The following is a 288,358-nucleotide window of genomic DNA, read 5'->3' as shown; positions in this document are numbered from 1 at the left end:
TGTGGAAAAATAAACTTTAATCGTGTATTTACCCCCGAGTGCTGCTACCTGATTCCCGTGAATTGACGGTGAGGGTTTGTTGGAGCCGATATTGAGGTCGGGCGCACCCCCGACGAGCAGGCACCAGCCAAAGAGTGCGACAGGCAGGTGCAAGAGGAGCGTCTATATATATATATATATATATATATATATATATAAATATAAAAATATTCAATCCTCATTAGTGCCAAAAAGTGCAGGTTTGGTGATGCGTTTTGGCCGGAGCCTTCAACTGACCATAGAGTTAAAAATTTGCTAACATTCGTGCCAAGAATTTTCAATTCTATTAAGGACAGGAGGCGAGGATTATGCTTTCTCTATTTCTTTACTGAGGAAAACAGCAGCCAATCAGTACACAGTAAAGAAGAAAACTACAATACCCATGAGTACTCAGAGTGTATAAATAGGGTCACAGAGGTCATAACTTCCTCTTTCTTTGTCCATAACAGTTAAGTAATGAAAAGTCAAAAACGTAGAAGAAAAAACCAAGGATCCTTGAAGAACATCTGGCCGCAGGACATCCACAAGGCAAGCAAACAGGCAAATCCAAGGACCAGAGGTACAAACCACAGCAGCAGCCGCAGACGCCGGATCCAATGTTGATTTGAGGTCGGAACCTGAAACAGTAAACAAAGTCGTAAAACCTACACCCACAACTCAATGAAGGCAAAAAACATGAGAGGGCGGGATATATTGCATAAACATTGCATAATAAGACATAAATCAGTCATATCAGAACAGTATAGAACAATGCAATATCAAGTAGAATAGCAAGGGTGGGATAATCCTCGCCTCCTGTCCTTAATAGAATTGAAAATTCTTGGCACGAATTTTAGCAAATTTTTAATTCTATGGCAGGACGGAGGCTCCGATTATGCTTGTTCAAAGCTGGTCCACCACAACAGATGCAACATCAACAATAGGTTTAAAATAAAAAGTCTTGAACACAGATTCAGAGGACCAATCCGCAGCCCTCATGATGTCATGAAGGGTAGCACCCATTGAAAAAGCCTTTGAAGTCATAGCTCCCCTAGCGGAGTGAGCACCAAACATGGAAATATCAATGCCCGCCTCCTGCATGAGCCAATGAAGCCAATGTGCCAAAGTAGCAGGAGTAACAGGCCTGAAAGGCTTTTGCAAAGCAATAAGAAGTTGACCTTGTAAGTCATGTCGTAAAGATGCAGTGCTTACCTCGTAATCCTTGAGACACTGAACTACACACAATTGAGGATTGTGAGGAAAAGAGGGATAAGAAACGGAAGAGGTATTACATTTCGTCCGTTTAGAAATAACAAAAGTGACACCCTCTGGGGAAAAAGTGCGACCGGCGAGATCTAAAGCTCGCACATCAGAAACCCGTTTACAGGAGATCAAACACAGAAGCATAGTCAGCTTTGCTGAAAGCTGTTTACGGGTCAAGAACGAATTGGAGGGCCAAGACGAAAGAAAACGCAAAACCACAGACACATCCCATAAAGCAACGTACTTGGGACAAGGAGGTTTTACCATCCTAATGCCCTTCAGCAATTTAGAAATCAAGGGATGTTCTCCCGCAGGTTTGCTATCAATAGGAATGTGACCTGCCGAAATGGCAGACGGAAATTGTTTACAGTCCTATAGGCCAGACCCGAAGAGGCCATAGAAGCCAAAAAATTACTAATCATAGCGAGATCTGCTGAAACGGGATCCACTGACCGTTGTGCACACTAAGCACACCAGCGTTTCCAAGAGGATGCATAACGTTTGCGTGTGTTGGGAGCCCAAGCTTCATTGATAAATTGGGTAGCGTCTCCCGATAATCCCGGGACTTGCCAGCGTCCCCCGAAATCCTCCAAGCCACCAACAGGAGGTGACCCGACAAAACCAGAGGGTGAGGATTGTGAAGAGGATCCAAAAGCAGGTTCCACCGGTGTGGGAGGATGAACGGCGTCGAGCAACTCATCTCCAGAAGAACTGGAAACCACGCTTGGGCCCTCCAAAGAGAGGTGATCAGAATGAGTTCCGACGAGAACTGACGTACCCGGGCAAGAACCCGGGGAATCATCATGAATGGGGGAAACGCATAGCACAGAAGCGGAGGCCAGGGCTGGAGAAAGGCATCCGTAGCCAGGGCCTCCGGATCCGGGCACCAGCTGAAGAATTGGGGAAGCTGGGCGTTCAGACAGGAAGCAAACAGATCCAGATGACAAGACCCCCAGATGAGAGTCAATCTCCGAAAGACCCGAGGATGAAGCCTCCAATCGCTGAAGTCGCGGAGATGTCGGGAGTGCCAGTCTGCAATCTGATTGCAAGAACCCGGCAGGTATTCTGCAATAACAGTGATCCTGCGTTGCAGACACAGGTGCCAAAAGTCTTTCGCAATCTCTGAAAGAAGCTTGGACTTGGTACCCCCCAGTTTGTTCACATAACGAACTGCAGAAATGTTGTCCATCCTGAGAAGAATGCCGCAATTCGTCTGCTGAGGGGATAGGCACCGAATCGCGAAGGAACCCGCTAGAAGTTCCAGGCAATTGATATGTAAAGACAGCTCCTCCTGTGACCAACGACCCCCCATTGTCACTGAACCGCATCGGGCTCCCCAACCCCAAAGGCTGGCATCGGACTCGATCACAACATCGGGAGTCTTCCCAAACAGCACCCAGCCGTTCCAGGACTCCATGTGGTCTAGCCACCACATCATTTCCGTGCGAGCATCCTCCGACAGGGGGACATGATCCGAATACCGCAGACCCTTCTGAAGATGTCGGATCTTGAGACGCTGAAGCGCCCGATAATGCAGAGGACCCGGAAAGATCACCTGGATGGAAGAGGACAGAAGGCCCACAATACGAGATACAGATCTCAAGGACACGGTCTGTTTGGCGAGAAGCAGACGCAAGTCCCTCTTGATGGACCTGATTTTCTGTCCGGGAAGAAGGAGTTGGCAGGAGACAGAGTCTATCTGAAAGCCCGGGAAATCCATCGACTGAGACGGAATAAAGTCGGATTTTTGAGGATTCACCAGGAAACCCAAAGACTGTAACAGATCGATGGACCATTGCAAATGAGAGCGAAGAAGGAGAGGACACTGCGCCAAGAGAAGGACTTCGTCCAGATAAACAATTAGACGGACTCCGCGTGACCTCAGAGATTCCATCACAGGATGAAGAAGCTTCGTGAAACACCACGGAGCTGAAGAAAGGCCGAAAGGAAGTACCTTGTACTCGTACGAATTTCCTAGCCATTGAAATTGTAGATAACGACGATGAGGGGCAAAGATTGGCACTGAGAGATAAGCATCTTTGAGATCTAGACAAACCATCCAGTCGCCCTCTCGAAGCAAGTCTCGTAGAAGATGGATGCCCTCCATCTTGAAATAGTGGTATACCACTCCGCCGTTGAAATCCTTTAAATTGAGGACCAAACGAGACCCGCCCCCTTTTTTCTCTACGAGAAACACATTGCTGACGAAACCTCTGGGATGTGGAGTAGTGGTCACAATGGCTCCTTTGGCCAGAAGGGAGGCGATCTCTGCGGAGATAACCTCTTGATCTTGTTGGGAAAAAACAAGAGGACGTGGCCGAAGATGCTGGCGAGGGCGAGAGTAAAACTCTATCTTGTACCCTTGTACCGTCTCCAGCACCCTGGCATCGTTCGAGAGCAATTGCCAATTGTGGAGAAAAGATTGTACCCTGCCCCCCAAAACCACATTGGAAGCGAGAATCAAGCTCACCTGAGGCGGAATCTTGTCGTCCTCCCTGGTTACCGGTGTAACCACATTTTCCGTAATTTCCTCTACCCTTCTTGGAGGGATAGAAATTAGACTTGTTGCCGGAATATGTCTGATTTCAACGCTGGGACTTTGCCTCGCTGCGAGGCTTGATCCGCTCCATGGCCGGACGAACGTCCCCTTCGTCCGGCCCTGCCAAAAAGTGGACGAAAAGCTCTACGGAGGTTAGCCTGGGCCTTATCCAACCCACTGAAGGTGGAGACAAACTTTGTTAACTCTTTCAGAAATGGAGCTCCGAAAAGCAAGCCCTGAGCCTGGGGTCCTGATTCCGAAGAGGCCAGGTCAGTCAACCTGGTATCCAGCTTCATAAGGATAGAACGGCGACGTTCTGAAGACAGAGCGCAATTCGCATTCCCCAGAATGCAAACTGCGCGTTGGGACCACCCAACCAGTTTGTCGGGGTCAATCATTGCTCCCGATTCTTTGGCTCGGTAGGCCATATCCAAAATTTTAGTGAGAGGTCCCAACATATCCAGAAGTTTATCTTGACATGAACGCCAAGAACGATCTAAACCCTTAGTAGGATCTTTCGCATATATCTTCATGTAGGTGATCATCGTCGGATCCACCTCAGGAGTAAGTGCCAGCTTGTTGGAGAGATCTGGGCGAGGTCACTCAGAGTGCAAACACGCCCGCACCTCCTTCTCAAAAGAGGTGCGAATGTGGTCCTGGACATAGTCCGCCACCTCAGGAGAGGGCAGCCATGAGGAAGAGTTCGGATGTACGATATCTGAGGGATCAAAAGTCAAAACTTGAGGAATCGAAGGGGCATCCACAAAATGTTCATTCCGAAATTTTTTTGGAAGGAGGCGGCTTTGCAGGTTCAGATGAAGAGGATGATGAAGATGAACCGTTGTCCGAATCCGAAGAGGGAGAGTCACGTGGAGGAGTAGAACGCTTTTTAGCCGTTGGAGCAGAAGATAAAGTTTTTGCCAACTTAGCAAAGTCGGAATGATGTGGGTTTTTTGGCGACTTCTTACTGCGCCCAGAGGAAGGAGGCAACCAGCCTTGCTGGACAGCATACTCAGACAAATGTTTTTTCAAAGGCGCAATCGCCTGAAACAATGCCTGACCCATGAAGTCATCCATGGATGCAGACGGCTCCTCCTCTTCATAATACTCATACCCATCATCATAAAAGTCAGCCATAGCGACAAAAATAGACAATAGTGCCCACTGTAAGAAATTCCAAGAAATTTCAAAACTTTTGAAAGGCCAAAGCCGAATTTGGGGGAGTGGAACCCCTAATGCAAGCTAATTGAGAGCAACCTGACAAGCAAGGTATAATATTGTAACAAGTTGAGGGAGGGCTTGCACTAAAAATCAAGTCAAACCACTCTAGGCAGAGCCTATGCAACAATTTTACAACCCCTGTATTTAATATGACAAAGAGGGGCGTAAAGGGGCTCAGGCGGCAGGCAGAAAAACAGGCACGTCGAGGAACAAAGCACCAAATTCCTTGAATTCCTCAGTGAACGACGAGCGCCTCAGCAATGCGCGTCGTCACAAACCAAAACAAACGCTGACGCGCATGCGCGAACAGCAGCCGGCCGATAGGAGGGACGCGCGATACACGCGTGTCTCTCCAGCCCCCAAATATCTCCCGCTCCACTAAAACAAAGACGCGACACAGCGCGTCCAAAAGAGAGAGGTGAACACACGCTCTCAAGGCAACGGCCGAAGCCGAATCAAAAAACAGCCGCGGAAGACAGCAGAAGCGACAAAGCACACGCGCTGCAAAATAAACTTTAGACCAAGCGCGAGATAAGACCAAATAAGCGCACAAAGCGACAGCAACATTCACAACAAAGCAGTTCAACAATTGTAAGTAAAGGTAGTAAATGCACTTAACTGGCTGCAAAGCAGCAAAAAAGAGGAAGTTATGACCTCTGTGACCCTATTTATACTATCTGAGTACTCATGGGTATTGTAGTTTTCTTCTTTACTGTGTACTGATTGGCTGCTGTTTTCCTCAGTAAAGAAATAGAGAAAGCATAATCGGAGCCTCCGTCCTGCCATAGAATTTTTTAATGTGAAGAGTGTTTTAAAGGAGAAAAGCCCCTCCCCTCACCAACAAACAGGAAACAGCCAGACTGCAAAACAACTTTTTGCTGATGCTCACAATTCGGTCACCATTCACAATGCGGTACAATATTCCTGGAGTGCAAACTATTAATGGGTCAATAAATATTACAAGTTCTGTATAAGATATTTCACATCTTAAATACTGAGTTATGTGAAAATTCATTAATAGAAGGTCCAGGAACCCCAAACGCTATTTTTGGATAAATTAAGCGCACTTTCATCACTGAGCTCAGAGAAGTGACACATTGACAATTCCATCACTTCTTTCAATTTCTATTTACAAAACGGCAGAATGTTGATATCACATTGCCTACCGGGATTTCAATGGTGAAGTGCTTGGTTATCTAAACATTCATTGCGTGATATACAAGAACTTCCAAGTCCAAATTGCTCTGATATATTGAATTCTATCACAATCACAGCCAATGCAGGGAAAGGTACATAGTGCAAGGAATGCTATGTGAAGTATTAAAGTGTCCTGTGCAAGCAGCCTGCCCATTTTTACAACATACAAAACCCCCAAAGCCACTTCTGCATAGAATAAGCACACTTTCAGCACTACACTCACTAATGTCACATCAGTTCTTTCAGTTACTATTTACAGTGTGGCTGAATGTTCATATCTCATTTCCTACCAGAATTTCAGTGGTAAATTACCTGATCGTATAAAGATTCATTTTTGCAATGTCCAAGACACCCAAGCACAAAATGCTTAGTGTGCCTAAGTTCTCAGATATATTACATTCTATGAAGCTCACAGCCAATGCAGGACAAGGTGCCAAGGGCAAGGAATGGTATGTGTAGTTTTTAAAGTGTCCTGAGCAAGCAGTCTGTTCAATTACCTGTTTTTTTCCAATGTGTTGGATTCTCGAACAATCTCAACTAATATAGGTTAAACTGCAATGTGCAAAACATGTGATATGTAATATCAAAAGTGTCCTGTGCAAGCAGCCTGTTTCTCTACTCCGATATTATATGCTGACCATTTGTAGGGTACTTATGCAATACTGTGCCTAATCTGCCCAAGTTCCCTTTTATGTTGAAATGTGTCCGCTATTGCAAGCTTAAGATGCTGTATGGAGTTTGAGGAATCTTGGGGGTTAATTACCTTCTTCCCAAATGAATCTTCACAGTATCTAAAGTGTCATATACAAGCAATCTGTCCATTTGCTTTAATGCTCTGTGTTAGCTGTTGATAAAATGCTTAAGCTGTAAAGTGCCTGGTGTATTGAAATTCTCTATTGCACGAGGTAGGATCAAGTCTCTCAGCTGTTACAAGATAAAGTGCCATGTGCAGAAAGTGTAGTGTACATCTATATTATACTCGATTCAATCAAGTCCTCAGCTATTTGCGATGAGATGCCGTATATAAAAAAAATGTTACACATAGTTAAGCCTGTCTAATGGCGGTCTAATCTGCAAGACCTTACCCCAGCCATCTGCTGGTGAATCAGTACAAGGAATCAATGGATCTAAAACATATACTGATTGTAGCAAACTGGTGAAAATTGCAGCCATTGTTCACATAGCTCAATCATAGTAATAGGGCATCTCTTAGATATTCCTATGTTCTCTAAGATTCAAAATAAAAGAATTATCCTAGATGTACATGTAATTCTGCTTCCACATTAAAGCCCCATGGCACCTCCATGCCCACCATGATGATCCATCTAGACTCCGATCTCCTCAGCACCACTTCCTGATTACCACCTCTTGGTGCTTTGGTAATTCTTTAAATGCCATAGTAGCTCATCTCCTGTGTGTTTCCACCATGATTCTCCCAGATGTGTTTAGCTATGGCATATGTATAATCTGTGTTAGTAATTGCATATTCTACATGAGTAGTTTCACAAGGAATGCATTGTCCAATCAATTCAGATCTGCCATTGTGTAATAGGAAGGACATCCAATTTTGGATTTGGCAACAAGCTTTACATTTCAGACAGCTCCAAACACCCTTTTGTTTTGAGGGTAACCAATTCGGCATCTCAACACTATTGCTTCCCATAAAACTCTTGGTTAGATGATTTTAGGGTTAGCTGGTAAAATTTGATTCAAATAATCATCCATTTTAAGCAGTTTCCAGTTTTGGTGCTTTATGGTTGGAGGCGTTGAAATCCATAATGTATCTGATGCTGTTGTGTGACGGCTCAGATTCCCAATGATTTTGTTTTGGAATTAGGACCTCTTCTCTATTTCATTGCCAAGTTGTCCATAGAGTGTCAGCTAGTGCAGATGTTGGATACCCTCTTTGAAAAAAATGCTGGTACATGCCATCTGCTTGTTTGGTGAACTCTTTGTCTTCCAAACAGTTTTGTCTTGCCCTTAGGAATTCACCACAGGGTACACTCCATTTCAGTGCACGTGAATGTCTATTATTTGCGTCTAACAACCTATTGATATTTGTGGGCTTCCTGTGTACCTTGATGCATTTCTGGTTAACTTGAATGTAGATCTTTACATCCAAAAACATCTCAGTGTAACTGATTTCATAGGTTAACTTTATTTTCTGGGGATTGACATTCAGTGATTTGATAAAGTTGGCAAGATGTGTCTCACTCCCTTCCCAGATCAAAAACAGATCATTGATGTACAGCACCCATGAAATCACATGCTCCATAGTTTGTGCATTCTGATCCATTCAGATTGTCTCTGCTTTCCACCACCCCATCATTAAATTGGCAAAGGTGGGGACAAAAGATGTGCCCATGGCAGTTCCTTTCCTTTGTATATAGTAGTTATTTTCAAATATGAACACATTGTGCGTTAGACAAAATTCCAGCATTTGCATGAGCATCTCCGCATGGGCCAGCAGGCTAACAGATCTGGATCTTAAAGTATCTACAAGCCTCCAAGCCGTCAGCCTGTTCAATGGATGTGTACAAAGAAACAAGATCTATTGTGGCATAAGGTAACCATCCTTCCATGTGATATTGTTGCTTCTGTTTAAAAAGTTCCTAGAGTCCCTGAAGTATGAGGGTAGAGGGGGCACATATGGAAAGAAAATGATATTGATGAACCTGGATGTCTGTTGCAGGAGGAAACCAATTGAGCTCAACATAGGCCATTTAGGTAGATTAAGGATATCTTTGTGTACTTCTGGCAAAAAAATAGATAGATTCATCATCTAGTAAACACATCTGATGCCAATCACTCAATTGTGTGTTTGAAAATACTGCTTTTAGAAAGTGGGTATTTTCTTGCTTAGACATTTTGTGTGCTTCTACTGGGTTGTGGATTGACTTTCCGGCTTTGGGGTGACAGGAGATAGAGATGTGCATTCACTGTAGACAGCCACTAAGGGGGGGTGAGGTGTGTCCTGCCTCTCCTGGATCAGTCGAGGCTGGGCTGAATAGACCTCGGCTGCATTTAGAGTTGGGGTATGAGATTTCCTTGCTCCAGAATAGGCCTGGTCTGCCTTACAAAATGTTGTCCCCATCTCCTGTGGGGAAGCTCGACTAAAGAGGACAGAACTGGTTTTGACTGAGCACAGAGCCTATCTGCCACCAGAGAACAAAGAGAAATGGAATATAAGTATTGGAGCCCAGACCCCAGAACTTTGGAATACTTCTGGACTCAAGAGGAACCTCTGCCATGGAGTAGAGCTGGGAAAGCTGTTGGGGAAGTACTTCCCCTTTGCTGTGTGCTGTTTGGGGTTGGCCTGCAGCCGCACAGCAGGGCTGTGTGCTGTGTATCCTGGTTGAAGAAGATTGCCAAGGGTTTGAAGTAGAGCTTACCTCCTGTTCTGAAGTCTCAGGGACACAAAGACTTCACCACCAGCTCACCTGCACTTCCTTGCTGGGAATTCTGATCTGCTAAGAGGTGCCTGTTGCTGAGTTGGGTCTCTGGAGGTTATTTCTGCTGTTGGGAGCTGGAAGAGAGATGCGACTACAAGAAAAGAGACGCATCCGCACCTGTTTCCGCTGCAGCGCCGCTGTGTAGCAGAAAAAAACATTGCAGTGCCTGTCCATGGCTGAAGAAATCGCCACATGCCGAATTCCGTGCACCGATCTCCGAAGTCTGGGATCCCTGCACTGATTCCGATGCAGGTCCTGCTGTGCAGCTGCAAGAACCATCACATCGTGGGACCATGGCCGGAGAGACCAACACAATGACGTTGCCATCTCTGCCACATTGAGAACTGCTGCATCCCTGATTCCCACGCATCGCTCCATGGCGTCAAATCGACAAAGACACTGGGGCCGCAGAAAGAAACGGACGCATCACCTCCCTGCACAGTAAGAAACCGACGCATCACCTCCCCTTCAGCAAGGAACTAATGCATCACCTCCCCTGGAGTAAGGAACTGATGCATCACCTTCCCTGCGGCTGTTTTTGCTTATGATTTTGACACATCCAAGGTACTTTGTGGTGAAAGGGTCGCATTTATAGTTTGCTATGGATAGAATGTTTTTTACCTTCTAAGAAGTACATTTTGAGTGCTCTATTGTGGATTTTTGTTGTTTTGATCTTGTTTGGTTTAGATAAAGATTACCTATTTTTCTAAACTGATGTGGTGTCCATTTGTGGTGTTTTCACTGTATTACTGTATGTGTGCACAAATGCTTTACACAATACCTCTGAAATAAGCCTGTCTGCTCATGGCAAGCTACCAAGTGGGTGAGCATGGGTTATTTTAGAAGTGTATCCCCCTTACCCTGACTAGGGAGAAGGTTCCCTGCTTGGACAGAGGTGCACATCATAGCCAACTAGAGACCCCCATTTCTAACAAGGATGAGGCTGGCTGAGATATTCTGTATAGGGTGAAGTCGCTTGATGAGTTCAGTGGTGGTGCTGTTGTAGAGTGAATTTCCATAGTCTAGTTGACTGGTGAAAAGAGCTTGCATGACTGTTTTTCTGGTGTTGATGGGATCCACCTGAAGATCTTTTAAATCATGCAGAGGGGGTGGAAGCAGAAGGAGGATATTGCATTGACCTGGCACTTCATGGTGAGTTTGCTATCTAGGATGATGCAGAGGTAGTGGGTGGCGTCCATGGGGGTAGGTGTAGGTCCGAGTTCGGTGGGTCACCAGGTGTTGTCCTGCAGTGAGGTGTTCCTCCCGGAGATGAGCACTTCTGTCCTGTCCGTGTTAAGCTTCAGGCAGTTGGACCACATCCAGTCATAGACTCTTGTCATGGTGTTAAGGAAGTTGGTGTGGGGAGGGGCAGGGTCTTCCGTGAGCAAGAGAATGAGTTGTGTGTCGGTTGTGTAGGGGATGATTTTGAATCCATGGGTATGAATGATGTTGACCAGCGATGTCAGGTAGGCTTTGGACAGGGTGAGGCTGAGAGAGGAGACTTAGGGGATACTGCAGATGATGTTCTTGGGCTTAGAGATGAAGGGCAATAGGTGGATTCTTTATGTGCATCCTGTGAGGAAGGAAGCTATCTATTTGAGGGAATCTCCCTGGACACAGATGTGTGGAGTCTTCTGTAGAGGGTGTAGTGGGATACAGTCTTGAATGCCGCTGAGAGGTCGAGGAGGATAAGGGCTGCTGCCTTGCCTTGGTTGATGAGGGTTCTGATGTCGTCAGCTGTGGCAATCAGGGCAGTCTCTGTGCTGTGGTTGGCACAGAATCCAGATTGGGTGGTTGCTTTTTAGGTGTTTGTGAGTTGGTAATTAATCACTTTCTCAAGGACCTTTCACAGGGACCAGGAGGAGCAAGATGGGGTGTTAATTTTTAAGTTTGCTGGGGTTGGCTGTGATTGTCTTCTGGAGGGATTTGACCTCTGCATGTTTCCATGTGTAGGGAAAGGTGGGCGTGGTGATGGATTTATTGAGGATGGGGGCGAGCACACTGCTGATTTCCTTGTGTCCAAGTTTGAATAAGTGGAGGGGGCATGGGTCGGTTGGTGCTCTGGAATGAATGGAGGTCATAATGGATATGATTTCTGGCGTGGTGAGTGGTTTCCATGCGGTGAGCAGGTTGTTGTGGGTGGCATCTATTTGGTGTCAGAAGGTGGCTGATTTCAGTGGATTGTGGATCGAGGTAGTTGTAGGTGTGAGATTTCTTATTGTAAGAGTAGTCAGCCAGGGTGATGCAGAGTTCCTGGGCGAGGCGGGCAGTGTTCTCAGTAGCTGAGGGGCAGGGAATCTCTCTGACGATGATGAAAAGTTCCTTGGCGTGGTTGGGGCTCAATTCAATGCAGTCTATAATGGCGTGCTTCTTAGCTTCTTTGAGGCATTGATAGTACTTGCAGAGAACTGATATGAAACCTGCTTGTAGAAGGAGAAAAGAGAAGGATAAACAGAACCAATCAGAGAGATGGTAAACAGGCTGTGCACCACTGGAGGGACAAAGACTAGATTAACTGGCTGAAACAAGAAAAAACATCATATAGAAAGCACAAAAATAAAATATGCAATATTCAAAGAAATGATCTAAAACAATTAGTGGATGTGCTTTCCAGGTGAGCTATTGACATGTCCCTAATAAGTCTTTTTTAACCAGACAGTTTTGGTGTCTGGCAAGCTTTGACCTAAAAAAAAGTAATGACCAGTCTAATCATTGAGGCTGTTTGGAACTGACAACTATCCACACAGCAAATCAGCTGTTAAATAAATAGGCAGATGAAGGATAGGGGTAATAACTCTCATTGCTTCTAGGAGCTACAAAGCTAGTAAAGCCATATAATCTGGCTGCTTGCTCTGATAAATGAGCATAGGAATTCCTTGGGAGGAAGCTCATTCATGTGTACCGGAAAAAGTGAGGGAAATTGTAAGGAAATGATTATTAAATTTCAATTGGTAATCTTATAAAGCACGACTGTGAAGGTCTCAAGGCGCTTTGTGGGGGAGAAACTGCTGTTCAGTCGAAGAGCCAGGTCTTGAGGTCCTTCCTGAATTGCTGCAGCGTTGGTGATTGTCTGAGGTGCAGAGGCAGGGAGTTCCAGGTCTTCGCAGCAAGGTAGAAATAGGATCTACCTCTAGCTGTGGTCTTGCAGATCCATGGGATGTTTGCCAGGTCCGGTTGGGTGGAGTGGAGTTGTCCGGTGGGAGTGTAGAAGGAGATGCGGTGCTGGAGGCATGCAAGCCCGGCATTGTGGAGGGCTTTGTAGGTGTGTGTGAGAATCTTGAAGGTGATTCTTTTGTTGACAGTTAGCCAGTGAAGGTCTCTCAGGTGTTTGGTGATGTGGTTGCGGCGTGGGATGTGCAGAATGAGTCTGGCAAAGGGGTTCTGGATGGTCTGCAGTTTTATTTTAAGTTTCTGGATGGTGCAGGTGTATAATGTGTTGCCATAGTCGAGTCTGCTGGTGATGAGTGCATGTGTGAATGTTTTTCTGGACTTGGTGGGGATCCACTTGAAGATCTTATGAAGGAGGTGAAGCATGTGGAAGCAGGAGGACAAAACAGCATTGACTGAGGATAGTGCAGATGTAATCTGTAGTGGTGAGGACAGCGGTCTTGGTGCTGTGGTAGCTGCTGAATCCTGATTGAGAGAGGTTCAGGATGTTTTTCTTTTCAATGCACTCAGAGAGTTGGGTGTTGAAGGCTTTCTCAATGACTTTGGTTGGGAAGGGAAGCAGAGAGATGGGTCTGTAGTTCTTAAGGCCCGTCGGTTCGGCAGAGGGCTTCTTCAGCAGGTAGCTGATCTCTGCCTGATTCCAGTCTTCCGGGAAGATTGCAGGCTTGATGGAGCAGTTGATGGTGCAGCAGACTTCGGGTGCGATGGAGGTGCCGGCTCTGTTGAAGATGTTGTGAGGCAGGGATTCGAAGGGACACTGGAGTGTATGCTCTTCATGTTCCTGAGGGTGTTGTCAGACGTGAGAGTAGTGCAGTTGGTCAAGGTCTGCTGGGGGCTGGAGCCATTGGGTGCTGTGGTTGTGGGTGGGGTGGGGTGATTGACTCTTGGGTTGTGAAGCTCTCGTAGATCTCCTTGATCTTATGGAGGAAGAAGGTGGCAAGGTTGTCACAGAGGTATTGAGACGGGGATGTCTTCTGACTCCGTGGAGGGTTTAGCAAATTCTTTGACCACAACAAAGAGTTCTTTGCTGTTGTGTGCGTTGACATTGATGCTTTTCTCGATGACTGCTTTCTTTGTCGTTCTGATGAGGCAGTTGTGTGTGGTGATGGCAGATTTGAAGGATTGTTGGTCTGCTGTGATATTGCTGCTTCACCATCTTTTCTGGAGCCCTCTGCAGGTGTGCCTGGACTCCTGGAGGGCGAGAGAGAACAAGTTGGCTTTCTTTGAAGGGTTCTTTGTCTGAGGGTTTCCTGAGGAGGGCTAGTGTGTTGGCGCAGTCAAAGAACCAGTAGTGGAGGTTGCTTGCTGAAGTGTCGGCGTCCGTGAATGTCTGTGGTGGAGCCTTGCTGAGGGAGGTGATGAGCTGGTGTTCAGTGCTCTTCTTCCAGCTTCTGCAAGGATTTGGGTGGGCGTGGTGGCATACAGTGGGTTTGCTGAAGGAGAAGAAGATTCTGTGGTGATTGGTTCAGTGTGGCTTGGAGGTGTGGCTGACAGAGATGTTGTTGCTTGAGGAGAAGATGGGGTCGAGCGGGTGTCCTGCTATGTGGGTTAGTCATTGTGACCAGTTGTTTGAGTCCGATGGTTGCGAGGTTCTCCAGTAGGTATGAGAGGTTGTGATCTTTGAGGTTGTCCAGGTGGAAATTGAGGTCTGCGAGGAGGATGCAGTCTGTTGAGCCAAGAGCGTGGTGATCGATGAAGTCAGTTAGGGCTTCGCTGAAGGCGAGGCGGGGTCCGGGAGGTCTGTAGACCCGTACATCTGAAGATTACAGATCAAGGTACAAAAGTGTTACCAGGGTTACAAGGCCTAGCCGAGTAGCATATAACTGAAAATAGTTTATGATAAAGGAAAGACATGGTACAAGTCCTGTAACAACCTATTTACCTGCCATCCTCAAAGTTCCCCAGACCCTGCTCTCTCCAATCACTCAGCTCATCTCTCAGTCTTTGAATGTTGCAATGTGAACTGCTCTGACTTTGAAATGATTCTCAAGAGCTCTGTTAAAATAATTTGTAGAAGATGAAAAAATGTTGGATGGTCACAACAGGAAGCCAGATGTTTTTCCATTCAAATCTATTCAGGACCTCCTGCTATGGTTGCAATATATTCACCTATTACTTAGATCATCCTGGCACATATCCTTTACATCCTTCTTTCACCCATCCCTGTCTTCCTAATGTCTCACAGCCTTTTCAACTACCTACCCTCATCGTCAATTCCCTGCCTGCTGCTGAAATTCATGCTGCCCAGGTCAGATCTCACTCCTGTCTCTCCTCTGCTCCTCATTGTTCCTTAACCCCCTCATTTAGGGACCCATGACCCACCAACACTAAAAATGCCTGCTTTTCCCCCAGTCATCCCTGCCTCTTTCTGTGAGCAATGCCCTTGTAGTATCATCAACTGTGGTACACACCCTGTGCCATTCCACACCGCCCCCAACTGTACTCTTCCTGTCAAACACCTGTTATGCATCTCAAGTGCCTTTGTGTCACACCTCCTGTTTTCCGCTCCCTTCTAATTTGCCAGCTGGAGTACTCCTCCCCCCTAGTTCCCTCTGCTCCTGTCACCCATCCTTTACCATGAGTCACCTATAAACTTCCCCCATCTGTCACCCATTTCCTTGCTGCCTCTCATTCTTAGTTCATCAGTGTACAGCTCTCTCCTGTCTCGTCAAATTGCTTCTACTTGTTACTATTATTTTGCAATTTAAAATTTTTAAAACTGTTTGGGCAGGGTAAAACACTAGTACAGTATCAAGCAACAGAAGGGCCTTCCACTGCTCTGCAAAACGTCGCTTCTTTTTTAGCAACTTGGTTCATTTGAGTGAGAATTTATTTTTTGTTTTTTTGTTAAAACCTGTAAAATATGCAGCAGATTACGTGGCACATGCAGAAAATTGGTACATATGTGAATAATGACAAGAGCCAAAAAATTGCATAATTCCTGTGGCCCTCTACATAGAGAACAACACATCACAACAACAGTTAATTCATAGACCTATCAAGCCCCTGTCTTCTCTCCTGTTTTTATGGGGAGAGTTAGTTCCAGAATCTTGAAGCAAAATGCATCCAGGAACTTCACTGAGGTACAAGAACTGGAGTGTGTAGTAGGAATAATCATCAATGACTTCCTATTTCCCCACTTGGAAATTCAATCGCATTATTACTCGATTTTTGAACGGACACTGGAAGTATAGGGTCGGGTCCTGTTTCCCCACTTGGAAATTCAGTCACATTATTGCTCGAATTTGGAACGGACACCGGAAGTATGAGATTGAGTCCTGACAGAAATTAAAAGCACACACTAATAAATTAAACCACTGGAGAGTGGTTACCATGATCTATCGCAAGCATTCTGCTCAGGAACAGAACTATGCTTGTGACCTTAGAACATTGACAGGAAGGGACTGAGTCGCCATACCACCTCAGTATCCATGAGCCCGAGTCCCACTAGCTATAGTGTCTCACTTGCCCTCCTAATCATATCCAGAGTACTGAGTAAATTGGCACCACAGAACACAACACTCTCGACCCTTTCAGGGATCGCGGTAACAGGACACACCCTTTCGCTCTCTCACTTGTACTTGTCCACAATAATTTAAACAAGAGACACAAAGGAAGTTTAGAATATTTATTCAAGCTATAGTGTCCTGAACTGCAGTATTCGTGCCACAATTAGAAAACAAATGCATACTATAAATACTGTTAAGATGGTCAATAAACCATATACCTTAAAAAGTTCAGCCATAATATAACTGCAGTATTCGTGCCACAATTGATGCACACTATCAGTACTGTTAACATGGTCAATAAACTATACATCAAAAAATGTTCAGTCATATTATACCCCCACCCCCCGTCTACTGGAGCTAGATAATTATATAGCAAGGATCTCCGGGATTAGCAGAGGACCCAGTACCTTAGTAAACACAGATGGCAATCTCGTCTCAGCACACTCAGTTTGTGTTTCTCCAAACTCCTGTGCTCAGTTATATGACAAAACGTATGTCTTGACAAACAGCTGCTGCATTCTTGTGTTATGTCTAGGTGCTAGTGTCTGACCAGAGAGAATAACAAGGGGCACTGTTATTTGACCTTGACTAGCATGTTCAGAGTAAATCCCAGGAAAAGAACGGAACAGAAAACATATGTAGGTCTGTGTGAAAGTACAATGTGGCACAAAGCAAATGTGTTTATATAGTAACATGTGCAAACGAAAATGTGGCCTACAATGTGTGCACTTAGGTTAAGATAGGGAAAACTACAACGGCGTGAAGCTGAAAAAACTTAAACTTTGGACATATTTCTTGTTTTTATAAAATATTGTAACAGATGCAAAAGATTATAAGGTTTACAAATGAGTGCTCGATGCTATAAGCCATATGTGAGAAGGCGATGTTAATGTTGCCATAGACATCACAATAAATATGAAACACCATTCATCACACAACAAAATAAAATATAAATAAAAAAACAGTACAGTCATTACATTACAAACAAGACACAATTAACGCCTTAACCACGGCGGTTTTTCCGCCGCGGTGCAGGCGTTCCAAAGGGTGGGCGGGGCCGCGTCGGCCGTTGGACGTGCGCAGCACCAGGAAGGTAGCTCGTTAAAATTCACTCGGGAAAACCCCCACCTGCTCGCTGCACATTGTTTCCTTGTTTTCAGGCCACTTAACCTATTTCCTGTTTGCCATACACTCCATAAAAACTGTACCACGCCACACAGATAAGCATTACTAGCCATATGCCAGAAGGCATCACTGGTGACTTAATACTTTGCATTTGTTAATTGCTTTGGCATCTGTTTTTATTTACGACACAGCGCCATAAAATGGGGGAAGGTTTCACGAGTTACATCATTGCGACAGCCTGACGAGGACTGGCTTGAACCTGCCCAGGAGGAAGTCCTAGCTAAAAATGATGGATACAGAATGCGAGTTGGAGGTAAAGCCTTCTCACCGTATTGGAGGCCAGAAAGAGAGCAAATAAGGCAGGCTGAGCCTGGATGTAACATCTTCCCAACTTCCCCTAACAAGCAGCCAATGACGTTCTTCAACAATAGTTACATCCGGGGTGGCATATTCTGCCTGAAATGCTGCATGTAACCCAGATAAAACAGAGAAAGGATGCTGAGTGCTTCAGAGCACGTGCTTCCTGGTGATGCTGTACACAAATAGTAGCATTAGGCGTTGCCCAGAACACAGTATTCCTCTCAGTAAGCCTCAAATTCAGATACAGCTTTCCTGACAAATTATCTAATCCTATAATTCTGTGTGCTCCAGTGCAGTGATTTAGCATAATATCCCTTCAGGAATGTGAACATTATTAAATAAATTGTCTAGATAATTTTAAATAACTTCTGAGGGGTCGACCTAGGACTTGGCCCGTCTGTTGACTTGCATCCCGCCCCCACCTCCCAAAAAACACTTTCAACAATCCAGGTGGCAGATTTACAAGAAAGTGACGCATCTTTCCCTGCGCCACCATGCAAAACCCTTGCGTCACCATGGATGCGCCGTATTTAGAATACGGTGCACCATGGTGCAAGGATTGACCCAAAAGTGATGCATTGCTGGAGTTGCTCATGAAAGTGACACAACTCCAGGATTGCGTCACAACAGAGAGATGGGTCCCATTTAAAAAGCCCTGTGTCATTCCTTACGCCTGGTCTGAGCAGGCGTGGGGATTTTGATGCAGCGAAGGCGTAGAGTGACGCAGTGAAATGTTGTAAATTTCACTGCGTCAATTCTACATCAATCAATCAGACATTTGTAAAGCGCGCTACTCAGCACGTGCACGTGCGCTTGTAAAGCGCACGATCAGTAGCTGCCCCCCTCCCCTGCAGGGAGGCAGCTACTGATCAAACAGCAAGGTCTTTAGTAGTCTTCTGAAGGTCAGCAGGTACTGTGTCTGTCACAGGTGGATGGGGAGGGTGTTCCATGTCTTAGCGGTGAGGTGGGAGAAGGATCTGCTGCAGGTGGTTGTTCAGTGGATTGTGGAATGGTGACGAGGGTGAGGTCGGCTCAGCGGAGCTGGCGGTTTGGAGTGTAGAAGGTGAGTCGCTTGTTCAGGTATGCTGGTCCAGCGTCATGGAGTGCTTTGTGAGCGTGGGTGAGTAGCTTGAAGGAGATCCTCTTGTTGATGGCAAGCCAGTGCAGGTCCTTCAGGTGGGCGGTGATGTGGCTGTGGTGGGGAATGTCGAGGATGAGGCGTGCGGAAGTGTATGTGTTGGAGTCTCTTTTGAAGTTTGGCCGTGGTTCTTGCATTGAGGGCCTTACCGTAGTCCAGCCTGCTGGTGACGAGGGACTGGGTGACCGTCTTTCTGGTTTCGGTGGGGATCCATCTGTAGATCTTGCGAAGCATGCAGAGGGTGTTGAAGAATGAGGAGGAGACGGTGTTGACTTGTTGGGTCATTGACAGAGAAGAGTCCAGGATGAACCCCAGGTTGCGTGCATGGCTGGTGGGTGTCGGCGCAGTTCCTTGCAAGGCTGGCCACCAGGAGTCGTCCCAGGTGGAAGGGGTGGAGCCAAGGATGAGGACCTTCGTCTTGTCCGAGCTCAGTTTGAGGTGGCTGCTCTTCATCCATTCGGCGACAGCCTACATCCCTGCATGGAAGTTGGTTTTGGCGGTGGTGGGGTCTTTGGTGAGGGAGAGGATCAGCTGGGTGTCATCGGCATATGAGACTATGTTGAGGTTGTGTGATCGGACGGTGTTGGCGAGCGGTGTCATGTAGATGTTGAAGAGGGCCGGGTAAGGCAAGATCCTTGGGGTATGCGGCAGGAGATCTTGGCGGCTTCGGATCGGAATGGAGGGAGGCGGACTCTTTCGGTTCTGTCGCTGAGGAAGGAGGTGATCCAGTCCAGGGCTTTGTCACGGATCCCGCGTTATAGAGGTGTGTGCGCAGGGTGTGGTGGCAGACGGTGTCGAAGGCGGCCGAGAGGTCCAGGATGATGAGGACCTCGCTTTTGCCATTGTCCAGCAGGGCTCTGATGTCATCGGTGGCGGCGATGAGGGCGGTTTCGGTGCTGTGGTTGCTGCGGAATCCGGATTGGGAAGAGTCCAGGGTGTTGTTCTCTTTGAGGAATTGGGTCAGTTGTCTGTTGAAGATCTTCTCAATGACTTTCACCGGGAACGGGGGCAGGGAGATGGGCCGGAAGTTCTTGAGGTCCTTAGGGTCTGCCTTGGGTTTCTTAGCTTTTTGCGTGGGAACCCCCACCCTGCATACATTATACCTGACGCAGGTGTAATGTGACGCAGGGCTTTACAAAGTGACGCATCTCCTTAGATGCATCACGTTGTAAATGGACAGCAACTTTTATGGCGCTGCTGCATCACAAAAGTAATGCAACAGTGGCGCAAAAGTTATGCAAGGGGCTTGTAAATCCAACTGTTTTTATTTTGGTGTCTAAATTAACATAAAAACTGCTTTATTTTTATAAATTGGTGTCAGATTTCTTTCAAATTGTGTCAATTACTTATCGTTCATGTTGGTACTCTGAAATGCTTAACACATGTTCCTCTAGCAAAGACACCCTACCAGGGCTGAGCTAAGGATTTATTATTGTGAATCTAAGGACCATCTTTGTGGTATTGTGAAAGTACTACATAGTGAAGCCTAACCAGTCTTACTACATAATAAGCCTCCTTTACTAATTTTAATAGGGAGAAAGAGGAATCTTTTGATACTAAGATCCCCAAAGGAATTGTCCCAAAGTTTAGCGCTGGTGATTACATTCTTTGAGAGGGCCTGCAAAATATGGAGGATAGCATGTCAGCACTGTGGCTCCCTATTGTGGGAGTTATTCTCAGTGAAGGGCAGAGATAGACTTCTGACCCTTGATGAGGAATGGCCGGAGTCCTAGCAACATATGAAGGACACCTTGATAGCAGGATTTGGACTCACCACAGAAGAGTACCGATTGAAGTTTAGAGACACCCATAAAAGACAAAACCAGACATGGGTAGACTTTGTAGAGTCTTCAGTCAAAGAGTTTGAAGGCTGGATAAAAGTCAATGAGGTGGACACTTATGATTGGCTATATAATTCGATTATGAAAGAGCACATTTTAACCAATTGTACCTCAGGCAAATTACACCAGCATCTGGTAGATGAAGAACTTTCTAGCCCTAGAGAGTTGGGCAAAAAGGATGATGAGTGGGTTAGGACAAGAGTACCCAGGAAAACCCAGGGGGCCACGTAAGAGAAAGGAGGAAGTTGTTAAGCCCACCATAAAAACTCGCTCAAAAGCCCAGAACCCTAAAAAGGAGGTTATCTAGACCCACCCCACCTCAGGCAAGCAGAGTAAGTGGGACAACGGGCTAAAAAAACCTCTTAGATAACAGACTGTGCTTTGACTGCCATCAGGCAGGGCACTACAGAGGGGAAGTAGCTTGGCCCACAAAGATGGTTATCACTGGGCTGGCCAGTGTAGCCTTTGAGGAAGACAACTCAGATGAAGAAGTCCTCATAGCTTTGAACTGGCAAAAGAGTCCAGATGACAGATGGTGATCCCTGAGGGTGGTAGTAAGCACTTCCACTCCATTCAGGTGAATGGGATACCCACTACTGCTCAGAGAGACACAGGTGCAAGGCATGCAATAGAGGTTGACAGGTTAGTTTCTCCAGAAAGTATTTGCCAAGAGAAGTAAGGAGAGTAAGGGTAGTGCCAAGGGAGGTCACAACCAGGCCTGTGGCCTTAGAGTCCCTATAGAGAGATTGGGGTCTCTCATAGTCCTCTACGTTGCAGTAGTCAGAAAGCCAATGCTTTGCTACTGGTTGCTTTGCACCGCCATTGGAGCAAAATCTTTAAGTGGGGGCTGGTAGTCCTTGAGTAGGACAAATCCAGACTTTGACAGCACTCCTGGGTTCTGTAGCCACCGGTGCAACATATGGCTATTTTGGATTTGTCCTTTTGTGCTCCTTGTAGCGGCAAAACATCTGCAATGTTGGTTTGGGCTATTTTAGGTCTTGCGTCCCTGGTGCTGGTTCCAGGGGATCAGCTGACCCATCCTTGGGGTCGCTGCTGTGCGTGAAGGTGAGAAATCACCTTTTTCCCATGTACGGAGCTGCGGGCACAGTCCTAGTCTCACTACCCCAAAAGTGCAACAGGTGCAGTCCTCTTGATGGCTCAGCCTCTCATTGTGCGGGTTAAGGGCAGCAAGAAGTCCTTCTTTGGTCCTCTTGTTGATTAAAGTGTGATATAAGGGGCAGGGTGCCTGGGGTGTCACATTTATCCTAGCAAAGAGCCCCAAGGGGATCACTCTGTCACTAGCCAATGGGCTACTGGGCCCCTCCTACCTAGTGATGTTTTTATTGCAATGTGAGACATCCAGCTATCCCAGAGTGCCCCGTCCTTGCCAAAATGGCACGATACTTCCTTGGTTGTCAGGAGCATGGTTTCCCACCCTATAGATGTGGTTACTGATGGGCTACACGCCCAAGGGAAAACCGGTATGGGTAAAGTTTTCTTTTTCTGGTACCTAATTGTCTGCAGGAACAAAAAGGCATCCTGCTCAGGGGTGTTGTTGCAGTCGGGCCATTATAGACGGCTGCCCCTTTGAAGCTTGCCTTTTGGTCTAACACCATGAGTGGTCTTCCTGGTAAAGGAACGTGCAGGGTGGCACAAACAGAGCTGCAGCCCTGGGTGAATTCTCTGCCTAACGTGCGCTGGGTACCCTGGTTACCATATACAAGGGACTTATAAGGAAGCCAGGTTTTGCCAATTAGGTGTATCCAATTTAACATATCGTTTCGATAGGGTTAGAACACTGGCACTGAGTTCTGGTTAGCAGGCTTCAGTGCACTCTGAGATTTAAAACAAAAGGGCAGCATCAGTCTAAAAATGTAGGAATGAACAGGCAAAAATAGGCATTTCTTTACAAACCCCAATGGTGAAGCAAGCTTGTGTTATGCGCAATATTGACCCCATACAATGCACTTCATGGGTAGCCGAGTTTAGGTTGACTATCAATGACAGATAAACAGGTAACCTGTACAGCACACACTGTTCACACTTCATACAACTGATCAGGAAAAACGGAGTTCCTCTAGATACGTAATCCCTTTTACATAACTAATAGTTTCCTATGGACAGTCTTTACCTGTATCAAACCCCGGAAAGTTTCTAAACTTATAATGAGAACTGTAGTGAATATGAGTAGAAAAGTGAGTAGTGTAAACAGTGTTTACTCAATGGAGAGAGTTTACTCTGCACCACACTGTTTGTATTAAGTGAAACTCCCATGAGAAATATACCATAGAGTATTTAAAAGCATCTACTAAGAACATTGCATACTCTAGGCAAAACGTGTGTCCAAAGAGTGACTAGTCACTTAAAATAGGCAAGGTCTGAGGGTGCTAAGGATAATACTACCTTCAGCCTCCATACTGTGGTGAAAACGTAACAGATAACCCATTTTCTGAAGCAAAACACGCACATGTACATGTTCACACAGTCTTCTATGCTAAATAGAAATTGTCATGCTGAAACGATTTTGTCCAATAACTCAAGGCTGATGATTACACTACTTAGTTGTAGGACGTATACTCTTTTGCCCAATTGGAATTTATTTCTGCAGAGTCAAAAGCTTGTGTGGAACACTCTGAACACAAGTTGTCAGCTTCACACGGAGTTACTCTTCAATATAAAGATTTATAACATCTTCAATACCGCTACATACCTATGATGAATTAGGAGCACATCCATTTTGTAAAAACTTACTCCCTTTATCTGGACACAAACTATACAGAATTAGGTAGAAAAGTAATATGGTAGTTATCATCCACTATGTAAACTATAAAACAAACAAACACACTCATTGGATGATGTCATCAGTGATGTCAACATTGATGCAATTTGAGATGTGATTAGTGATATAATAAATGTTTTCAGTGAATGGCATATTAAACTTTGCACATCTGCTTATATGATGTATTTCAATTTTTCATATGTATTGTTTTTAACAATGATAGTTAAATAAAACAAGGATTCAATGGTTAAGTATGTGCAATGAGATAAAATTACCCTGAAAAGGCCTCCTGGCTCCTACTACAATTGTAAAGTAATTGTTACATGCAATCTGTAAAGCACTAAACAGTGCTTTTCCAATGTTAATCGACATTTGCACTGTTCTGTGCTCATAAGTCATAAATTCAAATTTGAACTTAATAATGTAGCAATAAATGTGTGTTTTTTGCCATAAATAATGTGTTATTGTGCCACATTTCTTTTCACTTTCCAAGTGTGTGTGTGTGTGTGTGTGTCTATATATATATCCAAACCAAGAACAACTTCCCCTACCTGAGCACACGAGGGTTTGTGGAGCTTCCATTTATTTCAGGCAGCATGACACGTTAATGCCTTTCTCAAATGCATATGACATTGGTGTTACTAATAGCACAGTGTTAAACCAGTATTGCTTCTTCGCTATAGGTGGAAAGTTAATATAGCAGGCATGGAAAGACTTCACGACTTCAGCATTCCGAATTCATTAATTAAAGTGTTGTGCAGTAAGTTTCTTTGTGTTTCCAATAGTAGGCAACACATTTTTCTTTCCATCAATCACACTAGTGTCACTGTTGAAAACTATTAAAAGTCTCTGGAGCCCGCCTCATCCTGCCTCTTCAAGCCCCAAGATATCGTGCCAGAAAGCACCAATTCAGTAATTAGTGCCTTACTATGAAGTCATAGTCCAACAAATCTTAGCAGGCTTACATTTCCCGGCTGCGGCGGTTCAGCAACTTCCAAGAATGTTGGAGAACCATGATGTGCCTCTGCTGTTGCCAAACTACTTCAGAGTGGGTGCTCTCCGTGCTTGTGGCCGCACATAAATATCCAAACCAAGATCAACTCTTCAAAGGAAAAGACCATAGAAAATGCAGGTTCGTGGAAACTCAGCCAAGGGAGGGGGCAGCACAGCCCTCCTCCCCCAATATATTGTGGTTGGGTCCCAGGGGATTGGGCCCTGGGGCCAAAACCAGCCCAGGGAGGGGAACAGCGCGGTCCCCACCCCATTCAAATTTGTCTTGGTCACTAACACACCCACTCACATATCCCACTTACCCACTTACAGACACACAATCACTCACACACTGACTCACAGACCCAGTCAGACACTCACACACCAACACCCCCTCAGACAGTCACGCACCCACTCACAGACCCACTCAGACACTCTTGCACCCACCCACAGACCCCTTCAGAGACTCATACTCCTTCTCACAGACCTACTCAGACACTCATGCACCCACACACAAACACACTTAGATACTCATGCATCCACTTAGATACTCAGAGATTCACACATTCACCAACAGGCCCACTCAGACTCATGCACCCAGTCACCGACCAACTCAAAGGTTCATGCACCCACTCACAATCCCACTGCGAAACTCATGAGCTCACTGACTGATCCACTCAGAGACTCATGCACCCACTCACAGATTAAGTCACATACTTATGGAGGCACTCATAAACGTACTCAGACACTCTCACACCTACTCACAGACCCACTCACTCAGACACTCATGCACCCACTCAGACACCCACTCAGACACTTACTTACCCAGTCACAAACCCACTCAGACACTCATGCACTAATTCACAGACTGGCATGGCACACTCAAAAACCCACTCAGATACTGTCACACCCACTCACAGATCCTCTAAGACACTCACTCAGACATTTAGTGTATCCACTCAGACACTTACACACCCACTCATAGTCTCACTCACACACCAAGCAAGACGCTTATGCAGCTACTCCCAGGCCCACTCACTCACACACCCGCTCACACACCCATTGGGACATTCACGCTCTCATTTACACACCCACTGAGATACTCATGCACTCACTCACACACTCACCCTCAAAGGTTACAGGTTACATTTAGGAAAAAGAATTTAAATAACTGTAAAATTCACTGAAAAAAACAAAGGTTACAGGGACGTTATAGTTAGGAAATGCAATTTAAAAAAACTTTTGCAATTCACTCAAAAAACCAAAGGTTACAGGGTCAGTATAGCTAGGCTCCGATTTCACTGATTTTCAAATTGGTCTGTCCTCTAGGCTCCGATTTCACTGATTGTCAAATCGGTCTGTCCTCAGGATCGGTTTATTGCTCGGAATGGTCCACCTCTTGATCTACCCAAGCCTTGATAGCCGTAATGGCACAGGTCAATGGAAGGATCAAGTGAGGGAAGGAAAGGAAGGGAACAGCCGGGAGGGAGATATGAAATGACAACCACAATCATGAATAATTTCTAGCCATGATCACATAGCACATACCATAATAACCATAAATGGGAAGCGCCACCTCTATACCTGTAGCAAAAAAGAATGACACCAGTAGAAGGAGATACTTCAATAAAGAGTGTGCCTTCTGTGTGGTAACACCTCTTGCTGTGTTATAGCTGCATTGAGGGAAACATCGAGGCAAATATATATTGAACTTATATCACTTTCTGCTGATAAATTCAGACGTTAATGAAGATACAACATCAATGATACAGAGGAGTAGTATTACCAGAAAGAGGTGTGAAGAGGTGTGGCGCCGCGGCCAGGGCGACTGACGCTGGACTCTGGGGACCACGGTTCGATCCCCGGCTCCGGCGGCAGGTTAGCCCAGCACCATGTGACTCTGGGCAATAGCTCGCTTAATCTTCCCGACGGCCCCCCAGTGCCTAGAGACCCTTACGGGTGATTGTGCGCTTTACAAATGTGGACTTTACCCTTTCTAAACTCCACATTACATCACAGGGATAGAGCGTAGTCCAATACCACTCCAATTGCCCCTGTTAAAATAGAGCCAGAATAATAAATTAATAGAAACCTTATTCCAGAAAATAAATATCTTAGCAATAAAACATTATTAAAGTGTCTCAATACAAAGATATGGTTAATTCACCAATGATTATGATCCACACGATATAGCATTTAAAAAACAAAGGATGAGGACTCCCTGCGATATGTAGTAGCCTTTGAGTAGCCACTTGATTACAGGAGCTGTCAGTACCAGGCTTCAGTGACATCTGTTAAGACTGCGAGGCCAAATGAGCTACCACTGAGGAACACTGGTAGCTTGCCAACAACCGGCCGACAATGCCGGGCGAAAATCCAAGGGACACAAAACTGTCCTCCTCAAGAGCAGGACACTCACCAACGGAGGACGTTACCAACAACCGGCCGACAATGCCAAGAGAAAACCCAAGGGACACAGATCCTTCCTCCGCACGAGCAGGACGCTCACCAATGGAGGACGGTGATCCCAAAACACAATAAAGAGTGAGAGTTAGTGCAGAGCACCCTTACCAGACCTCTCCTGAAACTTTGGATTACTGCAATCATGGCGGGGATGTAGAATTTCTGACGCTTGGCCGAGTTCCACCTCCTCCTTATGTGCTATCTCTCGCAACGTCGTGCATGACGCGCAATGTCTCATGGGAGTTGTGCGTTAGAGGATTTTCATCATGCCAACATTACCAGTGCGCTCGATGATTGCGCACTTAACACTGATACAAAACCATAGAATTTCAGCAGTATAGTTAGCAGAGCAAACTAAAACTTCTGCCCCCACAATGCACTGCTGATAACCGCACATATTACATCCCTCATTACATCACTGATGACACAGTTAGTGACATCACTGATGACATCGCAAATTACATCACTGATAATGTCATCCAGTGAGCGAAAGTGTTTTATAAGCATTTCTGAAACTGGTCCAACTCACCTCAATACATGTGAATAAATATTGGGGCTGTATAAGCCAGACATCAAATACATAAATGTTCTTCTATTTTTTCTTATTTTTTGCAAAGTAGTTTGATGAAAATCTATGAAAGTTCTGTTGTGGATTACTTAGGGAAGTAGAGTTCGTCCTCAAACTCAGGGGGTTCGCTCAGAAGTTTATCAGCTAGCACACTTGAGTCTGACCAATAGGCCTCATTCTCCTCCTGTGATGTTTCAGGAACAGTGTAATCTTATGGTATGTAGTATTGGTTCAATTTTATCATGGTCAATCACTCTACATTTTGAGCTAAGAAACTGGTCCTTCTGACTGTGACAACTGCACCAGTTGCACCAAACACGTGCTCTGAAGACACGCTGACTACCAGACAAGCCAAATACTTTATTGTCAGCTTGCTGACCTCTCTCCATTGTCACAATGTTGGACCTGGCATCCTTGGCGTGTTTTCCCCTGTCTTTTTGCCTCTGCCTCCTCTATTTTTGATGATGTGCTGGATTTCGTTTTTGCTGGTTTAGATGCTTTGGGCACTTTGCCACTGCTGATCAGTGTCAAAATGCAAGTGCTCCCTGTGTAATTGGTTATTGTAATTGGTTATCCATGATTGGCATATTTGTATCACCAAGAAGTCCCTAGTAAAGTGCACTGAGTGTGTCAGGGCTGGTGATACAAATGCTACTAGTCGGTCTGCAGCACTGATTGTGCCACCCACATGAGTAGCCCTAAAATGGTGTCTCAGGTCTGCCACCGGAGTGCCTGAGTGCAGTCTGTGAACTGCCATGTCAACCTGGTCAGTGTCCCCACTGACCAGGCCTAACCCTCTCCTTTCTGTACACATTGGTCACCCCTATGGAAGGCCCAAGGTACCCCATTGGGCAGGGTGCAGTGTATGTGAAAGGTAGAGCATGTACTAGTGCAGGTGGCATACTCTGGTAGTAAATTAGTGTTTCACTATTGCAAGGCTATCTTGCCCATAGGCTATAATGGGGAATGCTGGCTACAGTGGTTACCTGCATATCTTCCCGTAGTATCAAGATAGGACAGAAAAGTCTGGTATCCCTGAACTCAGAATTTAATAACAAACATTTTAGGAAAGGTGGTTTTTAAAACCTGTGTTTGAGAACAGCACTTTTAGAAAGTTGCTGTTCTCTTGTCTGACCTTTCTGTGTGCCTTGACCTGTTTGAGAATTGACTGTCGGATTTGTGAGTGACAGGGGCTGGGTGGCTCCCAGAGACTGAGTGGGCCATCCCTGGGCTGAATAACTCCATCTGCATCTAGAGTGGTGGGATGGGGTAGCACCTGGGCCTGAATAGGGCTGTGCCTACCTTCCACAATGCTGGGTCAACCTCCTGCTGGGCGACTGACAACCCTGCCCCTCTCTCTGAAAGTAAAGGAGAGGCGAGGAAAACAAAGTGCTCAAGGAACACATCCCTGGGCTGAATAACTCCATCTGCATCTAGAGTGGTGGGATGGGGTAGCTCCTGGGCCTGAATAGGGCTGTGCCTACCTTCCACAATGCTGGGTCAACCTCCTGCTGGGCGACTGACAAACCTGCCCCTCTCTCTGAAAGTAAAGGAGAGGCGAGGAAAACAAAGTGCTCAAGGAACACCCAGAACTGGTTCAGACCGGGCTCAGAGCCCTCCTGCACAAAGGGAACAACGACTTTTAGGGGTATAAGTACAGGACCACAGACTACAGAAAATTAGATCATCCTGGAATCAAGAAGGAACCTCTGCCAAGGAAAATGCTGGAACACTGAAGAAGGAAGACTGTCCTGCTGTTGCTTTGCTGGACTGACCTGGAGTTGCTTTGCTGCCAAGGAGAGGGGAAGGACTTTGCTTTGTGTTGTGTCCCCTTGCTTGAAGGAATCCCCAAGGGCCTAAAGAAGAGCTGGCTCCCTGTTAAGAAGTCACAGGAACAAAAGTACTTTACCCCCAGCTTCCCTGAACTCTGCTGAGAGAGTTCTGTCCTTCCTAGAGTGCTTGGGTCAGTTGTGGTGCCTCTGGAAGTTGTACCTGTGTTGGGAAGCTAGAAACCAAGATTTTAAAGACTTTCTGCAAGTTTTAATGCATCGCTCGCTTGCGGAGCGCATCCCCGTCAGTGCGAGGAAATTCCCGCTGCCGCGAAGGCTGGGATCGTCGCAGCGCCTGTTGCCTCTGCCAGAGTCGTCGCATCCTTCGCTTGCGGGATGCACCAGACCGGTGCGGGAAGATTACCATAGCTGCGAGTATCGTCGCAGAGCCTGTCTTCACTGGGTGAGATCGCTGCACCCCTTGCTTGCGGACCGCATCACGTTGCTGCGAGAGTTGTCGCAGAGCCATCGCATTGAGGAGCCGCGAGAGGAGAAGATCGCCGCTGAGCCCCGCATCGTCACCGCACCGGAGATCATCGCCCCCAGTTCTAACACACATCTTCCCATATCAATAGGCCAATGGCTTTTGATCCAAGTAGACTTCTTTTGGGTCATCTTCTGAATGTCCATTGGTGCTGCCACTTGCTCGACCTCTGCACTTGACTTAAGCACTGCCACTTGAAACCAAACCATTGCAGAGGTTGGTTCTGATTCTTCTGTTTCTGGTGTTACTGGTGAATAATAATACTGCAAACTTCCCAAACAACACACATGAAATTGGAGAACAAGTACTTTAAAAGTTTTAAAACCAGGCCCTCAGCTTTCCCAAACCAGTCTAAACTTTTTTTCTTGGAAAAAACTAAAACTGTATTGCAAAATAGGCCCTCACAGCAACTTTAGGCCACCAACAATCAAATTTTAAAATGAAAACAAAAGCTAAAAGAAATACTGGTGCTTGCCCTCCATCGAACATCTCACCTGATTCCTCAAAAAACCAAAAAACAATGATATATGCAGCAGGGATTGCAGACAAAGAAGAGAGTGATCCTTTCCCCTCAAAATCCAAATGAAAAGTGATACTGGGATGAACAAAGAACTGGGACGAGTCTTCAGGAGAGGTAGAGGAAGTTGAAGTCTCTGTAGCACTTCCTTCGGCTGAAAAGAAAAAGTTTTAAAAAATGTGTTTGCACTAAAATAGTACCTGAACCATCTGTTCAGGTAGAACAGCTACTTGAAAATCTAATTTCAAGTTGATTTTGCGGCTTCTTGAGTGGAAAACCTACTCGAGAAGCAGTTCTCCGAACATGTCTACTCGCAACCACCCACATGTCAGAAAATTGTGCCAGAATACTTCCTAGCAACCGGAAATCAAGCTAGGGGGCACCAAATCTCACTAATACTTGGCAGTTCGCATGCTGGAGCTTGTGTTGTTCCTGCATAATTCTGCTATGTAGCGATTGTCGGAATTTGGTCGTAACTCCGCATTACACGAGTAATGCGGAGTGATCACATTCTGCCACTTCCACCTGTGGAATCAAATTTTCCACTCATCCCCTACCCAAACCAGGTTTGATTACCTGCCAAGGTCCCAGTTTTTTAAGATGGTCACAGGAGTTAGCCTTGGTCCTCCTGTGGTCACTGCTAGGGCTTCCAGGACCTCAGGGTAGAACCTAGAGACCAAAATTCAGCAGAGGCCACCACTCAGGGTCCATTTATAATTGTCAACTGGTCACTTCTAAAAAAGGGCACATACATCCTATTATGTCCCTGTAGCCACACAGCATGTCAACAGCTGAACTTTGAAGTCCACTCCTCGGTCCTGGGTCCCACTAAGAGCATTGTTGAGCCCTTTGAGTATCCTCTATGGTCACAGAGCCTGGGCTTCTTTCGCTCCTGCTCATCCTCGGTTCCAGGGGTGTTCTGTGGAGATGGAAGTGTGGTGCCAATTTTGTGCAGGCCACAAGTCAGTCTCTGGATATAATTCCTTAATCAATGAGTAAAAGGTTTCTAAGGGTAAACCATTCCCTTTGTCACCATAAGATGACAGAACCTTTCTCCTCCCCAGGGGGAGGTTCAAAGCCCACCCAGGGGTGTGCTCATGGTAATGATCAGCCCCCTTCTTCCTATCCACAGCAAACTGGTTTTGGGACCAGTTTCCCTCTCACTGTGAGTGGTACCAGGATAACTGGGATCCAAAGGCACTCTTCCAAAGGTCTCACCCTAAACTAACCTATGAATGGGCAGGCCTTACCCTGGCCCTTTCAAGTTAACAAAGTTGCTGGACCCCCTGGACCTTCCTGAGATAGACTGTGCCACATACCTCATAAATATGACATACGTCCAAAAAACTTAAGCCATTGTTACCGCACTAAGAGCAATTTAACACCTACTCAAGAGGCAAGGACTGGAAGGGAGGTAAGACCAGGCAGGCTAATTTACACCAGCATTTGATTGGAGTAAACATATGACTCTTTCTATGAGTTTGTCAATGCCCGCAAAAGTACTAAGATGTAGATGTTCACAAACTTCCATGGCAAACCACACTTTGGAATGCCATGAAAAGCCCTGAATCCCACACTGAGTAGGATTTATAGGTGCGGAGAATTTGCACTTATGGTGGAGATACTCTGCACTCAAAAAAGGATTTGAGCCTGCCAATGATTTCTTGCAGGTTTAAGTAACTTATGTTTATAACCAAATTTAACTTTGTTTCGTGACCCAATGGTCCTTTTGAATTAATAGGAATGGATATGACTACTATTGCTTTTTAAAATACTTTTTTGCTTCTCAGTTTGTGGTAAAACTAATTTGGGTTCGCAGCATTGTTCTGTGTTTTGTGGCACTGTATCCCCTTCAAACGAGCACATAATTTTTCATGTAAGATGAAGATAAATTAGCAACATTCCATGAGCATACCATGCCAGCACCTTAATTAATACACAGGTGGTATCAAAAATAAAGATTTAGCTTTGTTGTGAAATCAATCAATTGTTATGGAACTTGAACAAGGACAATTATTGTTTTTTTTATTTTTATTTTTTTTATATTTTTATTGAGTTCCCCCCCCCCGCATTTTTCCAATAAATCCAATGCATTTTTACAGTACAGATATTACATATAAAGAAAGATCGACATTGACAAAATTCACAAACAGCCAAGAGGCAGATTTTACCCCTATTTACCCCTGTTCTTCCATTGCTCAATGGGTAACCATATCCTACCCCCCTATGCCCTTGCCCTTCTGCCTTTCCTATCATAGATAGCCTTCTCCAAGTTGTATGTGGAAAGAAGCCTTGCTATCCATGACTGGAATGTAGGTGCCGTCTTATCGAGCCAGGCCCTTGCAATAATAATCCTAAAGACTGCCGTAACCATAAACAAGAATTCTGGATATTCGCTATTATCTCCTATATTCACCCCTAGCATTATCAACTCATCCGACAATTTAATCTTCATCCCCAGAGATCCCTCCAGAAATTCTTCAATTGCCAGTTTTAGTGAATAGAGTTGTGGGCATTGTGCAAACATATGTGTAATATTGGCACTACTTGAGTTACACCGTGGACAAGTTATTCCAGTGCTACCCCCCCACTGGGCAATTCTAGCAGGTGTATGATAAAGAGAATAAACCGTCTTATAGTGCTGAGTTTGTAACGTTGCCGAGCACAAAACAGACCCGCCTAGATCTAGTGAGGCTTGTAATCCATCGGGGTGCACCCCTACTTGTTCCACCCATTTCTTGGCATATTTCTCTCTATCATCTGTTTCTAATGCATAGAGTTCTGCATACAGTTGCCTAATCGTAGCCCGTATGCTACGCTCCAAATAGTCCATTATCCTACAGTGAGACAGCCCTACTGGCCCGCCCTGTTTCTTATAAAAGTAGCTCCTCACTTGTAGGTATTTAAAGAAATTACTTCCTGGTATCTTGAATTTGGTTTGGATATCCTGAAATAATAGAAACACCCCTTTTGCATCCAGCAAGTCCCCTAATTTCTTAATCCCCTTGCCATCCCACTCCTTCATAACTGTGTCCCTGAATATCTCTGCAGGAAAAGCGTTGTTTGTATACAGCCTAAGATATCTATTATACCTCCCAATTCCTAGCTTTTTCCCAACGGCCTTCCAGATTTTATATATAGCACTTAGTGTCTTGAACCTAGTGTGTTTAAAGTAGGCATAATCCACTGTATTTACTAAGGCATTCTCTGTCTCCTTACCCCGAACCGCTTCATAAACATTCACGCATCCCAATCCCTCGCCATTCTGGCTACTACCTCCTAATAACCCTTGAGAGTATTGGAGAGCTACTGCCCAATAGTACAACCTAAAATCAGGTGCCCCCCATACCTCCCTTCTCCCTCGGTAGTGTCAAGAATCGATACGCTCTGCGTGTCTTCCCCTGTGCCCATATTAACCTGTTCAATATTGCTTCTATTCTATTAAACCATGTGCCATCAAAGTATAAGGGAATCGCTCTGAAGATATATAAAAATTTTGGAAACGTAACCATTTTAATCATATTGATGCGCCCCATTAACGTCAAATGTAAATTGTTAATTCTCTCTAAATATCTTTTAACCTTCCCTAGGAGTGGCTCCATATTGATCTCTATTAATCTATCCAGATCCGCTGACACCCTAATCCCCAAATACATTGCTTCTGAAACTGCCCTCGTATCCTGAAATGTTGTGAACCTATTCTGCACTACCTGTGTCTTTCCTCTGTTTATAAGATACCCTGAGATCACCCCGAAATTCCTTGTCTCTTGCTCTATTTCGATCAATGCCCCCCCGGTGCTGGTGTTGTAATTGCTACGTCGTCCGCATAAGCGAATAATTTATATTCCTATTCATGCAGCCTGACTGGGGGGATCCTATGGTTGCACGCAAGCCTTCTTAACAACGGATCCAGATATATGGCAAACAGTAAAGGCGAAGCTGGGCGGCCCTGCCTGGTCCCCCTCCTGATCTGTACTGCCTTCGTATAGGATTTATTAATTCTTATCCTAGCCGACGGGTGGTTATATAATGCCTGAATTGCATTTATGTAGCCGTTGCCTATACCAGCCCATTCCAGGGTTTTCCCACAGATAGTCCCAGGAGACCCTGTCAAAGGCCTTCTCGGCATCCAAGAAAATAGCCGCGACAGGGTCTCCTGCAACCTCGGCTGCATCTAAGATGGTAATCATCTGTCTTGTTTGTTGGGTAGTCCCTTTGCCTGGGATAAAGCCATGCTGTGCCGGGGACACCAACCCCTCGATAACCCTACTCAGCCTTTTTGCCAGTGCTTTAGAAAATATTTTTGCATCTGCATTCAGCAACGTTATTGGCCTATATGAGCCTGGCTCTGTTGGAGGTTTGTCCTTATTTAGTATCACGATTATGTCCGCCCCTACCCAGGACTGTGGGACAACCCTCCCCCCCTGTGCCATGCAGCAGATTGCCCAGATGTCTGTCCCTAACACATCCCAAAAAGTCCTATAGAATTCTACTGGAATTTGATCTTGACCTGTTGCCTTACCGGAGGGGAGACTAAACGTCGCCTCTCTTACCTCCTGGATCGTTAACTGGAGGTCTAGCTTTTCCCTCTCTTCCATACTTAGCCCTACATGCGGTATCTGTGACAAGTATTCTGTAATCCCTATCTCTGCATTATTTGGGTCCTGCTCGTATAGTATTTCGTAAAACCTCCTGAAGACTTCCTGTACCTCCTCCACCTTATTAACTATAGACCCTGTGCTGTCCTTGATTTCTTTTATTTCCCCTGCAGCTAATGTTTGCCTAGTCCTAATTGCCAACAAATGGCCCACCCTCTCATTAAATTCATAGCATTTTTCTTTTTTTGCTAGGAAGTTCCCTGCTGCCTTTTGCGCCAAACTTACTCCTGCCTCTGCCTTCTGTACCTCCAGGTCCAATAAAATCTGTTCGATAGGTTCTTGCCTACTTATTGCTGCCACTAGACCCTCCTCTAAGCACACCAACCTTCTAATCCTCTCTTCCATCCTCTCCTTTTCCTTCTTATTTCTTAGCATAGTGTAGCTTAGTGTCTCTCCCCTCACTCCAGCTTTAAAAGCATCCCACACCATATCCGCTGAAGCCGAGTACCTGTTCATGTCCCAAAATTGTGTTATCCATTCCTGCATCCTTATAACATACTCCTTCTCCTTCAGCAGCCCCCGTTCAAATGTCCATACATTAGTCGTCCTGTCCCTCTTTTTAGCCAGTGTCATACTTAAAACCAACGGGTTGTGATCCGACACTATCCTAGGGAGCCGTTCTATTACGGCCCCACACACCAGTGAGCTAGAGATGAAAAAGTAATCCAATCTAGCGACCGTTTTATGTGGAGCTGAATAGTAAGTGCTGCCTGTGCCTATTGGGTTTTTCTCCGCCCACATATCCACCAAAGCGTTATGTCGGACTAAATTCTGTACTGCTTTGTATGTCTTTCTCTTCCTACCCCGATATCTACCCCCATCCCTATCAATTAGGCCATCCAGACCGTTAATAATAAAATCCCCACAACATACTACGGGCTCTGGCCACAGTGCTAATTCCCCATCCAGAAATTCAAGCAGCTCAGGTTCATCTTCAGTTGACCCATAGAGTGAGGTGAGTGTAAATCTCCCAGCCAAAGTTTCCACATCCAGCAAAACCCATCTCCAATCTTGATCCTCTTTTTTCCTTTTAATTTTTGCAGCACCTTTCCTAGCTAATATCGCCACCCCCTTATTTCTAACTTCCTGTCCTGTATAGGCTAGCACCTCAAACCCCATTTGATCCAACATGAACTTATCTTTGCTAGCCACATGCGTCTCCTGTAGACAGGCTATATCAATTCTCCAGAATCGAAGCGCCGCAGCTAGCTTTTGCCTTTTCTCTCCATTATTTAACCCGCAGATATTGAGCGTAATTATCCTAACTGCCATTTATTCGTGCTTAGTTTTACCAACTTTCCCATTACCACTATGAAATTGTCCGACCGCTGCCTCTCTCCGTTATATGCTTTGCAAATCTGTACTGTATGTCTCACACCCCCTACACCAACACCCTCCCCATCACCACCCTCCCCCTTTACCCCCCCCCACCATCCCCCCCTCCACTGACCCACCCCCCCTGCCACAGGCAAATAGGTCACAGATGACCTATGCGTGACCACTGTGCGTTGTAGTGTCGCCCCCCTCTCCTTCCCTCTCCTTCCCTCAACACTGAAACCCACCATTTTCTTCCCAGACACAGGCTAGAAAGGCCAGCCACATCCCCCCCTATCAACCTCCAGAGTTCAATCCTCAGCCCTACTATTTTTAATGTGTATGTCGCTCCCCTGGCAAAACTTATAAGGACATGTGGTTTTTAAACAATTTCTTATGCAGACGACACACAACTGGTCATCACTATGGATCATAACACTACTCTTAGTAAAATAAATTCAAGGAGTGTGTGCTAAAAATTGCTTCATGGTTGACCGCAAACTTTCTAAAGCCTAATATGAATGAAAAAGTGATCCTCTTATTTGGAAAAAGCCCACTCACTTTGGTCAACAGATTGCCGGCCACCAGAGCTTGGTTTACCACCTACCCCAAAAAAATATGGAAAGAATCTAGGAGTCCTCTTGGATGCTAATATCTCCATCAGTGAGCATATCAAAAGTACATCCGGAGCCTGCTTTGGCCTCATGCTCATGCTTAAGAAAGTTTTTTAGTGGACCCCTCTACTGTCCCAGAAAACTCTTGTCCAAGCTCTAATAATATGGTGGGCTCACTTTGCCGGCCTCCCGCACTCCTTTCCATATATCACATGACCGCTGAAAGTTTATTAGAACACTGCCACCTACCATACAGCCGCGCACAACTGAAGACAGACGCCAAGATCGACTCGGGCTGTTCTCCATTGGGGCTGCAACTGGAAAGCAGACGCCGATATCCCCTTGGTAAGCGCCCCCACGCCACCGCCCTCCCTTATAGAGGTAGCTAACTACTGTTTGTTTAACTGTAACTTATCCAGTCCCCATCTGGTTTCTGACCCCCCAGGGCTGCCCATTACAGAGATTGCGAGTGTGGCTCCTCTCTGTTCCTGCATATTTCACTCTAAATGTAAGCCCACACGCTTACGATACGCTAGAAAGGACGGCATATAGCCTGCCTTCCCACTAACTAGAGTGCCTTGCTTTTTCCCTGAAAGCTTCACCGTATCCACATGCGGTCCCAAAAATCGCTGTGCCACGCTCGGCACCTGAATTTTCATGGTAAGCGCGCAACTTAGTAAAGCGCACCCCCAGGTGCCTATGGCCATTAGCATACGGTTAACTCAGTGACCCTTCCACTGGCAGGCTCACATCAGGCCCTCAAGACGCCAGTAACAACTTAATTGGACAATCCTAAGGGCACTGGACCTCCCGGGTGCTCCGTTTTTTCCGGTAAGCGTCCTCACTTCAGTTACTGACCTCATTCTTCAACACCCAATTGAGTGACTAATCGTGCATTAATATAAATTATATTGCCCTACTTGCAGCTAGCCACCGGCTGTCACAAACAGGTAGGTGCCCTACCAGCCCACTGAGGACTGCGAGCTCGGCCCAATTGGGAAGCTCCTATTATTGTCCAACTTGCACTTGCATCACGACCCCTGCCCTGCCCGCCTACTTCATCCCGTATCACGTGTTGGTTTTTACTTCCTATCTCACGGCCAGCATCCTTACCACGATTCACTCACCTTTCTCTCCTCTCACCAGATCATGACACATGACTTCTGGCTCTACTCTGTCCTTGATCTTTTACCTCTCCTGTGCTTTCGTAGCAAATTTCACAATACAGCCATCTCTTCTTCACCCTGACTTTAAAAAATTGCGCACACCACGACTGATATCTCAACCAAGATAACCTTTGAGCACAACTGTATGGACCATCAGCTGCCCCCTTTTTAATCTCGTGTTTCTCTTATTTCCTCCCTAATTTTTTCCATGGTTTACGCAATTACAGCTGTTTGTGTACAGGCATGTCACTTTAATGTCCTGAAGATGATCCCGCTAGGGATCGAAATGCCGTCGACAAAATATACCCCATATACATCCACTAAACTGTTCTGTTAAAATATGTCATGGTGTCTCCAGGATATTCTGTCTGTTTCATTTGTATCAAACTTATATACAGACACATTTTCTTTGCCTGAACCCTTTACTTAATGTTGTTTGTCAGTTTATGTGAGTAGGACGTTGTGTCCCACTTGGATTTCCCCCCCCACTTTGTGTTATACATTTATCTTATATTAAATACTTGTCTGGCTGGACAGAAAATATAGCACTGATCGAGTCTATATTAATTTGAATTGTACCAGAATACTGTCATGGGACCATTGCCTTTAGAAACAGTTAACGTACCGAAGGTCAGTGACCAATTGCCTCTCGGGTTCCCTTGTGCTATTCAACAGTTCCTTTCAGAAGCAGCCCGTCACTTGTTTACCCTGCGCTTTCAGTTTCATGGCAAGCGTGAAGCGATGTGAGCAGCAGCTCTCCCGTGGCCGTGCAGAAGTTGCTGTGAGAACATGCAACGCTCGCTCCCTGGGCCATATATAGCAGCCTCTTCCTCCTTTCTGCGTATTTCAGTTATGTTCTTAACAGTTTTTTTACGAACCTATGCTTTTAGTTTCATGGTGACCGCACGTCTTTCTTTATATGCGGCTCGCCCTATTTTTTTAAGATGAGATGCGATTAGCAAATTTTATTGGATTAATAACACAAAACGTACATAAGCTATGAAGTGAAAAACGAAATAATTGTATATTCTAATAGCAGACTTACCTTCCACATGTTTTTGCCATCCAAAAAACTCTCAAAGACTTTGAAGAATACATTAACATATATTGCGCCGTGTTCTAGAACGGTGTGTTTTTGGGTGATGTCTAACGCCCATATGCCATTTGTAAAGCTGCTAAGTGCTGTGGCGTGTCTACTCTGTGCCGTATAATACTGATGGGCCTGTACAAGCATGAAAATGTTCTAATTCACCAGATTCGAACTAGCCCCGCCTCTCTTATTTTCTAAGATTTATCGGCCATTGGAAATGATACACGTGGCATGTGACTCGCAACATGTTCCATTTCCAATAAAACAGAAGATTAACAAACCTGCTCCCGTGTTATGGATGTTAGCTTCAAATGCAGCCGTTCAGCTTTCTGAGGTCGATAGTACAACCCTGTGAAGAACCATGAAGCCGGCAGGACAATGACTTCCCCTCCCCTGCGGTGGGCAGGATGGAGCCTGTGGCAGGTGGCCCGGAGGCATGCAACCTTCCCATTAGCCACTGTCTCTGGCATGACATCCCTGCCTTAAAGTCTGCTGTGTAATACTACGACTCCCAGAATGCATTGACGTTGTAAGATTGCTGGCGTTGCTGCTGAAGGAGGGGTTGTGTCTCTACCTCGGGGGGGCCCACAGCAGGTAAGTGGGGGCGCAAGGGAACTCGGGTCAGCGGTGCTGCTGGGTTTCAACTCTCCCACTGCCTTAACAGGGGAAAAGGGGGTCATGCAGGAGAGGGATCTTCAGGTGCTGCGGCCGGAGGTGGGGTGAGCTGAACCTGGGGTCAGTACACCTGGGTGAGGGAGCCTGGGGGCACACATGGATTGCTCGTCCCATTCCACATGACACAAACTTTCTCAGACACCTGCTTAAATGCCGGGTCCCTCACAAACACCTTGGTCTCCGGGCACTCACGGGTCATGTGATCTTCTGTATTTACAAACTCTATCCTGCATGTACGTCTCTTCTCATGATGCACTCTTTCGAACCCACACACTAAAATGGGAAAGAAGGCAGTGTTCTTTTTAGGTCTCGCTGAGTCAGCGGGCACGTGCTGCCTGGAGAGACATTTAGTAGCCGCTTTGGGAAGTGCTCCCAAAGCGGCTAGAACGCGCATAAGCACTGGCTGCTGCGCGCTCATCTCTTGCGTGTTTTAGTGCGTCATCACGATCACTTTCGCTTTCTTAGCAATCGTGATCACGATGATTGTCTCTAAATATGGTTTATACTCCACGGATTTCTTATCACGTGTAGGCCTGCCATTAGATCACGTCTCCACTAAAGCACATGTGCTTTTCATCTCTCATCCTCCTATGCTTACCCCACATGGGCCCCCTCTGCCCCCTGCAGCCCTCTGTGGTTCTCTCTTGTGTCCTTCTCCCTCATGCTTATTGTTCTGTCCAGAGCTTCTCTCCTCTACCCCATGCTGCTATCACTCCTCACACTCTGCCTTCTTCCTTCCATCATGTGCTTCTCTTGTCACCTCAGTATTGCCCCCTCCCCCGTATGTTAGTGTACCTTGTGCACTGATTTTTCTCACCTGCTGCTTCTTCGCCACCATCTTGTAGTTCTTCTTTTTTTTTTTAATTCACCGAATCAAGAGTGGCATTTGCCATTTTGGATTGGCAAATAAAAAACATACCAGATTGTGCCCACGTGATTCCCTGCTCGCACATGTGTTGTGGCACGTGCACACCAGCGGAATGACATGACTCATACTGACCCATTTTGCATTTTCCCTGATGCTGTACTCCATGGCCAGTACACATTACGCAGTACGCATTAGGAAAGTGTGTTGACTTTGTCCCTGCTTGTTAAATTCGTCATGCACTGACTGATACCTGCCAATTTGAGCTGCGAAGTTTGGACACTGAAACTGAGAATACATTGTTGGCAATCGTGATCTCACCATAGTGTTGCACAGGAAGCTTTTTTTGTTGTGCAGTTTCCTTCATGTAGATTTTTTTACGATATTGAACTATGGTTGTAATCTTTACTTCGAGAAATTTTGTTTTTTCAGTTTTTTTTGTTTTTATAAATATTGTACTGTTTATAGGCAACGGCTGTCTGCCCAAAAACTCATACGGGTGTGCTTGTGGGAGCATGAATCAACAATGCGGTAACTTTATGAGAATTGATACATTCTGCATTGCATTTCATAGCCTTCATTGCATTTCCTAATGCACACTAACTGCGACTCGAGGAACTACTTTACTTAGAAACTTTTTTCAAATGAAGGCAAAAGTGGAGTAATGTGCTAATGCAGATTTGTTGTAACTGAACTCTTATCTGGCATATGTAGTTTTTGAGTTGACATGCCTGAGACCTATTTGATCACATATAATGTTGAAATGGTTGCAGATGATATAGAATTAATGAGCAATGGCAAAGCCAAGAGGTCTATCATGTGAAAGGTTTTAGCTTATAAATTGACTAAGCCAGTGTCTGTTGCTGATGCAGAACAGCATCAGAAAAAAAGTTCTTGTCCATGTTGAAAAGCATCAGCAAAAACAAGCAAAGTAAAAACGAAAATGTCAGGCCCCAAGGTGATGTGTCTGCAGATGGACGTGACTAGGCATTGGCACGTATGCCTCATGAAACTTTGACACACATTTATAAAAATGTATTTATTTAATTTTAACCTTCCAAGATAATGGATACCTATCTTGGAGTGGTAAAGTAGAAAAGTATAACAAGCATTGGCATAGCCAATAGGTCTCGCTTTTGGGCACTTCTAAGTATTTAGTTATGCAGCACAATATCCTTGGTGCAACAACATCAACTGTTGCGTGGCTAAACATTTATAAGGTCCCAAAGGTGAGACCTATTGGCTATGCCAATGCTTGTTTCACTCCTGTTGCCTTTATGCGCTGTCACACACAAACACAAAGACACACACACCAGTGGCCTGGCTCACACTCACTTGATCTCCGTCCGCAATATACACTCCCATTGTGAATTCTCACACACACAGAAACCTCTGAAATGCAGTTTGAAGCTTCGGGTTCCATAATTGTGTGCGTGGACGGACCACCGAAAAGAGGATGCGGCAGACTAGGATTTGGGAGTGAGTACCCGAATCCCTCACAGCAGATCCCATAGTTTTTTATTTTTTTATTTTTATTTATTGCGTTTTTGAAAATGCAAAGAAACCAAACATACATACTACAAATGATAAAAATGAAAAAAGAACATAACACCAATATGGATCACTGGCAACAAAAGCAAATATGACCATGGCAATATTGATACAGAGCATGTCGACAATTAATGGGAGGAGAAGTGAGGGACACGAGACACGGTGAACAGAGAAATGAGAAGCCGCCAGTACGATACTCAAGTAGGGTCAATTTGATTACAAAGAATGCCGGTGGATGTAAAAATAGCACAAAATAATACAATAAGTAAGCGTAAACATTCGAAGGCAATGAGTTTGCAGGGAAAAGAAGACAACAGATATATACAATAATACATTAATCATCAGGAGAGTCAGCAGTTGCCTGTTGTGTAGTTTGATATTGAGCAAACATACCCCAGAAACTCTTTGGGCGATTGGCAGGAGGAAGCATTTCATTGTAGGCATCAGACTGGGTGTTACAGTAAACCATGTTGTGTTCCCACTCTACAACCACGGGCACCGGACCTCTCATCCAGGCCCAGCGCAACCAATTTACCTACACTTTTTTAAAGAGGTTTAATATAGCCCAGGAGCGTAAGTAGGGGATCCGGAACCAGAGATAACCCAAGAATATAGTTCATTTTCTGGAATATTGATCCCCAATAGAGTTGTACCTGCGGGCACTGCCATGCCTGATGAAAGAAACCCGCCTGCGGTGCTTGGCACCGCTCACAATAATCCTTGTCCCTTAATCCATATTCATTTAAATGTAGGGGGGGAATAATACACTCTATTTAAAATTTTAAAATGAGCGAGACGATGACGACCATTAATAGAGATCTTGCGAGTATTCTTACAACAATAGAACCTTATGTCATATGTAATGGGGACACCTACATCTAGTTGCCTTCCTTGCCTAGCCTTGTTAAGGGAGGAAGTATTCGCATTCAGAGCTGAAGCGTATAATTTGGAAATTAGCTTACACGGGGATTGTGCACTCAACAGAGCCGTAAATGGAGGGATGACCAAGGGCTCCTGCAATTCTTCCCCCAGCAACACCTGCATAGCGTGTCGAGTTCTTAAAGAAGTGGAATCTGGTCAGGGACGAATGTGTACTATCTACTCCCGCCAACTCCTCCCATGTGCCCAACCGCCCATGTCTGAAGAGGTCACCCATGTTCTGTATGCCAAGTTTTCTGAGGGAGTCCACGGTCCCTTTCTCCGAGCTAAGTACAAACCATTGGCACCATTCGACCTGCATTCGGGGAGGGTATAATTGTGCCCCTTCATACAGTCTAAGGAATGCATTCCACGTGTGGACGATGAAGTTAATAAAATCCAGTATTCCGCCGCGCCGCAAGGGGATCTGGGTAAGGAAACGAGGGAGGGAGTGCGGGGACCGTAGCTACTTTCTCAATGGAAGATGGGGCAAATCATGGGGCCCGTGTACCCAGCTGTGCGCATGCAAGGCCTGTGCAGCCCTATAATAAAGTTCTAAATTCGGGTCATTCAGTCCACCAGCGGTATAGGGGAGCATGAGGGTGTCCAGGGCGAACCTAGGGGACTTACCAGCCTATGCTAATTTAATCATCAGGGAGCGGAGCTCGCGAAATGGGTGTTGGGGAACTACTATGGGAATATTAGTAAAGAGAAAGAGCAGGCGGGGAGGTACTATCATTTTCATTAAATAGACTCTACCATCCAAGGACAGTGGGAGTCGTATCCATCTATGGATGTCATCCCTAAGCTTATCAATCAATTTACCGTAATCGTCTTTAATTACCGTGTCAGAATGCACCTGAAAGCCCAAATAGCGCACCGGTTCAGTGGTGCATTGCAGCGGGGAGTCAAGTGGAAACTGGGTGGTGAGGGGAGTTTGGGGGAACAGAATGGTTTTATCCCAATTTATCCTAAGGCCTGAGAGGCCACCAAAGCGCAGTACCTCTCGTATCACAGGCGACAGATGGCCCTTGGGATCTCTGATATACAAAAGAGCAGAGGTAATGAGATTGTACTGAGGAAAACGAAGTCCTCTATGCCCGTGATACTCTTGCAATGCCAGCAGCAGAGGCTCCGCAGCAATAGCATACAGCAATGGAAAGATTGGGCACCCCTGCCTGGTGCCTCGCATGATTGGAAACGGGGCAGAGACAGCATTACCTATGTGCACTCGAGCCATTGGAGAATTATAGAGTACCGAGATCAGTTGTAGAAATACCTCACTGACATTCATGCGTTGCAACACCACATACATAAACTTCCATTCGATGAAGTCAAAAGACTTCTTGGCATCTAAACAAACCGCGGCGGCCTTTACCTCCGGGTGAACGTGCTGCAGAGCCCCAAAAAATGTGGGGAGAGTGTGCGATAGCGTGCGACCCGGGAAGAACCCAGCTTGTTCAGGACCTATAAGCTGAGGGAGAAGTGCGACAAACAATCGCCAGGACTTTCGCAAACCGCTTCATGTCCACGTTGATCAGGTAGAGCCAACAATCCGAGGGGCACTTATGGGGGTCTTTATTGGGCTTAGGCATTGTAATGATCAACACCTCACGCATAGACGGGGGCATGATACCGTCCGCAGCCATCTCATGAAATGGAGAGATTAGATGAGGAATTAGGAGATCGCTGAAGCCCTTGTAGAATGCAACCATAAGGCCGTTGAGTCCTGGAACGCTGCCCTCCCGCATTGATCCCAACGCGTGGAGTACCTCTTAAGCCTCGATAGGACGCATCAAAATTTCCCGATGCCAATTCTGTAACCAGGGAAGCTGAATATATTCTATATAGGTAGAGATATCCTCATCGCTAGGGGCACGTTTAGAGCTATACAGCTCTTGGTAGTAAGAGCAGAACTGAACATTAATGTCCGTGCGACCGGTCAGAAGCGATCCATCCTCTCCCTCCAATTCAGTGAAATCTCCAGCAGCATGTCGGCACCGGGCCATAGCCTCCAGCAATGAACCTGGCCGATCAAACTCTCCGTAGGCTCAAGCGGAAGCATACTTGCCCATATGTTTGACCTCGCTGTCAGCCTATGCATGGAAGTCAGCCAACGTGGTCTTAAGCTGCTCCCGCAACTCTGGGTCATTAGTGGTTAAGAGGAGGGCTTCCAAAACCAGTAGATGGGACTCCAGGAAAGCAAGACGACCCCGAATAGCCCGAAGAACCCCGTCATGTTTACTAATGGCTACGCCTCTGATGAAGACCTTGAACGCCTTCCAAACTGTGGTAAAGGAGTCGACCGAACCCACAGTGATCTCGAAGTATTCTGCGGCCACCACCAGCACCAGCAGGACGCCGAGACGCGCACGCCAGCCATGTTTCCAGGCTACGCGCCGCTGCAGATCTCGGCAGCTCAGAACCACCGATCCGATGGCACCAGACCAAATCGAAGCCCCTCAGTGGAACCAGCAGGCAGCGGGGGATTCCTCGGTTGTTGTAGCACTGCTCGTTGAAGCAGAAGAAGCAGCTAATTCTGCTGGATAGTTACGGTAGATGGATGGAGCTTGTTTACCGAACGGCCATCTTGAAGCCAGGCAAGCTCCGCCCCCCCAGCAGGTCCCACAGTTGGTGTCATTTAACCAACATCACTCCTATCACAGGTGTTTTAAGGGCCGAACCGGGAAGTCCCATATTTTTAGACATCTCTTTGTAGAAATGACAGCCCTTCACACAGTCCCACCTTTAGTTAGGAGGGTTAGAAGAACTTTAGCTAAACAAATCTAAGCATCAGTAATGAAAGGTCTATGAAGCTCACTTAATCTGTCCTCCAATTAAATGCTTCTAAAATTGCAACCAAATAATCATGTAAATCCCCCAACCATGCAGCCTGTGGTATTTTTAGATTCAAATTGTTTTTTTTGTTTTTGTTTTTAATGTCATAGCACCCTCAACAGAAGGATTCGCAAGGATTCCATTAGTTGTTAGATTTTTTGTCATATTTTTGCACTATGTGTTCACAATTATATTTTGAATGGTTTAGTTATCTGAAATGTTCTAAATCTCTTCAAATCCCCTCTAATGAGACTGTTGTCTCCAAAGGAGAAAGTGTTACTTTCTGAAACCCCCAACCTTGGGAAGAATTGCGTGAGACTGGAGTCCAGGCCACCGCCTGGAAATTACTTGAATCCTTCCTTTCGAATAGAATTCAAACGGTCTCACTTGGCGAAATTTCTGCCAAACCATTCTCACTGCCTTGTGGAGTCCCTCATGGTTCTTCCATGAGCCCAACACTTTTTAATATTTATGTATCATCGCTGGCTCCCCTGATTGAATCTTTTGGCTTTAGTTTGACTTCTTATGCAGATGAGACCCAAATTGTGGTATCGCTGATGCCTGGAATGATGCTGGGTACGGCATCACGGCTCCATGACTGCATGACAGCCGTGGGAATTTGGATGGCTCAAAATTGCCTTAAACTCAATTCCGGAAAAACAACGGTTGTGTTGTTTGGCAATGACCCCAGCTTTTGGACCCCTGCCTGGTGGCCGGACACACTGGGTCCTCTTCCTACTCCCAACAAAAAGGTAAAAAATCTGGGAGTTTGGAAAGACAATAAACTCAGCTTTAAAGATCTTGTGAATGCAGTGGCCTCATCTACATAATTTATCCTAAGATCCTGTATCCTGCCCAAAGACAGCATACAAGATCTACAGAATGCAGCGGCTAGACTGCTTACCAGTATACCAAAACATGCCTCTATCTCAGCTGAGATTAGAAGGCTGGTTGCCTGTAAGGAAACGTGTTGAGCTTAAAGCCTTGTGCGTGGACTATAAAGCCCTTCATGGAGTTGGTCCAGAGTATCTTAAACAACAATTTCATTCGTATGCACCAAAAAGATCACTTCATTCAGCAGAGGTAAAACTGGTATTGGTGCCCTGGGTACGAAAAGCCAGCTGGGGTGGCAGAAGTTTTTGGCTTGCGCTGCTAAGGCCCGGAATGGTCTCCCGCTACATCTTAGATGCATGACAAATTTACTTGCATTTAGGAAGGCCTTAAAAACATGGCTGTTCTCTGTTTAAATTCCTATTATAGTGTCTCTGTCTTTAGGCCTCTATAGGACATCACACAGCGCCAGGACACCTTTGGGTAACAGTTGCGCTCTACAAATTTCATTAACATTAACAATTAGGAATACTTTTTACAGTAAGGTTGGTGTGTACATAACTGGTGATAATCAAATGTAGGGCTAGATGACTGAAAGAGTTGTATCAGCTTAAAAGCAGTGTGATAATGTGCCTATTGGTGGCAGAAATTCCATGTTAAAGAACAGTAGCTGTTGCAGCACCTGAATAATGTATGCATGGCTAAATACTTATAATGTCCCAAAGGCGATAATAATAATAATAATAATAATCCACATTTGTAAAGCGCACAATCACCCGTAAGGGTCTCTAGGCGCTGGGGGCCGTTGGGAAGATTAAGCGAGCTATTGCCCAGAGTCACATGGTGCTGGGCTAACCTGCCGCCGGAGCCGGGGATCGAACCCTGATTTCTGCCCCCACTTGACGGATCACCCTGGAACTTTCCAGGATAGAGCTGAGGTGGATGAATTTTGTTTTTCGGACGTTTTGTGAAGATTCATCAAATGGGGCCAAAGAAATTTGCTATTGAATCTCTGGAATAGCAGAACAAATATAACTACCTACTTGCGGCCACCAGCAGCTAATATATATATATGTATAATTCACTTACCTCATTTATACTTCACTGCATGGTAAGGGTATGCATGCTAAAAACATATGCATGGTAAAGGCATGCATTGTAAAATAAACTGTGATGAAGGCATGCGTGGTGAAAGCATGCGTTTTTAATGTTGTACAATCCACTCTAATGTCCTTGGGTCATGTTTGCACTATAGAAAACTGCATGAATAAATAAATAATGCTGGCTTACTCTACCTTGGTGCGGTCAGCTGATGCAAATCACCCCTTTCCACCCACTGCATATATGTATGTATTACTCTTGGTCTGTGTGAATTGATGCACACAGACCAACCAAGTATGTTTGTTGGTCCATGTTCATGAGTGCAGGAGTTGAGCAGTCAAATTGTCTGCATGACTATTTACATGATCATCTATATAAGCATGTGTCCACATCGTGCATAAATCTGTGCATTATATATAAAAAAAATCAAACAAATTGTTTTTGTCGATTTGTGACTCTCTCCATGTCTGGCTGTCACCTGGAAAATGTACCGATTGCACATTTAAAAGGACGAAACGAGAAGTATGGAGAACTAGAAGCACTATTGTAGAACTATGTTGAACAAGTGCTAACCACATTTAGCTGGTCCCATGGGCTCTTACCCATCTTACATTGATGAGAAAATGACAGACTGTGGGGAATCATGTGGACAGGATGCAGTGAGGCACAGAGATGGTCAGTAGCAGTCTAAAGCATTCAATGACAATAGATAATGACTCTGGTTATACTAACAGATCCAAGACAATACCGGCTCTTGATGAATGAACTGCAGCAAGAAATATTGAGGGGTACTGGGGGGAAACGGCTGCTTTGTGGAGAAGTGTGGCTCACCGATTAGAGCGTCAGACCCTGAGGCAGAGGTCTGGCCCGGGGCCAGGGTTCAATCCCCGTCGCGGCAGGGTCTTGGGCTCAATGTCCTCGGACCTTATAATTCTCGCCTCGGTGCCTACTCTAATCATGGGTTCCACTCTGAAAAAGCTTGCTTAATCTCCATACCGACCCTAACAACGCTAGGATGCCTGGCTTCACCTTGGGGGTGCCCAGGAGTGGACACCTCACAGGAACAGGCCAAGAAGGGTTCCACAGCGGTATTCGTACAGCACTTAGAGACCCCTGGGTGATAGGCGCTATACAATTGCAAATTACATTTACATTTACATATGTTTTAAGCGTCTCTGAGAAACCCTGCTCATGCACAGGACAAGTCTTCTCATCCCTTTATGGCTATTCTATAGTTGCCCTTTATCTTCTCGCTCGGCTTGTTCGTATTGCACAATTCTTATGGTGACATAAATCTAATACAATTGTAGCTGAAGGGTAGTAAGTGTTTCTCCTAAGCTACTTATCCTGATAATGGTCTGCCGCGTTAATTGAATTAAGGATCAAAATCTGAACTTCAGTGGGTTGCTCCATTGTATATAGTTATATACAGACATAATTAACAATATTTAGGTCTGGCTAGAAACAGCTTTGTCTGCAACAGCTCAAGTCAGGACCACATAAAACACATAGAGAGCTTTGGATTAGCCTCCTTCAGCCTTCAGTTGTTTAGGACAACTCTTTTCAGCTATTGCTTAAATAAAGTTTTATTAACAATTTGGTTCATATCTTTGGAGTATATTTTTCTCACCATAATGCCATTAGCTATTAGCTGTATTATTATGGCCATTAAGTGAGGAAATTGGTATAGGCCCGCTCAAAGAACCTAATGACACACACAGATCAGAACTGAGGGCTATACAAGTCATGCTTTACCTTGCTTAATGAGATAGATGAAAATATCACACTTTCCTTAACATTCCGCAAATCTTTATGAGCTTTGTACTAAAATGTAAGACACTCATTTTGTAGCAAAAGCATATAAATTGCCTGAGCACACTAGAAGGCAAACCTTTCAGGGTTAAAGTTCTTTAATTGTGCCAACTTTATCACCGGCTGTTCACGCTTTGGAAGAGATACCGTGTACTCAGCCAGATTTCCTAAAGTTATCAGAGTTGTTTTAGTGTTTTTAAGAAGCATTTATTTCACTTTGAAAATCTTTATTGCATATTTTAAAACAATATTACAATAGGCAATGCATTAAGAATGGTACAAATGGGCATTATTACATAACGTAAACAATAAAATTATAATGGTTAATCATATCTGAACCTGCTATTTATACAAAGTCTTGTTTTATCTTAAACTTGTATGCAATCAAATACTATTTACTTATTTCAATTAAATACAATCAAAAATATTAAAAGACAAATCATAATTCAAATAATTACAAATAGTTTAAAAACAATTGATTGCGAACCATAAGGTTCTAGTGATCTAATTATCTTATGGAGCAATATTTACCTAATTTCTAAAAAGTTTAATCTTAAATGTAAACATTTATGGAAAGGCAAAAATAAGAAAAAAAGTATATTGAATGTTCCTATATGGTTAATATGTAAACTTTTTATTTATTACCAGACAGCGTTTACATTTAAAATAAATGATACTGGAAAATGTATTTGACCTCTTTAGTAAGCTGACTCCATTTCACCGGCTCACCTACCACCGAGAGCCATTATTTATGACATAATTAGCTGCCTCATGATCCATTCTTAACACGTGACAATCAAAAAAGTTCACAGGTACTGCATGAAAATGCAATTAAAATGTGAACTAAATCTCCCTCATGAAACTCAGTAGCGGTTGAAGTCCTTCCTTAACTCAAAAGAAAGTAAGATGGCTTAGAACTTTTTTTTATAGATGTCCTCTACTTTCCAAGTTTCACTAATTTAGCACTACCGACTTTTGAAAAAGTAAAAAGAATGCCTTTTGAGTGGGGGCCACATTTCCCTCATTGCTTCCTGTCCAAAGAAGTACAGTTTTTAACTTAAGACAATCTTCCAGAGGGCAGGTGCTACAGGGCCTTAAGGTCAGCTTTAGTGCTGTTTTACTGAGAGCACCTAAGCCAGAGTTGCAAGATCCAGCAGCAGACTGTTCCCTGTGGACACAACCAAGGTCTATTGTTGTGTTCTGGCTGCTGTACTCCATAGCACCAAAAAGTTCCGACTTATAAGAGTTTTAATAGCAAATAAGAACATATCTATTCTACCAGGTACTAAAGAATTGTGGTACTAAGCCCCATGTGGAAACAAGTTGTATTACACAAGTCTACATGAACTCAGTTTTGACTTGAGAGCTCAACTCCATACGTCAGAACAAAGCCACCTTACCACACACACAATGAAACATTCATTCACATAAGATTACATGCATCCCATATTCCTATATGTATCTTCATTTTTAGGTCTGTATTTACATGTTCATTCTTCACTTTTAAAAGGGAATAAGAACAGATTGTAGGCATGGTGGCTTCAAAACTGGATAAGAACTTTTCATAAATTGTGCCAATTAATCCTGCTGGCAGGTCATAAATACTAATGAAACAGTCAGTGAAATATGAAGCACACACTGCTACTACACGCTTTCACATTCACAGTGTACATAGTAAAGAGTGATACTTAAACATTCATGACAAGAAAGAATAAAAATCTACTTGAGAAACATTTCCTACAATTTCATTGTGATTCCCGCAATGCCTTTCCAGAAAAGCTTTTTGAAGTCATTGTACAACAGTTGAAGAAAGGACAATCGAAGTTGGAAATGACCAATGGCTAAACCCTCATTTTAATGATAGCCTCCTCTCCATGGTGACAGGTTCAGTTGGCTTATTCTGTCACATCTTATGAAGTCTTTGGGGAACTCATTGGCCCTGAAAACATCCTTTGGCACATGCGTGATCCCGGTGTTAGCACAGATAATTTGAGGAAGAGAGACACGCCCCAAAGCAATGCGTTGCCAGTTGTTAAATACACCAGGATTCTGCCACCAAAATCTGGAGGACATGAATAAAAAAATGCAAGCATTAACCCTCTTTCCACACAGGTAAATAATTCACTGCAACGATTGTGTCAAACGGCCTGCAGCATACATTCCAGAATTCTAGCATGAACAATCAATATTGTATTTCACACACATCAACACTCTTTTATTAGGCTTCATTTGGCAATACAGCCTCTAAGGTGTTATTTATTTTAGTTGAATGATGTTTCCACTCTGTGTCTGGTATTAGAACAAAAGAAAAAAAAATTAAATTCGGATTCCCGTTTGTCTATTAGAAGAATAAATCCATGAAAATCCTAAAACCACCGTTTTTAGGGTCGAGACTGCGAGTGCATGCTCTTGAGAATGTGTCCATTTGTGAGGCGCTATTTTATACAAAAAAGGGCTTGAAGCCCGCCCGTGGCTTACCAATTACTGTCTACATGCCACTCTTCTGTACCGGCTCCATAATGGGCCACGACAGCCCAGACGCCATGGAGCATGGACCAAGCACAGATTAATTTAAGTTAAACTATCCTCGTCCGCTGCACTTGAATTCGATTGAGGTACTATTTCTTGTGCCCACTCTCCCACCCTGCTCCTCTGCCCATAACTCTTGCTGTCGTGAATCGCTCTCCCCCAAGCCACATTCTTGCTTGTTCCGCCACTCATTCACCCTCATCCCGCTGTCTCTTCCATATGCAAAAGGCACTGGAGTCCTTTAGGTGAGCAGATTAGCCTGCGATTAGCACAGAAAATGAGTCCTCATACCAACATTCCCCCCCAACTTCCCGCATATTGAGCTCAGCAGTGCCAGCCTTTTCAGCAGATCAATGGAGCATCCCATACAAGTTTCCAGGCTGGCCAGCCCACACATCCGTTGTCCAGTAATATATGGTAGCAGTGCCCTTTTTTCCTCAAAGCACAATTCTTCACACCTGTGGCAGGTTGCACATTTTATTTTCAAACCCCACCAAATTTGTGGTTACGTCATTGATCCTTTTGCTGGAGTTGTGCATTTGTTGTCAGCACCCCTCACCTGGTTCATCAGTTATTTATGGGCATGTTTACTTGGCTTGCTCCCTCCTGTGCTCCTGTGGCTGCTTGCCCCATCCCTCTCACAGCGTCACAGGGTGCTGCTTGTTAATGCGCAGTTACTCAACGGTAATTTTCATTACTCCGAGTCCTGGTCTTCCCGTTCCATTCCTTAAGCATGAGCAGTTTGCATGCTCCACAAAAACGATTACCTAGGTGAGGTCAAAATACTTCCCCCAATTTGGCACTGCCTACCCAGCATGCATAAAGAGGGAAGCATGTTACTAGGACCTCTGGAGAATACCAAAGAAACTCATGAGAAAAACAAAAAAAAACAATCACCATGAACAGAAATCAGGGAGGGAGGGATGGGCTCCGGAATGGACGAGAAGACCAGGGCAGGGAGTAATGAAGATTACCGGTGAGTAACTGGGCATTACCTCCTCGTCCATCTTCCAGTTGCATTCCTTACTCATGAGCCCATACCCAAGCGCATGGTGGTTGATTCACACAGAAAGCAAGGATGATGCAATTTACTTCATAGTGAATGCAAATAAAACGCACAAATCACAGATCATGTACGGGTGACAAAACATGAGCGCCAAACTCTGTAGACGCAGCTATCCCCAACGGAAGGTGGTAGAGGGAAACAAAGGTTTGGAGAGAGGCTCACTTAGCAGCATTACAGATGTCACACAGTGACACACCCTGAAACATTGCCAAGAACAAGGAGACACCCCAAGTCAACCACCCCTGGACTAAAAGAGGGAAGAGGACGGTGAACAACCATATGAAACAAGTCAATAGAGCCCAACACCCATCTAGTCAGAGTGAACAAAGAAGCCTCGAGACCCCTCCCAGAGAGACCATAAGTGACACATAAGGAAGCCACCTGCACAAATGCACTGGAAAGACCTATGGAAATACAAAGGGCCCACAACACATCCAAAGAAAAGAGAACCTCCATTCAAGGAGAAGACATGTCAGGAGAAAACACCAGAAGGAAAAAACCATGAGAACAATGGAAACCAGGGGAGAAAAATCGGACCAGTCAATGTGAGAAGCCCTAATGGAAGACCTCGGGTGGTGACTAGAGTGCAGGAGACAGGACTCTAAAGCAAAAAACTCTGCAAAAGGCTAGTCACCAATGCAGAGAAAGAAGACATATCTGAGCCAGAATGAAGGCCAATTGGGCATGGAGAATGCAGATCGTGAGACCCATCATAAAACCATCCATGAAAAAAAACAATGCCCTGACTAAATCATAGGAGACAGGAGATATACCTGTCCTCCTACACAATGAGTCAGTTCTTTCAATCACAACTGTAAGACGTCAGGAAAATGAACCAACAGGGTAAACCTCACAAATGCCAAACTCATATGCTGGAGTCGCAAGAGAGAGGACGCACTGGAAAGTGGACCTAGCAACAGAGAAGGGTGATGGGAACCCAACACTACAGACAAACTGTCAAACCCTCAAAAAGGTGAAACCACAGCGTCAAGACTAATACGGAACAACCAGAAGAACGTCCATCTGCACCACCCGAATCCCCCTGAGGACCCGGTAAAGCATGGCCCATGGGACGGAGAAAGCATCTATTGCACAGACCAGACCTCTAGGGAATCAGGCCACAATCTGAGTGAGAAGAGCCAACTCCGCCAAGGCAAACAGACCCAGACAGGGAAGGCTGAACCTGGAGGGAAACGTCAGAAAGGAAAGGAGCACACCCCGCTCAAAGAAACTGCAGGCCCCTACACAACCACCAGAGGACAGACTGCAGAGAGGGAGAGGAGGCTCACCAAACCCCACAGGCCAATTCCCGGGGAAAAGAGAAAACAGAGACGGCGCATCCCTCCACTGCTAGTTGACATAGGCACAAACGACCTGGTCAGCTGTCCGAACACAGATAGCAGAGTGCCGAAGGAGAGGAATGAATCAAAGACCATGCCTGCCATACTGCCATCAATTCCCACCAGTACAAAGACAGGAGAGTTCAGAAATGGGATCATCTCATATGCCCAGGATCTAGGAATCCCCCAGCATAACCCTCTCCCTCTGGCGCTTGCATCGGTCCTACAGACCACCAACAGAGAAGGATCGAGACCGAAACCCTTGGAGGTATTGAGAGGCAACAACCACCACTGGAGAGACCCACATCCTCCTGAGGCCCAGGAATGAAGTCCAATGATTCATGAGAAGCTGGATACCAGTGAATAAATGGGGACGGGCCCAGGGGAGCACGGGGAGTGGGGAAACCATCTCCCCCAGACTCCTCAGTCAGAGACAGGCAGATACCTACGGTTGGGAAAAAGAAAACAGGACAGATAGTGGGACAGATGGAAGAGGGTCCTGATGAACATCAGAGACTGTAAGGGGTTCAGGGAGGACTACCTGTGGGTGAAGATAAACCCAACAGTATCCAGATAATGACAGACTCTAAGCACCTCCTCCGTTGCCTCGAGAAAGAAGTTGAGACAATCAGACAATTATCAAGGTAAGGGTGGACTTGAATACCAAGAGGCAGTGCTGTCAAGAGGGTCGGAAAAACCCTTGGCGCCGATGAAAACCAGAAAAGAAGCACCTGGAAATAGTAGTAGTGTGAGCCCACAGTAAAACAAATAAACTGCTGACCAGCCAGATGTATGGTAATATGCAGGAAGGTGTCCATCAGTTCGAGGGATGCGAGGAAGCACTTCTCAGGAGCTGCGAGTTTGGTTCCCTTGGATACTGAGCTGATCAGCAGGCCCATGCTCCATACCCGGAATGGAACACAAAGGAAAGGAACCATCAACACAAAGGAAAGGAACCATCATCCCCCCTTGGTGACACACATAAGACCTCGTCACCTGAGCATCTGTCTGAATACACCCCTTGACCCCTACTGATGGCTGGATATGAAACAGTGCAGCTCGAACTGGGGCCAAGTCCTTCCAGGTGGAAAAATGGAAAGACTATCCACTGTACCACACCCCCTCAGGTAGGGGGGACACCCAACTGAGGACCCTTGGTGAGGGCATCTAGGTACAACCACCACTGCATTTCATGCTAAACTTGGCGAGTGATTGGAACCCATGTCTCAAAACCAGAGCCACTAGACCTCAATGTTGGAGAACTCAACAGATGGAAATGCATCTGCAAATATTTCCAAAAGATAACACCTTAAAAGAAATCAAGGGAAAGAAAATGTGTCCACCAACTTCCATACATGCAACAGCACCTGTATAACATAACGTGCACTTGTAAAGCGCACATTCACTCAGAAGGGTATTTTGGTGCTGAATAACAGATTTTAATCGTTACCCAACTCAATGGTACTCATTTTATGGAGCTCAGAAGGATGAAAGTCTGAGGGGCCCACCAGAATTAGAACCTGTGACCATGAGGACAAACACAGGCGCCTACAGTGGTTGGATTAGTCCACTAAGCCACCATACCCAGCCAGAATAGCATTATGTAAGGTACAGTCTCAGGCTCAATTGGCCAAAACGAGACCAAAAAGTATCAAAATCATCAGCATCAGCCGATGCGCTGGATATGGGGAGACTAGAGTCTACTTAGATGCCTTAGTAGCTCAGCCAGATCAGAACCCTGTACATTTTAACCCCTCGGCTCTCCTCGCCATGACCCCATCAGGCTCAAACACATCCTGCCTGGGGACCTTAAGAGATGGGTGTCCGGGACTTCAAGCTGCCTCCTCTGCAGCCTCATTCATGGCCTGTAAGGAAGGCAATGAAGGTTGCACACCTCGATGGCACCATCATAGCACAAGCCACAACCCAAAAACTCAACCACTAAGATTTCCCTTTATGCAAAAAATATGAGGTAGCAAAGACTGCTTCCTGCGTTATATACCACATGATGACATCAAGAGAGGCAGGACGTGGGGAGGAGCCAACTTAATTTAACACCCATACGACATGCATGGGGAAACAAATCAGGCCACAGCATACCCAGCTCTATCGCCGCAAGGACTGCTTTGTGAGTCCTAGCGAGAGGGAAGCAACCAATAGGCCCACGACAGCAGGGCAAACAGTACGCAGAGTCCCCCAATCCTTGCCTGCTAATGTCGAGTCCAATGTGTGAGGGACTCCAATGCTTTAAACCTGGAATCCCCAGACCATGCTCGCTAGTACATAGCAATATGGTCCAAGGGGACCACAAACAGCCGCAACAACACCTCGCCAGAATGCGTAAGCCACACCAGCCCCACCCACTGAAGCAGGATGCTGCCGGCAGGAGTGTCTGTACTGAAAAAAACACGCAAAAAGTGTGTGAAATCAAAGACTCAAAGCCATAATCCAGAGAATGAGAGCCTGGAACCATAACCACTAGCCTACAGAGGACTCCTCCAAGTAAGCCTAGCCCTCTACAGCAGGGCGAAGGGCATAACATAGAACAGCACAAAAAAAATCCCAAGAGTGGTAAAAACGGTCACCTGACCTGTGACCTAAATTTAGAAGAAAAGGACAATGCACTAGCATTGAGCCAGAAACAAAAAACAGCCACAAGTGTGGTGCTGCTCCTATTGAGCAAAAAAAGGCCCACCTAATCCGGGGCCTTGGCAGTGAAGGAGCCTCAAACTCTCAACGGCAGCGGCACCATCAGGAAAACTGACCTGCCCGACTGTGGGGAACATGAACCGGCCAAAGGACGCTCAACACCACAGCCCAGAAACATGGACCAATGTACGCTATGTAGGGCGGCCATTTCCCCTAAACATAGACTGCAAAAGCAAGTCACACGGTAGACAAAAACATATCAACATTCAAGTAAAACCAGGATCTACTTACCTGACCTCGCTAGGCAACATGTCTGCAGAAAGAAAAGAACAGGATGTCCTAATAACGTGCTTCCCCCTTTATGCATGATAGGTAGGCTGTGCCATTATTGGGGAATTTATTTTGACATCAGCTAGGTACTAGTTTCTGTGTAGCAGGGAAGATGGGCGAGAAGGTACTTATCTGTATAAGTAAGATTGGCGCCCATTTCTCAATATTTCACTGGCGTACAGTTGATTGTGCAGATGGAAGTTTAGGATTTCTCTGTAATGCTGTTTATCTAGGTTTCAAAGCACCATTGTTGGACGTGCACATAGCAGTTAAGGAATTCCGCAAGAGCTATATTTCTTTAACCCTAAAACCTGATATAACTTTCTTTACCTAATTAAGTGTTTTTTGCATCCACATCCTAGCATTTATCTGCCAGCACTACCATATCGTGTTTTTAGACGAAAAGCCTTAATGATTCTCTTCACGACCAGAGGTTGAAATATTATATGTCTGAAGAGGAGTGATCAGAGTATTGACTTCCAATTTGTGACACCTAGCCTCTCACACTGTCTGTGACACTCTCGACTAGGCAGCTGCTATCTTGGAGAGATGTTTGTGACCAAGTAAAACAAAAACATTGAAGATGGCAGCCATGCGTTAACACTCATAGCCAGCTTGCAATGTTTTTTGTCAAAAAGATAAAAAAAAAACATGAATGGATTCTGATATTGCTGTTAGGAATTGTATTTTCGCCAGACCACAGTTTCACAGCTGGAAGAAGGCAGTGAAGCAAAAACCATGTATAAAATAAACACTATATTGTTCAATATGGCTTGAGAGCCTCACCCGCAATGCTGCTCCAGAAGGTTGAGAAGTATGCATGAGGTGAACGTTAAACTAGGCAGTCTTGATATTTAGCTGCCCTGGCTTTTAGCAGCACCAATGGCGAGCCCCTAAGAAATAATGCGGGCACCTGTGCTTGTTTTCCATTCAACCTTTCTTTGTCCAAGCTTATATTTTACTTTTCGTCGCTCCCTCTCCCCCTTTCTCTTTACCCCGCTCATTTTTGTTGGAGGTTCATGTTGAGCAAACTCGACCCTAGGGTATTGGAGCACTTTACTTGAGCACCAGTTACATTATTTAATGTAATATTCATTTTCTTGCAGTTTTTTAGGCATGGAAAGATGAAGTGATTTGCCCAGAATCACAGGATGTTGAGCCGACGCCAAGACTCGGACCACTGTCCGCAGCTCTGCCTGTTACACTACATCCTTTACCCACAGGAGACGGTTACTTTACTTTTCGGCGCGTACCTCTCCCCCTTCTCGTTTTTGCAGGTTTATATTTTACTTATATTTCTGCTGGGGAGAACACGTGTGCGAGTCGGTGTGCAGCGAGACACCTCTGGTGTGCTGGCAGTCTGCAGGAAGGGATGTACTCCATTTCAGTCCACATCACACGTGTACTGCTCTGCACTTAGGTGTTCTTGTACTTAAGTTCATTAATACGGGTTGGTTGAACTCGTAGATGTTACTGGTACCAGATTGATGGTCCTTGAATTACCTACCGCGGAGGGATGTAATGCTGGGTGTGCCTTACCAGTAATAGACCCTAAGAACACCCCCTTGTGTCAGTGGCGATCGATCAAATCGGTGAGCAATCCTCTTTAGCATACTTTTTGTTAATTCACCCATTCTTTTGCTCAATAATGGCACTTCAAATCAAAATCAAACTGTACCATTTGGTCTATCTAACAGGAACCAAATAAAATCCCAAACTATCTCAAACTGTTTCAAATTACTTTAATTTGTTTGTACCTATGTACAGCTCTCTTGAGTGGCAGAATAGGGGCATGTTAACACAAAAAAATGTGCATAGACAAATTAAATAATAACCCCTTTTGTTAACTAGAAGAGGCAAAACATGATATGCTAGTGGCCCTTCTGCCTTGTGTGCTCTTTGACACGTGTCTGCGATAGATATATTGTAATTGTGATAGCATTTAATGCACAATAGATACTTTTGGCTTCTGAGACTAGAAACCTCAGCGAGTGAACACACCGTTCTTCCCTTTTCAGCTAGGAGTCCTAGGGCCTCATTTATGAAAAGTGACGCATCGCTGCGTAAAAACAGTGATGCGTCACTTTTCATTGCACTCTCCTTGCGACACCAATGATGCGTCATATTTACAGTATGACGCATCATTGCGCAAGGAGTTACAGATACGTCAGTATTTCTGACGTATCTGAGGGCTCAAAAGTGACGCATTGCTGGAGTGTGTCACAAAAGTGACGCAACTCCAGCAATGTGTCCTTTCACATGGGGCAAGCCCCATGTGAAAGGGCCTGCGTCAGTCTTACGCCTGCTGTGAGGCAGGCACAAGATTTTGACGCAACAGTGTCCTAGAAGTGTCGCAGTGAAATGTTATAGATTTCACTGCGTCACTTCTATGACCCTTTCATGCGTCAGAACGCCCACCCCTGCATACATTATACCTGGCGCAGGTATAATGTAGCGCAGGGGTTTACAAAGTGACGCATCTACCTAGATGCGTCACTTTGTAAATATGGTGCAACAAGGCACATTTCTTACACTGCTGGTGAGTCACAAAAAGTGTCGCACCGGTGGCGTAAAAGTGACGCCCGGGCTCATAAATGAGGCCCCTATTGTTTGAAAGTGCGCATGCCCGCAGCTGCTGCCCACGCCTTGATTGTGGGGTAGAATCCCTTCGATGGGATGGCTGAATGAAAGCCGCGTAGATTATTTCTTGACACGTGTACTACCACGTATTTTAAGGCGTGCTTATTTACGGAGATTTGTCCTGTGTTTTAAGCACACATGAACCCTGTGCTAGTTTTAAATCTGCCGAACCAAGAGGTCTCCTCTCATCCAATACATGTTTGGCTTTTGGCTCATACAAATAAGGGCCTCATCTACTAGAAAATAATGCAGTGCGATGCTGCAAGCCATTTAGCTGTGCCATACTGTGTCATTTTCAAATCAAAGGGATGCGTTGTATTAACCACCGTATGAAGCATCCCTATGCTTTCCCCTACACTGGCGCACAACTGCCAGCGCAGCCTCCTTGTGTCATTTTGCAAGGGTGTCTGCACTGTGAGGATAATTGTTTTTGGGCCGGAAGGAAGACATTCCGGCCCAAACACAGTAATTAATGGCATTTTCCTCTAGCACTCCATAGAAAGAGGAAAACACTAGGAGAAATAAAGGCATTTCTCCATTGTTGTGTCATTCCTGCGCTTCCCCTCGGGAGGCGTAGGATTCTCACACATTCCCAGTTTTTAAAATGTTGTCAATCTGGGAATGCGTCAAGTTTCATGTATGGTGCGTGGGAACTCCCACAGCAACACCCATGGAGCGCTCCTTTCATGTACAGTAAAGTGTGAAAGGGGCCCATATTTACAAGGCCAGGAAAAGTCATGCAGGGTGACTTCACATAGCCTTGTAAATATGAGCAAGCTGATTGCACTGCCAGTGCATCAGAAAAAGTGACGCACCAGCAGTGCAATGGGCTTGTAAATAAGCCCTAAGGCATTTATTGAATAGAGTGCAATAGATTACCATGGCAATGTATCGTTTTCTGTTGACGATGACACAAACAAAAAGTCATGTCTGTCAGAGTCTTCAGTTAAGCACTCCATCAGAGTGCATGTGTCTCCTTTGTTTACTTCTACCCCCCAGAATCCATATCGCTAAATCGCTCACCCTCGTGTGCTTCTCGAGCCCAATTGCTTTCTGTCATGTGTGCTTTCTCTCCCACCCATAGGCAATTTTTACACTTATTTCCAGTTAATTATATCACTTATCAAACGATGGCAATTGCATATTATTGAAATAACCTTATGGATGTTAATACAATCATTACCTGTCTCCATCACGGATTTTCTTAAACTGTCTTCCTAAAATGCAGGCTAAGAGAGGTCCAACTCTTCCATTCTTGACAAAGGGCTCTGCCACTCCTGCAAGCCAGATGTCAATATTTTCAGGTGTCTTGTACACTTCAAGAAGCTTTCTGGCAAGCTTTGTGTTTTTCAGCACCACAGCCAGATCCCGCAGGTTTCGCGGGGGCGAGAGATTGCAGAACCTTCTCCAAGAGTAATAGCCTGAAACAAACAAGGAGAAGACATGGATATCAAGGCAGAAGCACAAGCATCTTATTGACCAGCTAAATAATTTGGACATGCACATCCTCCTTCTAAACAAGATCATTTCTAAACAGGAAGGTAATGTAATCTCCTTGGTTTTGTACCGCCAAGCGTTGTCTCCATTTTCTCTCATTTTCCTGGGATACTTTTCAAAAGATTATCTCATGTTTTGTAAAGATGTGCAGAACATGCTTCCATGCTAGTGTCAAAGAATCTGATTTATTTTCTTACTGATTGCAGCCTAGATTATGACGTGGCTCACTGGTTAGAGGAGACAGACCTGGAAGCAGAGGTCAGCCCGGGACCAGGGTTCAATTCCCGGCTCGGCGGGGTCTTGAGTCCTAAAATGTCTTTGGACTCGACAATTCTCGCTCCGGTGCCTACTCGATTCACGGGTTCACACTCTGCGACTCTAGGCAATAGCTTGCTTAATCTCCACAACGGCCCCTCGCGGCGGGATGCCTGGCTTTCACCTTGCGGATACCCTGCCAGGGTTATCTCACAGGGGAATACCAGGACGGGTTCCCTAAGCAAGCGCTTAGAAACCGCTCGGTGATTTGCGCTATATAAATTCCTGTACATTTACATTTACATACATTCTGACCACTGTGCAAACAGGAGTCTGCACAGGGATTGGCATTTGAAGTCATGCCATAATTACGGCATGGGGTGTTTCAGGAATGCGATAATTCCTGTGTCTGTTCAGTTTTCCCCTGAAAAAATGTTAGCCGGTTAAACCTGACAAAATGTTTTGTGGAAAATAGCAGAGAAGAGGGTAATCGTGAGGAATTTAATACCACATATGCATTTTATGTCTAGTGCCTAATTTCTAGGGATAAAAATTGGAATTAAGGCATTTAGCGCACTCAGGGAATATGTCAACAAGGGGCTTGGGAATTTGCTGGGTGTAGTAAAAAATGACCCTATTCTACACAACTAGTAATCACAGTGTTAGAAGTAAGAATATCATTTTTTTTCTTTTCGGTTCAATTTTGGATTGTCATACTTTTGGACTTGGGCTCAGACAGAAAATATTGTTTCTCACTTTGCTGGCTTATTTGCGGGCCGCTTATTGGTGCTTTTTTGACTTAGCACAAGATCCTAAAAGGTGAAAACATTGAGGCACAGATTTACTAAGCATTTGCACTAGAGTAAAGTATCTACTGCCCAGTTTAAACAGGGTTTTGTGCTCTAAAGATGCCCTTTTCCCACCATAAAATTAACTTTGCTCTGCTTTGTGCTTTATGTCAATGGTGTGTTACAAGGGTGAGTGAGTACAAGCACCAGTAAGTTTAAAAGCAAAGCCTGGATTACTAAATCAGCCCGACCAGGAGTTGAAGCAGGTGAAAGTAGAACAAATGTGTTTGTTTATCAATAAAACAGTGCATTGCAAAAATGCACTCCATGTGTGCTGCAGAGCAGAACACGAATCCAATGCAAGGGTTCCTTCTGGGATTGTACCTTGTAGATCAGTCAGACCTCACCTGTCAGTTTATAGGTGGAAATGAAGGTCTAATGTGAACTCTCCAAGCAATTATGTTTTTGGGTCAAATCCTGCCAGACGGCGTAGATGTCTGGTTTGCTAGCGATGTCTTGTGGGCACTCTGTAAGCTTCTCTGGGAATGCAACTCACATTTGCGTGTATTCTATTTGCCAGATGGATTTGTTTTAGGCTGTCCAGCTTGAATTAGTCCCTCCTGTGGACCAAACCCTGCTTATTGTATTGTTCCACAAACTTGTTTTCCATGAACAGGTCTTTAAATCCAGTTTTTATCCCGTCACATTTGCTGTGCACTCAAAGACAGACATCAAATGTCAGGCTCTGTATTCAGAGAGAGCTCGTTGTTTACTTTTCTTTCTCTGACTTCAAAGTGAGATTTTTTGTGTGTGACAATTTTGCTCTGAAAGATAAAGCTTTTAGCACACAACAAAATTTAAATGTCTGCAAATGAACAGTGCTGATATTTCAGAATATATATTAAAATGTAGGAGGTACAAATGAAGCCCACCTGTTTGCAATTCTGAAGTGATTTACCCCACTCCTTTCCAATCTACCTCACTCTCCTGAAATCAACCCCAGTCTACCCTACTCCACTCAATCTACCCCACTGCACTCCAAACTACCCCACTCCACTCAATCTACCCAATTCCACTCCAATGTATCACCCTCCAATGTAACCCACTCCAATCTAACCCAATCTATCCCACTCCACTCTAATCTATTCTAATCTTCTCCCACTTCACTTCAATATACCCAAATCCACCACACTCCAATCTACCCCAATCCTTCCCAATGCACTCCAACTACCACACTCCACTCCAATCTAAAAAAGACTCCATCAAAATCCACCCCAAGCTACCCTAGTACAATTTACCTCAGTCCATTCCAATCTACGCCAGCCCACTTCAATCTTTCCAAGTACTCCTCACCCAATCCCACCCCAATCTACTCAAGTCCTCTCCAATCTACCAAACCCCACTCCACTCCACCCCACCCCAATCTACCCCACTCCACTCTACCCACTCCACCCCAATTTACCCCACTTCTCTCCAATCTCCACTCAACTCCAATCTATCTCACTCCACTCCACTCCAATTTACCCCACTCCACCACTCAAATCCACCACTTCAATCCGCCCCAAGCTATCCCACTCCAATCTACCGAATTCTACCCCACAACAATCTGCCCCACTCCACGCCACCCTGATTTATTCCGCTGTACCCTAATCTAACCCACTGTACTCCCATCTGCCCCACTCCAATCTACTCCACTCCAATCTACTTCAATCAATCCCACTCCACTACAATCTACCCAAATCTAGCCCACTCCAATCTAATCCACTCCACTCTAATCTGCCCCACTTCTATCTACCCCAATCTACATGGGTCCACATCAGTCTACCTCAATCTACCCTAATCTACCCCACTATGAAGAAGTTTCCTCCTCTTCCCCCAAAAACCGAATGCTAGAAATACTGATTACAAAAACTCGCACGAAAGTGACATTCATGTTTTCCAATACGTTTACACAGCTCATCTACAAATAACGTTATATAAAACTGCATCGGAGGGATACAATAATTTTTAATTAGACCATTGATCATTTTGATTGATACGGTATGCTATTGACTGTGCTTGACGTTTATTCACATGAGAATTGGGTTTGTGGTTTAATATGTTTTTTAAATTGTTTTCTTATTGGAAAGCTGGATATCTTATTACCTTGAAGCCCGTGATCTCTCCCACGCTGCATGTTGAAAGAAGCCAAGTCAAATCCTGGTTTTGGGGGTCTCTCAAAGAGCCTTTCCCGCACCTCGTCACTGAGGATCTTGTCCTGCATATTCAGCTTTGCCTCGTTTGCCAACAGGCCACGGACCAGAGGGTCAATACCTCCTGTAAAGACAACAGACAATGAGCAGAGGGCTAACACCTGCTGCAAACATAACAGACAGTGAGCAGAGGGCTAACACCTGCTGCAAACATAACAGACAGTGAGCAGATGGTCAATACCACCTGCACAGACAACAGACAATGAGCAGAGGGTAGTACCTCCTGCAAAGACAACAGACATTGAGCAGATGGTCAATACCTCCTGCAAAGCACAACAGACAATGAGCAGATGGTCAATACCTCCTACAAAGACAACCGACAATAAACAAAACATACATCTAAGAATCATTGGATGTCCAATCACAGGTAAGAAGACAATAATTTAACAAATAAGTGGCACAAAAAGAAAGGCCCTAGCTTTCACTTTGCAAGATTGAATTTCTATGGTAAAATTAAAATTCTGTATTTCTTAATGAGTATTTTGGGACATGTGAAAGTGGGCAGCAAAAAGAAATATGGGAACATGGTTGATTGAAACTCCTTTTACTGTGAAAAATGAACGTTAATTCAAGCTCCTTTGGTGGGTCCATGTGTGCATTTTTTTTTTTAATCTTGGGCTATATTATCAAGCAAGGGCGATACATTATCGCCGCTTTTATCGGCAGGAAACTGCCACTAAAAGCGGCGATAATGGGCTTGATAATATGCCCTTGTGAATTCCCGTAGAAGCCCAGGTTAACAGGTTAAGGATTCTGTGGTACTGCTGCACCAGACAGCGTCCTCTAGTGTGTGGAGGACTGTTATATTCAATGGTTTATTTTCTAATATACTGTTTCTTTAATTTATCTAGCTTAAAATTATTTCTATTCAAAGTCTTTTGCCCTGTTGCAATGGTGTAAGAATTCAACATTCCAATGAGATACCGCTGGAGAGTTTGTCTCAAGCGATTGTATGTACTGTGCAGGAATAAAAGAAACACCTTTTTATATATTCTGTGTTTCCTGGAGTAAATACTACAATTTTGGCGACGATTGAAGACTTATTTGCTGCATGTTTCAAGCACAGGGGCGATTTGTCTTCAAGAGTAAAGAACCATTTGGAACCTGTTTAAACTACTTAATCTTCCTGGATTTGTACCTATGGGCTACCACTGTACAGCCTCTGTAAACCATATCGAGAAGTTGGAACTCAGATCTACCATAATTGGTAAATAAACATTTTCTTACTTGTCCTGCACTGTCCTGTTAATGGTGAGCAGTTTGAAATGAGTTTTTTAAATTCTTACCGCATGACGTTTTCACGAGCCTTCCCCACCGTGCGCGCTCTTCCTTTGTTGAGACGTCCTAATGTTCTTTGCAGCAACCAAATGACGGATGGAATGCTGACAATGCAAACATTCTCCCCCAGTCAAAAGATCTGGGTTAAATCCATCATTTGTTTGCTGTAACACTTTTCACCCTTTGTGGGATGGGTATGCCAAGACGTAGGTCCCTTCTCCACTTTGCCACTGGATTCAAGCTAGCCTGGCTGAAAAAGGGTGACATACCCTGAAACCGGTCCCAGGATGCTTGTTTCCGGTCCAGGGAGGACCTGGCCTGGCAGTTCCATGGGACACAGGGTCAAGACTGATTTGCATATGGCTGGGTCCAAACTGGGGTGGCGTAGTGGGCAAATGAACGATGGATTTAACCCAGGTCTTTTGACTGGGGGAGAAGGTTTGCATTGTAAGCATTCCGTCCATCATTTGTTTGCTGTAACACTAATGTTCTTTGCATGTACACCACACGCTGAGCCTCACATGGAAAGAACTTGCTCTATGCATGCGCATTTCTTTTTCTTTCGGTTGTTGCGCACCACACGCTGAGTGTCACACAGGAAGTACTTGCTCTACGCATGCACATTTCCTTCTCTTCCTGCTGTTGTGCATCTCCCGGAAGAGCACCTGAAAGTGATTCAAGGCAGTATTTTTTGCTTCACGTGAAACCGAAAAAACCTTTACGAAACATGAAGAGCTTTACTGGAAACAGTGCCAAGTAAGAGCTATTATTTTGTGGGAAGTGCACAATATTTTGGGCAGTAGAAAATTTATATATTTGTATGCAAAGGCTTGGATTACTTCACTGTGGCAGAGATTTGTCTTGGCACCATTTTCTGGCACCATTTCTTCAAGTGTGGAGAACACAGTTGAATACTATATTGTGACACCGATTTGTTTTGGCACTACATTTTCACAGATTTCTTCATAAGCAATAACACTGCAACTGTGAGGTTTGCTTTTAAAAATATAAAGGACAACATTTTGTTTCTCTCTTCAGCAGTGTGATATGTATTGTTTGTCACCATGCAATTTGACTCTCCCTCTCAATTCTTTCAAATGAAAGGGGAACCTTCCATACCATGGACTAGGTGAAAAGAAGAATTTTTGACTTACCTCAAAGCCATTGCTGGTGAAAGACTGTCTGCTGAGAGGAAAATAATATTTTCTTACATTGCTTAGGTTCGGAAGGTCAGGTTGTTTTTAGAACCCTTTCGCAAACTGATGGTAGTGGAGACAGGAATGTATTTGAGGATGCTATGGCTCGCAAATAAATCAGATTCAAAACTTCTTCTAGTGTTGCTTTGAACAGATTAAAAATTTACACAAGAGCTCAAGAGGATGGTGAGACATTTGACGACTTTCTTACAGCATTAGGCGCCTTATTGGTAAATTGCAGTTTTGGTCCTATCACTGATGAGATGATCAGAAATCAGATTATTGTCCATATCAAAAGTAACAAAATTCAAGAACGTCTATGGATTATGGGTGATCCTAACTTGGGAGATCTCATCAGTACTGCCACGGCTATGGAACAATCTGAGAAGTGTATGAAATCCTTACATAAGGACAACAAAGGAGTATAAGAGGATGTTTGTGCTGCAAAATCTGAAGCTGCACGTAGTGGACAAAGGGTGTTCACAATATTTGACAAGGAATTTCATTGTTTTAGGTGCGGCAGTGTTAGTCAGGGGGGCCTCTTTTCCTAAGTGTCCCGCATTGGGTAAAGGATTTAAAAAATGTGGTCTTTGTGGGCATTTTGATGTTGTATGCAGGGATCTAAAAAAATCTGGTTTTGGGACTTTTGGTAGAGATAAAGTTTCCTATATCAATCAGGATGTTGTAGATGACAGTATGCATGGATCTAATGGCGGGATGTTGTTGTCTATTACAGATGTTGGAGATGATGGGGACAGCCCCATTTGTCTCAAAACACCAAAGTGCTGGGTTCATATTTTAGGTCTGGAGATAGAACATATGGCTGATTCTGGTTCTCCCTGGACTATAATTACCAAAGAATTTCTCCTTGATTGCTTTAAAGACATTCTGGGTCTCAAGGATCTGAAGGAATCAGACATTATTGCTAAAGGCTTTCGATGGTTCTCGGATTGACATTGAGGGGAATGAGGAAGTTGATATAGAATTCAAGGGACGCATTGCTCAAGTAAAGTTATATTTTGCACTCAACGGTGTAAATGTGCTGGGTTGGAGAAACCAAAGGAGTGTGGGAATTGTTCTCAACCCTAGGAGTTGTGATCCTGTGTTACTGCTGTCAGAAGGCAAAGATAAAGATGGTGCTATTAATAAGGACAAAAGAGTGTCATTGTAAATTATTTTCCCATAGTGTTTTCTGGAAAACTAGGGAGACTCAATAATTTCAGCCACATGATAAAAGTGAATAGGGGAGCTGTACCAGTCAAACAGAAGCTTAGAGGTGTGCCTGTGTGTGTCAGGGAAGATCTTAAAACATTATTACAAATTCTTATTGATGATGACATAATAGAAGAAGTGGAGTTATCCGAATGGGTTTGTCCCATCCTTTTGGCGAGAAAGGCTGATAAAAGTGTGAGGCTCTGTGTGAACTAGAGGGCATTGAATGCCAATTTGGTCGTGAACTGTCACCCATTACCAAACATAAATGAAGTGGTTTGCAAGCTGGAAGGTGCCAACGTGTTTTCCACATTTGATTAGCAATCTGCTTACCACCAAATTGCCTTGACTGATGACTCTAAACATTTCACTGCTTTTCTTACACCACAGGGGTTGTTTCACTATAAGAGAATGCATTTTGGATTAGCATCGGTGGCATCCATTTTTCAGAAGGCAATGTATCATATGTTTAAAGATTTAGATTGTTGTGTTAAATGCTTCCAGGATGATATACTTGTGCTTTCTCCAAACCATGAAAACATATGGGACAATGGAAGTGTGCAAACACTTAGAGTTAAATGGCCTAACTCTGAAAGAGAACAAGTGCAAGATGTTTTGAAAATCTGTTGAATATCTGGGTCATACCCTCTATGGAGATGGTGTAGTTCCTAAAAAACCCTTAGTAGAAGCCATTTTGAAAGACCCAGCTCCATAGAACAAGGAAAAACGTTTATCAATCAATCAATCAATCAATCAATCAAAGTACTTGTAGAGCGTGCTACTTACCCGCGAGGGTCCCAAGGCGCTGATGGGAGGGGGGGAGTGCTGCTACAGACCGAAAAGCCAGGTCTTGAGAAGCCTTCTGAAGGTGAGTAGGTCTTGGGTCTGCCGTATGTGGGTAGGGAAGGTGTTCCAGGTCTTGGCTGCGAGGTAGGAGAAGGATCTGCCGGCAGAGGTCGTTCTTTGGATGCGGGGACAGCGGCGAGGGTGAGGCTGGCGGAGCGGAGCTGGACGGTGGGGGTGTGGAAGCTGAGTCTGCTGTTCAGGTAGGCTGGTCCAGTGTTGTGGAGTGGTTTGTGTGCGTCGTGAGGAGTTTGAAGGTGATCCTCTTGTCGACGGGGAGCCAGTTTAGGTTTCTCAGGTGGGGGGTGATGTGGCTGCGGCGGGGGATGTTGACGATCAGTCGGGCGGAGGCGTTTTGGATGCGTTGTAGTCGTCGTAGGTGTTTGTCTGGGATTCCTGCGTAGAGTGCGTTGCCGTAGTCCAGTCTGCTGCTGACGAGGGCCTGTGTCACCGTTCTTCTTGTTTCAGTCGGGATCCACTTGTAATTCCTGCGGAGCATGTGGCGGGTGTTGTAGCAGGAGGAGGAGATGGCGTTGACCTGCTTAGACATGGAGAGGGAGGAGTCGAGGATGAATCCTAGATTGCGTGCGTGGTCGGTGGGTGTTGGTGCTGTTCCCATAGTGGTCGGACACCAGGAGTCGTCCCAGGCTGAAGGGGTGGATCCGAGGATGAGGACCTCTGTCTTGTCCGTGTTCAGCTTCAGACGGCCGCTCCTCTTCCAGTCGGCGATGGCCTTCATTCCTTCATGGAGGTTGGTTTTGGCAGTGTGTGGGTCCTTCGTGAGGGAGAGGATGAGCTGGGTGTCGTCGGCGTAGGAGATGATGTTGAGGTCGTGATGGCGGGCCACTAGTGCGAGGGGGGCCATGTAGACGTTGAACAGCGTCGGGCTGAGGGATGAGCCCTGGGGGATGCAGCAGATGATGTCGGTGGCTTCGGCTAGGAAGGGTGGGAGGCAGACGCTCTGGGTTCTGCCGGTGAGGAAGGATGTGGTCCAGTCAAGGACCATCTCTTGGATTCCGGCTTCTAGGAGGCGTGTCTTTAGAGTGCGATGGCAGACCGTGTCGAAGGCGGCTGACAGGTCCAGGAGGATGAGGGATGATGTTTCGCCGTTGGTGCTGTTTCGCCGTTCGTCTAGTTGGCGCCTGATGTCGCCTGTGGCGGCGATGAGGGCTGTCTCGGTGCTGTGGTTACGTCTGAATTTGGACTGGGACGGGTCCAAGATGTTATTGTCTTCCAGGTGGCGGGTCAGTTGCATGTTGACGATTTTCTCGATGACTTTAGCCGGGAATGGGCTGGGCTTTATGAATATTATAGCAAGTTCATCAAAAATGTTGCCACAAAACCGGAACCACTCAGAGAACTTACCAGACAGAAAGCGGAGTTTCATTGGACGCAGAGACTAAAAGATGCATTCAAACAAATCAAAGATGAGATTGTAAAAGCTCCCGCATTGAAACTGTTTTTATGAGCAAGTTATGCTTCGTAAAGGTTGATGCTACTCTATGTGGGCTGGATGGTGCATTATCTCAGAAGTGTGGTAAAGAAGAGTGGTGTGTTGCTTTTGCCTCCCGCACTCTCAGTGATACGGAAAGAAGATACTCTGTCATTGAGAGAGAACATTTGGGATGCGTGTGGGGTATTGCTTATTTCCCAAATTTCCTGTGGTTAACAGGTTTGTTCTTAGGACAGATCACAAACCTCTTGTGTCAATTCTGTCACCTGGTGGTGGATGGAACGCTACAGCCAGAATAAGAAGGCTCATGTCTAGATTACAAGAATATAATTTCAGTGTGGAGTACATTCCAGGAAAGTACAATGTTACAGGTGACTGTCTCTCTGGCCTACCGTGTCCACATGAAGAGAAGATAGAAATGCATGAGGATGTTGAAATAGTCATGTCTGTTAGTGATTATGTGTTGAAAGAATTTGCTGCCATTTCTGAAGAAGAATGGAGAAAGAGTGTGGCTTCAAATAGCAAATGGAATTTACTTAAAGATTTTATCCTTAAAAGATGGCCAAAAAGTAAAGAGGTTCCCACTGAAGTGAAGTCTTTTCTGCAGGTTTCCAGTTAGTTGGAAGTGGAGGGTGAATTAATTTTCAAAGATGGGAAATGTGTACCTCCTGAGTCCATGCAAGATGACATTTTCAATCTTGCACATGAGGGCCATCTAGGTATGTCGTCTATGAAAAGATTAGTAAGATCTAGTTTCCGGGGGCCCAGTATGGACAAGCAGGTTAACAGGACTGTGAGAGAATGTACTGAGTGCATTAACAGTAATAAGATGTTGAAGCCTTTTCCTGCTCCATTGAAACCTGTGCCTTGGCCGAGATGTCCATGGCAGAAAATAGCATTTGATATCTCTGGCCTTTTCATTGCTCACCACAGGAAGCTCATTTTACTTTGGTGATTATTGATTAACACACTAATTGGCCGGAGGTTAAGTGTGTTGCTCATGCCACTTCACAAACTATCCTAGAGTTTTTCAGAGAGATCTTTGCTCGTTAAGGGAGTCCTGAAGTCTTAATGACAGATAATGGTGTGCAATTAAAGTCATGTGAAATGGAAGAAGTTTTGAAGATGTGTGGTATTAAACATTGCACCACTGCTGTTTATGAACTGCAAGGCAATCGCAAGGTTCAAAGGTTCAACCAAGTCCTTAAGGATGGTGTAGAATTGGCCAGAAAATCAGGTAAAGAATGGGAAGTTGTGCTGAGGGAGAGTCTCTGGCTGTATCCCATTACCTCTCTTTCTGTTACTGGACTCAGCCCTTTCCGGCTGTAGAGAGGGAGAGAACTTGATCCAAACTCTGTCCGTGGTGGATAAAGAAGAAAATGTTTGATGTTATGAGTGATGATTTACAAAATATTTCTCTTAAAGTCCAACAGAAACAGAAGAAAATTCAAGATATTTATGATGCCAAATGGAAAGTGAGAGTACCCACCTTTGTGGTAGGAGACTGGGTGAGAATACGCAAACTTGGTCTCAGCACAAAAGGAATGTTTAAGTATGTCCTGCCATTAGAGTGGTGAAAGTTAATATAAATAGTGTTGTGACCCAGGTTGGTAGGGTGTGGAATATAAGACGGGCTGTTAAGTGTCGCATTGCACTCAATGAAGTGAACCGTGAAGACTTTGTTGAAGGAAAAGATTGGTGCGGTATTCAAAAAAAAATTCAAAATGAAACTGATGGAAATGAGTCTCATGGAAATATTTTGAATTCGGCTGACAGACCTGTTGGTTTGGAGTCCGTCGCTTCCATGGTTAAAGCAAGAGGGAGAAGTGCAAAAACCCCAGCAAGAATGAAAGACTATATTTAATGCATTTTTGTGTTAAGGGGAGGGATTTGTTATATTCTATGATTTATTTTCTAGATATATTGTTTCTATAATTTATCTATCTTAGAATTATTTCTATTCAAAGTGTTTTTTACCCTTGTTGCTATGGTGTAAGAATTCTACATTCCAATGACATACCTCTGGAGAGTTGGTCCAGAGCATTGCATGTACTGTGCCGGAATACAATAAACACCTTTTTATATATTCTGCATTTCCTGGAGTGAATTTTGGAGTGAAAACTACAAGGACCTTCTCACACACCGATATACCCGCAATTAAAATGTAAAATTGGCACAGCGCGAGGAACGCTGCACTGCGATCCCGCAGCGCCCTCTACCATTTTCAAAAGGGTAGAAAAAGGGTAAGAATATAATAATGCCCCCAATAAAATACAATATCAAGAAAACATGAGAAAGCTAAGGAGGCACTCAACAGCAGCGAAGAAAGAGTGGGCGTGAACACAGTGGAAAGGACTTTCTTGGTATTCATTTGTTCATTGGAAAATGTTCTCTTATTTCTCTTTCCCAAAGGTTCAGAGGAAAGATGGTTTTTGTGATGGCATTGTGAAAAGGAAAATGATGCGCATGGCCAAACGTGAGATTCTCACTAGATTCCAGTAAACTTTGCAAGCTCCATGTTACTATGATTGGTGCTGCATCACCCCTGTGTGAGCACCTGAAATGCTCATTGGATCACCAGGCATCCAGTCCCCATCCATGGATCTGTGATGGTGAGTACTCAAATCTGAGGCTCAGACCCCTGTGCCTGGTGCTGTGGAGTGTACTTGGATACCCTAGTGATTGGCCCTTAATATTGAGAGACAAAGACATGCTGTGAGTACTGATAGGTGACCTGATTTGTGCTTCATTGGCAGGTCAGTCAACAAGGAGCATGTACCTGCAAGACTTGAAGCTGGTCAGGGGACCTGAGGCGTGCTGTGCACCTCAAATTGCTGCTAGAGGATATTTGATCGCCACTTTCAAAGCCAGAGCTGCAGACCTGTGTTGTGTTTTCAAAAGGAATTAATTTAATTATGGAGCCAATTTCAAACAACACAGAGTTGAGAAAGTGTCCTTGGCTCTGTCTGTTAGTAGAATATAGTGGAACACTTGCCCTTCTCTGGGTCTTCCTGTGGTTTTCATGCAGAGAGAGAAGGCACAGGAACTTCTAATTTTTAACCTTGTCAGTCGTGAACTTAGCCACTGGTTGTCTGGATCCCAGTGTTTGGACAAGGATTCATTGTGTCAGGTGAGGCCCAAAAGTTGGAGGTGAGAATGCCAAGAAAAGACCGGGGATTCACGATAAGCTATGGGCAACCATGTCCAATATGGGCGTGGACTGCAGTATTGTGAACTTCCTTAGAGATTTGTACACCCAAGGCAGAGGTAGAGTACATTATGGCCATACCGGCATCTATACGGAGCCATTTAAAATAGGAAGAGGGGTACGCCAGGGATGTGTAATGGCTCCCTTCCTGTTCAATCTCTATATTGGGCAACATACTTGCAAGCAAATGTGCGGACCTACCCCAGGTGGGAAATCGGCCCATACCAGCACTTGTTTATGCCTATGATGCGGTGTTAATGGCCTGCACTCCCATTGCCCTGCAGCGTTTAGTGGATGAGTTTGCTCAGTTCATGGGAAACATTGGGCTAAAAATTAATATAAGCAAAACCTTTGCCATGAAGATCAGGAAGGAGGCCACTCGCTGCCGTGACATCCTTATTGATGGTTCCATAATTCAGTTCACAGAGTCATTCTCATATCTGGGCATTGTCTTCAATCAATCGGGGTATTGGCAAGGGGCGATTAAATCAAGGCGACTCCACTTTATGAAAACAACAATGGCTCTATTAAGTTTTGTTAGACAGCTTGGCTTTAACCATCTGAAGGAAATGATGACAATTTATAAGGCCAAATGTAGATCCACTGCTATGTACGGGGCTTAGCTCTCAGGGCATGGATAGACTGATATACTACAGCTTGAAGAAAATACTTTTTTTCGGTCTCTCCTTGCTCTCCCGAAAAGTAGCCCAACCTATGTGTGTCACTCCGAACTAGGTGCCCCTTACATAGCAGATCTGATCAGGATCCAGCCAGTGCTATTATGGCACAAAATATGGTCATCTGAACATACAATTCTAAATTGAGCCATAATTGCTGATTGCTAAAAATCCTCACATGCCCATAACATCCCGTGGCTCAAATATGTGTACAACTTTCTGACAGACCTCGGGCATCCCTAATATTTCAATCTCCCCGAGAGCTTGATCAATGTTCAAAGGAAAGCCCTGAAACTGAAATGCATCTCATTATTGAAGGAAATCAGATTAGCGTCTGAAATCTGTAAACCCACTGTGTTGAGGAATCAAATGATCTTGACTAGTTCGTATAAGCAACCATATCTAGCCAATGTGTATAATCCGTGCCACAGGTTTGTGTTAACCCGTTTTCGGTTGGATATTTTCCACTGTTTAATTCGTTTTCCTACTACTAATAACTGGAAACCTGACCCGGTGAATTGTACCTGTGATAATACCTCACCACAGAACACCATGCAGACCGTGCTTTTCCGTAAACACGTTTCAGGGTTGAGACAGAAACTCATTAAACCCTTGTTATTACAGCTGGGTTTTACACAAGACTGCCTGGCTTTTATTTATCTGGAAATGCTACAGAATATTTCTATTTGTGCAATAATGTCACAATTTTTGCTGGCCGGTATTAACTACAGGAAGCAGTTGTAAATCATAAGAAAGTGGGCAGACCCTAGGCCCCATGGTTCAGTGAACAACTAAAAACTGTGAAACTGGTATGCAAGCAGGCAAAAAGGAAATGGAGAAGGGCCTACAAAGATGAGGACAAATTTGCCTGGAAGGCAGTAATTATCAGCTACAAAAAAGAAAGAAATATGGCGAAGGCTGAATACTTCTCCAATACTATTTTGAAAGAACCAAATAGTACTAGAAGCATTTTAAAAATAATGAATGATATGATTAGCCCAGACTGTGTTAGGAACAAGATTCATCCTACCCAAGACCTCTGTGACAGCCTTGCGATGTTCTTCAATGATAAAATTAGAACTATCATTGATGGCCTCAAAAGGGATTATCATCCAGGGGGGTAGAAGACCCCAGTGGCAACAATTATTGAGATCCACTAGGCATAAAGAAGACAAGAGAGATATAGATGGAGATCATAAATGTTAACCAACTTCGAGATACCATCGGTGGAGGAATTTAATAGAAAGGCCCTAGGTGTTTCCTCTGGTTCACCTATGGATCCTTTACCTCATAAAATATGGAAGGAATTGGGAACAGAATTATTCCCAGTACTCCACCAGATCTGCAACCAATCCCTATCTAGTGGATCAGTACCAGCTTGCTGGAACAGGCACTGGTGACACCCCTCTTTGAAAAAGGCAACGCTTGATCCAGCTAGCCCTAAAAACTATAGGCCGATTTCCTTGCTGCCTTACCCAGTAAAGATTGTAGTACGACTGGTTAGCAGCCTGCTTTCAAAACACCTTGAAACTAACAATATCCTAGAGTATGTGCAATTTGGCTTCCGTCCTGGACACGGAACGGAGACCGCACTGGTGACTGTGATGGACGATCTTCAAATGCATGCAGACAGAGGTCAATTAGTGGTACTTATCCTGCTTGACCAGTCTACTGCATTTGACACAGTCAACCATGAGATTCTCCTAAACAGACTTGAAGAGGTGGGGATAGCAGGTACAGCCCTGTAATGGTTTTAGTCCTACCTATCAGATAGGAGGCAGGCAGTGGCCCTTCCCCCCCATCAGTTTGAATTTACAAACATCATGCACGGTGTTCCCCAGGGCTCCGCGATCAGCCTGATATTGTTTAACATCTACATGAGACCTCTGATTGCTGTCATCAGGGTGCCTAATGTTACTATCATAAATTATGCGGATGACACTCAACTTATTTTATCCCTAGGGGGACAACAATCTACACCCCTGGAAGTGTTTCATTCTTGCCTGCGAGATACGGCACAGTGGCTGAGAGAGAACTCGCTACAATTCAATGCTGATACAACCGAGATTCTTTACTGAGCGGCAGGGAAGTCTCCCCTCTTACTTCCCACTAATTTCTGGCCTCTTGCCACAGCCCATCCACTGACCCCCGCGGAGAAGGCTCGGAATCTGGGAATTATATTTAATACCAAACTGACCCTTGAATCACAGGTTAATAAAACCGTGGGGAGTCGCTTTGCTATTATCAGAGCCCTTCGGAAGATCCTTCCGATCCTGCCAGTTCAAGCTCGAGCATTGATAGTACGAAGTACCATCCTAAGCAGACTGGACTACTGCAATGCCTTGCTGCTGGAGTTCCTGAGATATTCCAGAGGATTCAAACGATAGCAGCTAAGCTAGCCTTGAGAAGGCCAAGACGTTCCTCTTCCTCTATGGCCTTGTCGGAACCACACTGGCTCCATATAGTGCAAAGAGTCCAATTCTAGTCTCTCTGCATAGTTTTTAAGGGTCCGGACCTAAACTAATGCAGAAGAAATTTGGGTGGTATGTCCCTGGTAGGAGCCTTCGCTCCTCCTCAGCTAGAATGCTGAAGGTGCCAAGATTTAAGAAAACAAAGTGAGGAGGTAGAGCCTTTAGTACCTCTGCTGCCCGACTATGGAATATTCTTCCATATGAGTTGAGACAGCTAGAGGATCTTCTTCCATTCAGGAAGAAATTAAAGAAATGGCTCTTCCCCAGTGCATAACTCTACTATTCTGATGAGACCCCCCTTAGCATGAGCCCAGCTGGGCACACATGTGTTAGCGCCAGGATGCCTGCTAGGTGACAGTGCGCTTTACAAGTGTTGAAATAAATAAAAGAAATAAAAGAAATAAATAAAATAACTAGTAATCATGTGATTGTGCAGTGATGACAGTTTCTTTCAATATTCTTTTTAATATTCTTGTTTTTATATAGAATAACTTTTGTACCTTGTTTTAAACTCGTATTGTGGCTATTTTAAACTATTGTCATGGATGTATTTTTATAGATTTTATGATTCACTTCGTGATTTCGAATAAAGCTTATTTTGATTGATTGATTGAGTGATTGATTGATTGATTGATTGATTGATTGATTGACCGGAGATTCAGTGAGATGACAGCCAATGATCCGCTGCAACCGATCGTATAAGTAATATCAGATCTCCTTTCAAACTGGAAACTTGGCCCCCCCTGGACTTTACTTCCTTCAATCATCTCCTTCTCAATATCAAATCTAGTTCCCCCCTCAACCCTCTACCCCTATATGTGTTGACGTAGCTCGACATCTCCATACTATCGATGATAATAGAACTTTTAAATGCCTCATTACAGTGGGCCTAGTCCCTCACAGATGGAAACATGCCATGGTTCTCCCTCCCCCAAAGTAAGCCAATTCTGACTCTGCCATTCCGGCAAACTTCTACCCTATCTTGTTCCTCCCCACTATCTCCAAAATCCTGGAGAAACACATCAATGGGCAGTTGACCTCCTTTGTTGAATTCCAGAAACTTCTTCACACCTCTCAATTGGGTTTCAGAGCTTGTTTCTCTACTGAATAAACTCTCTTAGGGATGACAGAAATGCTAAGGCAGCGTTTAGATGAAGGTGAAACTACTGCACTCATCCTATTAGACCTCAGTGCCGCTTTCGACACAGTGTCCCATAATATCCTTGTGAGAGCCCTAAAGTCACCGGCCTTGAAATGGTTTTGTTTCTTTCTTAAAGACTGGTTCTTCCAGGTTTCCTCAGCGAGGCCCTGTTCCAACTCTCATGCGTCCCCATATGGAGTCCCACAGGGCTCGGTGCTGAGTCCACTGTTATTTAATATATATGTCCGCCCCTTAGCGGAGGTTCTCGAAAATTCAGGACTGTCCCTTTTTTCCTACGCTGACGACGCCCAGAATTCTTTTTCCCTCTCCTCGTCTCTTAGGACAAGAGCCCACAGACATTAAGTTAGGGTTGAGTAAAGTTGCATCCTGGATGCAAGGCAATCTGCTCAAATTAAATGGTGACAAGACCGAAGTTATGATCCTCGGCAAAAGAAATTTTCTTTGAGGACCGAAACACTGGCCCCCCTGAATTGAGAACTCTGCCCACACCGGTAAACAAGGTTCAGAACCTGGGTTTCATAGTAGATGAACATCTGTCGATGAAACAACAAGTAGCCAAGGTATAATCCACTTGTTTTGCTCTCCTGAAATGGTTAAGGAAGATTTTATGGTTGATTCCTCTCCTCTGCCAGCACAGAGAACTGTGATCCATGCCCTGGTTACTTTAAGACAGGATTACGAAAATGTCCTAAATATGGGAGCCAATACATTTACCATCCAGAGGCTACAGCTGGTGCAAAACACAGCAGCAAGACTTCTTTTTCAACTGCCAAAGTCCTTCTCTGTCTTGGGGATTTTACAAGACTTACACTGGCTGACGGTGTCAAATTGGGTGAAATTTAAGGCAGTGTGCTATATGTCTGGAATCAAAACAGGCTAGCCCCCTAAATACCTTCAGGATTAGTTCAGCGTTACCATCGCTCTTGCCCCCTGTGCTCCGCTCAACATATCCGGTTTGTTGTTTCAAAAATCAGACTTGCCCGTATGAGAGGCCGGCCTTTCTTATACCTGGGACTGAATTTATGGAACGCTTTACCCACCTCCTTGCGAGATGGGACCTCTCTTTGCTCCTTTCGCAAGGGTTTGAAAACCTGGCTGTTTTAACTTTAGCCTCCCCACGTACTTCCTTTCTTTCTTTTCTGTCCTACCTTGCTCAGTGTAGGGAAACCCTTTGGGGTGGCTGCGCACCCTCCAAATTTTTAATAATATTAAAAATAATGGCCCGAAAGGCCTGTTGAGCTGTAGGTCCACATGCTAACCCATGTAGGGGTCACTTAAGGATGATGTAGAGGCCTAATATAACTGTGTATTAGTAATGATTGCTATTTGTTGCCTCCTCTGTGTGGTTGTAAAATCCTAAAATAAAGTTAAAAAAAATATGAAAATGTCATAGACACGCAATCTGAAAATTTGGAAGCAATGCTGCACGTGCTGACCAATGTAGCCAGAAATTCCTGTATCTTGTTTTTGAGCTTTGAAGAGCTAATGAGCTGGCTCATTCACTATTAGTGATGTTAACTACTCAATCGGAATGACCACTAGATGGTAACCACAAAGAATGTTTCTTGCAAGCAGGCAAAAGCCTTACCCTCAGCAGGTGGAGATGGCTGCTATATTTGGGTGCTGTAGAAAATGATAAACCCCTGCAAACCTAACAGCTCTTGCCTATAACACTATTTTGCTTTGCTAATGCTTATTTTCTTCTGAGGTGACCACTGCGCTTGTGCAAGCAGGCAGAGTGGCCATCTGTGATGGATTTTCTTTTGTCTGAACAAAACTATTCATAATGGTTGCCTCATATTCTCACACTTGTGTGCTGGCCATCTTTGAATGGTTAATTCATTGAAAAAATAAACTACCCTCTGGTGGCCATCCTAAACAGTTAAACAAATAATTTTAGATGTCTGCTCACATATACAGTGGTGGGAAGTGAGCAAGGAGCCTGGGGAGGCAAGGGAGCATTAGAAGAATAGTTTTTAATCGTAAAGAGAGCAGGACGGAAAGGTGGGAGATGGAGAACGCAGCCAGGGAGAAGGAAAGAAAATAGATCTTTATATGGACTGTAATGCAAGGTCTGATGGCAGCTGTGGAAGGAATCATGCCATCCAATCAAAACATAGTGAAAGCAAAATGATATTTGAGTGCGACTAACAGAGGTATAAGAAGGAGGAAAGCCATTGACTCAGGAACTGGGAGGTGAGATGGACAAAAAAGCAATCCATTCATGAGATAAGGGCTAGTCCAAAGCCCTCTCTAAGTAGTGTCCTGTTCACGATAGGTCTTTGACAACGCAATCCCCTTATCTGCTAGATGAGAAACATGGCTCAGTGAAGGGAGTGCAGCTAACGAAGTCTGACACCTAACTAGAAGGAAATGTACAGGCAGTGCTGAGGCAATTCCCAGGGTTGGTCTTTCTGATCTTAGAATGGAAAAATGTGTGTGCACAAAATATTGCAAGAGATTTCCTGTGAATAACATAATTTGAAACTTGTGGCACAAAATGGACACAGTGCAGAAATGCATCTCTAAAGAGATGCCCAGAGATGCCAGATAAGACCATAAATAAACACCCACAACATCCAGCTGTGTATGTTTCTAAGCTATGGCCACCAGATCAGAAACTGCCGGGATCACTATAGTCTTGATGACTTCACGAACATCAATGCCTAACTTATCCACAGGGCAGACAGAATGGTGAGTTGGTTAGTATCCTCAAAGTTCCTCGGTACATTCTGTTTAACCAGTGGATAGTAGCAGATTTCTATTAGCCTTTCTTCAAGTATTCCCTTTACTTTTGAGTAATGTAATAGTACAATACTATATAAACTGAATTAAATTAGTATTGTTTACTACCTACTGAGGTGCCACTGAAAGGAAAATTTACTACGTCATTGATTCTGGTCTAAGGACACCTCTGAACTTTCATCTTTTCTGTATAGTGCACACTATTCAATTCGACCTCAATTGTGACAGAGGGACTTCAAAAGGTATGTTATCTGCTACAGCAGGGGTGTATTATAAACTCGCGTGCCTATTAACTACACCAATGTTTCTAAGATAAAAATACATTATAATTTTCCACTGGGCATCACCAAAGCAAACAATAACAATGCCATTTGAGTGAGAAAATAGTTTGAGAGCTATACATTGTGTTTTGCCTACCTTCCTTTATGACTCTCCATGTAGCAAAGAAGATTTTGTGAAGAGGAACTTTATAATTGTCACCGAGGGGTTTATAATCTTTGTCCAAGCGGTAGACAGATGGTGGTATTGAAGTATGACCAAAACGAAAGGCAATGGAGAAAATGTTTGCCACTCGCGGGTCCTCATACTCTTTATATCCAGAATACTCAGGAATTTCTCTTTGATACCTATCACCAAGCACATGGGGAAGGTAGTCTCGGAATGTGATTATCTGGAATAAAGAAGCAGAATTGTTAACATGCACATTTTCCTCATCTTCAAATATAATTCCTACCTTCATCCAGAATGTGAGCATCTGGTGGCTATTACAAATACTCACCTTCTGCTACTGGCCAGCGGGCACAGATCAATTTCATCATGTCTGCATTACATTTGAAAAAATGCGATGTGTCCATATTGTATTTTGGGCCCTTTCCTGTCGCAGGTACTAGCCCTAGCCACACAAATGAGGTACCATTTTTTCGAGAGACTTGGGGGGATGATAGGTGGCAGGAAATTAGTTGCTCCCTGCAGGTTCCTCAACTTTTCATCACATAAATATGAGGAAAGTGTGTTTTTTAATCAAAGTTTGAGGTTTGCAAGGGGTTCCGGGTAGGAAGACCTGGTGGTAGCCACACATGTCACCCCACTTTTGATTCCCCTAGATATCTAATATTCACAAATGTGCAACTTTGTGAGGTTCCCATGGATGCTGGCTAAGCTAGGGTCCAAAATGTACAGCTAGGCACCTTGCAGAAAAGGGTAATTTTTCAGTGATAAAATATGATGTGTCCATGTTGCATTTTGAGACCTTTCTTGTCACGGGCACTACCCCTACACACAAGTGTGGTACTATTTCATCAGGAGACTTGGGGCAGGAAATTAGTTGCTCCCTGCAGATACCAGAACTTTCCATCACAGAAATGTGAGGAAAATGTAACTTTTTAGACAAAGTTTGAGGTTTGCACGGGCTTCTGGGTATGAAAACCTGGTGGGAGCCATACAAGTCACCTTACTCTGAATTTCCCAAGGTATTTAGTTTTCAAAAATATGCAGGTTTGCTAGGACCCAAAATCCACAGTTAGGCACATTGGTGTTATCTTTCAAGATAGCCCCCCCTAGGCTTTTGCTCAAGAGCAATATAACTTAGTGGGCACTTGCATGGTGCTCGGACAAAATATCGATGAATAAATATCGATTGGACAAAATAGTGTGTCAAGAATATCTAGGGCAAAAATATTGTGAATGTAAGTTACTATGGGAAAGCAAAGTTTTACTATACTTAACTCCCCGTCTACATTCCTTGATACTATATAAATATATTGTCAGGGTATGCAGATACGGAGGTAAGAATAGTAAGTCTATACCTTCCTATTTGCACTTACCTTATCAATATTTTGGTCCTGAATATTCTTGACACAATATTTTTGCAATAAATATTGTAACAGACATTCCACATGCACTGCAAATTGCTGCACACCAGTCACAGAGCTACAGACTTACCTAATACTCTGTGAAGGGGTGTCTGAGCCCCAAATTCTATAGCTACAGTCCTCCATAGGATTGAGCAGTCTCTGACAACTGTGATCCTTTCACCTAAATGAATTGCAGCAGAATCCCTCTTCAGACATTCTTGACCACACTGTGGGTTATGTGGCAGGGAAAACCCTACCTTGCTTGGGGAGGATACCAATGTCGCCACCAGGGGAAGCTTACAGAGCAATGTGATTGATGGTTACTGCTTGCAATACATGTGGCAAGTGTATGGGAACATTTTAAAATTGGAAACTTTACCGTTTTCTTCTACCATTTATTATGTGCATGTATGATTTATAAATGTGCCAATCCTTTGGTCTAGCAAATACATTGGAAATTAAACATGGAGAGAGTCTTGGGGGCAGATTTACAAGGAACTGCTGCATCTTCATCGATGTGTCAGTTTCCTTGCGCCAGTGCCAAATGTCCTTGTGCCACCATGGAGGCACTGTATTTACATTGACGCATCTGTTGTCACAAAAATGATGCATCGCTGGAGTTGCTCATGAAAGTTACGCAACTCCAGCAATGTGCCACAACAGAGAGGTGAGTCCCATACAAAAAGCCCTGCATCATTCCTTCCGCCAGGTCTAAGCAGGCATAGGGATTTTGACCCAGGGAAGGCGTAGAGTGACGCAGTGAAATATTGTAAATTTCACTGTGTAGGACTTTTCCTTTTTGGCTAAAGTTCTCTAAACTTTTTGCTTTCCCTCTAGACCTTTTTCCTGACATAGAGTTGCCAATTTAGATGCTTTGGGTACTTTGTCTCTGCTGATCAGTGTCAAAGTACAAGTAATCCCTATGTAAAGTGTAATGGTAATTTGTTAACCATGATTGGTATGTTTGCCTTACTAGTAAAGTCCTTCGTGATGTGCACTGTGTGTGGCAGGGCTAGTAACGCAAAGGCACGCGGAGAAGGAAACTCAGGGGATGTATGACGTTATAACGCATACTTTTACTCCGCAGACCATTACAACGCGACTTTTACTCCGCATACCGTTACAACGCATAGCGCCTTGGGGCGCTGGATAGTGGTAAGTATAATTTACTATTCTAACTCCAGTCCCCGTGGACCCTAGGGAAGGTGTTGGATAGTAAATTATACTTATTCCCTATCCTAGAGCGCCCCCCAGCGCAATGCGTTGTAATGGTATGCGGAGTAATGGTCGCGTTGTAATGGTAGTGCGGAGTAAAAGATCCGTTGTAACGGGTGTATACCAACTCAGGCCTGCAGTGTATGGCCTGCGTGCAGTTTGCTAAGTTAGCATGTTGTCCTGACAAGTGCAACCACTTGTCAGGCCTAATTTTCCCTTTTGCATACACATTGGGCATCTCTGTGGTAGGTCCAGGGTAATCGCTGGGCAGGGTGCAGTGTACGTAAATGGAAGGACATATATTAAGGTGTGACAATGAAAAACCCTCCATTTTGTTTTGTACATCTGAAAGGCCATCCTGCGCATAGGACAGAATGGGGGAGGCTGGGTGTTGTGTTTGTTAACCTAGTTTCCTGTAGGTTTATAATGGAGAGGTGAAGTTTAGTATGTATGAACTCACTGTGACATAATGCATCCTTCTGTGAAGGTGGTTTTGTCACTGTGTGTTCAGAAACCACTTTTTTAGAAATTGGCTGAGTTTTGTGCTTATAGCATTTCTGTGTGTCTCTGCTGAAATGTGGATTGACTGTCTGGATCTGAACGGTGAGAGGAGCTGGGAGAGGTCTTGACTCAGGGAGGGGTTGAGATGGCACCAGGCTGCCCTGCATCTTGAGAGTATGGGGAGGAGAAGCCTGGGAGGTGAAATGGCCTGGGCTGGTGCTATAAACCAATTGACCCATCTCCTGCTGACTGATTAAGGAACCAGACCCAGAACTGATTTAGGGAGGGGTTAAGGACCCCTGACCACAAATGAACTTCAAAGACATTGAGGGGTATAATTATGAGAGCTGAAACCCCTGAACATTGGCATGAAACAGAAATGGGTTGAGACTGAAAAGGCTTGGACCCATTCTGTGGTCAAGAGGAACCTCTGCTAAAGAAGGAGCAACTGAAGAGACTGCTGTGGAAAGACCAATCCTTGCTTTGTGATCTGGGGCTGGTCTGCAGTTTGCTGTTCTAACTAAGGGAGAGGCTGTTGGAACTGTGCTTAGAAACGCTGGGTCCCCCTGCTTGAAGAAGACTATGCTTTGTGCTGTGTCTTGTTACCCCAAGAGCCCGAGGTGAGCTGGCTCCCTGTTTGGAAACACAGAAACATAAAAGTTTCCGGAGAAGGCCCAAGCAACGCAGTGTGTGAGTGCTTTTGCAGCTTGAGACCCTCAGAAGTTGTGCCTTGTGATCATGGGCATGCAGGAGTAAGCTGAGTCTCGGACGCGCAGGGTACGAGTCGTGGTGCAGGCCAAGGCATTCGTGAAGAGCGCTTGGTTGTTGTGTGCACGGGGAGATGAGATGAGACTTGGATGTGCAGAGTGGGTGTCATGGTGCAGCTAAGGTGTTGACGAAGATCGCCTGGTCATGATGTGCACCGATTAAAGATGTGTGTCTCGTACGCACAGAGTGTGAGTCGTGGTGCAGCCAGGGCGTTGGTGAAGAGCGCCTGGTCATCGTGTGCACCGGGAGAATAGGTGACACTCAGACGCGCAGGGTGTGCGTCGTGGTGCAGCCAGGACGTTGGTGAGAAGCACCTGGTCATCATGAGCACCGGGAGAAGGGGTGAGACGAAGACACGCAGGGTGCCTGTCGAGGTGAAAGCCGTGGTATTATTGAAGAGTGCTGGATCATCGTGAGCACCAGAGAAGAGACGAGTTTGGGACGCGCATAGTGCATGTCGAGGTGCACCCGAAGGCGCTGTTGAGGAGTGCATGGGTAGTGTGTGCACCAAATTGAAAGTAAGTCTCCACAGTGCTGAGGGCGAGTCTCGGTGTTCACTGAGTCTGCCAGAAGGAGGGCCAGATTATTGGGCCCTCTGAGTGAAACGGCAGCAGCACCGGACCGGCACCCCAGAGGAGCTGAGCTGCCGGCCTGAGTTCCCCGTACCCATAGACGGAGTTCTGGATCAAGGCCCAAGTCGCTGAAGGAGGAGAGGAGAGTTGGGTCGTGCTCCCCCAGGTAACGTGGATCACCACCTCGGATGGGGTGCGGACCCGGAGGGACATTCTCTCGGCCTCTCTCTTCTGTCAGCTGCGTGCGCCTGCTGCTTCGGCTCGGATCTAGGCCTGTGCTGGCCCAAGGAGGGGCAGTACTGGGCCCGGAGTGAGAAGTGGTACTTTTGTGTCATCATTGATCCATATTAGGGGCATTGTTAACGGAGCACCTCAACTGTCATATTACACTTTGCATTATTGCTGCTAACGAACTATCGAACGCCTGACCTCATTTGTGCCTGTCGAACTACATGCTTTGTGTGCTATGAACTGTGTTATTTTTCACTTGCAGAATACATGATTGTAACGTGGTGCATTGCATAATTTCTTCATCGCACAGTACCTGATTATAACGTGGCGCGGTGCATTATTTCTTCATTGCACAGTACATTATTGTAGCGTGACGCATTGCTTTGTTTCTTCCTGGAACAGGCCATGCTGGTAGTGATACGCGTAGCAATATTCCTTCTATTGCAAAGTACGTGACTGTGGCGCTATGTGTGGCATCGTTTCTGTATTGCACAGCTGAAGAGAATATCGTTACGCATTGCAGTATTTCTTTTCTTTTGCAAAATGTGTGATTCTAGCAATACGACTTGCCTAACCTTTTGGAAATGGTTAGAAGTGAGCTTAACTGTTGGTTAGAAGAAGTGGTTGGGATTAGAACCTACCAACCCACCGGAAGGAATACTACCCATTCTCATATGTTGGTTTTGTATTGTGTGTTCATATCGTAAAACTTCTTATATAAAGATTATACTTATTTTATAAAAACTTGTGTGGAGTCTATTTCTGGTGAGATCATTGGGTTGCTGTGAGTGTGGTTGCACAAATTGTACACTTGTGCCTTGGAGATAAGGCTTTCTGCTCCTGCCAAGAAACTAAGGGGGTGAGCAGGGCTATCTCAGATGGTGTCCTTACTTAGTCTAACGTTGAAACGAGGGGTTAGGGACTCCTGCCTCCAGCATTTGGTGGCGGCGGTGAGGGATAAGGACCCCCACATCCAACACTGAGTCAGTTCTACATTGCTTTTTGAGTGGGAACGCCTAGCCTGCCTACATTATACTTGACGCAGGTATAATGTGACGCAGGGCTTTCAATGTGACACATCTCCCTAGATGCATCATGCTGTAAATTAGCAGCATTGTTTCAGCTGCCATTGCTTTAAAAAAAAGTGGCACAATGACGGTGCAAGGAGGCGCAAGGGGCTTGTAAATCTGCCCCTATATATTTTGGCAGACCCATACAGAGTTCTTCTAATTACTAAACACCAGGGTTTATCCCAGTTCTTACTGCTTCAAGCATATGGAAATAGTGGTTAATATTGTAGGGAAATACCATAGAGGGGCTGATGGCAGGTGCACTTCTGGTTCTGAGTGGCATCCAGCAGGTGAGGAAAGACTAACAACTAGGATTTTGACTGTGGAGCTACAAATTATGCTTTTATATAGGGTGGGAATGCAAGTGAGATTGTTAAGTGGTTGATGTTGTTTTAAAAAACAAGAAAAAACCTAGGATGTCAGGAAATTCCTTCCTGCAGTAGAGACACAAAATGTCATGGTGGTGATTGTGACTGATACACAGACAGCAGCAGCCCGTGCAGGTAAGAGTGGTTAGGCGGTGGGGCCAGGTGGGGTGGGATTTCGACAGGCAACAAGGGAAAACTAATTATTTGTTAAATTTCACCTTACGGTCGTCTTTCGAATCCCCCCCAACCCGGCCTCACTGCTCTTACCTGGGTCGCAGTGAGGCCGGGTTGGGGGGGATTCGAAAGACGACCGCAAGGCGATATTTAACAAATAATTAATTTTCCCTTGTTGCCTATCCCTCCAATTAGAAAGGCAGCAAATGAAGATCTTTTCATATACAGTGTAGAACGCTATGTTCATATTAACTGGCACCATAAGTCAAGTACCCAATTCTTCTATTACCATGTGGGTGTTGTCTGAGACCTTGAGCAGTGTGATTTATCTTACATTTCTTGAGAACAAGCTGGAGTGATTGATTAACACGGTGATAAGAATGAGTGAGAATGTCAGTGTTATTTATTCTCCCAGACCTTATCTTGAAATATATGTTAAATGACCCGACGTTTTTTTTTCATCAGAAACCATGGTTTGCGCTGCTGAATATCAAGCTTGTGAATACCAAGGCTGTCTTATAGTGTTTCCAATATGTCCCTTTAAAAAAAATGTTTTTACACAGTTTTCATGTTACAGCAAATGCCTATGAAGCTTCCACCGTATGATGCATGAATACATTATAACAACAAGGTTAGTGTATTGCATTAGGTTTGTATGCATCATTGTGCAGTTTCTGATATTAGTTACAAGATTTACAAAGCGGCCCTCAACTATGTAAAGAAATAAGGAAGGGCAAAAGAAAAGAAAAAAAAGAAAAGAAATGAACAATCAATTGAGGAAAATTAAATGAGTCAACAATTTGAGAGCTCTGAGGTCCATAATAGACAGATAGTAGGATATGGAGACATTGCGTGTTCTCCTAACAGTCATAGTAGGGACCATTACAGCATTCTAGTATATGTGTGTACAACTAGATAGGGGTGTCAAGTTTGTGTGACTAATGTTCACCTTGCTTGCCACAGAAGGAAAGGGTGACAGGTTCGCTGGAGAGTAGCCATATGACGACTGCACACGGGTGTGTGGAAATGCTGCAAGAATGGGGAACGTTGTGTAGTGAGGGGTAATGATGGGGCAGCCACAGTACCATCCATTGATCTGCCACGCGTGGGTGTGAGGTATATGTTGTGCTCATGATGGTCGTTTGTTCGTTTAGCTTCCACTTTAAGTAGAACAGTCTCCCAGCATTCACTCCCCTTACAGAAATCGCCCTTCAAGCGGAGTAGTTTGAGGGTGTGCACCTAGGCCATGGTCCATGTCAGTAAAACACAAAGCCAACCTTGGTTATCTGGAGGAGCGGAGGACTTGCAAGCCATGGCTATGTAGCGTTTGAACAGGACAAAGGCCAGGTCTATGAAATGGTGTAAGTGTTTATCTCCCTTTGACCGGGGATGTGCTGTTAATTCAGTCACTATTGTGGTGATCCTTGTCCATGTTAGTTGCATTGGTGTGCATGCCCACACCATGTGAATAAAATCTGCATTCTGTAGTTTGCATCAGGAGTATTCCGGGAAAAGCATTGGGAACATACGCTGGGTGCATCTTGGGGAGAAGAGATTATGGTGAATGCAGTTAAACTGTGTGAAAAGTACACCTTCGTTGCATGGTCAGGTGGAGGGATATTAAGGGCCCTATATAAGGATGTGATGGCATGTTGCGTACTAGTGGCGAACAGCAATGTGTTCAATGTCTGTGATATAGGTGGTTTGATCTCCTCATTACCCCATGTCTCATGAATCACACGTTGAACAGAAATATATGTTAGGAACTGACCAGCACTCAATCCATAAGTCTCCACTCTTTCCTGGAATTACATAAACATGCCCTCATTGTAGAGATCACCCATTTGTGTGACTGCCATGTCACTCCACGGGGTCAGGTTGATGTGCTGCGGTGCCCGAAGTAGCAGCGGTAAATCCCATATAGAACTTGAAGGAGAATATGTGAGTGTTGGGCCCTTGGGCTGTACATATCAGTACCAAAAGGAACGGGCTACCACCATCTGCCTGGATTCTTGTGTTGAGCAGATGGTAGGTTCAGAAAGCCAGGTGTAAGTGCTTGTTCCCTGTAGTGCGTGCACACAAGCAAGGTTCTGGGGTGTTGTGGTGTACTCAGCCAGGCCATTGGCCACTGTAATTGTCCCACAGTGTTGTAGAGCTCGAAATTGGGTGCCCCAATTCGCCCCTCAGTGAGTGGGCTTTGCAAGACGGGTAGGGTGACTCGGCCGCGACCTAAGCTCCAGATCAATTCCAGTAGAAAGCCATGAAGTTCACAAAAAAGCTCTTAGTGAGTACAATGGGTAGGGCAACAAAAACATATAACAGACGGGGAGAACTAGCATTTTGAAGATTGCTACATGACCCAATGGAGATATAGGAAGGGAGCGCGAGAAGGAGCGTGAACGACGTGTAGATCCAATGGCTTTGTCGAAATGTCTCTCTTTAAGATCTCACTCGGTATGATATATCTGCAAGATATGCTGCCAGACGAAGCGTTGCATACAAGCTCCGGGTACTGGAGTCACAATTGGGTGAATATCCCGGTGATACCCAGCCATCTCCTGCTACATTGTGGGGCACTAAAATAAACTCACCGTTCCTGTGCTCTGCATGTAGCTGGAATTCTAGGCAGAGCTTCTTGTGGACCCTATTGCGCTGCCGCTGCCCAACCAAGATAGTTGGGATCCTTTGGTCGTTCCTGTGGCTGCAGTGGTTCACATGGGGCGCCCCATCAGCTGCATCCTTCCCAGCCTGCCAGGCGTCGACTGAGGAATCAAGCTCCTGTGGAACAGATTGGCAGTGTCTCGGGTGTCCTGCCCATCCACCACTGCAGTCCATCTCTACCTCACCTACTTTGTCTCAATCGGACCAGTCCCCTAGCACTAAGGATGAAACCAGTGTAGAGGGACCTAGACCTTGGACCACAATGAAAGTCTGCCCTAATTCCCACGTAAAGGACCTGCCCAAACCTGATACCCAACTGTCACTAGTTCCTAATCCTCACCCAGGTAAAATGTCCAGCATTAACAATTTAGGGATCCTGAGTTCTAATCGATACCTTTTTACCTCCCCACTAAAGCCCAGTGTAGCAGCCAACCCATCCCCAATGCCCCCTAACCATTGGGTCCCTACTGCTCCTCAACACAAGAATCCCATAGAGAACCACCTGTTCCTCTACGGAGGAACTTGCCTTCTCCTGCTACTCACATATCATCATCACACTATGCTCACCCCCCTATAACAATAGATAACCCCACTCTAGATAGTTTTAAACCTACTAAGCTCCTCTTTTCTACATTACCCTTACCTAAAAGAGTCCCCCACTCATCTACTTTGCTGGCCAACACCTGGCACTCAACTGCCAAGCAGCACAAAAGACCCGCTGATGAAAACTGTGGAATACCACTTCACTCTCTTCTTCATGCCACGTCCATGACACCAACCACTAACCCCCAACCTCCCAAAACCTCCACATCTTCTTTAATCCCAAACTATGTAGGACCTACATTGCCTACTACTGGTCCCTTTGCGATGAGGCATCACTCTCTTCCTATTCCCAGACCAACTAATCACCCCTTATACCCCCCCCCCCTCATTGAGGGTGAACTGAAATACATCAAGCATGACCTCCAACTAGTTAAAGAGAGCCTTCTGAACCTACTACACTTCTCTACAATGATGGAGGAATGCGGGAATCTCTAAATGTCCTCCAAGACTAATCGTGCCTCCCCACTATGGCTAAAAACTGCCAAAGTAAAGGCTCATCCTTGGAAAAAATGCAAATTTTACCTGGAAATAAAGGCCTCTTGTTAACCATCACGCCAGGCCACATAGGATCACTGTTGGATGATGACATTCACTCCCTTCTACTTCATTACAACAACGACCGTAATAAATCTTCTCTCACACCATCTAAAATCCAGACTATTCCCTCCAAACCGTTTAGAGAATCCAGTGTCAATCTCAGAACTTTGAACATTGATGATTTACTACTAGTCACCACATCTCTCCAGGTACCTGTAGTTACCAAATCTCACATCAAATTGATGCTTTTGAATTGCAGGTCAGCATTAAGGCATGCTGCAGAGATAGCCGACCTCATACTCTCATAAGATCTGGACCCCCTGATCCATAAAGAAACTTGGCTTAGTGGCTCCTCCTTGCCAATTTTGGACATTCTAGTTCCCCCTGAATATGACATAATCAGATTGGACAGACCTCATAAAGTCGGGGGAGGCATAGCTTGCATCTCTTGCTCAACTCTCACCCTGGGACAGATTCAAACTGCTCTGATTCCATCTGTGAGCACTTGGGCATTGAAATCTGGAACAATGACAAGTTAGTGTGTACTCTTCACACGATTTATCACCCCCCAGGAGGTAATCTTCTCTTCATATAACAATTAATGGAGACCATAGCCTCCTACCCTGGCCTACAACAGAATCATATCTTCCTTGGGAACTTCAACCTACACTGGAACAACGCAAGTGATCCCTTACTTGGCACCTTTAAAGCTTTCCTCTCTGAACTAAACCACACACAGTCCTGCAATGAACCTACCTACATCAAGGGATCCACCCTCGACTTAATTATTGCCAAAGACATAGTTATTCAAATGAATGCCATAACTCCCTGTGACTAGTCGGATCATTACTTAATCGTATTTCTTATCTTAGAAAGGGTGCTGACCAGACAGGGTCAACCTGGTAAGGCTAAACAATGGTCACTTGACTTAAGAAACATAAATATAAATGAGCTAACCAACATTAGTAATAGCCTACTTCGCCCATCCTCTAACGTGACAAATCTAGATGACATTACCGAACATTACATTCACTCCATTAATGATATACTTGACACAGTTGCTCTGAAGCAACTCAAAAGGATACCCAGAAAACCCTCCAAACTTTAGTTCAGCTGTTCCCTTAATGAGAAAAGACGCAAACTGAGGTTGTCGGAGAGGACATGGAGAATCTCTCCCTTCATAACAAAACTCAAACAACTGAGGACGATAAGAAGCACCTATAACAAACATATCTGTAGTGCCAAAACTGCTCTCTTCAGGTCTCAGCTTGACCATGCCAAAAACAGGCCAAAAAAACTGTTCGAAATTATCAAACAACAAGCTAATCACTCAACTAATCAACACTGTACACTCAATAACGTAACCCTTAGCAGTGAAGATTTCTCCGCACACTTATTCAAAAACATAAGAAAGATCCAACAAGAATTACAGCACTACTCACTAAATACACTGGGCCTGACCCAGTTTATTGCCCCACCGTTCCTCTTGTTGAGTTCTCCTCTTTCTGGCTCCATGGTTCACTCACCAACATATCAGGTATTATGGAATTCCTTTATTGTACCAGATGATATTGAGTTACTCGTTTTTTTAAACTCATTAAAACATTCAAATAATTTCAAGGGCCCTCTGCCTGCCAAGCTTTTCAAGGAACGTACACTCTCCATACTGCCACTCTGGTCCAAGATTGTCCATGAATCCCTCCTTCAAGGCATGTTTCCTGATTCCCCAAGACTGTCCAAGTCACCCCCATACCTAAAAAGCCAAATGCAGACTTAAATGATCCTAACAACTTCCAATACCCTGACTCTAGCCAAACTGCTTGAGAAATGCGTTCACATGCAACTGTGTAATCACATCAACCAAATTCCAATCAGTTTTCCGATTGGGTCATCTTACCAAATCTACCCTGACACACATTGTTGACATATGCTGGCAGCCATTTTCATGAAAGTTGGAGGTGCGTGATCACACCATGGGAAATTCGAATGAAGTGAAATAATGCTGCTGATGATGGGTTCATCCTGAAATGCATTAGGTGATTTCAAATAAAATGGTGACACGAGGAAACACCTACGCTCCTGTGTTTTTGATGAACTACTATGAATGATTACAAGAATGAGTAAAATGAATTGATAGATGAAAGTCAAAAGAGAAAAAGTAAGGAAAAAAGTGGGATAAGTGAAGAATTACTATAGATAATTGACTTATTGGATTCATTTGCGACAGATATGGCTGTGCAGCTTTAGGGGGCCAGATGCGGTCCCCATTTGTTTATTATTTACTGCAGTGCAATTGGATGGAACGCAGAACAAGTGTGCACGCTGACAGAGGTTTGGAACATTGAATTAAATAAATTGAACTCAGCAAACATGGAATACAAAGGTGTGCATCTTACCAACACTGTTGTACCTCTCAAGAATGCCCCAGTCTGCTGCCCGCTGGCGAAGTTGACAAGCCAGGGGCTTTTGGCCAATGCAAAAAGGAGAGAGGATAAGGGACAGCCCTGTCATGTTCCTCTGCAGATATTAAAGTTATCTAATATTGCCTGTCTGGTTTTTAGTAGCTCCAGAGGGTCGGCGGAGAGGTTACGTACCCAGCTCAGGAATCCCAGTTCAAACCTTATATTGGTGAGGGCTGGGAAAAGAAAATCCCGGTGCAGGGTGTGGAATGCTTTTTCTATGTCTACCAACACCATGACCCTGGCAAGAGCATCCATCAGTGTGTTATGTAGGAGGCACAGAAGGCGGAGTACATTCGGAAATGTGCCGCATCCCGGGATGATCCCGGATTGATCAGTGTGAACCAGTAGCTGTATGATGGGGAGGAGACAGTTCACCAGGATCCTGCCCAGAATTTTACAATCCAGGTTAAGCATGGAGATGGGCCAATATGAGTGTACGTCCAATTGGTCCCTACTGGGTTTGAGTAGAACTACAATTTGGGCCTCATGGAGCAAGTCTGGCATGTGACCCTGCTCCTTGGCTTCATTAACAACATCAAGGAGGAATTGGGTGGTCTGGGTAGTACTCAATTGGCAAGCCATCAGTGCCCGGGGTCTTGATACGAGCAATCTGGGATATGGCTGTATGCACCTCCTTGAGTTGCAATGGTTCATCCAGCTCCGGCCTTTGCAATGTGATCACTCACATCAACTGAAGGGTGCGATGGTGGAGTAGACAAGGCAGCATAAACTCTCGATTATAGTCTCGGAAGGCCCCATTGATGTCCAACTGCATAGTAAGCATCACAACACTGGCCAAGTGGATCGCACCATGGGACTGCGCAGCTGGTCCTCACGCACAAGCCATGCTAGCAGTCTCCCTGAGCGGTCCTCTGCGGCATGCTGCAAGGACGTGTGCCATCTGTGATTATGTTTGCTTAAGGTCTCCTCTGCCACACTGCACCACCTGTTCGATTGAGGCTGCCTGTTTGTCCGCCCGAATTTCCAGGGAGCGAAGCTTGCTCTAGATTGTCAAGCGTTCTGCTAATATCCCCCTACTTATCCCTCAGGAGATCCATAGGCAGTGGCCATGTACCACCACCTTGTGGGCGTCCTATTCAACAGCCTACAAGGCCGCAGCACCGGTATTGGGTGAAAAGTATTGATCTATGCATTGGGTTAGTTCTCTGCAAAAAAGGTGGTTATAAGGGAATGTGAACGTCCCTATCATAGGGTAAGCAGCAATGGGCAATGATCTGACAGGGTGCATGCCAGAAACTCCACCCCATTCAACTGGCCACCAACTCCCCAAGGCTAAGGGCCCTTAACCTGGTCTACATATAAGGCCACAGAATTATAGCTCATTGTAGGTCGCTCGGATGTTGCTTTACCAGGGACCTAGACGATCAACCCTCATGTCCACCCTACTATTCTTTGCACCATGACATCAAAGTTTTGTTGAATTTTTTATATTAGATATTGTAAGTTTCCTTTTTAAGATCCTCGCCGTGGAGGGTGAAATAGTAGCAACATGTACAGTGCTAGCTGCAACAAACCGTAAATGCCATTATCAAAATGTTTCCTTGCCACACAACTCGTGACCAAGCTGTAACTCACATGTGATATCAGTAACATTTGGCCCCCTTTTTATGACATTTCTTGCTTTTGTGATGTATTTCTGTTAAATCATAAAAAATTAATAAACATAATTTGAAACAATTGGACACCAAGTGGGGCCATGATTAGCAGGAGATCAATTCTGATGTGTACGTTGTGTACTTGTGAGTAGGAGTACTCACGGTCCAACAGGTGCAGAAGTCGCTCTGTGTCCTGAAGTCTCATTTGCATCAACTACTGACAATGTCTTGATCGGCACGTCTAGTAGCAGCTGTCTGGAGGGGGGGGGGCATAGATTAGTTGAGTTACACATCTGGAACGCAGTTTAAGCCTCTGCCCCAGAGAGTGAGGAAGGACTAATCACCAAGGAGAGCTGGTGTTGGAGTGTCCAAAAACTCTCTCTGGTGGGATGGGAGCATATATTGCGGCCAGTGCCAGGGCTGCACCTTCCAGTTGCTAAAATTAGTAGGTTTGTGATTTAAAAAAAACACATCATGAAATGCAGGAGGCCTTACAGTCTGATTGCCAATATCTGTGTTAAAGCCAATAAGTCTACGTTGAAATACAGATTAACTTCTTAAGATTTGGTTTACACATATATTGGAGTTTTGCTGTTTTGAGGCATAGGATCTGCTTAAACCTCAGATGATTTAAGATATTTACAACTAATGGGCTTAGTCGGGATTTAAGAGAGTCGCTGCCCACTGTGTCCCTTTTGTTTATGGTATGTAATGTGTAACCTAGTTATGTTACTAGGCCCATTAGGAAGGTGGTACACTTGGTATTTCCACCTGCCATCTTGTATATATTCGTAAATTTGTGTAAGGTGTTTGTATTAAGGTTATTTTGCTTTCCAGAATCCTGCGTTTCTAGCCCACATCACGTTCCTCAAATTTGGCCATTCTTCATCCTTTCACTTTCAGCACTCTCACTGTTCACTTTATGACAGTCCTACCTGAAGTAATCATGAAAACAGTGGAAATGCTGTCTGAATGCTGTTAATCTATGCAAGCCTGGCAGAATCAATTTTTTATCCAGCAGTTTGTTGACTAAGATAGGGAGATTGATTTACTGAAACACAATGTGTGGTCTCAGGTCCCTGGAAGCATTATCAAGATAAGCCTGAGAGAGGCTTTAATATATGTTTCAATTTAAAATATGACCAGGGGCTCACTGTGTGAAAGGGCTGGAAGGTTACCTGCATCAAAACTTCAGGTCCTGGCCTCTACTCTTTCCCTAATGCAGCTCCTACTCTCTCCACCTACAACATTCAATTGCCAAGAATTCGCTTCAGCTTAGTACCAGCTACAACATTCCAGTGATGGCGTAACATCTTCAAGTCTTCAGCTGTGGCTGGCACTGAGACATTCTGCACAACAGCACACACACCTTTTTCACAGAGGGGTCATACACGGTGAAAAACACCTTGGTACACAAGAAAAAGAGTTTCTGTGAACTATGTTTGGACTATTTAGAACTGAGTCACTGAATAGAGTATCAACATTAATCCTGCTGAAACAGTCCCTCCTATGCAAAAACTTTAATTATCATCTTCATTGTCATACGTATTGACTAGCGAATTAGGGTTTCTGGCCCTCTCTGGCATAGAGCTCTGAGGTGGAGATAATCCACAGTCTAAATTAGATTATAGTGACAACTATGGTTAGCAAGCGCTATCCCTATGTTGCTGAGGAAGAGGTGTGGCGCCGCGTCCAGGGTGACTGACTCCGGAATCTGGGGATCATGGTTTGATCCCCGGCGCCGGCAGCAGATTAGCCCAGCACCATGTGACTCTGGGCAATAGCTTGCTTAATCTTCCTGACAGCCCCCAGCGCCTAGAGACCCTTACGGGTGATTGTGCGCTTTACAAATGTGGATTACTATTACTTACTATTATTATCACAATCAATGTCTGGATACCCTCACAGGTGACAAGCAGCACTCTACAAATTCACCTTACATTCCATTACATTTCATACTCACGTGGAGTACCTTGCAACTATTTGATTTACCCAATCAGTTTAAAATAAGCACTGTTTTAACTTTTGTGCCTGGGGCTGCTAGCAAGCTATAGCTATTAACATCCTGACCTCAGAAACCAAAAATAGGATTTCTTGAAAAACTAAATGTACAGTGGCCCATCCGTGAAGCCAAAGTTTGGGTGTGTGGCTACAAAACAATGTGAAGTTATTTCAACTGTCACTACGAATTCAATGAATGCATGTCATCCCATGTCTCAGACTCCATATTATGAAGACCCCCTATTCAGAAATTTCCAAAATGTTTGCCTGTATAAATGCAGAATGCTTGCCTCATAGCACATAACACATAATACCTGAATCATGGCTCCAACTATCTTCCTAGTCTCCTGATAGATTTTCTCCCCATCCCATCTTGGATTTAAGGTCTTCAGGATTCCAGCCAGGCGATTGTGTTCTCGCAGAAATATGGTATGCATAGATATAAGACCTGTGTGTTCGCTGGCACGACGATCACCTTGGAAAACATAAATAACGTTTGAGTTTCATGTATAAATATTTATGTGTGTATATAAAGTAAGTATTTATTTAGCTATCATTTCAAACAGAAATTTTGCAAACATGTAATACCCATGATTTGTTGAGAAACAATGTGTTGGAAATAAGGATAGATACGAGGCAGTAGAGAACAACATTATTCTTCTGCGTAATCATGAACCTCTGTGTCAAGCAGACATAATGGTAGCGGTGGCGTAGCTTGGGGGGCAGCCTGCCCTGGGCGGCTCTTTTTTGGGGCAGCAGGAGTCGTGGTCTGTTTACTACCACCATTCCCTCTGGCCCAGAGAAAAAGTCATCTGTCAGCCACCACTCTCCCCACCCCACACCCTCTGCTCCTACCTGCACCCGGGCTGTTAACTTAGGGGCTTCCCAGGGTAGGTCTAGCTTTGCTTCTGAATGGTAGAAGTTACAATAAAAACCCTCAAGTGTGAAAAGGTAGTTTTCAGTTGCATTTTCCCAATGGAGGAGACCGATCTTCCAGCAATGTTGAGTGGTTGTGTGTGGGGAGTCAGAAAGGAGATCATCTAATGGCACAGAAAAATGTGAGAGATTGGATGATAACTTGAAGGCAGTATGCAGGAATTCTTTTTTCAGAAGTTGGTTTGTGTCTGTGTCAAAAGCTGATAATCTTCATCCTGCACCATTTATGTTTACTGCGTGGCAAGGATCGAAGTCCTCCGAAGGTGCAGGATCTACCGTGCCTGTATGCGGGACGAGTGGCTTTGGATTTTGAGAGTGCTGCTGAGACGGGGGTCCATCGGAGGACTTTGATCCTTGCCACGCAGTAAACATAAATGGTGCACCCATCCAGGGTTCTATGAGCAACACAAACTGCAAGGACCATACTCCTTAGCTCATCAGAAGGCGTGGTATCAAGGGAAGTAATTAAAGGGAGTGTCAAACACGACAGTCCAGCCTTTGAAGACGAAGCAATGAGGCTTCGAAACGCGTCGGCTATTCGACTGGCACTACAAAAATGAACTGCTGGGGTAACCTGTCTGGGGGCACATTCTTGCCAATAAATTTGTTAGCCATTCGTCTGAGTGCTGTCCTGACTTAGGGGATTCTGGAGCTTTTGATACAAACGCGGCCGCCCTTGCCGCGAGGACGCGCACCAACCCGTAATCATTGGGTGCTGCAAGGTGCAGGATGTACCGTGCCTGTATGCGGGACGAGTGGATTTGGATTTTGAGTGTGCTGCTGAGACGGGGGTCCATATGAGGACATCGATCCTTGCCATGCAGTAAACATAAATGGTGCACCCATCCAGGTTCTATGAGCAACGCAAACTGCAAGGACCATAATCCTTAGCTCATCAGAGGGCGTGGTATCAAGTGGAGTAATTAAAGGGAGTGTCAAGCACAACAGTCCAGCCTTTGAAGAAGAAGCAATGAGGCTTTGAAATGCGTCAGCTATTCGACTGGCACTACAAAAAGGAACTGCTGTGGTAACCTGTCTGGGGGCACATTCTTGCAGATAAATTTGTTAGCCATTCGTCAGAGTGCTGTCCTGACTTAGGGGGAGTCTGGAGCTTTTAATACAAACGCGGCCATCCTTGCCGCGAGGACGCGTACCAGCCCGTAATCATTGGGTGCCGAAAGGTGCAGGATCTACCGTGCCTGTATGCGGGACGAGTGGATTTGGATTTTGAGTGTGCTGCATAGACGGGGGTCCCTCGGAGGACTTCGCTCCTTGCCATGCAGTAAACATAAATGGTGCACCCATCCAGGATTCTATGACCAAGGCAAACTGCAAGGACCATAATCCTTAGCCCATCAGAGTTTGTGGTATGAAGTGGAGTAATTAAAGGGAGTGTCAAGCACAACAGTCCAGCCTTTGAAGAAGAAGCAATGAGGCTTCGAAACCTGTCAGCTATTCGACTGGCACTACAAAAAGGAACTGCTGTGGTAACCTGTCTGGGGGCACATTCTTGCCAATAAATGTGTTAGCCATTCGTCTGAGTGCTGTCCTGACTTAGGGGAGTCTGGAGCTTTTGATATATATATATATAAAACAAACAGGCATCTGAGGAAGGCACACTCGCCGAAATGCATAATGCCTTGCACATCGTGAATAAATGATCACCTAGATGCCCCCTGCCGTGTCCTCTGATCTTTCCTGCCTGAAGTGATCGTCTCTGCATATATATAAATATATATATATATTCACTGAAAAAAACATTGGTTTAAGGGAAGTTATGCTAGTTGGACATTTCACTCGTACAAAACCATAGAAATTCCCCCCTTATAGTCAGTTCAGCTAACTAGAACTCACACGCCCGCAATGCACTGCTGATGACGTCACATATTATATCACTCATGACATGGTCAGTAGCATCACTCATGACATCACTGATGACATCTCAAATGGAATCACTGATGACATCATCCTTGTGATAGAGTGGCAGACCTCCTCTCACCCTAATATAACCTTTGATACACACACTCAAAAATACAAACTAACATTTTCAAAACAATAGACATACCAATACCAGTTACAACACACCTATTCAGTAATTCCAAGATCTACACACACATCCACTCATTCACCAACAGTACCTTTACCATCACTCATACATGTACTCACTCATCATATGTACTCATACACCTATTCATCCTGTTACACACCGCCACTCATCCATAGAGTTACTCACACACATGGTCACACATGCAAACAAAGTATCAAACATCCATTTACTTGATATATACACACACTACCACACTTAGTTCTACAGAAACTTACATGTACTTACTCTCTTAAACAATCACTTATAGAAAACCTACTTATTTGTACAGCAACTCTTTCAATCTCTCACTCTCACATATACTCACTTATATACACCAATACTCAAATATACTAGTTTAAAACATATGTAGTTACTCATAAAGACACTATTGAGACAGTCATTCACTCACTAACACACCCATACACACACTCATCCACCTATACAGTCCTGCACACATGCTGTCTTCAACACATACAATGAGTAACTCATTCATGCATCTAGACACAAAGTAATACCCCCACCGAACCATACAGACACTCAAATACTCATACTAATACTAAAAAAAACTAATAACCCCTTTAGACACTCATGTAGCTACTCACCAACCCATGCAGCCACTGATACACAAAGTGAGAGACTGATACAGATATTTACATATTTAAACATTACTCACTAACCCATGTATTCATTAAGATACACTTAATCAGTCAGTTATACAATCAATTTTACAAAAAAATCATCCATTTAGACACTTATATACCCATTTATTCTTCCATCGACCTTGAGATATACATATATAAAACATTTAACTTTCAGAAAAACACACATTCACTGGATGTTGTCATCAGTGATGTCATCAGTGATGTCATTTGAGATGTCATCAGTGATGTCATGAGTGATGTCACTGACCATGTCATGAGTGATGTAATATGTGACATCAACAGCAGTGCATTGCAGGTGCGCGAGTTATAGTTTGCTGAACTAACTATAACGGGGGAATTTCTATGGTTTTGTATAGGGTGAAATGTCCAACTAACTATAACGCCCCTGAAACCTATGGTTTTTTCAGTGAATTTCCAAGGTCTTGTAAATGCTAATTTCTAACTATAACATGCCTGAAACCTATGGTTTTTTCAGTGAATTTCTAAAGTTTTTTAAATGCTAATTTCTAACTATAACATGCCTGAAACCTATGTTTTTTTCAGTGAAGATATATATATATATATTTATTATACTATGTATACATGTAAAAATGTAAAAATGTCTCGGTCCGCCTGTTAGCCTCGGTGGCACGGAATAAATTGGGTGGAACTGAAGTCAGCACGCCTACGAGGTCCTCTTATGGCTCCGATGACGTCATATGGTGTCACGAGCTGAGCCGTCCTATTATGACGTCCTCGTCGATATGGGAGAGCTAGGAAAGCATTTCCGTGGAATGCTATGATGGGGATATTCACCTAAGTGTTCAGGCTAGTCCTTTGGGAGAAACTGTTTATTTTGCCACTCCAGAAACCGAAACCAGTGATACGAGGGCAGAGGCCCTGCAGATGGCACACGAGGTGGGGTGCCCAGTTGTGTGCACCGGTGGGGCAGCGAAGTGACGAGTACCACAACCCACAAAAAAGGTAACGAGGGCACTGAATAACACAGGATCTTCTCTTTGTATCTGTCAGGAACAACAAAGTTAAAATGCCCTAGTACCAAAATGTAGAATTAGTGCTACAATGGTCTTCAAGAGGACCTGCGATGCCGCTTCTGCCTCCCGTACCCTGGAGGCGGCACATGGATCACACGGTATGGTCATACTGTGGTGGGACCCACTGTTGTATGGCATTTTAGGTTCAGATTGAATTTTCCTGATTCATGCCCTTATATAGGTACAATTTGCGTTGCCCTTACATAGGCATAGAAATCAAGCCCATGCTACCCAAATACAGGCATGGCTACTTCCATTCATTCATTCATCAAACTTTATTGTGGCTGTTTCAGCCATAAAAGCACATGTAAATTTGCACAGTACAATAAAATATAGTCGATGGCAACATTCGGCATTACAGTTTCATTATATTATTGGACCAAACAATTTACACAGGGATCAGGGGAGAATAACACGGAGGTCAGTTATACTAGTTAAAACCTGGTATTAAAAACATAATTTAAGGTTAAGACCAGATAAAAACGTTCTTAAAAAAAACCTTAAAAATTAGCATAGCATCCTATTTTAATGGGCTATAGGTTGTATCTAAAAACAGCCACCAGTAGCTAAATAGCATTCTTTAACAGAAACATACGTTTAAGCCACATGGCGAAAATACATTTTGAACATGCCACAACATGTACTAGTGCAGTATCAGATTTTAGGATCCCTAAAATGTCTTGATAATTTCTAATGCCCATATTTCTGCACAGTTGAAGGATCCATTTTGCCCTAGGCAACTTATATGCTGGACAGAATAGCATTACATGGATCACTGTTTCCTCCTCCACAATGCATCCTGGGCAAAAAGACTTTGTACCCCCCCGCCCACTTGTTAGTTACTGCATGGAGCGGGAGTGTCCCATATCTGAATTGCAGATACAACTTCCTAGCTAGAGGCGGCTGAATCTGATCTAAAACCTGTTCATATTGATACAGTGACTTAAAATCAAGGAACCTGTATGTTAGGCTAGTCGTTGCTACTCCCTGAATTAGGCTACTTCCATTCGTTCACCAAACATCACAACTATTTCTTGGAAAACCAGACTCTTAAGCAGAAGGGACTTCCCCATGCCTGGATATTGATTTCTCCAAGAACTCATTTATTATGCATGAACATCTATTCCTTAGGGGTTCATCCATTACGTTCATATGCCCGACTTTATGTCAAAGCTGGCGTTCCTTAACACCTTCAAGGTTTAAGTATACCTTCACTTGCTATGGCAAAGCACGGTGTGGTTCAGTGCAGTTCGACTACGTACTTATCTGATACAGCTCGCTACAGCAAGTGCCAAAGGAAGCCAACTCTCCAGCTGACGCACTGACGAGAAGCTGTCCTCCTCTGCCGAGAATTCAGCTCCAGGGTTTCTGAATCCCCTTGCGGTGTGTTGGGAAATCGAGTCCCAAGACAGAGATACAAAACTTCCTTCATTCTAAGGTATGGAGCTGATTAGAACCTAGAGAAACTTTTGGCAATTTTTGGCAAAACTAAACTTATGCTAAAGACCATACATACTACTTCCCTCGTACTAGACCTAGGTTAGGTACATTGGGGTAAGTGTATTTTAGAAGCACCAGTTGAGTATTTTAGCCTATGTTATTTATGTATGTATTTTTATATGGCTTAGAAACCATACAATGCTATTACAGTATTATTTTATGATACTATTCTCGCTGTACGCGTTTTACTTCGCATTCTGTCTAACGATTGTAACAGTTCATATCTCTTTTATGAGAAATAAGACTGTTCAATAAACCCTTTTATTGAAACGCCCATCTCTCTATTTTCTCTGCAACTCTGTAGAAACGAAGCATGCACGATTGACTGAGTAAAATAGTTATCTATTGTTTCCACGACTCTGAAGATATTCGTTCCAGTCCTAGGGAAACAAAGTTGTCATGTTTATGCGGTTGTCAGAAACTAATCCCTTCTTGTGTATTCGAGAAAGTTTCTAGTGACCTCTGAGCTAGATGGCACTCTCTATTAAGTGTAGTATATTCGATAGAGACCTACTGACCTAAGTCCTACGTCATATCTATAGGATATATTATTCCAATGCGCAGAGCCTATTGGGAATATAGGAACTACACTACGGCAAACTCGTTGACCTCTCATGGCACTGCTCCACACTTCAGGGAGAACGTTTTCCATTAGCTATGTTTTCTGATGACGTATTGCACGGGCCCCTCCAACAACAGAACTTCTTTAGATCCAAACAAACATGTGACATGTGTGCAAACACGCCCTGTGGCGTATTTTAAGTTGGGGAATTAATTCCTCTTCAATCCTGAGGTCCCCTGGGGGCCAACTAGCCCACCAGGTACCTCCAATAAGCGCTACAGAGCTGCTTGCAGAGAGGTGTTCACAGACCACGCCCCTTTTTACACCTCTCTGCAATGCAGCTCTGTGGCGCTTACTGGAGCAAAAGAATGGTGAGCTTTAACCCAGATCTCTTTACTGGGGGTGAATGTTTTGATTTGTTCTGTATTCCTTCGATTAATTGTGTGTCATTTGTTAGTGAGACTGCAGCACTGATTGTGCCACCCACACAAGCAGCCTTGCAAAATATTTTTTCTCAGTTTAGCAGTAGTGAAGTTTGGATTCCTAACTTTACTACTCCGAAACTGAGAAAATCCTAACTTTAAGACTTTCGGTATTCACAGAAGGCATTTAGAGTCCTAAAGTTAGGACTCCTAACTTCTGTGAATACCGAAATGAGTAAGTGCCTTCTGTGAATACCAAAATGAGTAAGTGCCTTCTGTGAATACCAAAATGGTAGTAAATTTAGGATTTTGTCTTAAGTTAGTTCTGTGAATCGGGCCCAGATACTCTCTCACACCAGAAAACAAAGAGAAATGGACTATAAATGTTGGGGTACAGACCACATACTTTTACAATAATTCAGGAATTCAAGAAGGACCTCAGCCAAGTAGAAGAGCTGGGAAAACAGATGGAGAAGTACTGCCCTTTTTCCGTTTGTTGTGTGGGGTTGGCCTGCAGTGGCTGGTTCTGCCAAGGAGAGGATAAAGACTTTGCTGTGGGCTGTGTCTCCTGCTTAAAGAAGATCTCCCAGAGCTTGAATGAGAGCCTGCCTCCAGTCAGTGGCGTCACTAGGGGGTGCGGGGGGTGCGGACCGCACCGGGTGACACCCTCACATGGGGGTGACACCATCTGGTTGCCCCCCCCCCCCAGCAGGCCTCTGTACATGGCACCCCCTGCACCGCACCCAAAGGCCTCGGAGAGACTCGATCCGCTTTAAAAACAAAAGCGAACAGAGATATTTTCTCACCTATTCGAATTAAAATGTTCTCATTAGTTAAAGTTTGAAAAGTGTAGTAATGAGGGGCCCCCGCCATTTATATGGAAAAAGACACGGTGCTAAAGAGGGGGGCCGGGGAGGGGGGGTATTAACCGCTTGGAAATTAGCTTTTACTTTAGCTGTTTCATATCGTAAAATTCTCACGTCTACAAACTCGCCTTGTACACAGATTTCTTTTTGCATTTTGAAAAGCTTTAAAAGAGAAACCACATGAAAGCGGCAGAGAGTGTAAAAGGGGGGGGGTCCTGCCCCCTGCCCCCCCCCCGGGGTTTAATGTGCAAGAGAGAGGGAGCTAGAGGAAGTAAGAAGACAGAGAGAGACAGAGTTAGAGTGGGAAAGACAGAGAGAGAGGGAGCTAGAGTGAGAAAGACAGAGAGAGAGGGAACTAGAGGGAGTAAGACAGAGAGAGGGAGACAGAGGTAGCTAGAGGAAGTAAGACAGAGAGAGAGAGAGAGCTAGACAGAGAGAGAGGGAGCTAGAGGGAGTAAGACAGAGAGGGAGGGAGCTAGAGAGAGTAAGACCGAGAGAGAGGGAGACAGAGGGAGCAAGACAGCGAGAGAGGGGGCTAGACAGAGAGAGGGAGCTAGAGGGAGTAAGATAGAGAGAGAGGGAGCTACAGGGAGCTAGAGCGAGCAAGACAGAGAGAGAGGGAGTAAGAGAGAGAGAGGGAGCTAGAGGGAGCAAGACAGAGAGAGGGAGCTAGAGGGACCAAGCTGGAGAGAGAGGAAGCTAGAGGGAGCTAGAGGGAGTAAAACAGAGAGAGAGGGAGCTAGGCGGAGCAAGCCAGATAGAGAGGGAGCTAGAGGGAGCAAGACAGAGAGGGAGCTAGAGGGAGTAAGAGAGAGGGAGCTAGAGGGAGTAAGACAGAGAGAGAGGGAGCTATAGGGAGTAAGACAGAGAGAGAGGGAGCTAGAGGGAGTAAGACAGAGAGGGAGACAGAGGGAGTAAGACAGGGGGAGAGGGAGCTAGACAGAGAGAGGGAGCTAGAGGGATTAAGATAGAGAGAGAGGGAGCAAGACAGAGGGAGAGGGAGCTAGAGGGAGTAAGAGAGAGAGAGGGAGCTAGACGGAGAGATGGAGCTAGAGGGAGTAAGACCGAGGGAGCTAGAGGGAGTAAGACAGAGAGAGGGAGACAGAGGGAGCAAGACAGAGAGAGAGTGAGCTAGACAGAGAGAGGGAGTAAGCCAGAGAGAGAGTGAGCTAGAGGGCTCTTGACAGAGAGAGGGAGCTAGAGGGAGTAAGAGAGAGAGAGGGAGCTAGAGGGAGTAAGAGAGAGAGCGGGAGCTAGAGGGAGTAAGAGAGAGAGTGGGAGCTAGAGAGAGTAAGACAGAGAGAGGGAGCTAGAGGGAGTAAGACAGTGAGAGAGGGAGCAAGAGGGAGTAAGACAGAGAGAGAGGGAGCTAGAAGGAGGAAGAGAGGGAGAGAGGGAGCTAGAGGGAGCAAGACAGAGAGAGGGAGCTAGAGGGAGTAAGGCAGAGAGAGAGGGAGCTAGAGGGAGTAAGACAGAGAGAGAGGGAGACAGAGGGAGCTTGAGGGAGTATGACAGAGAGAGGGAGCTAGACAGAGAGAGGGAGTAAGACAGAGAGAGAGGGAGCTAGAGGGAGTAAGACAGAGAGGGAGACAGAGGGAGTAAGACAGGGAGAGAGGGAGCTAGACAGAGAGATGGAGCTAGAGGGATTAAGATAGAGAGAGAGGGAGCAACACAGAGGGAGAGGGAGCTAGAGGGAGTAAGAGAGAGAGAGGGAGCTAGACAGAGAGATGGAGCTATAGGAAGTAAGACAGAGAGAGAGGGAGCTAGAGGGAGTAAGACAGAGAGAGGGAGACAGAGGGAGCTAGAGGGAGCAAGACAGAGAGAGAGGGAGCTAGACAGAGAGAGGGAGTAAGACAGAGAGAGAGTGAGCTAGAGGGCTCTTGACAGAGAGAGGGAGCTAGAGGGAGTAAGAGAGAGAGGGAGCTAGAGGGAGCAAGACAGAGTGAGAGGGAGCTAGAGGGAGTAAGACAGAGAGAGAGCTAGAGGGAGCAAGACAGAGAGAGAGGGGGCTAGAGGGAGTAAGAGAGAGAGAGGGAGCTAGAGGGAGTAAGAGAGAGAGTGGGAGCTAGAGAGAGTAAGACAGAGAGAGGGAGCTAGAGGGAGTAAGACAGAGATAGAGGGAGCAAGAGGGAGTAAGACAGAGAGAGAGGGAGCTAGAAGGAGTAAGAGAGGGAGAGAGGGAGCTAGAGGGAGCAAGACAGAGAGAGAGGGAGCTAGAGGGAGTAAGGCAGAGAGAGAGGGAGCTAGAGGGAGTAAGACAGAGAGAGAGGGAGACAGAGGGAGCTTGAGGGAGTAAGACAGAGAGAGGGAGCTAGACAGAGAGAGGGAGCTAGAGGGAGTAAGACAGAGAGAGAGGGAGCTAGAGGGAGTAAGACAGAGAGGGAGACAGAGGGAGTAAGACAGGGAGAGAGGGAGCTAGACAGAGAGAGGGAGCTAGAGGGATTAAGATAGAGAGAGAGGGAGCAAGACAGAGGGAGAGGGAGCTAGAGGGAGTAAGAGAGAGAGAGGGAGCTAGACAGAGAGATGGAGCTATAGGAAGTAAGACAGAGAGAGAGGGAGCTAGAGGGAGTAAGACAGAGAGAGGGAGACAGAGGGAGCTAGAGGGAGCAAGACAGAGAGAGAGGGAGCTAGACAGAGAGAGGGAGTAAGACAGAGAGAGAGTGAGCTAGAGGGCTCTTGACAGAGAGAGGGAGCTAGAGGGAGTAAGAGATAGAGGGAGCTAGAGGGAGCAAGACAGAGTGAGAGGGAGCTAGAGGGAGTAAGACAGAGAGAGAGAGAGATAGAGGGAGCAAGACAGAGAGAGAGGGGGCTAGAGAGAGTAAGAGAGAGAGAGGGAGCTAGAGGGAGTAAGCGAGAGTGGGCTAGAGGGAGTAAGACAGAGAGAGAGGAAGCTAGAGGGAGTAAGACAGAGAGAGGGAGCTAGAGGGAGCAAGACAGAGAGAGAGAGAGCTAGAGGGAGTAAGAGAGAGAGAGGGAGCTAGAGGGAGTAAGAGAGAGAGCGGGAGCTAGAGGGAGTAAGAGAGAGAGTGGGAGCTAGAGAGAGTAAGACAGAGAGAGGGAGCTAGAGGGAGTAAGACAGAGAGAGAGGGAGCAAAAGGGAGTAAGACAGAGAGAGAGGGAGCTAGAAGGAGTAAGAGAGGGAGAGAGGGAGCAAGACAGAGAGAGGGAGCTAGAGGGAGTAAGACAGAGAGAGAGGGAGCTAGAGGGAGCCTGACAGAGAGAGAGGGGGCTAGAGGGAGTAAGAGAGAGAGAGGGAGCTAGAGTGAGTAAGAGAGAGTGGGCTAGAGGGAGTAAGACAGAGAGAGAGGAAGCTAGAGGGAGTAAGACAGAGAGAGGGAGCTAGAGGGAGCAAGACAGAGAGAGAGGGAGCTAGAGGGAATAAGAGAGAGAGAGGGAGCTCGAGGGAGTAAGAGAGTGAGCGGGAGCTAGAGGGAGTAAGAGAGAGAGTGGGAGCTAGAGAGAGTAAGACAGAGAGAGGGAGCTAGAGGGAGTAAGACAGAGAGAGAGGGAGCAAGAGGGAGTAAGACAGAGAGAGAGGGAGCAAGAAGGAGTAAGAGAGGGAGAGAGGGAGCAAGACAGAGAGAGGGAGCTAGAGGGAGTAAGACAGAGAGAGAGGGAGCTAGAGGGAGTAAGGCAGAGAGAGAGGGAGCTAAAGGGAGTAAGACAGAGAGAGAGGGAGACAGAGGGAGCTAGAGGGAGTGAGACAGAGAGAGGGAGCTAGACAGAGAGAGGGAGCTAGAGGGAGTAAGACAGTACCTAGCACCGTACATTTCCGACAGAGGTGGTCCATGCGGTAAGTCGTGAGGGGGTGACACCATGAGTTACCTGCACCGGGTGACACCAACCCCAGTGACGCCACTGCCTCCAGTTCTGAATACTTCCCCCCGAAACCCCTGTAAACTCTTTTGCTGGGAGTTCTGACCTGCCAAGAGGTGCCTGGAAGTGTTCTGTAGCCTCTGGAGGTTGTTTCGGGAGCTGGGAACTGCAAAAGACTCAAGACTGTGAAAATGTACACATCGCCTGGTTCCGACGCATCGCAGGGTGCAAGAATAATTTCTGTAGCACTGCCGCAGACAAAGAACCGACACAGTGCCTGCATGTGGCTGTATTGTCTGCCGTGTGATGAATCCTGTGCACCGATCTCCGACGTCTAAGGTCACCGCACTGACTCTGACGCAGGCCCTGCTGTGTAAGAACCAACACATCAAGGGGTTGCGGCTGGAATTGTCGCAGTACATCCCGGAGATTCATGCATCGCATCGTCCCAGGGCGTCACGCATCATATTGAGGTGCCAGGTCTGTCGCATCAGTGGGGGACTCAGTAAGAAACTAATGTATCCCCTCACCACTGTAGAAAAGTACCTGTTTTTGCATGGTTGCCCCCACTGTTTGCCTGATGTTGATGTGCTTCGACTAAGTGTGCCCTGGGTTCCTGTCAATCAGGCACCTAGGGCCTATGTTCTTTCCCTAAAACTGTACTGTTGCAAAACCCAATTGGCAACTCTCTGTCCACATGTGAGTCCTTTTTAATAGGTACCATAGGTACCAGGGACTCTGTGACCAGGGAATGCCTCTAAGGGCTGCAGCACTTATTGTACCATCCTTAGATACCCTGTACCTTTACATACACAGACTTACATTACAGGCTGCGTGTTTTGGTGCAGAACAAAAGTGAGGAGTCGACATGGCCCACATCGCTGTGTGCCATGCCTACAATCCACTGCCCTGGCATAGGTAAGCCACCCCTCCAGTTGGGTGCACTATACCAGTGGTGAGGGTACAGGTGCATGAGCCCTGCACCCCTACAGTGTCTAAGTCTATTCATAGACATTTTAAGTGCAGTAATGCCATAACAAGGATATGGTAAGGGAGTCTGTCATTACACACTCCTAAGCACCATAATGGCCTTACTGAAAACTGGGAAGTTTGGTATCGAATTTCTCAGCACATTAAACCTACACTGATGCCAGTGTGGAATTGAATGAAAAACTGCACTCAGAGGGGATCTTAGAGATGCCCCCTGAAAAACGATTTAAATCTAGTGTCATGGCTGAGTGGCTGCTCGTTGGCTGCCACCACCAGACATGTTTTAGGATCCATGGGTTGAGAGCCTGTCCCTCTTGGAGTCCTGAAACAAAGCACATCCTAGGACGAGGGGCCAAGCCTCCTATACCAGGGTGGGCAGGGTCCATGAATTGGAAGCTTCAAAGGCCTGCTGCCTTTGTGAGCTACCCCAGTCATTTCCACGCCCAGTAACTGGCCCTCACTGGTTCTGACCCCCACTTTGGGTGGGAGAATCAGCGACAAAACAAAGTTAGGAAGAGAGGTGGGGGATGTAATGTGAAGCACAACTCTCAGTCCCTGCCATCTTGCAGATAAGCAGATCTAGCCAACTTGAGTGAGCCCTATGCCCCCTTCCATTGGAGGGTGGCATAATAGGGGGTATACCCACCGCAAGGAATGGACTTATTGGTCCAACCTGTACCTACCTGAAACACCACTAAATGTAGTATTTAGGGGCAACCCTGAATCTTCTCTCCGCAGAACAGAGCCAAAAAGAAGAAGCAAGAAGAAGGACCCAACAGCTGTGCAGAGAGAAGAAGAGGAAGACACCAACTGACTTGGTCCCAGCTCTACTGGTCTGTCCTGACCTCAGACTCCTCCAACAGAACCTCGATGTGTCCTGCAGCTGACAGTCCTCAAAAATCCAGAGAAACTGCCCTGCTTTTCCACTTCATGAGTCTCCATCACTCTGCTGCCGGTGCCCGAGCCCAAGTGAACCAACAACTTAAGGACGTCCTGCCAGCAATCCTTGCCTGGATTCCAGTGGTTTCTGAACCTCAGCAAGCTACTTATACTAAACCCAACCTGCAGCCAACAACTGGAGGTCCCCCCTCAACCACAATTGAAGGTGATCTTCTTACTGACTCCGTAACCGAAGAGGAAAGACCAACAGTGACCGTCCGACCAACTCCATCTCCGAACACTTGTGGTCACAAGAACACGACTCCCATAGACCCCATTCACCTCATCAGTGGCTGACCGACTCCGAGGGACCCTCGAACGACTGTGCAACTTCAGCTAAGACTGCATCCTACAACTGGCCGCCCACGTGCCAGTAGTTGTGTAGTTCTTGTGTTGGCCATTTGGCCTCAGTGCTGATCCTGACCCCAGGAGTTTTGTTTGCACAACCTGGGGGCTGCTTGCCACAGTCCCCTGCAGCCTCGACTGTGCTTAGCTCATTGGCTAATGTGTGGTCCCTGCACTCTGCACTCAGCCACCTCTGTGCCACTGGCGGTGCGACTCGAGTGCTCCTTTGACCGAATCTCACCCACAAACCTGTAAACCCGGTTCTGCTTGTGAGTAAACTGTAAACCTGTGTTGAGTTTGCCAAACGCATTGACTCCTTTTTCCTACTCTCAGGAAATGCACCAGCCTGGCATCTAGAGATACATGGCTGCGTAAGAAAAGTAAATTGTAATTCTGATTATCTCAACTACCAAGTAATTCTACTGTGAACTAAATTATTGCATCCATACTGTATTTAAATTGCATATGCTTGCAAAGTATTTTTATTATCGCCTGTAACAGGCCTGGCTTGGTTCTAGACAATAAATATAACAAACTAATATTTTAATACAAAAGATTTTGGGCAGAGTTCCGTCCTTGAGTGTGTGAAAGCTTTTCTTGCCTGAGTGTGTAAAATAAATGCTTAGCACCACCCTCTGATAAGGCCTACCTGCTAGCCCACACTACCACGAATAGAGAGTAAGGTACTATCAACTTTAACCTCTGCCTACCTTTGGGGATCCACTGGACTCTGTGCACACAATACCTTACTTTGGTATAGTATATACAGAGTCAGCTTCCTACATCCATGCATTAAGTAACCAACGCATCACCTCCTCTCCGGTAAGAAACCAATGCAGTACCTCCCCTGCACAGCAGTAGGGAACCGACGCATATCCTCCCCCGGAGCAAGGAACTAATACATCACCTTTCCTGTGTGTAAGAAAGTGACGCATCACCTTCCCTGAGACCGTTTTTTCCTTTCACTTTTTGATGCATCCAACATTTCCTATGGACATAAGAACTGTCCCTTTTAAAAATCATATTTTTATTATTGTATTGTGGATTTTTGTTGTTTTGGTTTTGTTTGGTTTAGATAAATATTACTTATTTGTCTAAAATGGTGTGGTGTCCATTTGTGCTGTTTTCATTGTATTATTGTATGTGTGCACACATGCTTTACACACTGCCTCTGAGATAAGCCTGTCTTCTTGTGCTGAGCTACCAAGGGGATGAGCAGGGGTAATTTTCTAAGTGTATCCCCCTTACTCTGACTAGGAAGAAGGGTCCCTATTTGGACAAAGTAGCAAACCATTGCCAACTAGAGACTCCCATTTCTAACAAAGTGGGGCTGAGTAAATCTGTAAGTCAGAGGGAGTAAGATGGAAACCTAGTGAGAATGAATGAAACTGATTAAGAAAGAGTGAGAATGAGTGAGTCACAGTGTAAATGGGTGAGTCCGAATGAGAGGGATTGAATAAGAAGGAGTAGTCTGGGTGACTCAGAGGGAGAAGGCGCAAATTAGAAAGAGTGGAAATGAGTGAAATTAAGTGAGAACCAGTGAGACTGAGTGAGGCAGTGATACTAAGATTGAGTAAATCAGAGTAAGTAAAAGTGAATGCAAGTAAGTTAATGGGAATGAGTGAAAGAGTTAAGTGTGGGCCAAAAATTTAACCTCAACAGGAAGCACTTACAGATATACATAAAGCAGGTGCCCGAGTTGAAGCTCAAATTCCTCAACTGCTGCCCTGCTCGGTCTCTGACCTTATACACAAGAGGCATGTGAACACGCATAGAAGCCCCGCACCACACACTAGCGGTATCAAACGTCTTCCCGCCCTTTCCCAATCCCACCTATGATGGACAGCTCACTCAAGGGACCTCGGCGCATTTTGGTGCGGTGGCAAAGTTACAGGCACACATGGTCAGTGGAGACAAATCTTCTGGCCCTTTACGCAGCTGCAGTGTAGGAAAAGCACTGTACATTTATCCAACGAGGTAGCACTTACTGATTAGCCAGTAGAAAGTACTCCAGTGAGTAGATGGAAATCGCAAAAAAATCTGCAAGTTCGTGGGAAAATCCACGAATTCGCAGACTTTTTTGCGATTTAGCGCGAATTCGTGGATTGCAGATCCTCAAAATTCGCCCATACTTATAAAGAGTAAGACACAGGGCATGCAATTGAGAGATCAGGCTCACTCACTGGAATTTAAGCCTAGGATTATGCCCCCCAGGGGCATAGGAAGGGGGTTTAGTGGGTGCAGGCCACCCCGGCTGTCATCACTGAGGGGGGTGACAAAATAGCAAAAATATGTGTTTTAAACAAATATTTTTGACATTTTGTCAAGCCGGGGGTTGACAAGAAATTTGCCGGGGGTTGACAAGAAATGTGGTAAATAAATAATTAATTACCGGTACTATTTTTCTATGCATTCAATAAACAGATAGCTCAATAAATAAGAGGCAGGATCCGGGATATCTGAGTTTAACAGGCTTTAATCAGGCATAAGGGAAGGGACAGGATCGGGACAGCCTGAAATAGAATGACACGAGTGGCAGCTGCAACGTCTCATTACCAGTACATAGTATATATAGGAAAACATTATAATTGCATTGAATACAGTAGGCGTAACAAGTGACAAACGTAAGATAAGAATACATGGGCGTAAAAAGAAGGCGTGTACAGGGCAAATCGCAGGGCCACATTGTAAACATAGGCAACAACTGAATATGATCATTACTACTATACCCAGGAATGACAATACTTTCCATCCCCAGGCAGATATTATACTCCAGAGCCAACCAGACCATGTCCAGGTGCCTGGAGTCTGGTTATAGCTGAATAAACAGACGGTGCGTTATTAGGAATGAAAATGCAGCAACTAGATCCGATGACTCTACAAGCTCCTCCCCTATCGGCCAGTATGACGTCAAGGACGAGACGATTTTGGAGCACGACAAATCTCATAGCAGATTGTTCTTCAGTTAAGTTACCTAGAGCGGAAGTAGTCTCATTCACTACTGCTTCAAGAGTTCTGGTTAGCCTACGTATTAACTTACTATTCTGGACAGGACCTATGAAGAAAAAGAAACCTTTATTGCAGTCTTGATATTGTTCTAATGCAGTTTCAGTTTGATCGACAATTGGGGACTCAGTCTCCCTTCTATGTCTAACGTGTACTAGATGTGTGTTTCTGTGATAATCGGATGGGGCTAGGAAAACTGGTGGCAGTAGGAAGGCAATGTAACATGTTCCATCCCAATCTAGGGGCAGACGAACATATGCGGTCTGACCACATACAAAATAAGAATGACGTGAGGCTTTGAAAGTAGATTTCCCACTGTCACTATACTCGACCATAGTAGTACAATCACTATGTCCTACATGTACTGAACCATTCTTTCGGACACATAATTCGCCTTTCACTGGTAGGACTGTAATAGCAGGCAAATCTGGAGTAGTCTCGGACTGAACATTCAAAACCATGAAATTCGAGGAATAATTACCTAGATCATATACTTCATTTTCTAGATCTAACCCTGTTCTATGGGAAAGACCTTCCTTGTCTGGAAAACATGTTCTATTCAGAAGGGACATATCGTTTGAGGATGACATTAACGTGGACCATGCTCCACACGAACCATTGTGTGAAAACGGATAAGGAAAAAGTGGCAGAACTCCCTTCGGTGTCTGGAAAGGGGGGAGTCGACCACACACCCAACAATTAGTGGCATTGCTGGTCTGGTGTGAATAGTGTAACATACGGATAAAAGTATTGTTGCGCATGGCAAGACGATAGGATAACTCGTGAGGAGGCAGTTCACTAAAAGTGTGCTCTACTGTAACATTAGAAAACATATGTACATGTGAATCAATAGGAGGAAAATATATATATAAAACATAACTTATGCCTGTAATCGTAAGACTCAGAAATAACAAAAGTAATAGAGTAACAATGCATCGACTTCGAAGATTCTTTCGATAACGTATTCTCTTAGAGTTTCGACTAACTCTCTCACTATGTGGGTCTATCTCATACATGTCAGGAACCTGTCTAACCGTTTCACCCGAGAGGGACTTAGACAATTAAACTGGCTGACTTACTAGACCGTAATTTTTCTTTATACTCCTGCTGCAGAGTTTTCTCTAACAGGGGAAGTTTAGAGTCAGTATCTGGGCAGTCCTTGAGAACAGGGCAGTCCTTGAAAAAAGTCTTTGGACGGAGTCCATGAAATCGCTTCACATGACTGGAGTGCAACCACCCCTTACGACCCTCGACCTTGATTGCAGTCCTTGTTGTCATCAGAACGAGTTTTGGTTCTTTCCATCGGGGCTCCAGCGGACTTGAACGATCAAAATTTCTAACAAGAACGAGGTCGCCTGGTATGACCTCGTGCGGTTTCACTTGAGTGTTGTCTGGAAAAGCAGCGGCGACCTGTGAACGACAAGAGAGTAGTGCAGACATCAAGGAAGCCAGGTAATCTGTCAGCATATTACTGTCAACATCTGTAATTGTACGGGGCCTAGGTGTACCCCACATGTTTGGGGGACGACCAAAAACTACCTCATAAGGAGACAGACCTGAACGGGAGTGAGCGACCATTCTCATGTAAAAAAGGGCGACTGGCAGTGCTACCATCCAATCTACGCCTTTCTCTGCGCATACCTTGGCAATGCGGATTTTCAGGGTCTGATTATGTCTCTCGACGAGGCCAGCTGCCTCGGGATGTCGTACACAGTGGAACTTCCACTGGTACCCTAACAGAAGAGATACTTGCTTCATGAGTTCAGATGAGAATGGCTGGCCGTTATCTGAATACACGACCCTAGGTAAACCATAGCGGGGGAAAAACTCACGAACCAACTGCCTGGCAGTGGTCGCGGCAGTGTAATCTGGGACTGGATATGCTTCTGTCCACCTGGACAAAGCGCATACAACTACGAGGACATACTTGAAACCTCGACATCGATCCATCTGAATATAATCCATCTGGAGGACTTCAAAAGGGTGGTCAGGAGGATGGAATCCACCTTGTTCCACCGGGACACCTTTACCTGGATTGAACTGACAACAGATCATGCAGGTACGCACTTTCTGCTTGGCTGCTGCTCGTAAATGCTTGTTAAACCAAAGGTTCTGAATACTGTCTAACATGGCCTTTTCTCCTAAGTGTGCTGGACTATGTGCGGTGTTAATAATGACTTGAACCATAGAGTCGGGGAGAAACCATGTGGCTTTTCCCTTCGTCAACCATCCCTGATCTGTCTGGACCCCTCCTTGTTCAGACCATTTCTTGATTTCGTCTGGGGTAGCATGTGACTGTATATCTAGTACGTCTTGTGTAGGGTCCTTAACTGTCATACAAGTCGTCTGAACTGGAACGTCTGTCTGTGTCGTGTTAACTGGAATGTCTGGAGTCTGAGCTGTAAGCTTGGCTGTTCGATCTGCTAGGTCGTTACCCTGGGAAATGATGTCAGTGACTTTCGTATGTGCCTTGCACTTCATGATAGCAATAGCTGTCGGTAAATGTATTGCATCTAACAGAGCTTGAATGAGGGGGCCATGCTGAATCTTGGTTCCATAAGAAGTCATGAAACCTCTTTCTTGCCAGAGTACTCCAAAGTTGTGTACGACTCCGAATGCATAACGTGAATCTGTGTATATATTTACTTTCAGGTTCTTAGCTCGTATGCAGGCTTGAGTCAGAGCGACGAGCTCTGCTGCTTGAGCAGACAGGGTGTCAATACGATGTGTTTCTATAACTTCAGTGTCAGTAGTCACTGCATACGCGGCTACTAGTTCTCCTGTACTTGTCCTCATACATGAACCATCCACATAAAGTGTCAGGTCGGGATCAGGTAATGCAATGTCTGTCAAGTCTTGTCTTGGCTTTGTCATGGTGTTAACAACTTCCACACAGTCATGTGTGGCAGGATTCGAAGTAACTGAGGGTAACAGTGTAGCGGGATTTAAAATGTTGCAGCGTCTGATTTCTATGTGTATCTGAAACAATGTCAGTTCATAACCTGTTAAACGTGCAATTGTCAAGTGCTGTGTCTGTGTTCGGTTTAAAAGAACTTCCACGGAGTGTGGAACTTGTACTGTCAGGGAGTGTCCTAACACTATGGAATCACTTTGTCTGATAGCTAGAGCTGTGGCTGCAACGGACTTGAGGCACGCAGGCAGAGCCTGGGCCACTGGATCTAATGTGCTAGAAAAATAAGCACAGGGCTTGTATTGTCCTGCTTGATCTTGTGTGAGAACAGATAATGCAGTACCATCACGTTCAGTGACAAAAAGTGTAAAAGGCTTGCTGTAGTTTGGTGTTGCTAGTACAGGTGCTTGGCATAAAGCTTTCTTTAACTCGTTGAAAACAAGTGTATGTTCCTGGGTCCAAGGGAGGACAGTCGATGTGGCTGCCTCCTGTGTCGTTAACTGTGTCAGTGGCTTGGCTAGATATGCATACTGAGGAATCCATTGTCTGCAGTAAGAAGTGAGGCCGATAAAAGCTCGTACCTCCTTCTGTGTCTTGGGCTGTGGAAGATGTGCTATTAACTGGATACGGTCTGGTGTCAACTGCCTACCCCACTTGGACAGTAAGTGTCCAAGGTAGACCACTTGCTGGACACAGAATTGCAGTTTCGAAGGGGACACCTTGTGCCCCATCTCGGCTAGAAAATACAAGACTGTAAGTGACGCTCGTTCGCAGTCACGTTCAGAACGGGCTGTGATCAATAGATCATCGACATACTGGAGCAGGGCAGTGTCAGTTGGCATGTGAATATTGTCTAGTTGTCTTTTAAGTGCTTGACTGTAAATACTAGGACTTTCTGTGAAACCTTGAGGAGCTCGTGTGAATTTATAGCTTCTTCCATTTAAACAGTATCCGAGAAGGAATTGGCTGTCTGGATGAATGGGGACACTAAAGAATGCGTTCTTGAGATCTATAACAGTAAAGAACGTAGCTTCGGAATCAATGGTAGTCAATAGGGAAGAAATATCTGGAACTACTGGGTACTGGGGTATGATACATTTATTAAGTTCTCGAAGGTCAATCACTAATCGATAAACTGGAGGTGCATTGGGATCAGTACGTTTTAGAATTGGAATGATAGGAGAATTACATACATTGGAGTCAGTTTCTACAACCACTCCTTGAGCAATGAGCTCGTCAATAATTTTCGATAAGGCTGCTACAGCCTCAGGTGGCAATTTGTACTGTCGGATTCGTGGTAATACAACACCTTGCTTCAGAGTGACACGATAGGGTGTAATGTGCATACAACCTACATCAGTTGGACCTTGCGCCCATAAATGCTGTGGTACATTCAATAATCTTGGATCAAAATCACGTAACACATAATGACCTTTAAAATCTCGTAAGAACAGTCTCACTCCTTCTGGGGAGCAGCATATGACTGCTCCTAATTCTTTCAGTGTCTTTATACCAAGTAAATTTTCTGGACATGTTTTCGTAAGTAACAAGTCTGTAGTTCGGGACAATGGACCAACTTCTAGGGTAACTGGTTTCGATATTTCATTAACAATAGGCTTTCCTGAAAAACCAAGGGAAACATTTCTCTAGCCTGAGAGTGGAGCCCCTGGAACCTCGTCATGACTGATGGTAGTCCTACTTTCCCCTGTATCAATCAGAAACTTTCTGTCTTTCCCTAATACTTGACTGTGTACATAGGGACCCTCTTGATCTACAGGAATCTCGATGAGAGGCAAGCCAACCTCCCTCTCTAGGCTGTTTCATGAATACGGCTGATAATCTGGATACTCTGACTGGGCATACTGGTACATCTGCTGTGTAACGTGTTGTGTGGCAGCTATGGGCTGCGGTACTGTAACTATCTGTTGTGCGTTCTGCGGTGGCTGGGAAGTCTGTGAAACTTGTTCTTGTCTAGGCGGACGTGGTCTCTCTTTTGTCTTACCAGTAGCTATGTTGTGTTTCAGAACTGTACATTCATTTATATAATGACCTGGCTGTTTACAGTAATTGCAGGTCCCTTTAACGGGAGCTGTAGAATGACTAGTCTGATTCGGACCCCTCTTCTGACTGTCTTGTGGAACAGACTGTGCAACTAGTACTTTCATTTTCGTGTCTTTCATACGTCTCCTTTCATGTTCCTGCTCCTCCCTGATTCTGTTCTGGTGATATTGTAGCATCTGGAGCATTTGCGACGGAGTATTAGCTTGCCAGGTACTTTCGACTTTCAGTACTCGATTTTTAACTTGTGGTAAAGAATTCTCAACTAGTTTGGTAACAAAAAGATGTGGATACGATTCACTACTTGTTTTCAAACCACTATTAATAATGAAACATTTCTCAAATCTAGAATAAAAATCACTAGTGTCTTCATCTTGTTTCTGTTTACAGGCTGAGATAGCATCCCAGTCTTCCTTTTTCGTGGCTAGTAATCTTGGCAAGACTTGTATTAACAATTCGGGCAATGCTTTAGCTTTATCCCCAAGACCGGTACCTGGAACTCGTGTGTTATCTTCAGTCTCTAATGCGGTCCAATCTATCTTTTTCTCTCCCACCTCCCATTCTTTTTCTTTGAGTTTTTCATATATGCCCGCAGGTAACAGGACCTTTAACATTTTAATGATATCAGGATACGTGTATTCTCCCATACGGAGCATGTCTTTTAATTCACGATGGAACCCTGCTGGATCCTTATCGTGACAGGGTATTAAATTTTTCATTTCTAGAAGTTCTATTTTCGTGATAGGGGTGTAAACAAATACTCGTTCTAGATCACCCCCCTCTCCCTTAACTGGATGCACTTCTCGCAACGGATTCTGTCTGTCTATGTAGAATGATTTTCTTTCTGGGGGTGGAACAGGAACAAAATGTGGATTCAGGAACGTTTTGTATTTGTGGCGCTGTTCTAAAATGACACTAATTAAATCGGTACCTAGACCTTTCCATCTGTTTAGGAGTAACTCGTTCAGTACATCATACAAAGGACCTGGATCAGAATGCTGATCCTCATACAGTGTAATGAGGTGCTGGATCATATACATACCCACCAGACGCTGCTCGGCTGGGGGCAGCTTCAGAAACGTTTGGGCCACTATTTCATCTGGAAACGTGGCAGAATCACTAGTCCATCGAACGGCTGATCGGGCTAGTTCTTGGTCATGCATGGTACTAAGTTCACTATAACCTATTCGTAGTTTCAGAATTTTATCAGTAACCTGGAATACTTGTTCAAGAGAACACTGTTCTGGTACTGGAGGAGGAAAAACTTTCTTGTAATCTAGGCGTGAATGTCGGTCGGAAAATCGAGTTCTACCTACATACGCTATTCTGGCGGGATTCTCGCTGTCTATGTCTTCACTTGAAGAGTCATTCTCTTTCTCGGTAGCTCTTTTTGCTTCCTCCTTCTGGTGTATACTTATAATTTCTTTACGGATTTTCCTGTACATACTCTCTATACAACCTTGTGTCTTGTGTTTTCCCTCGGCTATATTGTCACTCCACCTAGTCAGGGCTTTCATCTCGTCTTTGTCTTTATCAGGATAGTCTTGTTCTCTAATTAAACAGTTAACCAAGAACTGTAAAATCATATTTTGAATCTCGACTTTTCTGTGTGCCATAGCTTCGTGAATACTTTCTGAATGTTCCCCTGTACGGATAAAATGATATATTCTGTCTAGATGTTCTTTCATGTCAGGCAGGGTGGCCAAAAAGTTGGCAACCCGTCTTAAACGTACTGAATATAATATCATGTGACCTTCGCCGGGTACTGAATCATATATGCAATCAGTAAGGTGTCGCTTGAGTTCCGCGTATGTAGTTACTTTTGGCGTGTGCTGTAACGCTGCGTCTCTCAGCGTCGTTCGTTTTACTTGAGGCGGGGTGGTAGGAGCACCTCCCCCCGCTGCTCCTGAACTGGAATCGTCAGTTAATACTGAACGTACTGGTAAAGTGACTGGCAAAACTGGCACACTTAATGTGGGCTGGTCCGGGGGTACTGGCACATTAACGGAGTCCCCGGGACCAGTGACTGGAGGAACAGGAATTACATTATTAACAGGGTGCTGAGGGTGAGCAGGCGGAATAGGATTTGCATATTCCGGAACTGTATCGTCCAAATAGGACGAAAGGAAAATTTCAGCTGCAGTCGGTTTATGACGTAGCTTAATTGGGACCAATGGTGGCGGTAAATTACAGGGTACTTCCGGGGTTGCCTTCGGCAAGCCCTCGGCAAGAAGAGGATACATACCTTTAATAAGGGCATTTCTCTGTCTGTCTGACTGTTCTGCTCTAACTCGTTCACCTTCTTCTAGAAGTTCCCTTTCTTGGGCTTTTTCTGAGGATTCCCTACTTAATTCTGCTTTTCTGAATTCTTTTTCGGTTCTTCTATGAGATTCTTTGCGCCATAACTCGATGGCATCTTTCTGGGACTGTCTGGCTTTCTTTTTCCATAATGCTTCTTCTACTCGCATGATGCATTCGGCATCCCATGTACCTGATACAGGCCATCGATATTTCTCTTCAAGATTCTTTGTATAATCCACCCATAAGTCTAGATATAATATGGCATCTAAGCCATGCTTGTGATACATAAAATGTCCAGGACTGTCCCTGGGAGGGACAGGAACTGCTTCTTCGAGTAACCCTTTTCTGGTTTTTATCTGACGTAATTTCGAAAACAGAGGCATTTTGGAATTGTACTTGAACTAAACACAATACACGATAATCACAGTAATGAAATGGCAAACAAATCACTCATACCACGACATAGAAAATACATTAATAACAGTTCGAACAGAATACTACCTGATACACTGAAAACATGACTCTTGAATTTCTCGAGAACGGACTTACTAGAATTACTGGATGCACTGCTAAAACAGTACAGAACATACCGGTCTCATAAAAAGACACGTCATACCGTATCCACCTAGATGAATACTTCGGACTGGATCTGCGTACCCAAACCCATCGGACCAGGGACAAACTAATGAACCTGTCTAGATACTTCCCCCGCAACGGTACTCACCGCGAAGCAGAAACTGAAGGCCTCGGACTGGACTGGACTGCTACGACGTCTGGTTACTACGCATGCGCTTCGAACTTCGGACTTCAGAAACAGGTGGGCCTCCGGATACCTCGGACCTTGCTCTCTCGGCTTGGGCTCTGGTCGGGACGAACCACATTCCTCACCGCCTCGTCTGGATGCCGGACCGCAGTCTCCGTCTCCTCCTTGGGCCTGAGGGAGACTTGATGAAGCAGAAATATCTGCACGTGCACGGTAGAGTTCCGTCACGGCTGTAGAAGGGTCAGGGGGCCTGCGTTACATCGCCGGCGCGTGGGGAAGGGGCTCGTCCCTGTTCGGGCGCCATTATGTGGTAAATAAATAATTAATTACCGGTACTATTTTTCTATCCATTCAATAAAACAGATAGCTCAATAAATAAGAGGCAGGATCCGGGATATCTGAGTTTAACAGGCTTTAATCAGGCATAAGGGAAGGGACAGGATCGGGACAGCCTGAAATAGAATGACACGAGTGGCAGCTGCAACGTCTCATTAACAGTACTTAGTATATATAGGAAAACATTATAATTGCATTGAATACAGTAGGCGTAACAAGTGACAAACGTAAGATAAGAATACATGGGCGTAAAAAGAAGGCGTGTACAGGGCGTGCACGAAGACATGTGATGAGAACGTCACAGAAGTGTCATAAATGGGTGGATACATGGAGGGGGCTACCTGGGCAGCTGGAACCTTTAACCTAGTGGTACGCGCAAACGGACCATGACGTGTAACTGGGAGAGCTGGGGGCTCTGACTTCTGCACTAGAAGAGGAGACTAAAGTCTGAGATGTCAGGACGACATGTACCTATAGCATATCTGGTATCTTGTGTTTGGAGTACATGTTGATAGAATCTAAAAGTTATCAGGGCAAAGGCTACTTGACACTAAGGCTGGTGCATGCATATATTCTACATGTATTGCGTGTGCTATGAATCTTCTATGGATATTAATTCAGTAATTCTCTTGCATGGAGACAGGAAGACTAGACTATAGCTGAAGCTGTTTATGCGGTTCGTTAGCTTAGGAATGTGAAGACGGATAGCTGAACTGATAACTAGAGGCATAACATATTCTTGGCAGACAGGCAGGCAGAGCCAGGCCGGGCACCGCGCTGCGCGGCAGGAAGTAAGTGAAGGGTCAGGGATGCAGGTGGGGGCTGCATCGCTCCTCGGAGTGAATTCAGGAGACTGGAGCTTGAATCTGGTGCTCAGGCCCTTTTGAGGCCTAGAAACGGGGACAATGCGATGAATTAACGTGCACAATGTAAAACATTGTCAACATAGGCCTAATACTCGTTGCTTTCACGAGAACTGGAAACTGGCATACTAACGTTGGACACAACTATAATTGCGTCTTTAATCGGTCATAGGGGGATATATGCATATCGATCATGCACATATAACATAGGATGGGGAACACGTAGGCACACATGACAAGGCAAAATTCAATTTTCCTCACACAGGGCATGCAATTGAGAGATCAGGCTCACTCACTGGAATTTAAGCCTAGGATTATGCCCCCCAGGGGCATAGGAAGGGGGTTTAGTGGGTGCAGGCCACCCCGGGTGTCATCACTGAGGGGGGTGACAAAATAGCAAAAATATGTGTTTTAAACAAATATTTTTGACATTTTGTCAAGCCGGGGGTTGACAAGAACTTTTCTGCACCGGGTACCACCTGACCTTGCAACGCCACTGTCCCCTCCACACACTTTTAAAGATCACCGGCTGCTACTGGGTTGGCATATTTCCAGAGATTGCCTTTCCACATGCTTGTAGATGAGACCCAAGTCAACATCTTTCTTGGGAGTGAAATACGGAGCCAGGTGAGAATCATGAAGGGCCTAAATCAAATTAGCTTTTGAATGTATGACATCTACCTAAACCCTAAAGGGTCTAAAGACATTTTTCAATAAAGGATAGGTCATGCTCTCTAGGCCAAAAGGTTTGAAGCAGCCCCCCCCAATGCAAAAAATAGGCCTAAGGGCATGATATGTGACTATGGCCCCCATTACCAGGGGCAGATGTTAAAAATCCCCATTATTTCCCTTCAATTAGTCTGTTTCACAGGGGGAGAAATAACAGGGACTCTGGGTAATGGAGAATAACATGCAGAAATTGGTCTTTCTGAATATGAAACGCATGTTTTTTTCCTGGTTGTCCAACCAGTCTTTGTCTTCTTGAAGCAGGTGAAATCACTTGGAGGATTGCCACTGAGTACTTATGTTTCCACTGAACTCATAATTTCTGTGTACCAAGTGACTATTGAGTTGGTTTATTGGAAATAACAGCCCACTCTTAATTAGGGTGTACGTGACTGAAAGCTTGAGTTAAGTCAATCCAGGTTTGTTGCAACATTATCTGCATAGGCCTATCCATCAAATGAAGAGTACATGCAAGCAAGTTTAAAATTATGCAGTCAAAATAAGCTAATTGTGAATTAAAGAGGGTATTAAACCTGTATGAGCACTTCTGATATTCTGCAATTGTCGCAGTTTCTCAGAGGTACTCACATGAGTAATAATTTTGAAGATTAAAAAAAAATAAGTGCACCTTTCGCAGAGAAATTTTGTTGTATGTGAAATGTGCTAAATGTTTGACACTTCGCATAACACAAAATATATGTGTGATTTTGCCCACAGGAGATTGGTTCAAGTAGAAAGTGCCTTCCTGAGCAAACTTTACTCCTCAAATCAGTATTCTGCTGATATCTGCTGGTATCTTTTATGTGTGGGCAAAATGTATTCCAGTCAAGTCAGTAGTCTTTATTCAGTTTCTTGCACAAAAACCATAAAAGCACACACAGTGAGAACAAATAAGAATTTCCTCAGATAATAAAACGTGCCAATTAAAATGGTAATCGAGACTATGCATAGAAAACAAGATACAAGGAGCATCAGAATCACACAAAGGCAAAACCGGATAAGAAAAAAATATTTAAAAAACTAATCTCATCCGGTATAAACAATTAATGAATCGGTAAAATGTGCAAAATATTTTAAAGTGCATCGTGCCAAGGATAGTGTGTTAAAAATGCGCTAATTAATCACAACTAGATTTAAGCCTGACTGCAGATTTTAAAAAGCTAAGCACTTAAAAAACTGTACTGCCGCAAGCATTCATAAAAAACCACAACTTGGGCATACTCGCCTACAATTTGCCTTTTTCAAAATTGTAATGATAAAGGACTTCCTCGGTAGGTTATAAAAGCTGCAGAACATCAAAAAATGAAGCTTGTCCTGTGCAACCCTTACTGTCGCAGCCACAGGGCATCAGCCTCTGTCCCTTGCCCTGCCCCCTTGGGTGGGTGAGAAGGAGATGGAAAAGGTCAAACTAGAGCCTGGTCAATGAAAAGCGATCATAAGAATTCACAAAGCCTAATAGTTAAGGTCTGATCATCTGCGTAGTTCATAGCATGATAAAATGAAGTACACTAGGCTTCAATAGCTCCTTATCATCTCTGGTAGCTAAGCAGAAAGAAATGCCCCCTTGATACCAACCAGGTCCTTCTTGTTGCGTTATACCGGGTTAAAACAAAAGATCTGCTCTCCCCAGTTTCACAAAGCACTCCCTGATTGATTTGAGCCACGGAATATGGGAGGCATTATCAAGGGCCTTATAGTCCTTTAAGATAGATTTATTTAATGACGTACCTTTTGCTTGTGCAGATTTTTAACAATAATGAAAGGGTACGGAAAGTCAACATATCAGTGAGATGTACTCAAGATATAGACGAAATGCATTTCAAGATATATATCAACTTTTGCAAAAATGACATTCATTTTGGGAAACAATATTTACACCCTCTAATCGTAAATGTGTTCACTTGAAAAATGCACCATATAGGTGGAATCACTGTGTAAGCAAAATTCCACTATTCTAGATTCTGTAAATTATTTTGATATTTTTTAACCATTGAACGGGAAAGTCTTTCTTTAAAACATTCTAAAGATGGGGAATAGAAAAAGAAAAAAGAGAGAGCAAGGAAAACAAGCACATCAATAAACATGACTGATTTTTCAAAAAAAAGCACACAAGAGAGTGCATAAACCAACATGCACAGTCTCATGGACGAGGTGTGCCCCTTGCACACTGCTATTGTTTTTGACTTTTAGTTACTGTATCCTCAAAATTATGTCTCTTCCATAATCTCCTCTGTATTGGAAATATTAGTACCCAGTGGTAGTCCTCAAGTGATTTCCACACGATTTCACCTTCTTCAAGCAGAGAAAGACTACCGGGAAAAAATATATGCCAATCTTTGCCACTCTCCTTCACTATACACCACTGCACACTACTCGATTCTATGCCACTTCATGTTACTCCACTCCGCACAATGCCTCTATACATCATTCTATTCCATTCCAATCTAGGCCACTCCACTCTATGCCACTCTATACTACACCTATCTACTGTATGCCACACCACTCCATTTTGCACCACACCACTCTACGCCATTCCACCCCAATCCTGCCATTACCACTCTACTTCACTCTCTGCCATTCCCCTCTACACCACTCCACTCAGTGCCACTCTACTCCAAGTCACTCTGTGTCACTCCACTCTACTCCGCTCCACACAATGCCCCTCTATGGCACTCTGTGCCACTCCACTATATGCCACTCCACTCCATGAATTCTACGCCACTCTACTCTAGGCAACTGTGCTACTCTATGTCCCGCTACTCTGCGCCTCCATGCCACTCTACACACTCCGCACCACTCAATGTCACTCTACGCCACTCAACTCTACTTTGTGCCCGTCTACACCCCTCCACTCTATGCCAGTCTACTCTACGTCACTCCATTCCACTCCATGCCATTATACATCCCTCTACTCTATGCTTTATCTCACAAAAGCTTTCTACACCAACAAATATTGGGATGTACTTACCACCCTCACTGCATAAAGGACTTTCAACAACAAAGTCCTGCAAAACGTCATGTCATATCAGGAGAACAGGGCATAGGTATTCATGAGGGTTTCCAACCGATCTGAACACACGCCTGTCTCTAGACTACAGTCTGTGACCAAGGATTCTAAACATGTATATGAAGACCGTGGGAAGTCTACTTAAGAACAACCACACTAGATACACATGTATATGGCACTGACACACAATTTTGGGTAAGTTTCAAGAGGTTATGACTTCAAACACCTGATTTATTATCTTGCATGATCCAGGCTGAGTTTCCAAAACCTGCTATCTCAATGGAATAAACAATCCGCTGGCTATCAACAGTGGGAGCCACTGAATGCCAAAGACAAGATGCCATATGCTGTTCTGCTATGTTTCTAGGTTGTGGAATGGAGTCTCAGTGAAGATTCCATCTCTTTTCCACTTACATAAGCAACACTTTAACTCCTCGCCACTAGGCAACCAAGGATCCCCTGAAGAGTGTGCACCTCTACTCCTTTTTCCTACCTGCACTGTAAAATCATTAAAGTGTGCAGTGCTTTCTTTCTTTTTCTTTCTTTTTTTGGATTTGTATAGCGCGCGGCTGCCCCAGCCAAGGGGCGTCCCGGCGCTGCGAACTGAACAGAGTGCGAAATGAGGGTGCACAAAAGAACGGATTATTGGAAAAGATGAGTTTTAATGGCTTTCCTAAAGGCTAAAAGATCATGCATCCCCCGTATGGTAACAGGCAGGCTGTTCCATAGTTTGGCAACAAGGAGGCTGAAAGAACGTCCCCCAACTCTAGCAAGTCTGGTGCGTGGGATGGTCACTAGATGTTGTCCCTCTGAGCGGAGAGATCTGCTGGGTGTATACTCAGACAGGAGGGGGCTCAGCAGTGGGGGGGAGGCGGTTTTAAGGATCTTGAAGGCCAAACACAGAGCCTTAAACTGGATCCTTCTTCCCACCGGGAGCCAATGTAGTTTCCTTAAAGTTCCAGAAACAGAAGAGTGGCGAGGTAGGCCGACCAGAGCTCTGGCAGCCGCATTCTGGACTCTCTGCAGTCTAGTGATTTCGGCCAGGTTTGCTCCCAAAAGGAGAGAGCTGGCATAGTCCAGTCTTGAAAGGATCGTCGCCTGGACGATGAGCTGGCGGGTGCTGCAGTCAAAAAACTTCAGGATAGGCCTGATGTTGCGTAAAATGCCGAAGCACGTGGCGGCCACTTTCTTGGTGTGGATGGTGTATTTTAGAGCCGAGTCGATCCAGACGCCTAGATTTTTAACACAGTCTTTTGGCTTAGGGGGAGAGCCCAAAATATCAGGCCACCAGTTATCTCCCCAGGAAGCGGTGTTTTTTCCCAGGAGGAGAATCTCGGTTTTACCGGCATTTAGTTGGAGAAAGTTCGCCGTCATCCAGTTGGTGATGTCGATGAGTGTCTGTTTGAAATGACGGGCTTCCAGACCACTGTTGTTATTCAAAGCCACCACCAACTGGGTATCATCTGCATATGATACTAAAGCCATTCCATTCCTTCTGGCCACCTCCGCTAACGGGCGGACATAGACATTGAACAGGGTAGGGCTAAGGGACGAGCCCTGCGGCACTCCCTGTCCAATGCTATGCTCCTTCGAGATGTAAGGGGGGGTGGAGACTCTAAAAGACCTGTTAGCCAGGAAGTCTCTAAACCACCCCAGGGCTGCCCCTGTGACTCCGATTTCCTCCAGTCTCATCAAGAGGACCTCATGTGACACCGTATCAAAGGCAGCACTGAGGTCCAATAGGACCAGTGCTGCAGTGCCGCCGGCGTCAAGGATGGAACGGAGGTCCTCAGAAACACTGAGCAAGGCTGTCTCGGTGCTATGACCAGCTCTAAACCCGTGTTGGGAGTCGTCCAGGATGTTATTGGTCCGGAGGAAGTTGGACAAGATGTTATTAACGTGTGCCTCGGCCACTTTAGCGGGCCAAGGGAGCAGGGAGATCGGCCTAAAGTTTTCCGGGAGTGAGGGGTCCAAGGTGGGTTTCTTCAAAATGGGGGATACCCATGCCTGCTTCCATTTAATAGGGACCCTGGCAGTGGAGAGTGACCGATTGATAAAATCACGAACGTGGTCTGTGATGAGTGCATGAGCGTCACAGAAGAGGTCAGGCTTTAAGGGATCTGCCGGAGACCCGGATTTAATCTTTCTACAGATTTTAGAGAAAGTATCACGGTCAAGTGTGTGCTGAGTTGCCTTGTAGCTTTATTCATACTATATAAGTCGCATGCATAAATCACAATATCTTTATTTTGGAATATCTAAAACAGCAACACTTTCAATGTAGCAGAAGATATATAGACAAAACACTGAGAATATTTGTACAATTCACAATTGCAATGATTGATCTTACCAGCAATGAAACATGGAATTCCAAAAGTTGCATTGATGGATGCACACGGACTATTTGGGTTAGCATCAAAGGGCAGAAATGGTCTATTTCCATCCTGAAACCTATTGTTGACAGCTAACAACCCCAGATCATTGGTATTATTCCTTAGACTGGCAGCTGTAGAGGCTGTGCTCCCATACACCATCCCTGCATCAATGAAGGAGGTCAAGCTATTCAGCTGCTCTCTGACCATTGTCTCAGTGGGACACGCTGGACCAGTGCGAAACAGGGGAATGCACTTGCCCCTTCTGTTACCCATTGGATCGTTCCGTGGTATCTGAAAAAAACATAATGTCGATTATTTGAGCAGGTATTGTTTCAAGAGAAAATGTTATATCAGTTAACTATATTCAATTTATCATGACACCTAGGGCCATATGTATCAACATTCCCTTTTGCGATTTCTAAATAGCGATTTTTAAGGAATCGCTATTTAGAAATCGCAAAATGGTATGTATGTAGAAAATCGCTTTTTTTAGTGATTTCTTAAAATTCCTTAATTGCGATTAGCAAATTGCTAATCGCAATTAAGGAATAATTTCCCATTCATTTCTATGGGCCAGGAGGCCCATAGGAATGAAGGGGAAATTTGCGATTCGCAATTTGCTAATCGCAAATTGAGAATATTTTCAAGGGTGCAGGGGTGTCCAAAGGACACCCTGTTGCACCCTTGAAATCTGCATGGGTGCACATGTGGTGCACATACATGCCCTAAGGCACATGGCACTTTGAAAAATGAAAAAATATGCATTTTGAAGGGAAATCGCAACTTACCACCAACTAGAAGTTGGTGGTAATTTGCGATTCCTTAAGGCCAATTTGCGATTTTTTTTGGCTTCTTACATTGCATGTAAGGAATCGCAAAATTTGCGATACCTTAAATGCAATCGCAAGAGAAGGAATCGCAAATTTTGCGATTCCTTATTTTTCAAGCAGATTTCCTTGATACATACCATTAGTCCAAATTGCATTCAAACAAACGCCGAAATTCTGCGTTTGCGAAGTCAATTTGGCTTGATACATATGGCCCCTATTCAAGAATATTAATGGTAATCACATCCCGAGAGCTCACAGAGTGACCAAAAAAAGGCTAAGCATATACTACAAATGTGACTTAATGCAAAACGGCATTTAAACTGAAGTAACATGGGGTTCCTCTGTTTGAGGGAAGTCATACTGAAAGGAGGATAATATAACAAAACTAACCACCATTGACTGAGGAAAGGCCCACTGAAACACATTGTGACGTATTTGATCAACACTGATACATAAATATTATTTTTTCTACAGTGCAGTGAAATGCAAAAGATTAAATTGTACACATTGGATTTCTAAATCATTTAATTCAGTTGGAGTAGCATCAGAATGCTACCTTGAGAGCTGGGCGTGTTCACTGTGATATGCTGTCAACAAAGAGTACTCATTGTGAAACTGTTCAAACCATCATCTTTAGATGCATGCGGCAAGAAATATTGACATTTGAAATATTGGTTGGAATCTCTTATAATAATGTTGGGTACTTCCCCTCACTCAGAAACGCCACTGGACATTGGAAATCTTCACAATCTACTCATTCAAACCTCCTAACAAATATGTGCCTCTTGGCACCAACTCACCATGATGGGAAAGCAGTTTGCTTCTTTAGCACAGGTTGCCTCACACTCATCTCTAGTTTTGTGGGGGCTTGCCACTGGGCTCTCAGGAGAAAAATCGAGATCATGGTCAATCCACTGGCCCCATACCATGAACATTTGAGATCTTTCCTGGTCCAATACCCCTCTGTCATCCAGATATCGAGCAACATGGTTTGATACATCCCGGACCTACAGAAATAAAAAGTGGTGAGATGATTAGGCTGAATAAGGCCCAAGACATTTGTAGCTGATATACAATAAAATCATATATGACAGAATTTCACAATTCAGTATCAACTCCTCCTTCCTGTCAAATGATTCCAAACTCTATAGTGCTTAACACGGACATGTGTTTATGATATCAAATTTCTCTGCAACTATAAGATCTGGGACTGGCAAATATTGTTCTGGAGGAATCTTTAGGTTTAAACACACACCAAGAGTGCAACAGCCTATGGTTTCCGATATATACCTGAATGCTACATCTCTCAGGAATATGTGTAACTGCACTAACTTTAATAAATAGAGTAACATTTTATACATTGTTTGAGATTAAAATGATAAAAATCCAATCTGTAGAACTGAAGATATGCAATTTCAAACTAAAAACAGAGCTTAAATGCTCAAAGCACCAACTGTGGGTGTCTGGTTGCACCGACGGGCAAAAAATCACAAGTTAAATCCTGGTTTGCGGAGTGCTATGAGATCCTGCATTAAGGATAAGCTGTGCAGCAGCTGCTCTGAGGTGCTGCGGGGCTGCAGCTTATGATATGAAGTCCTGTATCATCATTGGGAATGCTTTCGACAAGTGGACGTGGTGGAAAGTCCTGCAGCGAACATGCATCATGCACCAGCGATTTTGAAGAGCTGCGTGGTTGTGATGCAGAGTCCAGTGTAGTCGTCAAGGATGCCGTCAACAAGGGACTTTCTATGTGAAAGCCTGACACATGGACGCATTTCTCAGCAGCGGCTCTGAGAAGAGTGCGAGCTGCGATGTGAGGTCTGGGTTCTGGCATACATGGTAACTTCTGCGGTTCTGCTGCAAGATGCATCACGCTACATCGGTTCTGCTTCACAGGTCCACAGTTGGGTTTGCAGGGTACCTTCAACTCCACTTCCAAGGATCCAGGATTGGGTAGGCCCCACAGGTACCCAATGGGGGAAATTTGCTACACTCAGCAGGGGATTCATTAACAATTTCCCGCTTATTATTCGGATCTCTATCGAAGTAAAGTGATGCCAAATGCTGATGCTCTGGGGGAGTTTTTAGATACGACTGAGCTTCAAACACTAGACAGGATGTAAGTAGAGCTGCTAGGCCAAGATATCACAATTGGGGAAAATAGAGGAGCAATCAAGCATATGGTGCGGAAGAAGACCCGTGGGGTAGACGGCTAGCCGATTGAGTTTTATTTGACTTACGTAGATCTTCTGTCTCCTAAGTTGGTAATACTCTATAATGAAGCGAAGCGTGCGGGACAGCTGCCTGCCACCACTCACAAAGCCATTATTATACCCCTCCTGAAGCGGGGAAAACCGCCCTCTGATAAGACCGCTCATTGGCCACTGTCCATGCTAACTACTTTTTAAGCTGGATCTTAGCAACACGGCTGCTCCCACACTTGACCCATTTAGTACACAGTAATCAGGCGGGTTTCATCCCGACAAGAAACACAGCCATAAATGTGAGACGCCTGCTTCACATATTGGAGGCTGACACCTACCCGTAAGGAGCCGCTGCCATTTTGTTGGTTGATATTGAGAAAGCACCCGATAGCTTGGAATGGCCTTACTTATTTCAAGTGATGCGCAGGTTTGGCTTGGGGGATGATGTTTTTTGATTGGACAGCACTGTTGTACAAGCGTTCCACTGCTCGGGTGAAGTCGGGGGGCATTTTGGAGGTCTGTGCTGTGAGTCGTGGGATGAGGCAGGGATGTCCGCTCTCCCCTCTGTTATTTGCCCTGGCTATGGAGCCTGGCTATTGTCTCTGTGTACATGGACAAATCCATCACATTGCTCTTCACGCTGATGACCTACTCATGTTTTTAGCCAATACAGCTGATGCCCTTGTTGGAGCAAAGCGATTGCTCCATGATCTTGGGACTGTTGCTGGACTTAAGGTTAATTGGGCGAAGTCTTGCCTGTTCCCAGCTGCCCCATTGGCTTGTGGCCTTCCGATTACAGATGGAGTACAGTTGGAGTATCATTGCCTGCCCACTTTTGGGACCCGAATCTACCATAAGCAATCAGATTTATCGGAGGGTAATGTAGGTTGAGTCATTCTAGATTTTAAGAGTAACATTGGCTTTTGGGGGACCCTGCCTCTCTCGGTGGCTGGTCAAGTGGCTCTCCTCAAGATGGTGACTCTCCTCAGACTGCTGTACTATTTCCGTACCCTCCCGGTCTGGATACTACCAGTGTTGGTTTTTAAACTGCTCCAATCAATGATTAAGGGGTTTCTCTGGTCTGCTGGCAGGCAAAGGGTAGTGCTGCAAACAATAATGAGGGGAAAATCTGAAGGCGGCCTCAATTGCAGTGGCTCGCCCAGGCAGTAGCACTGGAGTTTAGACGGTCGGATGATCGGAGGGGAGCGGTACTCTGGGCAGTTGCTCTCTCAAATCATTTTACAACTGCTGCTGAGGCTTAAGGTGCTCACTAATGAGTTCCATACATTTCGGCTTGTTGGAACAGGAGCCAGAGGAGAGCGTGAATCGCATGTCCGTATGCCCCTGAGACCCCTTTGGCCATGTGTACTGCTATGCCGCATGAGGGCAGCTGGGCTGCGTTGATTGACTGGCGAGAGAAGGGACTGTGTATGATGGGGGACCTTTGCGAGGACAGCACATTGCTTCCCTTTGGTATAGTCAGAGACAGGTACGACCTGCTTCGAGGGGATTTTCTGATCCATTCAGCCCTCGTTCCTGCTATTCAAAAGCATTGGAAGGAATAGTTATCTGAACCACAAACCTCAATGGTCTGCCAGTGTGTAATATTAGAGGCGGGCACTTTTAAGGCTGTTACAAGCCTAACAAAAGCTCTAACGCTAGGATCTAGGTGAAGAGATTCCAGAGAAGGCATGGGCTGAGCTAGTTGAACAGGCGTGGATAAGCACTAGAAATGCTTGATTTCAACTGGTGGGCTTTTTTATTCTTCACAGGGCATATCTCACCCTGGCGAAAATTAACACTTACTTCAGCACGGATACGGCATTGTGCCGGCGCTGTAATGGGGAGGGTGTGGATTTCCGCCCACATGATGTGGGCCTGCCCACGGCTTGGGTCATATTGGGAGGAGGTGGTTTCTCTGCTGTGAGACATCACTGAGAGGGACGCGGAGCCCATGATAGGTCCTTGTTTGCTACACTGGTTTCCCCACACCTTTAAAACCAAGATCACTAGTAAGTTCTTAGATTTGGGTCTTCTCTTGGCTAAAAGAGATATTACTGCGCATTGGAAATCCAAGAAGGGTCCAAGTTTCCAGAGATGGAAGGCTGAATTCCTTAAATGGGCAGAAAGTGAAGACACTGTTAGGGTGCAATTGGCTCGCCGAGTGAATAGCGAAAAAACTTTGGAGGCAGCAAGGGCTTGGGATGCATTAGTGATACTGATGAAGGTCCCGATGGCTGATCAGGAGTTGGCCCCCACGGCTGGGGATCAGATTGGTTTGCTCTGACTTAGGAGTAATCCTTAATTGGTTGCCTCTACCAGGGGGTTTCCTGATTTTCTTATCCTCTGACATTGCAGAATTCCCTGATACTGACTAGAGCATATCTGTGATGCGCCCTCTTAGGACTACACCTAGCTTTTACCATACAACTTACTATGTACAATACACTGGGGAGGGGAACGGATAAGGGGGGGGAGTTATTTAGTTTTGTATTTTTAAGTGTGCGGCACAGGTATCTCCTGCATGTTTTCATAGATAATTGACCAATTTTGCTATGTCGGCTTTCAGTAATCTTGCTGACAATTCTAGCCAAATTGGTAGGGGTCCCTGGGGCAATGAACGGCTCAGGGCGGAGGCTGCATGGACCCCTCCCCTTTAATTATAGAAAGTGGCCTCAGGGAATGGAGTACCTGGGGGCTTGGAAGGCTCAGGGTGGGTGGGCCCTATGGCTCCACTCCCCTTCTATAAATATTTCAGCCCCAGGGGTGGGCCCCTCTGGGCCTATGGTGGCTCGGGAGGGGGGAGATCACCCACTTTGCTTATGGAATACTGCCCCAGGGATGGGCACTTTGGGGAAGCATTCGGCTCTGGATGTATTTTTTATTGATCCTCCAGCAAACATTGCTGATTTGTTTTGTATTTTGGCACGGGAGGCTCCTCTGGGTCTCCCCTATTTGGCCTAGGGAGTAGGGTATCTCTACTCCACCCCCTTATATTACTTTTATTTAGCTTCAGGACAGGGAACTAACTAAGTCATCAAGTAGTGTAATGGCTGCCAGCAATTATTTGCTCATGTTTCTGTCAGCCAATAAGAGCTCTCACTCTCAAGCTGGCTTGCTACAGGAGGGTGTTTAACCATTGATGTTCTCATTACCATGGCCATATAATCTGATGCTGATGTCCTCTGAATATCCTGTTATGTGTCAGATTTGCAAGTTGAATGAAATTAGCCCTTTACAGAGATTATATTAATGGCCCTTAATATAGGTAGGGCCACACTTAGAAAGAGTAAACAACAAGGAGAAATAAAGATGGTTTTCCTCATTGTGTCTCTGGTGGGGAGGTGTACAGTTCTGACGCATTCCCAGGTCTACCAGTGTTGGTAATTCTGGAAATCTGTCAGAATCCATGGATGGTGGACGAGGGGGAACACCCACGCTCCACCCATGGCATGGAATCCTGCCGCAGCTTTTACATAAGGCAGCGATTTGCACTGCTATGCGTTACTCTAGATTCATCAAGCCACTCAGAGCCATGCAAGATGGCTTTGCGTGGTGTGATAAATCTCATTTAGGGTTTGCCTCCCCCTAGAGTCCCTTGTACGGTGCTTGGGCGAAGCAAAATGATCTTACATATGCCCGATTGTCTTTTATTGCTCAGCAATAAAAAGTTGGCACATTCATTATGTGAGCTTAAAGCTCATCTGCTGCCCCATTGCTTAACAATTGAATTTTTACAATCAAGATTTCTTATGCCTATGATAACAGCAGGTTACATAAAAGTTACAAATAGACAATTCTTCGGGAGCTCTTACCAGTGGTAGGGCATGTCCAAAATATCTCCTTCCCTCAATCCATCCTCGAGGAAGAGAAATCCCATCTTCGTAATGTGCTGGGAGCCAGCGAGCAAATGCTCTATCTGCAGCTCCTAGCCAAGGTCTCCTCCTGCGGGAGAAAAGCAGATAGCCTAGTTGGGTCTGAGTTCATCTGTTTAGCAAGTCAAAAAAGTATAGTCAATTTAAGGGCACATGTAACAAGCCATTTCAAGCAAGAACTCCAGTTGGTCTCGGTGAGGCAGTAGCAGCAAGAAACCAGACACTCTTGTCATTAGAGAAGACAGGCAATTTCATTTATGTTGACGGAAATTATTTTTATTTTTAATGTTAATTTGTTTTTTACAGATTGGTTTAATCTTTTATTGGTGTAACAGAGTGTTTAAAAGATAGGCAGTCTTGTTCACATTGTCAAGAGGAAACCAGAATAGAATTGGGGTAATCGCTCTGAATAGGGAGTGCAAAAAGTGTGGAAAACGTGGGCATTTTGCTTTTGTCTGTAGAGATCCTAGGAACCGCGACAGTGGAAGTGTTAAGGGGAAAATTGCTTCTGTTAATTTTGGGGCTGATGAAGGTAATAGTGAAAGATGTGTTGGAGGAATGATATTGTCCATAGCAGATGATGGAGTGAATGAGTATGTTAGTAATTTGAGACCCCCAAAGTGTGTGGCACATGTACAGAATGTTGAATTGTAGCTTATGGCGGACTCTGGTTCTCCCTGGACCATTGTCACTAGGGACCTCTTTTTAGATCGTTTTAAAGGGAAATTTCCTATTGAGGGTTTGAAAAAAGTCTGATATTGTTGCTAGGGCTTTTGATGGTTCTGTGATCCAGATGGATGGTTTTGTTGAAGCTATTATTGAGTTTAAGGGTCACACAGGCAATATTAAAATGTATGTTACTTTCAAGGGAGTGAACATGCTAGGATGGAGAGATCAATGGTCTCTTGGTATTATGCCCAATCCTAGGAGTTTTTATCCTGTTTTATTAGTGTCCCAAGTGAGTGAAAGTGTGGATTTTAAAAATGAGAGTGACACTATTATTAATTTTTCCCCAGAAGTTTTCTCTAATAATTTAGGGAAGCTCACCAATTTTTTGCACAAGATTAAACTTAAAGATGGAGTATGTCCAGTAAAACAAAAACTTAGAACTGTGCCCATATGTGTGAGGAAAGATTTAAAAAAACGTTTACAAAGCCTCATTGATGAGGACATAATAGAGGAAGTGGAATCTTCTGAATGGGTTTCTCCCATTGTTCTCGCAAGAAAATCGGTTCAAAGTTTGAGGCTATGTGTCGACTTGAGATCACTTAATGCTAATTTAATAGTGGACTGCCATCCCTTACCTAATATAAATGAGGTAGTTTCCATGCTTGAGGGAGCTAAGATATATTCTGCGTTTGATTTGCACTCCCCTTATCATCAGATTGTTCCTACGGATGATTCAAAAAATAGTTTTGCCTTTCTGATGCCCCAAGGTTTATTCCAATCTAAGAGAATGCCATTTGGGTTGGCCTCTGCGGCGTCAGTTTTTCAGAGAGTTATGTATCACATTTTTAAGGATTTAGAAGGATTTGTTCGATGCTTCCAGGATGATTGTACTTGTGTTCTCTCCTGACCCTAAGAAACATACTGAGCACATAAAAGTAGTATGTAGACGTTTGGAACAAAATAGTTTGACCTTGAAACAAGAGAAATATAAAATGTTTTGTGAGAGTGTTGAGTAGTTGGGACATACATTATCTGGAAATGGGGTGGTTCCAAAGAAATCTTTAGTGGAGGCAATTGTAAATGCCCCGGCTCCTGACAATAAAGAAAAACTGTTGTCCTTTGCAGGACATTGTGAATACTACAGCAAGTTCATCAGAGACTTTGCTACCAAAATGGAGAGCTTACCTGACACAAAGCAGAATTTTGCTGGACACAGAGACAAGAAAATGCTTTTCAACTAATCAAAAAGGAAATTATTGAGGCTCCGACTTTGAAACCATTTTGTATTAATAAGACTTGTATTGTCACAGTAGATGCCAACATGTATGGATTGGGGGCATTACTTTCACAGAAAGCTGGGAATGATGAGTGGTGTGTAGCGTTTGCCTCTAGTACTCACAACGAAACAGAAAGGAGATATTCTGCAATTGAGAAAGAGTTATTAGGATGTGTTTGGGGCATTGAGCATTATTGGAATTTTATCTGGGGAAACAGATTTATACTCAGAACTGATCACAAACCACTTGCTTCTATTTTATCTCCTGGTGGTGGATGGAATGTCACTGCAAGAATTAATGGACTCATGTCCAGGTTGCAAGAGTATAATATTTCTGTGGAATATGTTCTGGGAAGACAGAATGCTGCTGTAGATTGTCTGACTTAGTTTCCCAAGAATTCTCTACGATTTCTGAGGAAGTGTGGAATCAGAGTGTGGTCTTGGGGTGTACTTAAGGATTTCATTCTTAAAGGATGACCTAAGGATGGAAGTATTCCTTTTGAGCTTCAGTCATTTTTGCAAGTTTCTTCTAAACTTACTGTGGAACATGATTTAATTTTCAAAAATGGAAAGTGTGTACCTCCTGAGTCTATGCAGGAAACCATTCTTAAACTTGCACATGAAGGGCATCCTGGAATGTCCTCCATGAAGAGATTAAAAAGATCTAGTTTTTAGTGGCCGGGTTTAGACAAAACTGTAGATCGAAAAATAAGGGAGTGTTTTGAATGCATTAATAGTGATAAAATTCTGAGAGCTTTTCCTGCTCCTCTCAAGTCAGTGCCGTGGCCAGAATGTCCATGGCCGAAAATTGCTTTTGATGTTTCCGGGCTATTCCACTCTTTGCCTCAAGACTCTCATTTTGCTTTAGTAATCATAGATTATCATTCTAAATGGCCAGAAGTTTAATGTGTTCATCATTCCACCACTTCAGCTATCATTGAGTTTTTCAGGGACATTTTTGGCAGGGAAGGTTTTCCAGAGGTTCTTGTGACCGATAATGGAGTTCAACTTAAATCTCATGAGATGGAGAGTTTTTGAGCTTGCATAACATTAAGCATCATACCACAGCCCTTTATGAACCTCAGGGAAATGGGCAGGTTGAAAGGTTCAACCGAGTGCTTAAAGATGGTATTGAGACAGGAGTCAGGCAGGGAGTGGAAAATTGTTTTAAGGGAAAAACTGTGGGTGTATCGCATTACTCCACATTCTACAAATAGCTTGAGTCCTTTCTGTCTTCTTAGAGGTAGAGAGCCAGCTTCTAAACTGTGTCCTTGGTGGATTAAAAATGAAATGTCTAGGGAATTTGTTGGTGCTGATTCGAGGCAAGTAATGTTTAAAGTTCAACAAAAACAAGAAAACATGAAAGAATTTTATGACACAAAAATGAAGGTAAAAGAATCTTCATTTGTGGTTGGTGACTGGGTGAGAGTATGTAAACCAGGATTCAGCGTTAAGGGGTCCTCTAAGTTTGGACCTTCTATTAGAGTTTTGAAGGTTAATTTCAATAGTGTGATGACACAAGATGGGAGAATTTGGAATGTTAGACGAATTGCTAAATGTTGTTTCTCTCCTGATCGCTCCATTCTTTGTAAACTCAACATTTCCAAAGAGTCTGACTCCATTGCTTCCAGGATAAAAACTGGTTGCAGAATTATCAGATATCCCAATAGAATGAAGGATTATGTTTAATTGTTAAGGGAAGGGATGTGTTATATTCTCTTTATATCTTGTGTGTATGTCTTTAAATGCTTTCAGAATTATCTGTAGACTTGGATTGTTTTGCTATGTTAACCGCTACCGCGCTAGCGGGTTTTCCCGCTGTGCGCTGAAATTTAAAAATCGCGCGGTTTGTGACAAAGCCAGCTCATCATCCGCGTAGCGCAGGTAACGCCCATGACGAGCTGGCTTTGTCATCCGCATCAAAGGGGTTAAGTATTCTACATTCTGAGTCAGCTTTGCTGTAACTTCTGACTTGTTAAGCTGTACTACTTGGATCTCTCAATTAAACTACTATTTTTATAGAATATTCCTTGGATTGTCCTGAATACTACAACATGTAAATAAAATACTTATGGAACATATAGAGTCCCGAGGCTGCCTGGATCCTTCACAGTCTGGTTTTAGACCAATGTCCAGTACTGAAATAGCCTTGATAGTGTTAACGGATTGCATGAGGCAATCTCTTGACAACAACCAGGCTGTGCTACCAGTGCTGTGGGATCTATCAGAAGCCTTCAATACAGTGTCACATCATAAACTACTCCAAAGATTGGAGGAGATAGGGATCTGTGGACCAGCTCCGCAATGGTTTTCGAGTTTTTTAAGGCAATGCACGCAGACTGTTCACTTCGGTCCTTTCCATTCTCATACCAATGAGCTCTCAAAGGGAGTGCCTCAGGGCTCTTGTCTTAGCCCTTTCTTATTTATTGTGTATATGGCTCCTCTTGCCAAGATTGTCAGAGAACTTGGGTTTATCCCTTTTTCTTATAGATGATACTCAACTTCTTCTCTCTTTTGGCAACAGCACCTCATCTACCGAATTCTGCTTTTTAGAAGGCTTTAAAGCTGTTTCAGACTGAATGACAGAAAGCTTTCTTCAACTGAATGCCAGTAAAATGTAGATTATTCTCTTTGGCAATGCCCAATCACTTTGGTGTGCAGATTGGTAGCCCTTAGATCTGGGCATCGCTCCAGCTCCTGGTGCCCACTTGGATCAATCGCTTGTCATGAAAGATCAGATTGGGGCTATTACTGACACCTGCTTTCAGTCTTTTGTATAGAGTATTTTAGCTCCTTCCACTCTTTGTGCCAAAAACTTTGATTCAGGCATTGGTGATCAGTCGCTTGGACTATTGTAATGCGCTCTGGCTGCAACTAATGAATCCCTACTGAATAAATTGCAAGTGGTTCAAAACATTGCAGCTAAACTGGTCCAGAATATGCCATCCAGAACAGCCTCTATGCTGCTTTTGTGTCACCTACACTGGCCCCCCCTTTGCCAGAGGATTACGTTTAAGATGTATCTGTTGCATTGTATATAAAGCACTAAATGGCATGGGACCCAGCTACTTAACTGATAAGCGTATTCCTTATCGGCCGAGCAAATCTTTACGCTCAGGAGTGAAATCCCTACTGAATACACCCTGCTTTCGGAAGTTCCACATGGGAGGTCAAACTTTCTTTTACCTGGCCCCCTCTACTGGAATCTCTTGCCTTTGCACCTTCGCAAGTGCACTAACCTTCGCATTGTTAGGAAACTTCTTAAAACCAAATTGTTCTGCAACTGATTATACTGGACCAGCAGGGACGTCTTAAGGATTCTGGGGGCCCGGGGCCAAACGGATTTTGGGGGTCCTTATTAAGAACAGCTTGGAATTTATGATCCGGTTTCAGCTCGTTCATGCCCTCTTTGGCCAAGCCACTGCCATTGCATGGACACCCTGGTACAAACTGTATATGTGTTTACATGTAATATTCTTTGACAATGATGTGTTTTTTCAGTATTGTAATACAGTTGCAGTTCATTTATATTACTGCAAACAATCTCTGTGACACCCTCCCAGTTCTCATATTTGAGGTCCTGTTTTGAACTAAAAGAAACTTTTTTAATGGATGTTGCATGAAACATAAACACAACAGTTGCCAGACATAATGTCTGTAATAGACTCTGACATACTATCTACATTAAAAATAAATTAAAGGAAAACGCTATTTACAACAACTATTTAAGAATCATTCAAGCTCACCATGGCAGGACTCTCTCGGGTGGCCCCTGACAGGCTGGGGCCGAGGGCAGGAGCCCATTTTGCCCATGCCTTAAAACATCTCTGTTTTCCAGTCCTCCATTTCCTGCAGCATAGAGATACCCCTCAGGGGGCGATTCGGGTGCTTTTTAAATCATTCATTCATTCTGATAACCCGGTGAAGTTCCTGGTATTTCCACCCCAACCATCTGGAGTTACCTGAGTATCCCTTCCTCCTGGGGGTAGGGTGAAAGGGCAGTGAAGTACGTGAAGAAATGCAGCTTTAGCAGGTGAATTGGAAACACAAAACACGATTAATTAACAAACATTGACAAAGCCAGTTGCCTTTGCTAATGTTTTTTAGCCATGCTGTACAGTAGACCTGCTTCTGTGCATCACGGCTGGAAGCGCATGAAAAAAGTGCTATGACACGGTTAATGCTGGATGCATCATTGCAATTATTTTTCTTTACTTTAAGCCATGTTGCACAACAGCTCCTCTACTGTACAAAATGGCTAGTAAAACATGACAGTGGGAAATAAATGTCATGCTCGTGAGGGCTGTTTAATTTTTTTGTGGCAGGACGGGAGGGACAAACAACGAGGGATGTGGAGGTTAGAGGGGGCAGGAACCAACACAGTAGAGAGTCGGGGTTTAGCAATAAAACAGCAGGGCTCCACAGCTATTAAATTTAGAAAAAAGCGCTAATACGTAGTCAGGGCTGGAGGAGACAATCAACATGAGGGACAGTGGGGGGAGCTGCAGGTTGGGGCAACCAGACAACAAACAGTGGGAGTAGTGTGGGAGGGACAAACGATGAGGGATAGTGGGAGGCAAGAGGGGGCAGGCAACAATGCAGTAAAGAGTCAGGGGGTAAGCAACAGACACCAGGGCTCCACGGCTACTAAAGTCAGAAAAAAGCACTATGACGTGGTCAGGGTAGGAGGGGGCATTCAACATGAGGGATAGCAGGTGGAGCTGCACTTTTGGACACCAATACAAGGACAGTGGGAGGAGGATGTGAGGGAGCAGGGATGAGTGCACTTTAAGAGATATATCTGGTTCAAAAGGATTGTGTTACATAATATTAAATGGTTGCTTCTGTGTTTTTGGTTTGAATGCATGTCTGTGAGGTTTTGAGATTGTGTCTGTTGGTGCCTGTGAGAGGGTTAATGTGCCTATGTGTATTTATATATGTATGTCGTTGGGGGCCTGCGACTGTGTGTATTTTGGCATCCCTGTGTTTGCTTATGTGAAGTGTGTGTACTCATTTGAGTGCATCTTCCCGTACATGAGAGTTGTGATGTCCTAGGCCCTAGGCCTGCATGCTGAGTTAAGTACGACACAGACATGGCCGGACTGGCCGTAGCGGGCACTGGGCAATCCCCTGGTGCGCCGCACGGGTGTTGGCCTTTTTTGGCTCCCTGGGGGCGGTTTTTGTTTCAGGGCCGTTTTTGCAACATAGCTGCAAAATCGTCCCTGATACAAAATCGGCAGAAAACCGACCCTGGCAAAGAGCTCTGCGGCACCCCCAGTCCCCCGCGGGGGGGGGAGGGGAGCACTTTGCCAGGGCCGGTTTTGGTTCCCAGGCCGGCCCTGGACACAGACACAGGTATATGGTGTGGAGGACTGCCCCAAGCGTGTGTACTCAGGCCCTTTTATTGACAGGGTCACCTGACCGGTGATGCCTGGGTTAGATGGGTGTGGGTGTAAGGCCAGCCCTTGGGGAATGGCTGAAAATAACTAAGTGTACAGCAAGACACTATATTCCTCCCAAAATTCACCAAAAAACAAAGGATTTCAACCTGTGAGGAAACAAAACAAAGCAAACACCACTGAGTCTCTCAGTCTCTAGAGGCAGCACATAGAGCATCAATGGACAAATGGAAAGGTACAGCTAGCACCCGCACAGCACTGCTCGCATCCATGATTTAACCAGAGGATTACCCAGTTGGTTGGGTTAAAGTCCACCCAAACAATGTTGGTCGGTCCCGCCTGCTCTCGCAGTGGTATGGGTGGTGTCAAAGTTCAAACTGGAGTGCATCAGAAGCTTTGGTCGAGTTTCTGCAGAGCTTTCTCTTGGGGTGTCTTGAGTTCATGAAGGATAACCTTGTTACGACTGGGACGGCATCAACAATGTTTGGATGTCTACCACTGAGGCCCCAGTACCACCCGGTACCTGTCAGTGGAGCAACTTCTGATCCAATCTCATGTGCGGAGATTCCCTTGAGGCTCTTTCCGATGGGTCGCCACGGGGCCTTCATGGACTGTGCTGGGCTGCATTGCAGGGCTGCCAACAGAGTTACGGTCGAGCCTCTCGTCTCACATTTACATTTACTAGGGTAGATGACTCATGGTCGGGTTTGCTCAACAACAGGACCCAGGAGCGGGTGAGGCTAGAAGATATTCTCTGGACAATTGGTCCCTCATATTGCCAGGAGTGCCTCCTTGGTCTCTTGCTGGTTAGTGGTTGGAAGGCTCCCCCCTGCTGGTGATCAGTTTCTTCAGTGTGACAGGTCTGGTCACACAACTTCCTCTCCTCTCCTTTTTCAGTTCTTCCTTGCAGTGTTGTGTCCAGCCACACTTCACATGTGTCCTCTTTGTCTTCTGGTGCTAAGTCGCGCCAGGCACAGGCAATGTGCCACCAGCTCTCTTCTCATGGACCTCTTGCTGGTCGCATCCTATGTGTAGGACTGTCATTTTCTCCCATCATGGATCTCTCGCAGGTTCTGTCCTGTCTGTAGGACTTGACTTTTCAACTCATGGCACAGTGCCTGTGCCTAAGGGCTGTGCTTTCGCTGTGCTTGGTCCTTCCGAGGGCAGGTTGGTCACTCAGTGTGACGTTTTCATGAATGGGCCAAAGGTGGCCATTCGGTGCTGGAGCGGCCGGCTGGCACCCACTCCTCCCAATTGTAAGTTATCCCCTAGGGCCTACTCGTTTTTGTAGAGCTCAAGTGGTTTCACTGTTATGGACATTTTGTGCTGATGCTAACTCCTTTCCTACATTTTCATTCGCCAATCAAAGGTCCTCATGACCAGGGGGGCAATCTGATAGATGACTACACTAGAGCACTGAGACAGAATAAAGTGCACATGATCAAGGTCGAAGCTTTAGCCTACTCCACTTGGTGTTGGAGTTATGCCCATCCCTCTCCCGTTCCACTTATTGGCTGCTAGTGCCGGATCAATGTCGCCTCCCTTATGTGTGCATTTTGATGAGCAAATTCGGTTCTGTGAATTATTATGCAATAAATTAGATTTGAGGCTGGATGTGATCTTCATTTCTCAATCTTATCTTATATTCAAGTTTCCAAAGCCAAGAAGTTTGAAGACATAAATGGGAAGAAAGGAACTGAAAGTAATGAAATAACATGAAAGGAAAATACAGCCATGGAATGGAGGTGCTACGTATAGAAGAACCAATCTTGTTATGCTATTGTCGGCAATTCTATCTGCTGTACAGTAAGCGTTCAGTTTGCTTGGTTTTTTGTACCATCATTTTCAGATTCCATTCAGAAGTGAGGTTCACATACTTTCCTCAGACCCTTGTGTACCTATGTTTAAATGGTACACACCTCTAACATGCACACAGTACACTACTAATAGGTATTACACCTAATTTAGGGCAAGCTTAATCCTACATGAAGACTTTGTTTTTGTATAATGGGCCCGCATGTAACATGCCTATTACATAATGACTGACTGCTTCTATAGAGCAGCGGACACACTTTAAAATGTATATGAAATAACTTTCATGCCAGCCACTCCTCTGAAAAGGTGTTGGCTTCAGACAGACACACCTATATCTTGGTTATACATTGATCGAGTGAAACGAGGTTTCATATATAGCTAAATGTTAGTTTTAGAACACGTTTCTTTACTAGTAAAAACCAGGGAAGGAAATCTGTTCTGGAATCAGTAGTGGACTGAATATATGTAAAAGACTTTAATCAGCTACCTCCACAATCTTTACTTGAAACTAGTGGGTTATTTGTGGTGTGAGTTTTCCATTGCTAACTGAGCAGTCTACTGTAGAAAAATGGAAGTGCCTGGCAGTCATGCCAAGGCCTGGGTGTCAGGGCACATCCACGGTATCGGGACACTGCACAGTGTGGGGGGCCTAGCTTTCTACTTGTGCCTTGACTGTGGCAGGAGGACTGAACGACTCCTGTGTGATCTGCTACAACTGTGGCATGGCTGGCGGCTGGTGATTTGTCAGCCGCCAACAGCGTCTCCATGATTGTACAACAAAGTCGTATCATACTAATATCGACGACAGAATATCGAGTGACACAATATCGAAAGGTAAGTACATATAGGTAAGTATAGATTTATCATTCTTAACTCTACACATACGCACGTAGGAGGCACATATAAGTGGGGTAAGGTATAGGAAATCTAGATTTACATGTCGATATTTCATCTTCGTTATTCTGTCTTCGATATTCTGCCCATGGATACTGTTGATTTCATATTCAGGAAGCACACTTGCCACCATCCACTGGACACAGGAGACCAATTACAACCAAGGGTCAGGGAACACTTCTAGTATTAGGTGTTTTGTTTTGGTGTATCTATTTTTCAAATAGAACCTTTTTTTAACTTGATTGTTTCAAAAATAATGAAAGATAGGCCATGGATAAACCTTTTTATAAAAATCGCTGTTTAAATATAGGTTATACGATGTTATAGTTCGAGGGTTGTAATATTGTACCTGGTACAGTGTTTAATAAAATGTCTTTCGTAAATAATGACACTTTTAGAGAGCTAAGGAGGCATATTGTTTCTACGCACAAACAAGTTGCAAACCTTGCACCATTGTCGTAGAGCCATTCTGCCTCCCCCCTTGCAATTGGCAGGCATGCATGTCCAAATTGGGAATTCTGAGGCTCTCCATCGATTGCTGTGAGAAACACATTGAAAGAAGCCAACGTGAAGGTGGACACGAAGGAGGAAAAATGGTGCATTGTTTGTTCTCCAGTAACAGGAGCATAAGGGATATTTTGATCTTGTTACAAAATTATTAAAGAGATGTTTTTCAAGAAGAGAGGCATTAACTAAGATGGATTGATGTCATGCGAATTCCATGCAATTGCTCATAGAGCTATCTTTCTAAGTGGCATACTGGTCCCCTCTTTGAATCAAGAGACGTGTGGTGCAGCCTGGAAGCAGAAAATGTACAACACAAATGACTGCAAGACACTGACTAAAACCTAAAACTTCAGTCTGCATCCAGGAAACAGCCCAGACTTACCTTAATCTCCCTCCAGCCACAAGCCCTAAACACAACCTAGGGGGCCTCATTTACAAGCCACGGCTGCATCACTTTTTTTGACACAGCGACTTGCCCAAATTTACAAGGCCACGTAAATTCACCCTGCGTGACTTTTCATGGCCTTGTAAATATAGGCCCCTTCACACAGCATTCTGGTTGAAAGGGGCGTTCAGTGGGAGCTGCTGTGGTTGTTCCCAAGCAACATCCATGGAACCTGACATATTCCCAGATTTACAACGTTTTGTAAAGCTGGGAATGCATCAGAATCCTACACCTCCCCATGGTAGGCACAGGAGTGTTGCAACAAGGAGAAAAACTTTTATTTCTCCTTGTTTTTTCCTCTTCTATGCATGCTGCATATAAAGAGGAAAATGCCATAGATTATTGCTGTTTTGTGCTGGAAAGTGTCCCTTCCTGCACAAAAACAATCAGCCCCACAATGCAGACACCAATGCAACATGACGGAAGGCTGCCTGCGCTGGCGCATGGAGCCAATTGTAGGCCAGTGCGGAGGAAAGCAAACGGATGAGTCATATTGTTGTTAATATTACACATCCCTGTGCTTTTAAAATGACGTAGCTTTGCGCAGCAAAATAGCTTGAGGCCCAGCGCTTCGTCATTTTTTTTGTAGATGAGGCCAATAGTACTTAACATCCAACTTGTAACATTTTTATCCTATGTATTAGTGATTTCTGTAAACAAACTTGACCAGTGCAAAGTGCATAGGAATGTGTGATCAGAAGCGTGCATAAGCCTGAGTTATTGTTTCAGCGAGAGACTTACTTGTTATTGCAGGCTCCAGTAATGTCCCTGTAGACATCATTTTTGGGACATCGAATCATTCTGGTCTCTGAAGCACAACCGCTCTCTGCAGAAAGGGTATCCAACTGAGGTTTGCTGAGCTCGTCTGAAAAAGGACCTCTTAGATTTGAACTTTCGTATCAACAATGGATTTAAAAAATATAAATCACAATAAGATCATTCCTTTTCATAAATTAATGAGCTATACCAAAATAGTTGTCATACTTTGTAAATCATGCCCAATACAGCCAGAATTACAAGGATTTTCCCTGAATAAAATATTCAACTTTTATCTGTAACTGCAGTGTCAAGGACTTGTCTTTTATGTTGTCATACCATGTGTGTGTTTATTTTATGTTAACACTTTTATAACACAGTTATACTACTGTAAGATTCTACATCCTGGTAAGGGGGGTTGGACATGGCCCTTCTTAGGGGATTTCCTTAAAACCTTTTTGCTTTTTCTGCTCCTACATTTTGCTGATTCTCTTTCCGTGTCTTTAGGACTCTGGGCACTTTCCCACTGTAATGCAATGTGTAAGCGAGTGCACCCTTACTACACATGCTAGGAAGTGGTGTTTACTTGATTGGTTTAGGTGTTGTACCTGTGAGTGTGATGTAAAAAGGTACACCATATACTGCACTGACTGATGATGGGATGCAGCACTGATTCTGCATCCACCAGATTAGCCTTTCAAATATGCATCAAGCCTGGCATTCCAGGCCTGTGGGTGCACAGTCGCGCCTACACTCAGGTTGGCAGTTTTAACTTATCGCCAACCCTAAGTGGGCCTTGCACTACCACTAGAGCACCTGTAGTGTAAGCCCTGAGGGGTAGAACAAGTGGTAGGCGAAAGGCAGGGCAGGTACACATGAATGTTTTCTGCCCAGGTAGTGTAGAACTCCCATGTGGGTTTTACCTACCTAGGAGTTTAGCCCTTACCATGGGAGAACACATGGGTTTTGCTGATTATCTTTTAGTGACCTTAGTGCCCTGGGCACTTTCCCACTGTAAATGCAGTGTGAAAATGTTAGTGCGAAAGAGTTCGCGCACTTGGTACAAACGGTCAGAAGTAGCACTTACCTGATGTTTTTAAACATGTCTCAAGCCTGCCGTTGCAGGCCTGGGGTTGCACACTTGCACATCTGATGTTTTTAAACCATGTCTCTAGCCTGTTATTGCAGGCCTGTGTGTGCAGACTTGCACATATGGTGTGTTTTAACATGTGTCAAAGCCTGCCATTGCAGGCCTATGTGTGTGCAATTGGATTTACGCCCACATTGGGGTAAGACTTAAGGGGAGAAGCAAGTGGTAGGTGAAAAGGTATGGCAGATACACCTGTGTGTTCCCTGCCCAGTTAGTGAAGAATAGCTATGTGTGTTTTCACTACCTATGAGGTTTTCTCTTCCATAGGTTAACTTGGAGGAATAGTTGAAATTACTTCAAGCTGCAATAGTGGCTTACAGTGGAGCAGGATTCAGAATGACAAACCCTCTCTTGTGCTAAAGAGGCAATTACCTTTAATAGCCTGGAAATGCCACTTCTGGAAAGTGAGAAAAAAATGACGCAGATCTCTATGTAGGGATGCCTAGTGCACTAAGAGGGCGTCACAAAATAGTGTACACAATGTTTTCAAGCATTATTTGAAAGTATATAATAACTGCTAATATTTTAAACAACAGTTTTCAATCCAATTTACAATGAATCAAAAATGTGATTGTCCAGTCTTCAAATCAAAAGTTGCTGTAAATCTGCTTTTATTCTTGATAGTTGCAGATGCGATTAAAAAAGTAACAACTGATATTGCTTTTCATCAGCATAAACAATGGCTTAAAAATCCGAATGCATTTTGGGCTATTAAGAGGAGCCATTCATCAGGGGAATCTGTAAAGTATTAATACATTGTATAAGTAACAAAAGTACAATAAAGTAAACTCAAGATTAATGGCTTATGCATGAGCAGGACAAAACGACATTCAGTGTCATCATGCCAATATGTGGTGCTAAGTCAAGTAGTTTAAAAACATTTGTGCAGTGCCGGAGCGTAACTTTAACCAAAATGTGAAAAAAACGTGAGAAGCACAAAAGTGTTGTTAATGAACTCGTGCGCAGCCGAGTTACTGTCACCCAATAATTCCCACGAATCCAAAATTATCATACTGCTAACGTTTTAGAGGGTCACTTCTAAACAAGAAGACCAGCCGGCAATGTATCAAATGTCTAAAAGTAAAAAGTGAATCGACATACAAATCATGAGCAAAGGATTCTGACAAGCGAATCCAGCCAAATGTACCGTCGTGAAAAAACCCCACGGCGCTTACCTAAATCAGTTTCAGTTAATGTCAGGCAGTTCGTTGAATAACATAATGCGGCTAAATAACCTAGTAAAAGGAGCTCGTATTAAGCATATTTTTTTTTTTTTTTTTTTTTTTTAGAGCTTATAAAGCGCACAGTAACGCCATCACGGCGTGTCCCCGCGCTGAATGGAGCTACTCACAACCACCCACTACAGAACCCCTAGCCCTACAAGGTATAGAGTAGAGTTTGGAGCCTAGCCCGAAACACCGTCTCACTGCTCTCCAATCTCAGGGCAGGAGGAAGTTTGTTCCAGTGCTGAGCAGCTTGGAGCGAAAAAGATTGTCCGCCCATTCTGGCCTTCCTTACCCTTGGGACTGTCAGCAGCCCAATGCCCTCTGAGCGGAGGGCCCTTGGCGGTTCGTAGCGGCTGACTAAGTCCCTAAGATAGGCGGGCGACCTGCCCCAGACAATACGGTGACAGTAGAGGACGCATTTGAACAGCACGCGTTTCTTCACTGGCAACCAGTGAAGCGCATCCAGTGCCTGCTGAGAATTTGCTCTCCTAGGTCTCCTTAACACCAGCCTGGCGGCGGCATTCTGGATGACTTGCAGGCGACCAAGGCTACCCTCGGTGGACCCAAGGAACAGAATGTTTCCATAGTCCAACCGAGAGGTCACCAGTGCCTGCGTCAACGTCCTTCTGGCCTCTAGGGGTAGCAGGTCTAAAGTTTTGTTTAGGGTCTTCAGTACCCCGAAACACTTGCCCACAAGACGCCTTATATGGCCCTCACAGGAGAGAGTGGGGTTAATCCATACTCCCAGGTTCTTAGCCTCCTCACAAGGTGTGGGAGTAGGACCAAGGCATGGAGGCCACCACTCGGCCGACCAGCTGTCACTCTTTCCCCCCACTACCAGAACCTCTGTCTTAGAGCCGTTGAGCTTTAGGCAGTGGGAGTCCATCCACTCAGCTAATGCCTGCATACAGGCCTTAAAGTTGGTGGAGGCATTGGCGGTGTTCTGCGATAGAGAGATCAGCAGCTGGGTGTCGTCGGCATAAGATACCAATTCCACCCCGTGTGCCTGTACCACCTTCGCCAGGGAGGCCATGTACAGATTAAAAAGAGTGGGGCTCAAAGCTGAGCCCTGAGGCACTCCCTGGTCTAGTGGCATCTCTACCAATCGACATGCCCCTTGTTGTACCTGGAAGCATCTTCCTGTAAGGAACGACTGCAGCCAGTACAGCGCGGGACCAGCGACCCCAGCCTCACTAAGACACTGTAGCAAGATGGAATGAGCTACAGTGTCGAAAGCTGCGCTGAGGTCGAGCATGATCAGGGCCATTGTGTGTCCTGCATCCGCTCCTGCTCTTAAAGTCTCAGTGGCACGTAAGAGAGCTGTCTCCGTCGAGAAGCCCGCTCTAAATCCTGATTGGGAGGGATGAAATAGATTCCCTCTCTCCAGATGCTCAGTGAGTTGAGCATTGACCACCTTCTCAGCCACTTTCGCCACGTAAGGCAGTAATGAAATGGGTCTGAGGTTTTCCAGCACATCAATGCTTACATTTGGTTTTTTCTTTATTGGGAGTACTATAGCCTTCTTCCACTCCTCTGGAACCCGCTGAGTGGAAAAAGAGGTCTGTAAGACATGTCTTATGTGTGGTTCCAGTCCAGCTAGACCCTCCGCAATGACCCAAGGAGGGGCCGAGTCATTGGGGGATCCAGACTTCACACTACGACAAATCTTTATTAGACTTTATTAGACTATCAGCCGACGGGACCTCGAAGAAGAAGATATATAGCATAGAAGTTAAATAGTGAGAGCGTCACAAGATAAGTGACGTGAGTGGATGGATTTGACTCACCAGAAATTTCAATCAAAACACCATGCAGATCAATCACGAAGTGGGCATTTCTTTGCTCTAAAACTCTTTGTGCATTTTAGTTTGACTCCAGTCCACACTGGAGGATGGGGGAGCACATCTGTGCATTCCCCAGAGACAGCTATAAACATTGGGCATGCAAATGGAACGATAGTCCTCTGCCATTTGAGGGCCTGGCAGGATACATTGCAGGAAGAGGTTTAGACACTTGGCCTCTGGGAGCCATATCATGGCCCCACTAAAGATTAAGATCTGCACTCCGTGGCCCAATATTATTAGACAGGACTGAGGTTTAGGGGATGCATTTGTGGTTCAAAGGGAAACCCTCTGAACCACTTCCAACTTCAAATGCACAGTATAACTAATGGTGCCATACTTTAGCAAGGCAGAGATACACTTATCGGGCTGTGGGACTGGAGATCCTGGAATGCGTGGTGTACAAAGGAGGATTACTGCCATTGGAAGGGGCCATGCACCGTCCCTGAATAGTGGGTGGCCTGGGCTGTGTGCCACCCTGGAGAATGCTGCTCTCCAGCTTTTTGGCTTGCCCCCTGTTCTCTGGGATATGTCTTAGGGACATCTGGAGAGTAGTGCCCTCTTAAGTGCCCGTCTGTTAGAACCTAACTGGTGGTGCGAGGTGAACATGGAATTAAGAATTGTGCCTGGAGACTGGATTGCATTGTGCGGAGCCCCAAAAAGTACAGTCCGCATATAAGGAGTGTGGCCCTGCATTGTGGGGCCTCAACGTGCATAACCGTCATGTTGGTGGTGAGCGGATTCACCAATTGTGGGACCCTGCATGGCCCACTTTGTCAATAGTGCTGCATTTCTCGTGTGTGCCACGCCAAGTGCATGCTTATTGCATACAGTGTCCAATTGACAGTTTACGACCCTCAGATGTGGGAGCATACCTGTAACCTGTAGTACTGCCTCATTCTACCTGATGCGGCACTACTGAACTTATGCCTGTTCTGTGACCGAAATTGTCTGGTGCGACTCATAACAATGCGCACCAATCATTGTGCCTCATTTCCAAGGAGGTACTGAATTTGCAATTCTTTGTTGTATGTGACTGGAATTGTCTAGTGGAACTAATAACAATGCACACCAAATGTTGTGCCTCATTTCCAGGGAAGTACTGAATTTGCAACTCTTTGTGCGAGTGACCAAAATTGTCAGGTGCAACTCATACCAATGAGCACCAGACATTGTGCCTCGTTCCCCGCGGAGGTGTAGAGGAGCAGACTGGTGCTCTGTGGTGCCCAGATTGCTCAGGTGCTATTTTGATCAATGTGTGTCCAAAGGGGTGCCTCTGTCTTCTGAGAGGCAGCCCCACTTCATCTCCCATTCAGCAATTATTCCTTTCGTGCCCTCAGTATGGCGGGCCAATTGCCCTCTCCTCACCCTGCAACAATGACTTTGTGTTACCCGGTAGTGCTGCCCAGATCGGGTCTGAGTAGTGAGAGTAATTGACTGGGCTAAGGAACGCTTTGGAGAGTGATCAGAAGCGGGTCAAGAGACTGCGTGACCACCCCTTCGCAGAACTGGGCTGGAGCTGGAAGACCCAGTGTGGAATCCATTGAGTGAACAACTCTCGCCCTCAGCCCACTTCTGCTCCGCATACCATGGGTGTACATCCCGAATAGTGGCCAAACCCCCATGTGTCGATTGTAACCTAATTAGTCCTGTTACTTAGCCCCACCAACTTCCCTGGGAGCATGATTAGGTATGACTCCAGCCACAATGGCATATGATCTAGGGAAAAACTTTTATTATCTCCAACCCATGGGTGTAGGGTGGTCGGTGTTAGCTGAAAGGTGGAGGAAGGGGGATTCAGCCACTGGGTCTGCATGTGCATTATCAACTGACCTGCCAGGTATCAGTGCACCGCATTAGGGTTCTGTGTTCGTGTGTGTGTTTGATTGAGTTGGCTCCATACTGGCCTACCTGATATCCGTGGCACCGCGAATCGGTGCTGAGTGTGTGGCAATGACTTGCTGTTACTATTTAAATCACATGGCAGTGTTGCTTTACATGTTGATTCCTTGCCAAATTAATATTACGTGTGACATACCTTTTTACCCTTGCGGCCATGGCCCACGGTGCTGCTTAAAAGTGTTGCACTTATCTGTGTGTATACATTTCTGATGTCGTTGTGCTCTGGGGTGCACCCTATAAGTGTGTGGTATTGAATTATAATAATTGCCGGGGTGGGCTTCGGCCTGATGTTTTGCACTGCATAAGGGTGCTAGGGGGGGTAGAGTAAGATCTTTCCCAAGTGTACATATTACTGATGGGATTTTAACATTGTTGGGACTAGTACTGCTAGTGATGTTTCCTAATGTGATTTATACCCAGAAATACATCATGTTAATGTTTTGTTAAATAATGTGTGTGTTGAATACAAATGTTATTCATACACAGCATGCTGGAAATCTCTTTTGTGATGTCCAGTGTATGTATTGTGTGAAAATGCTGTGCCAATAATTTAACAAATTGTCTCTGTAAACACGCCTGACTGCCCAGTGCCAAGCCACTCAAGCGTAAGCGCAGGTTATACAGTAAGTGTAATCACCCGCCCCTGACAGGTGAGGTAGGTTTTGCCTGGCTAGGCTCTGGCCTCAGCCAACCACAACGTGCCAGTTCCAACAAGGGGGAAATACAACGAATTGGGTGATAGAGTGATTCAGGATTAAATATGGGGAGGAAGAGGTGTGTTATGCACCTCATCATTGTTTATCTTAAAGGGGCCATGAAAAGAAAAATCTGGCTCACTTACCCAATCTTGTATCAGCACAGTCACCAAGAATATAAGGTTCCAGAATGTTCTGTTGTTTGCTGATGTATGGTTGGGTTGTTAAACCTATTGTGACGTCATTTAGTGGATGGCCTGTGCACAGAGGGAGGTGGGTGGTGTATGTGTCCATGCTCCCTCCTCCATTGCTATTCCATGGTAGGTGTGATGTGGAATGTTCATTGGATCAGTGTGTCATGGACTAGGGATGGGGCTGTAGGCAGAGTAACCTTATTTGATGATACCTGCTCTTTTTGCATCACTATTAACAGTTAACATGATTCCTGTCAGTTTGTTAAAGGAGACTGCCTTTCGTACAAACTATGTTGCATGACTTCATGTACCCAGGACCCGCACTGTTATTTTCAGATTCTCCTTCTATTTATATAGATTATAAAAAATATATTTTATTCTTGCATTTTATTGTGGTGGAAAATGGTTCCATCAAGTTACTTGAAACAGTTGACTGCATGAATGGAAGTATTAAAACAAAGACACAGAATGCTTTAATCAACAGTACCTGTTAAATTGAAGTTTTCACAGTTTAAGGCATCCAGCTTGATACCCAGGAGATGGATAATTTCCTCTCTTTTCTCAGCGGCTCTGAGGGCATTTCTTGTACTGCCTGTGGCCTGCCTGAAATATCCCATGAGGTCAGTTGAAGAAAAAGACCTGGCTCTCAGGAGCTGGTTGAAGCTGAAAAAATATATATATATTGCTCAAATGTAATCCCACTTTTAATAAGTAGAATAATGTATAAATCTCGGTGTTTATAGGAAGACTTAAAAAATAAATAGTTTACATTTTCCAAGCATTGGCTTATTAAAAGAAGCTTTGCTGCAGGAGATATGAAAACGAGAGAACATTTTGAAGAAGCAGTATGTTGTTTGATGTTTATAATCATTGAGAGAAATATTTTATGCCTATTGTGTGATGCACAAATATTTAAATGATACAGATACATCTGAAGTGGGCTATTATAACCCCGCTTATGGCCACATCAATGTACTTCACTAAATGGTTAGGCTACCTTTCTCGTCAGGATCGGACTGGGACAGAAAATAGGCTGGAACACCAACATAAAAGTGGCCACCATTAGTGAATCAGATATCTAAAGGTTTTGGCACACTGTTTATGTGTTTTGTAAGGCATGGGAGGCTCTCAGGGCCTGATTATAAGTTTCTGCGGTCCAAGAGTGGGCAGCACGCCACTGCCCCGCTCCAGAACCTCCGAATCTTACTGCTGCCCGCCCACCAGATTACAAGTAATTTTGTGGTCTGGTGGGCAGGCGCACAGCATTGGGGTCCCATGGCGGTGCTGTTTAAAGGCTCATTGTGAGCCTTTAAACAGCAATGCTGCGGGACCACCAGTTCACGTTCCTGCACACGAAGGAATGCACTATGTTGTGCAATCCTAAACTAGGGGTGCAGAAATACAGGGAGGCACAACATGTACCCGTCTGTATTAACACTGGTGCACAGGGGCAAGATTGGGGTCTGTAGGGCCCCTTTCTTTCCTTACCAGCAGCATTTACATGGAGGAAGAACCTCCATGACACCGATGGCAGTGAGGAAAGTTATAATATGCTTGGCAGTGCCTCAGTGGACCACCAGGAATATTGCAGCTCTTAGACTACCGCGGGACCGCGCAATGTCGGTGCAATTGCAGTCCGTCAGTGAAAGAACTAATAGGGCGGTTGGACCACCTGTGCGTCGGTGCATGGACCGCCCGCCGTGCCCCCGTGGATCTGGTGGTCCTCAGACCACCAGGTTCATAATCAAGTCCCAAGTGTTTGCGCCTGCTTTAAGTAATGTTAGGAAAATCAACAGTGAACACCGGTCTACCACACCATAAACAGTCACAAAACAGGCCCAAACACTGACTGGTCAGACCAGTCCTTTAGGCACGCCAAAATCTCACCCTGTTTTTCAGTAGGACTTTTAATGTGAATGTGTATCCCCATATTAAAAGTACTGAAGCTATAGAAGTGTTTCAAACTGCATTATAAAAGCAAGGGTGGTATCTCATTCTTTAAAGTATAAATATATGTGTGATTGGAGATCAGTTTTTATTGTCCACAACATGCCCCGGATTTCTGTTCATCTTGGCAACACACTCATCCCATAGTAGCCCACTTTAGTGCTTGCCACATTTACATCATCATAGTGTGGGTATTACAATGCACATAGAATGTTTTCAGGGCCAGACCTACACATTTTTCATGCAACATTGTGTAGTATTCAAATTAGCTTGCTTGCCTTGCACAAGAGAGACACTATAGCACAGCTCGGTATCTACAATGATTGCCCTGCTTCCGGTGTCATCCAATGTGCTGGCACACAAGCAGTCTACTATTTGCTGTTCTTAGCCACTCACTGTGTTAAAAAGGTGAATGTGTGCTGTTTAGCATAGGCTGTGTCCTCGAGGCATACTCTTCCAGTAAAAATTCCTATGAGTAGACAATCTCGGCAGGTTCTCAAGCATTGGCTGTGTGCTGTTCATTGTACCACACATTCAAAGTATTATTTTGTTCTTGGAAAAATTAACACATTTTCCCTTGTTTGCACTTTCCGTAAGAAGGTGTTCATTTTGAGGCAAAGGCTGGTCTGCACCGAAAGCTATGGGTGTTTGTGTTGATCTGCCCCAGTAATGCCAGCTTGCTGCAAAGTTGTGCAAAGCAGAGTTTTGTATGCGCTGTGAAAAGTTCACCTTTACAGGACTAAATTTCGCACTGAATGGTAGACATCATTACCTCCTCGTAAGTCTTCCTCGCCACATGAGTTACAAAGTGAGCTTCAGCTCCACATCAGAACCCTCCAAAGCAAAAGCCAGCCTCCCATGCCTCCCATTCCTTCCCAATATGGCCGAACCAAGTCACCCTTGACCTCTATAAGAGGCGGGCCGGCCCAACCCTTCAGCCTGTTTTTTTGGTTCTGCGCTCGTTGACTTTCCAGATGCGCTTTCAGGTAAGTGGTGCCTGCTGTAGCAGGCATGTGGGTCTGAGATTGGTGGTTGTGCTCTAGCGGAACCTAGGATCTGGACTTAACCCCCTTCCTTCCCCCGGGGTCTTGTCCGGTCAGGCTCTGCCATAGCGAGCCATGGGTCTACAGGGTGGCGGCCGGGGTGGCCCGGGGCTCGTTGTTGCCCCCATTGGTTGTTTCCCCGGCCGTGTCGGCTTGGTCTCCGCGCTGGGTATGGCTTCCCTCCAAGTCCCCGCGTTTTCCGTGTTCACTGGGGGGTGGCGTCCTGGCGTGAGCAGTGCTTGGCATGGCAGGATGGGGGCCGGTGATCTGTTTTCCAGTCGTGCCCCCACGTGTTTGCTTATAGTTTATACGCTTCCCTATTCCTGCCCGCCAACCCCTCGAGGGGGGACCGGCGGACGGCTGCGGTGTCTCATGTGTGTGCAACGGGCAGAAGCTGTTTCTTGTCATGGTTCACACACAGCCTCTTTCGAGGGGAACACGTCTCCCTCTGCGGCCGCTGACTGAGTTGGTCGCTTAGACTGCTGCCTTGTCTCTCACTGGGGATGGACTGCAGTGCATATGCTGCGCTTTTTGCCTTACGCTTACCGTCTCGGCGGTGTCAGTCCTCGCACAGGGCTGGCGCCTGCCGCAGCATTCTGAGCTTCCGGACATTCCCGGCTGTATTCCTCGCTGTTCAGTCTCTGTCCTGGCTTCCAGGGGCTGGGATGGGCGCATCTTCCCACGCTTCCTGGTGCTGCCGGTTCAGCTGGGCTCCCTCAGCTGTTGGTTTGTTTTTTCCATATATTTTTCTTTCTCCCTCCCGGGCTATTTAACATGACGCAGAAGCAGGGGGCATACAATCTTTACTGCTCTCCACTTTTCTTTTTTTTTCCTCCCCTTCCCTGCGAATCTGCTTTGGGGTTCGATGGAGCAGGGAGAAACTCCGATAGGGACAGGTTCCGGTCCCTAAGGCTCCGGCTTCGGCTCTGTCCGTTCATTCCGTCCAAGACAGGATCCCGGTGGTGGTGGCGGCTGCCTTTTGCTCAACGAAATGGGAGTCAGGGTTTTTTCTTCCCCACATTCGTCCTCACATGGACCACCCCAGATGTCTGATACTGAGGGGCTAGTTGTGGATCTCCGGGGGCACTATTTGCAGAGTCTCCTGTTCGACTGGCCGACGGCATGCAGCTTCTGGGGATGGGTCCTTGGTGTGGATCCAATCCTTTTTGGGTGGTTTTCTGCCTCTTGTCAGTACAGTGGGCATTTCTGTACTGTCGCTTATGGCTCGTAGCCTTCACTATTCTGGTTTGGTGGACTTGCACAAGCAGACGCGCCGCGTGGTTCTCCCGCAGCGTTACTGACTCCCTGGTTTACAGCTGCCATGTCGGTGTGGGCATGTGAAGTTGGAGGCTCTCGTTTCTAGGAATGACTCTTCTTCTGCTGTCTTGTTTCAGTCCTGTCCTCCTCATTGGTTTTTGGGTCCTGGTATCCCATTGATGTGACGCAGGTGCGACGTTCTTTGGGTGAGTGTTGTACTACTATTACCTGGTGGGGTCTCGGTCCCTGGTACCTAGTTTGCCAGGCCTACTTCTGTGCGCTGTGCATATGGGTGGTGGTGGGATGTGGCCTATTTGGCTGGCGCAGTCGGCCCCGATGGTTGGGCTAGCCAGTGCGAAGTCTTGACAACGTCGCTCGACATTCTGTGATTCTGGCCCTGTCATTTTCTACTTTGTTTCTTTACGTAAAAAGAAAAAAAACCCTAGTGTGCACTGTCACCTACACTGCTGGTCACGGTGTTGGGCCGTTCCGGTTGTTTTTGCCTAGGAGCTTGGGCTCGATGGTGAGTCGTGTGATTAGGGTGCCCGGGCTCCCCCAGGACAGGGGTTTATATCCGGTCATGGCTTTCGTGGGCCTTGGCTTCATTGTTGGCTGTTTGGCCCGGACTCCTTCTTCCCTTCCGGGCCTTGGACCTGCAGTCCTTCCGTCCTGTGTGCTCATGTTCCCGCCTGCTCTCCATGGGAGTGCGGAGTCTGACCTGGTTGGGCGTCCACCTGGGGTTTCCGGGGGCTGTTGGCCGCTGAGGGTCTGATGGGGACAGGCTGCTTTGAAACCTGTCCATCCTTCTCTGGGCTGCTTCTGTGGTCTCCATGTGGGTTGTTGCATCTGCTTCGGCTCTTTTGGGCTTGCCCTCTCCTGTCTGGGTCTTTTTTTCTCATCCGGACTTTTGGCTTTAGGTAGGGCTGCTTTGCCTCTTGTCCATGTCATGCTTCTCTGCAGCTCCTGGGCTTTGCGGCTCTATTGTGGGCAGTTTGTGGGCTCTCCTTCCGTCCTGGGTGGCCTCTGTGAGTTCAGCCTGCTGCCGCGCGACCCTGTTGTCTGTCTTTCATGGTCTCCCTGGTTCCCCTCTGGGCGGGCCTGTTCTGGTGGGGTCTTGGGACTCCTCCTGTTCCTGGCGGCCTCCTTGGTTTTTCCCCTGGCCCCTAGCCTGTGGGTTGGGGTCAGGGTCCCCCTCGGAGTGTGTTGGGTGTCCTTGTGCCTTGTTGGCGGGCGGGGCTTTGCATTGTCCTTCTCTTTGGAGCTCGTCCATTCCAGTGGTCCTCAGCTGTGGTTGGGCTGTCCTGGGTTCTGGTTCGTGCACTTCTTTACCCATTCCCATGAGTGTTCCTTCACTGGTCCCGCTCTCGGTTCCGTTCTGCTGTTGGTTATGTCTCCATGGTTTTGGTCCGGTCAGGGTCGGTGGTGTACGTTCTCTCCCCTTTCCTTCTGGTCCTAGGTTGGGCATGCAACTATTTTTCTGTCCTGTCTGCTAGTGCGGCCTGCGGTCTTTCTTTTCTCATGTCTCCCTTCCGGGTGGTGACTGGCCTTTTTCTTTTCCAGCCTATGGAGCTGGATAGCGTGCTTGGGTTCCCGGTCGGTGCTAGGTCATCTGTCCCCCTGCTGGCTGGTTTTCCGTCTGGTGTGTTGGCGCCTGCCTCGTCCTTTGGGCAGGTTGCTGGGTTGGCCCCTTTGGTTTTTTGGCACGGTTGTGCTGTCCTTGACTGGGTCATTTTTGTTCCGGTTTCCGGTTTCCCCAGTGGTGGCTCTGTCTGCCTTCTCGTCCGGGCTCCCGGTTTTGCGTCTTCCTCTGGTCCCTGTGCTTGCGGGGTTCTGGGTTTGTCTGGCCTGGATGGGGCATTTGACCTATGACCTGTTGGTGGTGCTCACCTGAGTGCCTCTCCCTTGTTTTATGCTGCTGTGGTTGTTGGTCCAGGGAACTTTGGCTCACTGATAGTTATTGTGCTTCTGGGGGCACGGGCTTGCACTGGACTGGGGTTTGTCTCCTACCACTATATCGTGATTCCCCTCGCTGGTGTATGTTCGTGTGGTGCTTTTGCTTGTCCGGGGATGCTGGGTTTTCCCGGTTCTCCTTCCCCGGATGGGGCCCTGTGATTCCTGTGCGGTTTTTACATCCTTTTCACACTAGAGGTGTTGGCATTGTTTGGGTTTGTTTTGCCCGGATCTTCGGTCCTCCTCGACTTGGGTGTGTTCTGCCTGTGGCCTTGACTCCCTCTCCACCCCTGTTCCTGCCATCTCTTGGTTGTTTGGCTGGGTCGGTCCTGGTTTTTGGCTGGCTGTGCGGCGGCCTGGGTGCTCGCTTCGGCGGCTCGCTTCCTTCTTGTGGAACATTCCTGGGTCGGTTTGCTTGGTCCCTGTGCGGGGCGGTCGCACACTTTTGTGCTGCATTCCTCTCCCTGCCAGGCTGTGTTTTCTTCTACTCTGGTGGCTTGGCTTTGGGTCTGGTCCCTTCCGCTCTTCGAGCTCCATGGGCGGCCTTATGTTGTTTCCGCTTTTCGCAGTAGGACAGATGGGTTCTCTTGGTGGCAGAGTTTCTACGGTGTCATTTCGGGCACCTTCTTGGGGCCGTATTGCCTTGTGCCTGCCTGGGTTCTCTTCTTGGTGTCGCGCTCCCTTCTATGGGGTCCCTTGTACACCTGGGGTCTGTGTTCACCTGTTTCTTTTCCTTGCAGGTGGGTTTGTGGTGACCCTCGTGGTTTTGGTTGTTCGGTTGGCGTGCTGGGTTCCTTTTGCGCCCATCTCCGTTCTTGCGGCTCCTGCCTGTCTGTTTGATTGTGTCTGGTTCCGCTGCTCCGCTGCTCCGTTCCTCTGGTGGTTTCAGCTCTCCCGTGGATGGTGGTGCACCGTGCGATTGTGCTGTGTTGCTGTCGGTCTGCGTCTCTTTTCTGCTCTGGCTTTTTTGTTGAGTCACTGTGGTGGGGATGCCGTCTGTTTTCTTCGGTTCCTCTGTTTGGGCTTTTGCTCCCCTCTCACTTTTGGCTGTCCATTGGGCAGCTTTGGTGTGTTTGGTCCGGCGTGCAGCTTTCTGTTCTGGGATCTGTTTGCTGTTGCTTTTGGCTCCGTGCGGTATGGTTCAGTGCCTTCTCTGTCCTCCTTCGACCTTTGGTTGGGTGGTTTTTCAGAAGGCTCTTAGTGTCTGGGGGTCTGGGTTTTCGGTCCTCCCGGTGTTTTTTCTGGCCTGGGCTGGTTCCTCCTGCTCGTGGTTGCCTCTCTATTTGATGGTTCTTCCACTCGTCTGGTCTGTTGGGTTTGCCCTCTTCGTGGGCATCCCTGTCTGGTCCGTTGGTTTCTTGACTTTACTGCTAGTCTCACCCCTGAGGCGGAAAGCCGGGGGCTCATTATCCTCATTTTAAAAGTGTGCATTATTATTTTTTGTTGTGGCATTTTGGTTAAAACTTCTGGGCATCTTTTAAACATTGCGAGCCTTACTTGCACAAATCGCCGCTTCCCCACGCTGTCCTCAGCGCAGCAGACTACGTGCTGACGCCGGGAGTACAGGGTGAGCAGCCGCCATATTGGGGGAAGGAAGGGTGGCATTCCAGTAGCTGGCCGCCTCCCGCCCTCCCAGGCTATATAAACATTTCTATAGCACGAGCGCGCTGACTTTACTGCTAGTCTCACCCCTGAGGCGGAAAGCCGGGGGCTCATTATCCTCATTTTAAAAGTGTGCATTATTTTTTTTTGTTGTGGCATTTTGGTTAAAACTTCTGGGCATCTTTTAAACATTGCGAGCCTTACTTGCACAAATCGCCGCTTCCCCACGCTGTCCTCAGCGCAGCAGACTATGTGCCGATGCCGGGAGTACAAGGTGAGCAGCCGCCATATTGGGGGAAGGAAGGGTGGCGTTCCAGTAGCTGGCCGCCTCCCGCTCCTCCTCAGCACTGGATAAAAGGGGAACATAATTTCGTCCACGCAGCGGGCGCGCCGAAGGCAAGCCCGTCTGAGCCCGTCCGCGCCGGACCCGCGCATAGCGCCAGAACCCCTGTCTCAGTTTCGGCAGATTGGATTAGATATACATCGGCTGAGATTATGCAGCTGAAACCAGCCCATAGGGCGGCCTGTTCGCAACATAACCCAGAAACTATTTTCGAGCTCACTACCGTTAGTTGTCCGAACTGTAAGTCTCTTATACCGTTTACTAATACTAAGGCTAGCCTCTCAGATGTCCACATCATTAAACCTGAGAATATTACAATATCACTCGTCAATGCTCGCTCTCTGGCCAGGCATAGGCAGGAGATTGGTGATTTAATTCGGGACAGAAAAATAGATATTCTTTTCATTACAGAGATGTGGATGGATGAAGCGTCCAATCCCGACTTACTGGTAGCAGTGCCGCACGGTTTCACTGTACACCAGTTAGATAGACAGGGGAAAAAAGGAGGGGGCTTGGCAATTATTGCCCGGAATAATTTTCCGGTTAGAACATTTCCTATATTTTCATCTATATTCGAAGCCCTTCACTTTGCCATCAAGCTTACTCCTTTATATAATCTTAAAGGAGTACTCGTCTATAGACCTCCGGGTGCACGATCTGAATTCTTGTCCTCCTTTGTGTCGCTTATGGAACCATTAGCAATTGATGACACCTTCATAGTCCTGGGAGATTTAAACTTCCAATTAGACAAAATGGAAGATTCTGAAACCTCATCCTTACTGGCCGACTGTGAAATGTTGGGACTAACTCAGCTCGTAAAGTCATCTACACACGAGGCCGGACACACATTAGATGGCATTTTCTCCAACATTAAAGAGTTAGTAATATGTGATATACTGCCTCTCACTTGGTCTGATCATCGTGCCATCTTGTGTCATATTCCCATCACCCAGGCTTCTACTCCTAAAGGGGTCCCTCTAACTCAAGAACCGTTTAGAGTCTGGAAGGACATTGATAATGTGACCTTTAGAGCGTTGCTAATTAAATCCCGTCCCATTATTTCGGCAGACTCTACCACAGCGGTGGATCAGTTTTTCGCCTGGTTGGGTAAAACGGTGGAGGCACTTGTGCCGCTTAAATCTATTTAAAAAAACAGGAAAGTGCCCTCTGCACCGTGGTTCTCAGAAACTTTAAGAAAACAAAAACAGGTCTGTAGGAACCCTGAAAGAAATTGGCGAAAGGCTTATGATAGTAAAAGTAAATTTATATATAAAGAAACATTGGCTGTCTACAAAAAAATGATTCGTGAGGCAAAAACGAAATACTTTGGGGAACAAATTGATAATTCTAAAAACTCAAGTAGACAATTGTATGAGGTGGTAAAATCATTGGCGGGAAAATCACCAGACTTGGGCCCTCCTCTCTCGCAGGAGTTCTGTGATGCACTGGCAAACTTTTTCTTTTTAAAAGTAAATTACATTTACTCGGAGTTTTCAGTGATGAAGAGTCCTACTGAACTCAGATCCATCTCTTCGAGTAAACACCCAGATTGTTCATTTGCTCAATTTAAAGAGATAAAGGAGGATCAAACAGCTGACATCATCAGACTTATAAAAACGGGCTCAGCCCTAGACCCCTGCCCTCCAAAAATCTTTCCCCCAGTAATTGATTTAATTAGCGAAGTCATCTCACAAGTCTGTAATGGGATGTTTAAATCTGGGGTTTTCCCGGATAGACTAAAGAACACACTATTAAAACCGCTACTTAAAAAGCCCGGTCTAGATAAGAACACGCTGAAAAATTACAGACCTATTGCCAGCTTGCCTTTTCTAGCCAAAGTAGCTGAGAGAGTAATGAACAATCAATTGTCAGAGTATATTGAACAAAACACTCTACTCGAACACACTCAGTTCGGGTTTCGGAAAACTGCATGGGACTGAGACCGCACTTATCAAAGCCGCTGATGACATCAGGACTATTAGAGACCAAGGGGGTACAGCTGTACTGGTCCTCTTGGATTTATCTGCGGCCTTCGACACGGTCAATCACTCCATCTTGATTGACCGTGTCGGAGAGTTGGGCATCCACTCTATGGCCAGAGCTCTGCTTGCCTCTTTTCTGTCGGGTAGAACGCAGGCCGTAACACTGGGATCATTTAAATCGGCCGATTTGGCTTTACCTTGTGGTGTTCCTCAAGGCTCATCCCTAAGTCCGACACTTTTTAATATCTATGTGTCGGACTTAGCTAGGGTTATCAAAAACTACCGGATGAGCCTTACCACATACGCCGACGATACCCAGTTGGTGCTTGCTATCAATAACGACGGAGAAGAGGTGGCGGCTCGGTTTCAAGAAGGCATGCCGGCAATCAAGGAGTGGATGGCTGGGAATTGCTTAAGGCTCCATTCAGAGAAGACTGAGATGATTATCTTTGGAAAATTATCCCCTCTGTGGTCTTCAGTTTGGTGGCTTCCATCACTTGGAGCCTTACCAACCCCCGTTCAGAAGGTCAGGAACCTAGGGATAATCTTTGATGAGAAACTGAACTTTGTTAACCATGCTAATCAGATAGCATGCTCAGCATTCCATAAACTTAGTCTTCTAAGGAAAATTCTACCTTTTCTTCCAGAGAATGCTGAGAAAACGGTGGTGCGTTCCTTGGTACTTTCATCCTTGGATTACTGCAACGGTTTATTTGCAAATGCTCAATCTCGGGTAACTAATTCAAAATGCAGCGGCGAGGCTGCTGTCCGGCACTCCCAAATTCAAACCGATTAAGCAAGTAATCAGGAACTACCACTGGCTAACGGTCAGAAATCGGATCAGATTTAAAACCTTATGCCTTACCTTTAAAGCCCTACATTGTCTTGGGCCGGAGTTTCTTAAACAGAAGCTCATCCTCTATCGCCCTACTAGATCACTTAGATCCGAACACTCGCACCAATTAACGGTGCCGCGGACTAGGACTGTCACTTGGGGAGACAGATGTTTCACGAACACCACAGCCAGACTATGGAATACTCTTCCGCTGGCGATCAGATCTACACCTTCACTGTTTCAATTTAGAAAGCTGTTGAAGACTTGGTTGTTCGACCAATGATGTCCCTCTTTATTCCATTACTTTTGGATCCCGATAATGTTTCCATTGAGACTATAAGCTGAGTCACAGCGCCAAGACACCCACGGGTATAAGTTGCGCTTTATAAATTTTAAAAATAAATAAATAATAAATAAATTTCCATGAAGCCGCTTGGCTTTGGTATGTGATAACTTTGTAAGTCATGTGGCGAGGAAGACTTACAAGGAGGTAATGCCCCGGTTACTTACCGGTAATCTTCAGTACTCCGAGTATAGTCTTCCTCGCCACATGAGTTCCCATCCCTCCCTCCCTGTCTGGCTATCGGCTTCATGTTTCTGCTTGGTAGTTTCAGGCTGAAGGTTTGGGCCGGCCCGCCTCTTATAGAGGTCAAGGGTGACTTGGGTCGGCCATATTGGGATGAAATGGGAGGCATGGGAGGCTTTTGCATTGGAGGGTTCTGATGTGGAGCTGAAGCTCACTTTGTAACTGATGTGGCGAGGAAGACTATACTCGGAGTAATGAAGATTACTGGTAAGTAACCAGGGCATGTGTCACTTTGAGTCATTCTAGAGTCGGCACAAAGCGTAGTAAATCTGGGGGCATATTTACACGGGCTTTAGCTCCACTTTTTTGGCTTATAAATCCAAAAAAGCGGAGATAAAAATATCACCCTATTTACAAGAGGGTGCTAACATGGATAATCGCATGTTGGCACTCTTTTTCTCAACGCCTCCCTTTGCATCTCTAATGAGATGCAAAGTGGGTATCACTGGGCGTTCCCCAGATGGACTACCTTGCAAATATTGCTGATGTTCACATCGCGATATTTACAAGGCAGCCCACAGGATTTGAGCACACATTAGATTTTGGAGAAACGGGCGGTTTTTGACAAAAACTAACGTCTGCTAAAATCCAGACTTACCTATGCTTTACATAGGCTTGGATTATGCTGATACGACCACAGGGACGTAACAGCCAAGTTATCGCCGTTTTGCAGGGAACATCGCTGGAAAACCAGCGATGTTCCCTGCAAAACGGTGATAACCTCGCTATCTCTGGAATTGTTATCGCCCTGGAGAAACGCGTTGTTAATAACGCGCTACCAGGGCGATACATTCCAGAGATAGCCTGCGATACAAAATGTATCGCTAAGCACGGCCAGTGATTCCAGTTGTCTTTGGTTGCCTATCCTCTTCTATCATTTGAATCACCCTCTTTTGGATGTTGACAGTGTTCTCAACAGGAAGTACCTTCCACAAATCATACACAATATCTGTAAACTAACGACTTACTTGGAGCGAGTCTCTGTGAATGCATGGTCCACCGATTCCTTAGCTTGTTTCGCTAGTATCAGAAGGGATGAAGTATCTATTTGATCCAGCAATGGGTGACCAGCTTTAAAATGAGAAAATAAGTTTCAGAATATCAGAAGTCGGTTGGTAGTTGCAGGCTATATAAATACTAACACATTCATGGTATAAAGTAGATAGCACCTTACATTATCGGGATATTGCAATTACTGGGCAGATTGTTGACCATGCAGAGGAACAAGGCTTGAAGCCCACGTTTCTTTGAAATATCAAAATATTTCAATGTGATCTGCAACATCTTACATATGGTACGAGTTATGTCCTTCTTTATAATACATGACTATACACACCATTGCCATACTCCTGACCCTCTTCTAAACTACAGCTATCACAAAAGGTATCCTCTGGTTACAATTAGGTTAAAAATGATTTATTCATGTATGTATGTGTTTATTGATTGTTCTGTAGTTTTGTGCATCTTTAACATGTTCAAGGGTGAGGAAGCAGGAATACAAGAGGATGTGGCCTAAAGACCGGAGCTGCTGACCTTGGAGCTGAGGATCCAGGTTCGAGCCTCGGCTCAACCTCCTGTGATTCTGGGAGAATCACTTAATCTCCCTGTGCCTAACAAAAAATGTATGTGTCCTTGTTTAATGTATCTGGAGCTAAAGTAACACACTCCAATACGTTCTGTTTAAGTTCACACTATATAAAACTACAAAAAAAAACAAAGGTAGAAGAAATGGAGAATACATCAATTTGAAAGAAGTCTGCATCACAATTAAACTCTTATTCAGGGTTGGCAAAATATTAAACTTTGCAATGTCAGGAACACTGCCCACTCATCGCAGTTCCATTCAATGTACAGCTGCAGCAGTTCACCAGATGATGTACTGCCCTGCTGAGGGTATCTGGCTGCACACAGGCCTTTTACTGCACTGGGCATAGTCCCCAGTGGGCTGGAGCACTTGGAGGTTACTTCCTGTGCATCTGTTACTTTTCCAAACTCCCTGAGGTTAATTGAAGCTGGCATGGGAAGGCATTAGGAGCTTCCCGTCAACAAAAGAATTACTTTCCGCCTTCTTACCCACGCACACAAGGCCCTTTATAATCTAGGACCAGAATGCCTCAACACCCGACTGTCCTTCTACTATCCCACCCGCCAACTAATATCATCCAATCAAGCCCTCGCCGCAGTCCCGCGCATCCGAAAAACCACCATGGGTGGCAGATCCTTCTCCTTCCTGGCTGCCAAGACCTGGAACTCACTCCCCACCCACCTCCGCCTTACTCAGAATCACATCTCGTTCAGAAAAGAACTGAAAACTTGGCTATTCGATAAACAGTGAACCCCTCCCTCTAGCGCCTTGAGACCCTCTGGGTGAGTAGTGCGCTTTATAAATGCCTGAACTTGAACTTGAACTTGAGAGGGAGAGAGGGGCAGGGCCGGACTGGCCGTAGTGGGCACTGGGCATTTCCCATAGCTGCAATATCGACCCCCTGTAACAAAATGGGCTGAAACCGGCTCTGGGAAACAGCTCGGTCGCACACCCCTTAACCCCCACTCCCCAAGCAGTTTGCCAGTGCCGGTTTCGGTTTCCAGTCATTCCCTGGAGAGGGGGAAGATAGAGAGAAATCAACCAGAGAGGTAGAAGGGAGAGAGGAGAGAAGGAAGAATGGATGGAGGGAAGGAAAGAAACAGATAGCATAAAGAGATGAAGGGAGCGGGTCTGGTTTGAGCATTTTTGCCTGGGATGTTTTTGGTACCCCAGTGTGGCCCTGGTTGCACATAGCTAAAGTCGTGTGCCAAGGTGATAATATTGTCTGCCTGGTGGGGACAATTTAATCCCTAGCATTAATACTGACAGCCCACAGCTTCAATGGGCAATCAGCCACAGCTCAACACCTGCACACTTGTTATTCCCCTGCTGAGTTCCGCACCTTACAGGGCAGGACTTCCTAGGGTGGTGCAATATGGCATCTTGCCAACGTGAATAGACGTCTTGCTTTGGTGTGTTGCCAACTACAAACAAGCAAATAGTACCTCTCACAGTGAATCTCATGCAAAGCCTATTGCAAGAACTCTTGGATGTGAAAAGGTGCATCTATAGAGACAACAGCAGGACTGTGAGAGAGAAATTAATATGCCTCTGGGTAGGACAGGATATGATTGACAAAGTCTCAAGCCAATGGGTGAAAGAGGCTGAGCCAATGGTGCCAGAATATATGTCTGTGGTATGAGCAGAGACTCTACATTAAGATTAATAGACATCAGCATATCAGAAACTAACGATGGGAATACATCCAACTCAGATAAATGTGATCGATGATCTTGTACATATTAACAGGGAAAGCTGCACTTAATGGAAGTGAGCCATAATGATCGTTTCCTTATTTGACATGCCTCTACCAGTTGGGCAGCTCACGTTTTCATTTGTGATTGACATGCTTTTCAAGATAGATTTTACTGTAATATGGTTTGTCCTACTCTTTTTGATCTTTCTGTGAATTCACATATTTTGTTCTCTTTATGTTTGTTGGAGCCCTCACCTCTCTCATCACCTTAAATGTAAATGTAAATGTAAATGTAGTATACTTGTAAAGCGCACAGCTGCCCCAGCAACGGGGCGTCCCGGCGCTGTATAACTCTGGGGAACCCGTCCTGGCTTTCCCTGTGGGATGGTCCCTGCTGGGAGTCCCCAAGGTGGAGCCAGGCATCCCCGGAATTGGTGGGGCCGTTGTGGAGATTAGGCAAGCTAATGCCCAGAGTTGCCGAGTGGAACCCCTGATTAGAGTAAGCACCGAAGCGAGAATTATCAAGTCCGCTGACCAAGGTCCACGACCCTGCCGCGTCGGGAATTGAACCCTGGTCCCGGGCTGACTTCTGCTCTCAGGCCTGCCGCCTCTAACCAGTGAGCCACACTACTCCACTTATACCTTCTTATGTTTTCTTTTGGATTTATTAGCCAAGGTCATTTGTTAGTGAAAGTCTGTGTATTAATGGGCCATATCTCTTTCAGAATTAAAAAGATGACCGAGGAAGGAATACAAAATATCCACTTGCACTGAGAAAAGACCATTTTTACACCAATATAAAAAATTGATAGGTGATTAAAACAACTTTGGAAAGATTCCCTGTGCTGATCAAGTGAGTCAGAAAAGATTCTGGCAAACAGCAAGGTCTACTCTGCTCAGGGGACTGTTACTGCTAAAACACAGTTCTCTGAAGATTACGATTCATAAAGTGTCTGCACATGATATTAGCCTTCAAGGAAACGTTACACCCTCTCAGGACCCGAGAACTCCACCGGTGGTATCCTTCTTGAAAACAAATCGGAAAATGTACCCAAATATTACATTTCACCACCAACCACTGAAGCTCGCTGTCAGGTCCATGGAATAGAAGGTAACCAGAAATTCACCAAGTGTTGAAATCAAAGCATCAGGCTCACACTGTGATAAGGAGCTCTGATCATGTCAGTTTGTCGGTACAGGAGATACATAACTGCTCAGAATGCTTTGAGTGTTGCTGTGTAGGCTTCTTGTCGAATACTCATGTTCTTCATTGTCTCTCTCGTTTGCTCTGCTGTGCTGTTTCAAGAGACTATCAAGCGGGTACAGTTTAGAAGAGACAGTGGGCAGCCACAGATTCAACTGGTGGAGGAAATGAGTAGAAGCTCGCAACGCCCAGCCGAGTCATCGACTCTTTATTTTTCATGCAGAAAAGTAGCTAAGGAACAGTGGTATGAGGAAACAGCAACAGAGAACTCTAGATCACTCACCGCAAGATCCAAAGATACCTTAGTAGTGTTTTTCTCTGATCGAGTTGGAGATGCATGTTGCAATCTGCAAACAGTGCACCTTTAACCCGTCAAATGCAATTTGAAGTGCCTAGGGCTTTGGGTAAAGTGCCCATAAAGTAAACTCCCAGTTCAGTGTTTTTTTGTTGTCACTCCGTTTAAAGGTGGATACCTCCTAATGTGGATGTTCTAACAACTGTGGGTCAGTGGCTCCACAATCAGTGACAGTGGCCTTTAGGTACACTTAGTGACCGCCACTACAGGATGGCATGGGGCACACAGCGGCAGCACTCAGGCCCTTTTTAATCTGGCTGCAATTGAGGCCACCCAGGTGCTGGTTCTCTGCAACAAAGCACATTTATGAGAGAGAAAAACCCATTAAAAGTAGTGCAGAGATGGAATATACTCTCCAGGAAGAGTCATTCTTCAGCTCACCTGCACTTGGAGTAATTATGTATTGAGAGAACCCTCTGTCAGTCTTTGGGGAGGGATGAAAGAACTTAAAGTGGTGTTTATTTAATGTTAGGGCTTCCTAGGCACGCGCATAGGCAGGGTCATCAGTTCTCTAAGGGTTGTTCACAGCCAATAAAGAAAGAGTGTTACCCATTTCTATTTTTCTGGAACAGAACAGCAGAGTACAAGCAGATCTTTGTTGAAGAAGGTGTAGCAAAAGATGGACGGGGACGTAAGCTCGTATGACGAGCTTCTTAGAGTGTGCCGCCTGAGTGCCATTATAACTCAGTTCAACTCTTAAATTTGTAGATCCAACCAAATAGGAGGGACTTAGCTTCCCTTCCTTGGAAGGACTTTTGGGAAAACTTGCATATAAATATAAAGATGTGTGTGCAAGGCAGGAAGTGCCGAAACGAGTAATAGCGGAGATTTCAATAAACACGAAACTGATCGTATGATCCAGCGTCTGTGTCAATGTCCTGTTCTTAACTAAAGGAATTGGAGTTGGAGTTTACAAATATAAAGATGTTCATCATCATCCAAGGGAAGTGCAATGGCCTGCTAGGATGGAGTCAAGACCACAAAACTTGGTGAGAAAAGGAGGGGAGTCTCCCATGTCAGGGCACAAAGGTGTACCTGAGGATCACTTGAAAGTAAAATGTTCATGATTACTTATTATATTAAAACGTGCAATGCATCATGCATAATATTAGTTGAAAAATAACTTCCAATTAAATATATCTATATTTTGAAAAGGTTTAAAAAATTAAATGATTTTGACATTATATCCTGTGGGTTTCTATTTTGAGTCTGTGCCTCAGTTGTTTTCTATGAGGGGGTGTAGCAGTCCCAGTAGTAGGCCATGTGTTTTGCTGGACTTACTCCAGGTCTGAGCTGGAGTATATTTATTATTGTTTTGGTTCCTTTTGAGCTGCAGTAACTTTACAGTTGTAAAGTTAGCTCGAACCATTTGCCAGTGGGTAGAGACATTTAGGGCTACACTTCATATAAAATGTAGTCTCGGAAATTGTAAATTGCCAACAGTAGTAAATTTGCTACAAATTGTAAGAGCAAATTTACTTGTGCAAATTTGCTCATTTGTAAATTTATCTTTGTGAAAAGACCCCATTGCTTTTATACGGTAAGTCTCAGGCAGCCGCAGAACTGCCCAATCAGCATATTCAATTGTAATTTAAATGACGTGCTTGGCACAGTGCGTGCTCCATGATAGAACGTCTCACTATTTGGCATCTGTGTTGAAAATGTGATGCAGCTAGAAGTTTATGGATGAGTGTAGGGTTTAAGCTTATTTCATCAAGAAGACAGAAAGTACAGTCAAGGACAAGGACAATGGCTTTGCAGTGGGCAAAGCTCTGAAGTGGTCTCCCAGAACTAAAAACCATTCAAACTGGGATTCCACAGGTCAAACAATTCTATAACTCAGCAGAGTAGAATATGATCAATTACAGTGAGCACCTTCTAGATCAAAAGGACAACCGGGTGCAGAAAATAAATTAACAGAAACAAATAGTGGAAGGTATCTTTAGAGTTGTGCTTAGGTTAAAATCACGTCTTAAATGTTTTTTTCAAACTTTGATGACAAGTTTTAAAGGCAGACTCCACAGCCACAGAGAATGACCAAAATTTAGAAAGAAACCATTTTGTGGCTCTTAGACTCCTACAAAACAAACATCACACAATTAATATAGGCCTCACAACGCATGTCACTTACACAGGGTGACTCTGGAGAACTCACTTCCCTGAAACTGAGCAGATTTTACCAGAGAGAGATAGTTGGACCCTATGTCTGGGTCACAGTTTGGGCTTACAATTACAGAATTTTCTGCCAGCAAGCGTCAGTCTCTCATGTCAAGGTTAGGAGGTTGGGCGTTCAGTTGGGGTGAAAGGAGCATCCTGAATGCAGCAGAGAAATACACAAAACATAGCCCAGTGCTACATTAGTTTGGATAATTTGTGATATTAGCAAGTGAAGAGTGACATCGAGAATCACTAAAAAGTGTATTATGGTGCAGCAGAATGGATACGTAGGGATATATCCTCACATACTTGATGATACACAAGCTTTACTCTTGGTGTAAAATAGATTAATTGAGAGCTCTATAGCCTGCCTCAGAACCTTGCCCCTTTAAACATCCAAACTTGTTCATAGCTCTTTTTCACATTATACAACCTCACCAAGAGCTCTCTTCATATACACTCATAAAGAACTTTGCGCTTGATAATATAGAGTTACTCAGAGTATTCATTGATAATGCCAAAATTACTCAGATCTCTCCGTTCTTAATAATAGCTCCTGATAATTCATTCAGAACTCTGATCCTAGTTATGGACAGTTTTACTCAGCGTTCTGCTGTTTCTAATGTGTCACCTGACTAATATTACTCATTGTTACTGATAATACATACCGCGACCTCTTGTAAGCTCATGTCCTGCACAATCTTAATTGGAGCTCTATTTTATGTAATACCAGACACATTTGGAGCTTTGCTTGTCAAAAAAATCATTATGTACATCTACATATGGGTAAATGTCAACTGATAAAATATATTTACAAAACAAGAGAAATTGTAGATTACAATGCTTGGGGGGCACCTGACAAACAGCGGACAAAAAGATCACTTCCTGAATTTGATTCAGGAGCTGGCCTAGGAATCCAATGTGATTCTGCATGAAAATAACCCCTCCAAACATTGCTGTTAAGCAATGGAGTCTGTGGAGAGCCACTTCTCAGACAGAGTGATTGCTGCAGCCCTCAACCATTTAGAGACAATGACCTCAGCCAGAATCCAGGACAGACTTTGGGGAGCGTCTGTCGCAACACTGTGACCTGTTATGCAGAACAACCTGGCCCTGAGACAGAGCTGTGAACTGGGTTCAACTGGACGGTAAGTCTGGATTTCCTCAGTGGGAGGATGGCACGGGTAGAGGTGCACGTCTGCATCATAAGTTTGTAATGGGGCTCCTCTGACCCAGGGCTTGGTGGCTAGCTACAAACCGGTCAGCGGGGTGGGGGGGCTGTATGCAAGGGAAGTCTGGCTGCCCTTGACCCTGGTGTGTGGGCATGAGCAGTGCCCTCAGAGAACCATGTTGTGTATTTTGGTAGCCTGAGTGCCCACAGCTCTGAAGGAAGGAAGGAGTTACACCCTCACCGACCCTGGTGATGGAAGCTTAACATGTTCTTGCCCATTAAAGAAGATGACACTGGCCTCAGTCCCTTTCTTCCCTGGCTTGGATATGGGGAGAGGTTCCAGCACTGTCGGTGCTGTGAGGCCATGCTTCATATATTTAAGGCAACAACATTAAAAGACACAAACAGCATAACATTGGACCTGTGATAATTAACACACGTCTTATTTTGAACACTGGGACTATCAGACGCAGAGTACCTGCTTATCCAGGGCTAGTGATGTGAGAACCCTTGGCCCCTTACCATTTAATGACTTTTGACTTTGACCACAAACCCTGCATGTACCTTGGAGTTGCTTTCCAATGCTACTTAAAAGGTGTGCAGCCCTCTGAAAATGAAGATTGAAGGGTGACTCTATTGCATAGCCGATGACTGACAGTGATATATAAATATTGTACTGTGACAATCAATGGTAAAGGGAATAACAAACAACTTAAAGTGTCCTTTGATCTGATGCAACCAAATATGGATAAAGATATGGACAGACAAAGGTCTAGTGAAGGAGAATAAGAACCTACAAATAAACAAACTGATACCAAAGAACTCCCTGTGGATTTGGGAAAAGCATTTGTAGGATAGATTGTAAAAATGATTTGCTCACCCTACACATGGACAAGATGAAAGAGAGACTTTATAAATGTGCATAGTGCCTTGATGGAACAGAAAGACCTTTCTCAGACATAGAAGACAATGCTATGGCGAGAGGTGAGAAACTCCTGAAAATGGAAAAAGTCTTGAAAGTTATGTGACTGAAAAATGAAAATCTGGAGGCAAAATCACTGGGCGACAATATTAATACCCTAGGTATACCGGATAATTGAATTTCTATACTGAAATCTTGCACACTTCTCTATTTGGAAAATCTCAATTCTCAACAATGTTAATTGTGGAGAGTGCATATAGGTCCCTGAACCCCAAAGCTGGTGCCTGAGGTACCCAAGGCCTACTGTGGTCCACATTTGGAGCTACAGTGACTGGGATGCAATTCAATGCATGGCAAGGGAGCAAAGACTTGCAGTACAATGCAATTACTACCTGTTGTTTTTCTGGCTTCATGATAGTAGTACACGTAGTGCATAGAGCCTACCAGTGACATTGTAGCCTCAACATGTGAGCTGGGAGTATGCCACATTGTATCCAAAAAGGCCAAAGATCAACTATGGTTGCTGCTCTGCAAGATGCTAAAATCACTGAGGCATCAGGACAATGGCCACTTAAAGGATAGATCTCATGAAGAGACCTCCAACACCTTAGATGTTAATCATGGCTTTATGATTACATTGATAAGCAGGTGGGTGAGGGTAACATATAGCGGGCAGTCACATCAAAATAATAATAGGTAGATAAAATGAAGTTAGGATGTTGCGGGCACTTGAAGGCTCCAACGCCATGGCATGGAAACTGAATATACTAGAGGGTGATCAATAGAAATCTGGTACCCCCCCCCCCCCAGCAAAATGCTCTACTTTGAGATTTAAAACCTAGTTGCTAGTGTGTAAAAGCACTGGATGAGATCAAATAGCTTCCAGATTTATATAAAACAAAACGCACTGATTGATATGGGAAGATGTGACAAAATGTGCATATAATTGAAGGCGGTGCCTGGGCTGGGGTCTGCTGGTGCTGACGGTCCACCATTGCATGTAATGTGCTGTATTTTTTTCTGAATATGGGTAATCTGCTGCCAATTAGGGAGTTCAGTGTTAGGGGTAATGCTTTGATGAAGCTAGATATTAGACAGAAAGAGTGGGTGGTATTTATGAAAAACAGTGCAGTGTGGGAAAAGCACTCCGAGATTGACCCTCAAAATCAGATTCAATAGAACCATGCTGACACATTTTGCTTCCTCCCATGAAACTTTGGTGTCTTTACTAATCCTAGAAAGACATGATGGGTATTAAAAATAATAGATAGGCATGATATTGGGGGGTCTTCCTTCAGGAAAATCACTTACAGAACAGTGGGCATATTGCTGGATATCTTTCTTTGTTCCTGTAACACATATTCTACTAGGAGAGTGGATATTAGTATGAAGAAGTAACAAGAGTTTGAATATGATATGGAACACAGAAGGTAGCTACCGTATTAAATAGGGTTTGCTAGACAACGCTGATGTGACGATGATTAACTCATGTGAGTTTGATTTAATTGACAAACTGATATACTTATAGATGAGCGCTAAACTCAGTTCCTTCCTATGGAGTGAGATCTAAATGTTATCCTGGAACCGTCACTAGATACATCCACTGACACGGGCAGTCCACTCTCAGCAGCAACATGACCAATTCATGAACAAAACATACAATAATGCAACAATCTGGCCCCATAGATGTGTGGTGCTATTGACACCCGAGGTCACAAAGCTACACTAATAATTTTTATGTCATGATGCAGAATCACAAATTGATTATTGACCTCTCCTACAAGAGGCCTGTACTTGGATATCTGAAATTGTAATGCAGCCTCAAGCACTATTGGGTAATTCCCCTGTCAATGCGTCAAAAAAAGTCCACCACTAACTATAGGCCATTGAAATTCACCTTGGCAGAGCTATTGGACAGAGTGTTGAGAGCAGGGCTGAGGCAAGACATTGGTGTTTATTTCAAAGAAAAATGGGTTCTGTTGAAAGTGTATATATTTTTGGCTGTTAATGTTAGGATTGGCGTTAGCTGATAGAAGAGAACTTTACTCAAATGGGCCAGTAGGCTTTCACCCCAGTACTAATTCACAAAACATGGTAGTATGCCTCTACCACACTACATGCTAAACCCATATCAGGGACAGTAGTCCATTGTCAGACAAATGAGGTCATGTAGTTGAATCCCTCCAGGTCTGGGACAGGTCCTGGACCTTATTCTTGTCAAGGGACAGACCTACCCCTTTTTAAACATGCTAGATTAGCTGCAGACAAAATTAAAAACCAAGAAAATAGAGACTTGCACTCAGGTACTCAGGGCACAGCAACACGACTGAACACCATGAAGAGGACAGTCCCAACCCAACAGAAGGTGATCACCTACACCAAACGCTAGGTCAGGTATTCAATCTATATGAGCTAGATCAAGTGCTGAAATCGGGAGTGGCTCGAGTGGGACATGTAGAACTACTGACATTTTAGCAATCTTTTACAGAATAATACTCATGGCTATGTGCTGCCCAAAAAGGATTTGTTGACCAACTTGGTAATAGCCTATTTAGGTAAATTGGCAATGGCCTCTCTTAAGTCTTATGAATAGGGGTACTTAATTAAATAAAGGAAGAGTTATTGCAATGTCTGGCAGCATGACAACGAGCAGGGACAGATTAACATTGGAGGAAATATTTAAATAGGCCATGGAATGAGGAATCCACCCACCTACAATGAGGCAAGCAGTTATAATGGTATTATTAAGACCAGAGTCGTTTTCTCTATTCAGCTCATCCTATATGCCAGTATCTTTGATGAATGTGGATACTAAAATATTAACCAACATAACAGACATGAGTAAAGTCTGAGTATCCGAACTGGTCCTTTTGGTACTGGCATGCTTTTTGTCAGGCTGCTTCACATCCAATAATATACACTCTTTTCTCCCTATTGCATCAGGTGAAACCTCAACCTTCTGGAAGCAGCATGACTGCCTAAGCAGAAAAAGCATTCAATTCCTTGGAATAGCCATATGTATTTCCATGCTAAGGGGGATAAAACTAGGTGAAAGCATTGTGAGATGGTTGTTGTTATTGTACATATTACAGAGGGCCCAAGTGAAAATTAATGGCCATCACTCTGTGACCATAGCAGCCCGTGGGTGCACCCGACCAGGGTACCCTTTGTGTCCCCTCCTATTTGTAATTACAATGGAACCCGTGGTGTGTGTTCTTGGAGAGCATCACACAAATAAGGGGCTTACATTTGAGTGAAAAATTGTCTAGTCTCCTTGTATATGCAGATGACATTTTACTATACCTCAGGGAACCAATCGACAATACTGAATCTGTATCAAGGGAAATAATTTGATTTTGCGAGAGACTGCAAACTAATTGTGGTAGATCAGGCCTATTATTTACATTAACCCCAGCCTTTACAAAACCTAAACTATAGTTTGCAATACAATGGAGAGCAGATCCAGTGTAATACCTCAGAGTTAAGATTTATTAAGATCTTGAGGTAATGGTTAGGGACAACTATGACCCATAATATCCTATGGTCAGATGGCTATAGTATAATATATTACTTCTTAAAACTACTATATCTCTATGCCAATGTCCTGAGACCCTTCAGTCAAACGTTTTTTAACATTTTGCACCTTTCTTAGAAAGGTAGTGTGGGCAGTGAAACAGCCAAGTCGTAACTGGGAAGCCGTGGCATTAATAGATTATCTGTTTTTTCAGTCCTGGACTAGACATTTTTATTTTGAGTCACCAAGGCACAATATGGTAACACGAGTTGTCCTTGATGCCGCATTTGGAATAGAATCTGAGATTACAGACACAAGACCACTGAGTACAATTGTAGGTAAACCAATCCCTATGCCTGTCCCACAGATAAAATTGGTAGCATGCACAGCATGGGCATGACTCCGTCTGAGAGCCAGCATAGGTGTTGAATCACTCCACTCTGCAGAACTATCTTTACTAAGCAATCACTGCTTGAAGGTCACGAGTGAGCTTGGAGACAACTGATATGCTTTGGACTGCTTTGAGTGGCAGACCTATGCCAGGGCTGGACATTTATAACTATATATGACTTAACAAAAATGATTACCAACATTATTAGAAGCGGTCTTATATTTGAGCTTTTCCACCTACCACTTGAGAAACAGCCATCGATTCCAACTGAACCACGGGCAATAAATGCATTTGCAAATATGATTCTGGCCATATCAGTTAGACACTTAGGGTCTGATTTACTACTCTATGTTCAGCCGCCCCATTTAAAGATGGATGGATCTTAAGTATTCTGTCAATGGAACCCCTGTTGGCTCCGTCTACGAGTCAAGGAGTCATCGTAAACCTGGGAATGCCTCAGAACCTAACGCCACCCCAGGGGTGGCGTTAAGTAGGCACAACGAAGAGAAATGAAAATACTTCTCCTTGTGCTTTCATTTTTAGGTCGCGCATCCGAGACCTCTTGTAAATGTAAATGTATTTCGACTTATATAGCGCACAAATCACCCAGGGGTCTCAAGGCGCTTGCTTAGGGAACCCGTCCTGGTATTCCCTTGTATGATATCCCGGCAGGGTATCCACAAGGTGAAAGCCAGGCATCCCGCCGCGAGGGGCCGTAGTGGAGATTAAGCAAGCTATTGCCCAGAGTCGCAGAGTGTGACCCCGTGAGTCGAGTAGGCACCAGAGCGAGAATTGTCGAGTCCGTGGAATTTTTGAGCCCGAGACCCGCCGAGGCGGGGGATCGAACCCTGGTCCTCGGCCGATCTCAGCTTTCCAGGTCTGCCGCCTCTAACCACTGAGCCACGCTTCTCTACTACTTTAGTATATACTTATATATATGTGTATGTACTTTGTGGCCTCTGGAGATCAGCCCTAGGACTTGTCTGTGTCCGCTTAGGGACTTTTTTTCTGTTCAACTGCTTCTATTCAACTGTCTTAATAAAAAGGACTAGTAGAGGCCAGTAAAATACCAGAATTGCTTTCTGCTGAGGGACTTTCTTTTTAAAATTTTTCTGGCAACTGCTTCTATTTAACTTTCTTGATAGAAAACGACCAGCAGAGGTCAGTAAAATACCAGAATCACTTTAGCATTCTCTAGATTCCAGTCCATAGAAATTGTCTTCCACGAGCACCCGCAGACAATAATATTTTTTTCGAATCTTGTATTTTCAGTGATATGACCACTGAAGGCCATGATTTTATATCAAAAACAGAGCTTTGGACTATACAATTTCCCACTGAAAGGCAATATTTCTCTCCATTTGTTCCCATACCTGATATGTCACGCAGTTTGGTGCATCTTTTCCACCATGTTAAAGAACAGTAGATGTTTCAGCACCCAGGCTTCTGTGCTGCATAGCTTGATACATATAAGGGCCTAAAGGCGAGACCGATAGCATTGCAAATGATTTTGGGCAGGAAGGGTCTCTGCCTACACAAAATCAACCATCCCGCAACGCAGGCACCCTTGCACCATGGTGCAACGGAGTCTGAGTTGGCGTACGGCAGCCCATTGTGGGCCAGCACAAGGGAAACGGACAAGAATGTGCCGTATCATATAGATGCAGCGCATTCCAGCCCTTTCCTTTTGCTGTAGGGCAGCGCAGCAGGGAGGCCTGCGGCGCTGCCCTACACTAAAAGCCCATAAATAAGGTCCCGAGACATTTGACCTCCACATTTGCCTTCCACTGAAACCAATTGGTCTCATGTCAGGTTGTTCTGTTTCTTTTAGTTCAGTGGCAAGGGGGATGCTTGACACAGACACATTTTAGGAGAGGTAAAACTTTAAGCTGGAGAATTGAAAATGCGCTCGTCTGTAACAGAGAGCACAATATACCTTTCCTCCAAAATAAATGACCCATGAGAGGAGGTGGGCTCAACGCCTTACCTGGACATCGTGACTCTGATTTCTGGAACTGGCCAATGACCAATAGAACCCAGACAAAAGGTGAAAGATGCCCCATCCTGCGAAAGAAAATCAAAAAAACGTAATGTGATGGTGCTTGCACAGCTGGAGTACTGCAACTCAGAAGTGTTTTTACACGGCACACTGAACACACCATTCGTCATAACATTGACACAATGAAGAACTAATAAAAATATAAAGTCTTGTGTTGCAATTATAAAAAATGTTATGTACAACATAATAACAGCGGTTTGATGTCAGGGATGTGCGAAATTGCAGGACTAGATTTCAGGACATTTCAGAAAATCCATTATAAAATACATTTACAATGATATTTCCAATTTTATGTTAAAGAATTGTTTGAGAAAACCTCCTAAAAATATGTTTCGCAAGAAAATCAACTGACAAATAAACTTTTTGCAGAATGTCTATATGAATAGTGACTGCCACATTTGCATGATTTCTTTACTCTGGCTTTGCATAAAAAAAAACAGAAGTGATTTTTTGCATGAGAACATTTCCATAAATAACAAAAATTTGGCCTAGTATGTAAAAAGGTAATTCGACCTCATTTAGAGTTTGGACTGAACTGAAAATCCTCACATTTCTGCAGCAACTTTTTAATGTGGAGAATAATCCAGTTGCTGGAATTCCCCCACAATAATCCTAAATCGGAAAAAATTCAGCCAGTGGAATGTAATCTATATTTAGAGTTTCTACCAGACACTGGCATTTTTTCAGTTCCTTCCTAAATCTAACTAGGGCCCATCATTTTGAAGTTTCATGAAGACCATATAATCAATTTGGCTAAATTCTTCTTGCTGAATTTATGGATAGTTTGGGAAATATAGGCAATGCAAATAATTTGGCACACTGACCTAGTTTTGGGAGAAGCTTTAAACATTTTACTAGAAGTTGAGTGAAAATGACAAACTCTACACATAGTTCCAGCTTAGGAGGTTATTTAGAGTTTGGCGTTTGGAGGACATTGTCCATAAATAACCCACTGTGATTATAGGCAAAGTTCTTTGCAATGATTTTATTTGTAAGAAAAGTATTTACTTTGAGAGAATATCTTTTTGTGTTGTATTTGCTTAACATGTTGTGCTTTGTGAGGTCCACAGAGATTGCAAAAATAAAAATATATATTTTTCAAATGTTATTTTAGCACATTGCAACAGGCATTATTATGTCCCATTATTGCAAGTGGACGTAGTAATAAGCTTAGGCAGAACCTTCCCAGCTAATCTGACTGAAAAACTGGGAGCACTGAGACATACTGATGATCCTTGTGTCAGATGGCAATATAGGGTAACTTGTATTGGTACCCATTTTTCGTGAAGCTAACACTGTTTTTTAAAAATCTTTTTTAACTTTGCTTGTTTAATGTTCTAATTTGTTAAGTGAGTTAGCCATTTTAGAATCAGCATGATTCTACTTTTGGATTGCGCATTCTGGGGCTGATTCCTATTTCCCCGTTGCCTTTGTTGGCTACTATCTTGGGGTAGGTAATTGTTTTACCACATTTTGAGCCATTTCTGCTATTTGCATCAGCCACAGGCACATCTGCACTGATGGCCTGCTGGAAAAGCCTCAAAGGAAGCTCGTCCGCGCCCATCTGGGACCAGACCACGACCTGCAGCCAGAAACCCCGTCTCACAGTGGAGAAAACCTATGGTAAGCTGCTCCCCAACTTTCGTAAACAATTAAAAACTTGGTTTTTTAATCAACATTGCTAATGTCAGATCATTGCTGAGCTTCTGTTTGCTTGCGCTGGGAAACCCTTGTTGGGTAGCTGTGCGCATTATAAAATAAATTAACATAACATAACATAAGCAAGTACTAAACTATCCTTCTAAACAATTATATGGACGCCACAAATGTAGTAAAATCTTAGATAAAAGGTGTCGGTCCAGCATCTGGCACAATATATCTGGACTAATTGTACAACATTTATTGTCTGATAGCGATCTGGAAGAAAGAGGATTGTACAGTAGCTCTGAGTGTTCTACTTGCTCTCTGATATCATACAATCTGTGCCTGCAGAGAAGACAAGCATTTGCAATGCAACAGGTCTCGCATTAGTTAAATATAGAGCTATTGGCTTTGCAAATTGAAGAGGGATGAGGCATCGGCATGCCTTTGAAAGCTCATGAAAGCATGGGTGTCATCTGATTTGCACTCCACATTTCTCAGTTCGTATAACTGGAGTAAGTAGAGAAATTACTGAGGAGGGATCAGTGTTGTGCCAAAGACATTCAGCCTGAGCCACACGAGATAAGGCAGTATGAGGAAAAGAGGGGGGGGGCAGAGGAAGGGAAAGAGTGGAAGGGAGGGGAGTGAGAGAATAAGTGAGGTGAGGAGAAAAGCCCTAAAAAGAGAGCGAGTGAAACACTGAGACTGGAAAGATAGTATAGATGTACAGTTATGAGCTAATGCACAGGGAGTAAATTGGTTAAATAAATATTCTCTGTAATGTGTAAGTAAGAAACAACATATGGAAGTGGTCTGTGGGAGACATGTGCAATAAGGAAAACGAGGAATACATGGAGGGATGCAGCTCAGAGGAGTGGGTGATGAGGAAGTGAAACTGATAACAGGTGGAGGAAAGGAGTGAGAGGTGAGCGGAGAAGTGAAGCAGAGGGAAGGAAAGGGGGATGGAGGTGGGCGAAGCAGTGCATAATGGTGTTGAATAAAGTGTGAGCTGCTCTCACTGAGACACTGCACCACCAGAATGTGAAAGAGGGGCAAGGAAGGGGCTGCTGGGAACATGTGTATTTCAAGCACTCTCTGTAAATGAGGTCTGGTTCATAAACAGTCTGAGACTATTCCAAGAATCCAATGAGGAGGAAAATTAGTGTGAAGGCAACGCTGTAGACAAACCTTATTGAGATATAACTGTGGCTATAAATAAGGTCAATTTAATGAGGTGACATCAAAGAGAGACTCTCTTCTATGGACATTTTCTGGTGCTGGGTAGATGCTAGGTTTTTGCAACTGAAACACTGAATATGATACGTTCTATTATTTTCCATACACAACCATTACAAAATAATCCCATTTGTGGTGGGTGTGGTCCAGTGGTGGAAGTGGGGAAAAAAAGTAGGGGAAGTGTGGGCGGAAAATCAGAGAGCGGGAATAACCCTAGGATTGTGTAAATGGGCGGAGTGAGAGGTATGGCCAGAAAGAGCAAAACATCCTAATTTTTGGTATTTGTTTGGCATTTCACTGACCAGTTACAGCTTATTACGCTTTTTATTCAACCAATGGATACACATGTTTATCTAATGTTTAATATGAGTTATTGACAGTAAAATGTATTGACAAATTGGGATACAGTTCCAATTGCAGAATATCCCAAATAAGCTTAAAAGTGGAATCACAAGCCATTTGTCTCTAGGCTATACAGTTTCTATCATTAGCAATTCGCCTCCCTTTTTCCACAAGAGTAGTTAAATCATGAATGGCAAAGTTTGCACGTTTTTTACATAACTATGGCTCTGCCATATTTGCCACATAAGACATCATATGCTGCATAATTGGTGATTTTAACTAAAAAATAGTTTGTACCACAAATGGATCAAAAGTTAATAAAAAATAAGACAACTTGCTGCACAGTGGACGGCCCTTTGCAAAGGGAGACTGGTCACCTCTCTCATTACTGCGTGTATGTCACACTGGTACTAAAGAGGCAAAATCTTTGCAACAACTGTTAGTATGTGTAAAAATGTAAAAATAAAAAAAGGATCAGAAAATATACTACATTACGCCGCACCCTTTTTTGGGATGCATAATTTAGTCAACACTGTGTCTTCATTTTGTACTCCATTGCTGCATAATTCCAGCGGTCCCAAAGCAGGCAGCACATGTTAAAAGTGCCTGTGCATGAATCAGAGAGACCACAAACTTTTCAAACTTATTTTTGTGTACATGCAAATCCTGCATTGCCGATCCCTGGTGAGTTGCACTACTACTGATGAAACACGGCCAATGGAGGTACAAATAGGTGAGGCAAACTGGCCTCAGGGTCCTGTGACCTCAGTGATAGAGCCATTGTCAATATAGTGTAGGATGCTTTGTAGGCCTTAACCCACACTTGCCTCAGCTAGGCTTTACCTGCTTTTGCTAAGACACCAGGGCTTCTAAGGACTAGTGGGGCCTTCTAAGGTCTAGGATGGGAATGTACTCCCTAAGGAGAGAGGTCTGGTGGATTGATCATGAAGGCTGAACCCGGTTCCCCAATTCCAAATTCGGCAGCTCAGGCCATAGTGCCACATCCTCTTCCCCAATGAACACCAAACTGCCCCACTGAAAGAAACTCGCAATGCCTTCAGCTACAACCCATTTGTTCCATGCCATAAAGTCAAAGTCAAAAAGTTTTATTTGTGTTGGTACTCAACTGAGGACCACAAAAAAAAATTCACATTTTACATATATAAAAGATTCAGTTTTATCAGTACAAAGGTAAAAAAGATTTTAAAAATTTGTACAGGTTATAACAGACAAATTCATTCGGGGGATATTTACACAGAGATATAAGTTCTCTCACTGTTGTGATTCTACAGAAGCGATAGATGGGTTCTAGAAATCTAGTACGAGCTAAAATTACTTTATGGTTTGGACATACAAATAAAACATGCTCCAAAGTCTGATCGCCCCCTGCGCACAATGTACATAGAGGAGATCCTCCCTGGCGCCATCCTGAAGTATATGATAGAACGGGTAGAATTCCTAATCGAAGCATGGCGATTGCCCTCCTCGCACCATGTGACAAAGTAAACCTAATATAGGGCCGGTTTTGTTTGTATTCTATGGATTCGGCAAAGGGTATATAAGTAGGTAGTTTGTTACAATGTCGAGAATCCATTTCATAGCTCAACTTTGGGGTGAAGCATTTTAAGAACAGTTTTACTTGAGCTGGTGTCCAAGTAAGCAGCAATTTAGTACTGATATTTGCTATACGAAATGCTTCAACCATGTTGTCAAGGAAAATTTGCTTTTTTGCATCAGACCCAAAAGTCTCTTTTTTTAGCAATGACCTTAAAGTATTCTCTTTTGCATGTAATAAGTTGTAGGCCCACCTAATTACATTTGCAATTGCTACAGCATAGGAACTTGTGACTGATAGTTCCAGTCTCAATGCTTGAACAGGTACAGCGTCTGACACTTTCATGATTTTTCTTAAAATTTTTCCCTCTTTGCGGTCCATGAAGGCCCATTGTTTTATTGGGATGTACTCCGTCGCATAAGATAATACAGGTGGTATTTTTACTCTGTAGATGTTTATCAATGAGGAGAAATGTCTGTTCCCTGTTGCGGTATAGAGTCTCTGGAGGGCTACGGCATGTATGTCAGATTTCCTTTGTAAGTTTTTCAACTGTATTGTATTTGTTAAATTTTTAGAAAGGATCCTGCCAAGGTAGGGATAATCATTAACTTCTTCTATCCTTTCTCCTCCTATACTCCAAGTATATTTGGCGCTTTGTTTCCTCCCCGAGAAAGCTATTACTTTTGTTTTTTTAATGTTTGGAACTAGGTAGTTTTCTTCGGAGTATTTGTGCAGGATATCCAATGATATTTGTAATCCGAAAGGAGTGAGATCCAATAACACTATGTCGTCCGCATAAAGTAATGCATGTATGGATTGATTGGCAATTTTAGGAGGTAAGCTGGAGCCTAATTGTAGTTGATTACACAAGTCACTTAAGTATAGGGAGAATAGGATCGGCGCTAGAAGGCACCCTTGTTTTAATCCATTTTCGGTTTTAATTCTTTTCGTATGACCTTTTTCTCCCCCCATTTGAACTTGACACCAAGTATTGGTATGTAGACTTACTATAGATTGTAACAGTTGTTCGTGTATTCCAAGCCTCCTCAATTTGCTCCATAGTGTTGGTCGGTCTACCCGATCAAATGCCGTAGTGTAATCTATAAATGCCGCGTACACGACCTGAGTTTTTTGGGTTACATATTTGTCAAGGATGACCTGGATAACAGCGATATTGTCTGTGACCGAATGTTTAGGTCTGAAACCTGCTTGAAACATAGGTATCTGACCTGTCGTAAAAGCCCATTCTTTCAGACGATATAATAATTCTGCTGCAAATACTTTTCCCACCGCGTCCATGAGCGCTATTTGGCGGTAATTGCTTGCTTGGGTTTTACTTCCCTTTTTGTGAATGGGGATAATAATGCTTCCCTGCCATGATTTTGGTACTTGGCCGGTATCAAAAATATAATTGAATAGTGGACATAGCAGCTGACTCCATTCCTTCGAGGCAACTTGTAATGCTTTGATCGGGATTTGGTCCGGGCCAGAAGCACCAGTTGTTCTTGCATTACGAATATTCAGTTCGACTGATATAGCTGTTATTTTATTTATTGGACGTTCGTCTTTACCTTTGGTGTTAATCTCCCTGCTTTCAGATGGTGTTATTAAGTTTGTTTTGTAAAGATCTGTCAAGAAAATTTCCCAGTCGTTCGGAGGGACCGGTATTGTTTGTAGTTTCTTTTTTAAACCAGTTAGTTTTGCGATTAGATACCAGTATTTGCGCTGATTATACTTTTTCGCTGCTATCTGGATATCGACCCAATTGCGGTCTTGAAAAGCTTTTTTATTTCTTTGATTCTCTCGTCTCAATTGATTTTTCAATTTGTTTATTTCCTTCTTCTCATATGGTGTGGGGTTGATATATTGGGAGCGTATGCATTTGTTTAACATTTTCTTTACTTCAGAGTTCTTAATAGTACGCATATTTTTATCCTTCTTCTTATTGTTACCTACTGCATCCTTTGTTGTCATATTTAGGATTACATTTTTGAATTCCTTTATAATAAATTCGAAATTTTCAATAGGATTTTCAGAAAATATTTTTGATAAAAATTGAGAATGATCGATCAGTGAAATAATTTTATTGAGAGTCGAAGAATTCCAGAAGATGCGTCTCTGATCGCTGTTTATCACTATTTTACTTTTATAGTAGATGATATGACAGGCTGGAGAGGATTTAGGTATCCAATCTGTATTTAAGTTCATTAATGCGTGATCACTTTCTTGGTGAAACTGGTTATGCAAATACGTGACTGTGTCTAACAGATCCATACTGCAGATGATGTAGTCAATAATGGATCGAGTCCCGTTGCCATGCCTGGTAAAATTTGCTGGAATATCCCCTTCCATGTTACCATTCACTATTACTCCATTCATATTAGTCAGTGTTGATAATAGCAGTTTACCTCTTTTGTCGGTTAATATGCCTTCAGGAAATTGCGGGATTTTAGTTTCCATACCTTCTTCCAAGTATGATTTTGCCCACTTATTGATTTCTGAATTAGAGATTTTACTATTGAAATCACCCATGATTAAGAATGATGAATAGGGATGGTTTTCTATTATATTCACGATTTTTCCCATGATTTCTAAGAATACTGTATCGTGTTTTGTACCTGGGGGGGCATATACGTTAAAGAGGAGAATTGCCTTTAGGGGGGCCGTGTTATGTGTTTTTACAAAGATTTTAATACACTGTAGATTTTATAGATTAGTATCTACTATTTCCTGAGCCCACTGATAATCTTCACTCAGAAAAATGGCCAAACCACCTTTAGCATGACCTCGTTTAGTAGGTGTTGCTGGTATTTCATATACATAATAATTTTTGAGATTGATAGACTCAGTTGCCCACGTTTCTTGTATGATCAGAATATCTTGCAAATTTCTCAAGGCCGTAGGCAATTTGTTCTTAATTCTGCCTGCAATATTCCAAGATGTAATTTTTAAGCCTGGGCTAAACAGATTGTTGTTGAGTACTCTTGATTTTGTTTCTATTCAAAGTCTCAGAAACCCAAGCCCAGGATTTTATGTTGTTACTATTGTCGGGTTTTTTAGGTGCATGGTACCAGACTGCCCTTTGTCCTTTATCCACCAAAATTTTTAGTTTTTCTTGCCCTACAGAATGTATATCAAAGTCCGTGTTTTCATGATGTTCTATCGCGTCATGATTTCTCTGGTATTCTTTCACATGTGAATTTGAAAGTGCACGTATTTGAGCATTATACCAAATTGGAATTTTACTGGACGTTAGCTCCAATTTTTCAACTACATCGTATCCGTACTTATGTAGTGTCTCCTTTTCCTTAAGTATAATTCCTGGGAGAATAGACGACCAGAATGATACCCTTGCCAATTTGATATTATCTTTGTTAGGGAAGATTACTAGATCAAGATCATTACTAGTCATTGTTTGTAAAGACCTTAAATGACGTAATAGATGAATTATCCTTCCTCTATTAAGTGGAGCTAAATCAGTGGGAAAAAGTTCCTCAAATTGCAGAATTTTGGAGGGAGACTCTTCCTCCCTTTGATTGTAGTTATTTAAGACTTCACTAGTATTTCTGTTGTTGCTATGATCAAGTTCCTCTGGAAGTCTAAGTGGGACGTATTCGTTAGCTCTAGGATCTAATTGAGGCGTCTTTTCTTTAAAAGTTTTACTGTTTGCTAACTTTTCAGTGCTTGGAGATGATATTACGTTGTCACCGTGATCCTCTTCCAAAGTATGTATTGTAACTGTTTTTCGAAATTTTAGTTTGCGAGTTTTCTTTTTTTGAATCCTTCTTACTGGTTTTTTCCTCCTTCTTTTCCTTCCTTCTTTGTTGTTTTCTTGTTTCTTTTTAACTATCGATTCTCCATTTCCTTGATTAGATATATTAATAACATGTATTTCCTGATTATCTAATACTGAATCATTTGCGAGTTTATTTATTTCCTTAGTTTTTGTAAATATTGGAAAGTATCTGATTTTTTGCTGATGTTTTTCTTTAAAAAGTTTTCTTAAAGAATATGTTGTTGAATCGTTTAAATTATCCATGTTCTGGTTTTGTTGTATTTGGATCATTGATGTTTGTGTACTGAATTCACGTGTTCTTTTCTTCTGATCTTTGATATAATCTTTTGGTATGTCATTTCGCTCAGGGTTGGTCTTCGATGGTGTGTTATTTTTCTCTATTGTGAAGAAGGCTTTTTTCTTTTTTTCTTCAACTAGATGTTTTAATATCCCTATTTGAACGTCCAAAGTGTGATCTGAGTTCTCTAGAATATTTCCCAGAAAAGAAAGAACTGATTCCAAAATCTCTTGTAGTGAGAACAGTGCTTTTGATATAGGTAAGGTTGTATTATTGATATTATTATTTAGTTTGAGATTGAAGGGGTCCAGCGAAAGATCTAGTGAAGTGATTGGGAGAGGTGTTTTTTCTAAAGTATTTTTACTTGTTCCAAGTTCCAACTTTTGTATCCCAGAGTTAGATTTATTAATATTTGAATCTTCGAGTATCATAGAGCTCTCTCTATTTTTTATCGGTGTTGAGGTTTTTAGGGTAGATGTTTCCTGGTCTAGGTTTTGTGGATCTTTTGGGGTACAAAGTGATTTATTGCTTGACTCGGGCTCCAAATGACCCAATTTGGATTGTGAATTAGGTATCGTTGAAGCACTTTCGGTTTCCCCAAAAATTGCTGAAGAATTGAGAGATAAATCTTTGCCTAATATATGAGATTCTTGGGTATCTTTTGCAACAAGCGTGGTGAAATATGTGCTGATTGCCGGCGTTTGAATTATACGACCAGGTTTTATAGCTTTATTTGATGATTTCCGGATCGCGTTCTCTGTCCCCATTCTTTTCATAAATATAGTGCGAGATCGCAACTTTTTGAAACCCATTTATTAGCTGATAAGCGTTTGTGAATTTATTTTATTTGGCTCAATTCAATGATGATTTGATGGGTATTCTACGATTGTGTGAAATTTATCGACTTACCCCGTAGCGAGTTGAAAGAGGGGGGGCCCGTCCCGTCCTCGTACGTCCCCGGACGGCCACAGACGGCCCGCCCTTTGCCCGGGCTTCTCCCGGCGCCCACCCGCGCAGCGGGACCTATCACTCGCTAATAGGCTGGTGGGGCTGACAAGGGAGGGGCCAGCAGGGAGAGCGCCCCAGCTGGTGGCGATTAGGGGTGGTTACTCGTGCTCCTGGGACAGGTAGTCCTGCACGGGTAACGCGCTCGCAGCCCTGCTGTTTTGAACCTCCCCGATGACAGGCAGATGGTGTCTTTGAAACTCCGCCCTGCACTAAGCGGGACCCGCGCAGCGGGTTCCGCGGGCAGTAGGCTTGAAGAGCTGAAGAGCTGGGGGTAATTTAATGGCAGCAAGTCCAAGGAGAAAAACACAGCAACTTGAAAGAAATCCGCTGGTTAGCCTCCGTGAGGGATATAAGAGCAGATTCCAGCGAGGGAGGGGCCAGCAGGGAGAGCGCCCCAGCTGGTGGCGATTAGGGGTGGTTACTCGTGCTCCTGGGACAGGTAGTCCTGCACGAGTAACGCGACAACCCATTTGTTCCATGCCATAAAAACATGGATGTGACTGAATTCATATTATGCACTAGCCAAGAGTAATATGCTGCCTGATAAAAAAAGTAACAACATCCTGGAAAATGCAAATACTCATAGGGAATGCAAGATTAAGTAAAGCATGTGAAATGTAAGCAAAACAACATGGTTACCTTAACGCTTTCATACTCTTTATTCAGAAATCAATTAGTGTTTTTGCCTAAAAAGTTAAGGGAATGACTACAGGGCCCCGAGGGACCCGTTTAAATGCCTATTGCTTATATCCTGACAGAAAGTAAGCAGTATGATTTAGAAAGACCACATCCGTGAACACAGAGCTGCAGTGGACATTTTATAAACGAAAATAAGGAAAACAGGTGATAAGGATCACATTAATTGTTTTCCATTCTATGCATCAACCAGGTATTCCAGGAATGGTGCACTTCCCCACCGTAGAAAACAATGCTGTTCAAAGAAAGACGAGAAATCGAAAGTAGCGCTTCACTGTTAAACTCTGTAAAGTGGCGCTAATGTTTTGAGACGCGAATAAAACCAATCTTGCCACTTTACGACTACTCTGCTTTGCCCTATTTAGCTATTTATTTAATTTTCATATTTTTAATTTTTTCTAGCTCTATCCCGTGGCTGCATTTTAGAATAGAAAATGTAAAAGAGACTCAGGATCGGAGGCTCTTTAAATTTAAAGTGAAAGCGCTTCTTCTTCACTTTTGTGTATGAAGGAAACACACTTCCCATGTGCTCACAGGGAGCTCGGGGAAGCAAAAGGGAGGAAGGGGTTATGGGTGGGTGCATGGTAATAGGGTTACTCAGTGAAGGAAATAGAGATAAACCCTCTAAAACAAGCACATTTTGTTGAAGCGAGGAGGTGGGTAAACATCCAAAGCTACTGACTTTGGAGCTAGGCAACAGAATTCGAGCATCAGCTTTTGTACCTGTGGTCAATCAATTAAAAATAAATAAATAGAGCATCCCAGGGACGGTCAGGCAGCAGGAGGAACAATGCTGTATTTAAATGTAAGCAAGCTGAACCTGAACATAAACAGTAACAAAACAGGAAACCAAGAAAAAAATAGTTCCCCAAAGAACTATAGCGGAATGAGACAATACTAAGTCCTTGCTCTGTGGGAGGAACAGAAGAGAGAAAGGGAGGACAAAGAGGCAGGTCTTACCAGGCAAGCAAAGATTTTTAAAGGTCATTGACACAGACAAATGAAAAACAATGCTAAGAAATTGGATGCACTTATAGCCCACACCCTGATTACAGGATATCTCAAAGCGACTGCACATGTGCTCACTAGCTCAACCTAAAAAGCGAGTAGGGGAGCTCAGCAGTGATTGTGAAACAAGCTCTAAAATGTGAGAAAGTAGTAGGGAATATCACCCACAGTTAGAGTTGCTACTAGTAAGTCTGACCGACCCTATAAGAGCTGAACGGCTGATCACAGTTTATCCTGGACCTCTTTGAGTTTCCCTCAAGTTAAATTGAAATGCCTAAATAGACACCTAGGCTCATCACCATCAATAAATGTGTGCAGCATAATAGAAGAGGATTTGGAGGAACATTTCGATATCTCCAGGGATGAGTACCAGTTAAAATGTAAAGACATTTTGATGTTGAATTTCAATTTAACTTTGATGGGTCCAGCACATAATTGGGGCCACACGCTTGATATGGTATATTGTGACAATAAAATAAGTGCTTTTAGGCCTGTTTTTGCAGTTGCTTGGTTGGACCATGTTGTCATTTCGTTTGTATGGAAACTCAATGTTGGTGATGACAAACATAGGGCAGAACGCTTGATCTTGTAGTTAGAAACTGGAACAACCGATATGCATTTAAAGTAGCCAAATGTATGCAAGAGCTAAAATATATGATAATGCTGTGTATAATCTTAACCAACTACTAATAAATACAATAACAAAGACTGCTGATACACTGGCTTCTTGTAGAAAAAAAGCCTAAAATGTCCGTAGTAAAGGACTTTTAAATGTTTCAATAAAGAATTACTCAAATTGAGGAGTGAGTTAAAACAAATGCGAAGATTATGGAGGAGAGATTATAATGCAGAGGTTAGATAAAAATGTATTGCGCTAAACAGTACCTACGAAAAAACCTATAAAAACTGGCATTAATCAATTAATTAATTCATTAATTTTGTGATTTTTTTACTTGTTTATGGGGGTTTATAGAGTGCACAGTGACGCCTGATGCAGTTTCACAGCCTTTGAGTTGCCTGGAGGCCAGAGGAGTAGTTAGAGTCATAGCCAGGTTTTGATAGATTTTCTGAAATGAAGGAGATGAGAAATGGAACGGATTTCAGAAGTAATGTTGTTCTAGAGTTTGTCGACTAGTACCCTGATAGCGTCTCAATGTGTGAGCTTAAAAGTGAGAATTATAGGCAGGTGTTGAGAGCGTCAAAAAAGGGAATGGGATAGCTGATTGTTGCTGAAGTTATGGGATAGAAATGTAGGCGCCCCACCAGCCTGGAGTTTGTGCATGATGCATGCCACTTTGAATAGAATACTTTTAGCAACTGGAAGCCAATGTAAAGATTTCCAATGAGCTGAATTAGAATCAAATTGTCTTAGGTATAAACTGCTTCTGATCCGAGTTTTGGATTTTTGGAAGTCTGACAATGGCAATTCTATTCATGCCAAGGTAAACTGTATTACCATAGTCAAGTCTGGAGTTTACGAAGGCATTGCCAGTCAAAATAAGCTGAGAGAAGGAAATGAAAGGTAAGCTGATGCTGAATAGCCTGAAGACAGGATTTAGTGACAATGGAGATTTGGCATTAAGATCAAGTGTATTATCTATAAATATGCCCAGATGTATGACCTTAGAAACAGTGCCCAGATTCATGACCTTACAAACAGGGGAGGGGCATTGTCCTATTGTTATGGCTATAAGGAGTTGCATCAACAGTTAAGTCTATGAAAGAGAGGAAGAATTTCAGATTTAGTGGGCCTGTTCTTAAGAAAGTGTGAACCCATCCAGCACACAACAGAGTCACAATGCCATGAATACAGGTGGGCTGGTTGAAAGAGTCAATAGTTAGCTATGCGTCACAACCATAGAGCTATAACATAGAAGGAACATATTATGCATCCAGAATTTTAAATGCACCAAACTTCATCAAAACCATGTTTCAAAGTGATAAAAGAAATGAAGAAACCACCAGTCTGCTCAATAATTGAGTCTTTGTTAAATACATGCAATAAAAGTGGATTCTGCAAAACAATGAAAGTAATCAATGGGCAGTTTTCAACTAGTGTTTTATATGATGATTGTACACCTGTGGAAGGTGGGAAGACCTCGAATGAATGAGTCTTAATAAGTGTTCTGTTTTGAGAGAAGAAGACTGTCTGCCATTCATTAGGAGAAGGGAGGCGTCTGTCTCTGGACCGATGGTCTTCGAACAAGTATGAGTAAATTCATGTTCAGCATTCAAAGCCGTTATTAATGCTTAAATACCCAGTGGTTTTGTACCAAAGTAGCTAAAAAAGGCTTGATTACTTTCATTGTTGGTAAGAAAAACACACACTGCAGTCAGACTGCACTGAAAACTGTAGATCAGTCTCCCAGCTATCTTTCCTTGATAAACTGCTCTAGCCTGCTGGCTCTTCTTTGCTAGTAAGTTGAGGGAAGATAAGCAAGGTCTGTATATGATTAGTTATTCTGATATCACTAAAACTGTGGAATGAATCTACATATTTCAGCACCAGACTGGTGTTTATTCATGCTTAATAAATAAAAATGAATACTTAACGCTAAGTGATGCTTTTGATCAGTTTTCTTGAGTAGCTCAGAAGAACATTTATTGACTAGCTAAATGTACAATGGAAAGTCTATAGTTTGGTTTCTATAGCAGTATTGTTTGCGAAATGAAGCAGGGTGAAACTCACAGATACTTACTTGAGCATGGTAAAATGTCTTGCATGTCTGTATTCAATCCACATATGTTAATTATATTAGATTTTTTACTTTTCTTAAAACATTAATAAAGCGTGACTTCACCACCACCCGCCAAACAGCATCGTAATAAATCATCCCCAAAAGTCAAAGAAGCTAAAACCAAAAGCAGACATTTAATAAACTGTCAAAAGAAAATGCAATTAAAATACAAAAACATCTGAAAGACTCAAAGCAAAAACGAAAAATACATAAAACAGGGATCTGCAGTTAGCACTGAAACCATAAGAACATCTTTAGAAAGCTCAAGCAGGAAGGGTATGCCATGTCAGGAGAAAATGTGATAGAACAGGAATTAGCCACCAATGCACTGGAGAGTGTCCCAGGTAGGCATTGCATTGACTAAAAACACCTGGAGACATATTGAGCTAGCAAAGCCAATGAGACACTGCAGTCATGAGGCGAGCGCAATAGCCAGGTGAGGTACCATATCAATTATTAATCAGTATTTTAAAAAAAGGTTCAGGTTTCTCATCAGTCAGTTATTAACAGTTACTTCTGGAAGAGTTTGCCTTACCTGAGTAGCGCCTCTCTCCTCACTCATTCAAACTATTGACCCCAGTACATTTATACCTTTTAGTTTGGGCAAAAGAATACACCCACTCTTCCTTCAGCCATTAGCCAGCAGGAGACACGCCCCTGGCCCTCTTGATGGAGCGGCCCTGCATCCCACCCAAGGCCATGATGAGGATGTGAATGGAGATGCTTGCCTGCCAGCTGCCTTGTAATCAATATGATGGCAAGCTATGTTTATATTTCAGTGAATCAGACATTCCAATGAAGGGTGCCTTATAATTTAGAACAAAGACTGTCAAATAGTGTCAGTTCACAGGAATAGGTGTGGAGCGTACCATTTTATGACTGCCAGGTTCACCTTTCTGTTTGCAAAACTATAGTGAAAAATGTGGCTGGAGGTTTTGGAAAAAATATTCACCTGTATAAACAGTAGGCTGTTATCTGCGTAGTGTGTGAGTAACCTATTGTTTATGGCAGACTACGGCCTCTCATGTTAAGTGAAGTGCAACATTTGTGGGGTTTTTCAGAATAAGGAAGTCTCCTGTGAAGAAGGATCTGGTATTGAACTAATGATGGAATGATCTTGAGTCATGTACTATTGATTCTTGCAGGGGCCTTCTCCCAGCAGGTAGAGGTCATTGAACCATCTGAGCATGAGGTCTGCTGAGAGTCCATCCTGAGTACAATCTTTACTGTACCTGGCATTCTTTACCCAAGGGCTCCAGGGAGGGTTTCAGTTTTGCAGTTTTAGGTTCAGCAATTGATTCTGTAAACGTCAGCTTTACAACCTTTGTAATGTTACCAATGTTACCCACTGATTTCTTTTGAGGCAAATGTGCCTGCACGGGGTGTTGTATGTCTATAAATATTCACCCTTTATTAGCAAACATGCAGAGAGGGAGCTTGCCGCACTGCGTTGAGTGAAAGGGAGCGAGCGGGAATGTTCCATATTTACCAACATCAAGACCATTTATGGTTTCTCTTTGCTCTGGGACACTGCATGTTGCCTAGCATCAACGCAGGCGCCCCTGCACCATAAAACAAGGATGCATGTGTTAAAGGCAAGATGGATTTGTGCAGGAAGGAGTACCTTCTTGCACAAAACAATGCTTAGAGACATATTCTTCCTTCTATGTCTTCTGCAGAATGCAGCACACATGGAAGGAGGTAGTAACGAGGAGAAAGAAAGATATTTCTCCTCATGACACCTCTGTCGGGTACGTACACCATTTGAATGCAAACCCAAGATTACAAGCCTTTGCAAATCTGGGTTTACATCTAAATACATGGGTGGATGCATGGGAACTCCCATGTGCAACCCATGCAATGCCTACCCGACGCAAAGTAATGCAAGGCAGCACTATGCACTCTGTTGCGTTTCTTTGTATTTACTAAACCACGCAAAGCCACACAAAATGGCTTTGCATGGTGTTAGTAAATGCCAAAATTGATTTTTGTTTCAAGGCTTCACCACAAAAGTGATGGAGAGGAAGTGCTGTAATGGCCAGAGCTGCTGAATTAGGAAGTGTGGAACCAGATTCGAATCTTGACGGCTCAACATCATGTGATTTTGGGGAAATCACTTAACCTCCCCATGCAAAAAAAAACATGTTCCAGTATGAAATGTAACTGGTGCTCATGTCAAGGGCTTTGAAATCCTTGGGTCCAGTTTGTGCCATTTAAAACTGCAGAAAAAGAAACCTTGAAGCAAAATCATAGTAAATCTGGGCCTTAATTATGTGAATGTGTCCTCTTTGTGAACATCTTTCGAAGCAAGTACTATAGTTGGATATATGAAGAAGTTCTTAGGAAACCCTTAATTACTCATGGGAAGGATCTGCAAAAGCAGGTTCCCATGTCCCTGACTCTGCACCATAATGCTTATTTTTTATGAAGTATAGGAACAGACTTTTCAAACTCAGAAGTTGTTGACCTTAACACACGTCACGCATTCACCAGTACAGACAACGAAATAGGAAAGCCACACAACATGAAAGAAACACAACACCTATTTATGAAAATAGATTATATTAGTATGAATTTTTAGAGTTCTTGATGAGCAAAATCAACTGAAGGGTTCCGGAGATCCAGATTTTTATACCTTTTAATGTCAATTGCAAACAAGCATTGGTCAATCAAAAGTTTCCAAACTTTTCAAAAAGTTTATGGAAGTTAGTTCGGCTACTTTGGCCATGCTTGGGTGACCAAATCCCCTAGGATAAAGGTCTGGGCTGCCTGTGGGGTAGACCTGGATAGTTACCTGGCCACCAGAGCGTTTTTCAGTCCAGTTCTAAACTTTACAGTATGACCGCCAATGGTTTTAATGGAGTGGTTCTGATGCTGGGGATACAGGATGGAAAGATGCTCATATATGGTCCTGCAATTGGTGCGGTCAACCGAGGTGCCTGGATGGTGATTCCACAGAAGTCTGGGTCCCTCAAAGTCCTCTTTGAGATCCTGGAAGACCAGTTGTGGCCCGACTACCACTCTCTGTACACCATGGGTGGAGTGAAATCCTTTAGTGGAGGCTAGTGTCCCTCTTGAGTGACCAATCTGGACACTGACAACACTTTGAGGTCAGGCAGACTCAGGTGCAACTTTTGGCCATCGAGGATCAGCCTCTTGGGGTATACTGCAGAAGTCAGCAGTGATTCCTTTGAAGTGGCTACCAACTCACTGGTTTGGGCTTCTTCAGCTTCAATGTCCCTAGTGATGTTTCAGAGTGCCATTCAACAGACCCTTGGAGCACTTGCTTTGGTTTGGGACGGAGGAGTGATTTTTCTCCAAGGAGCCACAGACACAGTCCTAAATTTGCTTGTCAAAAAGCGCAGCAGATGCAGTTCATCAGACAGTGCAGCCTCGCTTTGTGCAATCCAAGGCAGGGCAGTCCTTCTTTGGTCCTTGGTCCTGTTCCTATGTAATATAAGGCTCAGGGTGCCAGGGTTGCCTTATTTAACCCAGGAAAGAGCTCTGTAGGGAACAACACAGCCACTAGCCAATTGGCTACCAGATCCTCTCCAACTGGGTGACGATTTTCCAGCAATATGTGGCATCTGGCAATCCCAGAATGCACTATTCTGGCTACTCTCAATATGTCTGAGCCCCTCATCAACTGTGAGGTGCTTGGAGCTCACTCTGGAGACATGGCTACCTGGGGGCTGCATGCCCACAGGAAAATCAGTTTGGGCACTTATAATAATAATAATTCACATTTGTTAAGCGTGAACAATCACCCGTAAGGGTCTCTAGGCGCTGGGGGCCGTCAGGAAGATTAAACAAGCTATTACCCAGAGTCACATGGTGCTGGGCTAATCTGCCGCCGGCACCGGGGATCGAACCGTGATCCCTAGATTCCGGAGTCAGTTGCCCTGGCCGCGGTGCCACACCACTTCCAGGCAAGGCACTGGCCTTGCCTGTCTGGCCCTGTCTCCAGTCTGTCTACCTAATCGCCATTTGCCCACCAAACGCAGCTTTGCCTTTGAAGCTCGTCTTTTGGGCTAACACCCTGAGCGCTTTCTTGCAAGGGGGAGGTGACACCTCTCCTGGCAGTGGGATGCTATTGTTGTCAAGCCTGATAGAACTTCACACGACTTACCAGAGGGGCAGAATGTTCTCTGTGGGGCAGTACCGGTGTGAGGCTACTGGACCAGCTGGGTCACAGAGTGGCAATTTTTTAAAAGGTTGCTGCCATGATTAATTTGATATTTTACAGTACTCCGTTAAGTAGTCCCTTTTAGATGTTAGCCAGACTGGGGTGGCAATATGTAACCCTGTATTAGCCAATGAGGCTACTTACTGTTCTACAGCAAATCGACAATTTCAGAGGTTTTGCTGCAAGGACATATCTAGACATACATGTTTAACTTAATAATATACAGCTCCCTGTCTTATGACTTCCGTAGGGGAGACTTACATATATTGTTATGAGAAAGAGTGGCTTTGCCATTATTGGTAATGGCACAGTTGAACTGACAGTGAGACAACTGCCCTTCTAGTCTGCAGTGGAAGGCTGGTTGTCATTTATACTTTGTAACACACAGGGTGGCACAATCAGTGTTGCAGTCCTGGGTGGATATTCTGCCTTACATGCACTTGGTACCCTGGGTACCACCTAATATTGGTTTCTAAGACAATCTGTACTTTCCAATTAGGGAGAGCCAATTCAACATAAACGTTGTTATGGGTAAGAACACTGGCACTGAAATCTGGTGAGCAGGTCTCAGTGCACTCTCTGACTCGACAAAACCAGCATAGAGCAATCCAAATGGGAGTTAAAAGTGTGCGTGTGTGTGTGGGGGGAGTCTGCACAAAGCCTCTATCCTTACAAAGCCTATTCATTTTAGTGCTTTACAGACCAAAAGAGGTGCCCTTCTGTGAGATTAATCCCTGTATCATTTGTAATCGATTAAATGATAACCAAATGACACAGAGTTGAATTTCTAATAATTCTGGCAAAACCTTTGATGAATGGGCGAGACTGTGATGGGTAAAAATAAGTAGAACAAACAACTACAAGCTTTTGAGTGGGCTTGAAATGAGTCTTTATTGCCAATCAGCCTGCTACCCTGCTGACTATATTCCTTCACTTTTAGTGAATCCTACATGATTGCTAGGGTTGCCTGTGTATTGGAATCACTGGTGTAGCTGATGTTTCAAGGACCCCTTGTGCAAGGAATAACATAGGTCCCCTAGCTTCTGTTTCAATTATAACATACAGTAATAATCAGGGTTCAGTGGGCCCATCAGGCCTTTAAGCCCTGGTTCCATTGCACTTGCAGCACTAATGGAAGCTATGCCCCTGATTGGAACTGGTTGTAAGAATGTTATGACAGATACACGATCTATGTCGGAATTCGTCCATTTCCAACTTGGTCAGCACCACGTTTTGCATGATATATGATGTGATTTTGACTGAAAGTATACTGGGTCCTTAGTAACAATGTTCCCCGTGCCAGATCTCTTTCCCAAAATCGTGCAGTTATTTTTCCCAATTAGCAATACTTTTAGCATTCTCCATAAGTCCCTAATAAATGGTACCCCCGGTACATAGGGTCTGAGGCACTAAAGAGGGCCCTTAAAGGCTGCAGTAAAATTGTGCCATCCTAAGGAACTCCTCACCAAGATCATGAAAACTGCCAATGCAGGTTGTATGTCTTGGTTCAGAAAATAGTGAAAACATGACATGATGCACATCCCTGTGTGTCATGCCACCAGACACTTCATGTAATATTTGTAAGCCATTCCTACCATAGGCCTTACCGCCTAAGGCAGGGTGCACTATACGTGAGGGCACAACTGCACAAGTGGATATGCCCCAGGGCTGGTCAGTTCCATTACTGTCAGTACAAGTGATCAGGGAAGCCATTTTCAAAGCCTGTGCTGAACACTGGTGAAAATTAGTTCCCAAGCTACATGATGACTTCACTGAAACTAGGGATGATTGGTATCAGTTATCTCATATTACTAAACCCACACTGAGGCCAGTGTCAGATTTAGTAAATCATGCACACAGAAAACCTACCAGCCCATGGTGCTGACTGACTGTCACCAGAGACAAGTATCTGACCCCCAAGGGAGAGGGCCTCTGCTCTCCAGAGGTCATAAAGCAAGCCAGCTATGGAAAGGGATGCTTTTAACCCTCCCACAGGATGACCCACAGATTAACATTTCAAGGCAGGGGACCTTCTAATTGACTATGGCCTTGGTATGTGAATCTGTTTTCTCTCACAGCAGAAGAAGCCAATCATCTTTGTCCAGAGCCATTTGACACCTGGACAGCCAGGAAAAGTATCTAGTTTGGTAGGCATGATCATCCTTAGGCTAGTACTACCCCTAAGGTGGGCAACCTGAAGTGGACACAACTTTTTAAAGGTACCCATATTGGTGATGGCAAAATTAGGAATTATGGAACAGGGCTATGCTCAACTCCACCAGGAACTGTTCATACAGGAGGTGTAGTAACCACAAGGCTAGGTAGCCCATTGGCTACTACCCTACACTCTCCTAACACCCCTAAATTCAGGGCCTCATTTATGAGGTTTTGACGTAGGGCAGTGCGGCAAGACATCTTGCTGCGCTGCCCTACGTCAAAACAAAAGGGGAGAAATGTGACATATCTATGTGATATGGCGCAATCCTGTACTTTTCCCCAGTGCCGCCACACAATCAGATCCCATGTGGTAACACAGGCACCCTTGCACCAGATTGATTTTGTGCACGAACGAACACCTTCCTGCACAAAACTAATCACAACAGGCAATTTACTACTTTTTATGTGTGCTGCAGAATGCAGCACACATAGAAAAAGTAAAGCACAAGGAGAAATAAAAACATTTCACCTTGTTCCGCCTCCCTGGCGCCACCCCTGGGGTAGCGTTAGGGTCTGACGTATTCCCAGGTTTACGATTTCTCATAAATCTGGGAATGTGTCAGGTTCCTTGGGTGTTGCATGGGAACACCTACAGCAGCACACATGGAACGCCCCTTTCACAAAGTTTTCTGCGTGGAAGGAACACATATTTATAAGGCCATGAAAAGTCAAGTAAAGTGGCTTTACATGACTGTGGAGAAGAAGCGGCGCTTACCTCCCCGGGGCGATGTGTGAGCATGGGGGCCCTGTCCCCCCCGCCCGGTCATGCAACGTCCCTGTCACACAGGACTCCTCCTCTCTCTCTTCCCCTACAGGTACCGGCATCAACAGCCGACCTCAGAGGACCGGAAGCAATCTTCCCCGACCCCGGAAGTGGGACACCCTTTGAGGAACCGGAAACGGCCGCCTCTGACCCCGGAAGCGCTTGTCCGGAAACCCACCAGGAACATAGAAAAGCCGTCGGGAAGGAAGGAGAGGGGTTCCAAGCAGCGGACTCGTGGCAGGAGGCAGCGGCAAGTGAAGAACCACCGACGGTGAGTTGAGCGGAGCAGCAAAGCCGAAGTGAGAACGAGGACGAGGACGTCTAGACCGAAGACTAGTGGCGTCTCCAGGAGGTGGCTGGAGAGCGGCCTCAACTCGCAGGAGAGTTGTGGCGGGGCACGTGAGTACACTCCATCTTTTCTCAGTGACCCCCCCTGTAATTAGTTGTAAATCTTGGAAGTAAAGCTTCACGAGCACGAAGGCACTGTATATTGATCCCTGTCACTTGCTCTGTAAAGAAGCCCGAGCACCGTCCTCACCATACGCCACCCCCCTTCCTCTTCCCCCTCTTGCTTACCTTTTCCATATCTCCCCGCCGGCCCTTCTCCATGGTCAGTTTCCGATCCTCTCACTCCCTGGTGTAGGTGGAAGTGCTCAGATGTCCTTTTGCCCGGACTAAAGCCCTATACTCTTCTCTCCTTTGCAAGCCTCCGAGGAGTGCCAGTACCCTACGACAAAGAAGACGACATCAGCCAGGAGACGAAGACCCCATCTACACGAGCCCACCACGCCAGACCGTCATCCGAGCAACCCCGCCCTACACATCCAGCCGGAACCCATCCGCCAACCCTTCCCTCCAACCAGACTTTGTCCAGAACTCACAATAAAAACCGTTGACCATAGCACAATATATCCGGCCTCCCCGCCTGTTATTCCGGTCCGCCCAACCCCCAACTCCACAATGACCTTATAATTATGCTGTGGCACACTGCGCCACCGGAACATCACAAAAGTGATGGTCTGGCAGCACAAAAGTGCTGGTAGGGCCTCATAGATGAGGCCCTTATTTATTTATTTATTAGTATTTAGGGGAACCCTGGCATCGGAAAATAAGATACTGATGACCTACGTAGAAGAAGGACTCTGAAGAGTCGCAAGATCAAAAACTATGGAAGAGCAACTGACTTAGCCCCAGCCCTGCCGGTCTGTCTGCTGTTTCCCCGTCAAATTCTTCCAAAGTCGTCTCACCCTGCAAGCTGTCATACCCCCAAAGCCTGAGATGACTGCCTGCCTTCAATAAAGATACAAGAACTCCAGTGAGCTTCTTCTGTGCATACTGCAAGCACCCCAAAGAAGACGTGCTTCCTAGCCCGAGATAAGGTAGGCCAATGGTATCAGCATGGTCTGCAAGCCCTCAAGAGACAGAGTCCACTTTGGTTTTGCCCCTCGTGACCTCTCCGACACTGCTGCAGCCCCCCTAAACCGCAAGGGTTCACATACTAAGTAAAACCCCAAAGACCCTCTACACCCAGGGACCCTGACCCGAGGAGAAAACATTGTAATACCTGTACCCACTTGTTGATTCAGTCAGACTGATCTCTTAGTCCCCACCTGCAGCCTCTTTGTGGCTGGACAGACCCCCCTTTGATGACAATGGGCACCAAACGATGTTTTGCACCACTGAACTTTGCCACCCTACGACCACTGGAGGGGACCTACTGGTGGGGCTTTGCACCTTGCTGCATACTTACCTTAAGTCCAAAGTATTGGTCCTGTAAGTCACTGCCCAAATGCAGTACCTGTTTTTCCTGTATAGTTTAACATCAGTGCGAGAGGATTTAATTCCAATGTAAAGTATCAAAATCACCAGACGTTGAAAAACACACCTCTGCGCTCGGATGCTCCTGTGCTTCCTGAGATGACCTGTTGGTGCTGTCATGAACCTTTCCCCATACAGACCTCGAAACCCGGGCAAGGGTCCAGTATGTTGTTGTTAAGTGACTGTATGCAGGATATGTTTTCTTCCTACCTTAACATGGCCGCAAAGTGCTTCAATAATGATTTAAAGTATAAAAAGCCTGTTTTCTTCAAACCTGCTATTTCAAAAAGTACTTACCTGATCGCATTGATTCTGGTGCCTAAACGTATATAAAAATACCTGCTAGTTTTATATTATTGTTGAGTCATGTGCATCATTTATTGGCTAAGGACCAGATGTACAACGCCTGAATCAGCGCCGTGCAAATTGCAAGTTTTTTGCGACTTGCAATTTGCGAGGCACTATTTTGGATGTAAAACAGTGTGTAACACATTGTTAGCGATTCCCAAATGGGTCGCAAATTGAGAGGCTCATGAATATTAATGAATCTCTCGCAATTTGCGACCCCATTGGGAATGGCAGGCCTTTCCAGGTATGGTGGCCTGCTGGGCTCAGCAGACCACCATGTCTGGGACCGCTTTTAAATAAAGCAGTTTTTTTTTATGTAGCCCGTTTTCCTTAAAGGAAAACGGGATGCGTTTAAAAAAGAAGAAAATGAAACATTTTCATTTCATTTTTAAGGGCAGGTAGTGGTCATGCATGCATGCATTTGCAAAGGGGAAGGGGTCCCCTGGGGTCCCCTTCACATCTGCGAGTGCATTACCACCCTCTTGAAGAGAGTGACATTCATACATGAGCTTGCGCACGCTATCAGGAAGGGAAAACCCCTTCATAATAGCAAGTCGCAAAACCTATTTAGTGAGTTGCAAATACATTGTGACTTGCTAACTAGGCTTTGTACATGGCCGAAGCTGTTTTTGCATGGCAAACGGGTTCACAAACCTGTTTATGCATGCAAAAACTGTCATATCTGGCCCTATATGTGTTACTGATGTCCAACACTCCTCTCTGATAAGGCTAAGGCTTCTTAACCTTACTACCCCCATATAGAGCACCTTGGGGTTGCTAGAGCAAGCCCTGTCCACTAGTAAGGGAACCCCCAGTCTCTTTGTCCTGTGTATCACTGTTTGGTACAACATATAAAGAGCCAACTCCCAGCAATCTACCTTTAGAATGAACTAAGTTTGTGAAATTTAAATATGTTGCATAATTTCAGGAATGTTGCTTTACTTGTTATGTAGAATTACTGATTTTAAACCATTACTCCACTTCATGTAATTACAAGCCATTTGCGGTAAAAATGTACCACAATGCATCATTCACGGCAACAATGTACTGCAAATGCACTGGAACAACAGAACGTAAGTGCCTTTTTGTGTTTTGCACTTTTTTAGCACAATATTATTCCTAGCGTCAAAAATTAATATAATTAAACATATATCAAAATGACTTAATTGCATTTCATTTAATTACTTGGTAATTTTAAAGCAAAATTAATGTACGTGAATTTCGAACATACCTAGAATGAGGACAAGTACAGCAAGACTAAAGTTATTTCAATGCCCGGTGCCAACAAAAATAGGGTTTTAGCAGTTCTTTCTTTTTATCTTTAACAAAGTATGCTGCTACCCAAGTGTCACAGCATCACTCAGGTATACGATACCTATGAGCAATGGTTGAAAGAAAGAGGCATTGTCATTTCCAGCAAATAATCCACCTTCAACTCTAGGGACATTTGGATGATGAGAAAAGCATACTTGAGGTCTATTTGTAGTGTCAGTAAGACAGTGCCTTTTAATGAATGCTAGTTTTGAGTGTGACTTTTTTAAAAGAATTATTACAGAACTGTCAACTGGTTCCTATATTTCGGCTGCAGATCTCAAATTAGTTTGTCCCTTTCCATGTCAATAGTTTCGATACAAGGCAAGCTGCATCATCCTCAAAACCTCCGGTGCTGGCATCTCTCTCTGCTTGCCAAGCAGGAAGCAGCTTCAAGGTGAATCACACAAGACACGTTGAGCGTGGTGTATCTGGACAGGGATGTAACCTTAGAGTCTGGATTATTTGGAAAGTGATGGAGCTGCAGAGTCTGGAGGATCTAGACAGAGATGAAGCTCTATAGTTTATTCAGGTCTGGACAGGGATAGAGCTTAAGATTTCATCTCCATCCCTATCTAGACACATGAGGCTCTGGAGCTCAATTCCAGTCGAGATTTGCCAGGCTAGAGCCCTGTCCCTCTCCAGATCAGCTAGGTTGGAAATCTATCCCCGTCCAGATCTGCCAGACTCAATTTCACCACCACTTCAGGAGATAGCGCTCCTCTTCAAGCACCATCTCATCACACTGTTGAGAGAGCGCCATTTACAGTGGAATTTGTAGGGGTGCAGCATATGTACAAGTAGTCAGCACCCGCATATGTAGTAGAGGCCTGTTAATCATGTTTAGATGCAATGTATGAAAGAGTACTAAAGTAAATTGGTATCAGAAAATGGGCAGAGCCAACGTTACAAAGTGCAAACCATGCTTGCTGAAAATATAGATGCTTTTAAAATGAAACCTTCTTCTAATGCAACGTGTGTTTAGCAATGCAATTGAACTTGAGATCTGCTTTATCTGAAATGTAACGGTCTACACATATATATAATGATTTGCTTAAAGTAGAAAATGCATTTGCTCTTTAAGGTTGGAGGCCTAGCGAACTAAGAAGAAGGAATGCCAATGTAAAGCGTTGGGCCTATAAAACAAGCAGTGGCCTAGTTCCTTTGGAATTGGTGCAGGCCTGTTGGAGAATGCCTTGCTTGACATTTAACTGTAGAAATGATTTATAAATGAGCTTTTATAAAATGTTGCAATATCTGTAGACTGTGAGCTATTTGCGTGTATTCCTTTGCAGGCGCCTCATTGAGCAGATAGTAGAGTAGAAGGGCCCATTGTGTGTATGTTAGGATTCTAGACCTAGACATGGAGGAGTAGACCAGGAATTCAAGAAGGCAACTTGAAAGGATGAAGAGCCTGAGACCCAAGGACGGCTGGACGGACAAAGATGGATCCACGCCATGTGAATTTTACAGAACCCAACACCTTCTAGAGGGGCGTACCTATAGGCGTGTCATTAACTTTGTGGAGTTTCGTATTAGGGACAGCACCCCGAGGGTGGAGGCAGAGCAGATGGCTGAGGAGCTAGAGAGAGCGGTCGCATGGGCAAGGAGCTTAGCAGCGGTGATGGAAATTCTAGTCTAAGAGAGAAGGTGGCGAACTTCTTAGGAAGTCTCCACGGCTGACACCTTTTGGTTAGGTTGGGCTATTGTTGAGTAGGGATGTCATCTAGCATAGAGTAGGGACAGACTAATCTGAATTTATGTCTTTTATCCTGATGAGTACCAGAACTCAAGTTATAGCTATCCTGTTTAGTTTAATGATTCTGGAGTTGATTCTCGTTCTGTTCATTAGCCGGTTGAGACTTTTCCGTAGGATTATGTTTGTATTAGTACCTGTTTATCTCTTGAACCTCTTGCTGAGGTGCCTGTATCTCCAGTTATTTTTGTAATAAACCTTTTAAATTCAGTCTTTAGTCAGTGGTTCTTTGGGGAAAGCAATTGGGTATTTCGGAATTGAATTGTTTAGCTGTGATTAGATTACCTAAATTCACTCTATGACAGGTAAAAAGGTCCAGTCGACCTGTGACGGGATTCTGGAGAATGGTAAGCAGACTCTGGAGGTGAAATCCCGCCTTTCCACTGTAACTCTAGGTTGCCTACCCTTCTGCAGAGAGCTAAACTTTTATCTTCAACTTCCTCCAGCTACCAATCTCAAATCTTCCCACCTCTAATGAGCAGAGTCCTTTGCCCTCTATTATTATCTCATTGGAAACAAGGCCATTCAGCCCGACCCCCCTCCCTCGATACCTTCACTCTCTCCCCCAACTGCAATAAACTCTTCCTCCTCTCTTTCTGCTACCATGCTTCCTTCTCCTTGTGTAGTTGGCATCCTATTCTAAAGTTCTTTTTGTTTAGTGGAAAGGAGTGTAGCACACTAATTACTTTCCTCTATACTTCAGGGCACATTTACGAGAGCCTTGCATCATGCTTGCGCCATGCAATGTGGTAAAGCCATGACGCAAAAGCCCCAAGTCATATTTATGAAGCCAAGCAAAGCCACTTTCAGTGGCTTTCAATGGCTTCACAAATATGGAGTAATGCAACACAGCGCAAATGGCTGTGTTGCCTTACTCTGCGCAAGGGAGGCGTTCCATGGGCATTGTGGTGGATGTTCCCATTCAAATCCCATGGTTTTTCAAGCATTCCAAAATTTACAAGGACTTGTAAACCAGGGAATGTGTCAAAATCTTACCCCTCCAGGTAAGGCGATATGGGGAGAAATATGTTTATTTCTCCTCTTTTTTCCTCTTTCTATGTGTGCTGCATCCTGCAGCATGCATAGAATGAGGAAAACACCCCTATGGATTGTTTTTGTCCTGGAAGATTCCAATTCTTGCACAAAAGCAATCATGTCTGTAAAGCACCATGGTGCAAGTGTGCCTGCATCGGTGCTAGGCTGTCGAAATGGCGGCAGTGCCGGGGGGAAAGGACATGAATGCACCGTATTTGAATAAATAAGGTGCATTAAGGCCACTTCCCTGTGGTGCATGGCAGCAAGGTAACTTGTGCTGCCCTGTGCCACCTTTCCGGTAAACAAACATCCAAGAGCTGAAAATACTAGAAACAAGAAACACATGGATGTAGCAGGTATGCCACTCAATACTGTTCTCCAATTTCATATATTTCTAAGACACTTTAAATAGGGTTAGTTAGTTTAAGAATTAGGGGCCAGATGTAGGTAATTCTATTTTACCAATTAATAAATACCGAATTTTACCGATTCGGTATTTATGAATCAGTAAAATAGAAGGGGGGAGATTTAGGTAAATTCGGTAATTGAATTACCGAATCTGTAAAAATCAGTATTTACCGAATCGGTAAATACCGATTCTGTAATGCCCATTGAATTCTATGGGCCTTGAGCCCATAGGAATCAATGGGCAATACCGAATCGGTATTTACCGATTCGGTAAATACCAATTTTTGCAAGGGTGCAGGGGGTGTCACTTTGACACCCTCTAGCACCCCGAATACAGGCATGTGTGCCATGTGGCACACAGACATGCCCTAAGGGCATGTCTGTCTGTCACATGGCATAGGTGTGCATGCACACATGTGCATGCACACCTGGATTCGGTATTTTACCACCCAATTGAATTGGGTGGTAAAATACCGGATCTGTAAGGCCTTTGGGACTCAGAAGAGTCCCACCTACATTTGGATTTACCGAATCGGTAAAATTACCGATTCGGTATTTTACAGAATCGGTAAATTTACTGATTCGGTAAATTTACTGATTCTGTAAAATAAATGCACCTACATGCCAATTCTTAAATACCGGTCGGTAACGGCCGAAATCGGCCGTTACCGACCGGTATTTTGGCTCCTACATCTGGCCCTAGGACTTCATGCTGAAATACATTCTCCTATTAAAAAGGAATCTACTCTTTGTTCAATCAGTTTTTTGGTCATCTATTTCAACAACTAATGAACAAATAATGTTATCCCACCTAGTTAGTGATCATAATTTCTTTGCCACCAATGGGACCAGACTAGAACTGAGATTAGTACAGCAATGTCCTTTAGATGTTAGCGACAACTGCTTATATTTCGGCTGCCATCTTGGAGGAGTGTAATGAATAGCAATAGTGCATCAGCAGTTCTGCATTAGCCATAAAAGGGGCTTCTTTTATCCAGGGAACATCTGATAGGCCCAAATATTAATTTAACGGATTTCGGTGCAGAGACACCGGTCAGCCACAACTAATGATTCTGACGGTATTTCTGTATCTAAATTCACCCATTACAATTTAATCGCTATTGAATAGGTTTTTTCCAGGAGAAATTCCTCACGGTATTCCCTTATCCATCGAGATCAATAATCCATTTTATCTCCTGTTCTAAGCTGAGCGTGGGCGGTGTGCAGTAAGTTACATGAGAGGACAGTGGGGAGAAGGCAGTGGGCAGTAGAGGATGTGGAGAGGCCGGTGGGGCATTAGATGCTGTAGGAGGAGATCGGGCAGAGGCTGAGCACTCCCCAGGCTGAACTTACAGCCCAAGTTTAAGACTATCTTGTGTTCTTGCACCCAGGAAATCTGGAGCACTGGGCCATTTACAGTTGGGTGCAGTGGTATCCCACATGGGAAAATCACTCTGACCAATTTTTTAATCAGGCCTTTGTGAGGAAACATTCCTTCCAATAATGTGCTGGGCTGTGTGTACAGTGCATAACCCTCGCCCTCAGCCAGAACACATTAGACTTCTGACTAAGAAGTGTAAAAACTGAAAAAACAATACAGCAGGCTTTTCCATCTATGTACTCAGAATCTGGAACAAAATCCCCAATCCATCAGGACTGCCCCAATGCTGCTTCAGTTTAGGAAAGAGTTGAAGACTCTCCTCTTTAAAGAGTACTACATCACACATCATTGACCATCCATCCACTTCCCAGCTTTCTCCCCTCTTACTCATGTGCCTAGGTTTGCGATATGGAAATACCATATAGATATATTGATGAATATATACCTACAGCAGTTAATGACAAATATGTGCCTGGTGTCATAGCTAGTACACCTAATCCTTGCTAAGAGAATTCAGAGTCATTACACTTTACTGGTATATTGTATTGTATTGTATTATTTTGGGATATAGTATATATTACTACAGAACAGCAGTGCAGTTACTTTAAATTGCATTACATATCAGTGCACAGTGTGTGTGTGAGTGTTGCCCCAGCTACATTATCAGACAAATATTGGCCCTATTTCCTGGTGGCTGCTGTGACTGGCTGTGCTCCAGGTCCTCGCCTTTAATCTTAGCAGGTTAATCTCAGGAAGGAAAGTCAACAACATGACCACAAGTAAGATGTAATCAGTACAATGTATATTACAAATCCCTTCTCTTTAGGTGTATTGATATAGTATTTGCATAAAGCCACACTATGTGAGTACTTCCTTTTTATGTGGCCTTCCTTGAAAATATAATACAGGTGTTTGACATTTAACAGCTGTCAAACACAGACACATTTGTTTATGGCATCTATTATTTCCTCAGATATGAGATATTTAAGTAATATAATGAATGTTGGAAATTTGCCCTTTCTGCAAGTTCACCCCAGTTGTTTGCCTTCTTTTGCTGAACTCTTTTTTGTTGGCCATAGTACACCTGCTAAGGTGGTGAAGTGCGTGTGCTCTCCCTTTTAAATATGATAATGTTGGTATACCACCAATTGGTACATTGATTTGCTTACATTTTCTTCGTTATGACACTTTGTGTACCCAGGCCCTGTAAATGTAATATTTCCAGTGGACTGGAAAACTCATTGGGTCATCAACTAATGTATCAGTGTAAAACATGTCTCAGGCATGCCATTGCAAGCCCATAGAGCTGCTTAAAGCTGCTGGCTCGATCTGGCCAGGTCTAAGTCTTCATTTTTAATAGTTATACATCATACCTGTGGTATGCCCTAAATGGCCATAGGGCAGGGAGTATTATTTTTAAAAATAAGATGTGTCTACTTAAGTTTTACATGTCCGGGCACTGAAAAACATCCAAAGTCCTTTTTCACTGTTGAAAGGCTGGCTCTCCCATAGACCAACACTGGTTTACCTCATTGATTTAACTGCTATATTCAGTTTGGGAACATCTAGAGAAAAACTTCTATTCATTTTAATCATGGTTTAAAATCATCTTTAATGGTAATGTTGGAATTACGTTGCTGTTTTGTAAATGACATGTTTAGAAAGTTAGAAAAGTAAAGGTGTCTACAAGGGATTCATTAAAATACGAAATGTATCCGTGGAGTGACATCTAATAACACTCATTGGAACCAATCAAACTGAATTGTACAAAATAGATTAATAAAGTCAATTACAGCAACCAGGTGAACCAAAGTAGAAAAATATATTTCACATCTCATATATACAGGAAAAATAAGGGTACAGAAATAACAAACATTGACAACAGAGAACATATAAATCAGATAAGCGAAGATGTCCTAGTTATCAATGTGTGGCTATCCATCTTCATTAAACAGTACAGTGAGTCTGTCCCATGCATAGGATTCAGCACTCCAAGATAAATTAATTTAACAATCACTAAAGAGAAGAATGGATTAGTCTTTGGCGTTTTGGTCTTTGTTGGATCAAGCCAATAAGGAAAATTATTTTCTTGTTTACTACCATCAAGGCATCTGTCTCACGGTCACGATGTGAGTTCCAATTCTAAACCAGAAATTCATTTTCCATGTCCTTGCAAAGAGGCTAATGGATTTAACACATTTGCCTCTATCTGCTACTAGAGATATCTCATTTGGGAATCCCAGTTATCCTTTGATCAAGGGGTCAAGAAATTGCACAAGATTTACATTTGTCCTGAAGATGGTCTCATTGACTCAATGCAATGAAAACAGAAATGTTGACAACTAATCTATTCTTCTCTTTAGTGATTGTTAAATTAGTTTATCTTTGAGTGCTGAATCCTATATATAGGACAGACTCAATGTACTGTTTAATGAAAATGGATAGCCACACATTGATATCGAGGATATCTTCTCATATCTGATTTATATCTTCTCGGTAGTCAATGTTTGTTGAGTTTTCTCATTGTTATTTCTGTACCCTTATTTTTCCTATTTATGAGATTCGAAACGTATTTTTCTATTTTGGTTCTCCCAGTTGCTGTAATTGATTTATTAATCAATTTTGTACAATTCAGTTTGATTGATTCCATTGAGTGTTATTAGATGTCAGTCCACAGATATACATATAGAACTACTCAAATTTATTTTGTATTTGAATAAATCCCTTGTAAGCGTATTTACCTTTCTAGCTTTAACACCTAAGCCCACAAAGGTACATTGGGTTGATTAAAATGGTAGATTGAAATTTTTCTGCCTATGCCATATGTTCCATTCTGTAAGTGTATAGGGTCTCCTGACTGTTAATGGCTCACCCACTGGAGCAAATGTATATGAACCAGTCAGTGGACAAAGAACCTGGGTGTAGAGTAAAGTGGGCCGTCTTGACAGGCTTACTAGTGAGGAGCTGTGCCCCTCCCCTGATTGCACTTCAAAGAGGAGTCCTTCTTGACTTCAAAAGTAGCTTACCTTGCACCTCCCACTTGAACGTGCCCGTCCTTTGTTTCTCTAGCCAGACTGGAACCAAACCCATGGGAAAAGGAAGAACTGACCAGAACAAGTTTAGGGTTAGACATACGGGGGTGTCCCCCACCAACAGACTGGCACTAGGTGGTGGAATAAAAATGTTTGAGTTGTACTGTTCATGCATAGCATGTGTTAAGTTAGCATTTGCGGCACCATTTTAGGTTCAGACGCCATTTCGAATCATGTTGTTAGCCCTGTATCCCCTGACTCGAGAGGCAGGCTGTGGAAATGTCCATTACTCCAAGGTTAGGCTTTGCTCTGCTAATGAATACACTAGTCCTATTAATGTACTCCTTTCACATAGATAGGGAGTCTCACATTAGCCTAGCTGTAAACATGAACAGAATAACCTTGGTAGGGAGATAACTTGTGCTCAGTCCCAGAGTTGGAACCTCATCTTACTGTACTCCTTTGTTTTATCTGCACCTGCTAGTAGATTTCCATTAGAGGCGGGACATTCTTGGTTCAGAAAACATACATATTGTATCTCTATTTTTGCTGAAGTCAGTCCCTCTGCAGGAATCCAAGGAGGCTGGTCAGTCCAGACTCCGCGTGAGTGTACCTGAATAAAATATACTTGGTTTGTATTTTCTACTGTCTGACGGACTCTTCATTTGTATGGAAGGCTGAGAGGTAGTCGTGAGTGACCGGGGTGACCCTAATCGGGTCACTTCCTTCCCTGGGCATAAAACAGGCATCACCAGAACCCAAAGTCAGAACACTGCTGGACCTGACTCTGAAGAAGGACTGCACTTCTGTCTGAAGAAGGAAGAATGGACCTGCTTGCCTAGAATCCAGAACTTCAGAAGGGACTCCAAGTGTCAGTTGGCTGACCTCCTGTTTGCAATACAGGGACACAACAAGCTTCCATAGGTCTTTTCTGCTTTCTAGCTGGTGAGGCCCAACTGGAATTGACTAGGGCCCACTGCTGGCTTCTGTAGGAGTGTGCTCTGAACCCCATGTACTATCCTCAAACCCTGGACCATTGGCTGATGTCAGAGTGTACTTCTCCCCACATTACTGAAGGCTACAATGGACCCAATGCAGCTTGACACAGAGCTCTTCAGAGTCGCACATGCAGCCCCAAACTGAAGATTTCACCGGATCCGAAGCCAAGTGGTGCAGAGCCCTGCAGTTCCGTGCAGGTTCCAATTGCAAGCCTCACTGGAAATAATGCAGCATCACAGAGTTGCACCACTACTCAGCTCTTGAAACAGCAGCAAGCGATGCAGAGCCCCACAAAGCTGTGCACCTTTTGACTCATAGTCTCACCAGATCCTCAACTCGTAGGACGATGCAGACCCTGCAGAGCTGCACCACACCGTCCTTGCCGCAAAGTCAGAAGACAAATCTGGTCCTTTATCCTACCTGCATATGTGTATTCAGATACATGTATTCTGGTGCTATTTTTATTTTTATTTTTACCCAAAATTTAAAAACTAATTTCTCTGGTTCTACTTATTGGAAATTTGACAAATTGGTATCATTTTATTTATTAAAGCTTACTCTATTATCCTTAACAGGTTTTGGATTTTTCTTGTGTTTTTTTCTACCTTTATCGGGTGCTACATAAATATGTTACAATTTCAAAGCAACCAGAGGGGTAAGCCCAGGGTTATTTATTGACTTTTTTGGTTTACCATGACGACGATTGTGATTATCATTTATTTCTTTACACCAATAATCCTATTTATTAATCTTTTGGATGTCTGGAGATCTAAATATGGTTCTACAAGAGCCTATTCATTTTACAGCAAAAAGTACAAGAACTACTCGAGAATAGACTACTTTTTGGTGGACCAGCATATGCTCACGGACATCTCGTCTATTTCCCATACACAAGTGGGGATTTCAGACCATTCGGTTGTAGAATTAGTTTTTTTATTAAGTTCCGGACCCTTGGATATTAGATGGACACTAGAAAGGACCTTGCTTTTGGATGTGAGAGTAAATTTTGAGGTGAAAGAAAGTGTCAAAGAATTTTTCCGTATAAACATCGGGTCCTCTACTGTGCAGATGGTGTGGGAATCCTATAAGGCTTTCTTACGCGGGGTGTTAAGTTCCTTAATGATCCATAAGAGGAAATCTATTAAACAAAAAAATTAAAAGATTTGAAGGCAATAACAGATAAAGACTCTGAACTGCAGCAGGCACTCATCTCAGACAGAGGGAGGATCCCAGAGTTGGAGAAGGAGCTTTTAGATTTACAACTTTCTCTTAAAGTAAGCGAAGAAAAGATTATTAAGGAAAGATGGGACATTAGTAAACTGAAAAATTTTGAGTATGGAGAGAAGTGTGGGGCCCTTTTGGCTTGGAAATCAAGGGAAGAAAGAACTAGGAATAATATTAAAGTATTAATACAGAGGGAGATGGGTACTTTAATTAGGGAAGATGGAGCGATTAGGGAGGAAGCTAGGGACTTCATGCAAGGTTTATATAAGGAGGTTATGAGTTTTGAGCCAGTGGAGGCCCAGATCTGGTTGGCTCAGAAAAATCTACCCCAATTATCAGAATCTCATAGGAAGTATCTGGAGAGTGAGATTACGGAAGGGGAGGTAATGCTACACCTTAAGAAGATGAGCCGGGGTAAGGCTGCCGGCCCAGATGGGTTACCAATTGAGGTTTATATGGATCACTCTGAGTATTTAATACCTGTTCTTACTACATTATTTAATCACTTACTGATTCAGGGCCAAAGGATCCCCCCTACATGGTTTGAAGCCACTATCACTCTTATAGCTAAGCCTAAAATTTTTTTTAAAAAAATAGAATCTTATAGGCCTATTTCTCTTCTAAATTCGGACCTAAAGCTGTATTCGGGGATCCTGGCAACTCGACTTGCTAAAATAATAAAATCTATTATCCATCCTGACCTAAGAGGGTTTATCCCTGGAAGGCAGCTGAACGAGTTAACCTTTCAGGCGATCGGAGCAATCGATTTTGCTGAGGCCAGTGGGCTACCGCTAGCCTTAATTGCGATAGATGCAGCCAAAGCTTTTGACCAGGTAAACTGGCAATACTTATGGGCCGCTATGGCCGGGTTTGGGTTGCCTTTAGTTTTTATTGAGGCCATTAAGTTATTATATCAGAATCCACGGGCTAAAGTGCTGGTCAATGGTGGCTTGTCTGACTGGTTTAATATTTCCCGTGGTACTAGGCAGGGTTGTCCCCTGTCTCCCCTATTGTTTGACATTTATATTGAACCTTTTGTTTGTGCTATTAGGGCAGATCACGTAATCCATTCTTTCAATATAGCAGACCTTGAGCTTAAAACCGCGTTGTATGCAGATGACCTTCTCCTCTACACATCCATTCATGTGGAAGCTATACCCAGGCTATTCTATTTAGCTGAGGAATTTGGAAGGCTCTCGGGGTATCAAATAAATAGGGAAAAGACCGAAATAATGGGGTGGAACAACGTTATACCTATTCAGGGTGCTAAACATAGAATGAGGTACTTGGGAATACATTTGACTCAAGACTTAGATGGTATCCCGAAAATTAGTTGGCAGATAGTTGCGAAAGAAATCATTAAAACATTATCAAGATGGGGCAATCTGCCACTAAACATATATGGACGTGTTAATCTTATTAAAATGTCAATACTCCCCAAATTAACGTTCCTCTATAATGCTATTCCGTTGACTTTTCCCCTAAAAGAGATCATGAGCCTCCAAGGAAAGATTGGCTCCTTCATCTGGGCTTGTAAATCCCCCAGAATAGCATGGAAGAAATTAAGAAAGGGGTTAAAAATAGGTGGTTTGGCTCTTCCGGATTTACTCATTTATTGTCATGCCTTTCATTTTAAAAATTTCAGGTTATTGGCCAATAAATTGGATGCTACCTCACAGGGCCGTTTATTTCAGGCACTTTTGCACGACCAACCACTGGGCCTGGAGTATTTCCTATTCAAATTTGGGGACAAGAAATTTTTTAAAAAGGTCCGACTCAAGATCCTGCAGACGGCACTTAAAAACTGGGCCTTTGTCCGGAGAACCTTGGGAATTGCATATTACAATTCTCACGCCCCAATTTGGGATTCCCCGGGCACTCCGGAGTGTCTTCAAGACCAATTATCCCTGCCGTTAAAAGCTGCAGGGCTGATGAGATGGGGTGACCTTTGGGTTAATTCTGGTTTTGTGGATTGGGACACGCTTGTATTCTTAACAAATGGATCCCTAACAAGGTTTAAGTTTTATCAACTCTCTGCCTGGTGGGCTGGGCAAGCTTTGAATCTGGGAGGGGACACAGGGGTTCTTGACTCTGTCTGTAGGCAAGGAGGGTGGAAACGGGAGGTTTCGTTTTGGTATGGGGCATTAACCGGGGTTACAGGAGTGTTAAATGGTGAATTGACTAGCTTATGGGGTAATGTGATATCAGATAACCCGGAGGAGACCCATAAGGTTTAGACCGATTCTTTCTCCATGTCCCAGAATTTAATAAAACCTGCTAATCTGAGGAGGAATCATCTGTTCACTGCCTATCGGGTGTACTGGACTCCTGCTAAACTATCCAAGGTCAATCAAGCCAATTATTGTTGCCCCCGTTGTAAACTCCCGGAAGCTGATGACAGACATATGTTTCTAGAATGCCCAGAGATTCTTGAGTACTGGAAGGCGATTGTGGATTTCTTGGAAAAGGTTTTATCAATTACTGTTATATGCTCTCCTAGGTTAGTCTTTTTTGGTTTAACAGCTGGATATAAGATTAATAATTTTTCATCACAATTTATATTTTATGTTGTGGTTATAGCTAGGAGGGAGATATGCAGAGAATGGAAATCTGCCGCCCCACCCAGGTTCTCTGATTGTTTACGGAATATCATGGCAGTAAGTAAACTAGATATGGCCTGTCAAGAAGAGAGCTCTGACAATGTATGGTCTGCATTGGTGGCCTGGTCGAAGAGGTAACGGTCCAATGATTATGCCAGAGGTCTTGTCGGTCCTGTCCTCCCTGGGCTCGAGGTATTCCATCAAAGGGTATGGGAGTTGGACAAGGAAACAGCCTACCTCTGGGAGACCCCTGTTTGCTGCACATTGAGTCCTGGGTGCCCGCACTATCGGCAATGTGAAAGGCATATGGGGTTCCCATCTAGAGTTTTGTTTACATCTGGTGGCATGTATGAGGACAAGAGAAAAAAATAAAAATAATAATCCTATTTCTTACATTGAAATATTAACATAATTTTATGACTGAGGGATCCTTTTCTCTGCACCTGTGGACAATATAATACATGCCAGTGTTAGGTGATTGTTAGACCTGCCAGTCTCAGGGTGGTCTTCCCCATACTTTGTGCCTTACTTATTTTTGCTGATTCCGTTTTGTTGGCCTGAGGACTCTGTATAATACACCATTGCTTATCAGTGCTAAAGTGTGTTTATTCTCTCCTCTAAACATGGTAAAATTGGCTTACACAAAATTGGCAAATTTAATTTACTTGTAGGTCCCTAGTAAAGTGGCACTACATTTTCTCTAAGGCTTGTAAATTTAATGCCACCAGCGAGCCTGTGGCACTTATTGTGCCACTCACTTCAGTAGTCCTTTTAACATGTCTCGGGCCTCCATTGCTGCCTGTGTGTGCAATTCTAAACTGTCATTTGACCTGGAAAAATAAACATGAGACTTTCCTTTTTAATATATATAGGCCACCCCTAGGGTAGGCCTGAAATTGCCCATAGGGCAGGGTACAGTCTATGTAGAAGTTGGACATGTCCTTTTAGCTTTTACATGTGCTGGTAGTGACAAACCTTTAACTTAGTTTTTCACTACTGCAATCCTTGCCTCTCCCATAGGATAACATTGGGTTCGCAACATTTCATACGTGATAAGTTTGAATTGGGAACATGTAAGGAAGTCAAGTTTAGTGTCTAAGGTATTGTCATTCAATTCACCCTTTAATGGTAAAGTCAAATTATAAGTCACAATTCTGAAAATGCCACTTTTAGAAAGTTGGAATTTTCTTGTCCTAATCATTTGTTGCTTGCAGCCTATATGCTGGATCACATGACTGGGTGCAGATAGCAGTTGGTCTTTGTGTATTGCTCCCAGACAGTGAGACAAATAAGAATAGATGCTGACATGATGGGCCATCTCTGACTTTATGAGGGGGAGGAGCTGACATCTACCACATTTGCACACCACAAAGCTTCTGCCTGAGCACACTCACAAAGATTTTGACACTAGTTTTTTATGTCCCCAGACAAGCCGAGGCCAGAGCAGTATGTGGTAAATAAATAAATAATACCTCTCTTTTTGACTAGACATATATCATAACAGATAGCTCAATAAATAAGAGTCAAGATTCGAGGTAGTAGGAGTTTTGTAGGTTTAATACAGCATAAGGACAGGAACAGGACAACCTGCATGGGAATAGAATGACAGGGCCCAGCAGCTGCTGGGGCTAGATCTGGGATGAGCGCGCTGACTTTTAATAACAATACATGAGCATATATACATAACGCAAACACATAGCATTACATTGCAGTAGGCGTAGCAGTGGGTGGAGCAGAAGGCGTGACGCGTAGCAGTCGCGAAAGATAAGGGGGAAAAGAGGTGTAACAGGGCGTATACATAGACATGTGATGCAAACGTAACAGAATATGTCATGAATGGGGCGGAAACCATGGAGGGGGCTACCTGAGGAGCCGGGACCTCTAACCTGATGGTGCGCGCAAACTAGCAATGACGTATCACTAGGAGAAGCTGGGGGCTTCGAACTCTGTGCTAGGAGCAGAGACTGAAGTCTGGAGAGTCAGGGCGACATGTACCTAAACAGTATCTAGTATCTGATGTTTAGAGAACATGTTGATATAAACTAGAAGTTAGGAGGGGAAAGGCTAACTTGATTCTAAGACTGGACCATGCATTATTCTACATGTAGTGCGTGATGAAGAATATTAAATGACCATTAATACAGTATTTCTCTAACGTGGAGACGTGAAGGCTAGACAATGACGGAAACTATTGATGCAGTTCAGTAGCTTAGGAATGCAGAGAAGGAGGACTGAACTGATAACTGGAACTATAACATACTTTTGGCAGACTCAGAGGCAGAGCCAGCTGAACCGGGCACTGCGAGGCAGGAAGTAAGTGAAGGGTCAAGGATACAGGTGGGGGCTGTATCGCTCCTCAGCGAGGCTTTAGGAGACAGGAGCTGAATCTGGTGTCCAGGCCCTTTTGAGGCCTAGAAACGGGGACTTTATAATAGAATAACGTGCACACTGAGAAACGTGGCAACGTAGCTTTACATAGGCCTGATATTCGTAGTATTCACGAGGACTGGAAACTGGCATACTAGAGGTGGACACAACTGTAATTGCGTCATTAATCGGACATGGGGAATACATATGCATATTTAATCATGCACACATAACATATGATGGATGACACGTAGGGACACAGAACATGGCAAAATTTACTTTTCCACATTCCCTCCTTGTCACTACGTTTCCATCAGGAAACATCAATTTTCATGATACCGTCTATCATTTCATACAGTATCATTTGCTCGTCTCGAATTATCCTGGAACGGGATTTAGAACGGGGCTTGGGACTAGGAATACAAGAGGTAGCACAAATGCCGCAAATCGCAGGGCCACATTGTATACAGAGGCAGCAGCTGAATATGATCGCTACTGCAATACCTAGAAAGGACAATATTTTCCATCCCCATGCGGAAATTATATTCCAGAACCAACCGGACCATGTCCAGGTGCCTGGATCTTGGTGTATCAGATGGGCAATTTTATGGAGTCTGGTTATAGCTGAATAAACAGACGGCGCGTTATTTGGAATGAAAATGCAGCAACTAGATCCGATTACTCTACAGGCCCGCCCCTATCGGCCAGTATGACGTCAAGGACGAGACGATTCTGTAAAACGACAAATCTCATAGCAGATTGCTCTTCGGTTAAGTTACCTAGAGCAGAGGCAGTCTCATTTACTACAGCTTCAAGGGTTCTGGTTAACCTACGGATCAGTTTACTATTCTGGATAGGTCCTATAAAGAAAAAGAAACCTCTGTTGAAATCTGTATACTGTTCTAGAGCAGTTTCAGTATAATCGACAATTGGGGACTCCCTTCTATGTCTAATGTGTACTAGACGTGTGTTTCTATGATAATCAGGTGGGGCTAGAAAAACAGGTGGCAGTAGGAAGGCAATGTAACAGGTTCCCTCCCAATCGAGGAGCAAACGAACATATGCGGTTTGACCACAAATAAAATAAGAATGACGTGAAGCTTTGAAGATAGATTTCCCACTGTCACTATACTTGACAATAGTAGTACATTCACTATGTCCTACAGGTACGGAACCATAATTTCGGACACATAATTCGCCTTTGACTGGTAGTACTGAAATAGCAGGTAAGTCTGGAGTAGTATCAGACTGAACATTCAGGACCATAAAATTCGAAGAATAATTTCCTAAATTATACACTTCATTTTCTAGATCTAACCCGGTTCTGTGGGGAAGACCTTGCTTGTCTGGAAAACATGTATTGTTAAGAAAAGACATATCTGTTGAGGATGACGTTAACGTGGACCATGCTCCACACGAACCATTATGTGAAAATGGATAAGGAAAAAGTGGCAGGACTCCCTTCGGTGTCTGGAAAGGGGGGAGTCGACCACACACCCAACAATTAGTGGCATTGCTGGTCTGGTGTGAGTAATGTAACATGCGGATAAATGAGTTATTTCGCATAGCGAGGCGGTAAGAGAGTTCATGAGGAGGTAGATCACTAAACGTGTGCTCTACTGTAGCATTAGCAGACTTATTTACATGAGGAACTGGGAAATACAAGAAAAATGCATAACTGGTGCAGGAAATCATAATGCTGAGAAACAATATGAAACATAGAAAGACGATACATCGGATTGAGTTTTGACTAACTCTCTCACTATGGGGGTCTATTTTATACATGTCAGAAACAGTCTAACCGTTTCACCTAGGGGAGGACTTAGACAATCAAACTGACTGACTTATTTTACTAGACCGGAGTTTTAGTTTATACTCCTGTTGCGGAGTTTTCTCTAACAGGGGAGGGGTTGTAGCAATGTCATTTGCGGGACAGTCCTTGAGAACAATATTTTGGCAATCCTTCAAATCCTGGGAAATGTTCTTTAAGACGGGTTTCAGTCCATTAAAAAGTTTAATATGAGAAAGGTGCACCCAGCCTTTGCGTCCTTCCAACTTCACGGCTGTACGGGTGGTGAGGAGGACCTGTCGGGGCTCTTTCCAACGAGGCTCCAGCGGACTTGATCTGTCAAAGTTGCGGACCATCACCATGGATCCTGGAACGATTTCGTGCGGTGCCACCTCGGTATTGTCTGGAAATGCGGCGGCAACCTGTGAACGACATGAGTTGAGGGCAGACATCAAGGAAGCTAGGTAATCTGTCAGCATATTACTTGAAACATCGGTAATACTTCGGGGTCTAGGAGTACCCCACATGTTAGGGGGGCGGCCGAATACGACCTCATACGGGGACAGACCTGATCTGGAATGTGCGACCATGCGCATATAAAATAAAGCGACTGGTAGAGCTACTAGCCAGTCCACACCTTTTTCTTTACACACTTTTGCAATACGGATTTTCAGAGTCTGGTTATGTCTCTCTACGAGACCGGCTGCTTCAGGATGGCGTACACAATGGAACTTCCACTGGTACCCTAATAACAGGGAAACATGCTTCATGAGTTCAGATGAGAATGGCTGGCCGTTGTCAGAATATACGACTCTAGGGAGTCCATAACGGGGGAAGAACTCACGAACCAACTGCTTGGCAGTGGTCGCGGCTGTGTAATCTGGAACTGGATATGCTTCTGTCCACCTGGACAAAGCGCATACAACTACAAGGACATACTTGAAACCTCGACATCGCTCCATCTGAATATAATCCATCTGGAGGACTTCAAAAGGGTGGTCAGGGGGCTGGAATCCACCTTGTTCCACCAGGACACTTTTACCTGGATTAAACTGACAACATATCATACAGGTACGGACTTTCTGCTTGGCTGCAGCTCGTAAATGCTTGTTGAACCAAATGTTCTGGATACTGTCTAACATAGCTTTTTCTCCTAAATGTGCTGGACTATGTGCGGTATTAATAATGACTTGAACCATAGAGTCGGGGAGACACCATGTGGCTCTACCCTTCGTTAACCATCCTTGATCTGTCTGGACCCCTCCTTGTTCGGACCATTTCTTGATTTCTTCGGGAGTAGCATGTAACTGGATATCTATGACATCTTGTGTAGGGTCCTTAACTGTCATGCATGTAATCGGATCTGGAGTATGTGTCTGATTAACTTGAATGTCTGGAGTCTGTGCTGTAAGCTTGGCTGTGCGATCTGCTAGATCATTACCTTGGGAAATAATGTCAGTAACTTTCGTATGTGCTTTGCACTTCATGATAGCAATAGATGTCGGCAAGTGTATGGCATCTAACAGAGCTTGAATAAGGAGACCATGCTGAATCTTGGTTCCATGAGAAGTCATGAAACCTCTCTCCTGCCAGAGCACTCCGAAGTCGTGTACGACTCCAAATGCGTAACGTGAATCTGTGTAAACATTAACTTTCAAGTTCTTGGCGTGTATGCAGGCTTGTGTCAGAGCAACTAGCTCTGCTGCTTGAGCGGACAGGGTGTCAATACGGTGTGTTTCAATAACTTCAGTGTCAGTAGTCACTGCATACGCGGCGACTAGTTCTCCTGTACTTGTTCTTAGGCATGAACCATCCACATAAAGTGTCAGGTCGGGGTCTGGTAACGGAATATCTGTCAGATCTTGTCTTGGCTTTGTCGTAATGTTAACTACTTCCACGCAATCATGTGCGGCTGGATTTGAATTAACTGATGGTAACAGTGTAGCAGGATTTAGGATGTTGCAGCGTCTGATTTCTATGTGTGGCTGGAACAGTGTCAATTCATAACCTGTTAAACGTGCAATTGTCAAGTGCTGAGTTTGTGTTCGGTTTAAAAGAACTTCCACGGAATGTGGAACTTGTACTGTCAAGGTATGTCCTAAGACTATGGAATCACTTTGTCTGATAGCTAGTGCTGTGGCTGCAACTGACTTGAGGCACGCAGGCAGAGCCTGGGCTACAGGATCTAATGTGCTCGAAAAATAAGCACAGGGCTTGTATTGTCCTGCTTGATCTTGTGTGAGAACAGATAATGCTGTACCTTCACGTTCAGTAACGAAAAGTGTAAAAGGCTTACTGTAGTTCGGTGTAGCTAGAACTGGAGCTTGGCATAGGGCTTTCTTTAACTCATTGAAACTAAGTGTATGTTCAGATGTCCAAGGGAGGACAGTCGCTACGGCTGCCTCCTGTGTCGTTAACTGTATCAGTGGTTTGGCTAGAAATGCATACTGGGGAATCCATTGTCTGCAGTAAGAAGTAAGGCCGATAAAAGCACGTACCTCCTTCTGGGTCTTGGGCTGAGGAAGACTCGCTATTAACTGAATACGGTCTGGTGTCAACTGCCTACCCCTCTTGGACAGTAAGTGTCCTAAGTAGACCACTTGCTGGACACAGAATTGAAGCTTAGAAGGGGACACCTTGTGCCCCATCTCGGCTAGGAAATACAAGACTGTAAGGGATGCTTGCTCGCAAGCACGTTCAGAACGGGCTGTGATCAGTAGATCATCGACATACTGGAGCAGGGCAGTGTCAGTTGGCATGTGAATGTTGTCTAGTTGTCTCTTGAGTGCTTGACTGTAAATACTAGGACTTTCTGTGAAACCTTGAGGAGCTCGTGTGAACATTTAGCTCCTTCCATTTAAACAAAATCCGAAAAGAAACTGGCTGTCTGGATGAATAGGAACACTGAAAAATGCGTTCTTGAGGTCTATGACAGTGAAGAACGTGGCTTCGGAATCAATGGCTGTTAATAGGGAAGAGATGTCTGGGACAACTGGGTACTGAGGAATAATACATTTATTAAGCTCTCGTAGGTCAATCACTAATCGATATACTGGGGGTGCATTTGGATCAGTACGTTTCATGACTGGAATGATCGGAGAATTACATACATTGGAGTCAGTTTCTACAACCACTCCCTGAGCAATAAGCTCGTCAATAATTTTGGATAAGGCTGCTACAGCCTCAGGTGGCAATCTGTACTGTCTGATTCGTGGTAACACTACACCTGGCTTGAGAGTCACACGATAGGGTGTGATTTGCATGTAACCTACATCAGTTGGACCTTGCGCCCATAAATGCTGCGGAACATTAGACAGTCTTGAATCAAAATCTCGTAATACATAGTGACCCTTAAAGTCACGTAGGAACAATCGTATTCCCTCTGGGGAACAGCATATAACTGCACCTAAGTCTTTCAGTGTCTTAATGCCTAATAGGTTTTCTGGACATGACTTAGTAAGTAACAGATCAGTAGTGCGGGACAATGGACCTACTTCTAGAGTAACTGGCTTTGAAATCTCATTTACGATAGGTTTTCCTGAAAATCCAAGGGAAACATTTCTTGAGCCTGAGAGCGGAGCCCCTGGAACTTCGGCGTGACTAATTGTGGTCCTACTTGCCCCTGTATCAATCAAAAACTTTCTGTCTTTCCCTAATACTTGACTATGAACATAGGGACCTTCTTGATCTACAGGTATCTCGATGAGAGGCAAGCCTACCTCCCTCTCTAGGCTGTTTCATGAATACTGCTGGTACTCTGGATACTCAGACTGTGCATACTGGTACATCTGCTGTGTAACATGCTGTGTTGCAGCAATAGGCTGCGGTGCGGTAACTGTCTGTGGTGCATTCTGTGGCTGAGGAGTCTGTGAAACTTGTTCTTGTCTAGGCGGACGTGGTCTTTCTTTAGTCTTACCAGTAGCTATGTTGTGTTTCAGAACTGCACACTCATTTATGAAATGACCTGGCTGTTTACAATAATTGCAGTTCCCTTTAACGGGAGCTGCAGGATGACTGGCTTGATTCGGACCCCTCTTCTGACTGTCTTGAGGAACAGATTGTGCAACTAGTACTTTCATTTTCGTGTCTTTCATACGTTTTCTTTCGTGTTCTTGCTCTTCTCTGATTCTATTCTGGTGGTATTGGAGCATTTGCAACATCTGGGACGGGGTATTAGCTTGCCAGGTACTTTCGACTTTCAAAACTCGATTTTTAATTTGTGGACTTGAATTCTCGACTAATTTGGTAACAAAAAGGTGAGGGTATGACTCACTACTTGTCTTGAGGCCACTGTTGATACTGAAACATTTTTCAAATCTAGAATAAAAATCACTAATATCCTCATCTTGCTTTTGTTTACAGGCTGAGATTGCATCCCAGTCTTCTTTTCTAGTTGTCAATAATCTGGGTAAAACTTGTATTAATAATTCCGGTAATTCTTTACATTTATCTCCAAGACCGGTACCTGGTACTCGTGCCTTGTCTTCAGCTTCTAGAACTGCCCAATCGATCTTTTTCTCTCCCACCTCCCATTCTTTTTCCTTGAGCTTTTCATACACCCCTGCGGGCAGCAGAACCTTTAACATTTTAATTATATCTGGGTACGTGTATTCTCCCATACGGAGCATGTCTTTTAATTCTCTATGGAACCCTGCTGGATCTTTGTCATGACAGGGAATTAATTTCTTCATCTCGAGGAGTTCCATCTTTGTTATTGGAGTGTATACAAACACTCGCTGCATTTCGCCACCCGTTCCTTTAACTGGGTGGACTTCTCGTAACGGATTCTGTCTCTCCATGTAAAATGGTTTACTTTCTGGGGGTGAGACATGAACAAAATGCGGGTTCAAAAACGTTCTATATTTGTGACGCTGTTCTAGAATAACACTAATTAAGTCGGTACCTAGACCTTTCCATCTATACTGGAGTAACTCGTTCAGGATATCATGTAACGGGCCTGGATCAGAGTGTTGACCCTCATACAAAGTAATGAGGTGCTGAATCATATACATACCCACCAGTCGTTGCTCGGCTGGGGGCATTTTCAGAAACATTTGTGCCACTATTTCGTCTGGAAAAGTGGTAGAATCAGTAATCCATCGGACTGCTGATCGGGCTAGTTCTTGTTCATGCATGGTACTTAACTCACTGTAACCGATTCGTGATTTCAGAATGTGATCGGTAGCTTGGAATACTTGTTCTAGAGAACCTTGTTCTGGTGCTGGATGATGAAAAATAGACTTGTGTTCTAGGCGTAAATGGCGATCTGGAAATCTAGGTTTTCCTACATACGCTATTCTGGCGGGATTCTCGTCCTCTACCTCTTCAGTATCAGAATTACTTTCTTTCTCGCTTACTTGTGCTGCTTTACGTTGTTCGTGTATCTTTATTATTTCTCTACGGATTTTCTTGTACATACTCTCCATAGCACCGACGGTCTTGTGCTTACCCTCGGCTATATTATCACTCCACCTTGTCAGGGTTTTCATTTCGGCCGGATCTTTAGACGGGTAATCTTGTTCTCTTATTAGACAGTTGATCAGAAACTTTAATATCATGAGCTGGATCTCGGCTTTCCTTTGAGACATGGCCTCGCTAATGCTTTCTGGATCATCCCCTGTACGGATGAAACGATATATTCTGTCTAGATCTTCTTTCATATTCGGTAAGGTGACTAGATACTCGGCCACCTTTCTTACGCGAAATGAATATAAAACCATATTATCCTCGCCTGGGACTGGATCATAGCCGCATTCGGCAAGGGATTTTCTTATTTCTGCTACAGTCTGATGTCTAGGCGTACGCTGTGACGCTTGTGCATGTAATTCGGCTGTCGTTAAACGCTTGTGTGGCGGCGGGGTTTGAGGAGTACCTCCCCCTGCGGCCCCTAAACTGGAGTCGTCTACTGAGGCTCTTCGTCCTGGCAGAGTGGGAAATGGAAATGCAGGCTGGACTTGTATGGCGGGCTGGACCGGGGGTACCGTAACAGGTACTCCGGTGTCTGGAGGAGCGGGAAGTGCCTGATTTACAGGGACTGGCGGAGCGCGAACAGGATTTACATATTCTGGGACTGTGTCGTCCAAATAGGACGAAATAAAAATATCAGCTGCGGTCTGTTTGTGACGTAGCTTGGTCGGAACTAATGGTGGCGGGAAATTACTGGATGCCTCTGGGGTCGCTTTTGGCAAGCCCTCGGCAAGGAGAGGATACATACCCCTAATAAGGGCATGCCTCTGTCTGTCTGACTGTTCGGCTTTGACTTGTTCACCAATCTCGATTAGTTCTTTTTCTTGTGCTCGTTCTAAGGATTCTCTACTTAATTCTGACTTTCTGATTTCCTTTTCAGTTCTTTTATGAGATTCTTTACGCCATAACTCGATGGCATCTTTCTGTGACCGTCTGGCTTTCTTTTTCCATAATGCTTCTTCTACTCGCATGATGCACTCGGCATCCCATGTACCCGATACGGGCCATCTATACTTTTCTTCTAACTGTTTGGTATACTCTACCCATAAATCTAGATAAAATATGGCGCTTATGCCATGCTTCTGATACATAAAATGACCTGGACTGTCCCTCGGCGGAACAGGAACTGCTTCTTCTAACAAACCCTTTCTAGTTCTTAGCTGACGTAATCTCGAAAAGAGAGACATTGTAAACTTGAATCGGAACACAATACAATACACGAGGAACAATAACAATTGGGAGAACAATTCAGGCATACCACGACATTGGAAATACATTGAACAACATCATAACATAACAGTTCGGACAGAATATTACCTGGAATACTGAGAACAGAAACACAAGAATTTCTCGAGAACGGAACAGACTAGAGTTTACTGGATGCACTGCTGAAACAGTACGGAACATACCGGTCCCATAAAGGGACGCATCAAGACCCGTATCCACCTAGGTGAACACTTCGTTTGTGAGTCTGTGTACCACCAACCCACGGACCAGAGTCAATTTAGATTGACCCTGTCTAGATACTACCCCAGTAATGGTACTCACCGGGCAGCAAGAACGGAAAGCCTCGGATCGGACTGGACTGCTACGACGACGGACGACGAACTTCGGACTTCAGTTACGGGTGGACCTCCGGATACCTCGGACCTTGGACTCTTGGCTTGGGCTCTGGTCGGGACTCGCCGCGTTCCTCCACCGTCTCGTTTGGATGCTGGACCGCCTCCTCCGTCTCCTCCGTGGGCCTGAGGGATACTTGAAGCAGAAATATCTGCCGGTGCACGGTATGGTTCCGTCACGGCTGCAGAGGGTCAGGGGGTCGGCGTGGCTTCACCGACGCGTGGGGAAAGGGCAAGTCCCTATTCGGGCGCCATTATGTGGTAAATAAATAAATAATACCTCTCTTTTTGACTAGACATATATCATAACAGATAGCTCAATAAATAAGAGTCAAGATTCGAGGTAGTAGGAGTTTTGTAGGTTTAATACAGCATAAGGACAGGAACAGGACAACCTGCATGGGAATAGAATGACAGGGCCCAGCAGCTGCTGGGGCTGGATCTGGGATGAGCGCGCTGACTTTTAATAACAATACATGAGCATATATACATAACGCAAACACATAGCATTACATTGCAGTAGGCGTAGCAGTGGGTGGAGCAGAAGGCGTGACGCGTAGCAGTCGCGAAAGATAAGGGGGAAAAGAGGTGTAACAGGGCGTATACATAGACATGTGATGCAAACGTAACAGAATATGTCATGAATGGGGCGGAAACCATGGAGGGGGCTACCTGAGGAGCCGGGACCTCTAACCTGATGGTGCGCGCAAACTAGCAATGACGTATCACTAGGAGAAGCTGGGGGCTTCGAACTCTGTGCCAGGAGCAGAGACTGAAGTCTGGAGAGTCAGGGCGACATGTACCTAAACAGTATCTAGTATCTGATGTTTAGAGAACATGTTGATATAAACTAGAAGTTAGGAGGGGAAAGGCTAACTTGATTCTAAGACTGGACCATGCATTATTCTACATGTAGTGCGTGATGAAGAATATTAAATGACCATTAATACAGTATTTCTCTAACGTGGAGACGTGAAGGCTAGACAATGACGGAAACTATTGATGCAGTTCAGTAGCTTAGGAATGCAGAGAAGGAGGACTGAACTGATAACTGGAACTATAACATACTTTTGGCAGACTCAGAGGCAGAGCCAGCTGAACCGGGCACTGCGAGGCAGGAAGTAAGTGAAGGGTCGAGGATACAGGTGGGGGCTGTATCGCTCCTCAGCGAGGCTTTAGGAGACAGGAGCTGAATCTGGTGTCCAGGCCCTTTTGAGGCCTAGAAACGGGGACTTTATAATAGAATAACGTGCACACTGAGAAACGTGGCAACGTAGCTTTACATAGGCCTGATATTCGTAGTATTCACGAGGACTGGAAACTGGCATACTAGAGGTGGACACAACTGTAATTGCGTCATTAATCGGACATGGGGAATACATATGCATATTTAATCATGCACACATAACATATGATGGATGACACGTAGGGACACAGAACATGGCAAAATTTACTTTTCCACAAGTAGGGCAGGAAATTCCAAACATCTCTCTGGGTGGAAACCTACCGAACCTTCTCCGACTTCATGTTGGCACTGGATATAATTAATGGACCCTCAGATCAAACTCTTCAATTCATCTCTGTTCAGTTCAGTTCAGTTCAAGTTGTTTTATGTTTAGACAGAAGTCTTTAAAAAATAAATACAAACAATCATAAAATATTACGGTCCATGACCCCACTCCAGCCACCCTCTTCCCGAACCCAACTACCCGAAGAGCCCTACCATGACCGTTCAGCACCAACTACTAAGATCCATTGTGTCTCCATGTGGAACCTCTGCCAGTCAACCCATTATGGGAACACCATTTTTCAGTCCACACTTGCGTTTACAAACTTTTTGAGTGAACATGCAATGCCTAAAAGTTCCATGTTTGTCACCTCTGGACCTGTAAAAATCTCAGAAGGACTGCTGTGGCTCGCTGCGCCCATCTGCCTGAGGGAGAAGGAATGAAACTGCATCTTAAATGCAGGTCCACAAGAGTAGCTCAAATTCCAACCTCCAAACCCACGGCCTGGGTCACTTGTTGGGGGTAAGGGCTTTATCCCTCACAACTCCACGGCTCAGGTTGAAATGGGGCTGCTAAGCAGAAGCTCAACTAATTCCAGTCTCCAAACCTGTGGCATGGGAAAATTGTTGAAATCTTTCTGGAGGTAAGGCATCTGGCTAGGGGGAGGTGGGGCAGCTGGGCAAGAGCTCAAATTCCAGCCTCCAACCCTGCAGCGTGGTGCACGCCTGGGCGCCTGCCTGTGTGAAGATCGGGCCATGAGCGGGCCCATTTGCATCACGGCCGGACTATGAATCTTCTCTCTTCATCAATTGAACTTTTGGAGCATCCTTCCATGTTTAGTGCAGCTAGCAATAAAGTGTTCAGTGAAGATTCCTTATCAAACTGCCAACATTGGGGGATTCCTAGGTGAGCAAATGATGTGGATGTACCAAATGAATGTCCATATGCAACCTCCTGTAGCAATGCTGCTATTACTGACTGAGCAGATGGCCCCCATATTTCAGCGAGTTTGTCACCTCTAAAAAGGAAAAGGAAAGAGGGAAATTCCCAAAAGAGACAGACCAAGGGAAATCAAGTAAGAGCATTTCGCAATAATTGTACTTGTAAAAGTTATACTGTGGTGATGCAGACTGGGAGGGAGGACTGAGGAGAGACACAGACTTTGTGCAGTAAATTGATGAACCACAGTAATGGCTTGTTTAAATCAGTTAGAGCAATGTTGAGAAACCTTAGAAAGGAGATCAATGCACACATATACATCCTGGTCAATACAATTTGGCAAATAATAATCTCAGAGCAATCTTGTCCATTTATTTAATCCAGGCAGAATTTTGTACCTCACAGTGCCCTAGAAGACCCATTTCCTTAAACTCTCCATTTGGAACGGCTGCCAGTTTGCAACCCCCTGTTAATGACAATATCATTTCTTTGCTGTCTAAGAGGGTAGATGTTTAATATACCCTCCCCACACAGACAAGCATAGGGAACTTAAGGGTGTGCCAGGAGAATAGGGGCACTTACTTACAACACCCCCTGGAATGCTTACCCTTTGTTATTATTTTAGAGGTAGTACCACCCTTCACCTCTAACCAGAAAAAAGACTGGCATAATCTCAAGCACTAAGTGAGATAATGGTTGGGAAGAAATGCTGGCTGGCAAACTGATCTGCTTCACGAGATACTTACTGTGGGAAGGGTTGAATGGGTTGGCCACTAGCCAAAATTCTCTCTTGGGGATTGCGTGGGTATAAATGTCAAAAAGCCCAGTATTGGAAAGGGAACTTTTATAATGTTTGAACAAACTTTTGAAATGCTCTGGGAGACTTCTGGCACATGCATTGGGTAAGTTGTACAGGCCACCTTCCACCCCACTACATCCTAATCATCTGGAGAGGTGAAATATCAATACTGTGTCAATCTCAAGCTACAAAATCGATTTACCCCCCCTTGACACTATCATTGACGATGAATGACTGCAATCGGCATACAGCTCAGAAGACTTAAGCTCTCCTGAGAGGAACTCTCTAACTGTGGACCAATCTGTCTTGAGTGCCATGGTCATTTCAGTCACCCAAAGTAACCACCCCACCGTTCATAACACTTGGTGTGCCAGATTTACCAGTTCGCACATAGCGCAGTGCAGCAACAGCAAATGCTGCACTGCAGTGTGTGAGAAGGTAAGAGCAGGAGAGAGCAGGAGAGGGCCATATATACAAAAATATGGCACTCTCCTTCCCTCTCCCATGCACCAGTGCAGAAATGTGCGGCCAAGTACATTTCTGGACAGTACAGTACACATGCAAATTGGAAAATTAAAGGAGAAAAAAAGCATTTCTCCTTCATAGTGCCTATCTGAAATGTGCACTATCTTCTGACGCTAAACCCTGTCTACTTTGTTTAAGTAAATAGGGCTTAGTGACAGAAACCCTGGGTGGTTGAATGGAAAAGCTAATGCACCACCCATGGTACACCCCCTTGATGTCAAGTAATGCAAAACAGCGCTATGCGCCGCTTTGCATTACTTTCTGGTCAATTTCCCAGCATAAAACAGTTTTTCTGGAAAGTAAATATGTTAAAAAGATTTAGCAAAGTTGTGCTTTATGTTTGTGATGCAAAAACGGCGTTAAATCTTAGCAAATAGACCCCTGTGTCTTATATCTTAGATCCTAGCTGATTTCGGTACAAAACTATCATACACTGTCTGATTGATTAGATATAGGGAAAAACGAGTGTATACCAAGAGACTTGGGTGACAGCCGACGTTTGTATCGATACCTTCCACATTTACTGTTACCTGGCAACCCTATCAACTGTGGGCAGGTCAAAAGAGGGCCTATCCATTCTTGTTTCTGTCAAAATTTCCATTATTGTGTAGAAATAGTGTGTTGTAAGCCATGAAACCAAATAGTGCAGCTATCTTTTCCTGGTTCCACTGATCAATTGCTTATTAATATCTTTTACTATATTGTTGATAAATGAACGACGGAAATAATTGACCAGCTAGATAATGTTATGACAAAATCCACTACCAAACATAATCAACATTCTTTTATTATATGGGCAGGAGGTTTTAATCTAAATATGTGTAAATTTAGCAGACAGCCAGTTTGTGGAAATGTTAACACAAATGGGTACGATTCCATGTATTTTACCCATACTCCCTTTAGGGAAGCTTTACACGGTCTAGTAGTTTCAAATAATCTGTTTTTTCCACGAGACATTCCCAACTCACAGATCCCAACTTCTACTGACTCCGGTCAGTGTTGTATTATTGATTTTATATTACTATCTTTAGATTTAGGTGTTGTACTTTCTGAGTACGATTATTGTAAACTATACGAGTGATCATAATCCTCTCATCATGACCATACATTTAGAAACTAGGGCTGCAAATGAGAATAGACGTATGGGGGAGTTGGGTTTTTATCAGAAAATAAGGGTATTAGGAACAAGTGAGTTAAAATAGATCCTCCACTCTTTTTGCGGGGTCTAGTAGTCAGTAATACTGAATCTATACTCAATTGTTTGAACCCAAACGCGGAACCTAGCATATTAATTACGAGCATTAATATGATTAGTCAACAGAAATCACCGATACGCACTGCCAAATAATCTATCTACACGACTAATGACACACCCAACATAGGTGGTTTAACTCTGAACGGCAGTGCATGAGTAACTCAAGGCAGGCCTTCGTGTGGCCCCCATGCTACACTAACCTGATCCATGAAGCTCACATGAGTTACAAATCAGTCTTAAAATCCCAGAGGGAGGAAATTAGTAAGACAGTATGGCTGACCTTGAAGCTGCACCGTGTGCAAGGGATATTATACTTTTTGTGGAGGTTGTGAATAGGTTCTTTTTTTCTGACTTTGCAGGCAGCGGATTCAAATGTCACATTTCAGACAATGTCTGGAGATCTTAATTTGGAAGGCTTTTTGATTCTGGATGCAGTTCTAATGATCGATTGGTTACGGTCGGTGTTGTCATTATTGACTGGCTTGGCAGTTCGGGCTGAACTGTTCCCATTGTGGAAAAGTAAATTTTGCCATGTTCTGTGTCCCTACGTGTCCTCCATCTTATATTATGTGTGCATGATTAATATGCATATGTATTCCCCATGTTCGATTAAAGACGCAATTACAGTTGCGTCCATCTCTAGTATGCCAGTTTCCAGTTCTCGTGTAAAGTTACGTTGCCACGTTTCTCAGTGTGCACGTTATTTCATTGAAAAGTCCCCGTTTCTAGGCCTCAAAAGGGCCAGATTCAGCTCCTGTCTCCTGTACCCTCGCTGAGGAGCGATACAGCCCCCACCTGTATCCTCGACCCTTCACTTACTTCCTGCCTCACAGTGCCCGGCTCAGCCTGGCTCTGCCTGTTAGTCTGCCAAGAGTATGTTATGATTCTAGTTATCAGTCCAGCCCTCCTTCTCTGCATTCCTAAGCTACTGAATCGCATCAATAGTTTCCGTCATTGTCTAGCCTTTACGTCTCCATGTAAGAGAAATACTGTATTTAATGGTCATTTAATATTCCTCAACACGCACTACATGTAGAATAATGCATGCTCCAGTCTTAGAGTCCGTTAGCCTCTCCCCTCCTGACTCTTAGTTTATATCAACATGTCCTCTAAACATCAGATACTAGATAGGGTTTAGGTACATGTCGCCCTGACTCTCCAGACTTCAGTCTCTACTCCTAGCACAGAGTTCATAGCCCCCAGCTTCTCCTAGTAACACGTCATTGTCAGCTTGCGCGCACCATTAGGTTAGAGGTCCCGGCTCCTTAGGTAGCCCCTCCATGTTTCCGCCCCATTTATGACATATTCTGTTACGTATACATCACATGTCTATGTACACGCCTCTTGTTACACCTACTTTCACCCTTATCTTTCGCGACTGCTATTGACCACACCCACTGCCCCGCCTACTGTATTCATTGTAATGCAACTGTTTTAATATATATACTTGTGTACTGTTATTAAATGTTATGCCGATCCTGATCCTGCCCCCGGCGGCGCTGCCATCCCATTCCTGTGCAGGTTGTCCTGTTCCTGTCCTTTATGCTGTATTAAACCTGCAAACTCCTACTACCTCGAATCTTGACTCTTATTTATTGAGCTATCTGTTATTTACTATGTCCAGTAAAACCTAAATCCGGTATTATTTATTTATATACCACACCATGAAGCACAGGTTCAAGACTGATTTGCATATAGCTGTGCCTGAACTGAGGTGGCGAAGTGAGCTAAAGAATGATGATGGATTCAACCCAGATCTGTGACTGGGGGTGAGTGTCTGCAAAGTTTCAGTGCTCCGACCATCTTCTCCTTGTGTTTGCTTTATTCGCCCTAAGTTGGTAGGGATTGCACAGATGTGGGTCCCTTGCTCACTTTGACACTGAATTCAAGGGAGCCTGGCTGATGAAGGGAGTTACCCAGAAACCAGCCCCAGGATGCTTGTTTCTGGTTCAGGGAAGACCTGGCTTGGGTATTCGCGCTGGACTGTTCCCATGAAGCGCAGGGTCAAGACTGATTTGCATATAGCTGGGTCTGAACCAAGGTGGTGAAGTGAGCTAAAGAATGATGATGGATTCAACCCGGATCTGTGACTGGGGGTGAGGGTGAGTGTTTGCAAAGTTTCAGCGCTCCATCCATCATCTCCTTGTGTATGATTGATTTTGAGGCTGATCATATTCTGGGCGTTCCCCCAGTGGGCCGCCAGGGTGGGGGCTGGTTTTAAACCCCTCGGTCTGTTTTCGTTACCAGGGGCTGGTTTTCCATCAATATGGGCCCCCAGCAGCAAAAGTGGCACAAGCTTCCCACTAGCACATACCCCCCCCCATACTGGGGTTAGTCGCACTCATTGCCCGGGCCAGTTTCGGTCCCAACTCCTGCATTGATTGTTTTGCATGTGGTGTGCCTATTATTAAGAAGGGTGAGAGAAATAGTCCAAGATGTTACTAGACAATTCCCCTTTTGGAATCGAATTCAAAAATATTAGGGTGGGTCCTTCTCTTCAGACATGAGGAATGGGCTGAAAGAAAGAGGGGTATATTTATAAGAATTGGCGCTTAGGAAAATTAGCATTGCTTAGAGGGAATTATTTTAATGGTGAGTATCACCGAAAACCATCGCCATGTTAGCAACGTATTTACAATACATCGGTACATAGCGATGGATCAGCTAGCATCAAAGATTGTTGCCGCAAACACTAGCGTCATGGCAATAAAAAAATCTTTATTCTAACGTGAAAAAAGTGACTGCCAGTCAACAGCCAAAGGTCACTTGTTTTCATATTGCGTGAAAAAAAAGAAGGAAGCGCCTACTAAATACAAAAAAGAAACAAAAACTTCTACTTGTTAGTAAAATAGGGCAGCCTGGACCCAGTTAAGCAGCAGACAACAACTACCCTAACATCCAGGATGACCAGCCAGAATCCTGATTGCAGAGGTTACGGAGAATCAACACCATCTACTTGTCAGCTCCAGGGTGTCATTGATGACCAAAAATGGTTGCGTCCATCTCTAGTATGCCAGTTTCCAGTTCTCGTGTAAAGTTACGTTGCCACGTTTCTCAGTGTGCACGTTATTTCATTGAAAAGTCCCCGTTTCTAGGCCTCAAAAGGGCCAGATTCAGCTCCTGTCTCCTGTACCCTCGCTGAGGAGCGATACAGCCCCCACCTGTATCCTCGACCCTTCACTTACTTCCTGCCTCACAGTGCCCGGCTCAGCCTGGCTCTGCCTGTTAGTCTGCCAAGAGTATGTTATGATTCTAGTTATCAGTCCAGCCCTCCTTCTCTGCATTCCTAAGCTACTGAATCGCATCAATAGTTTCCGTCATTGTCTAGCCTTTACGTCTCCATGTAAGAGAAATACTGTATTTAATGGTCATTTAATATTCCTCAACACGCACTACATGTAGAATAATGCATGCTCCAGTCTTAGAGTCCGTTAGCCTCTCCCCTCCTGACTCTTAGTTTATATCAACATGTCCTCTAAACATCAGATACTAGATAGGGTTTAGGTACATGTCGCCCTGACTCTCCAGACTTCAGTCTCTACTCCTAGCACAGAGTTCATAGCCCCCAGCTTCTCCTAGTAACACGTCATTGTCAGCTTGCGCGCACCATTAGGTTAGAGGTCCCGGCTCCTTAGGTAGCCCCTCCATGTTTCCGCCCCATTTATGACATATTCTGTTACGTATACATCACATGTCTATGTACATGCCTCTTGTTACACCTACTTTCACCCTTATCTTTCGCGACTGCTATTGACCACACCCACTGCCCCGCCTACTGTATTCATTGTAATGCAACTGTTTTAATATATATACTTGTGTACTGTTATTAAATGTTATGCCGATCCTGATCCTGCCCCCGGCGGCGCTGCCATCCCATTCCTGTGCAGGTTGTCCTGTTCCTGTCCTTTATGCTGTATTAAACCTGCAAACTCCTACTACCTCGAATCTTGACTCTTATTTATTGAGCTATCTGTTATTTACTATGTCCAGTAAAACCTAAATCCGGTATTATTTATTTATATACCACATAATGGCGCCCGAACAGGGACTTGCCCTTTCCCCACGCGCCGGTGAAGCCACGCCGGCCCCCTGACCCTCTGCAGCCGTGACGGAACCATACCGTGCACGTGCAGATATTTCTGCTTCAAGTATCCCTCAGGCCCACGGAGGAGACGGAGGTGGCGGTCCAGCATCCAGACGAGGGGGTGGAGGAACGCGGCGAGTCCCGACCAGAGCCCAAGCCGAGAGTCCAAGGTCCGAGGTATCCGGAGGCCCACCCGTAACAGAAGTCCGAAGTTCGTCCGTCCGGCGTCGAAGCAGTCCAGTCCAGTCCGAGGCCTTCCGTTCTTGCTGCCCGGTGAGTACCATTGCTGGGGTAGTATCTAGACAGGGTCAATCTAAATTGACTCTGGTCCGTGGGTTGGTGGTACACAGACCCAAAAACGAAGTGTCCACTTCGGTGGATGCGGGTCCTGACGTGTCTCTTTATGAGACCGGTAAGTTTCGTACTGTTTTAGCAGTACATCTAGTTTCTGTTCTAGTCAGTTCTGTTCTCGAGAAATTCATGTATTCTGTTTTCAGTATTCCAGGTAGTATTCTGTTCGAACTGATATTTTAAATGTTCTTCATGTATTTTAATGTCGTGGTATGAATGTGGAGTAATTATCGTGTTCATTGTGTATTGTATTGTGTCTAGATCAACAGTTCAGTCATGCCGTTATTTTCCAGACTACGTCAGTTAAGAACTAGAAAAGGTCTGTTAGAAGAAGCAGTTCCTGTCCCGCCTAGGGACAGTCCAGGTCATTTTATGTATCAGAAGCATGGCATAAGTGCCATATTATATCTAGATTTATGGGTAGAGTATACCAAACAGTTAGAAGAAAAGTATAGATGGCCCGTATCGGGTACATGGGATGCCGAGTGCATCATGCGAGTAGAAGAAGCATTATGGAAAAAGAAAGCCAGACAGTCACAGAAAGATGCCATCGAGTTATGGCGCAAAGAATCTCATAAAAGAACCGAAAAAGAAATCAGAAAGTCAGAATTAAGTAGAGAATCTTTAGAACGAGCCCAAGAAAGGGAACTAATCGAGATAGGTGAACGAGTCAAAACTGAACAGTCAGATAGACAGAGACATGCCCTCATTAAGGGTATGTATCCTCTTCTTGCCGAGGGCTTGCCAAAAGCGACCCCGGAGGCATCCAGTAATTTTCCGCCACCATTAGTTCCGACTAAGCTACGTCACAAACCGACCGCAGCTGATATTTTCATCTCGTCCTACTTGGACGACACAGTTCCAGAATATGCAAATCCTGTTCCGCCAGTCCCTGTAAATAATGTAAATCCTGCTCCTCCAGACACCGGAGTACCTGCCACGGTACCCCCGGTTCAGCCCACATTACAATTTCCCACTCTGCCAGCACGAACAGTATCAGTCGACGATTCCAGCATAGGGGCCGCAGGAGGAGGTCCTCCTGGTACCCCGCCACCACACCCACGTAGAACGTTGGCCGAGTTACATGAATGTGCCTTACAACGTACGCCCAAATTTAAGTCCGTTGCAGATATCCGACGAGCTCTTACTGAATGCCGCTATGATCCGGTTGCAGGTGATGATAGTACAGTAATATATTCCATCCGTGTAAGACGGGTGACCGGGTATTTAGACACCCTACCAGATATGAAAGGAGATCTAGACAGAATATATCGTTTCATCCGTACAGGGGATGATCCAGAAAGTATTGGTGAAGCCATGTCTCAAAGGAAAGCTGAAATCCAGCTCATGCTACTAAAGTTTCTGATTAATTGTTTAATAAGGGAACAAGATTATCCGACCAAAGATCCGGCCGAAATGAGAATCCTGACAAGGTGGAGTGATAATATAGCCGAGGGTAAGCACAAGACTATCAGTAGTATAGAGAGTATGTACAAGAGAATTCGTAAAGAAATAATAAAGTTACATGAACAACGTAAAGCAGCACAAGTAAGCGAGAAAGAGAATGACTCTTCTACTGAAGAGGTAGACGACGAGAATCCCACTAGAATAGCGTATGTAGGAAAATCTAGATTTCCAGACCGACATTCACGTCTAGACTACAAGAAAACTGTTCATCATCCAGCACCAGAACAAGGTTCTCTAGAACAAGTATTTCAAGCTACCGATCACATTCTGAAGTCACGAATCGGTTACAGTGAGTTAAGTACTATGCATGAACAAGAACTAGTCCGATCAGCAGTCCGATGGATTACTGATTCTACCACTTTTCCAGACGAAATAGTGGCACAAATGTTTCTGAAACTGCCCCCAGCCGAGCAACGACTGGTGGGTATGTATATGATCCAACACCTCATTACTCTGTATGAGGGTCAACATTCTGATCCAGGTCCGTTACATGATGTCCTGAACGAGTTACTCCAGTATAGATGGAAAGGTTTAGGTACCGATTTAATTAGGGTCATTCTAGAACAGCGCCACAAATATAGAACGTTTCTGAACCCGCATTTTGTTCATGTCTCACCCCCAGAAAGTAAACCCTTTTACATAGATAGACAGAATCCGTTACGAGAAGTACACCCAGTTAGGACAACAGATGGTGAAATGCAACGAGTGTTTGTTTACACTCCGATTACCAAGATGGAACTCTTAGAGATGAAGAAATTAATTCCCTGTCATGACAAAGATCCAGCAGGGTTCCACCGAGAATTAAAGGACATGCTCCGTATGGGAGAATACACGTATCCAGATATAATTAAAATGCTAAAAGTCTTATTGCCCGCAGGGGTATACGAGAAACTCAAGGAAAAAGATTGGGAGGTGGGAGAGAAAAAGATCGATTGGGCAGTTCTAGAAGCTGAAGATAAGATACGAGTACCAGGTACCGGTCTTGGAGAAAAATGTAAAGAATTACCAGAGCTGTTAATTCAAGTTTTGCCAAGATTATTAGCCACTAAAAAGGAAGACTGGGATGCAATCTCAGCCTGTAAACAGAAACAAGATGAAGACACTAGTGATTTTTATTCTAGATTTGAAAAATGTTTTATTATAAACAGTGGCCTCAAGACAAGTAGCGAGTCATACCCTCATCTTTTTGTTACTAAATTAGTCGAGAATTCGAGTCCACAAGTTAAGAATCGAGTTTTGAAAGTTGAAAGTACCTGGCAAGCTAATACCCCGTCCCAGATGTTACAGATGCTTCAGTACCACCAGAATAGAATCAGAGAAGAGCAAGATCATGAAAGAAAACGTATGAAAGACACGAAAATGAAAGTACTAGTTGCACAATCTGTTCCTCAAGACAGTCAGAAGAGGGGTCCGAATCAAGCCAGTCATCCTGCAGTTCCCGTCAAAGGGACCTGCAATTATTGTAAACAGCCAGGTCATTTTATAAACGAGTGTGCAGTTCTAAAACACAATATAGCTACTGGTAAGACTAAAGAAAGACCACGTCCGCCTAGACAAGAACAAGTTTCACAGACTTCTCAGCCACAGAATGCACAACAGACAGTTCCAGCACCGCAGCCTATTGCTGCAACACAGCATGTTACACAGCAGATGTACCAGTATGCACAATCCGAGTATCCAGAGTATCAGCCATATTCATGAAACAGCCTAGAGAGGGAGGTAGGCTTGCCTCTCATCGAGATACCTGTAGATCAAGAGGGTCCCTATGTTCATAGTCAAGTACTAGGGAAAGACAGAAAGTTTCTGATTGATACAGGGGCAAGTAGGACCACCATTAGTCACGCCGAAGTTCCAGGGGCTCCGCTCTCAGGCTCTAGAAATGTTTCCCTTGGATTTTCAGGAAAGCCTATTGTAAACGAGATATCTAAGCCAGTTACTCTAGAAGTAGGTCCATTGTCCCGCACTACTGATCTGTTACTTACTAAGTCGTGTCCAGAAAATCTGTTAGGCATTAAAACACTGAAAGAATTAGGTGCAGTTATTTGCTGCTCCCCAGAGGGAATACGCCTGTTTTTACGTGACTTCAAGGGTCACTATGTATTACGAGATTTTGATCCGAGATTGTCCAATGTTCCGCAGCATCTATGGACGCAAGGTCCAACTGATGTAGGTTATATGCAAATCACACCCCATCGTGTGACTCTCAAGCCAGGTGTAGTGTTACCACGAATCAGACAGTACAGATTGCCACCTGAGGCTGTAGCAGCCTTATCCAAAATTATTGACGAGCTCATGGCTCAAGGAGTAGTTGTAGAAACTGACTCCAATGTATGTAATTCTCCGATCATTCCAGTCATGAAACGTACTGATCCAAATGCACCCCCAGTATATCGATTAGTGATTGACCTACGAGAACTTAATAAATGTATTATTCCCCAGTACCCAGTTGTCCCAGATATCTCTTCCCTATTGACAGCCATTGATTCCGAAGCCTCATTTTTTTCAGTCATAGACCTCAAGAACGCGTTTTTCAGTGTCCCCATTCATCCAGACAGCCAGTTTCTTTTCGGATTTTGTTTAAATGGAAGGAGCTATATGTTCACACGAGCTCCTCAAGGTTTCACAGAAAGTCCTAGTATTTACAGTCAAGCACTTAAGAGACAACTAGACAACATTCACATGCCAACTGACACTGCCCTGCTCCAGTATGTCGATGATCTACTGATCACAGCCCGTTCTGAACGTGCTTGCGAACGAGCATCACTTACAGTCTTGTATTTCCTTGCCGAGATGGGGCACAAGGTGTCCCCTTCGAAGCTTCAATTCTGTGTCCAGCAAGTGATCTATTTAGGCCACTTACTGTCCAAGAGGGGTAGGCAGTTGACACCCGACCGTATCCAGTTAATAGCGAGTCTTCCTCAGCCCAAGACACAGAAGGAGGTACGTGCTTTTATCGGCCTTACTTCTTATTGCAGACAATGGATTCCTCAGTATGCATTTCTAGCTAAACCACTGATACAGTTAACAACGCAGGAGGCAGCCGTATCGACTGTCCTCCCTTGGTCATCTGAACATACACTTAGTTTCAATGAGTTAAAGAAAGCTTTATGCCAAGCTCCTGTTCTAGCTACCCCGATCTACAGTAAGCCTTTTACACTTTTCGTCACAGAACGCGAAGGTACAGCATTATCTGTTCTCACACAAGATCAAGCAGGACAATACAAGCCCTGTGCTTATTTTTCGAGCACACTAGATCCTGTAGCCCAGGCTCTGCCTGCGTGCCTCAAGTCAGTTGCAGCCACAGCACTAGCTATCAGACAAAGTGATTCCATAGTATTAGGACATTCCTTGACAGTACAAGTTCCACACTCCGTGGAAGTTCTTTTAAACTGAACACAGACTCAGCACTTGACAATTGCACGTTTAACAGGTTATGAATTGACACTGTTCCAGCCACACATAGAAATCAGACGCTGCAACGTTCTAAATCCTGCTACACTGTTACCGTCAGTTAATTCGAATCCTGCCACACACGACTGTGTGGAAGTAGTTAACATTATGACAAAGCCAAGACAAGATCTGACAGATATTCCATTACCAGATCCAGACCTGACACTTTATGTGGATGGTTCATGTATGAGAACAAGTACAGGAGAACTAGTAGCCGCGTATGCAGTGACTACTGACACTGAAGTTATAGAAACACACCGTATTGACACCCTGTCTGCTCAAGCAGCAGAGCTAGTTGCTCTGACACAAGCCTGCATACACGCTAAGAACCTGAAAGTTAATGTTTACACAGATTCACGCTACGCATTTGGAGTCGTACACGACTTTGGAGTGCTCTGGCAGGAGAGAGGTTTCATGACTACTCATGGAACCAAGATTCAGCATGGTCTCCTTATTCAGGCTCTGTTAGATGCCATACATTTACCGACATCTATTGCTATCATGAAGTGCAAGGCACATACGAAAGTTACTGACATTATTTCTCAAGGTAATGATCTAGCAGATCGCACAGCCAAGCTTACAGCACAGACTCCAGACATTCCAGTTAAACCGACACAGACACATACTCCAGATCCGACTACCTGTATGACAGTTAAGGACCCTACTCAAGATGTCATAGATATCCAGTTACATGCTACTCCCGATGAAATCAAGAAATGGTCCGAACAAGGAGGGGTCCAGACAGATCAGGGATGGGTAACGAAGGGTAAAGCCACATGGTTTCTCCCCGACTCCATGGTTCAAGTCATTATCAATACCGCACATAGTCCAGCACATTTAGGAGAAAAAGCTATGTTAGACAGTATCCAGAACATTTGGTTCAACAAGCATTTACGAGCTGCAGCCAAACAGAAAGTCCGTACCTGTATGATATGTTGTCAGTTTAATCCAGGTAAAAGTGTCCCGGTGGAACAAGGTGGATTCCAGCCCCCTGACCACCCTTTTGAAGTCCTCCAGATGGATTATATTCAGATGGAGCGATGTCGAGGTTTCAAGTATGTCCTAGTAGTTGTATTCGCTTTGTCCAGATGGACAGAGGCATATCCAGTCCCAGATTACACAGCCGCGACCACTGCCAAGCAGTTGGTTCGTGAGTTCTTCCCCCGTTATGGACTCCCTAGAGTCGTATATTCTGATAACGGCCAGCCATTCTCATCCGAGTTGATGAAACATGTTTCCCTGTTGTTAGGGTACCAGTGGAAGTTCCATTGTGTACGCCATCCAGAAGCAGCCGGTCTAGTAGAGAGACATAACCAGACCCTGAAAATTCGAATTGCAAAAGTATGTAAAGAGAAAGGTGTGGACTGGCTAGTAGCTCTGCCAGTCGCTTTATTTTATATGCGCATGGTCGCACACTCCAGATCAGGTCTGTCCCCGTATGAAGTCGTATTCGGCCGCCCCCCTAACATGTGGGGTACACCTAGACCTCGAAGTATTACCGATGTTTCAAGTAATATGCTGACAGATTACCTAGCTTCCTTGATGTCTGCCCTCAACTCTTGTCGTTCACAGGTTGCTGCCGCATTTCCAGACAATACCGAGGTGGCACCGCATGACATCGTTCCCGGATGCATGGTTCTTGTCCGGAATTTTGATCGTTCAAGTCCGCTGGAGCCTCGCTGGAAGGAACCCCGACAGGTCCTCCTGGCCACCCGTACTGCCGTCAAGCTGGAAGGCAGGAAGGGCTGGGTCCACCTGTCACATGTGAAAAGATTTTTTGGATTGAAGCCTGTTTCAAAGAACATTTCCGAGGATCTTAAGGACTGCCAAAGTACTATTCTTAAGGACTGTCCCGCAAAAGACAATGATATTGAACCCTCCCCGTTAGAGAAAACTCCGCAACAGGAGTATAAGCTCAAATTAAGGTCTAGTAAAATAAGTCAGCCAGTTTGATTGTCTAAGTCCTCCCCTAGGTGAAACGGTTAGACCGGTTTCTGACATGTATATAATAGACCCCCATAGTGAGAGAGTTAGTCAAAACTCAATCCGATGTATCGTTTTTCTAAGTTTCATATTGTTTTTCAGCCTTATGATTACCTGCACAGGTTATGCTTTTTATTTGTATTTTCCAGTTTCTCATGTAAATAAGTCTGCTAATGCTACAGTAGAGCACACGTTTAGTGATCTGCCTCCTCATGAACTCTCTTATCGTCTCGCTATGCGAAATAATTCTTTTATCCGCATGTTACATTATTCACACCAGACCAACAATGCCACTAATTGTTGGGTGTGTGGTCGACTCCCCCCTTTCCAGACACCGAAGGGAGTTCTGCCACTCTTTCCTTATCCATTTTCACATAATGGTTCGTGTGGAGCATGGTCCACGTTAACGTCATCCTCAACAGATATGTCTTTTCTTAACAGTACATGTTTTCCAGACAAGCAAGGTCTTCCCCACAGAACAGGGTTAGATCTAGAAAATGAAGTTTATAATTTAGGTAATTATTCTTCGAATTTCATGGTCCTGAATGTTCAGTCTGATACTACTCCAGACTTACCTGCTATGTCAGTACTACCAGTTAAAGGCGAATTATGTGTCCGAAATAATGGTTCCGTACATGTAGGCCATAGTGATTGTACTACTATTGTCAAGTATAGTGACAGTAGGAAATCTATTTTTAAAACTGCACGTCATTCTTATTTTGTTTGTGGTCAGACCGCATATGTTCGTTTGCCCCTCGATTGGGAGGGAACCTGTTACATTGCCTTCCTACTGCCACCAGTTTTTCTAGCCCCACCTGACTACCATAGGAATTCCCACCTAGTACATACGAGACACAAAAGAGACCTCCCGATTGTCGATTATACTGAAACTGCTCTAGAACAATACATAGATATCAATAAAGGTGTCTTCCCTTATTTAGGTACTGTCGTGAATAGTAAACTGATACGTAGATTAACCAGAACCCTTGAAGCAGTAGTGATCGAGACTACTTCTGCTCTAAGTAACTTAACCGAAGAGCAATCCTTTATGAGAATTGTCGTGCTCCAGAATCGTCTCGTCCTTGACGTCATACTGGCCGATAGGGGCGGGGCCTGTAGAGTCATCGGATCTAGTTGCTGCATTTTCATTCCTAATAACGCGCCGTCTGTTTATTCAGCTATAACCAGACTCCATAAAATTGCCCATATGTTACACCAAGATCCAGGCACCTGGACATGGTCCGGTTGGTTCTGGAATATGATTTCCACCTGGGGATGGAAAGTATTGTCATTTCTGGGTATTGCAGTAGCGATCATATTCAGTTGCTGCCTCTGTTTACAATGTGGCCCAGCGATTTGTGGCATTTGTGCTACCTCTTGTATTCCTAGTCCTAAGTCCCGTTCTAAATCCCGTTCCAAGAAAATTCGAGACGAGCAAATGATACTGTATGAAATGATAGATGGTATCATGAATATTGATGTTTCCTGATGGAAACGTAGTGACAAGGAGGGAATGTGGAAAAGTAAATTTTGCCATGTTCTGTGTCCCTACGTGTCCTCCATCTTATGTTATGTGTGCATGATTAATATGCATATGTATTCCCCATGTTCGATTAAAGACGCAATTACAGTTGCGTCCATCTCTAGTATGCCAGTTTCCAGTTCTCGTGTAAAGTTACGTTGCCACGTTTCTCAGTGTGCACGTTATTTCATTGAAAAGTCCCCGTTTCTAGGCCTCAAAAGGGCCAGATTCAGCTCCTGTCTCCTGTACCCTCGCTGAGGAGCGATACAGCCCCCACCTGTATCCTCGACCCTTCACTTACTTCCTGCCTCACAGTGCCCGGCTCAGCCTGGCTCTGCCTGTTAGTCTGCCAAGAGTATGTTATGATTCTAGTTATCAGTCCAGCCCTCCTTCTCTGCATTCCTAAGCTACTGAATCGCATCAATAGTTTCTGTCATTGTCTAGCCTTTACGTCTCCATGTAAGAGAAATACTGTATTTAATGGTCATTTAATATTCCTCAACACGCACTACATGTAGAATAATGCATGCTCCAGTCTTAGAGTCCGTTAGCCTCTCCCCTCCTGACTCTTAGTTTATATCAACATGTCCTCTAAACATCAGATACTAGATAGGGTTTAGGTACATGTCGCCCTGACTCTCCAGACTTCAGTCTCTACTCCTAGCACAGAGTTCATAGCCCCCAGCTTCTCCTAGTAACACGTCATTGTCAGCTTGCGCGCACCATTAGGTTAGAGGTCCCGGCTCCTTAGGTAGCCCCTCCATGTTTCCGCCCCATTTATGACATATTCTGTTACGTATACATCACATGTCTATGTACACGCCTCTTGTTACACCTACTTTCACCCTTATCTTTCGCGACTGCTATTGACCACACCCACTGCCCCGCCTACTGTATTCATTGTAATGCAACTGTTTTAATATATATACTTGTGTACTGTTATTAAATGTTATGCCGATCCTGATCCTGCCCCCGGCGGCGCTGCCATCCCATTCCTGTGCAGGTTGTCCTGTTCCTGTCCTTTATGCTGTATTAAACCTGCAAACTCCTACTACCTCGAATCTTGACTCTTATTTATTGAGCTATCTGTTATTTACTATGTCCAGTAAAACCTAAATCCGGTATTATTTATTTATATACCACACCATGAAGCACAGGTTCAAGACTGATTTGCATATAGCTGTGCCTGAACTGAGGTGGCGAAGTGAGCTAAAGAATGATGATGGATTCAACCCAGATCTGTGACTGGGGGTGAGTGTCTGCAAAGTTTCAGTGCTCCGACCATCTTCTCCTTGTGTTTGCTTTATTCGCCCTAAGTTGGTAGGGATTGCACAGATGTGGGTCCCTTGCTCACTTTGACACTGAATTCAAGGGAGCCTGGCTGATGAAGGGAGTTACCCAGAAACCAGCCCCAGGATGCTTGTTTCTGGTTCAGGGAAGACCTGGCTTGGGTATTCGCGCTGGACTGTTCCCATGAAGCGCAGGGTCAAGACTGATTTGCATATAGCTGGGTCTGAACCAAGGTGGTGAAGTGAGCTAAAGAATGATGATGGATTCAACCCGGATCTGTGACTGGGGGTGAGGGTGAGTGTTTGCAAAGTTTCAGCGCTCCATCCATCATCTCCTTGTGTATGATTGATTTTGAGGCTGATCATATTCTGGGCGTTCCCCCAGTGGGCCGCCAGGGTGGGGGCTGGTTTTAAACCCCTCGGTCTGTTTTCGTTACCAGGGGCTGGTTTTCCATCAATATGGGCCCCCAGCAGCAAAAGTGGCACAAGCTTCCCACTAGCACATACCCCCCCCCATACTGGGGTTAGTCGCACTCATTGCCCGGGCCAGTTTCGGTCCCAACTCCTGCATTGATTGTTTTGCATGTGGTGTGCCTATTATTAAGAAGGGTGAGAGAAATAGTCCAAGATGTTACTAGACAATTCCCCTTTTGGAATCGAATTCAAAAATATTAGGGTGGGTCCTTCTCTTCAGACATGAGGAATGGGCTGAAAGAAAGAGGGGTATATTTATAAGAATTGGCGCTTAGGAAAATTAGCATTGCTTAGAGGGAATTATTTTAATGGTGAGTATCACCGAAAACCATCGCCATGTTAGCAACGTATTTACAATACATCGGTACATAGCGATGGATCAGCTAGCATCAAAGATTGTTGCCGCAAACACTAGCGTCATGGCAATAAAAAAATCTTTATTCTAACGTGAAAAAAGTGACTGCCAGTCAACAGCCAAAGGTCACTTGTTTTCATATTGCGTGAAAAAAAAGAAGGAAGCGCCTACTAAATACAAAAAAGAAACAAAAACTTCTACTTGTTAGTAAAATAGGGCAGCCTGGACCCAGTTAAGCAGCAGACAACAACTACCCTAACATCCAGGATGACCAGCCAGAATCCTGATTGCAGAGGTTACGGAGAATCAACACCATCTACTTGTCAGCTCCAGGGTGTCATTGATGACCAAAAATGCCATTTGGCAGTCCATTGTAAGCAGAATTAAAGAGGACAGTGGCTGATTGTAAGAAGCGCTGGCATAATGCCAAGTGCAAGACTAAGCAGAAACTGGCCAGAAATCGACAGGCAGCACTGAAGACCGGATGTGGGAATCTAGAGCCAAAGGAGGAGTAGATGGCTTGGAGGAACAGGTGTCTGCAGTCATCTGTGACGAGTCAGTGGTTGGAGTAGAGGGACAGTATAGTGCTGAATATGATCAGCTACATCAACAACCAGGTAAGTAATAAGCAGGGATGGGGGGGGAAGTAATCTTGCTTCTGTCATTCTAACTATGTCTCAGTGCCCACCCACACTGTGTGCAGAACAAATGCCAGCTACATAGGTACTTGGGGGGTACATTCACATGTCCCTTGAGCTGTGGGCATAATTAACAAATACATAGAAAGACAAATAATGGTGGTGTAAGGGACTTCTAATCCAGCACACATGCACATATACAATGGAAAATTACCAGGCATGTGTCTCCTAACTCTGGTCTACATTAACAAGCAAAGTGACTGAGTGTTTCATTAGACAACTTGGCACAACACAGCCCTCTGCCACTTTAGAATCGCCGCACTGCACTGTATTTTCAACAACACGGCTAAGTTGTGTGTCACAACATGCACTGGTGAAAAATGTAGCTGCCTAGCACCAAAGTAGGGACTCTTACATAATGGTAAATACATCTGAGACAAGTGTTCCTGAAGTGGCTGAATGCCCTGTCAACCCAAGAAGGCTAACCCTGGGTGACATTACAGGCTTGTACATATGAGCCCAAGTACATAATTAAAGCGTGCCTCATTTACAAGATGTTGCTAATCAACATCAAGTGGGTCAACACTGCCTTGAAAAATTGTGAATTATGGTTTTCATCAGCGAACCATAAAAAAAGAATGGTCTAGCAAGGTCTACTGGGGCTGTTCTGGGGTTCGCTAAGCGAATAGGTTCCAAGCCTCTCCCAGCCCTTATGAAAATCTACAAAGCGAAGTGTGTCCCCATGGCTCTATTTGGGAGCGAGGTATGGGGCTACACTGACGCTAGAGAAATACAAGTAGCAGAAAATATTTTTCTACGGAAATTACTGTCGCTCCCAGCTTCTGCTGCTAATTGTAACGTACCTGAGGACTTAGGAGTTGGCTACATTCAAGATCAGATTGCTGTCGCACCGTTATTAGGATGGTTAAGAATTTGGGCCCAGAAACCTCCTAATTTGAATCAAGACATAATCCAAGATTGTATGTCCCTAGACAGAGCCTTCGGATATTCCCTTGCTCAGATATGTTAAAACTCAAATGGCCATTTTAGGCAGCCCAGACCTGTTTACAAACCCAAGGGTGTTGAGTAAGGTGGCTATTAAAGCCATCAAACTCCAGTTCTTAAACAGGTCTATGTTAACAAGGGAACAAGATGAGCTGGTCAAACCCTCAGTTAGAAGTTTTGTAATTCTAAGTTCTGGGAGAGGAATTCAGCCGTACTTAACATATATAAACAAACCATTTTATTTGTTTGTATTGATAAGATTTAAGTACAATATGCTTCCATGGCTACTTTCTTTCCCAAAGGGCTTTTCGAAGAAGGGGGCTCTTGGTCCATGCCCCTGTGATCATTTTTCAGACCAGAACACCTTACATATGATTTTCTTTTGCGATTTTTATGTTACTATACGCAGGAAATTCATATTGCCATTGTTAAAGGGCTGCAACTTTGAACAGGTCAGGCCAGCTTTGACATATCTGCAATGTCTGAGGTCCCCGATGGTATGTTTTGGAGTGGCTAGTTATATCACAGGGGCAATTAGACGAAGAAACAAGTTGTAGCCATTATGATATGAGCCTTCTATTTGTGCACATGTGGCGACTTATTAAGGAGTACTTATTGACATGAATTTTTATTGTCATGTAGCTTTTAAAAATGTAAATTCAGTGGGTGACAATCTTTTTAATTATTTATTGAATGTCAAGTATTATGTTTGTAAGGGACAAATTACTCAAATGGTCTTCTCTTAATAATTATGAAACATGTATGTTGGTATTAATTGTTTTTTGTGTATATAGTGAATAATATTATGACCTTTGTGTGGAACTGTGCTTCGATGGTTTTAAAAACTTTTTAACCGAATAAAGCTTATTGTTGACTGACTGACTGGTTTTCATCAGTAATGTAAAAAATAGTGATGGTCCTGTTGCGATAGTGCCTTTGAAAATAGTTCACAAGCAATTGTAATGGCTTAACTGCTGCTTTCATGTGTGCAGCCAAATGCAGCACACATAACCACATATAAAAATGTTGGAGAGAATGTTTTCAACTTAAACCACCCTTGTTGTCTACATGAAAAGCTGCACATCTCTTGTAAGCACCTTGTGTCGATGTTGGGCACATCCCATAATGACCAAAATATACATACTGGAAGGGCAAGGTGCTGTCTACTTTTTTTAAAAGGGTCTGACATTTCTAAGTACAGTGTAAGGACCCAGCATTGTAGAAATGTGTATGAGAATATATTAACATGCTTGTTTGTTATGGTTGCAATGTCCTTGAACCACACATTCCCCATTCCGTCCATGGTAAGTGAATGTTGAGAATGGACCTCATTCAGAAGGTTGCAATAATGCATGGCATTTGGCCACATGTTGCCTTGCTATAATACTTAAAAATGCAGTTATCCGCATTTGAGTATCTTTTTGTGATATTTTGTTGGCAGTATGTGATTGTCACCATGGTCTTGGTTTTGGAGGACCAAGACACATATTGACATGCATGGAAACTGTGCCTTAGGTAAAGTCAACAGTGGCAATGAGAAAATGCACAGCAATTGATGTCTGAAAACATCCTTCCAATAACAACTGTATCGAATTAACATGACCACAATATACGTATAATCTATGTGCCCATCCCCGTGATGTTCAACAAAGGTCTGCTGTGCAACAATGCACCAATCTTAGAAGCCTGCCTCAAAGGCCTATATGCTCCTGCTTCCCTTAAGTGATCATAGTCACTGCTGTGGAAAACACAAGGGGAGGGAACGCACATCTTAACTCTGGACCAGTCCTGTGCCTCTAGGCACATGCTGCCATGAACACTTTAAGTTCTTGCAGCCCCATGTCCATTCAAAATCTGGTCTTTAGGAGCATATGTACTGAAATCACACCATTAAGACAAGTAAGGCATCCCTGGTGTGCTGCATGACACGTGTCACAGTCTAACACATTGCAAAATCTTTCGGTTGTAGCAAGCTGCCAAATAAGCAAGCGTAGTAGCCAAATAAAAAAGAAATTGTCAACATGGTCACATAGCTGTGTAGCAGTTAGCTTTTTGTCCTGATCTCAGTCTCAAACACACAGAGGGATCACTGGACAAACACATGTGTTCAGCCGACATACATAAGCTAACTCACATCATGTTCCACACCTACAACAAAAACAACGCTACACAAAGGATGTCAGTTATATTCATATTAATAGACACAATCGCAATGGACCGCACACCGCTAGCCCCTCCTCCGGATCGCCCCTAGGGACTCTGGTACATGGAGTTCTTGAGTGGTTCACCCCAGTGGGTGCAAGTAGGTACTTGTTGAACTGATGATCTCTAGACCCGATACATGTCCCGGGTTTTTGGATATCGCCCAAGAAATGGCTTGGGTTTCGGGATAACTTCCCTCATCAGTAGAGAAAATAGTTAGGGGTGGAAGAGAAGGCCGCCAAGCAACCGTCAAAGGCCTCGATGCCCGAACCGGCACACAGGTGCGTCGTCCAGGAGCCCGTCGGCTCAAAGCTCAAGGGAGCCAATTTGTAGACACAATCGCAATGGACCGCACACTGCTAGCCCCTCCTCCGGATCGCCCCTAGGGACTCTGGTACATGTAGTTCTTGAGTGGTTCACCCCAGTGGGTGCAAGTAGTTACTTGTTGAACTGATGATCTCTAGACCCGATACATGTCCCGGGTTTTTGGATATCGCCCAAGACATGGCTCGGGTATAGGGATAACTTCCCTCATCAGTAGAGAAAATAGTTAGGGGTGGAAGAGAAGGCCGCCAAGCAACCGTCAAAGGCCTCGATGCCCGAACCGGCACACAGGTGCGTCGTCCAGGAGCCCGTCGGCTCAAAGCTCAAGGGAGCCAATTTGTAGACACAATCGCAATGGACCGCACACTGCTAGCCCCTCCTCCGGATCGCCCCTAGGGACTCTGGTACATGGAGTTCTTGAGTGGTTCACCCCAGTGGGTGCAAGTAGATACTTGTTGAACTGATGATCTCTAGACCCGACACATGTCCCGGGTTTTTGGATATCGCCCAAGACATGGCTCGGGTTTTGGGATAACTTCCCTCATCAGTACAGAAAATAGTTAGGGGTTGAAGAGAAGGCCGCCAAGCAACCGTCAAAGGCCTCGATGCCCGAACCGGCACACAGGTGCGTCGTCCAGGAGCACGTCGGCTCAAAGCTCAAGGGAGCCAATTTGTAGACACAATCGCAATGGACCGCACACCGCTAGCCCCTCCCCTGGATCGCCCCTAGGGACTCTGGTACATGGAGTTCTTGAGTGGTTCACCCCAGTGGGTGCAAGTAGGTACTTGTTGAACTGATGATCTCTAGACCCGATACATGTCCCGGGTTTTTGGATATCGCCCAAGACATGGCTCGGGTTTCGGGATAATTTCCCTCATCAGTAGAGAAAATAGTTAGGGGTGGAAGAGAAGGCCGCCAAGCAACCGTCAAAGGCCTCGATACCCGAACCGGCACACAGGTGCGTCGTCCAGGAGCCCGTCGGCTCAAAGCTCAAGGGAGCCAATTTGTAGACACAATCGCAATGGACCGCAGACCGCTAGCCCCTCCTCCGGATCACCCCTAGGGACTCTGGTACATGGGGTTCTAGAGTGATTCACCCCAATTGGTGCAAGTAGGTACTTGTTGAACTGATGATCTCTAGACCCAATACATGTCCCGGGTTTTTGGATATCGCCCAAGACATGGCTCGGGTTTCCGGATAACTTCCCTCATCAGTAGAGAAAATAGTTAGGGGTGGAAGAGAAGGCCGCCAAGCAACCGTCAAAGGCCTCGGTGCCCGAACCGGCACACAGGTGCGTTGTCCAGGAGCTCGTCGGCTCAAAGCTCAAGGGAGCCAATTTGTAGACACAATCGCAATGGACCGCACACCGCTAGCCCCTCCTCCAGATCGCCCCTAGGGAATCTGGTACATGGAGTTCTTGAGTGGTTCACCCCAGTGGGTGCAAGTAGGTACTTGTTGAACTGATGATCTCTAGACCCGATACATGTCCCGGATTTTTGGATATCGCCCAAGACATGGCTCGGGTTTCGGGATAACTTCCCTCATCAGTAGAGAAAATAGTTAGGGGTGGAAGAGAAGGCCGCCAAGAAACCGTCAAAGGCCTCGATGCCCGAACCGGCACACAGGTGCGTCGTCCAGGTGCCCGTCGGCTCAAAGCTCAAGGGAGCCAATTTGTAGACACAATCGCAATGGACCGCACACCGCTAGCCCCTCCTCCGGATCGCTCCTAGGGACTCTGGTACATGGAGTTCTTGAGTGGTTCACCCCAGTGGGTGCAAGTAGGTACTTGTTGAACTGATGATCTCTAGACCCTATACATGTCCCGAGTTTTTGGATATCGCCCAAGACATGGCTCGGGTTTCGGGATAACTTCCCTCATCAGTAGAGAAAATAGTTAGGGGTGGAAGAGAAGGCCTGCCAAGCAACCGTCAAAGGCCTCGATGCCCGAACCGGCACACAGGTGCGTCGTCCAGGAGCCCGTCGGCTCAAAGCTCAAGGGAGCCAATTTGTAGACACAATCGCAATGGACTGCACACCGCTAGCCCCTCCTCCGGATCGCCGCTAGGGACTCTGGTACAAGGAGTTCTTGAGTGGTTCACCCCAGTGGGTGCAAGTAGGTACTTGTTGAACTGATGATCTCTAGACCCGATACATGTCCCGGGTTTTTGGATATTGCCCAAGACATGGCTCGAGTTTCGGGATAACTTCCCTCATCAGTAGAGAAAATAGTTAGGGGTGGAAGAGAAGTCCGCCAAGTAACCGTCAAAGGCCTCGATGCCCGAACCGGCACACAGGTGCGTCGTCCAGGAGCCCGTCGGCTCAAAGCTCAAGGGAGCCAATTTGTAGACACAATCGCAATGGACCGCACACCGCTAGCCCCTCCTCCGGATCGCCCCTAGGGACTCTGGTACATGGAGTTCTTGAGTGGTTCACCCCAATTGGTGCAAGTAGGTACTCTAGACCCGATACATGTCCCGAGTTTTTGGATATCGCCCAAGACATGGCTCGGGTTTCGGGATAACTTCCCTCATCAGTAGAGAAAATAGTTAGGGGTGGAAGAGAAGGCCGCCAAGCAACCGTCAAAGGCCTCGGTGCCCGAACCGGCACACAGGTGCGTTGTCCAGGAGCTCGTCGGCTCAAAGCTCAAGGGAGCCAATTTGTAGACACAATCGCAATGGACCGCACACTGCTAGCCCCTCCTCCAGATCGCCCCTAGGGACTCTGGTACATGGAGTTCTTGAGTGGTTCACCCCAGTGGGTGCAAGTAGGTACTTGTTGAACTGATGATCTCTAGACCCGATACATGTCCCGGGTTTTTGGATATCACCCAAGACATGGCTCGGGTTTCGGGATAACTTCCCTCATCAGTAGAGAAAATAGTTAGGGGTGGAAGAGAAGGCCGCCAAGCAACCGTCAAAGGCGTCGATGCCCGAACCGGCACACAGGTGCGTCGTCCAGGAGCCCGTCGGCTCAAAGCTCAAGGGAGCCAATTTGTAGACACAATCGCAATGGACCGCACACCGCTAGCCCCTCCTCCGGATCGCCCCTAGCGACTCTGGAACATGGAGTTCTTGAGTGGTTCACCCCAGTGGGTGCAAGTAGGTACTTGTTGAACTGATGATCTCTAGACCCGATACATGTCCCGGGTTTTTGGATATCGCCCAAGACATGGCTCGGGTTTCGGGATAACTTCCCTCATCAGTAGAGAAAATAGTTAGGGGTGGAAGAGAAGGCCGCCAAGCAACCGTCAAAGGCCTCGATGCCCGAACCGGCACACAGGTGCGTCGTCCAGGAGCCCGTCGGCTCAAAGCTCAAGGGAGCCAATTTGTAGACACAATCGCAATGGACCGCTCACCGCTAGCCCCTCCTCCGGATCGCCCCTAGGGACTCTGGTACATGGAGTTCTTGAGTGGTTCACCCCAGTGGGTGCAAGTAGGTACTTGTTGAACTGATGATCTCTAGACCCGATACATGTCCCGGGTTTTTAGATATTGCCCAAGACATGGCTCGGGTTTCGGGATAACTTCCCTCATCAGTAGAGAAAATAGTTAGGGGTGGAAGAGAAGGCCGCCAAGCAACCGTCAAAGGCCTCGATGCCCAAACCGGCACACAGGTGCGTCGTCCAGGAGCCCGTCGGCTCAAAGCTCAAGGGAGCCAATTTGTAGACACAATCGCAATGGACCGCACACCGCTAGCCCCTCCTCCGGATTGCCCCTCGGGACTCGGAGGAGGGGCTAGCGGTGTGCGGTCCATTGCTGTTTTTTCTACAAAAGGGCTCCCTTGAGCCTCCCAAGCTGACGAGCTTCTGGACGACGCACCTGCGTGCTGGGCAACGAGGCCCGTTACGGTTACGAGGCGGCCTTCTCTTCCACCCCTATTGACTTTCTCTACTAATGAGGGAAGATATCCCGAAACCCGGGCCATATCCCGGGTCTAGAGATCGGGGTAACAACAAGTATCTACTTGCACCTACATAGGTGAACCACTTACAAACTTTCAGTAATTCTTCAAACTTCAGGCACTACACATACCAGAGTGCTTAGGGGCGACCCGGAGGAGGGGCTAGCGGTGTGCGGTCCATTGCTGTTTTTTCTATATTCATATTAATAGTTGTCTATCATGTAGTGACTTTGTAGTAACTGAACCACAGAAAGCTGAAGTGTGTGTTCAAGTTCAAATTGCAAACATCATGCTTCACCTTGATGAACAATCATGCTCCTGTACAAAATAGAAAAAACTCACCCCTGCATCTGCCACTGTGCTTATGGGTATTGAAGCTACCTGGCATCAATACAGTCATCTTTTCTCAAAAGTGCAAGAGCATCTGGATAGAGGCAATGATAGGTAATGAACTGTAAGGTGTTCCTCCCTGCAAAGTCCATGGCATTGAACTGTGTCAATGTGTGTTGCCCACCTTGAAGCACGTATTGTAATCTCATATTAGGGAAATTCAAGCACATCTCCTTGTCTCATCAACATAGATATCACTGTATCCCTTGTCTCAAGTGCATGAGTGGCCTCCTTATCATAATGCGAATCTACAAAATAGGTGGCAGTGCCAACATAAATGGGGGGTGCAACAGTCATATGTAAATTTGACTATGAAAGGGTGCCTTATCCACAATGCAGTGTTAAGCCACATGAAGTAGATTAATCATACATTGCAAATAATGTGAAACAACCAGCACCACAGGTAGGTCTTAATAGATTACTTAACAGGTGCAGTAGGGGCCTATAAATATGACCCTCACTGTTGGCATACAGGGTAATTGTCCAAATTAATGAAGAACCTAAATTTGACAGTCATGGACTTTCTACATTGACATACAAAGCTACCTGTATCAGTTGTACCATGTAACACAGGGGAATTGAATCTGCCATGCACTGTGACTGTCAAACGCTAAAAAATACATGCTAAAATTGGACACACACATGCAACAGTATATGCACTTTACATTCCAGAAGATGAAACATCACCTCCTGGTCAGAAGCCTGTCCCACCCCTCAATGATGAAGATGAAGAAGAGTCACAACCATCAACCAGAACACCCTCCACATGCCCCACAAAAAATCCAGCAGACACCACCTACCACTGCAGCCACAAACCTGGACTCCGAGGGCCCACAGATATAATTTCAACATAGTGCTGTAGGTGTCCAGGTGTGGGGGGATTGAGAGCCTGGTGCCAAACTGGATGGGATCCGTGGGTGCCTCAGTCCCATTAGGGACCACCGACATGCCATCAGATGCACCCACAGTTCGCTCCGTGCCCTCCAGCAATCCATGGGTAACATCGCTGTTGTCCTGACTCAGAGACAAGAACAACTGTCCTGTCAAAGTGGAACCAGCGATATGGCCAAAGAGTTGGGGTTATGCACCAGATCCTGGAGAACATGGAGCAGAAGCAGGATTTCCACTTAGTTGCCAAGGCTGACTACCACCATTATGTTGCTGTAGTCATGCAATCCCCACCGCTCATCCTCGATGTGGGGAAGCCTCACCTGGTGGCACAGATAAATGCTGCTGCACCTACAGCATCTACCTCTTCTGCCCCTGATGTGTCTATGTCTCCCTGCAATGCCGCCAATCCACCTTCACCCTCACAGGAGGCACCAGACACATCAGAGGAAGGAAATGTTGAGGGTACATCTTTTCAAAGGAAAAACCTGCGGTAGCATTCATCTGTGTCTAATGGAAACTTTCTGCTTAGTCATGGGCTTACCATCATGCCTCGGAACATCACCTGTCACTGTCCTCAGATTGATTATGCTCCCTTCACCTTGGACATTTAATGGCTGCTGAAGGTAGGAGTTGGTTACAATGTAGCACACATGTTGTCCTGTACGAGGGTTTGACAATCCACGATGGTTTAAATGGGATGGGTTCAAACTAATAGTTTATTTTGTAACTCGAGTACAATGAGAAAATTGTTTTATTTGGAGAGCAATTATTTTATTCGGGGATGGCTTGTTACGTTAACACCGTTAATGGTATGAATTGAATTAGTGTATTTAGTGACACCAAAATCAATTCATGATACAATGTTTATTCTTTACTGCAGATGTACCCCTGACGAAGGCCATAGGGCCGAAATGCATTGGGTTAAACGTATCTATATGAAGCATGGGGATTCGACATGCTGTATTTAAAGGCTTCGGCATGATACATGCATTTGTACAATGGAGTTACCGTGTTGTTACCTACATGAACTTAATAAAACTTCTAAATGAAAATGGACTAAAAATGGATTACGATGATTTCTTATCATCCATAAGGTGGTTGCATCTTGTGTCTGATATACGTTTGATATCAGCAATATGTAAAGACTACGTCCCCCAGAGTGCTTCAGGACATAGCACTTATCAGGATAGCACCCCAAATGATTACATCGGATAAACTTTGAGAAAACACGTGTGCGGGTCGCACCCATTCACGTTTTGGAAACTTGGGGGGTCATTATGATGACGGGCGGACTTTGTCCGCCCGTCACCATAGTGGGAAACGGGACCGCCCGCCATAAGGGCGGGGGTCCCGTGGGGGGCATTAGGATGTGCCCGCCACAGTGGCGGGCACATCCTGTAGTTTTAGCATTGTGGCGGGCGGTGCACTCTGCACCGCCCGCCACGATGCTAAACATGCTTTTTTGCATTTGCATATGCAAAGCGGCAGGCACCGCGCGGTGCCTGCCGCTTTGCATATGCAAATGTGGGGGGGTACCATAGGTACCCCCCATGTGCCCCCTGACAGTGTCGTGAACCTGGGGGCCCTGCAGGGGGCGCCCGTAGCAATGCCCGCCTGCCTTTCCGTGGCGGCAGTGTCGCCGCGGAAAAGCAGCTGCAGACAGGCACCCTAATATGGATGGCGGTGTCTGATAGACACCGCCACCATATGGTTCCATTACCGCCCCGGCCGCAATGCGACCGGGGCGGAAAAGCGGCGGACGGTGTTTTCGTCCGCCGCGGTCCCCCCCGCCAATCTAATATGGCGGGGGGAATTAGAATGCGGATGTCGGGCGGATTGCCCCCGCCAGGGTGGCGGTGGCCACCGCCACCCTGGCGGGGGCAATCCGCCCGACATCCTAATGGACCCCTTGATGTCCTAAACCGACCCAGCACCGAAATGTACTTGATCACAATTTGCATGGACATTAACTTACCCACATCGAATGAGCAACATCTCGAACTGATATTGGGAATTCTGATTGAATTATGTTGATACAAATGTATTATTTTACAAACACGGTTGAGTTGTGCATTTAAGTATTTTGTTTAAGTATTTCATTTAAGTATTTCGTTTATGTTCTGGAATATAAACACGTGACAACAGGGGGTGTGACATTGGGAATATAAGCTGTAGTGGGAGGCAGAGTGTGTAAGAGCTTCTTTCAAATTAGCTCAATGGGAGCACAACCCAAACGTTTTTGAATGTGGCTGCTGAAGGTAGGAGTTGGTTACAATGTAGCACACGTGTTGTGCCGTACGAGGGTTTAACAATCCACGATGGTTTAAATGGGATGGGTTCAAACTAATAGTTTATTTTGTAACTCGAGTACAACGAGAAAATTGTTTTATTTGGAGAGCAATTATTTTATTCGGGGATGGCTTGTTATGTTAACACCGTTAATGGTATTAATTGAATTAGTGTATTTAGTGAAACCAAAATCAATTAATGATACAATGTTTATTCTTTCTGCAGATGTACCCCTGACGAAGGCCGTAGGGCCGAAATGCATTGGGTTAAACACATCTATGTCAAGCATGGGGATTCGACATGCTGTATTTAAAGGCTTCGGCATGATACACGCATTTGTACAATGGAGTTACCGTGTTGTTACCTACATGAACTTAATAAAACTTCAAAATGAAAATGGACTAAAATTGGATTACGATGATTTCTTATCATCCATAAGGTGGTTGCATCTTGTGTCTGATATACGTTTGATATCAGCAATATGTAAAGACTACGTCCCCCAGAGTGCTTCAGGACATAGCACTTATCAGGATAGCACCCCAAATGATTACATCGGATAAACTTTGAGAAAACACGTGTGCGGGTCGCACCCATTCACGTTTTGGAAACTTGATGTCCTAAACCGACCCAGCACCGAAATGTACTTGATCACAATTTGCATGGACATTCACTTACCCACATCGAATGAGCAACATCTCAAACTGATATTGGAAATTCTGATTGAAATATGTTGATACAAATGTATTATTTTACAAACACGGTTGAGTTGTGCATTTAAGTATTTTGTTTAAGTATTTCATTTAAGTATTTCGTTTATGTTCTGGAATATAGACACGTGACAACAGGGGGTGTGACATCGGGAATATAAGCTGTAGTGGGAGGCAGAGTGTGTAAGAGCTTCTTTCAAATTAGCTCAATGGGAGCACAACCCGAACGTTTTTGAATGTGGCTGCTGAAGGTAGGAGTTGGTTACAATGTAGCACACGTGTTGTGCCGTACGAGGGTTTAACAATCCACGATGGTTTAAATGGGATGGGTTCAAACTAATAGTTTATTTTGTAACTCGAGTACAACGAGAAAATTGTTTTATTTGGAGAGCAATTATTTTATTAGGGTATGGCATGTTATGTTAACACCGTTAATGGTATTAATTGAATGAGTGTATTTAGTGACACCAAAATCAATTCATGATACAATGTTTATTCTTTACTGCAGATGTACCCCTGACAAAGGCCGTAGGGCCGAAATGCATTGGATTGGGGAGAGGGGTTGGCCTAACGGCTAAGGCGCTCGACCTCGGACCTGGGGATCTGGGTTCGAGTCTCGGTAACGACGCCAAGAAACCTCCTCTGATTCTGGGCAAATCACTTAATCTCCCCGTGCCTAAAAATGAAAGTGTGTCCTCATGTGTAACGGTGCTATGTAAAGCGCTCTGATACCTGATTCGGTTCGGGTCTAGTTCGCGCTATATAAAACTCTGCAAAAAAAAAAAAAAAAAAATTAAACGCATCTATATGAAGCATGGGGATTCGACATGCTGTATTTAAAGGCTCCGGCATGATACACGCATTTGTACAATGGAGTTACCGTGTTGTTACCTACATGAACTTAAAAAAAGCTTCTAAATGAAAATGGACTAAAAATGGATTACGATGATTTCTTATCATCCATAAGGTGGTTGCATCTTGTGTCTGATATAAGTTTGATATCAGCAATATGTAAAGAAGATGAAGAAGAGTCACAACCATCAACCAGAACACCCTCCACATGCCCCACAAAAAATCCAGCAGACACCACCTACCACTGCAGCCACAAACCTGGACTCCGAGGGCCCACAGATATAATTTCAACATAGTGCTGTAGGTGTCCAGGTGTAGGGGGATTGAGAGCCTGGTGCCAAACTGGATGGGATCCGTGGGTGCCTCAGTCCCATTAGGGACCACCGACATGCCATCAGATGCACCCACAGTCCGCTCCATGCCGTCCAGCAATCCATGGGTAACATCGCTGTTGTCCTGACTCAGAGACAAGAACAACTGTCCTGTCAAAGTGGAACCAGCGATATGGCCAAAGAGTTGGGGTTATGCACCAGATGCTGGAGAACATGGAGCAGAAGCAGGATTTCCACTTATTTGCCAAGGCTGACTACCACCATTATGTTGCTGTAGTCATGCAATCCCTACCGCTCATCCTCGATGTGGGGAAGCCTCACCTGGTGGCACAGATAAATGCTGCTGCACCTACAGCATCTACCTCTTCTGCCCCTGATGTGCCTATGTCTCCCTGCAATGCCGCCAATCCACCTTCACCCTCACAGGAGGCACCAGACACATCAGAGGAAGGAAATGTTGAGGGTACATCTTTTCAAAGGAAAAACCTGCGGTAGCATTCATCTGTGTCTAATGGCAACTTTCTGCTTAGTCATGTGCTTACCATCATGCCTCGGAACATCACCTATCACTGTCCTCAGATTGATTATGCTCCATTCACCTTGGACATTTAATGGACTGTCAATGTGGCCATTGATCCCCAATTACACTGCAATCGTCCTCCTGACTGAAGTTATCTGATTCCTCTACATGTCTCAGGACATGTTCCCCCACGAGGACTATGTCTGGCAATCCACTGGTTATGTACACAATGTGGGGATTGTTGTCAAAAGAACTGGTCCAGTCTGTCAATTACTATAATGCACTAAAATTACAAAGATGTGTGTTGCTTGTGGCTATCAAATTTGAAACGTGTCAACAAGGCCTAAGCAGTGTCGCCAGCACTACTAATCCAGAGGACCTGATCAAATCTGCAGTCTGCTGATTCAGTGAACCTGATAGGCAGTGAGATAACAGGACATGTGTGGATTGCCCAAAGGGTCAACAGGAACATAACATTTCCCTACATTCAGGTGGGGATAGGGACTTGCATCACATATATATGGGTGAGTGAGTGTGCTTAGGGCTGTGTTGGTGAGTGAATGAATGTCTCAGTGGTATATGTGTGAGTAACCACATATGTGAAAGGCAGTATATGTGAGTGTTGGAGTATATGACTGACTATATGTGAGAGTGAGTGATTGTGAGAGTGTCTGTATGCATGAGTGTGTGCTTGTGTCAGTGATTGTATAAGAGAGTAAGTATGTGTTAGTTTCTGTATGAATAAGTGAGGTGGTGTGTGTATAACTATATAGGTGAGTAAATGGGAGTGTGATTGATTATTTGCATGACTGACTATGTGTTATGAGTAACTCTATGTGTGAGTGGTAGTGTGTGAGTGTCTGTATGGGTGTTTGAGCGCATATATCAGAGGCTATATTGATGAGTGACTGCATATATGAGTGACTGTATGGGTGAGTGAGTGGATGTGTGTAGACTTATAAATCAGTGAGTGGGTATGTACTAAATGATATTAGTGTGTCAATGGTTTCAGGAATGGTAGTCTGGATTTTAGAGTGGGTGTATCAAAGGTTATATTAGGGTGTGAGGAGGTGCATCAGATGATCACATGGATGATGTCATCAGTGATGTCATTTGAGATGTGACTGACCATGTCATGAGTGATGTAATATGTGATGTCATCAGCAGTGCTTTGCAGTGGACGTGAGTTATAGTTAGCTCAACTAACTTCTCTGGTTTTGTACGAGTAAAATGTCCAATTACCTATAACGTCCCTAAAACCTGTGTTTTTTTTCTGTGAATTTCTAAGGTTTTACTTGGATGCTAAGGCCCTGGAAAGATTTACAACCACTTTCCATTGAAATCAATGGAAACTCCATGACGAGTTACCCTTGTCATTAGCATCCAAGGGGTTAAATTCTAATTTCAAACTATAATGTCCCTGAAAGAAGAAGGGAAGAGGGGTGCAGAAAGAGGCAAGAGGGATGCAGAAAGTTGCAAAAGAGGTGTAGAAAGTAGCAAGAGCAGTGCAGAAAGAACCAACAGATGTGCAACAAGAGGCAAGAGGGATGCAGAAAGAGGCAGGTGAGGTACAGAAAGAGGCAACAGAGGTGCAGAAGGAGGCAAGAGAAATGCGCAGAAAGGCAAGAGAGTTGCAGAAACAGACAAGAGAGTTGCAGAAACAGACACAGGAGGTGCAGAAAGAGGGAACGGGGTGTAGACAGAGGCAAGAGAATTGCAGCAAGAGGGAAGAGGGATGCAGAAAGAGGCAAGAGAGGTGCAGAAAGAAGCAAGAATGATGCAGAAAGAAGCACCAGAGGTGCAGAAAGAGGCAAGAGGGGTGCAGAAAAAGGAGAGAGAAGTGCAGAAAGAAGTAAAAGAGGTGCAGAAAGAGGCAAGAGGGTGCAGAAAGAGACAAGAGCAGTGCAGAAAGAACAAAGAGACGTGTAAAAAGAGGCAAGAGAGGTACAGAAAGAGGCAAGAGATAAGCAGAAAAAGGTAAGAAGGGTACCGAAAGAAGCAAGAGAAGTGGAGGAAATGGCAAGTGAGGTATAGAAGGAGGCAAGAGAACTGCAGAAAGAGGCAAGAGAATTACAGAAACAGGCAAAAAGGTTGAAGAAAGGGGGAACATATTTGCAGACAGAGGGAAGAGAATTTCAGAAAGAGGGAAGAAGGATGCAGAAAGAGGCAAGAGAGGTGCAGAAAGAAGCAAGAGCAGTGCAGAAAGAAGCAGCAGAGGTGCAGAAAGAGGTAAGAGAAGTACAGAAAGAGGCAAGAAAAGTACAGAAAGAAGCAAAAGAAGTACAGAAAGAGGTAAGAGAACTGCAGACAAAAGGCAAGAGAGTTGCAGAAAGAGGCAGGAAAGGTACACAAAGAGGCAAAAGGAGCACAGAAAGAAGCAATAAAAGTGCAGAAAGAAGCAACAGAGGTGTTGAAAGAGGCAGGTGGGGTGTAGGAAGAGGCAATAGAAGTACAGAAAGAAGCAAAAGAGGTGCCAAAAGAGGAAAGAGAAGTGCAGAAACATCAAGAAAGGTGCAGAAAGAGGGAATAGGGGTGCAGAAAGAGGTAAGAGGGATATAAAAATTTGCAAGAGATGCAAAAAGAAGCAAGAGCAGTGCAGAAAGAAGTAAGTGAAATGGAGAAAGAAGCAGGAGAGATGGAGAAATAGGGAGGAGGGGTGCAGAAAGAGGTAAGAGGAATAAAGACATTTGTAAGAGAGATGCAGAAAGAAGCAAGAGCAGTTCAGAAAGGAGCAAGAGAAGTGCAGAAAGAAGCAAGAGAGGTGGAGAAATATGGAGGAGGGGTGCAGAATGAGGCAAAATGGAAGCAGACATTTGCAAAAGACCCGCAGAACGAAACAAGAGCTGTGCAGAAAGAACCAACAGAAGTGTGGAAAGAGATAAGAGGGGTACAGAAAGAGGCAAGAAAAGCGCAGAAAGAAGCAAAAGATGTACAGGAGGACTGCGGACAAAAGGCAAGAGAGGTGCACAAAGAGGCAAAAGAGGTCCACAAAGAGGTAAAACAGGCACAGAAAGAGGCAGGAGAGGTACAGAAAGAAGCAAGAGAAGTGCAGAAAGAAGCAACAGAGGTACTGAAGGAGGCAAGAGGGGTGTGAAAGAGGCAAGAGAAGAGCAGAAAGAAGCAAAATAGGTGCTGAAAGAGGCAAGAGAGGTGCAGAAACAGGCAAGAAATGTGCATTAAGAGGGAACAGGGGTGCAGAAAGAGGTAAGAGGGATACAGAAAGTTACAAGAGAGATGCAGAAAGTAGCAACAGCAGTGCAGTAAGAAGCAAGAGTAGTATAGAAAGACGCAAGAGAGGTGGAGAAATAGGGAGGATGGGTGTAGAAAGAGGCAAGAGGGATGCAGAATTTTACAAAAGAGATGCAGAAAGAAGCAAGAGCAGTGCAGAAAATACCAACAGAGGTGCAAAAGGAAGCATGAGGGATGCAGAAATAGGTACGAGAGGTACATAAAGAGGCAAAAGAGGTGCGGAAGGAGGCTAGAGAACTGCACAAAGAGGCAAGGGAGTTGTTGAAAGAGACAAGAGAGGTGCAGAAAGAGGGAACAGGGGTGCAGAAAGAGGCAATAGAATTGCAAAACGAGGGAAGAGTGATGCAGAAAGAGGCAAGAGAGGTATAGAAAGAAGCCAGAGCAGTGCAGAAAGAAGCAACAAAGGTGCAGAAAGAGGAGAGAGAAGTGCAGAAAGAAGCAAAAGAGGTGCAGAAAGAGGCACAACGGTTACCAAAGAGGGAAGCGCAGGTCAGAAAGAATAAGTGATGTGCAGAAAGAGGCAAGGGATGTGCATGAAAGAGGCAAAGGGGTGCAGAAAGAGGTAGGAGAGGTACAGAAAGAGGCAAGAGAAGTGCAGAAGGGGGCAAGAGGGGTACAGAAAGAGGCAAGAGACGTGCAGAAACAGGCAGAAAAGGTACAGAAAGAGGGAACAGGAGTGCAGAAAGAGGTAAGAGAGGTACAGAAAGAGGGAAGAGGTGTGCATAAAGAGGCAAGGGTGGTGCAAAAAGAAGCAAGTGAGATGCAGAAAGAGGCTAGAGGGGTACAGAGAGGAGAGAGAAGTGCAGAAACAAGCAAAAGAGGTGCAGAAAGAGGCAAGAGGGGTGCAGAAAGAGGCAAAAGCAGTGCCGAAAGAACAAAGAGATGTGCAGAAAGAGGCAAGAAAGGTGAAGAAAGAGGCTTGAGATGTGCAGAAGAGGGAAGAAGGGTGCATAAAGAAGCAGGAGAAGTGCGCAAAAAGGCAAGTGAGGTACATAATGAGGCAAGAGAACTGCAGAATGAGGCAAGAGGGTTGCAGAAACATGCAAATAGAGTGCAGAAAGAGGGAACAGGTGTGCAGAAAGAGGCAAGAGAGGTGCAGAAAGAGGGAAGAGGTATACAGAAAGAGGCAAGAGGGATGCAGATATTTGCAACAGATGTGCAGAAAGAAGCAAGAGCAGTGCAGAAAGAACCAACAGAGGTGCAGAAAGAGGCAAGGGGGTACAGAAAGAGGCAAGATAAGTGCAGAAAGAAGCAAAAGAGATGCATTAAGAGGCAAGAGTACTGCAGAAAAAGGCAAGAGGGGTGCCTAAAGAGGCAGTAGAGGTGCACAAAGAGGCAAAAGGGATATAAAAAGAGGCAAGAGGGGTGCATAAATAAGCCAGAGAAGTACGGAAAGAGGCAACAGAGGTGCCAAAAGAGGCAAGAGAGGTGCAGAAACAAGCAAGAAAGGTGCAGAAAGAGGGAACAGGGGTGCGAAATAGAGGGATTCAGAAATTTGCCAGACAGGTGCACAAAAAAGCAACAGCAGTGCTGAACGAAGCAAGAGAAATACAGAAAGAAGTAAGAGATGTGGAGAAATAGGGAAGAGGGGTACAGAAAGAGGCAAGAGGGATGCAGAAATTAGCAAAAGAGGTACAGAAAGAAGCAAGGGCAAAATAGAAAGAACCAACAGATGTGCAGAAAGAGGCAAGAGGGGTGCAAAAAAGGTAGAAGATGTGAAGAAAGAAGGAACAGAGGTGCTGAAAGAGGCATGAAAGGTGCAGAAAGAGGGATGAGAAGTACAGAAAGGAGCAACAGAGGTACAGAGAGAGGCAAGAGAGGTGCAGAAACAGGCAAAAAAGGTGCAGAAAGAGGGAACAGGGGTGCAGAAAGAGGCAAGAGAGGTGCAGATAGAGGGAACAGGGGTGCAGAAAGAGGCAAGAGTGGTGCAGAAAGAAGCAAGTGAGGTGCAGAAAGAGGCAACAGAGGTGCAAAAAGACGGAAGAGATGTGCAGAAACAAGCAAGAGAAGTGCAGAAAGAGGTAAGAGAATTGCTGAAAGAAGCAACAGAGGTGTAGAAAGAAGCAAGTGAGGTGCAGAAAGAGGCAAGTGAGGTGCAAAAAGAGGCGAGAGGTGCAGAAAATGGCAAGAGAACTGCAGAAAGAGGCACAATGGATACAAACCAGGGAAGAAGGGTGCCGAAAGAAGCACGAGAGGTGCAAAAAGAAGCAAGACAAGTGCTGAAAGAAGCACTAGAGGTGCAGAAAGAGACAAATGAAGCGCAGAAAGAAGCAACAGAGGTGCAGAAGAATGGAAGAAAACTGCACAAAGAGGCAAGAAAGTTGCAGAACAGACAAAAGAGGTGCAGAAAGGGAGAACAGGGGTACAAACAGAGGCAAGAGGGGTACAGACATTTGCAAGAGAGGCGCAGAAAGAAGCACGAGCAGTGCAAAAGAAACAACAGAAGTGCATAAAGATGCAAGAGGGTTGCAGGAAGAGGCAAGAGAAGTGAAGACAGAAGGAACAGTGGTGCAGAAAGAGGCAAGAGGGATGCAGAAAGAGGGAAAAGAGGTATAGCAAGAGAGTTGCACAAAGAGGGAAGAAGGGTGCAGAAAGAGGCAAGAGGGGTGCAGAAAGAAGCAACAGAGGTACAGAAAGAGGCAAGGGGTGTGGTAATAGGCAAGAGAAGTACAGAAATAAGCAAAGTAGGTGCAGAAAGAGGTAAGAGACATGCAGAAAGGGGCAAGAGAGGTACAGAAACAGGCAGGAGAGGTGCAGAAAGAGACAACAGGGTACAGAAAGAGGCAAAAGAGGTGCAGAAAGAGGGAAGACTGGTTCAGACTGAGGCAAGAGGGGTACAGAAAGACGCAGGGGAGGTGCAGACAGAGGCAATAAAGGTGCACAATGAGGCAAGGGAGGTGCAAGAGATGAGCTGAACGAGGCAAAAGAAGTGCAGAAAAATAAAGTAAGGTGCAGAAAGAAGCAACAGAAATGCAGAGTCAAGAGAGAACCAGAAAGAAGCAAGAGTGGTTTGTGCACCATTAGTACCAATTTAACACCCAGATTTAGCAATAAGTAACAGGTGACCATTTCGGGTTTGCAAAGGGCCTTCCACCACGCTGTAGCACTTGTCGCTGTATTTTTGGTAACGTTTGAGCCGATGGAGCTAGAAACAAGTTTTTTTTGTTCAAATCTGCAGATTACGCAGCAAATGATGGATTATGTAGCAAATGCGGAAAATATATAATTGCGCAAAAGTCAGTGCAGACAGTCACATATTTCCAGTGGTCCTGCTCATACCTCTGACTAAGTCCAGAAGTGCTCCTCAGTGGTTCCTTCTTTTTTGTCTCATTGAGTTTATAGTTTAGCTTCTATGGAAATGAGAAAGAATAAACCTGAGGTTACCACTCCACAACACAGACTATCATATCACACAATTACTCTCCAAAACACATAATCCCACTCCACATAATTCCTATACACTAAATACCACGGGACATATTTCCAAGGGCTTTATCTCTGCTTTTTTCGCTTAAAAAGCCTAAAAAGAGGCGATAAAACTATCACCCTTTTTCCCAATCCCTCCCTTTGCATCTCTAATGAGATGCAAAGTGGGCGTCACTGGGCGTCCCCCAAATGGACAAACTTGCAAATATCGTTGATGTTCACATTGCGATATTTACAAGGCTGCCCCAGCATTTTAGCAGACGTTAGTTTTTGGAGAAAACTGCTTTTTTCTCCACAAACTAATGTCTGCTAAAATGCAGACTTACCTATCCCTAACATTGGGGTGGATTATGCTGATTCGACCCTGTGGGTCGTATCAGCAAGGTTATTACCGTTTTGCAGGGAACATCGCTGGAAAACCAGCGATGTTCCCTGCAAAACAGCGATAACCTCGCTATCCCAGAAAAATTTTATCGCCCTGGAGTAACGCGTTGTTAATAAAGTGCTACCAAGGCGATAAATTCCAGAGATAGCCTGCAATGTTAAAATTATCGCTAAGCACGGCCAGCGAAAATTATCGCTGCCCGTTGATAATATGCACCCACATACTTTCTATTCACATAATTTCACAGCACAACTTACCACATAATTCCACTACACACAACGTACATCCCGTCTACACCCAAAAACGTCAGTAACAATCTTTTACATTTACAACGCCAATAGTTCTCGCAGATGCGAGACCAATTACATTACAAATGCTTCTTTAACTGGTAGTCACATTTGCAGAGTGGTGCAGAAAGGGTCTGGGCCTCCGACCAGCTCTCAGGAATTCCGCTGCGTATGAGTTCTAGGAGGTTCCAGGAGGGCTTCTTTGCCCCCAAAGTCCCTCAGGAGTAAAGTGGACTTCATCCTCCAACCGGTGCTGCGCCAGGAGGTGCGTTTACAGACTGGTGGAGAAAGGGGGGCATGGCCTTCAAAGACCTCTTAGCAATCCCACTGTGTGGGACTTAGTGGAGGTAATAGGACAGGTAATTCACCCCCAAGGACAACATTTAGAGCCAACTACTCCTCCTATTACTTCCAGTAAGTTCCACACAACAGTATTGCTAAGTTATCATAGCAGGCCTTGCCCCATTTCCCCACCACTCTGCAAACGCACTCCCTGGCATGCTCTTGGATGGGGATTAAATTCTCCTTCACTGTTAGGGGTACTTAGGGACAACTAGCCCACCTGATACCTCCAGTATGCCCCAGATAGTGGGATTGCTGATAGGCGGGCCCAAACCACATCCCCATTGGCCACCACTCTGAAAACGCGCCTCCTGGCATGCATACTCCTAGTTGGGGGATGAAGTCATCTTGCCTCTTGAGGGTCCCTGGGGGCCAACTAGCCCACCCGGTACCTTCACTGAGCCCCACACAGCTGGATTGCTGCGTGTGGTCTGAGGCCACGCCTCCTTTTTAAACCACTCTGCCAATGCAACTCCTGGCGCACTGCTGCTTGGAGGATGAAGTTCACTTGTGTCCTGAGGTCCTCAGGACACAAGTGGACCTCATCGCCACACCAGCAGTGTGCCAAGAGGCAAGTTTTCAGAGTGGTGTAAAAAGGGGCGTGACCTTGGACAGCCTCTCAGCAATCCCACTCTGTGGGGCTTACTGGAGAGGACTTAATCCCCCTGCTTAGAACGCACCAGGGGGTGCGTTTGTAGACTGGTGCAGGGAGGGGCGAGGCATCCGCCAATGTGCAAGCTTTTTTAATATATTTTTTTTTGGAAGGGGGCTGTGCCCCCCCTATCTTTTATTATTTTTGGGCCCTGGGGTCCCCATCCTCCAGGGCCTGAGCCTTGTTTGGTCTTATTTTTTTTAATGGGAAGATAGCCGAGCGCCCCCTCCCATGGCCGATTTCGGCTCTGGGGACCCCATCTCCGGGGCATGGCTACATATTTAATCTTTTTAATTTATTATTTTTAAAGAGGGGGCAGCGCTGCCCCCTCCTGAGGCTAATATTGGCCAGGATACCCCATCCCCCGGGCTGTGCCTTGATCTTTTTATTAGTATTTTATTTTTTTATAATTTTTAACTAGGGAGGGGGGCTGCGTGCCCTCCTCCCCATGGCCACTTTTGGCCCCCGGGACCCCATCCCCCAGGGCCTGGCCTCTTTGATGGGGATTGTGGGGGGAGGCCCACGGTCACTGCCAGCTCCCCGCCTCCTGCGGGACTGGCATTGCTTTTGGAAAAGGGGAGCTGCTAACATGGAAGATTTCCTACTCTCGCTTTCAAGAAGCAAAGCAGGAGTTTGCTATGGCAAGGCAGGAGCCGTGCTCCCACCCTGCCAGAGCAAACGGCAATGTCCCGGGGGTGGGCCATGAAGAGCTCCAGGAGGGGGGCCACACGTGCCCCCTCCCATCATTTGCATAGCCTTGGGGAGGTGGTGGTCCTCGGGGGTCTGCAACGCACCCCCATATTTAATTTACTGAATGCCCCAAGAGGTGGTGGTCCTCAGGCAGCATGGGTGGGCAAGAGCCCCCCGTGCCTTTAATTAAAAAAAAAGCCCGGGGAGGTGGTGGACTCTGGGGCTACTTGGGGCCGCGATGACCATCACTTGATAATTAAAGCCCCAGGGAGGTGGCGGTCCCCGGGGCTGCGGGGGTCACAAGCCCCCTCATTTGAATAAGGGTCGGCCTGGGAAGGTGGCGTTACCCGGGGCTGCGGGGGCCCGCACGGCCCCTGCATACATTATAAATATATCCCAGGAACCTGGCCCACCCGGGGGCTCTAAGAAAACGAAGTGCGGGAGACCGCACTTAATTTTATTTTTTCAAACATTTCTTCTGCATTCGCACACCCAGCGCGACTCCGGCTGGAAAAAAAAATGTTTTTTGGGGCCTGAGCCTCTCTATAGGACCCCCTGAGCGGGCCTACGGGGTCAGGATGTTTCTACCCTGCCCCCTTTTCCTGTTTTTATCTTTGTTTTACGGTTTTCTTGTGACTCCATTACTGAGTCACAAGATGGCTACCAACACATTCTGGTTTGTAGTGTTGGCTGCCAATAAGAATGAAGCTCATGCTTAGGAGGAGTCATCAATCCTCCTCGGTGCTCAGATATCGATATTTTAATTTTTTTAATTTCTCAGGAACTACTGAACGGATTTACACCATTTAAGAAAAGGTCGCTTTCTGAACCAAGAGATAACTTTTTGCCAAATTTGGTGTAATTCCGTTCAGCAGTTCGGGCTGTAGCCTGTTCGAAAATTTCCTATGGAAATTAACATAGGGAAAACGCATTTTGGGACCCCCTTTTTTCTTGGAACCCGCTTGACGGATCACCCCAAACTTTCAAGACAGGAGCTGACCAGAGCGCCCCATTAGTTTTGAGAATTTCATGAATATTCGTCAAACGGCGCAAAAGATATTGGCAAATTGAAAAATGCTTTCCCTATGGAAATTAGGTCCTAACTTTAACTACTTACTGCTGACCGTCAGCAGGTAATATATATATATATATATATATATATATATATATATATATATATATATATATATACTTCCCCAACCACTTCAAAGAAGTAAGCCCGCTCACACGAGTAAGGTTCAGCAAACTATTTTATTGCACAATCCATAAGATTATGTTTACAGGGCTTAGGTAGATACCCTGCGCGTTTCATTCTCACCAAGATCTTACTCACAGGTACTTTTTAGTTACAAACTTTGATTTACAATCATAAACCTGATGACATCACTTCCTGTTAACTTTGCCCCATTGCATTGAGGTATGTGTACGGCTTAAAACTGATTCTAAAGTGCAGGTGCAATTCTTTGTAAGTGTGGCAATAATGCATGCATATATATTACTATGTATTTTGTTAATGACAAAAATGGTTAATCATTAAAACTGATTTTACAATTCTTAATATGAGATCATGAATTCATTCCATTTCTATGAAACTCCTTCTGGATTTTCTTTCTCATCTGCTCTGAACATTTCAAATAAATGTGTCATACATTTTAGGTGATTTTAGCTCCTGGGAGAACCACATTTCGGCTAATTTTCATTCAGCTCTGTAGATTGACAGGTGACTACTACATATTCCTGTGGTTTGTTAAAACCTATACAAATTTCATAAATTCAAAGGCAACATTCCCATTGTCATGGTTCCAATACCACTTGTATTCATGACCAGCATGTCATTAATGTGTAGTCATTTTAGTAATCTTTGACATATTTATCAATAAAATACAATTTCCAACCGCACAAAACTAGCAAAAGAGTGATAGTGATAACAGTGCAAGAAAGATATTTACACATCTTATGAAAAAGGAGAAAAGTTCTAAATTGCTGAATTGCATTATAAGTGTGTGTACAGTTCCTCATTTTGATTAAGGCGTGTGTTGTGAGATGTGTATGCTTAGGATGTGTCGTGATTCGCGTTGCTTTAATTTTTGTTCACGATCAACCCCTCGTTTATGACATTCCACTTGTTCGATTGTATAAAATGTCAGTTATTTCCAATCGCTGTCATGATGGGTTTCCATGTGTCTAGCAACAGCATTACTTCGATCTTTGTACAATTTTGCCCTCACATGTTCCAAAATGTGCTTTTTAAATTCACATACAGTACTTCCCACGTATTTCAACGTACATGGGCAAATGCAGTTCCTGAGAAATAAAAAAGAAATATATCGATATCTGAGGGCCACGGAGGATTCGCGAACCCTCCTGAGTATGAGTTTGATTCTGATTGGCTTTCAGCACTCCAAACCAGGAAGTGTTGGCAGCCATCTTGCCACTCGGTGAAACCGATTCAAAAGAGAAAGGTAAAAAAAAAGATAATAAACAAGAAAAGGGAGTAGAGTAGAAACACCCTGTACCCCTAGGCCTAGGGCCCAAAAAATTATTATTTCTCCTTTAATTCGGCTGAATTCACACTGAGTGCACACATCATGACTAAATGGTTTTTTTTTTAATGAAGCATGAGCTCCAATACTTTGTTTTCTATAAGCTGCGGGTGGGCCAAGTCCTGGGGGCAATACCTAATTATGTAGCGGGGCCTGTGGGGACCGCTAAGTCCCCAGGGCTTAGATAATCATATGCGGGGTCACGTGGCCCCCAGCAGGCCCGGAGACCGCCAACTCCCAGGGGCTTTAAAAAGAAAAAATATGTGGGGTGGCTCCTGCCCCCCACACGCTGCCCCGGGGACAGCCACCTCCTCGGACATTGTCATTTTAGGGCGGAGGGCCTCGCGGGACCCCCAAGCCATGGGACCATCACCTCCACGGGGTTAAATGATTGAAATGCGGGTGGGCACGCAGCCCCCTGCAGCTCCGGGGACAGCCACCTCCCTGGGGCTATTTTGAAAAACAAAGTGTGGGGGGCTTGAGCCCCCCCACACTGCCCAGGGACCACCACCTCCCCAGGGCACTCTTCATTAAAATGTTGGGGTCCGTTGCGGACACCCGGCCCCGGGGAGCTTTACCTCCCTGGGGCTTTAAACTGTTGGGTGGGATGCCACGCGGCCCCCCCTCCTGGAGCCTATATGGCCCTGGGGATGACCACCCCCAGGCCAGCTCCTGCAATGTCCAGGGGTGCCCACCCCGGGACGTTGCCATTTGCTATGGCAGGGCAGGAGCACGGCTCCCGCCCTGCCATAGCAAACACTGCTTTGCTTCTTGGAAGTGAGAGCAGGAAACCTGGTCCCCAGGACACAAAAAATACTAAAAGAAGGGTAGGCACACAGGCCCCCTTCTAAAAGTACAAAAACAAGGAAGAGCCGGCATTTGGCTGGGGGCCCGCCCCCTTCCTTGGCACATTGCTGGTGGGGAGATGAGGTCCTTTTGTGTCCTGAGGACCTCAGGACTGAAATGGGCTTTATCCCGCAAGAGCAGTGCACCAGGATGCGCGTTTGCAGAGTGGTGTAAAAAGGGGGTGTGGCCTCTGACCACTCTCAGCAATCCAGCTGTGTGGGGCTTTCTGGAGGTACCTGGTGGGATAGTTGGCTCCCAGGGACCCTCAGGATTCAAGGGGATGTAATCCTCCAACTCAGAGCGTACCAGGAGGCACGTTTGCAGAGTGGTGTAGAAAGGGGTCTGGCCTGTGTCCATCTGTCAGCTATCCCACTATCAGGGGATACTGAAGGTATCAGGTAGGGTTGTTAGTCCCTAAGGACCCCCAGCAGCAAAGGAGACTTTAATTCACATCCAAGAGAGCACCAGGAAGTGCATTTGTAGAGTGATGGGCAAAGGGGACGTGGTCTTCTAAAAAGTCCTTGTCCTTGGATCCACCCCTTCAGCCTGGGACAACACTTGGTGGCCAACAGTCCTCGGAAGCCCACCTACCCCCTCAGACCACTCCAAAAACCTCGGCATCGTACTCGACTCATTGCTCACCATGAACTGACAGGTCAACGCCTTCACCTCCAGCTGCTTCAACACCCCCTGCATCCTTTGCAACACTTTCAAATGGATCCCCCTGAGTCAAGGAAGACAGTCACCCACGCACTCATCACCAGCAGACTGGAGTATGGAAACGCACTCTACTCCGGCATCAACAAATCCCTACTCTGCATACCCCAGACAATACAGAACACCGACGCCAGACTCGTCCTCGGCATTCCATGGCACCAACACATCAGAAAACACCTACGAAGACTCCACTGACTCTCAGTGGAGAAAATAATCACCTTCAAAATCCTCACTCATGCCTACAAATGCATACACAACAACGGACCCAAATACCTCAATGACAGAATCAACTTCCACTTACCCAAAAGGAACCTCTGATCCACCAACCTCGCACTGGCCGCAACCCCGTCCATCCACAGAGCCAGAGCAGGTGTAAGATCCTTCTCTCACATCTCAGCCAAGACCTGGAACAAGCTACCGGCAGACATCAGACGTGCCCCCTCCATGAAAACCTTCACGAAGACTCTCAAGACCTGGCTCTTTGGCTAACAGATGAACTGACCCCCCCAGCACCTTTATACCCTCACGGGTGAGTAATGCGCTTATAATGCCCTTTATTGATTGATTGATTGAATCCTGCTGTGTGGGACTTACTGTAGGTAATAGGAGGGGTAGTTGGCCCCCAAGGATGTCCGTTGGGACCAACTACCCCATTAGTTACCCTCCAGTAAGTCCCACATAGTGGGATTGATAAGATGTCTTCAGATGCCATGTCCCCCTTTCTCCACCACTCTGAAAACGCGCCTCCTGTCAGACTACGGGATGGGGGATGAAGTCCAATATACTCCTGAGGGACTTTGGGGCCCAGGAAGCTCTCCTGGTACCTTCTGTAAGTCTTACGCAGTGGAATTCTTGAGTGCTGGTCGGAGGACCAGTACCCTTTCTCCACCACTCCGCAAACGCAAATACTAGTTAAAGCAGTGTTTGCGATGTAATAGGTTTCACATTTGCGAGAATTAGAGCTATTGGCGTTGTAAATGCAAATGTTTTTTAATAATGTTTTTTGGATTGGAGTGGCTGTACGTTGTGTGTAGTGGAATTATGTGGTATGTTGTGCAGTGAAATTATGCGGATAGAAAGTATGTGGTATTTAGTGTATAGGAATTATGTGGAGTGGGATTATGTGTTATGGAGAGTAATTATGTGGTATTGTAGTCTGTTTTGTGGATTGGTAACCTCAGGTTTAGTCTTCCTCATTTCCATAGAAGCGCAACTATGAACTCAGTGAGACAAAAAAAGAAGGAATCACTGAGGAGCACTTGTGGACCTAGTCAGAGGTATGAACAGGTCCACTGGAATTACATGACTGTTTGGCTGCACCGACTTCCGCACAATTATAATTTCTTTGCATTAGCCACATAATTCATCATCTGCACCCTAATCTGTAGATTTGGCAAAAAGCCTTATTTCTAGCTCAAACAGCTCAAACGTTAACAAACGTGCAGTGACAAGTGTTACAGCGTGGTGGAAGGCCCTTTGCAAAACTAGAATGGCTACCTCTTACTTATGGCTAAATGTGGGTGTTAAATTCGTACTAATGGTGTGCAAGCCACTCTTGCTTCCGTCTGCATCTCCCTTGCCTACTTCTGTATTTCTGTTGCTTCTTTCTGCACGTTTCTTTCTTTTTCTGTATTTCTCTTCTCATTCTGCTAATCTCTTGTACTTTCTGCAACTCTCTTCCCTCTTTATGCACGTCTGTTGTCTCTTTCTGCACCTCATTTGCCTCTTTCTTTAACCCTCTTACGTCTTTCTGTATCCTTTTTGCCTCTTTCTGCACCTCGATTCCTTCTTTCTGTACTTCTTTTGTTTTTTTTCTGCACCTGTCTTACTTCTTTCTGTACCACGTTTTCCTCTCTCCACCTGTCTACCCTCTTTCTACACTTCTTTTGCTTTTTTCTGCACTTATCTTGCTTCTTTCTGCACCTCACTTGCCTCTTGCTACACCTCTATTACCTCATTCTACAGTTCCCGTGCCTCCTTCTGCACTTCACGTGCCTCTTTCTGTACCTCACTTGCTTCTTTCTGCACCCCCTTTGCCTGTTTCCACACCCCTCTTCCTTCTTTGTGCAACTCTCTTGCCTCTTTCTATACCTCTCTTCCCTCTTTCTGTAGCATTCTTGCCTCTTTCTGTCCCTCGGTTCCTTCTTTCTTCACCTGTCTTGTCTCTTTCTGCACCCTTAGTGCCTCTTTCAGCACCATTGTTGCTTCTTTCTGCATGCTCTTCCTCTTTCTGCACCCCTCCAGCCTCTTTCTGTTTCCATCTTGCCTCTTTGTGCACCTCTCCAACCCCTTTCTGCGCCCCTCTTTCTGTACCTCTTTTGCCTGTTTCTGCAACTCTCTTGCCTCTTTCTTTAGTTCTCTTACCTCCTTCTGCACCTCCCTTGAATCTTTTTGCACCTCTATTGGTTCTTTTCCACTGCTCTTGTTCTTTCTGCACCTCCCTTGCAAATGTCTGCACTCCTCTTGCCTCTTTCTGAACCCCTTTTACCTGTTTCTGTACCTCTCTTGCCTCCATCTGCACCTCTGTTCCCTCTTTCTGTACCTCTTTTGTCTATTTCTATAATGCTCTTGCCTCTTTCTGCCTCCTTCTGCACCTCTCTTGCTTTTTCTGCACTTCTCTTTCTGCACCACTGTTGCTTCATTCTGCACTTTCCATGTTTCTTTCTGCACTCCTCTTCCTTCTTTCTATACCCCTTGTGCCTCCTTCTGCACCTCTGCTGCCTCTTTCAGCACCTCTGTTGGTTCTTTCTGCACTGCTTTCACTTCTTTCTGCACCTCACTTGCCTCTTTCTGTACTTCTTTTGCTTCTTTCTATACCTCTGTTGCTTATTTCAGCATTACTCTTGCCTCTTTCTGAACTTCTCTTCCTTCTTTTTGCACACAGAGGGTCCTTCTAGCCCCGGCGACCACCACCCCGCCGGGGCTTATTTTAATAGGGTGGGGGGGCTCTGAGGCCCCCCCAGCCCCGGGGACCGCCACCCCCGGGGCCTTTTTTATTTGTAATAATGGGGGCCCAGAGGGGCCCCCCAGCCCTGGGGACCGCCACCATGAAAAGTATGCTGGGGGCTCACGGCCCCCCTGCAGCCCTGGGGACCGCCACCCCCGGGGCATCTTTTTTGTAAAAAAAAAAAATACTAGCCCACCAGGAGCCTCCAGTATGGGCCAGAGGGCTGCGTTGCAGAGGTGTAAAAAGGGGCGTGGCCTCATTACACCTCTCTGCAACACAGCCCCCTGGTGCATACTGGAGGTTCCTGGTGGGCTAGTTGGCCCCCAGGGACCCCCAGTATACAGGGGGAATTAGTTCCCCCTCTGCAAACACGCCAGGGGGCTGTGTTGCAGAGAGGTGTAAAAAGGGGCATGGCCTCAGAACACCTCTCTGCAACGCAGCTCCCTGACGCATACTGAGGTACCTGGTGGGCTAGTTGGCTCACAGGGGACCTCAGGATTGAAGAGGAATTAATTCCCCAACCTAAAACGCGCCACAGGGCGTGTTTGCACACATGTCACCTGAGGCCTCACCCCCTTCCTTCACTATTGAGCAAAATATTCCTCTAAAATCAGCCAAACTAAGAATTCCGATTTACTTACCTGTTATCACGAGAGACGTTAGTGCTGCATCTTTGAGTCCAGTACGGACCCTGAAAAGTAAATCTAAGCGTACTTACCAGTAACTTGTATTTCCTTCCATGGGAATCTATTGTGTGGTTTTCACCAGAAAACTTTCTGTCTGTGTTTGAAACGTACAAATACTCCTCTAAAATCAGCAGAACTACGAATTCCGATTTACTCCCCTGTTATAAGGAGGGACCCCAGTGCTGCATCTTTCATCCCACTACTGATCCTGAAAAGTAATTCTAATCGTAGTTACAGTAACTTGAATTTCCTTCATTGACTAACATTGACTGGTTTCACTTGGAAATTCTTCCGATTGTGGAGTTTTGGAACTTAAAAAAATTCCTCTAAAATCAGTCGAACTACGAATTCCGATTTACTCACCTGTTATCAGGAGAGACCTCAGTGCTGCATCTTTCAGCTCACTACTGATCCTGAAAAGTTTTAAAAAATATTGAAATTGTAATATATTTTTTTGTATTTTATATTTTTTTAATTTATATATATTTTATATAGCAGGCAATGATATCCTTTGGAAGGAAATTCAAGTTACTGGTCAGTACGGTTAAAATTACTTTTCAGGATTGATGTATGAATGTATGAATGTATTTTTGACTTTTTCAATAAAAAAGAATATGCAATAAATAAGTGCCTTTTGATTGTTCTCTCTTGAGTTGTGTTTTGTGCTTGGCTAGTTCGGCGCCGGGAAACCCTTTGTGGGTAGCTGCGCGCCTTATAAGTGCTATAAAATAAAATAAATAAATGCATATATATATATATTAATCCACAAAAGACGCGGCACTCCAGATTAGGTTGCTTATGGTATTATTTATTCATACCAAACACCAACTCAACCAACGCATTTCAGCCTGACTGTTTTTTTTCACGGTCAGTGAGTCCCTTTTTACTTTCACTATTTGTACCCATATCTGCCACAATGAGGCATTATGGGACTTGTAGTGATTCTAGTGAATTTAAAAACAAAGCTTTATGCAGTTTAAACAATTGAATTTTTTTTTAAACATTTTCAAAAGGACTTTGTGTGAGTGGCTTAGTTTCGATCTTTACATTGTATAGTCATGTAACTGTTGCTTTCGTGTCCATTATTTGTGACAACTTGTTCATTCTTTTGGATTTATCGCGCTTTGGTGAAACGGTATAGTACACAATTCTATCACTAGCGCAGTATTGTCTCTGGTGGTTCCAGACATTTTATATTTTGGGTATAGTACCCTATTGGTTGCCTCGTATTTGGCTATGTTGAAGTCTTTTCGGCACATTTCTTAATCATATTTTACTGATTATTCGAGATGAACATGAAGTTCCTCATCAAAATTGATCCCACGAGGATGTTTCGTTCTAAGTCTTATGATGTATTTGGACTCAATTTGACGCAATTTCCTGGTTCTGTTTCCCCCTCATCCTCCTGGGGGGATCATGTGGATTGCATAATATTGCATTGCTTTCCAGTTCCCTTTTTGGCATGTGGCGAGGTGTTTTGCTGTGGCGTATGCAAAGTTGCCATTTTTGACAGCTCGAATGTGTTCCAATATGCGCTTTTTTACCATGTATGTGGTGCTGCCAATGTATTTCATCCCACAATTACATTCTATCACATACACGACAATGGATGTGCTTGTATCTGTCCTACAGATGGAACTGTCTGACTTCCTCAGGTGACATGTTATCTGTAAAAAAAAGCACACATGAACGGTGTAAGATCCAAGACAAATAACAAGGTTCACCAAGTATCTAAAAAATATGAGTGTACAAAATCTGGGACCCTACACTCTTATCCACTGTTTGTTACTTCTGACATGACCTGACAAGTTCTATGTGAAGGAAAACTCTTATCACAACCTGATAGTGATACAAACATGGTAATGTATGGTATGGGCCAAAATAACAGGAAACCTGCTATGTACTGTACACTGTTCACAGGTTGCTAATAATGCAGACCACAATAATCAAAAAATCATCAGACAAATCACATCAATTTTTACTGTCAATGTATTTACCAACACATTTTGGAGATGCAATTATGGCTACATCAAAAATTCAATAAAATTAAACAAGAGGAAGAAAACAATACGGATCATGTAAATTTCAATTAATACAATCAAGTATCATATGTCACTTGTGTACATTAAGTTAATGGTGTGAAAAAAATACAAATCTTCATCTGTTAATTGTGCGTGGCCCTATGCATTTCGGGAATTAACAGTCCCTTCATCAGGGGAAGCCTACAAATGAAAATTAATCAAATTACTCATAAAGTTCATCTTAACATGTCAAGTTGACATAGCATTCGAAGTGAAGATCGCAGTGGAGCTTTATAACAGAAATCCTGGTGAAAGAACACATATCAATAGCTAAAAGGCTTGTGAAGACCAAAGGCTAGGTTTGTGCTTGAAAAAAGGAAAAGAGAAAGTTACCCCAGTGAAGTGAGAGAAAGAAATGAATGAAATAATGTCAGATATTAAAGAATCGGAAATATTCACCAATTCCACAAAAGTGAGAAACTGTCACCAGCTATAAAAAAAGTCACTGGTAAACACAGGTTTAACTCACCATGACGCCATGACGCTAGAAACTAGTGTGATGGTATAGGTCAAAGGAATCAATATCTTGTTGCACTGTGAAATGTATGACAAGGTTTCTTAATAAGTGACACACTAGAAAAAAACGATGGTTACAACCTAAAAACTAAAGGTCAACAAAACACTCACCAACTGATGGATCAATAATATAGGCAGCTATGTATTTCACAACAATGAAAATGTAAGGCGTTCTAAAAAGCAAAAAGAACAAACAGGCATTTAGCCCTGCGTCTACTCAAATGTGGCGTAGAGCGGAAAATCAACAAACAGAACACTCACCGATTGTTACATCAGGAGTTCACACAACTATGTGTTTCGTAAGAACAATGATACACGGCTTTCTGGAAGACAGAGAAACATACATACACTAAGACCTTTGTCTCATCAGATGCGGCGCAGTTAAAAAAAACGAAGAGACTAATATCTAAAAACGTCTTACCGTCTATGGAGCAGAGATAAGGCTCAATGAGGACACGCCATGATTCATCCAAGTCACGGTCTTCCTCAAACTAAACTACAGCTGGAAATAAAGCCAGAAACTCCCGACTCACGTGATGTAGGAACCCGCTTCACGTGACAACGGCAACGCGAAGAGAATAGCACGCGTAACGAACTACTAGTGATTTCAAACACTCCCCCAAAAACAGGTGAAGATCGCGGTAGCAGGGGGATAAAAAAACTATATAAAAAAATTATTATAAAAAATATCTAAAAAAGATAACAAAAGGGGGACCAGAAACAAAGGGTCACATGATTTAATTAACCCGACCAAGTATTGCTGCAATGAACATGAAAAAAATACTGTATAAGCCTAACGCAGATCCAAAAGGTGGCGAAAAATGTGAGGAATGACACAAAGAGAAGAATAACTGAAAAAGGTGACGCGAGGGTGACCAGAAACAAAAAACGGGTCACATGATTATGTTTTTCCTAGCCAAGTGTTGCTGCAATGGACATGAAAACAACTTAGCTAACAATAAGGACTTAACTTTGCAGTCAGCGGACAAAAGCGGCGCTATCGTTGTCATGGATACGGCATTTTAGGTAGCCAAAGTCAATGCTTATGTATTTGATACTGACAATTACATGCAACTTCCCAATGATCCTACTAACCAACTGCAGAATATTCTCTCTGAACTACTGAAAGAGGCCTTGGATAACGATTGGATTACCGAACAAACTAAATCCTTCCTCACAACCATCAATCTGAGAAGACCCAAACTCTAAATGCTCCCTAAAATACACAAAAACATCATTGGTTGTATGTGGTGATTTTAATCTAAATCTACCATCTGACTGGTCATCGGGGCACAATTTTGTATATCAGGGTAGAAAACCAAAAATATATTGAGCCCTTGAGGAAATATGCAATACACACAGAATCTCCGACTGTTGGCAGATGAAATACCCAAATAATCCCAGCTTTACTTTTTTCTCGCATCCACATTCTAAGTTTGGCAGGCTGGATTATATATTTGCCTCCCACACCATCATAGCCAAATACTCTATAGATCGACTACCCAGGGTGTTATCAGATGATAATCCCCTAATCCTCAGCATTGACACCGGGAAGATACAACATAATCACAGTAGATGGACCTTCGAAAGGGCTTTATTGATAAATGAAAAATATTGTCAGCTCATCGAAAACTGGATCCTAGAACTTCTAGGGTATAATCTGGGTAGTCCTCCCCTGGAAGTGGTATGGGGCGCACTCAAGACGGGAATCAGGGGAGAAACTCTTAGATTCTCAATGAAAAGTAACCAAGGAGCAAAACAAAAATTAAAACATTTGCAGGAGAATCTAGCAATAAGGGAGGAAAATCTTATAAGAGCAGTTCAGGGGGCCTCTGATATAGCAGGGGCATTAAGAGATGTAGCCATTGCAAAGAACCAAATAGTAGAGATCTTTACTGTACAGGCAATATGTACGGCCACGTTGAATAAGGAAAAGATCTATGAACTAAGTGATCAGGTAGGACACCAACTAGCAGTCCGAACAATACTGCAGAGCATGGAAAACATGATCAAAGAGATCAGAGACCCTATTAATGGCCCTACACAAGACCCCAAAGAGATTAGGGAGGCATTCCAGTGTTATTATGCGGACTTATATACAGAGACAAACAAAAGCCAGTCCAAAATTGAGGAATATCTGGATTCAGTCAAGGGGATTCAGCTTCCCCAAACCGGCCAAGACACTCTGGCAGAGATACCGCAATGGGTAGAAATCCTCCTTTCAATAATCAGTCTTTCACCTGGAAAGGCCGCCGGTCTAGATGGAATACCCATGGAATTCTATGCTAGATTTCACAAACAATTGAAAGTAATCTAATGACTCAGGTTTACCAAGGAGGGCGGCCACCGGAATCCTGGGCTCGCGCTAATTATCGTATTCCATAAAAAGAATAAAGATCCCACCGAGCTAGCGGCCTACCGCCCAAATACGCTAATAAATAGCGACTCTAAAATCTATTCTAAATTGTTAGCCAGTAGATTAGCACCAGTAATTCATAAAATCGTCTCTGCCAGGCAACATGGATTTGTTCCAAGTTGATCTATCACTGATCATATCCAGAGGGTGATCACACTCTTTGACATAGCAGAAGTAGCAGGAGACCCTATGGCTCTGATATTGTTAGATGCAGAAAAGGCCTTTTATAGGGTCTCTTGGAAATATCTATGGACTGCTATGTCAAAGAGTGGGATCGAGGAACAATTCATCAACGCTGTTCGCAGGTTGTATGTTAACCCGGAAGCCGTGGTTATGATCAAGGGGGAAATCTCAGATAACATCAAAGTGACTAGGGGGACAAGGCAGGGTTGCCCATGCTCCCCTCTACTATTCACTGTATTTATAGACCCATTAATTCGTAGGCTAGAATCCAACATAGCCATAGTACCAATGAGGACCCCTAATGGAGAAACTAAGACCTTGGCGTACGCGGATGACATCGCAATAGCCACAACCAATCCAAATGAAGCAGTTAACTTAATGGAAGTAGAAGCAAGTAAATTTGGAGTAATCTCTGGCTACAAACTGAATCAAAATAAATCCGAGATTATAGTCAATAACAAAAGCAATTACAATGATGCTCGGATAGTTGATAACGCACTGTATTTAGGAGTTACATTACTTCAAAATTAAATAACCTGGTTAATCTTAATTTGAACCCACTCATGAAACAAACAGAAAAGAGCCTTAGTAGATTGCATAATCTACATCTAACTATTATTGGAAGATGTAACCTAATCAAAATGTTATTTTTCCCATATTTGTTTAAACTTTGATCCAAAGATCTTTAAAGAAATTGATAACATCTTTTCCCGTTTTATTTGGGGGTAGAGTAGGTCATGAAGAGCCTACAGATACATCAGTTTACCAAAGGAAAGAGGAGATCTCGCATTACCTAATCTCAAAATCTATTGGTGGGCTACAATA

The 288,358-nt window shown here is 44.6% G+C and overlaps 1 protein-coding gene across 1 annotated transcript; it reads right to left on the bottom strand.

Moving 5' to 3' along the window:
* Positions 1 to 50,100: 50,100 nt before the first annotated feature.
* On the bottom strand, positions 50,101 to 197,764 carry LOC144770624 (eosinophil peroxidase-like). The gene is made up of 13 exons (XM_078655310.1): positions 197,731 to 197,764; positions 182,827 to 182,903; positions 168,813 to 168,915; positions 156,787 to 156,962; positions 149,277 to 149,400; positions 137,471 to 137,600; positions 132,252 to 132,458; positions 130,597 to 130,912; positions 98,432 to 98,592; positions 81,903 to 82,155; positions 65,134 to 65,304; positions 61,632 to 61,869; positions 50,101 to 51,956 (listed from the first exon to the last, which is right to left on the bottom strand). Exons 2-13 carry the CDS (start codon positions 182,900 to 182,902, stop codon positions 51,749 to 51,751), a joined length of 2,163 nt encoding a protein of 720 aa, XP_078511436.1. The 5' UTR covers position 182,903; positions 197,731 to 197,764; the 3' UTR covers positions 50,101 to 51,748.
* Between the last annotated feature and the right edge of the window lie 90,594 nt (positions 197,765 to 288,358).

This window comes from Lissotriton helveticus, chromosome 7 (genome assembly GCF_964261635.1).
Source record: "Lissotriton helveticus chromosome 7, aLisHel1.1, whole genome shotgun sequence".
In the NCBI taxonomy this organism is placed as follows: Eukaryota; Metazoa; Chordata; class Amphibia; order Caudata; family Salamandridae; genus Lissotriton; species Lissotriton helveticus.
This window is presented reverse-complemented; position numbering and strand designations above follow the sequence as displayed.

What these genes read in the sequence shown, in the direction of transcription:
- LOC144770624 (XM_078655310.1), bottom strand. Translation starts at nt 182,902, where the DNA reads ATGGGGCATCTTTCACCTTTTGTCTGGGTTCTATTGGTCATTGGCCAG. An exon ending in ATCAGAGTCACGATGTCCAG is followed by an intron (nt 168,916 to 182,826) that starts GTAAGGCGTTGA and finishes CTCATTTTAAAG; the next exon opens with CTGGTCACCCATTGCTGGAT. An exon ending in TGAAAACTTCAATTTAACAG is followed by an intron (nt 149,401 to 156,786) that starts GTACTGTTGATT and finishes GTCCTTTTTCAG; the next exon opens with ACGAGCTCAGCAAACCTCAG.